This window comes from Molothrus ater, chromosome 10, assembly GCF_012460135.2.
Source record: "Molothrus ater isolate BHLD 08-10-18 breed brown headed cowbird chromosome 10, BPBGC_Mater_1.1, whole genome shotgun sequence".
Classification (NCBI taxonomy): domain Eukaryota; kingdom Metazoa; phylum Chordata; class Aves; order Passeriformes; family Icteridae; genus Molothrus; species Molothrus ater.
The window spans coordinates 8,013,195-8,301,552 of record NC_050487.2 but is presented as its reverse complement, the minus strand read 5'-3'; the positions used below and the strand labels follow the sequence as shown (position 1 = coordinate 8,301,552).

Sequence of the window (288,358 nt, the reverse complement as noted above, 5' to 3'; positions counted from 1 at the left end):
TACTGAGGAGGGGGAGAGGGGAAGGAAGGGCTCTTTTTTGCCATGCTGTGTTGCAGTTCTCTCCTGTTTTCTGGCTGCTGAAACACCCATCATCTCAGGAGCTGTTACTGTTATTTGTCTGATGCAGAGTAGAGAATCACAACCAAATCAAAGGGAGGGTCCCACGTTTTGATTGAATCCCAAACCAGACAGGCCCTATTATCCTTCTTTTTGTCTCATTCAAATATGCCTGAATCTTTATAGATTTTAATACAAGGGCACTGAAAATATGCAAATTTCTGTAGAATTTCAGGCTTCTGAGATTCCAATTTTGCAAAACCAGCTAGTAGAGTTCAGCATCTTCTCTTAGTACAATGCTACCTGCAAATCTGCTCACTGAAATAGACCTCTTTTCTTTTATTTTTTTTTTCCTAGAACAGTTTGAATTATAGTTTTATTATTCCAAGTCTGGAATTTATTTTGTGTATACATATGGAGTCAATTTTTTTTTATCCCATCCTATTTGATAGCCTGGGAAAAAATTGTTTATGGATTTCAAGATTTTCATCACAGTAGTTCTGAGAGTGGAGCTCTGTCACCCTGCATTTCTATGGAATACTTACAGACATGCACTCCACCTGTGTAGATGCTAATCCAGTAAAGCTCTTGCCATGACTTTTGACATTTTAACTGCACCAAGTACTGCTGGGTTTAGTGGCCACTTGGGTCCCTCCAAATCCTGGCAGTAGAGAGTTGTCCTTAGGTCAGTGCAATGTGTGGGCAGCTTTGTCCCATATAAATGGCTTTGCATTGGAATTATTGTTACAGCATCACTATTGTTTTGGGGAGGGTAACGAGGTGCAAAAGAATGGTGAAAGATCCTCCTTTCCCCCTTTGTTATTAGTGTAAATTTTCACAGCTTGTTCTAGCAAATTTTGTTGCTGTCTTAAGACTTCCTCTTCAGCAAAAAGAGAATAAAGCATTAGGCACATCAAACAGTATTACCCTGAAGTGCTACCCTTTGCTTTTGTGATAAAGGCTTGTTGTTCCTATCTGTTTGGAGAAAATACCAGTGTTTGGTTTTTCAAAGCTAACGAGTACCAGCTGGGACACATCTCTGTGTGTACAGAGGAAAGTAGCTTTAACCTTTGTACAGTGGGGTTCACCCGAATTATTCAGCCTTGGGGATATTCTGCTGAGTGGCAGGTTCTTGCCAAGCTGTGCATTGCTCATTTCTGCCCCATTTGTCATTGCAGTGCAAGGATGTCTCAATAAACAACATCTGGAAAGTGACTTGAGAAGTTCCTTGTTAATCATTTATTGGTTATAGGCTGGAAAGCATTTGGTAAACAGGGGCTGATGCCAATTACCTGAAAAGAATTTTGGTTTGTTGAGAAGATCTGAAGGGTGCTGTGATCATTAAATTCTTTCAGTCTCTGCTCTGGAAAAATATTAACCTGAGAGAGGCAGAACTGTTAAGTGAGAAATTTTAACAATTGACAAATGTATGTGGCAGCCTCTTCACACACTTGTCTGCTGAATAAAATGTTTGCACTTTTTATCATTGGTATTGAAAGCCCAGTCTGTGGAGTTGTTTGCTCAGTCTCCAGAGAACAATCAGTTCAGATCAGTTACTTCCAATCCTGACACTGTACACTGCACACCACCTCAGAGACATTACTGATGTCTAACCAGGGGCATGGATAAGAATCAGGAATCTGGGTAACAGCCTGCAAAGGCTGTGCTCAGTCTGTGTTAGGAGCATCCCTCTTTGGCTCCCCACAATAATGCAAATATTACACATTGTTTTTCATAACAGTATGGCATTGCTCTATGAATCTTAAGCACATCTTACAAAAAGCCCTGATGCAAACACATTTCCACTGTGTCATAGCAGCTGCCTCTGTGGCAGGGTGAACACCAGGTGAGCTGGAAAGCTCCTAAATAACTGTGACAAAATGGCTTTGTTTTGGGGTCTGTATAGTCTGCTCACTGCTGGGAGTTTGGGTGTGCTGGAGCACAGACTTGCTGCAGCTTGCGTGGCAACTGTCTCTATTTTTTTTCAAAATAGAGAAAATATTCAGAAAACATAAACAAAGTATACAACTCCTGCAGTTTTAATTTTCTGGAAGTGCAGACAGGATAGTCTGGGTGGTGGTGAATTCATTTAAGCTCTCCAGATGAGCAGGTATCTTAATGTGTGATTTTTATCACAAGGAATGCTCTGTCTCCCTTGGCCTCTCAGGACTACTGTAAAACAAATATTCACTCACTGAGAGTTAATTGATGACTTTCACCTTTTCTTAATCTTTGACCTTTACTCTTCTAATTTATACCTGTGTATAAATTAAAAATTTAGACCAACAATTCTGATAGACTTGCTCTTGATTTACACTAAGCTCAGACAGGTCACCACTGGTTCCTGAGAGCCTTCTTTCCTAAAACTGGTTGTGAGAAAAATGTGATTAGTAGGGACTGTTAGTGCATTGCTGGGCTTAACTGATTTACTGATTGCACAGAAATTGCATTAAGGAAAATAAAATATTTAAAGATTATGGATATTTTGGTGATTTTAGTGTGGTTATGAGGGCTCTGTAAGTCTTCACCATGGAGCTATAACTGTACATTCAAAAATAGTACATTGATCAGTGTCTCTTAGAGATGTAGCAAAGAAATGGGCTCAATAATTATTTAAATGCCTTGTCAGTTCTTTCTCTTTTTAGAAATTATATTTAACATTATGTGGATTCTCCACTGCTATAGCTGAGGTCTTCCAATTACAGAAAGAGAAGAGAGGAAGAGTGGCTAAAATAGGGGTCTAAGCCAATTTAACACAGGGTTAGTCCAGCTTAATAGCCAAGGAACACAATTAAAAAGGACTCTGTTGTCCACACTTAAGCTCTGCAGATCTCTCATTTTTCCACAATTAGAATGAAGTACAGAGCTATGTGGCTCTCTCAGCTACATTATGCAAAGTCATTTTTTCCCCTCTTCTATAATTACAGTGCACAGCTTAAGAGACTGCCAAGTGCTGAGAGCAGCTTTAGCTTACCTGGCAGTGCTTCCCAGGAGGATCACATGGACCTGGGGCTGAGTTGAAAGCAGGTTGTGGAGATGGGAAGGTGAGTAGGTAATCAAGCATTATTTGAAAGTTAGAAACTGAGAAATTTGCACACAGGACCTTTCTGTTTCTAGAAATAGAATGGGTTTTTCAAACAAGCTAAGGATTTTAAGTAAAACTGTAGAGATTCTATTGGTTTCTGCACTTAGCAGCAATTCAGGAGCTGATTTGGTAGTCAGACTTTCCCAATGCAGCGTTATTCTAGCTGCTTTTATTTTTATAGTTTGCTTTTGTAATCTCCCAATAAATGATTTTGCAGTAAGTCTCCAGACAGCAATTTAGCCAGGTGTGCCAGATCTACTGTTATAAGGAGCAGAGCATGTTTTTAACAGTGTCAGTTATCATCTGCCTTTATCCTACATCTCCACCAGCCTGAGGTACTCAGATGCTGCCTGTATGCACATTTCTCTGTACAGGAGGCCATGGCAGGCTTTGAGCCCAGTGCACACACCCAGTTAGTGACTCTGCCTGTCTGGGGGCTGGAGTGAAGGGGACTGTGTCTCTTTGGCCTTCAGGTGCTCAGTATTTCTGGGACAGCTGTGAAGAGGGGATGGAGAGAGCTGAAACATTCTTGTCAGAGAGCACTTATGGTACTTCCTTTAGGAGCAGCTTGTTTGCCTTTGGAAGGGCCCAAAAGGCACCAAAAGGCACTTATTTTCAAAGCATTCCTAGGAAAAGATATAACAATTCTGTGTTTTCTTCCTTACTCAAGTCAGAGTCAGCATCCCACAAAAACAAACATCGCCTGATGGGTTGCCTGCATTCAGCATTTGGCAAAGCTTGATCAGTTTGCCAAATGTTTGTACCTCTTTTCATGGATGACCTAGCAGGGGACAGGGGTTTTCAGTTATTTCAGATGATTAGATCACATTATCCATTGTACTTAATAAGCATTTGCAGTAAATCTTAAAATTTTCCATAGGAAATAGAGGTTGTATTTTGGTGTTTTTGACTAAAGTATTGGCTGCTTATAATTATGTTTTAATCTACCTGACTGAGGTTTGAAGTGCACTTCTCAGAGTGAGAGACCACCCTCAAAAGGAGGGGAGTTTGTCTGTGCACAGTGAGTCCTGGGTGCCAGCCCTGGGAAGGGACACCTCTGCAAGGGCACCCCTGCTCCTCAAGGGAAAGGGGGTTCAGCTAATGGTGGGGTGGAAAGCTTTGGCTTTGCATGCTGCTTGATTCTGCCAGATGAGGGGGAGATGTTCAGAAGAGTAATTTCTCTTCTGTGTCAGTGCAAATATGAGTGAAGGCAGAGGTGAAGTGTGGGTGTGGGCTTTTAAGTAAAAACTGGGAGAAGGGAGGCTGTAGTGACAGACCCCACTGGGCATCACCTCCTTGGCAGGCCCTGCCTGGAGCAGGCAGGAGTTGCTTGTGAGCTGTACTCAGGCTGTGTCTGAGCAAAAGCAGCTCAGTCATTCAGCAGAACCTTGCCCTGATGTGTGACACAGGAGGTGAGAACAGAGCAGGGTAAGGTTTGACAGAGCTCTGTGCTCAGGGGTGCCTCCTGTTACTGGCTGCAGACAAAATAGGTGACAAGGCTTCCTCTGTGTGCCTTTATTTGTGAGTCCTCACACAAGCAAGAAACGTGTGTGCACAGAAAGCTTTCTCAAGTCTCTGCAAGTCACTTCTACAATGACAAATCTTGAAGTGAAGTGCAGCTAAACAAGATGTGTGTGTCTGTGACAGTGGCCGAGCTGCCTTCCAGCAGAGCGAGGCTGCTGATTGAGATTTCACAGGGCTCTGTGGCTTGCAGCAGCTGCAAAATCCCTTTATGCAGGCAGTGGGTGTTCCCTGCTAGAATTCAAGCCCTTTTCCTGCTATATTACCTACTCCAGTGACCTGGACAGTTGAGGCATTGAGTGCTGTATTAATAATTAAGTCTAAAGATCATTCTTGCCAGGCTGCAAACAGAACCCCCATGCCCTGGATATAGCACATCTCCTGAGCCTGCTCCAGCTGCACCAGCTTCCCAAGGACCTGAGTCAGATCAATCAAATACTTACCTTGATTCTGTTCAAAGTGTTCAAAGGCAGCTCCAAGTGTTTTTCTGTTTCCTAACTCAGGTTCTCCATGCATTATATCCTTCTGCTTCTACCAGAAAAAGGAAGAGTTTCGTCCTCTGTAATTGTTCTATTTTTCTGTAGTAAATTGGGACAATTAAGAGTCTGTGTAATTGTGTAATCAAGTAGTGGTAGTAATTTAGTCATCTCAGAGAGCATAAATCCTCCTGATATCATCATATTTGGGATAACTTCAGTATCTACAAGGCTTGGGATTCTGGAAATGGCTGAAGCCCTGCTGCCTTAGGGAGAGTGGGATACCAAAGTCTTTATCTCTTACTTTTGAGTACAAGGCACAGTCTCACAAAACCAAACGTGTTTCTTCCCCTGTGGGCCTAAACTTACCAGGACCTCTGAAGATTTCCAGTGTCTGATCCTGGTGCCACCATCACAGTGGTGGTGCTGATGAAGGAAGGGAGTTGAGGTGTCATTCTGTTCAGAGTCCTCCACAGGCACAGCCCGTGCTTCAGATAAACTGCTCTCAACCCAAAGTAACTTCCCTGGGCTGAAGCCAAGGGTGTTGTGGCAAATTCATATGGGAAGAGCTGGGAGCAGTCTGTTTCACAAGCAGGAATCTGAAGAAAAGTAAAGTTTACCTTTGCACTTCTTTACAGAAACATAAGCCACCAGACAGAAAAGTGACAGTTTCTCCATTATTCCTGGGCGAATGTACTGGTCTGTCAGTGTTATCATGTTGGAAAATAATATCCAGTAGTGCTTTCCTATAAAGGAGTCAGTGATCAGAGTAAATGCAAGGAGTGCACCAGGCTCTGAGCACGGTGCTGACTTTAACCAATGTAGGCAGGTACTGGAGGTGTGAAATTGAAAAAGTCACAAATGCTTCCTGCCTTATTCTTTCTAGACAGGTTTCTTGTACTTATTTAAAGGCCAGGAGTCCCAAAGGACAGCGTTACCACCTTTATTACTTTCTCTCTAATGAGATTTTTCAGATTTGTGGCAACGCCACATCCCATGACACAAATGAGATAGCAGCATTTGTTGCACTGCTCAATGTGCCTGCCAGGGAAGGGGCAGCTGTAACTCTTGCCAGTCTGTATTTCCTCTTTCTTTAATGCATGTAAGCTTTGTCTCAGGGATGCTGTCCTTTCTGAAGAGGAAAAATTCACCCTTGCAAAACTGTTACATCAGTCAGGCCTTGGGAAGAGGGAAGTTTGTCCAGAACTGTTTCATATCAGGCTGAGTAGACTGGGCACCCTTTGCTTGCAAACAAAAATCCATTAAAAAGTAAGGAAACTTACTCTCTTAGGTCAGTACTTATATCAGACTGCCCTTAAGGGCTTTAATTCACTATTACTTAATCTCCCAAGCATTTATATAATACTAAACTTCACTTACAACTTCATACAGTACAATTTCATACACCTGCAGCCTTTGGTACCACTATTTTTACTTTAAAAAAAACTTAACGTGTGAGTCAAGTGTAGCCAACTTGAGCTTACTTCTATGAAGGACAATAAAGTTATGGGGGCGTGGTGACCATTTAATATTTTTGGAGGTATTTAGCACAGGATAGAATGGCAACTTGGAATACTAGAGCCAGGAAAAACATAAATTTGATAGGCCAAATTTCTTTTTCCTGTCAGAGATGTGTATTTTAGCAATCAATAGTGACTTATACAAAGCCAGACTGCGTAATTTATATATGAAATCTATTTCATATTTTTGCAATTTTACATGGCAGATTTTCCTATGAAATATCCAGATGGATGGTGGTTTAGTTTCCGTGTGACTCCGTGTATCTCAAGTGTGCATGCCTCTTACTCTAGGAAATGTTGCTACATTATTGAACTCATTATGAGTTTTATCTCCTGACATTTTTCTGTGCAACAGGACTCAGTCTTGTTGTTTTCCAAGATACTCCTCACTACTGTCACCTGCAGCACCCTTGTGCTGAAAGTGTGAGAAATCACATTGCCTAAGAGTGTGGCATTGCCTAAGAGAGGCATTCAGATTCTCTGGAAAAATCCCTTCCCCCAGGATTTTTCTCCTGGGAAGCTGAGAAGCCTCAGAGAAAAGGAAAACAATTCTTATCTCCTTTGCTTCTCCTGTGTTGTGCTCACACGTGGAATGTCTTTGGAGATTGTTCACCCACAGGTGATTGTTTCATTGGATTCTGCTGTGAGTTGTTTTCACTCATTGGCCAATCAGGGCCAAGCTGTGCCAGGACTCTGGAGAGAGTCAGGAGTTTTTCATTATTATCTTTTTAGCCTTCTGTAAGTATCCTTTCTGTATTCTTTAGTATAGTTTAGTTTAGTATTCTCTAATATAATATAGTATCATAAAATAACAAATTAGCCTTCTGAACATGGATTCAGATTCATCATTCCTCCCTTCATCAGGGCACCCTTCAAATACAATATAAGAGCTCAGTTATGGGGCTGTGGAAGGCAGCACCTCTCTCACATGGTCTATGTGAGCACTGCAAAAGAAATATGCCAGTCCAACAACCCTGAATAAACTTGGCCTGTCAAGCAGACAAACAACAAAAGTGGGAGGGAGTAGAGTAAAATAATGAATAAGTGAAAATCCTGAGGGCAGTATGATGAAAAATTTGTCCTTTTTTTTCTTGTGTGTGTGAGACATGAGGAGGACTGATACAGATTTTGGAGGGAACACTGCCACTGCTTCCTGGGCTCTTGCAGAGGTGATCTGGGGAAGGAAGAGCAGTGTTGCACCCCACAAGTTGGAAATGTGAGCAGAGCTGCTTGTCCTTCCCTTCCTCAGCCAGGGACATGCCTCTCCAGGAGAGAATTGGTGCATCCCATGTTCCTCCAGCTTCCCTCCCTGGCTCAAGGGCTGGCACCTCCACCAGGCTGCTCCTCTGGGTGCCCCCATGGGGACTGAGTGCTGCTGGCTGTGCCTGTGTGCTCTGACCCACATTCCCCAGGTCCTGCCCTGGCTGGGAGCTGCCGCTGGTGCACAGGGAGGGAGTCAGCAGTGACTGCTTAATTGGTGCTGTAAAGGCATGAGTAACTCTTTTAGTGCCCATGAAATCAAGGCAAATGCCACAGAGGAGCATTTGTTTTTAACAGCCACTTGGCTGGGGAGATGTCTTGCATTGATCTGGTGCTGCTGGACAGCCAGACCTTTATTCCAGCACAGTTGTCAGTAATGAACTGGTGGTAAGGAGTGGTTGGAGGGCTGAAAAGACTGCAGCTCTCCAGTGAAAACCTCACCACAGAGGGAAAGGATGGCTCCGGCGCACATAAATATAGGAAAATTATGATCTGCAAACAAGGTCCTGTTGCTGGAAAGGCTGCTCTCTGAGACTCGTTCTGGCATGGTCCTGGAAGAGGAACCTTGTAGGGTGTCACACTGTACTCCTCTGAGCTGAACAGGGAATCTTCCACAAGAAAGATGAAAAGTTTAAAAAAAATAGATTCCATGACTGAAAGAAGAGCAGATAATTGCTATTTGTCTCTCTGAGCTTTTGTGGGCAGATATTGAATAGAAAATGGTTCATATAATTGTATTTTTGGGAGCCTAGATGCAGCCAAAGATTTATAGGAGAGTTTTTTTCCCTGCAAAACCCCTGCTCTTTTCTATTTTAAAGAAGGGACTATCACCAAGTGTCACCCTGAAGAATTGGACCCACTGCAGTATTTTGTTACATATCAGAAAACGAAGTGCAAGGCTGGTGCACTATTAAGCAGCAGCAGCGGAGATGCCACTCTCAACCTCATTATTCAAGCCTCTCTTTAGTTCAATTATACACCTCTACAGCTAAGGAAGATAGATGAAGGTCATTTGGGAGCTGTAAACCACAATGCATTGAATGCAGAACTATGTTCTTAAGCTGATTTACACCTTGTTCTCCAGTGTTGTACAGCATGGGGCTTCGATTGAAATGCAGAGGCAGTGATTGAAAAGCCTTTTTCCTCTTCTTAGCTCCAGTTCCACTGCCTGTAATTATTGTCGTGATTAGATGGTGAGAGACAACAGCTTCTGCTTCCATACCTGGGTGGCAACAAACCCCAGAATCTTGGGGCTTGGGCAAAGAACCACCAGGGATGCACAATGGTGTTTACATCTGCAGCGAGTTAATTCTGGGTTGTGTGTATTGGTCCAACAAGGAAGAAAACCAGTAATTGAGGGAAGCAATTTGCCTTTCCAGGAGAGACAAAGAACTGCCATCTTTACTGATTTACCTCCCATATTTCTCAGCATGAGGAATGGCAAGTACATTGAAGAAAGTTAATTAAACACTGCAAATGCACACAGAAAAGAGAACCCTTTCATGCTAATGACAAAGGATTGTACACTTCACTCACAGGAAACAGAGGCATTTTAAGAATAACCTAGTCTGAGGTGTACTGGACAAACCTACCTGGGACCAGATCCTGCAGCAGTGAATCTGTGGGTGCTGATGCTGCCAAACGTTTGGTTCCTCAGTAAGGCCTGAGGGAGAGACCAGTTGGGTTCTCTGGCACTTTGGTAAAAAAAAAAAAAAAAAATTGGTAAAAAGTGTAAATCAGTTTCACTGTCTCTAAACATTGTTCCAGACCCTGTGCAATGCAAGCACCTTGCTTTGTACACTGAGGTTAAATTGCACATCAGCGCTTTCACCCATCAGTGGAAGCAGATGCAGCTCTGAGGATTAGATCTAACTAAATATCACCTGCAATTCCAGGGCTGCCTTGGGAAGTATTTTGTCAGTCTAAGCTAACTGAAGAGGGGAAGATAGGCAATAAAACCAAAATGATTTGAATTCTTTTCTGAAATGTGGTTTGCTGAACATCCTGCATCTCTAGCAGCTCATATTTATTTAGAAATAAATTCTGACAATACCCATGCGTTTATCCATTTCACAGAGAGAACAGGAATCAGCACAGAGCCACAAGTAGTTTTGACAGAGAAATAAAGACTGTTTTAGCAATGCTGCATTTCTATCCATGAAATACAGAGTTTGCTTTATTAACATTTCCTCTCTTTTTATAGCAGGGTAGAAGATTAAGCACCATAAATGCATATTTGTTAATGATATTTCAGCTGGAGATATTTTTTGGATATTTTTATTTACTGGAAATAACCACAGGAGACTTTTAAACATTAATATTGTATGAAAAGATCCTTGCTCTTAAATATTTAGTCATATTTATAGATACATGTTTAATTTTTAGAATTAGTCCTTTCAAGTTAAAATCATACTATGATTTCTGTGTTGTAGCTCTTTGAAAACTTAATTCTGTCCAGAGATGTGCACATGTGATGCCCATTCATTTCCTAGTACCTTCACCTGAAGGCCAGCATTTCCTCTGTGTTGTGTGCCTGAGTTTTTATTATTTGCAGCACCTGGTATCCTTAAGAAAAGAGTTTTCTGCCAAGTGCATGTCAAGTTTTCCCTGCTGAGTTTGGCCTAGGAACAAATATGCATCACCCAGTTGTAGAATGGCCCCATACTTCATTAGCTCTAATTGTACATGAGGCCACTCCTGCCTCGTTAAAAATCAATGAGAGCACCAAAAGGGCCTGAGGTTGTTGAAAATTGGGATCTCTAAGAGTCCATCAGGGATAAATGTAATGATAATACATCCAAAGACAATAAAATTGCAATTATATATAAATTGCTACTAACTGAATTATAGATATTCTACACAAAAATCTGGAATCTCCTTTTCTCACAGGAGAAATCCTGCATTAGTCAATAAGGCTGAGGTGTAGAAACAAAGTGGGACTTGGCTGGGATGCACATGACTGCAATTTGCAGAGTTTATCTGAGATTCTGCATTGATTCTTTCCTGCACTGTTTATAATCCTTTATCTTCTATTAAGTATCTTTTTAAAGTGGAAAACAAGTCTCAGAACTAGTCCCACAATAGTTCACAATACTTTTGCTATGGAGATGCTGGAGGTGCTGGATGTGCTTCTCAGCAATCATTGCAAATGTAATGACCTGCAATTGTTAAAATGAAAGTTATTTAGAGTTAATCCAAAACTTTTGGCATTAACATTTAATAAAAACTTAGGGCAGAAATTCCCTCATATAAATTGAAGGTTGTTCCCTGGTAGGTTTTTGTTAACACAAATAACAATTTAGTCGCTGTCTTGTTTTTCCCCCTTGGTTGTACTGATGCAATTCTTTGCAGTGCTGCCTGGTAAATCAGATTAGGGAATGATCTGGATTTAAAATCACATCAAAAGGGCTCTAAAAGCAGTGGAGGTATGGCAGCTGAGAGAATGCTTGGGAAGGCCTGGGGAAGGATGAGCAGGAAAGCTCCTTATGCCAGGACAGATGCTGACATCTTTGAACCTGGAACTGAGTCCCAGCTGACCCAATGCCAGACCAGGCAGTGGCACTGCCCTCTGATTGTGAGGGTGGGAGCTACCCACACATTGCAGGCTGATAATGATTGATTTTCTTTCAGTCTTCTCCCCCCTTGATTAAGTAGCAATTGTACTCATGAGGCAAAATGAATAGATTTGAATAATCCTGGCTTTCTAATTTTTTTTCCTTCTTCTGGACGTAAATTTTGAATTTAACATTCCAGCTGAAATGCTTTTCTGAGGCTGTACTGGCATCCTGCACATTCTCTTGGAAAGGGCAAGGCATGGCTGTGCTCCAAAAATAGGGGAGCAGGGAGGAAGGGATGTAACCACTCTGGGATGCATGTTCTGTACTCTGTGTGCAGAAATTCCCTGCAGAGAGCACTTCAGGGTCCATTTTATCTGCAGGAGTTGGCTCAAATTCCAGATTCTTCCTTCAGAGGCACTTTGGACACCTGGAGGTGTTGCTCTCCCTCAGATGCTGCTGGGTAAGATGACAAGCCTCAATTTCAGGGGTTGAAAATGCAAGATATCATTGAAATTTCCACCTCTTCCTCAAACCAGGGATAGACTCATCCTTTTCCAATCTTCCATTTCCCCTCCCTCCCCCCTTTTTTTACACACCATGAAACCCAGCAATGTCAGCTCCAGAAATGATTGCCCTCTCCTAGAGAGGGCACTGAGTGCACTGCAGACCTGGCAGGTGATGGTTTCCAGAGCCATGCTGGTGCCCACAGCACCTCATGTGCAATGTTTGCACCTTCCTTCTGCACCTTTCTAACCAATACAGTGTGGGCAGGACAAATTGTGTGTCCTTCCTTCTGCTCTTTTTCCTCCTGCAAAAACCCTCGGGGTTTTCAGTTGAGAAAGGAGCAAAGACTGAAATCACCCTGCTGGTGTATTGGAACATGTGGCAGACATGAGAACTCTCTCCACTTGTACATTTGGACCTTGGAAGGGCTGTGCCTGCCAAGGCTGGGGGACCCACCAGCTCTTAGCTGGAGCCTTCTGAGCAGAGGATATGGCAGGCTCAGCTCATTCCAAGAAGTATTGGAAATAACAATCTCCTGCATGTGTCTGAGTGCTTAAACAGAACACTTAGGGGTTTATTTCAGCTTTTTTCATGCAATAATCTTCTTCAGCAGCAACATCTGATAGCTTTACAAAAAATCAGAATGAAGTACTTGAGCAGATTATCCAGGCAAGCTCTCAATTAGCTGAGACATCTTGACCTATGAATCTGAATAAAAGGTGCTGAGCTTATTGTTGTGACCTTTCTAACAAGCATGAAGCTGCTGTGGGTTAGAGGAGTCCCTGAAACAGCCGTAATGTGGGGCAGTAATTCTGAAGGAAGGTTACACCTACCCAGTTTTCTTTTTTGCTCTCTGGATGCTCCAAGAGGGTTTATGAGCTTTGGTTAATGATCCCAGCTGTTCCCAAGGAATTCTGATGCAGATAGGCTTGGACTGAGACATGTAACATAAACAAAGAGTAGCTCTGTGTATCTGTATCTTAATCAAGCTGGCTGTAAGGCATTGCATGGGTGCATACTGTGCAAATCATTGAAATGCAGAGCTTGGTAGGCACTAACCAATCAGTAATGATATATCTTATCAGAGAGATGTATTATTAAGCAAAGACATCACTGTAAACTTTGTCTGTAATCAAAAGTACAAGAAATCAAGCTGAGGGACCTGCCTTTCTTAGTCTTCTTGGGTCTTATGTTAGAAATTTGCATGCTCTACATTGTTTGGTTCTCCATTTATTTTTTGGAAGGTGTTGAGCTGATCCTTCCAGAGCCTCAGTCTGCTCTCAAACAGCTGCTCTGTCCTAGTAAGCTACTCAGTCCTGTTAATTTGAATGTGCAGACCTCCTTCCATGCCCCTCCATCCCAAACAGCCTATTTTATTCAGAATTCTTGCTGCTGCCTGACATTTTAATGTGAGATTGATTTAGACTAATACATTCCTGGTTTTTGGATTCTTGCTGTCTTGGCCAGAGCCAGATTTCTTAGAAATGACAGACTTCCATGGCACAGATGTATTAATGTCCTTGTGTGCAGCCAGAACCAGGGGTGTTTTTCCACATGCCCTGGCCCTGGTTCCTGACTCCTCTTTGCATTAACCATCAGGTTTGAGCATCAAAAGGTGTCATTCTACCCCCTGAGGGCCCTGACAGCAGGACCCTGCTCCATCCTGCATGTCCTCTAACACCAGGAGCTGCAGCATCTCCTTCTGTGCCGTGCCACAGTGTGTGGGGGGAATGAAGCTTTCTGAGTGTGCCAGTCTGGGATTGCACTGCTCTCCTCTGAGACATGAACTCTTTGATCCCTGCAGGTCCTCTGACAGTGACCACATCTCCTCTGACCATGCCTATTTTGAAAAACAAAGGCACTACAGGTACATTTTGCAAGGTTGTCATTCCTTAGACCCGCTCTGATCATGGCAAATGGAAGGGGCACCTTGCAAAGCACTGGGATGCTGTGTCTGCCTGCAGATCCTCAGCCATGCTCAGGTTGGGTCAGTTTTCAATAAATGCAGAAGTAAAATGAAGAGAGATTTTTCACTTGCAGGTGAAATTAAAAAAATTACAACGTCTAGCTGCTCCTGTGCTGAAGTGTTTGTTGAAATATTTAGAAAAATGCAGGTGGAAGGGAGCTCTGGAACTCATCCAGTCCAGTCCCCTGCCCAAGGCAGGGCTGTCAGAAGGTCCTGAGGGTAAATGCACACAACCCACAGCTCACAGAACCTGTTTCCACAGTCTTTGCTGGACCTTTTCCAAGCCCAGCTGCCAGGACCCTCCTGCTACCTGTGTACAAGCAAATGGATGGAGTGGGGGATTCACAGCTCTGGAGGATGAGCTTTATACAACACAGGAAAGGAAAAGTCTTGACTGAGTTATGTGGGAACAGAGAATTGCAGCAGCTGTAGTCTGGGTGCTTTTAATACAGTCACAGGTTTGAGGCCAGAGGGGAACATTAAATTTGCCTGCTCTGACACTCTTCATGATGATACAGGGACATTGAATAGTCCTAATGCTGGAATAAGAGTCTGCTTAGCACTACTTTTCTATAACAATTTCTAATTATTATAACATTTTTCTGAGTTATTCTCTAACCCCTAAATTACTCTTTTTCATATAAGGCTGTCTGTCAATCTCTTCTTTACTCTGACAGCTCATCCCCACCTTCCAGTGTCTTGGGTGCCTTTTTTTCTGCTGTCAAACTCAGGCTAATTCATTTTCAGTTCCCTTAAGAGACCTGTCTGAGCACTGAAAGATCTGGACTCTTGCTATTTCATTAGCTCTCATTATTTTTCAGTTAATGGTTAGCTGGCAGCATTAGTTTTGATTTTTTTTTGTAATAGGAATGAAGCAGGTTTGTATTTTATAGTCCATTCTCATCAGTCTCTGGGAGAAAAATATATCTGCCTACCAAGATATTACAGTCTCCCTGAACACAAGCTTTATTGTTATTTGCATCACTTTCAGTTATGCACAGTTTTAGTGGGAAAAGTAGATGAAGTTGGAGTGCATGCAGCTGTGCAGGATGCTGGCAAATGCTGCCAGAGATGCTCCCTTCCCTTTGTGACAGGACCATCATTTTCTCAAGGCACTGAAAGGGAACCTACTGGCAGAGACAGAGAAACAGCACTCGGTTTTCTCATAATGCTGAACGTTTTCTGAGACTTTAAAGATACAGCAGAGCTTTTAGGGGCAGCATGATGAATTTTGCTACTCTGGAAGAAAGCACAGAGAGTTATTGACTTCAAAGTGTCATTGCCCAAGCTGGCTTTGCAGCCAGCCAGTGCTGAGCCGTGGTTTTCCAACAGGGACGTGGGAGTAGCATGCTTCCCTGATTACCCTCCACTGATGTTATTAATTAATCAAGCAAAAGCTCATTATAGTGACTGAGGAATGACTCATGAACAATCATATCAGCTTTTTAATTTTTTTTTTTGTTTTATTTTGTGGAGGAGAGATGAGAGAGATATAAAAAATATAACAGTAGCATTTGACAATATTTTCCTGAAGACAGCAGGTTCACAGGGAAGGAAAGACTGAAAATATTCGGGTCAGTAGCCTGAAGTTTACAGAATAAATAGGGGTGCTAGATTCCCATGTTTCCTCAGCAGCTTTGGTAATCTCAGCTCATGCAAATCTATCAGAAAATCAGCTAAGTATATTTTAATTCAGGGGAGGCTTAATTGTCCTGTTGAATTTACCTGCATAAAATTATGTCTGCAGGGTGACTTGCAGTAGCTGATCCAGTGAGAAACAGAACTTTGGAGCCTGGGATTTGAGGAGCACCAGTAACAGCCCTTGCCTTGAGCAGCAGTTGCATGTGAGCAGCCCCTCTCAGATCAAGGTGCTTGTCACTTTTGATCACTTTGGCAATAATGAGTGGTTATCTGTAAAAAAAAAATATTCTTCCAACCTGGCCAATCTCAGAACCGATAAGAATTCCCCGTTTTTCATTCCTTCTCTTATTATTTATTCGCTGTCGATCTACCATGGACAAGCCACCTCCATAACTGATTTTACATGGAATGCCAAACCTATGCAATTAACATTAGTTACAATTATGTTTCAGAGCTGATGGGGGAAATGGCAAGGAATTTATATTTAACAGAGAAAGGAGGAGATGGAGAAAGGATTATGAGCAGTAGTGTTCAGTAATGAGGTTAGTGTCATAAAAGAGTTATCCAGAATTAGCAGCAGGAGCAGCATTTGCTTTCCTGTTTTTCCCAGAAATGGTTCTGCTAATAAAACAAGCACAGATGTGGAATGGTTTTATAGCTCATCCTTAAGTATCCTCGTGCAGTGTCTGAAACCTAATCATTACAATGTTTTGCATGAAAGCCAGAAAGTGAGCAAGTCATTATGTTGCTACGTGTTGACATGGCTCCTCGGTATCTTCCTCCTGAAATAAATACAGCCTCTCTGTAGGTTTGCTATAATTGGATTCTACTGCACAGTAATATGTAAATTATAAACTTCAATTACCAGTGTATAAAAATAGAAAGTCATGTAAAAGTCTTAGGGAAAAGTGTTTGAGCAACTACGAATATTTAGGATAACCAAAATGTGTGCTATTTTGTTACAGTTGTCATTATCCCGAATCTTTAGGGTGTTTTTTTTGGTTTTTACTTCTTATTTTGTAGTTCTTGTTTGGTTCAGCTGTGGCAGTGAGCTGTATTTCACCTGTGTGGTCCCATACAGCTGACTGGAAGTGTGTTGGCTTTTTAGTCTGCCTGTGGTACTTTGATAGCTTTAAAAAAATAGGTAAAAAGATATTTTAATTTGTGGCGTTTTCAATTGCTATTAGAACACTGTTATGATCTGAGTGTTTAGCTTGCCTGTTATTGTTCCTGAAAGGTCTGTGGTGAGTGACTTGAGCAGTTGGTAAATCTGGCTTTTTAAAGGTATGAGAGTGGGGATGGCTCATGCAGACCCTCCCCAAAGGGGTGTGGGTGCAGTGAGGCACTCATGCTTGCTTTCCCAGAGGTGACACTCCACAGGTGGGTGCCCCAGCAGAGCAGACTTGGTCACACAATCAGGAGAGGAATTAGGGGACAGGTTTTCTTGGAGCTGACATTTCCTAGCCCAGATGTGCTGGTTTCACCATGGCTCACTGCTTGTGCCAGTGGACAGGCTGCTGTCTCACAGACCTTGGCAGGGAGCAGATGGAAACAAAACCTGCAGCAGCTGTACTGCATCAAAGGATGGAGCCTCATGCACAAGGCATGAGATTGGGCTTGCTGATGGAATTTGCCAAGTACAGTTGTTTAGAGGCAGCCAGCAGGAAAATGGAGGAGGGGTGAGTTCATCAGTGCCAGCTGAGTTAATAGAAAAAAAGAAGCAGTTTTTGCCCCTTCATCATTTTATTTTATCACTGAAGCTCACTTGCCTTGATTCCTTAAATAAGGAGGACCAAGCCTAAATTCCATTTCCAGTCTTCCACACAGTTTGTGGTGATTGGGAGTGGGGCTGCAGTCTGATCCCCAATGGGCACAGCTGTGAGCAGCAGCAGGTGAGCAGCACTGACAGCAATGAGCCATGGAGTGCCCAGGGGCACTGCCCAACCACCAAAGGGAGCAGAGGGCACACAGGTGCAGGGCATCAACAGGAGGGGATAAAAGAGGAGAACATGCAGCAATAAAGAGCCTTTGATACATTCTTCAGGGTGTTGTTTCTGTCCATCTTGACTGCAACAAGTTACCTGTAGAAACGTGTTCCATCTCCATCTTCATCATTGTGCTGATGCCGTATCACCGTGCAGGATTCAAACAACTGGGCTGGGACCTCGTGTCTTAAGGTGAGCTTTACAACTGGTGTCTATCACCATTTTCTAGAGAGATCATTCTATTATAGTCAAATTCCATTTACTTTAGTGATGTAAGTAACACCAAGACTTCTGTGGTACAGGTTATTCTATGTGAATGTGTCTCAGAAAGTCAAATTTTATTTTCTTGCCTATCTAGAGGATTTCAGTAACAAAGAGAACAAGAAGGAAATGTGAATTTCTTTTACCTACTACTTAATTCTTAATTGTTATTTTTGTCTTAGTGCAATTTAGCGTTATGCCAAAGAAATCCAGCATTCTCTTTCTGCAGAAAATGTGTGAATTTAGCTGTTGTCCTTTGTTCACTTCATATTTTGTGTATAGGTCCAAAGATTAATTAAGGAAAAAACATTAAAAAATACCTTGAAAGGGCTTCATTTTCACTGAATTCTACTGGGATATTGGTGTCTTGTTCTTGAAGATTCCATGTAGCCTATGAGCCTAAACAAACTTCTATTACCAGGGGCAATACAAGTTCAAGTAACTTTAACAAAGTACTGCATTTCTCCACTGTTCATTAATGTTAGATGATACTGAAATTTGCACTTTGAGAGGACTGAGTGCAATCCCATGACAAACCAGGCCTTACATCCCCAGTAAGAAAACAGTCCACGAAAGCTTGCTTAAAGGCAGAACTGATTTCACAATACTTTTGTATTAAAGTGAAAGAAAGTAAAACCTGCTGCTCACTTCAGCAGGGCTTACAGGTATGGCTAAAGGGGAATGCTTTTATTGTTAAGAATTGCATTTCCAGGGAAAGGCCTTTGATACTAACAAAATAAAAAGAATTGGCTATGCAATGCTGGAAAAAAACCCCTTCACTTCTCTCCAGCTAGACCTGAGCCTGTAATGCAACAGGAGACTATCACAATCTTTTTCATTCACTGAGACCACTATATTTTTTCTTGACAGAGCAATTACTACTTAATCTCATTAGGAGAGATGGTAATGGAGCCTAGTTGTAAAATATCCCTTTGTGTTTTTCCTTCTATTTTGTTTTGAATATATTGCTTTGATTTTTATCACATTTATGTGCACATTAAGGCACAATTATTCATTGTTAAAGTCAATCTGCAATCAATGTCGTTTTCTGTATTTTGTTTACCCAGATTAGAGGTTTGATCCTGCTCATTGACTTCAATAAGTGTTTGGTTTAGCCTCTCCCCCCTCTCTCTTGGCTCTCCATTTTACAGTGGGGTTTGTCCTTGGCCCTGGCTGGGTGCACAATGCAAAGGGCCCCTGTACAGACTCCTGTGTGTTCTGAGGGAGCACTGGGGCTGTTTGCCTGGGCTGGGCAGGGCACAGTGTCACTCTCTCAAGTCTCCTTGGTCTCCAGTAAAGGATAAATGGAGGGCAGGGGCTGGGAGAGACTGGAAGGAGAAGTGTGAGGAGGAGGATGACAGAAAATAGCTAGCAAATGTTCAAGAAAGAGACAAAGCCATGGCATCCCAGGGCAAAGGCTTTGTCACAGCAAGAGCTGGCACTGGGCTCTCCTGTGGGCATGAAAACCTGCAGGGCTTCTCTGAGCTCTCCTCTTTTACCCTGAGAAAAGCTCTTGGGATACATGTCTGTATACATGGAGAAATTGAGGCAATGAAGACAGCTGGAGGGAGGAAAAAGGAATGTTCTCAGTGCTTCAAGGCACAATCTAGAAGGATGAAAGCAGTCCTTTCTGACCTTCAAATTTGCCACTGCTTCACAGTGGTGTCAGTTTCAAGCAATTTTCTTCGTGTTCACTAGAAACCTTCCTCCCCAGTGATGGGATATTTGTGCTCTCCACCCTTTCCTGTGATTTTGCCACTTGTCATATATCCCCTTCCTTAAGTTACAAATAAGTGGTTTTTTCTCCTATGAGCTGCATTCCTGCTCTGGTGAACGAGAAACTTAAGGTAATATTAAGCAAAGAAAGAAACTCATTTCCCTATCTCTCCAACTTGACTCAAGCTATCAGTTACCCTGGAGTAAAGTGGAGATTAATCGACCCCATGTGTACTTGCAGTATTTAACAATAACAGTCCCCTTGTCTTATCAGCCTCCCTGTGGAAGTTTTGATCACAGAGCTGAAGGAAGAATAAGCCTGTGTTTATTCTTGCTGAGGATCCTGACGTCTGGCAGAGTGTTTGCCTTGCTGGTTCTGTGCCAAAGCATTACAGGCTCCATTGGCTGTGCAGAGGTGGGGGAAGGCAAGGGAGAGGAAGCCCCCATTTGGGAGTGCTGGGAGGAAAACCTGCAGAGCTCACAGTGCAGTTTTGCTGCCCAGATTATGCTGGGAGAAGTGGCATGGGCAAAGTAGGGTTTTCCAAAGGCAGTGAACCCTGCCTGCCACAGGGACCACACCAACAAAGCCGGGCTATGATGTTTTCAGTAATTGAAGTGTGTTACTTCTGCTGTTCTTGTTTTTCTCTAAAGCCAGACTGCTTTCTGATGCTCCAGGTGAGATCACATCTTTCCCCCACGCATTTCAGTGTGAGGAATATCCAGTTAGCTTGATTCTTGCCAATCTGTCCATGCCAAAAAGAAATGTTCTTCCTTGATTCATCTGAAAAGTCTAAATCATCTCCATCATTTAATCCTGCCTTAAGAAATGTGCTGTACACAGGAGTTCAGCTGTAATGTGCTGTGCACAGGAGTTCAGCTGGTCAGCTCTGTAGATTAGTGGCACTTAGGAAAGAACATGTTTCATAGAGAGTTTTTGTTTAATAAATGATAGTGAAAAGTGTCCTGGAGTGCTGTAACTGCTAATGTTGCAATTCCTCTGCCACTGCCCCAATTTAATTTCCTAGAAAAGTACATTTTGAACATTTCAAGGCAATGAAAGTGCCTGATGAATGCAGCTACGTGGAGTTTATAAATTCATCCTGGACCGTGAAAAATTATTTCACATAAATAACAATTAATAACCATTGGTGAACACTCTCAACTCAGATATATGACCAAAAGTCTGGTGCCAGCCTGTCAGCAGTGACTGTGATTTTGCACCCATAAATTGAAACTAATCCCCCACCTCTCTTCAGTACCAGAATTCTGTGGTGAAGACAATCTCCTCCCTGTGGCTCATGTGTGGAGCACCAGGTCCCACAGGTTGGGAAGTGAGGAGAGCAGGGCAGACCTGCAGGCTCCTGGGTCTCGTGGCACCCAAATCTCCTAATGAGCAGGGTGAGCAGCAGAGATGCTGCCTCCTGCTTTGGCATTTCCATGGAGGAACTCTTGTATGACAACTTGAGGCAAAGAATGCAAAGTTTAGTTTTTTGGGGGGAAGAATAAGGATAAAGAACACTTTTTAAAAATAAAATATTATTGTTTGTACTTACTTGATTTCTGTCAGTACATTTCTAGCTCTTTTTAAAATTAATCCTTATTCAACATTACAAATATATACCTTTCATTTCAAGCTATAGTTATTTTGCTAAGTTCTACTTTTCCTCTCTATTGATTTTGTTCCTGTCTAAAACATCTTTCTGTCACTCTGTAATAGAATAAAAATGGGCTAAATCAAGCACTTTATCCAATCGATGGCTTTTCATACTTGACCAAGAATCTCTGTGCCAGAAATAACATTCCACAGTCTGGAAGTGATAAGGATGAAAAGGTCCATTACAGCATATTAATCACTGTTCCTCCATTTTTCTTTAAGCAGGACAAGTCCCATTGCTGTTTATTTTGTGACTTGTGATGGGTATCTCTGGAGCTGCCTTTACAACAGCAATGACCTTAGGCTCTACAAGATTTCTTTATTTTTTTAACTGTTGTGCCATAATATATGTCCCTGCATAATTCTCATGTGCAGTTCCAGGAGTGGACACAGCCCTGGCTGCAGGGAGGGAGGTTGGTCATTTTTCTATGCCAGGCCTGAAAGAGCAGGTGTGGTAAGTGGATGGTGAAATCAAATTCCAGCCATGTGTGGAAATGCTTGGATGGGAGATATTGCCTGTGCAGGGACAGGAGGTGAGCTCTGGGGTGGAGCAAGGAGGCTGCTAAAATCCATCTTCCTCTGCTTGTTTCAGGAGAAGGGAAGGAGGCAGAAAGGGTTAGAGGTCTAGGGGTGGTGAGAGCTTATCAAAGAAACACAGTCCAGCTGCTTCTGGATCAGACAGGAGAAGCAAAACTTGTGCTTGATTTGGAGTAGGGTTGCTGATGCTATAAAGTAAATGCCAGAGACACAGTAGAAGAAAATCTTTTCTTTTTAAGCTGAATGTTCATCTCCTACCTTGCTGCCCTGAGCCCTTTCTGTCACATCTGTGCTAAGCAGGACCTGCAGCACCAAGTGTTTGTTTGCAGTGGCCAGGTTGATTGTCACAAACACTGCTGTAGCATTTCTCACCTCTGGAATACATCTAAGAAAATAACTTCAGAGTGGCTGCCCTGCCTTGGGCTTCCTGACAGTGCACGGGGAAAGCACAGGGCAGCTTTAGAGTGTCAAACAATGCAAGATGCTGAGCATGGCTGTATAAACAAGGCAGCAGGAAAATGGCAGAGAGACAGTAATTGTCAGTCATTTTCTTCAGCAGTAGAGAGACTCTGTGAAAGGTGTTATCCAGAGCCTGCAAATGCCTCCTGAAGGTAGGCACTTCTCAGGTAGCCAAGCAGGGCTCTCCCCCTGCTTCTCTTTCCTCACTTCTATAAAATCAATCAGAAGAGGAAAAGGAAGAGTGATGCTGCTCACTCTTCAGTGGTTTAACCACGATCAATTCCTCCTTCTGGCAGGATAAATTCAGCCACACATCTCCTGGAAGGGTTCTCTGTAGGCAGTTGTGGAGAAAGGTATGGTGTCATGAAGACATTGAGATCAGGGAATCAGGCTGGACAAGGAACTGCAGCTGTGATCTAGTGTGGATTATGCAGAGTGGGGTTCCCTCTCTCTGCATTTTCCCAGTCACTCTGATGCAGTGAACTCCATTATTTTTCTCTTAAATTTATTTTTATAGGAAGGATGGGCCCTCCCATTTCCTATCTCAATCTTATGTATTTGGGATACATTCAGAGTATTACCCTGGCCCTGGAAGAAGGACATTTGCACAGGGTTAGGGATTTCCCTGCAGAGGGCAGATGTGGCTGGGAATTGCCTCACTCAAAAGGAAATCTGCAGCTGAGGCAGGGCTGTGGTAGAGGCACTTCCCATCCACATCTGTCCTCAGTGTAACTACCATCAAGATCACATTATATTTATTTGACCACAGGCTTTCAGGACAGAAATTTTGGTATCAACTGAAATAGAATTTTGGTACTTGAGCTTTATTCAAGAACTGGCTCCTGATCAGTGCAGAGGTGATGTGTCTTGCAATCAAAACTGGATCTTTAGAAAGAATTTTCTGCTGCATGTGCTGAATGGAGGACTTGACCCACAGATATTTTTTAGCATGCAGAACCTGGCACTTTAATTCAGATGCTCATGTTCTCCCTCTTTGCCCCTGAAATAGCTGGACAGCTTACACTGCTTCCTCTTTACAGCAATACTTACAAAGCAGGTAAAACTGAACATTGTGAGGGCAACTGAGATCAATAATTTACTCTTTTACATAATCTCAGCCCATGAGCACAACTGTTGGGCATTTCTCATTAGAAGTCTGGAGAATGTTCTTACTTTCTTTTGCCTCATGTTACCTGTGTTTTGGTGTTTCTGCACAGACTTGTTGAGATAGATTTTTTTTTTGGGTGTGTATTCTGCCATTTCCCCATTGATGTGCATCCCCATTTCTTGTCCACTTAGTTAATCAGAAGTTTTGCAATGACTTTGAGGGCATAGCAGCCCTCAAAATCATGGTGGGAAATATTTTCCAGGGTTTGTCATTTTAAAATGAGGCAGATTTTTTAAAAGGCCAACATTCCTGATGCTGAATCACATGTTGTGAAGTAGAGATACACAATGTGGTGGCATGTCTATTATTCATGACAGATCTATTTTGTAAGGAAGGTTATTGTGAAAAAATGCAAAACAAACTGCCACAAGAGGTTATAATAGAGATAGATCACAGGTGACATTGGTTTCTGTAGAAACTGTAGGCAGATAAACCCAAACAAATTAGTAGAAGAATGTTTCTTTTCTGGTATTGTTGTCAGAAGGATCAGATAAGTTATTTACTTGTTGTCTAAAAAATAAAGGAACAGAGGAAATGTCATCAGGAAATATTTTGGACTCTAGATCAAGTGCTTCTATAGTCCTAGAAGGAAAGCAAGCAGCAATATCATCAATTTAAAATTGTGACTTATTAAAATCAAACATTCATGCTTGGATTCTTCCATGCTCCTTGCACAGAGCAGAATCTTTCAGGAGCCCTCAGGTGTCCAGAACCAAGCCTGTATGAGGAGTGCAGTGCTGGTCAAAGACAGAATCCTGTGCCTTGGAGCACTCCCCTGCCATGCAGCAGCTGGCACGGTGCAGTGCCAACCTGGGGCTCCCATGGGAGAGCAGCCTGAGCTGGAACTGCAGCCTGCATCCCTGGCCCTGGAGCCTGCATCCCTGGCCCCTGGAGCCTGCATCCCTGGCCCTGGAACCTCCATCCCTGGCCCCTGGAGCCTGCATCCCTGGCCCTGGAACCTCCATCCCTGGCCCCTGGAGCCTGCATCCCTGGCCCTGGAACCTCCATCCCTGGCCCCTGGAGCCTGCATCCCTGGCCCTGGAACCTCCATCCCTGGCCCCTGGAGCCTGCATCCCTGGCCCCTGGAGCCTCCATCCCTGGCCCCTGGAGCCTCCATCCCTGGCCCCTGGAGCCTGCATCCCTGGCCCCTGGAGCCTGCATCCCTGGCCCCTGGAGCCTCCATCCCTGGCCCTGGAACCTCCATCCCTGGCCCTGCAGCCTCCCTGCACAGGGCTGGGGCTGGCATGGGCTCTTCTGGGGCACAGAGACACTGGGGAAAAGCAAAAGCAGCCCCAGGTGAGGAGGGCAGTTGGGTGCTCTAGGAAGAGCTGTCTCTGCACTGTCACAGCCCCAGAGCACTTCCCACACTGCCAGTCCTGTGCAGGGGCTGCTCTGGGAGTGCCCTGCCTGCAGGTTGGGGTGGCAGCAGTGGCTGCCCGTGGCTGTTGAGGGTGACAACAATTTCTCCTCCACATTACTTCTGATTATCAGTTCTCCTCTGGCTGGAGGGTCCAGGTTTTGTGAAGGATGTTTCTTCACACATAGTGAAACAGATATCAAATTGACCTAAGGGTTATTTCCTCTAAATTTCCTTTGGGTTCTGTTTTTGTCGGCTGGCTGAAACCAGGTTATTTCAAATGAAATTAGCCTGCCATAAATCTTTTGCCTCCTTTTCTGCCACAAGCTCTTGCTCCCATGTCTGTGGTCTTAGTTGCTCTAAAATATATTTATTTTACCATAGCTCTTAAGCTGATAATCACAAGAGTGTAAATTTGCATGTTTGAAGCATTTCCCAGTATGAGTAGCGTCAGAAGTTGCACCCTGCCCCCAAGGATGTTTGCCATCTTGCTCCTCTTTTGTTGTGAGCAGTGATTTTAGCATGTCTTTGTCACTATCCAGTTTTGATATTCTTTTTGAAGTAATTCAGAAGGAAATGATTGAGTTTTCTAATACAATGGCTTTTAAATGAGCTGGCCATCCAAGAGTTAAATTAAGATATTTCAGCTGTTGTTTTATAGGTTGTAAGTGCTTGGTTTTCATCAAAGCCTTAAAGGTTAGCCTATTCCAAAGGGTCAACTGTTATATTAGGTATCATTTATCAAGGATTAACACAAAATTAAGTTTTAATTGTACAGTATGAAGGAAAGTTGGATTAGTTTAAAGGAGGTAATAAAAAGAAATTTATGTCCCTAACTGAGTATCAGAGTGGGATTGGGTGACTAGAGAATGCTTAATGTTTTCTCTAGGAAAAGTGAGGAGGTGAAGGCAGAGAGGGCAGACAGGCACTCTGCCTGCTGATAACCCTCCCAGCCAGGGGCTGGGCTGGGCTATCGTGCTTGGGTGTTGGGGGATGACACTGCCATGAGATTTCATTTAAGGCAAGCCCCACAAAGATTAAAGCCACTTAGGGAGAGGCCAGCTCGCCAGCTTTTCTTCCATTCTCAGCCGGGAAGGAAGCTCACTCTTCACTTGTGTTCCCAGCAATTTGGGGCTTGACTGAGATTGAGTTTGACAGTAAAAGAGATAAAACTTATCATTTGGTGTCATGATTCAGTACATAGCCCAGAAGATAAATGACTCATTTCAGAGGTTGATAAAAATGTATTTGTTCATTTGCCATTATATGATCTGTTATATTTGCAAGCAATCTTACAACTGAAGGAACATCCATTAGCTCCAAACAGCTGCGTGCTGTCTGCAGAGTTAAAAGGAATTAAAGCACAGTTGTGTTTAGAAAACATATGTGTATTTTCAGATTGTAGCCACAGCTTGATGAAGCACCATTAGGTACTTGGGTGGCCAGAAGAGCAGTCAGTGCTGACATGGACACCCAGGGTAATGTCAAGTGAAATTCCTCCAGGAAATTACTCAGAGTGTGCCAGTGCCTGGCCAGTGCCCAGCCCCACAGGCTGGGAGAGCAGCTAAAGCTCAGCCTTCAAGGAGCCCAGCTGTAATCCAGGGGGGATCCCTGCCTGTGCATTTGGTACCCAGCCCTTTTGGGAAAGATGACAAAAAGCCCATGTGAATATGCAGAGATTATAGGAGGATTATCTCTGTGAGTGAGAGTTCAGCAATCTTAATGGGGTTATGTGTTACAAATATCAAACCCTTGAAGCCTAATTTTAAACCAATGGGAGACTATTTCTTCCAGCAGGGCTGGAGTAAATGGTATCTCTTCTGTCAAAGAGCTCTGGGCCATTTTCTTCATCTTTTATGCACTCCCTTTCTTCTTTTGCAATTTCCTCTGTTGCCTTCCTTAATGGACTTTTGCCAATCTTGCCTTTGAGTGTGGGGGACTCTGACTCCTGTCCTGTTTTCCACAACTGTCAGAATGGGGAGCAAGCTGCTCTCTTCTGCTTTCTTACCATTGGACTCACTTTAGCATCCTTTGCACAGCTTCTGCTAAATCCTGTTGTGAGCAGTGCTAACCATGGCCTCGAGGCTTCTTTGGCTTCTTCCTCTGTTTCTTTGGAGGAAAAGACATTGCACACTTACAAGAGCCAATTTAAACCATTGGGAGATTTGTCACCAGTGAGGCATTGTCTTTAGGTCTGCAGATGCAGAAGCCATCTGAAAACCAAAATGACTCTTGGCATGCTTTACACAGGTCCCACAACAACATGCATTGCTTCAATAAAAAGTTAAACTTCAGGTCCCAGCTCAGAAACACAGTTAAGGCAGTGCTTCAGTTCTTTTTTGATTCATGTTTCAGCTTACGTTTTCTTCCCCTTTCCAATGTACTTACACTAATAACTTGATGGGAAGATGTTTCACAGGATATATTTTTGTACCTGAAAATAACTTTCCTGTAGCCTGTGAGATGCAATATGATGCATTTTCCCTGCATGGAGAAGTTTTTTTTTTCCTGAATGTTCTTAATAAAATTATTATTACAAATGTAAATCCTTGAAACAAAATGAGATGACAAATGAGAGGAGATTTTATAGGTTCCTCAGAAATAAAAAACAACATTTCAATAAGCACATTATTTATCAGTCCCTTATCTTTGTATTTATACAGGACTTCTGACTGTGAGCTGCATTAATTATCCTTTCAAATACTGTCCTCTAAGTCAGGGAGCACTGTATTTTCTCTTAGAAGAAATCTGCTGAGAATTCATGTGGTTTCTTGAGCCATTTCTTGAGACCATACATATTTTTATTGATTTTAAATATCCCTTCCATAGCATAGAAGGATGCTTGATTTGTTTTCCTTGATTTATTTACAAGTCAGTACTGTTTTCACTTTCTGATGATGGTTTTGTAATTAGATTTTTGTCTTCTTTCTCTCCCCCTGATTTTTTCATAATCAACTCCCAAACATGCAGAATTAATTATTGGTAACATCATCCTCCTTTTCCTTTCATTGTCACCTTTCTGAGCTAAGAAGTAAATCTCTTGTCTTGTTAATAATATAATGAAAACTTTTGTACAGGCGTGATAATAAATAGTTTGAATTTTCCTGTACATAAGCCTCAGAATGATGCAGTGCTGTGTTCCTGTGATTAATTTGGACGCTGGCAGCATGCACAGGAGGCAGCATGGGCAGGGTGGTGCCCGTGCTCTGCAGCAGCCCTGGTGCAGCCCTGCCCAGCTCTGGCTGCCTGGGACCCCTCCTTTCTGGGCTGTTCTTTGGCAAAAGCCCCCTCAGCACTCCCCCTTTTCCCTTACAGCTTTCTGATGCCTTTTCTCTTTTCACACCTTGTGCCACCTCTTTGTGATACAAAACAGGGGTGGCAGAACTGAGGAAAGATTCACCTTTTGTTCCTCTGCACTTCTCCTGGATGATTTTTAACCTATTTTTGGGTGAAGAAGAATTTTTTGTCTGCTAGGAAAGATCTCAGTTTCAAAACTGAAGAAAATATTTCTGAGCCATCTCTGAATGTTCAGTTTAAATTTCCAGTGGTTCTTAACTTTTCTGTCTGTCCCAGATTTATCCAGACAATTGTCTAGATGTGCAACGAAGTTCCTTATTTAATGAGAAGGAGATTTTTTTGCTAGTGGTAGTGAGGCAGACCATTTACTGCAAACTTATTTTTTTTGTTTGGTTTTGGTTTTTTTTCTGCTTACACCAATCTGCTGATCCCTGGTGGTTATTCTGTAATATTTGGTACACAATATATTTGTACCTTTCTCATCTGCTTGTTGCATTCACCTGTGGCTCTTGGGGAGGGATTTACCTTTCCCAGGGACTTGATGGTGCAAAGAACAACGTGGTGAGGTTGCTTAGGGATTAGCCCCACCTAAATAATACCCAGCAGTGAGCTGGCTGTTTAATTAGCTGTGAGCAGTGACTTTGTGTTACCTGTGCTCTTTATGAAAGATGGACACAAGACAGATCAAGATTTCATCAACAAAAAACCCCATTATTCCTGTGACACTTATCTGTTGCTTTTGTATCCTGCCAGATAAGAGTTAAATCCATGCAACACAGTTCACCTCCAGCACTTTTTAGAAAATCAGAAGAAGACTTTTTTTGTGTACAGCATCAATTAACCCAGGCAAAAAGGCACTGTCATTGATTGAATCTTGCTGACTGAGTTAAGGTATAGTAGAGCTTTCCCTGAGAAAACACCTATAAATACCCTGTGCTGGCAGGGGGGAGAGTGCAGACAGAGGGAAAAGGCAGAGCAGGGTTCAGTCTGTCCACGTGCACCAGCTAATGTCTCTGTGATTTTTTATAATAGTGGCAGGTAATTATTCAAAGCACAAGCAGGTTCAGGAGCATTTTTCCCCAAGAAGGTAAAAATCTTCAATAAAAATTAGTATAGAGAGTAAGGAATTTTTCAGTCATCCAGTCTGGACTCAGCTACCTGTTTCATTAACAGCTGTGACTGATTGCCCTGGATTTTTTTTCTTACCTCATTCTCCTCCTTTTTAAAATTAAAAGAATAGTTTCATGACATTCATAGATTGCTACTTAGCATATTGTTATTTCCTCCAGAATACAGTAAATTTCAGAGATATGTTTCAGTCCCAGTGGCTGATAGCATTTCTGTCATTTGGTTCTGCAGCTGTACAATGTGGATTTGTGACAAAAGGCTCAATCTATTTTGATAGTGTGGAGATTGAAAAAATGGTTATCGTGGTTTTATTTCATGACATTATTTCTGAAAAGAAAGCAATAATGGTTTCCCCCCCGCAAAACAGAGGATATAGATTCCATGCTTCAATAAAAACATGCAAGCCCTCTTTTCCTTAATTATTGTCCAGAAAAATGAAAAGAAATTAAGACATTTTTCACTCAGGAGCTCAGGGATATTTGCCACAGATCTGTTACCACATCCTGCAGGGCAGGTCCCAGCCATCTGCCTGCTGTGTGCACCTCACCATTTTGGCAGCAACTGCAAGCAGGCAAACCCCCAGAGAGGGCGACTTGCTTTCCCCAAGCCTCTCCCATCCTTTACCCTGCCCTCATTTTAGCAGTTTGGTTTCCTCTGCAATACTATTGATTGCAGAGCCATTGATCAATAATTGGCAGCCTGGATTTTAGTGTATGCTGCAAGTTTTAGAGAAGGAAATTCGGACGTTCTCAAAGTGAAAAAAAATATTTCAGAAAAGTCCCACCTACCCCCAGTCAGAGCTTGGTTTCCAAGGTCCACCTCAGAGCCTCTGCTTGGCTGCCAGCCTCAAAACTCCTGCAGAATTCAATGGTAGCTGCAGATGGAACTTTCAGTAGCACACCCTTAAAAGAGTCTTGGAGGGGAAAGTGCTTTCTCCTCTCCCTCCCCTGCTCCTACCACTTGTAAATGATGTACAAAGAGGTCTGAAAAGATGGAGCGGGGAAATCTTCAAACTGAAGCTTCTGGGTCATCTTTTTAGATCTTAAAATAAGGTCAGCAGCAGAGACATTGGAAGGCCTTTCCTTTTGTTAGGATGTTTTAATGAGAAGTGTACAAACTGGCACTGATCTCTTCACATTAGGGTTTATTGCCTTGCTATGCTGGAGATATTTTTAAGTGATAAAGTTCTGCTCAAGTGCTCACTAAATAAATGCAGTAATAGAGAGGTTTGGCTTATGTCAAGAAGAGATGAACCAAACAGAATGGGCCATAATAGGCAACTTTTTCATGAAAACATGGGGGTATTACAGAACAATGGGGTTTGCAGTGTCCTTTGAACTCCATGAGAGTGAGTTCTGTGTGGTCTTATTTTAACGGTGGGGGAAAGATCAGGTCTAAGAGTGGCTTTCTAAATTCTCCTCTTGGCTCTGCTGTCATCTGCAGTAGATGCTGCTAAGGCAGATCAATGTTTCTGTTGATGTAAAGTAATCTTGCCGTTGGAAGAAGTCTAATTTAGACACAGCCTAATTTAATTTGCTCTGTTTGGACATGCTGTTTAATCCGGTGCTGAAAACCAAATCTTAGAACAGCTTTTCTTGACTGTACTGACAATTACACAAGTTAAGTGGTTGTGCCTTTTGGGACAGCGTGTTCACATCCTTGTGGCAGGTTTATATTTGTTTTATTTAGGTTCTATGTCAAGCCAGGGCTTATGTGATAACCACTCAGGCAGACAAATTAGCTGTTTCTGTTCTAATTAATCTCAAGTAACTTTTATTGGAGGCCTTCAGGAATATTACTAATGAACATATTCAAGATAGATTACTTATAAACAAATACTTATGTCTTTATCCCTAAACCATCATTTAAGTCTGAAAATATTGTCACACGATTTCAGAAAGTTGTGCTCTATCCAGTGTAAATGTAATGATTACATTACCATCACATTCACAAGCTGTCAGCTGTCAGATTTTACTGGTAAATATATTGAAGTAAATAGAGAAGCAGCATTGCAATTTCTTATGTTAATAGGGTTCTGTAGCTATTAAAACAGTCTAAATACATAATAAATAAATAAAACTCAACTTTATGTAAAATGCTGACATGAGACATGGTTTGTTTGCCTCTCCAGCAGTTTGTGGCACTAATGGAAGCATTAGCTTGGGACACCCCACCAGTGGGTCTGAGATTAATCCTCCCCTTGTGTGTTAACACTGGCAGGGCCTCTGCCAGCTCAGGGGAATCTGCTGGCTCTCAGAACTTTAGAATATTTTGGGTGCAATTTGCCTTTGCTGACCTCTTGGAAGGGGTGGATTTCTCTCTTGCCAAGTTTCTTGGGGTAGATGGGAGATGGAAAAGCTTGTATTGCAGAAATAAGCAAGAAAAAAGGCAGTTTGTGTTTTTCTGGTGCAGTGGAGGGGAAAGTGGGGCTGGCAAGGTGCTGGGATGAACATAACTCTGGATTCTCTTTCTCAGCTTGTAAGGAAAATGACCCTTCCTTCCCCCCAGGTGACTCTTTCCTTGCTGCAGGGCTGGGAATAACGCTGAAGTGAGCAGTAAAATACGAAGTGCCCCATCTTACAGTGTGTCATATCGTTTTTCCCTAACATCTCATAACTTAGCCTTTTCTACAGCTTTTTGTTCTGAGCCAAATGTCACAACTTAACGCATGAATAAATGAGGATGGTTCTCACCACTTTCATGATATGTTGCAAAATATACACAGGTGGTGCTTTAAAAGCTGCCATTTGCCTCAATAACTAAATACCATTTGCATTTTACTGGCTTCTCTGTGTGTCAGATCCCACACCTGTTCCAGACTGAGTTCAGTAGGCATTATACCAGAGCCTATATTTTACTTCTCTCCAGCGGTAAATAGGTCAGTATTTCAAGACAGAAATCTATTAGAGAAAAAGTAAGTGTTCTGTCTGAGAGGAAATACGGCCTGTATGAAGTTAAATTAAAAATAAATTGGGTAATAATCAGTCAAAAATTATAGAAGTGCTGGAGAAATCAGTCCAAACAGGAGAAGTAAAAAAAAAATGCAAAGAAACCCCAACCTCGAACTCTCATGTATCAAATTCCTTTTTCCATAAAACCTGTAAGTATGTGCTTAACTCAGATATATGACTTGCCCAGCTGTAATCAAAACACATATGCTTGAAGTTATAGGTGTTGTTATGTACCTTGCTGATCTGTAGCTGAAGGGGGTCAAGCTTAGTAAGTATCTCTGGAAAACATAGCTCCGATTACATGCAAAAAAATCCACGTATGCTCACAATATTTGTTCCAGTGAATATCCCTTAAAATACAGCGAGTTTGACCATGATTAGAGGCATTGTGACAGTAGATGTTGTGACTCTAAATGAACAATAGCAAGAATTGTTTAAGGGTTGTTCTGAATGCATACGTGATGCAAAGGATAGTGGCTTTGGGGAGAGGTGATTTTTAATATTCCTGTCAACACCAGGTGCTGCTCTAAGAAAAGCTCTCTTCTTTCAAGGCATTATAACCAATCTGGAAGGATTGCTGGTGCTTTTCAGCTTGCTGTACTCCAGTAAGGTGCTAGGAGCTGTTCCAGTGCAAATGTGAGCATTCCCTGCCTGAAGCCATCCGTCAGCATTCCCAGGCATTTCATTTTGTGCCTCTGAAGCCCAGCTAAAGGCTCAGAATCAGTCTGAATGAGTGTTCATGATGTTTACAGTTTACATTAAGCAGCTTTTAGAAAGGAAGAAAAGCTTTTACTTCACAAATTAATCGCTCTGTATATATTATTAGGATGTACTAATAGGGCTAGTGTACACAACAAAAGCAGAATAAAAACACATCAGCTCTCTTTGTCAGGCAAATCAGAGTTTTTAAGAGTTGCATATACACAAATTAAATTAAGTTAAGAAATTTACAATGCTATTAGGTGGCCTTTGCAGGCTTTAAATTTATGGAGCAGGGTTTAGTCTTTCCCGTTTCCAGTTGTCTGTGGTGTGTGTGCACACTGAGGGCTGTAATGAAGAGACTTTGAGACCAGGAGCAGAATTCAGCGCACTACTACAAAAATGAACTGCCAGGGGTTTGAAGGAAAAAGTGCCTATGCTTGTGTATCCAGAATTTGTTAGAGACACCTGCCCTTTAGGTGTTTAGGTCTCCAGCTGTCCTGTTTGGGGATGGCTGTGCACCCAAAGCAAGCAGTGGTTCGGCTCTGATCTCGGTGGGAAATGCAGCATTGGTGGCAGCAGGAGGGCTTGTGCTGCATCAGCCCTGAAGGGGCTGCAGAGAGCTCTCCAAGCTTCTTTTCCTCCATAAAATGTCTGGTTGATTTGGCATATTTTCATTTTCAAAGACTCGTTTTCCCCCAGCTGTTTTGGAGAGAGAAATGTGGAGCCTGAGCTGGGTTTCTGCTGCTGACCTCCCTCAGTACAGACAGAGGGGTCAGGAGAGCTCAGACCCTCAGCAGCAAAACCCTGGGGTAGAGTCAGGTGCTTTGTCCAAACTGTGCTGTCCTGAAGCAGCTTGTACAGTATTTGCTGAGGAAATCTTATCCTGGCATGCTTGTATGTTGTGATGTTGAGAGGCTTTCTAGGATGAGGTGAGAGATGAGAATCTGACTCTAAGTTTTTAGAAGGCTGACTTATTATTTTATGATATTATATTAAAAGAAATTATATACTAAAACTATACTAAAGAAAAAGAAAGGATACATCAGAAAGTTAGACAAGAATGAATAATAAAAACTTGTGACTGACCAGAATCCTGACACAGCTGGACTGGGATTGGTTTTTAAGTTAAAACAATTCACATGGAACCAATCAAAGATGCACCTGTTGGTAAGCAACCTTTAGATCACCTTCTAAGCAATCAGATAATTATTGTTTACATTTCTTTTCTGAGGCTTCTCAGCTTCTCAGGAGAAAAATCTTGGTGAAGGGATTTTTCAAAAAACATCATGGTGACACCTGTATTCCTGCCACAAGGTGCAGGTTTCCCTAGAACCACCTCTTGGTGTGGATGTTTGTATGACCAGAGACCCTTTAAATCAGTGTCAGAACACAACAGGAAGGGATTGGTGACATGGTGACCACGGAAAAATACTGAAAACCTTGGAACAGAGGTGGAGTGCTCTGGACTGGCCCTTCAGTACCACCAAGAGATTTGTAACAGATGTCCAGAAGAATCCTTGGGAACACCTGAGCCACAGCACTCCATCCTTCATAGCTTTCCTCAAGCATAGTAAGCCACTGTATCTGTTCAGATGAACAAGTGGAAGCAATGTGACTTTCACTCAGATGTCTGCTGTTTCTTCTTCAGCACTAAAAAAGTGTATTTCAGAAATGTGCAGCATTTTCTGCAGGAAGTTGAGTCTCAATTAAAATAACAGTATTTTTAAAGAAAAGGTAATGAGAGTGCTCTCACAGTATAATATTTTGACTTTTCCTTCCTCAGCCATTATGAGGAATACAAATATTCATCTGGGGCAATTGAAAAATACCATTTATAGAAATAAAATTACTCCATCTCAGTTGGCTGAACCAACATCTTAAGTGCTGAAGTACATTTATGCCTGCTACATGAGGAAGGGTGTTTTATAGCCTAAAAAAACACCTTCAAAATTACCACTGTAGAGTTAAACTAAATTTTTCCCCATTTTGCTTTAGTAGGAGGCAGCACACAACTGTGCTGCCCCAAAGCAGACCTGAGAGGTGCCTGGTGCTGGAGGAAAATCAAGGCTATGTGAAAATTGTGGCCATTTTCATCACCCAGGGGCAGTGGTGTTTTCACAGGTGGGTTCCTGCTGCTGGTTGCTACTGGATGCTGTTGATGGCAGGTGGAGTTTCCTTGTGCTCTGTCAGCCCCCTTGGACTCTCTGTGAGTGACCCTTTGCTGCTGAGCTGTGGAGGGAGGTCCCAGCCCTCCCCTTCTTGCTGACTTTGGTGCCACTGGCCACAGGACAGCCCTCACCATCACCTCCTTGGCACGATGAATTAAGGAAGGAAAAGCAGCTACACAAATAAAAACTCTGTGGTGCTGAGCTGTTACTCCTGAATAAATCATCTGCCAGCCCCAGCCCACATCTAGGCACAGATCTGAGGGTGCCTGAGCTTTGCAGTGGGGCTGGGAGAGCTGAGCTGTGCAGCTCCCTCGGCTGCTGGGGAGGCTGTGCCAGTCCCTGCTCCAAAGAGCTTCCTCAGAACCCTCACAGAGAGAGGCACAGAGCACACAGAGCTGCACCCTGCCTGGCTGCCGCTGCTGCTGCTCCTCTCTCAGCTGCACTCTCGCTCAGAAGGTTTCTGCTCTTACCCGCTGGAGGAGAGTTCCAGCCTGTCTCATACACCATGTGCATCTCTCTTGGCAGTGAGTCTTCCTGAGGAGACATTCAGAGAGTTTTTTTGAGGGTGGAAGGGAATTCTCTCCTTTCCCAGAGTGTTTTGGGTTGGGAAAAGTGCTTCTCTGTGCACAGCAGAAATTCCAGCTAACCTCACTGTCCATGGGCCATGCTGCTGTGCAAGGTGCATTGCCAATTTGCCACCCTGCCATGCTGCTCCTAGCTCTGTGATATCTCTGGAAGACACCTCTTGGCAAAGGCAGGATGTGCTGTGTTCCTGATTCAGCCAATTTGCCTCCCTGCATGCACCCTCAGGCCATCCCTGGGGAGCCAGTGTGTGCAAGTCACTGCTCAAACATGAGCATTTCCCAATCCATATTGAAGCAGATTCAAAAACAGGCTTTTTGGCAAGTAGGCTCACCTGTGACTTCTGTTGGCTTAGAAGGGATGAATTCATGATGTTCCTTAAAATTGGATGAGTCTTTGATTCTTTTGGCAGGCATTTTAAGCCCAATATTTTAAAACATTTCTCATGTCATATCATGACCATATAACAGGAAAACTATGGGGTGAAAGCTGAATCATGGACTTCCAGCCATGTATTGCTTTATTCAGGAATGTTACTTAGCCTGTGCATAACTGTCCTGCCTTCCAAAAGAGCAAATTTTGTAAGTATGCTTAAAAAAAGAAGCTAAAAGTAATGTGTGTTTTCCTTTGCAAGTTTGCATTTTGGTGACCTCCATTTTCCAGGTGAAGTCCTTTCTGAACCTTCCACCTGCAGATTAGGGTGTAAATTTTCAATGTATGTAACAGTTTGGGCTGCTGCTTGTGTGTAGTGATCATTTGTTGCTGGTGTCATCACATGTGCCAAACATCAGCATCTTCAGATTCTTATCACCTGTTCTCACAAATGCTCTCAGAATCTGGAGATGCCAAAATCCTTTTGGGTGTTTACCTATTCTTATATTTATGAGACTTTTCAAGAAACACCCAACATTCCTGGTGTGTTTGTTTGCTTTGAACAGGTACCTATTTTCTAAACACTGGCTGTTATACTGTGAAGGATTGGCATGGTTCTTATAGCAATTAAATAATGTTTTTCCAGCTGAGATTAATTGTCTACATTTCTGCATCAGAGTGGAAAGCTATATAAAGATAAGCCCTTTTAGACTGGCTGTTGCAGAGTCAGAATAGTGGAATGTGGAGGGGTGTTTACCCCTGGAGCTGAGATTTCTGCAGAACCCCGGTGGCACTCAGAGCCTGCCCAGCTCTGTGGTTCTGCTCTAATGTGCTCCCCTGCCCCAGCCATGGATTTGGCCTTGGGATTTGTGTTTGTTTGAGTTGTGTGCTAAGGGAATGTGCAGGGATGTGGGCATTGTTCTGGCAGCATGGAAGTTACCCAGACTTATGTATATTTACTTTACTGAACCTATGGGATGAAGTACTTGAAACTGTTAATTTATAATGAGACATAAATTCGCTAATGTGGTAAAGAACTTACTGCAGAATGATGGACAACTTGTATTAGAATTCCCCTACCAATGCAGTGCAACACTCATTTATTATTATTATATGTCCAAAAGTGCTTTTGGCACAGCTTTGACACACTTTGCTAACAGACATGCAGTCCAAATTTATTGCCAAAGATAGATCCCCAAAGGAATGGCAAACTATCCACACTGTTGCTGTACTGTCAGATACCAGGCTCTGCCAGCTATCCAAACAACTGCAGGCAGGGGGCCAGGGAAAACATATTATAACATATTATAAAACTCTATTTTGACTTGCACCTTTGTTAAAAAAACAGAAGGCTGGATTTTAAAGTAATAATAATAGAAGAAATGCTTTTGAATTGGAGACCTAGTAATCTGAAGGTAATTCAGTGACCCATCAGACTAATCACATATAAAATTCTGCAGTCAGTGCAGGGATGTGAAATGCAAACTCCTACACCTCACCATTAATTTCTTCTTTCCTTTATGATTTAATATTGAGCAATGATGAAATATGTCATCCATAATGGGAGAATTGGATGAAGTGATTTTCCAGTAATTAAAAAAATGTATGGAATCTGGGTCAGTTTTCCAACAAAATAGCCAACATAAATTGATTCAGAGAGAGACTAATCCATGAAACATATGATTTCAGTTCATTATCTGATTTCTGCAATGCTGTAGTACCTGAGGATCTTGTTTTCATTATCTAGGCAGGTGGAAAGTGATCCAAATTTATTTTAAAAGGAGAGGGGTGCATTGCAGTCTCCCCGTGATGGAAAGCATGCTGGGCATGATTGAAGAGAGTGTCAAAACTTCAGGAAGTTCAGTGTGCAGGGAGGGGAAAAGCATGTTAAATCTCCTCTCTGGCCCTTCCCTGGAAGGAATTTTCTGAGTTGCTGTGGTGCTCCCTGCCTCTCTCTAGCAGTGACAGGCCAAGTCCTGCCTGCTGTGGCCATGCAGTTGGTTTGCTTGAAGCCAACAGAAATATTTTTCTAAGTAACAAAAGTGGTCTCTAGCTGCCCTAATTGCACTCATTTTTTTTCTCTATACATCCAAAAGGCTGCCCTCTGATTTCAGTGAGCATTAGACATAGATTTTATAGCTTATTTCTTTTTTATATGGTATGTGCCTCCTGGTTTCTGAGATGCTTTTCTGGCAGAAAGTCTGTAAGATCTTCCAGACTGCAAGTAACTCCCTGGTAGGATATTTAAAGTTTGGTGTTTGTTTGTTTTGGGTTTTGAGGTGTTTGGGTTTTTTGTTTTTTCTTTTCTTTGTGGTAAGAAGAACTATAATCTTATTTGAAGCCAGACAGTTCTCCCGTTCCACTCTCAGCAATTTCAGCAAAGTAGATTGTGAGATTTTGTTTTTTAAAATTAGGATCTCTTTATTCCTATTTCATTAGAAGAATTACAGATTTGTAATAAAGGATTTGAAATCACCCTAATTTAATGGAAGCTCTTTCTAATATGAATGATAGAACCAGTACATGACTAATCAAATATATTAGTGCACAGAAGGGAGATTGCACAGGCTCATTTGTCTTTTTGTCCATGTTTTATACTGGCTATATTATACTATTTTTTTTCCATTTTCCCTTTACCTCTTTTCTGAGCTTCAACTGAACAAATTCACTTAGGGTTCATTATAAGATGGTCCAGGAGTAGATTACACAGTGCTTAATGGATTGTATTTCTGCAAGACCATTTAAAATGCATTTATTAGGGAGGTTAAGTTTATAGAAAATTAATACAAATATCAAAAGATTTGTAACATTATATATGATTCTGGGCTCCATAATTTTAACAGTTTTTGTGGAGATCCACCATCTTTGCAGACCATGCAAGTGATATGTAAGGGAAACAATTGCTGCTTTCTATAGAGCTTTAATGTTGTACTGTTTGCTCAAGGTATTTTAAAAATCAAGAAGTCTTATAAAAGTTAATTAGGTCTTTAAAAAGTGAAGTGTAATCAAAGAGTTTTCATGGCTGGATTTCAGTGCTAGACTACTGCATGATTAAGAGTCACTCTTCTAATTTAGCTATTAGACAATCATTAGCCTGACTACTACGTATTGACTGCTGCACTTAGCTCTGCCATCATACTACAGGAGGGGAAAAAAAATATAACAGCAGAAAGGAATAATTTACTGATGACAGCTCTGCTTAACAGTTCTCAGAGCTGTTTTGGTTTTTAAAACATTTTCCCTTTCACAGTAAAGGCTCACCTTGGCATTTGGGGATGTAAAAGCCAGTCGGTTGTTAGAGCAGACTGTGTGACTGGGGCTGGGTTTCATGCTCTGGATGAGGCCAAATGCTCCCTTTGTATCTCAGGCTCTGAAGTCACTCCAAAGTCAGGCTGTATTTTTATAGGAGGAGAAGGTAGAGTTTTATTCTGCTTCTGAGACCCAGAAAGCTTGAAAGCCATACTTCAGAAACATTTCCCAGCTCCTATTGAAATCCCTCTATGTAACAGATTCCTACTTGGAAAGTGGGGCTGATGTTAATTGGGTCTGTCTGGTCCTGTAGGGCTGCAAACCCTGGCAGAGGCTGTCTGTAACCTCAGGGCTGGGCAGTGCCTGGCACTGGGAGGACCTGATTCCAGCTGGAGCCTCTGAGGACAACAGCAGTAATACGAAGTAAAAAGTAATATGAAGGCAAATATGCAGGCAGAAAGGAATTTTTGACTTTTTCAAAGACAAGGGGAAAATCTGTCGCCTTCAGGTTTGCTTTTAGCAGCGGTGTGGTGGCACAGCCAGCCTGCTCTCCCGAGCTCTGGATGCAGGGAGCAATTTCCCTCCTGCCCTCCCTTCCCAGGGATTTCTCTTCTGCCTGAACCTTCCAAACATCTCCTCCCATCCCATGAAGGCCCCCTGCACTGGACAGGACTCTGCTGACAGGAAGGAGGCAGAAATCTTTCCTCTCCCTCTCTCCCAAGGCTGCTCTGAGCTCGTCAAAGCCCCCCTTGCCTGGACACCAGGGCACAGGCATGGGCTGGCAGGGGAAGCGTGGGCTCTTCCTGGAGCTAGGGCAGTCCTGGGCAGAGCTCTGCTGTCTTTTTATCTCTTCTAACATTTGTGCAAATGAACTGGGTACAGTGATGGACAGCCCAAACCCTGTCTGTTGTCAGTGCAAGAAATGGGTTCCAGTGAAATCTAATCAATGCCTTAATTGAATTTGGGGCAAATTCCTCCCTTCTGAGTTTGTTTTGTCCTGATCAGGCTGTTTGAAGATGAAGCCCTGGGAACAGTGAGTGCTCTGTATCACCTGTGTCAGGGCTGATAGCTGCTGCTAACAGCCAATACTTCCATTCTTCCTCAGCCTGGCCCCGTGACCACCCTTTGTGCCAGGCTGTTTGTGCTGAAATGGAGCTCATCATACCTAGGATGAGCACAGAAAGCTTTATCATCCACTGCTTCTCTGAGGCTTGTTCTGTGGCTGCACTCAGCAGCACAGTGAATATCATCCATAGTAAGTAGCTAATTTAGCATCTCCTTTCTGAAAATGTGATAGTGATGAATAATCAGAAAAGATTTAAATGATCAGGAACCTAGATACTTTTTTGAAAGGCTGAAAGATGAAACTGAGATCTTCTGTTACAATATTCTGTGTATACTATATAATGCTAAGTGCCTATACAGTAGCTTATGTTAAAAGATAACATGAGCATTGCTGCAACTTAGCCCCATGTAAAGCATTTTTATTCTCTCTGCAACTAATCTTAAATTATTTTCCTTGTCAGTATGATTGACTGATCCTGATTGAGGAATCTTTTATCATTAGAGAATACCTTTTTGTTTTATAATTTCCTAATTAGCTCTGAGTCCTGCTACCCCTCTCTGCAAAGAACTGACGTCTGCCAGACGTAACTGCCCACATAAGTGCGGATCCCTTTGAATATTGCCTCACAAAACTTTCTTTTCCATATCAAGAGAACACATGTGCACACAATAAAGCTAAATGGCTTCAGCTAGGAAAATGATAAGCGTGGAAATACTTGTCTCAGATAAAATACCAACCTGCCCAAGCCTCCCTGGCATACACATGCCAGCCTGGGCTGCTGCTGTTGAATGTGTTCTGCTGGGTTTTGGGGGTGAATTACAGCTGTAAGGACCCTTGTGAGCAGCGTCCCTCCATGGTTTTCCTGGGAATTCAGTCCTGAGCCTCAGGCTGTGGGTGAGAGCTGCTGGCTGGTGCTCATTTTTACATCTCAATCCCAAAGTATCTCAGTTCTTTCCTACTTCTCCTTCTCTTCAGGTTCCTTCCTCACTCCAGGGGCTTTTCCCCTTTGGTGGGCGGTTTGCAGCTCAGGAGGGCTGCAGAAAGCAGAAGAGGTCAGTGTTCAGAGGCCATGCCATGGCCAGAGGGGCAGAGCGGCTGGTGCCCCAGAGCCCTGCCGGGGGTGGGACAGCTGAGCCCCCCTGTCCTCCCAGCACAGCTCTGGGCTCCTCTGGCCATGCCACCAATTGGGGCTGCTCCTGGAACAGGGAGCTGACCTGCATGAGACTAGAAAATAGCACCAGTCGTGGTTTTCTGAGGCTTTCAGCTCCATAAAGGGTTTAGATCAGCTTTGGACAAGTTTCTGAGCTGAAGCTTTTGTGGGGCATGAATCTTTTTTCTGCTCACGTCAGTGGGTTTTGGATCAGGCCCCTGGTTGGGATAGGCTGATGCCTTTGATATATTAGCCTGTTGCTGATTAAATGTATATTTCACTTTTTAATTTTCACTTTTTGGGGTAGCCATCACTCTAATGGAGACCCATTTAGTCATTGCTATAGATCAAACACCAAGCTTGCTCTGTGCTGCGATGGATTTTCCATGGAGCTACCCATAAGAGCCTTGTAGTTATTAAATCCTTTGTTTTGCTGTCAATTAAAGATGGGTAAACATCAGTCAAGGAAGGGTGGGTTGTTTTTTTTTGGCTTGTTAATTAATCAGTGAGCCCCTTCTCTCTTTCCTCTATGCTTTCCCTCTCCTTTCTGTGCTTTATTTTATATCTGTCCTGGATTCTTCCTAACAGTAGCAGGCAGCTGTACAGTGTGGACTTCAGTGCTTTAGCAGCAGCACTCTGTGCCTGATCAGTCACAGCCTCAGCAATTAGAACAGCCCCTGGTATGCATGTCCAAACAGGAGAGAGAACAGTCCCTATTTCATTTTATTTTATTTTGCAGCACTGCTTTGCACACAGCACACACAATGTCCTTTCACATTAAGAAATGAGTTATGTTTCCTTGATGACTCACTTTCTTATTAGGTTACATTTGGTATAACTGTTTAGGGCTACTTCTAATTATTCATATAATATTTTCTTATGTATGAGGATGGCCCATTTTCCACTAATTTCTCAACCCTGTTTTTCTTTCTCTAATGGCATATGACCAGCTCCTAACGTAAAAAAGAAAGAAAGGAGGGTGAATAAAAGGATAGGGAAAGAAAAAGAACTCTGCTGTACAACTGAAACGGGTAATTATGCTCCTCTAAGCACATCACTAGAGCCCAGCTGGCACAATTAAAGAAATAGCTGATCAGTTCCAGTTATTGATTCTGCTAACATGTTTGTTCACGGCTGCTTCTTGTCTAATTAGTTTTTTCTGCTTTCTTAGTCTGAAAGCATACCTTTTCAGTCAAATCTGTTTTCAGGCATCAGATAGCAATGCTTTATTTAGACCACTTGCTAGCCATTTATTTTAATGCAACAGTACTTCTGTTCACTTTTTTTTTTAACCCTCTGTGGGGCTGGTTCTTTGGGACAGTGTTGAATTTCCTGGAGCATATTGAGATAGTCTAAAATTTAAGATGAGGCTTCATAATGGTGCAATGAACAGATCTGAAAGTAGGGGTTAGGGGATCTCTTGGGAGCACCTAAAAACATTTAGATAGCTCTTGCAGGTTGTAAGAAGTTACTGGCTGCACTTGGCAATTAGGGAAGAATGAATGCTAAGGCCCCGTGCTCACATTCTAACTGTATGGATTGGCAATTTTAACTGCCCAGAGACTCTTCTGTTTACCTCAATCTGATCTTTTTTTTCTCTCTTTTCAAAAAACCAGATCCTATGTAGAAAACAGTACTTTGACAAAATGGCCCTTCTTCACAAAATGGGGACTGGACAAAGCAAAGGGGAGCAGGAACTTGGTGAGAACCAGGTTTTGTCATTTCTGAAGTGCAAATATATAGCTATAAAATGCTTTCTGTTTAAAATGAGTTTTACACAAAAGTGAAGAGAATTGATATATCAAACAAATAATAATTTCCTTCCTGTAAACCTAGATCAAGTGAAAACATTTAGAAATACAGCTTTTTGCCCTGACTCAAACAGCAACAACAAAGAAGAAGAAATCTTGGACTGTTTTGGAGCACATCAAACCTATTTGCTAACCAGCTCTAGTTCTGGTGTTCCATTGTGCTGCTGAGCAGCTCTCACACTGCACCTTAATCACAAATGCATTTCAGTGCTAGATAAAGCTTTATATATTTCAATGAACAGTAAATAGATCATTGCAGTCTGAATAATTTTTATTTTTAAAAACACCAAACAGAAAAGAGTATCCTGCAGTGTCTATGACAAAATGTATGTGTCTGCACACATGAATGAACACAATAGTCTAAAATGGATAGTAGTAGTCTGACAGATTTAAAGGTGCAGAACATAGGAAAGATGTCATAATTCTCTAACTTAAAAATGTTGTTCAGGCAGGGATTCCTTCATAAGAGAAAATTGTTTACTGCCTTAATTTGAAGAATTGCAAAATCTGAACTGAGAGAAAAAATTCCTTTTATGTCTGTTTGAATCATGCTGTTCTTAAGATTTCTTTTTGGGTTATTGGAACTATATAAATACAGGTTGATTTTAACTGTTTTCAGCACCCAGAGATATATACACATATTTTAGATATTGCAGTAGTCCTTGTCTTTGTGATTGATAGTATTCTGTCCTGATTTCCCATTTTCCACTAAGGGGGGGAAGCCAAAAAGTATTTAAGCAGTCAGCAGATGAAACCTGTACCCTACCAATCTGGTTATCATTCCAGGAGCACACACCACAAATATCCAAAAGTTTTTGACACCTCTTGGCTCTATCACTTCTTTCCTGGCTGAAATATTCTGTGCACCTTAATCCCAGCTCTTGTCCCAGCCTCCCTCCCTCTGCTCCCTGGGATGCTGTGCCTTTCCTGACACCTGAGGCCGCCTTGCAGGTCCCTTCCTGCAGCATCATGGCTATCCAAATGTAGAGGGCTGGGGAAGGGAGGGAGGAAGAGGTGTCAAATGTGACCGACCTAGGTGCTGGAAGAGCCTAGGGAGGTGCTGCTGCACACTGGGATGTGCTGCTGAGGGACCTGGGGGATGTGGGATCTGCAGAGGGTGGCTGAGCTGGGAACAGGGTGGAGGACAGCTTTACCTACCCCTGGCGGACTTGTGATGTTTGGTCTGCCCAGGGTGCAGCTGACACACTGGGAAGGGCCAGCAGAGAGGCCAGGAACAGCCCCCCAGTTAAAGAAGGGGTTTGGGAAGCTGAGGTTCAGCTCCAGCCCTGTCACAGGGGACCTTGAGCAGGTAACCTGATTTCACTGTGCCTTGGTTTGCTTCTGTAACATAGAGAAAATAGAGCAAATGTGCTCTCCACTGCCTGAGGGTGTTGTGGGGATGGAAGCTTTGGGGTGCAGGGATGAGAGGGGCAGGATAGCTCGGGGAGCCAGGGAAGAGGGGCTGCCTTGGGCAGGGGGCTCTGGCAGTGCTGGGCTGTGGCTGTGCACGGTGCTCAGCCAGACGTGGGGCTGTCTGACCTGCCTTTATTGAGCCTGCAGCTCATTGTGGTGTTCTGCCTACCATAAAAAAGAGATGTAAATTGGAAGGGTACAGCAGCACTTCTCATAAAAACTCTGTGCATTTATATTTAAACACTGAAGTCACACCACTCCCTATTGAAAAGCCCTCGGCTCCATTGTTGCACATGACTAGCCCAGAAAGAGGCCATTATACTCAGCAAAAATGTATTTTCCTTGCTCATTTTCCTGGAAACAAAACCTCCTGAGCTCTGGTGGCACAAGCCTCACCAAATGGTACGGATAAAGAGGGAGAGATTGCACATGGCACCGAGTCACCAGCTCCGCCTGAGAGGGAAGGAAAAAAGCTCTGAAATATGGCAGCAGATGCCTGGGAGATTGCCTTTGTGGCAAAGCAGAGCAGTTTACCAATAAAGCTCTCTCTGGCTGTTATAGCTGTGTTCAATAGCAATGACAGCTGTCAAGGAGCTCAGGGACTTGCTGGGATGCCTTCAACATTTTAATCACTCCAGCAAAGGCACGGAAAAACTGTTTGTGTTTGGAGCACTGTTATTGTCATATGATGTTTAAAAAGAATTGATAATTATTATTTACCTGAAAATGAGAAGGAGCTTTTACGTGTTACAATACAGCTCTTGTTTCTGTAAACAGAAAGGACAGGTCCTCTCTCATTTTAATTTTGAGCAGTTAATTGGTTAAGTACATAGCCCCTTTTACTATCACACTCTCTGTCTTCGGATGATGAACTATTTTTCCCTGTGAAGCTCAACTGACAGATTTTAATATTCCATTAACTTTACAGTTTTACTATAACATTGCATCTTGAGACACTGGGGCACTTTGATTCAAACTGCAGGAAATTAATTTTCTCTCTTTTATTATACCACCAGTAACTACCTTAAAAAAAGAAACTTTAAAACTCCTACTGACATGAGTATAATACGTAAAAATGACAGGAAGAATTATGAATTTTATTTCCATAAGAGAAGGAAAAAGGGGGGGGGGGTTGTAATTATAGTGCTGAACCATTGTATTCAATGTGAAATTAAGATACTTTTCTAAGACATGAAATTCACATAGTCAAGAAATGATCATGATGAAAATCTTTGCAGTTGAAAGGTATTAACAGTTGTTAACCCCTTTCCTTGCAGCCAAAATGTTTTGACTGAATATCTCTGCAAAAGAGGGGAACAAAAAAAATCACAAAATTTGGTGTTGGGAGGTCTGAACCTTTAAGTCTTATCTAAAATGACCACAGTTCTTCCTGGGAAGGAAAAAATATATATCTGCTCAACTTGAATTTTAACTCCCATCTGAATGAGAGTTCAGTTTCTTGGTAATATTCTATTGTGGCAAAAGTTTGAAAATATGTTGAAACATTGGTATTTCTGGCTGTGTCTTAGCTTTTGTTTTATAGGCAAATGTAGAATATATATATGAATATTAAATATTGCTTCATCTATATTAAACAGGAATATATATTTCAATGTAAGATTATTTATATATTCCTTGAACACAGGCAGAAAATGGTTAAAATTAAAATACTTTCAACTGGAATAGTGCATTGTTCTTCACATATCAAAAAAAGTAACAATAAAAATCAAAATTAAAATGTGCTTTATGCAATTTCCCCAGACAGCAGAAATGCTATGAAGTCAAGAGGCTTCCTGGCAGTTTTCCATGCTGCTGGCCACTCTTATCTCTGCTGCCACACTCCAATCTCTGTCCCCTGCCAAGCCACCCCCATCCCCTGTCCCCATGCTGGGAATTCCAGTGGCAATGCCCAGGCACGGCTGCAGTGGGTGCTGCCCCCCACAGCTGGACACACAACTTATTTTTAACCATTCAGTGATTAAAATGGCACAAGGTGTTTTTGGGTTTGGGAACGAGTCTGGCCGAGCAATGGATGAGAAAAGGAAAGTTTCTGAAATGCAGTAGTAACCCATATTACTGGGATCATGGAAGAACACGTATGGGAGGATTTAAAATGACTTGGTTCTGTTTGCTTTTTAATTTCAGCTCAAATGGGGATTTCCAGGCTCCCATGCCATAGAATTATTTTTAAAATGGGATTACACACATGAAGGTTTCATTCAATTTACCTTAAATTTACACAGAAAGGACTTTCCCATGGAGTGTTGTGTTGGGTTGCACAAGGCTGGGATGTCTGCACATCATCAAAGACAAGTGCCATAATTGCTGCACAATTTGTGGCTCAGGTTGAGAAGGCACTTCAATTGCAGGGGGAGGGATCCTGCCAGCAGAGAGGTTTTGGTTGCAGAGTATTTACTGGTTCTGCTTTAGAATGAGAGTAGCTTGGGGAAGCTTTATTATTCCACAATAAGGAAATGAGATTTCTGCTATGTTTTTGGAAGGCAGGAGAAAATATGAGCATAGTTTCTGAGGAGATTCCAAAGCAACACTTGCTCTGTCTTGTTGGAATTAAGGCAAATAGAGACTAAATAATTTGAAGGTTCTGTCTTCTCTTTCTCAAAATAGTAATATCCTAATAATATTGTGTCCTTTTAGCTCTATCCTAATGAAAAGATTATTCACTGTCTTAATTGTTTAATTAATGTTTACACATAGTTTTAAAAACTGAAGAACATATTTTGCTCATACTTTCTGTGACACCTAATCCATTGGATTTGGGATGACCTGGGAGTTATAGCTTCTGTCTGCTATTTTCACACAGCTTTTAGCAACCAATCCCTGCACCTTTATATCCATGGGTGAAGGATTAGTCATGTGGAGAGGAACCTGTGCAAAGTAAGCAATGTGACACTAATATTCCCTGCTGAGATAACAGCTCCACTTTCACAACAGGATGAGTGGAGAGGTAATTGAGATCTCAGAGAAATTAGTTCCACACACATTGCAGGCAGTGACTCTGGCACTGGTACCTCTATGCTACCATAACATGGGAGCTTTAGCACAGCTTCCATGTGTTTCATAGGAAGGAAAACAGGGATTTACTGCAGTGCTACAACATAGGAGGATCATACTGGCTGCTTGAGAATTCCACTGAGATCTGACAGATAAGCAGAAGCATTTAGAAAGAACTTGCCCAATGAAGCCTTCTGCCCCTAATCTACACGCTTCCCATATCTTGAGAGATTCTAGCATGAAAGTGTTGATTAATCTATATAAATTCTCAGATAGAAGCTGTCATTCACCCTTAACCAGCCTAGCAGCCTTCTGTGATGGCTTTGTATTTATTACTGGTATGAAATGTTGTCTGTGAGGAGATAAAGGAGGGGAGCAGAGGATTCTTCCATGCCTGTGTCACAACATGGATCTGCTGTCAGGTCTCTGCTGTTCCAGCAAAGCCAGCACAGTGGAGGGGAATGATAAATGCAACTGTTTCACAGTAAAGGGTTGGTTCTAAGTTTGGGCTGAATTTGGGGGTTGTGACAGTTGTTTTAAGTAGCTCTGAACTATCCATGAGTTTTCTTTCATAATTGGAGATTCAGCTACTCTTTCAGCCTAATCCCCATGAAATGCTGTAGTAAATTCAGGTATCTTACTATGGTAATTCAGAGCCCAGGAAATGTTACTCTGTTCTGCTTTGATAACTAGTGAAGAACCAGCCTTAGTGAAAGAGTATTGCATTTTTACTCTGAACCTTAAGTCCAGATCGTGCTGACTTGAAGTGCTAGAGCTGTCACATGCTTGTGTGCCCCCTGAGGAGCTCCTTGCTCAGCACCAGAGCCACCACTGTGCAGGATGCTAGCAGGACAGCTATGCTTTCACTATTTTAGTATTAACAGTACAAGCACCTGAAAAGATACAAAAGTATTTATTGCTTCCTTTGATTTATTTGTAAATGCCTGTTGTGAGGCAGGCCTGCTGCAGAGGTACTTTGGGGCACCACAGCTGCAGAGCCTGGCCAGGGCAGTGGGGCTGTGGGACAGCGTGTCCCTGCTCCTGCTGGGGCTCCTGCCAGCCTGTCCCCTGTCACCTGCCTGTTGCCATGGAGAGCAGGTTTGGTCCTGCACACTCATGACTCCCGTGTGGCTCTTCTCTGCCAGGGTAATCTGCTGTCACTGCGGTCATCACAATAACTAGCTTTTCTTTTTTTTTTTAATATACTTTTCTCTGTACCACATCTTGTTTTCAGCTGCCTAGATACACTCTTGGTGTCAGCAGCATGATGTGATACTGCTCATTTAAACTGGGAAACAAAACCCTGATGTGATACTGCTCACAACATTGCTCAGTGCTCCTGTATATTCTGCAAGGTTACTTAGGATACATACAGCACTGCTTCACCTTTTGTCTTTAAAGTGATGTAGGAAGAATATCTTTCAAATGGAAAGACAGGCAACTGGAAAAAAGGGGGAAAAACAAGTAACAAGATCAAAGACATAAATAGAACAAAATATGCACAAGAGATCTCATCTGAGATCAAAGATGTGAACGTAATTACCATGAATAAGACGTGCAGAGCTCACCAGAACAGAATGGTTTGTGCCTGGAGAATTCTGCAGAAATAAACCATTCTGTGGGAAATTGAGTGCTCCACAGAGTGACAAAAGGACATTTATTCTGCACTGGAGGGGGAATAGCAGAAACCCACCATTACAGCAGGGTTGCTTATTGCTGCCTGACCCTGTGCAGGGCTGCAGCCATCGAAGTAACTCAAAAGAAATCTCTGAACCTTTTATGTTAAAAGATTCTGATCTGGGGCAAAAAAAAAAACCCCAAACCCCAGCTCTTTAACCCTGGGAGGTGTGTTGTTCTTGGGCAGACATTTTCAAGGGCAAATGTAATGATTGTGTTATGAGTGCAGTTGGAAGAAAAACAATTGCTTCAGTTAAGCTTAACACATAGAGGAATTGTGCAGAGCATAAATCATTTATTTTCACTAACCCTGTTTGGTCAGGGATTGTGATTGTATTTTTGATTTTTATGGCTGTTATGTACACATGTCCACAGGCCCTAACAGAAAATCCTTAGAAATGCAATAAATAAATAAGAGAAGTCTAGAAGAGAATGTAAGGAAAGTTACAGCGACTGAGCTAAAATTGCAAACTGCTGATTCTTCTTTATGAGCTATATGCTGCTCATAGATACAAGAACATTGTTTGATTTTTAATGGAGTTACTAAATAAATGCCACTAAAAATAGAAAAGAAAAATAAACCTTTCTTTTTCTGATACTATAGATCTGGACACTGATCAGTCCTTCCTGTATTTCCAGAAAAGACGTGCCTTTGCCATGAATATCTCAAACCTGATGAGAGCATGAAAACTCAGAAAGTTTTAGGAGTGAATTTTGGTTTGGTTTAATTTTTACCTCTCTCTCAGTAGACATGAAATAGAAATTCAGACACAGGTCTACATATCAGGCTTATTTTCACTGGGGAGAGAGGTCAAAAAGGAAATCCTGTATGCTGAGCCTACTGTCAAAGCTTATTTTCACAGAAACTTTATTAGAACAGTGTTTAGCATGTAGATGATTTCAGCAGTAGCCTAGTCCATCTTTGCACAGAAATACCTCCTGGAGGGAACCTGGAAAGCGTGTGCAGCCTCTAGAAATGAGCATTTCTGACTGCTTTGTTTTTGGGAAGAGCCCACTGCTGTCCATAGTTTCTGCTGTCTCTGACTTTGAGTCAAACAGTGGAAGTAGAACCATTTTCTGTGTCAGATCTCACGTGGATCTGTGAGCTGCACAGCCTGGGATGGAATCCTGCTTTTCCATGGCAATGGAATTCCTGTCTCCATTGCAAAATCCCCATCAGCATCATGGTGTGGTGCTGTGCCAGCTGATGCCTTCAAAGGGTCTTTCCTGCAAAAGGCACATCTCCTCCCATGACAAAAACAATAAATGTAAAACTGTATCATTTTCATCAGACAAAACTTTAGTTTTCTTAGCAAAAAATGTACAGCTTCTCCTATTTTCTTTGGAAGAATAGACCAAATTCTGCCTCCAGTTGTATCCCCAATTTCTTTATGAAACAGAGGTGTAGAGATTGAATTGAGAGAATGTTGTGTCCTTTTGCAGGGGATGTTACTTCACAAAAAGAGCTCTTTCTCTCTTTAGGCCAAAATGATGTATGATTTATTATCTTAAGATCATCAGTTACTGTCAGATGATCTGGAGACTGAGGAGAGTTTATTTTGTGATGTTCATGACTGTTTCTGTTCTCCTGCAAGTCTTTGCTTTGACTTCAGTTCTCTCAGGAATCTGTAAACTTACTCATAATATGAAATCTATTTTTTCTTTTTGCTTGGAAGTGTTTCTAGAATTCACATGTTTTCAAAATAACAAGAATGCCCATGGTTGTGGGAAGCCTGTGGTAGGTAACCCTCCTTGAGAAAGGGGCTGGATGAAATTCCCTCCACAAGTCCCTGCCAGTCTCAGGCTGTGGCTCTCGATTTGTAACTCCTCAGTCTCTTCATTGGGATTCAGGTGATAGAGCAATAGAAACCTCTGTCCTGTTTTATTCTATAAATGTTATCCATTCTACAAAATGGACTTCCCATAGCAATGGTGCTCACAAAATTTGTGTTTTAGTCCAGTATATCTAGTTTTTTCTTTAGATAATACTATGGGTTTTGGCTCAACTTAGTGCTTAAATGCCAAAGGCAGGCACACAAATAATCTTGAGGAAGTCAAGAGAGAGGTGCTTTTATGCTCAATACTTAAGCTTAAGTGCTTGGCTGCATTAAAGCCATCCTGATTTTTACTGAAACAGTACTGAGAAAAGCACATAGTTTGTGCAGCAGAGATGGGTGCATGTCAGTCTGTACCTTTTACACAGCCTTTGAAAGCCTGATGCTCAACTGATGGATGCACAGTCATCTCTCAAAACACAATTCACTGCTTAGCAATGAAGTAAACTGGATTTTGGACAAACACCATCTTGTCCAATGACCAAACAGTTATTTCAGTTTTGTTTTTTTTTTTTTTTTTGACTGAGTTGTCTAACCTATTTTCTGGGCCAATATAGACAGAAGAGAAGCTCTCCTCCCCATCACCTCACTCTGCTATGCAAGTATTCAGTCAGTTCAAATAAGTTATTCTTACCTGAGAGCTGCTGTAGCTGATGGCAGCTGTGGGCAGTCATCACAAGGCAGCTTAAAGCAGTATGGCAAAAGAAAGCCATAGATAGGCTCTCAACTCTCCAAATATATCCCTTTTTATTTTTTTTTTATTCATGACACCCAGGTTGTATTGAACATATTTAAATTGTAAGATTAAGGTTACTGTGCCCCAAAGCAGTAAAAGATAAAAGTTATGGGACAGTGTGAGCTTGTCCCACCCTTACAAAGGGAACCAAGGCAGGGATCACTCACCATTGTCAGGGCACATGGGCTCATCTGCTCTCTTTCAAAAACATATTCACTGTCTTTTCTTGCATTTAAAAAGTTCTACACATCCACAGCATTTAGATAAATGAAACCAGTGAGGGCTGGGTTCCAGTACAGGATCAATACAGGTCAGGCCCCTGTGGGTGGCAGGGCTGTCTCTGCTGCACGGGACCTCCTGTCTGAACTGGCAGTGCCAAAATATTCTGATCTGCCCTCTCCTGAAAATCAAACCCTTCCTCGCAGCTCCAGCACTGAAAACAGTTTTACAGTGGGTGTTAAGATAATGCAAGCCTTAGTTTAAATGGGACTCAGACCTGGAGTGAGTGTATTGAAGACTATTTGAATTACATTCAGCACTGTTCATGGGTTCTCAGGAGTTGCAGAGCCTGTTAGAAATGAAATGAAGCTTATGGAAAGGGGCTTATGTTTTCTACTGTGCTGAAAAAAATGAAGAGGAAAACATATTTGTGCCTGTTCAAAGGCTGCCCAAGGACAGCTTTCATTCTTTGTGACCCAGTTACATTAAATGCTTTCACAGGAACTCCTCAGATACTTATTAAAAAAAAAAAAAAAGAAAAAAGAAAGGAAAACACAGATCAGTGCTTCTGATCTTCACTCTGAGGACACATCCAGGCTTGGAGCCATTGACAGCTATCTTGCATCCCTTGTTACCTGTGCAAAAATTAAACATAGCAAGAGATGAGCGACACTGGATGAGAAATTGTGTCCATGGAACTATTAAATGCCATAGTTTAAGATAATTTTGTTTTTAATAAAAAGTGCAATCAGTCATGACTTTGGCCAGAACAAGATGATCTATTGCTCTTACCCTATTTCTCTGGTATTTCCCCCCCACTTTTGGCACAATGTGAATCCTTTGAGTATTTTGTCTGGTATGACCAGAGCTCCCCAGTCCAGCAGAAAGTTTTCACTGGCTTTTGACAGAAGGCAGGAAATTCTGCATTGTACATACAGTGACAGTCAGACAGGAGCCCAATTCCTTCTGAAATTGATGGGCTTCAGTGTACCTTGTGGCTTGAATCCTGACCAGGTGTATACAGGAACTGATCCCTCTACAGATATTGTTGATAAATGAAGTGTGTCATAGGCTGTGTTACATCCTACCTAAACCCCAAATTAGCCTGTGCTTTGAGGGACAAAAAGCAAAGCTCTTTCTGCTACTTCTTGGTATTGCATCTGACTAATGGTGTTTGCTGCTATTTGAGGAACTTTAAGCTAGAAGGATTTTTTGGGAGTTGTGGTATATCCCTTTCTATGTGCAAGGGCTTCCAGAAGTGAAAGAGAGTACACAGAGCTCCAGAGAGCACTGGGCAGCAGTACTGCAGGTACACAGTGACAGAAAAAGCCTTCTGTGGACTTGGAGTTCTTTTGGCTACCTTCTTGTTAGTGACTGAAGTAGTTGCAAATATTTTCTTTTTGGTGGTGTCGCTTTCTAATGAAGGAGAAAATACAAACTAATGAAGTCTGTTGTAATTGCTTGCTGTGATTTGAAGAAGTTGAGATATTTATCGTCCATTATACTAATTCCCCTGACACTGTGCCCTATTAAATTTGCCAAAATCAAAAAGATTTTTTAAAATTCAATGTTTTCGTGATACACTGGATTCTTGTGTTTTTCTGTCATGTGAATATTGAGTCATTGATATTTTGTGTGTCACACAGAATGGTTGAGATATCAGAGAAAACTAATGATTTGCATAAGCATCCCAGAGGCATTTTTGGCTTCCTGGCATGCAGAAGCTTTAGCCTGTTGTCTTTACACAGAGTCTGCTGTAATGCTGCATGCCAGAGATGATAATTCACTTTGTGAAACATGATCAGAAGAACCTTTATGGAGGTGTGACAGATGCAGCTGTAGCCATCACTTGAAGCTCTTTTCCATAACCTTAAAAATGCGTCTCTTCTGATTTTCGTTCTTGATGACTTTTTTTAGGTATTGTTGAGTTGCAGCTGTCATGGGAAATGAAATTCCTAAGAGTGCAAGGAAATAAAAAGGTTAAAGTGCCCCCAGTCACAGTTTCAGGACTTAATTGGACACTAGCTACTGGGCTATGAGCATCCCCCAAAGAATGGTGGAGTTCTTGCAGGCTTCAAACAATGGAGATGCGTGGGTTGATGCCATCTGCAGCCTAGGGCTGGTGGAACAAAAAGATGTTTGAAGAAGAGGGAAATTCTCAGAGATATGGTAGAATGGGACTGATCTGAAAGTAATCAATCATTAGGGTGACATAAATCACAACACACAAGAGCCCAGAGCCAGGGGATGTCAAACACCGCCCGCAGCGCATCAGTCTCTCTGGCATCATCACTTTTGTGTGTTGTGCCACTGCTCTTTTGTGGCCCATCCATTTTGTGGGGCGATGACACCCAGGAATGCTGGGCTGCCCCTGGCTGGCTAATGCAGCTTTATGCTTGCGCACCCTAACGTGCACTTGGGGCGCGCTCACGCCCTGACCCGAGCCAGCAATCGATTGTGAGCCGGGTGCCAAAGCCGCCAGATGTGGCTTGATCTCATAATTACGTTAGTTCTGTTGCTCCAGTGCAGCAGCATCAAAACAATACCAGCCAATCTGGGGCACAAAGAGAGACTGCAGCTCTCATGTGGTCATCTGGGCCAAGCTTGACATTTTTTGCCTAAAGCTCTCAGATGTTAAACTTAATTTCTCTTCCTTGATTATAAGCAAAATGATCTGCGTGCATATATTAAAAAAACATTTATCAGCTGGAAAACAGCAAAAGGCAAAGCATAAACTCATATAAATGTTAATGAAAGGCAGACAAAATTGAGCAATAGTATTGTGTTCTTTAGGCTTTTATACACTTACTTAAGAGACTGGGGGAGGAGGTCAGGACAGGATTGAAGGATAAGCACAAAAAATATTGTTTTGAAATTTACACCAACTCTTATTGTTTAAAACACTGGTCTGGAAGTCCTGTTAAATGGGACAAGCATAATCCTTCTTTAACTTATTCTGATATTGATCATGAGATCAATGTAAATCATAAATCCCTTTATTTCGATAGAAAGGCTCCATCTTTCTACTGTTGCCCATAAAAAAACCCATGAATTTTTGGCTGCCTAGCTCCTTCCAAGAAACTGTCCAAAGTGGTAAAACAAAGACTGTGGTAGTTGTGTGATGAGGTCTATTCCTCTGAGCCAGGGTGATGCTATTTGGATGGTCTACAGGGCAGTCTGAGCACAAGGCTCCAGGTCCCAGTAAAAAAATACTTGAATGCATAGAACTCAAGTTATCCTTCCCTTTGTCATATTGATCTTTAATTTGCTAATGCAGAGCTGAAATACAGCAAGGGTGCTTTCATCCCATTTTTGTCAGCCCTCAGCCCCCCAGCTCACCAATTGCCCCTTTCCTTCGCCTGCTTTCCAGCCTACAGAGCTCCAAGACCTGTGCTTGAGTCGTTCAGCACTGCTGCTGTACATGGGGGCAGTAGGGCTCTGCACAGCCCATTGTAATCTTCTGCTTTTTCAAATAAATGTAGTGAGTTCTCATCAGCAGCAACTCTTAAATTAAAGCATTTTCCTTCCCCTCAATTGTGAGCTACAACACATATCTCGGACTAGGCACAAGGAAAATTGTAGCACAGGACAGGAACTATCAGCTAAAAAGATTTTCTAAACAATACAAGTTGGCCTCAGTGTGCCCTAGTAATATTCTCCATCTTGCAGTATTTTCATTTCAACTAAGAATATAAAATCATGCCACATATAAGCGAAATTTTATTTCCTGTACTACTGCAGTTTTTTAGCACAATGGCCCATATAGCTCACTGGGCAAATATTACATCCTAAAGTTTCAAATAATTGCCATCTTTACCTTTCATATCTGATCTTTAATAAATGTTATTTTACACAGTGCAATTAGACTTCAGGATGTAAAACTCAGAGTAATCCAGAACCTTGTCTCAGAGCTGGGTTTTTTCAGGGTGCACTGACATCTAGATTCTGATCTAACTAATGGCACAAATCTGAAGCAATTTCCTAGAAATCAGTACAATTACATCAGCACAATCCCCATAAAACTAGGATGAGAGTCAGACCTTTATTTCTTTTCCAGCCTGCTCCAGAGATACAGTATTTTCCATTTAGTCAACTGAAGAGAACTGTAAAGGTATAGAAAGAAATGATAGAACTAAATTTTACTATTTAACATATGGGAAACTCGGTTATTATTTTACCATAAGCTTACACAGGAAAAAGAGTGTGCTGCAGTAAAATGGAAAAAATTCACCTCAGGTGCTGTATCATGAAATCCAAGGAAGTGACATCAAAGATTAAACCTGGCCCATTTAATTTTAATCTGTTTTTGTTTAAGTATCAGTTTTATGTCTGGAGATTTTCTCTATTCTGTGAATTTTATTCCTTTTTGTAAGCATAAAACTGAATGAGGATCAAAAAGAATTGATTTTGTTGCCTCAATGCCAACATCAGACCCTCATGTTGGCCCCTGAAATTCTTTAGACAGTTTTGGGTGTTGGGTACAGAGCAGCTGCACACTGGGGTCAGTGTGCACAGCAGTTGTGGTGCAGGGTGGGTTTAGCCAGTTGTGTGTCCATGGAGAGCTCTCCTGGCTCTCCTACTGCCAGCGTGTCACCATCTTATTTTCTGAAAAATCCTCTTTGCCCAGGATTTCTCTCCTGGAAAGCTGAGAAGCCTCAGAGAAAAAGGAAAACAATTCTTATCTCCTTTGCTTCTCCTGTGTTTTGCTGCTTTGGAATGTGGTTGGAGATTGTTTATCCAATGTGTGAATTGTTTTTACTTATTGGCCAATTATGGCCAAGCTCTGTTGGACTCTGAAGACAGAGTCACAAGTTTTTTGAGTATTATCTTTTAGCCTTCCCGTCTGTATCCTTTCTCTATTCTTTAGTATAGTTTAGTGTAGTATTCTTTAATATAATATAGTATCATAAAATAATAAATTAGCCTTCTAAGAACATGGAGTCAGATCCATCTTTCCTTCCTGCCATGGGAGACCCAGAAAATACCACACCAGAGCAGCTTTTTTGTTCCAAGGACAATTGTCTGCACTACCTGGTCACACTGAGACAGTAATTCTGTGTGGGATAACGTTGTCTCCTGGCCATTGCTCTGTCTGGAGAGGAGAAGTGGGAGTGCCAGTGCTGTCTGGGCAGGCAGAGGTGCCGTGCTGTCTCCTCACACCCCATGGAGCCACAGCCTGTTCCCAGCTCTGCTGCCTTCCTGGGCTCAGAATTGTTTCCTTTAATTCATCTCACTAGCTCAGAAGAGTGACAGAAGACACTTGGGAAACGATAGGAAAACTTCCAAACTCCTGTGGGAGAAAGATCTGAAGGGACACAAAAGGCCTTGTTTTGGAAATGGGAGCCAATGGGGAGAGCACATCAGGGATAGGTGACATGGGGACAGTGGGAGAGGTGGCTCTGGGCAGACCCACTGCCTGCAGGCAGGAGGGTGCCCTGGGAGCCCTTGCTACATGGAGAGCTCTCTGCCGTGGGCCAGCCCTCAGCCTGTCCTGGTGCTCTCTGGAGCATTTACCTGGACTTTCAGGAGCTGGAGAAGTTCAGAGTAGTGTGGAAAGTTTGGTACGAGTAAGATGTGTATCTGTCATACTAAATGTTGTTCCCAGTCCAAAACTGAAAACTTTTTTTTGTGGGAAGAAGTTAACTGGAACTGATGAAGTTTCTTTTCATGGATTATTTAAGTGGTACAAGATGTTGTTAATTCTGAGTTTCTTCAATGTTATTTGGGAAAGTATGTCTGATTATGTAAATCAAAAGTTGCTGCTTAAAAATATTTTGCTTGAGAGATTGCAAAGGCAACACAGTAAATGAATTAAGATCAGAGTCTTGCTCAAGTGAGAAGATTGCATAAGTAACCACATGTGGTATTGAAAAATACATACTGTTTACAACGTATTCTTGCAAGATCCTTAAATATTTCACTTTGAGGTTTGCTTGATATAAAATATTGCATTTGTTCAAGCTGTCTCACAGGCTGGGACCTAAGCCGATTTGCAGCTACATGCAGATTAAAACCACTCTGCTGTCCCACTCCAGTTTTGGATTTAATTTGGTTGGTTTCCGTCTTTTTAAGAGAAACAAGAGAGTTTTCAAACCAACAGGCATTGACTGCTTACCTAATTAAAAATGTATCCATCTGCTGGTGGCTGACTTGTTATTCAAAGCATGCAGATCTAAGTAGGTTGATTTATTTATGAAGACCTTATGACACTGAGAGATATGCACTCAAAAACATGCAAAAATAAATGTGGTTGCAGATGGGTAGACACACACAGATCTTTACGGGGTTCTAAATAACAGATAGAGAGAATTTGGAAAATGTGCTTTAAAGGGAAGATCCTTTTATGTTGCTTTCACGTGTTTAACATTTAGAGCTCAAATAACAGAGCAGCCAGAGAACATGTTGTGAGATAACTCTAGTCTAAATATCCTATAGTGCCTTTTAAGTTGCGACAATCTTTTTTCTGAAAGCTTAGTGTGAGTGATAGACTCTGAAGCAGATGCATTTTAAGCAATGTTTTATTTAGAGAACACTTTAAAGGGAATTTTAATTAAAGAAGAAAAAATTCATTAGCACTTACAAACACCATGCATTGGAATCAGGCTAAATGCTGTCTACTTATATTTGATTTCATTGGTACGTTGGTAAATGTCTCCCAAATTAAGTTTCTATGCCCAAGCTTTGGAAACTTCAGGTTCCAATGTATTCATTCTCAATGCTGTAAATATTGTTGCAATCCTCAGGTAAATTTTATTCATCAGTTTATGAGCTCTAGGAGCTTCCCAGTGTGATGAAGCCATCAGGTATTTCCAGGTGGGGTGTGGAGGTGCTGGCGTCACACTTCGCCTCACTCCTGGTGCAATTCCGCTGCCCTGGGACTTCTGACACTGACGCAGAGGGAATGGTGCCCCTTCTTGCTCAGAGCTCCCTCTATGAGGCTCTGCATGTAGGTTTGCATTTGCCACCTGAGAAGTTTGAGGAGAATGGAGAATGCCATGTCTGGGGCAGCTCTGGAGTAGCTTTATAGCCCTCTGGTTCTGTTCACAGCACAGTTTCTACTGAGTCCTTTTGTTTTTTCTTTCCATCCATGTGCTTGGCAGCATGTTTATTCAGGTTTTGCACATTTGCATGCCTGTTTGTGTTCATTGGTAAAAAAATGTATCAAAAATAGACTGAAAATATTTCTTTACAGACCACCTTATCACGCTGCTGTACCCTTAAATTGAAGCTGTCTTGCACTAGATGATAAAGTTGCTTTCAGAAGAAATGCATTTCTTACCAAACCATGCATTGACAATTGTGCTCAGCTTCACAAAAAAGATAATTCTCTAATCCCAAGGTCAGTTTAAGCTCATTCCCCGATATATACACTTTCAGATTCCCTTTGAATTGCTTTTATTTCCATGTCAAGACAAGCATGTGGGTTTTCTAGTGCCAACAAATATAGAGACATGGTTTGTATGTAAATTAGCTAAGGAGGATATTAGACTGAGTTGCCTTTTGGTAGGAAGCCATCCTGGCATTTCTTTGAAAAACTCTAGAGATGTTTAAATAATCCTTATACTAACAGATGTCACCACTGGGAATCTGTTTTACTTTTACAGCTCTTTGTTTGAGTATCTTGCTGGCATTTTTTGATATTTTGGAATGGGGTGTGGATGTGTGTGAAACTCAAACAAATCTATATTTACTTTTACTTGATTTCTCCCAAATATATATTTTGATTAAAGCTTCAGACAGTAATCCAGGGAAGAAAACCCATAAATTTTGCTATGGGTGTTCCTTTTGTGCAAAAGGGAGAGGACAAAAAATGACCAAGAATCCTTTCCTTTTGTTTTCAACACACTGCAAATGACTGTTTGCTGTTTTCTGGTCCTGTGCAAGCCCTGGAAATGGGGGACAAGGGATCACAATGGGTCAAGGCAAATAGTCAGTCACACTCTCTCTTAGAACTGAATCCATTGTTCAAGCAAGGCAAGCAAGTTTTCCACTACTAATTTTGGTCTGCATTGGAAACTGTGGCCAGTGTGGTTGTGTGAATAAGGATTAGTAATGGTGAGTGGGCACGGGAGGTAGCTGAAGGGGTGGCATTTTTGTGCCTGTAAAAGCTGTAGTGGTTGCACATTTCTCTCCAAACTTAATATTTTTACTATTTACCTCAGAATACTGCAAGGTGACTTCATTGGGAAAAAAAATATCATCGGGAATATCAACTGCATATGTGTCAGGAAAGTCTTACAATTGACTGTCTCAGTAAAACACTAATGAGTATTTTCTAATGGAAATCTGGCCTTAAGGTAGAATTCAGGGAGATCTGTCCCTTCTCTTTATTTTTGTTACTGATCTGCTTACAAGAAAATATGCTCAGGGTTTGGGTCTGACTTTCATTAAGGGAATGAGACAGTTACTGCTGAAGGAAAGAAACTCAGAGGGAAATGGGACACACAAAGAGTGTTTGCAGCTGGAGAAAAATTGTTTGTGGTGCCTTTGGTGTAGGAAATAGGAAGAACTAATTTACATGTCAGAAATTTAAAAATTCTTAAAATGAGTTTCACGCCTGTGCAAGGTGTAATGCAGGTATAAGACCTGTGAACACCTTTTGTTCTAATGCAGCAGTGATGTTCAGCTCCTTGAGAGTGGATTTGAGGTCTGGTTGTGCTAAAAGCTGTACAAGAATATCTCAGTGCAGGACAAGACCCAGCAGATGGGTATAAATAAAAAGAGAACAAGGAAATACTCTGGCAGCAGTGCCCAGCACAACAAACTGCCTTATTCTCTGAACTCTTCCAATATCAGTGGCAGCATTGAGGAAAATAATGGCTGCCCCTTTTCTAATATAAAAGCAAGGGATGGGTTTTTTTCCCATTGTCCTTGCACTTTTTCATCTCTGTGCCTACTATTTTGCTTACATGAAATTAATCCAGAATTTGCAGTATTCTGATACAAAATCAGTGCACACAGTGAACTAGAGCACACACACATACATATACTCACTTCTTCCAGTTAGTGGCTCCCTAAAACAGGACAAGTAGTTTCTTAGCTAATAAACAACCATTCTTTTTTATCTACACATAATCTGAAATCAGGACAGAGAAACACAGGAATGCTTCAGATTCTGAGTAAGTTCACCATTACTTAAAGGCCGGCCAACCTCTAGACCACAAGTTCTGCACTCCTTACAGATGTTACCACAAGGAACTGCACATCTCCAAATTCTTGGCAATGATGGCACAACAGGCACTGGGTCCCTACAGAGCTTTCTGATTTTGTTTATTTAGCATCACAGTTTTAATGTGGGCAATCACATACATCCAGCTTGCTAGTGGCTGTTTAAGAAGATCTGTACAGAACTTGGAGCAGAGTGCTTCTCCCAGAGGTAAACTCACAAAATTCATTTTTCTCCTGTCCTGTGAATGTATCAGTCATGCCTACATGCATAGAAAAAACTTTCCACTTTGTGGAAAAAAGCAACGATTTTTTATTTAATTGTAAAGAAGGACAAAGAGTCTGCCCTCCTATTTAAACAGCACACATTAAAAAAGAAGGAGGAGTTGATATTTTTTCTTACTTTACGGAGTTTTCTCCTATATGGTTGCCAATATTTTGTTCATAATAATGGGTGAACAAAAAGATGGGTGGACCATCTCAGATAGGATGGTTTAATCTGAGTTAATTAGAATTTACACTTTATTAGAAGTGCCAGAAAGCTTCAGTGCTCTGTAGGGAACCTGTCTCTGATGCAGTTTGATTGGTACCATCATTGCATAAATAATCTCTGAAAAGATTGCTGTCTCTGAACACAGAATAAAAATGAATTAGTGCTCTGACACTCTATTCTTTTGACAGTTTTACAAAAAAGACAATTCAAAGATTTTTGCACAAAAATTATCTTTACTTATACTGACTTTTACTGGTGCAATTAAAGTAATGCTTTATTTTTTTTAATAATACCTGTAGTAAATTATGGCAAGAAACCTAAAATTCCAGTATGAAAAAAAAAATCTGGAAACACTTTGTTTTAATTTATATTAATTTTAGATTTATTCTGTTTTCACATGAAGGGCCCAATTCTGCCCATATATTAAAGCTTAGTAGCTAAGCTGCTGGTAAAACTCACCTTTAGAACAGGCTGGTGCAGAATCTGAAACTGTGACCCTATTCTTGACAGACAAAACCCAAGTCTGCCTGACTGATTGTTTCTCCCGGTGCAGAAAAATGTGTGGGTGCTTTTAAGGAAGTCTGGATGCAGTGTGCAGTTTCAGTTTTACCTTTCCAATTCAGCCAAGGCTCCTCTGAAGCTGCTGCGGGCGATTCCCGGCGCGCTCTGGCACAGGCTCTTGGGCTGACGTTTGTTTCCTTATTAATGGCACACCGAGCCCTTGGGAGGAGGCTGTCCCTGCATGTCCCCTCTGGCTGGTGGCCCTGGCCCTGCCAGAGCTCTCCTGCCACTGGCACTGCTCCTGTGCCAGGCTGACATCACCATCCCGCCAATTTTTCATTTCTGGAAGCTGAGCCACTCCCAGATGCTCCTGAGTAAGGAGCGCAGCTGCTGAGGACAGGCAGTACAAAAAGGGAGATATTCTAGAGCAGTTTGTAATAATTAAGGTGTCTGTTAACCTCCACAGCTTTAAATAACCTTTCAGTGAAACGTGGGCAGGTGCATTCCTCTCCAGGTTGCCAAGCATCTGTGCACTGCAAACAGCCTTACACAGTTATTTGCTCTGGTTTATTGGTCACACTTTCACAGGAAAAACCTGCAGGTCTCTGCTTGCCCCTGGCCTTGCTGAGGGTGAGAGCTGTGGTGAGCCAAGCCGACACCTCTGCTGCAGAGTGGGAGCTTGCACCGCTTACATTTGATCTGCTCATTCAGTGAAAAGCAGTAATACCTGTTCTGACATTTTGCTGCATTTATTTCTCTGCTTCATCCATGCTGATTTTATCTTTTGCCAGTGCCCTTTTAGGTTTATTTATTTTAGGAAACATAATCTGCATTGTAAACACTCCTGGATTTGTAAATAGCTTTGCTGATAGGATTTCTTTTCACGGACCTGGTAATGGCATATTATAAATTTTAGACTAACTATGAGATTTGAGTTGTGTTGCCAGGACCAGTGTAATAAAAGATACTCCTTCAATTGTCATTAAATTCCTGTTACATTTCACTTATGCTTCTCTAGTTTCCCTTAGCACTGCTGCTTAGAAAAGGCAAAAAATCTATGCATCTGTCTGTCTGTATATTGTCAAGTCACGCCGTGTGCCTACTCTGAATAAAGACACTGTCACAGGTCCTGTAATCAGCATCAAGGCAGTAATGAATAGGAAAATCTTGTGATGATCATCACGATTAACAAAAGGAAATGTAAATAATCTACAGTGCCTAAAGCTCACTTTTTTTGCAGAGTGGATTTGCAAGTGAGCTATAAACCTGATCCTTTTCTTATTGAGGTCAGCAGCAAAACTCCTGCTAATCCCAGCTGAAATAAAATCATTCTGCCAGCTTGATGTTTATAGAAATGCATATTACCTTCATGGAGATGTTCTCCCGCTACAGCTTTTTGTATTACAGCCTGCAACTTCATCTAAAGCAAACATGACCTGAGGAATGAAATCTTACACATATCAAATAAAAAGCTGTTATTCTGAAATAGCTAGCAATAAATTTTGTCAAGTAATCTACTGGCAAATGTTTAATACTCACAGATCCAAAAGAATCAGTGAATCCAGGGAGGGAAAGGCTGGGCACATCTGAGCACTTGTGCTGGGAAGGAGCCGGCAGTGACTGGCTGGTGCCAAGCCTGATAAAGGTGCACCTTTGGGGCATTATTTCCTCTGACAATGAGACTCTGTGTGTAAGTCTTACACTTCCTGGGGTTATTTTACACTCTTTTGCAACTACCCAAGTAGTGTGGAAGTTGTGTGGGAGTGGAGTAAATAGGATTGAATTTTTGTAGGAAAAGGCTTTTCAGAGGAGAGACGGGTGAATTTTTCCTGCAGGCTGTGGAATTGCATACTAAAGGAAGAGCTTCCTCCCCCCCCCCCCCCCCCCGCTTTCTTATTTTTCCTTTTTTTTTTTTCTTTCCCCCTTCTAAATGTAGTGCTGGGCCTCAGGAGGCCCATGAACACACAGAGCTTCCTACTGAGGTTGTCACTTGACTGACAGCAAAAAGCTTCTGGGGAGATGGACGAGCATGAGTAGGTGGACATAGAAAAATGGAGAATGAAAAGATAAAGTAAAAATAGAACCAAACGTTCATCCAAAATCACAGCCCTTTCAGGGGCTTAATGTAACTTACAAATGTTGTGTTTGTGATTGGAAAAAGCATAAAACAACTCTGTATGTATAAGCATACATGTGTCTAAGACATTTGATATCCATTCAGTGTTCTGCTAGAAATTATATTAACTACAGTGATACATCCAAGACAACACCCTTGTGTCAGTGCCCAATTATTTATACACTAATATATTCCCTCAGTGCTTTAAAATACGAGGAGAACAAATTGTGAGTGAGTAGGAAATGCAGCAATATTTCAGTCCTTACATTTCAAGATGATTTACAGTTTCTCAGAGGGTCTGTGTTTGTGTGTTCTTGTGCCTGTTTGTCTGTACCACTTGAGTCCTGATCTCTAAATAATTTGGCTGGGCTTGAGCTCTCTGAAGCAGGCAGGATCAAACATTTAACACACTGTCATAATTATTACAATGTCTGTTGCAAATGAATACAATTTCACAGAGGAACTGAGACAAATACAAGCTCTGAGACAAATACCAGAGATGCTGGCTGTGCTTTATTGAGCTGCATTAAATTGACCGTTAAATGGTGTAAACTTGACGATGGTGCAAACATGATTAGTTCCCATCAAAGCCAAATCACTCCTGATAGTGAGTTAGAATAACATAAGTTGTCAGGTTGGCAGCAGAGCAGGCTGCTCAGGTAATAGGCGTTTAAGACAAATGTAACAGCTCCAACAGCTGTAACAAAATTTTAAGGAATAAATTTTGATGTCAGATACTTTGTTGAAGGGTGGAGTTATTGGCTGAAGCTGAGAACAGGATTTAGTCCAAGTATCAATGACATCTGTTAAAACCAAGCTGGGCTTTTAGGATTTGTTGAAATGACACAAAGTAAGGAAATTGTGATTATTTTGGCAAGACTTCTTAAAAAAAGCCCCACATACTGGAGGCAAAATATAGTAGTTTTGGTAGGATTGCAAACATTTTATTTTATGACATTTGCAGGCCTTTTTTACATTGTCTGTGTTTATTTTATGTGACTTTTTTAACAAATTAAAGTTGCATTAAATTACAGAAAAATTTTTAAGGTTTCAAAGCATTTTATATATTTTTAATGACGACTGAGTCTTCTGGCATTGCCACAAAAATAACTTTAATTAAAAAAAGAAGACGTTTTGATGCTTCACCATTCCCATAAAGTTTATCCTGACTAGTAGTAGATCTGTCAGAGGCATCAAAGATGTGAAAAGAACATGCAGATAGTTTTAATTGAGGACTGCCTATATTTCTCTGTAAATAATAAAAAAGGCACTAAACCTTTTCTTCCTTCTCATTAGGCCAAGAATTCTTGTAGATAATTAAAGTCAGGAAGTACAAGTTTTAACAGTTGCATTGACTGTGCTACACTGTTTTCTAACTCCCATTATCTAAGCAGCCGCTCAAAAGATTTATTTTCTACGGAAAGAGAAAAACGCACCAGCTATCTTTGCAGGGTTATCTTAAAGGTTCGGCCAGTGGGAGCTCCAAAAGAAATGTTCAAGGCTAAGGAAAACATTCTCAGCCTCAGGAATAGGAACCTCATTGTTAATACGGTGTTACCAAACCTTCTTAACAGCACTTTTAAGAGCCAAAAAATTGCATCCTCCCAAGATCTTGACCTGAAATTAAACCAGGTGAAAGATACTCTATGTTTTAAGCAAAAAGTGTCAGTAAGGGCGTGTTTGTAAGTATTATGTTTCAGAGGTATTTGGATTTGGGGAAAAGTAGAGCGATTTAAAGAGAAAACAGCAGATTCTGAGCAGGCGTGTTTCCCGATGCACAGAATTGTTAGTCAGACTTTAAGCCGCATTCAAAATATTTTTTTAGCTAATCGGGCCTGTAAAGGGCTTCTGTGCGGAAGCTACAGCTAACTCTGGCAAGGATTCGTTTTATCCTACACGGAGGAAAAATCCTCGGAGCGTCTGGGTGCGATTCCCCGAGTGCGAGGAGCTGGGACACAGCCGGGGGAAGGAGCCGGGTCCCGCACGGAGCCAGGGGAGCGCCGGGCGGGCCGAGAGGGAGCCGCGGGACAAGGGGGCTGCCCCACGGGACAGGGGGCTGCTGCTACCGCCTCCGAACCTGCGGGAAACCGAGGCAGCGCCGCGGGACAAGGGGGCTGCCCCACGGGACAGGGGGAGCTGCTACCGCCTCCGAACTGCGGGAAACCGAGGCAGCGCCGCGGGACAAGGGGGCTGCCCCACGGGACAAGGGGAGCTGCTACCGGCTCCGAACCTGCGGGAAACCAAGGCAGCGCCACCGCCGGGAGCCGCGGCGGGAGCGTGGGGAACTCGGCGGCCGAAGAGGGCTGCGCTGCGGGAACCGCCGGCTCTGGAGCTTCCCGAGGCTCAGGCAGCGGTACCGATAGCGGAGGAGGGACGGAGCATCACAGGGAGGGCAGTGGGGGAGCTGCTCGGTTTCCCCCGGTCCCGCAGCGCTGTCTCGGCAGGCGGCTGGGTGGCCGGACAGAGAGACAGACAGGTCTGGGGGCTGCTCTGTGAGTGCGGACTGTTCAAGGACGGTTCTCAGCCCACTGACGCTGCCTGACCCACCCAAGGCTTAGCGGGCTTCTACAAACTACGCTTTTGTTGTCAAGGCGCGTTTAGAGAGCCTTATTGAAGAAGTCAGGTGTTCAGAGCGTTCAAAGCAAAGCGCGGCTGTGGCTGCAGAGGCAGGATCCCGGGGTAGCCTGAGGGCATCAGCCAGCACCGGTGTCCCCGGGCACGGCTCGGGGGGACCGTCCCGTGTACGAGGGGGATGTGCACGAGCTTGTGGGTCCCGATGGATCTTAGCGTTCAGAGGGAGCCGCTCCGAGCCCGGCTTTCCCTCCAGCCCGCCCCGCCCAGCCGCTGCCCCGGTGCATAAAAGCGTGAACGATTGGCACCTTCGCGGTGAGCGCCGGGCCCGGCCTCTGCCGCTCCCAAGGGAAGCGCTGCTGACAGCGGCCGCCCGCACTGTCCATCCCTGCCCGTCCCTGTCCATCTCTGTCCACCCCAGTCCGTCCCGGTCCGTCCCTGCCCGGCCCCGGGGAGCCGCTGCCGCTGGAGCCGCTGCTCCCGCCAGGTGGCGCTGTTGCTCAACGGTGGCGCCGGGCCGGGCCGGGCCGGGCGGGGCGGCGGCAGCTCCCGGGACGCTCCCGGGACACTCCCGGGACGCGGGGCAGCCGCGGGCTCGGCGCGGGGCAGGTCCGTGTGCGCGCCGCGGCCGCGGCTCCTCCGCCGCTCTGCCTCTCCTAACTTTGTCTTTTCGTCTTTTCCATCATCTTTAGGAGTTCGGACACTGTTAAGGTCGCAGAGCCCTGCGGAGCGCTCACCGGCCGCTGCCGCCGCCCACCCGGGGCAGCGCTCCCCTCACGGCCCGGCCGGAGCGCCCCGCAGCGCCCGGCCCGGCTCCCCGCGGGGCGGGACGGGGCGGGGCGCGCGGCGCGGAGCGGGCGGTGATTGGCGGCGGCACCTGACGGACGGGCCGGCCCCGCCCCCTTGGCAATGTCTAGCGCGCGCCGCGCGCCCCATGTAGGCAGTTATTCCGCTGGGATAGCGCGGCCGGAGCGCGGCGGCGGCGGCATGGCCGGGGTCCCGATCTGCGCACTCCTCCCGCTCCTCGTCGGCGTCTGCGGTGCCGTCACTGGCTCTCGGGTCTATCCCGCCAACGAAGGTGAGCCTTGCCGGCGGCCGGGCTGCGCGTTCTCCCGGCGGGGCGCCGGGGCGAAGTTCGATGTCCCCGGGCAGGCAGCGGTGCTGTCCCGTCCCCTCCCCGCCCCGCCGCTCCGCTCGCCGCCGGGACGGCGCCTGCCCCGCGTTGCCCCGGCCGCTCGCTGCCCGTCCGGCGGGCGCGGACCTGTCCGAGCGGCGCTGCCGGGGCTGCCCGCGGTGCCGGCACAGGTGTCGCGGGGCGGAGCGGAGCGGCTGCCGCCTGCCCCGCGCGTCCCCCAGCGCCGCCGCTGCCCCGGCCGGGCCGGGCCGCCGAGGCTCCGCGCTCCCGCCAGCCGCGCTGGGGCGGCCCCGGATCGGAGGGCGGCTCATGGAACCGGTTCTGCCGGGAGCGCTCGGCGGCTCCGCGCCGTTCCCCGGGGCCCCGGTTCAGCCCGTTCTGCGGGACGGTCCGGCGGCGGCTCCGCGGGACAAGCCCGCGGCCGTCCCGCGCTGTGGGCGTGCGGCGCCGGTCCCTCGGGAGCCCCTGCCCGGTCTCTCGGTGCCCAGCCGTGCTCCCGGGGTGTCTCGGGATGTACCCGCTTTGAGCCCATCGCTGGCTGCGGGCGCGCTGTCCCGGGCGGCGGGAGGTGCGGTGCCCAGCGGCGGGGAGCGCTCCGAGAGGCGCTCCGGTGTCTCCCGCAGGTGTGCCGGGACGCCGCCGCTCCCCTCCGCACCCCTGAGCGGCTCCAGGGCGCCGGGAAACCAACATGCTATTCCTCTGTGAGAGTTTCGAAGTGTTTTTGATATTGACGCGTTCGGAAATAACATTTCGTTTCAAGTGGAAGGTGGATGCGATGTGCTCCGCACATATGGAAACGTTCAGGTAAACCATTTATTTTAGTATTGCCTTTTGGCAGCTGGAATTTAATCTCTTTTATTTATACCTTTCTGCAGTTACCTTGCTGGATTCCAGATCAGTTCAGGGAGAACTGGGGTGGATAGCAAGTCCCCTGGAAGGAGGGGTAAGTTTTAAACCGCTATCTGATCAAAAGGGTAAAGGGGGTGATTAGTAACTTTCAGAGAGTCCTAATGGCTCGATTATTGTTGATTGTGGTGAGGAGGTCAGATTTCTTCCCTGGCTTACCAAGTGAATTACTCTTTGTTGGAGAAACTCTATACTCCCTTTGGATAGTTCTGTCATGGAATAAGTGGAAACCAAAAGGGCAGAAAAGAGGTTTCAGAATTAAGAGATTGGTTGAGGCATGGGCTTAGATGCCTATTTAAAACTGAAATACCAACAAGAAATGTGATCTGCCGACTGAATTGGCATTCTTGACTGCTATTATTTTATCTGTGGACTGTCTCGGCTGGGAGATGTTCAGGGCAATTGCTGTTCTATTTCTGGATGAAGGAGTAGGGATCAATATACACAACAGACCTTTTGTTGTGATGGGACGGTTGTCCTGTTTCAGGGTGTAAACATCGTGTGTTTTGGTTTCTGAACAGATAAATTGCAGCACCTAGTGCTTGACTGTGATTCCTTGGAGTTTCTTTTTATGTACTTTTACAATTATCTTATTGAAGAGAAGGCTGCTCGATTGCACTGCCCAGTGCTGATGTGATGACATTAAGAGGTTCATTGCTTGGCTTAGAGTCCCTTTGCTAAGAGAGCTTTAATTTTTGGTTTAGCTTTATATTATTAGATGCTCCTTGCTGCTCCCTCATCTGTGCCCTGACCTACAGGGTGCCCAGTGCCTCTCTGGGAAACTCCATCGAATGTTGGACTCTGGAATTGCTGGGATCTGGAGGAGACTGTACTTCATGGGAATTGCTTTTAATAAGCAATTAGAAAGGCTTTTTCTTTCTTCATATGAACAATTTAAGCAAAAATGCCAGCAATGTGCACTAAACACTAATGTAAAAAAAATCCCAAATCCTTTTAATATTAAAGGAGTAAAAGCAGCTTGGAATACTTAAGCAGAAGTAACTAAGTCAAAGTGCTTGAAAAAGGAAAATGCTGAAAGATCAGGACCTGTGCACAACAAAGCACTGGATTCTTCAGGAACCTACAAATTTACTTTTTTTTTTTTGTGTGCATTCCCGCTCGTAATTAGAAGAAGCAGAGCTAAGGAAACAGCAGTGAGCGGAAGGAATCCGAGGCTGCGTTGGCTGCTGATGCATTATGCATAAGCTCTGAATAACCATAACACGGGAGAATGGGGGATTGTTTTGCTCCCCCATTGTCGTTCTGGGTGAACTTGACTACAGTCCTGGCTTGTGCTCCGCCTGAGCACGCTGTGCTGTCCCCGAAACTCGCTTTTTCAGAGAGTGGGGATGTGATTGGCAGGCCTCTGGCAGCGCCCACGGTGCACATTCAGCGCTGATTGCAGGCAATTGCCCCCATCTTTTGACAGCGTGGAAAGGTACAGCTCTATCTCGGGCAGAGTCGGGCTTCCCTGTTCATCCCACACCCTGGAAGTGTCGCTTAACGAGACGGGGTCTTTCGGACGCCACTCCAAGGGATATCTACGCTGTGTATTCAAACAGAACCTAAAATACAAGTTTTAATAAGTCAGCAGTGGAATCAATGATCAGAGGACAGCTGTGTATTATTAATGGCTGTTGGATTCCCCCTTTCTCCACATGCTTTTTCTGAAAGCGCCATGCAAGCTTGAGAAGGAAAAATGTGTGCTCTTATTGTGGACGTGACTCGTTTCACTAAACCTACATATGTGTGTTCTATTTTTAAGCCTGTAGTGAAAAATTTAAGAGTACATGGTCTGTTTCTGAGATATAGTGCTTGGAAAGCATTTACTTTACTTCATATGCTGCAGATTTATTTCAAGCAGCAGAAACAAACTCCTTTTTCTTCGTGGGAAGAATTTGTCTTTCAGTGTTTTTCTTTACCTGTGTATACTTTATTTTCTATTAAAAAAAAAGGTATTTTTCTAGATCTGAACCCCACTGTTCCTGGGTTGTGTGGACAAGAAGGGCTGGAGATAAAGATCTAGTCATTTAGCTAGTTATATAGTAGCCTCAGAGGAATTATTGAATTGCATTATAAATGTAATTAATGATTTACTCTTGCAATTCACAGTTGAAAAGCAGGTTTTGTGCCCAGAAAGTTTTAATCTGCATCATTAAACTGTGGGAAGAGCTGAATTATAAAATTTAATTTCAGCTTGAAAGCAAAAAGTTACAGCTTTGACCGCATACTTAGAGTCACAAGTAATTTACATTTTGGGCTGGACATTTTGGGCTGTCGTTATTTTCAGCTCTGTCAGAAAGATGCACTTGGGTTTGTTTCGTATTTGTGTAAACGGAATGAGAAGCCCAGCTCTGTACATTTGTGTGTTGGTCAGCAGATGGGTGTGTTGAGAACAGGATCCAAAAACTTGCTGAATTCAGTTGCTGTGTCTGTGACCTCAGCGGTCTCGCTATTGAATCCTCCAGCAGCATCCTCCATTGTGTTAATGCACTAAAGGAAATCCCATCAACAAGTATTATTTCCCTCTGCTTCTTCCTTTTTCTTGTACCACACACAATATTGGTAGCATAGGCAATCTGAAGATAAGCAGGATGGAAAGTGATGGATCATAAAGACAACATTGTAACAGTGCACTAGCTCTGTGGTGCTCTAAATTAAACAAGTCTGTCTTCTTACTAACAACATGTTACACTTTACATTGATAGATGGGTTTTTAAGATTTATTTCTTCCTTTTCTCTGGAAAGGAGTGACATGCTGAGTATTGATTTCCCCCCTCCTTCATTTTAATTTGCAGTTATCTCTAGGCAGCAAATAAAATATTATTCTTTCTGCTCCTAGTGACTCATGGTGCTAACTGCTGTCATTCTATAAACGGATTCAGCTAAGCTGGAAGCTTTTTAAGTAAAAATCACTTGCATAAGAGCAATCCTTGTGAGAAGAATGCAGGATATTATACAAGAAGCCCCTTCATCTTAAGAAGGCCTCTGTTTATCAAAGCTATGGCTTCAGTAGTTTTGAAAAGCACTTCGAGAAGTCTCTTTAAAGTTATTACTGTTTTCTAAGGATAATTTTATATGCTTCATTGTATTGCTTGCAAACCTAGTCAGCATATCATTATCTAATATTGTTATAGGGAAGGATAAATTGAATGATGTGAATTGAAGTGCTATGGTTCTGCTGGTTTTATTTCCTGGAGAGATTTCTTTTCCTAATGCCCCTACTTTCCCTTCTCTCCCTGCCAGTAGAGCACTCTGATAAAGTTTTTTTTGTCTATGATAATACTTTGACCAATTTTTTTCAGAACTGTTGAGTATGTGCTTTCCTTCTCTGAATTCATTATGCTAAACTCCTGTATCTCCTCCTTCCAAACCCACTTTGGATTACACATATTGTTGTTGTTTCATAATCATGTTGCCTGGTTGGCACTTCTGAAGATGCCTGAACTTGATCTGAGGGGTGTAACAATTCTGAAGAATGCTGCTATCCTGATCTTTCAGCAATTTCCCTCTCTGGTAACTCTTTTGGGATTTTGATAGTATGAATTTAGCTGTTCCCTGACATTTCCTCCAGAAAAAATGTGTAGAGTTTTTTCTTTTTTTACCTTCCTACTGGTAAGAAACTCTGTTTGGATAACAAAGTTATGGTGATGTTGCTGGTCGACTGATGATATTGTCTTTTTACCTGTTTTTCCTTTCTAAGAGCTACCCAAGTTCTTTGTAGACAGCTATTTCTGCCCAGCTCCAAAGCAGAATTTACTGAGTCTGTCTGGGACATTGGTAAGCCCAGGAAAGTAGTTGGCAGCTTAGAGAAATAATAAGAGAGTGGCTTGTGAGTTTTGAAAATAAGTGGTAGTGATGCCTGAAATGTGGATGTCACCCTCTCTGTGTGACTAAGTTGCACTGTGTCACCTGCTGGATATTTCCAGGTGTGAGGCAGGGTCCATGAGATATCTGCTGCAGAGAAAACACTGCAGGGCAGTGCTGCTCTGTGAAGTTCTGTGTGTAGCCCTGCTCCAGGCAGTGTTCTGTAGACTGAACTGTACTGAAATAAACCGAGTCAGTCGAGGTAGCGTTCTTGGATAGGTTCAGAGGGCCCTTAAAGCACATGCTTGCTCCTCGAGGAATGAGGGATTTGGAATTTGTTTCTTCTGAACAGATGCTTCCTTTAATGTCCAAGCAGTTGAAGTCCTGGCTATGGCTTTGTCTGCTGAGCTGTTTTTTGGTCTGTTTGTTTGTTTCCCCGTAATGGAACGAGTGCCTATTTTTTGTTGTGAAGCTCTGTTGTTCCTTTTAACACTGATGTGTTTTTCTCCCCCTTTTCCTCCCTGCAGTGGGAGGAAGTGAGCATCATGGATGAGAAGAACACTCCTATCCGCACCTACCAAGTCTGCAACGTGATGGAGCCCAGTCAGAATAATTGGTTACGAACTGATTGGATTCCCCGAGAGGGGGCTCAGAGGGTTTATATTGAAATCAAGTTCACACTCAGAGACTGCAACAGCCTGCCAGGTGTCATGGGAACTTGCAAGGAGACTTTCAACCTTTATTACTACGAATCGAACAACGATAAAGAGCGTTTTATTCGTGAGAGCCAGTTTGCCAAGATCGACACCATTGCTGCTGATGAGAGCTTCACCCAGGTGGACATTGGTGACAGGATCATGAAGCTGAATACAGAGATCAGGGACGTGGGACCACTCAGCAAGAAGGGGTTTTATTTGGCTTTCCAGGACGTCGGTGCCTGCATTGCTTTGGTCTCTGTCCGCGTGTTCTACAAGAAGTGCCCGCTGACGGTTCGGAACCTGGCGCAGTTTCCAGACACCATTACTGGGGCTGACACCTCCTCTCTGGTGGAGGTTCGTGGCTCCTGTGTCAACAACTCGGAAGAGAAGGATGTGCCAAAAATGTACTGTGGGGCAGATGGCGAATGGCTGGTGCCCATTGGCAACTGCTTGTGCAATGCTGGCTATGAGGAGCGCAATGGAGAATGCCAAGGTAGGATGAGCCATATTGTACTGTTCATTAGGACATAGTGGAATGCATAATTCAATCAGAGATGAGAGTAAATGGACTAAAGCCAGCAATTAGCAGCCCTCTGGGATGTGGTGGGACAGAGGGGTTTAATGAAGAAGTCCAACAGCTCCAGGTGGCAAGGCTAAGAATTATATAATGCAAAACAAATTATACTGCTGTAATAGGCAGAAGGTGAAACACATTTTCTAGCAGACGCCTAAATTTGATTTGGCTCGATAGTCACCAAAATGTGGATGACTGCAAAGCAGTGCAGTTGAGCTACCATTGTTTGAAGAGAGAAATCTTTCAAGGGAACTCTGTTAAACACGGGAAATTCTGGCAAAGTTGACTTTGGATAATGCAGTAGGTTAAGAACCAGTCTGGGAGGCAGCACAGGAGTTTTAGCTGGATTACTTTCCCACTTTAGGAAGTGGAAATCTTTGGTGTTTTACTTGTCGCAAATTTTTAGCACTAAATACCCTTTGATATTTGACACTGCTGCCTTTGTTAAATATTTTCATTTCTCAGAGAGTCTCTATTGTCAGTTAAATAATAGAGGTGCTAGGATACTCTTAGAAATGCTAGAAGTCTCCACCCCACCCTCCCACACACACACACTATCCTGTGTGCTGCAGAATTAGGGATTAAAGTTTGTATAAAAGAGAGATTCGCCTAAAAGAAAAACCTTCAATACCGATATTCTCTTCGCCTTCCTTTTCTGGATAAAGAAGCTGTAGAAAGTTAGGGAAGGAGAGAAGACAGTTTATAAATAAAATATCTTTAGCCTCTGCTTTGAAAGTCTTGCTCATGTAAGCATAAATTAAGATCAAACTTAAATGGTTTTTTGCACAGGTCAATGAGCTTAATTTTGCTGGGTGCTGAATTGAAGGTGCTTAGCTCCTTCAGGGATTTGGAGCCATGTTTTAGAAAATGTTCTTTGGAGTCAGTTGCCTCATCTTCTTGGTATTTTTTACTTGAGCATTTTTATCATCTTGAGACTGAGAACAAGTTAGCAAAGCAAGTAACTGGCTGCTTTTGTGATGGATTCCTGAGAGAATGGTGTCTTTTGAATGTCCTACTTGATTTCTTTTAAATGGTAATTTACAGTCAATATGAAGTTCGTTATTATGCATTGAAATTATATTTTGGTAGGAAAGAACTGCTATGTGTGACCTTCAGCTTTAATTTCCCGAGTTTTTGCTCTATGAGAGAAGCCTAATGTGGCATAGTGGCAACAAAACTGCCATGAGCTGAAATTACAGAGGACTGAAAGATGAGCTGCACAATGACAGACCATCCTGTCTGGGGTAAAATGCTGTTTTTTCTTGTTGGTTTTTCCATCCTGTGAGATGGAAACTCAAAAGCCTTTTTGTCACCAAGTGTGTGAACCTGTGGCACTGCCTGGGTGCTGCTGGGGGAGCCATTGGTGGCTGGGGAGATGCTGTTAATCTCTCACAGCTCAATAGCTTCTGAGCAAAGCTTCCTGACACCTCACCAGCCTGGGCTGTGAGAGGAGGAGGTGAAGTGGGGAAGCATTTATTGGTTTATTGCACAGAGATGATTCCACCTTCTCCCACAGCCTATTAGGTCAGTACTGGGTCGTTCTGACTGACACAGATCATCCATTTCTCAGTGTCAATGGCCCAGATGTGGTGAGCTAATTGTCCAACAAATCTTGTGTTGTTTGGGGGAAATCTCTTGAGGTTTTGCTGATGGGCAGTGGTTATAGCGGCATGCTTTTTAGGTTCATTTTTGTAGTGTTGGAGCAGACCTTGGGGATGACTGCCAGCTTACCTAAAGGCTCTCAGCTGCATCTGGGGACGTTTGGGCTCAGGAAACCCAATTCTCCATTTCCCAATTAAAAAGGAGATCAGGTGATGCCATATTGACAAAAGTGTTAGAAATGTTCTGTCTCTTGGGCTCTCCAGAGTGAAGTTGGCCTGTGCTCATCATTTTCAGAGCATTCCAGCCAGCACATAATTGAAAGTGCTAAACTCATTTCATCAGCTGTTACTTGTGGTTTCCTTTTCTCACACTTGCCATTCTCCAGCCAGAACAGTTAACTGGGAAGCTCCTCCTGATGAATTCATGAAGCTCACCAGAACTGTGCAGCTTCTCTCCAGTTTCCAGTGAGGCTGTTAAAGCAGTTTGGCCTTTGACACTACTGAATGAGGTTTCCCCTTTTCTTTCCACTCTTAACTTCATCGTTTAGCTAATGTTCTGCTCTGACAGGTTTTTGGAGGGGAGGAGGAGGATGAAGTGAGGAGGATTCCTGTGGTTTTGGTATAGAGGACTGGGGGCAGGGGAAGAGACTTTGAGTTTGGGAAAGGCTGTGAAAGGGCGCTGGTCTGGGATGGGAGCTGGTGAGCAGGTTCCACCTCAATTGTTTTTCAATAGGTTGACTGTGGCAGGACAAATACAAGGAAAGGTCAGAGGTTGTCCGTTTCCTCATCCATCTTCCCCTGTGATCCTAGGGTCAGAGTGAGGATTGATTAAGATCTTAAATGTTTAACAAAAGCTCAGTGGGCAGGAATAGTTTGGGCCAGTGGACTGGGGCTTTGCACTTGTTGGGAGATCCCCAGTCTGTGCTGGAGCTCCTTGTCCTCTCCTGGGAGCCGCTCCCTGCACACAGGGCTGGGACAGACCAGCTGGCCCTTGGGCTGTCCTGCAAGCTGCTTCAAGTTCACTCGCCCTCCCAATTTTTAAATAAAAAAAAAATCTCTTTTCCTTGAGATTCTTTTGCCTGATTTCTGATGTGTGTGTGTGTGTGTAGGAAGCATAATGGAAAGCCTTTTCACATCTAAAGTTCTTGTAGTGGGAGTTAATGACTTTCTGACCTCAAATGGGATTTTTAAAAATTTGTGTCGGTGGTATGGAGGTGTTTGAATATGATGACAAAAAGCTGCCCTTTCTCTGACTGCTTTTTTATCCCAGTTAATTTTATTGATGATGATTTTCTTATTGAACATCCATAAGTGTGTGTTTATGTATATATGCAAAAACCTGGGACAGGAAGGAAAAGGAGCTAAGTACTAAATCCATATTTAGTTGGGAAGCTTCACAAGTGTGTCATGGCAGTAGTTCTGCAAAATTGGTCCTGATGTGTAAAAGTTTTAGTTGAGCTCTGATTCTTTGCTTGCAAATGAACTTGTAGCTGGGAATTAGATGCCAAAGAAAATTCCAATTTGCTATTTGTACTACTGTTTATTCTCCCCCAAATGTTCTGTGTTAGTGGCTATCCATTTAGGAGAATATGAATGTGGAATATTGTTGATGGAAGACGACTATCCCAAATAGTGGCACATCTCAAGACTAAGGCAATTAGTGCTTTAGGGCAAAGCTGAGACATAAAGTAATTTTAAACTTCACTTGTAGACATCATTGTTATGTAAATTGTTTTGTTACACATTAATAAAATGTGGTTTGGATTTAGTTACGATTTCCTTATGATAAAACACGTATCTTTCTAACTCAAAGGAGGAGGGGGGAAAACAAGCAGGAAGGGAGAAAAGACAGATTAAAGAAGCAATAGACTGTAGCCATCTGTGATGATTTTGATGCTGTGAAATTACAAATCTCAATTTTAGACCTGCCATTTAGTATAAATATGTGAGACAGTTGAGATTTTTACTGTGATATTGTAAAGGTTATGAGAGCCAACAGCTTTGTCTTCATCTACACTTGCTTTTTCTGAGTTGTGAATTGGCCAATTGGCAGAAAATCCAGTGTCATTTAAAATATGGCTCAGTCCTGGTTTCTTATCAGTGCTGTTTTTAGAATTTTCCTTCGAACTTTGATAAGAGCATCCCTAAGAAGTAATAATTTGAATGATAAGATTCTTTTAATCTTGGAGGCTTTGAAGAGTGTCTGTGATCATTGAAAGCAGCAGTTCAGTTTGCATCAGAAGTGTACAGTCTAATTATATGTTTTTCTGTGATAAGATTCTTGGATGGTGGGTTTTTTAAGGGTGGGGAAGCAATGTAATTTGTGTGTACTTTCCCATTTTAGTCATAGATAACTCTTTTTGTCAAAATAGCACTGATGTAGAGTCTGTCTGCACAAAAGGGTGATCAGAAGGGTGACTAAGACTGTGCAGATTTGAGATTTCAGGAGGATTTTTTTTCAGGTTGATTATTTTTGGCAGGGGAGAAAATGCACAGACTCAACATGTTAGGTTTTAAAAGGAGCTGAGAAGACGGAAGCTCCAGGCGGGGCCTGGGAGCGATACTGAAACACAGTCTGTCTGAACCAAATTTAGTTGGTTCTCTCCTCTGCTGATTTGGTTATGGTATGTTCTCATGTAGCTCAATAGATCTTCCAAGGGTTACTCCCTCTGTGATTTTCTTGTACCACCTGGTGCATTTCAAAATCAGCATTTAAATGTTATTGCAGGAGCTCTGCTGCTTTTCTCCTGCCTGGCCTCCTCCGAAGTCAAGTTACAGTTGTCAAACAATTGTCCCTTCATGTATTGCTTGGAGAAAGGCTGTGATTGCTTCCTTTTGAATTTCTGACAAGATCTCTGCTAGTGTTGCACAGGGAAGCAATATCTGGTCCTTATTCTGTGTGTTACTGGTGAAAAGCTCAATCCTCACAACCAAAGCCAGATGAGCTTTGTGGTGGTAATGAATTTCATGGTAGGTCTGGGTAGTCTTTTGTGGGACTTCAAGCCCATCTTCTGGTTTGTGTGTTCTTTTAGGATAAAAAAAAAACAGGCAACCCAAAACTTTCCAGACAACTCATCCAGTGTGTGATGAGTTCAGTATTTAGGTCTTGGCTGGGTAAGGGTTATTATCTGTCTAATAATATGCTCCACTGAGCTTGGTCTTTATTGTGCTTGTGAGTAGTGATTAAAGAAATGCTCAGCAGTACTCTAAGGTCTTTTGAGACTGCATCAAAAAGCCCCCCAAACTTGTGAGATAAATATCTTATCTGGTTTCCTCCCATTATGTGACATCCTTTTCATATGTTGCAGGGAGCAGGTGAGGTCACAGAGTTTTGTGAATCAGAGACAATTAACACTCCCATGACTAAACGGCCATTTTATGAATATTCAGAGCCTGCTTCACCTCCCTGGGAAGCAAACATGTTGGTTCCCTTCTCCTTCCTCCTGCTGGAGACTAAGGAAGCTCTCCCTGTGAATGGGGATTGGCAGCTGTCGGCCCCTTTGCCTTTTGCATGCAGCAAATTCCTCATTTCCATCATTTGTATACACCCTCATGCAAAGCAGCACACCCATTTCCCCATTTCACAAAGGAGATAAGAGCTTCCTTTGGAAACGCCAGCCAGAATCTTCTTCTGTTTATGCCGAGCTCAAAAGATTTGGATTTTATGCAAATGAATTCTGGTTTGATTTCTTTTTTGATCTCTTTGTTCAAGAGACAGTGTGGTATTTTCTCAGTGTGCTCCTCATGTCTTGACCATGGCTGGTTGTCCCTCTCACCTCCTGAGCAGCTCCCTTGCAGCTGGTGTGTGTGACAGTGCTGTGCTCACACCCTGACCACCTCCAAAACCATGGCTGGGTGTGGAAGAGCCACTCCCCATGCCTGGAGGGGCTGCAGGCCCTTGGGTGTCCTCTCTCTCCTCCAGATGTTCACCAGTGGTCACCAAGCTCTCCTGTAGCTGCAGCCGCAGCTGGGGGGTGATGAGGTTCCGGAGGTGGGATCCCCTCTGGGCTGTAAGTGAGCACTTGGGGCATGAAAAAAGCAGCATCACATTTGACATTTCCTATGCTTTGGGCCAAGTGCCTGCTCAGGCCTGGGCTAGTGCTCTTGCCTTTGCTGGGCTGGCCTTGGCCCATGGTTATAGCGTGGTGAAAAGGGGCTCCCAGCACTCGGGTAAGTAAACATGCAGAAACGCTCTGCTGTCTTTATTTATTGAATGAAAATCTGTGAGAAAAGTTCTGCTTTCTTAAGCCTCATGATTATACGAGAACCCATATTTTATTTTATTTTTGGTTTTAGTGGCTTTCTTTTCTTTTTAACTTTTCTTTATTTCAACTTTACTTAAAATTGCCTTTGGCTTGAAATAAAGCTGAGGCTCATTAAATGCTCCCAAAACACAGTCTTGTTCAGAATGGATTTGTTGAAAGGTTTATTGATATAACTTAGAACACATGCTGCATGAATGTACTGTATTTCTTTAAAGGACTGGTATTCATTTTGTGTCTTTATAAATCAGTGGTATGAAATTGGGACCCCGATCAGTGTTGGAGCTACATCCTATAAGAAACCAGAAGGAAAAACATGGTTGTGGGGGGTTTTCATTTTTGTTGGATGTCCAATTAGTGTTTAACTTGAAGGTAATTTCACAGGGGTAGTAAACTGCGCAGTGTGAAACCTGGTGGCATAATTAAATGGAGGAAAGGCTCTTTAAAACAACAAAGGAACGTGCAAAAACTTTGCTTTTATCCTAAGAGTCACCCAGAAGGGGAGGTCATGCTGTTCAAAGTACAATATGGATGGGCTATTAAGGTTTGGAGGGAAAAAAAAGGCAAAAAAAAAAGCTATACTATACAGTTGGTATTTGCTTTGGCTCATTTAATCATGGATGCCTAGAAAAAAAACCCATTTGCTGGTCTGCTTTTTATACTTCCCTTAGATGGGTGTGTGTAAACCTCACTAATGTTGAGTGGATCTGTACAAACCCAGTGCAAGAGGTGTGCTGGGAAACAGGCTTTGTATTCACTGGGGGCCAGCTCAGGCTGGGAGAGGCAGCAGTTTCAGCGGCCTGGGCAAAGGCAGGTCCTGGGCAGGAGGAGGATGAAGGATGCTCCCATGCTGCAGCAGCCAGAAGATGGAGGGATAAAGCCTGGATAACTTTCCCAGAGGCACACAGGATGTCTGTGACTGAGATAAGACCAGAGTGAAGGCTGAATGTAGATGAATGTGCTGATAGCTTCTGCCCCTCCTCGCTTGTCAAAAGTTTTTGCTCACCTTTTTCTAATGAGGGACCCATCTAACACATCCTTAAAACATCATTTGAGCTAAGGCAATCAATACCTATCGCTTCTGCTTGTATATGTGAAAGCTTTGTACAGCCACACTACAAAGCTGCAGTACAGTGTCTTAATTACCCAGATAATCCTGTTTGCTTGTATTTTTAAACTATGGAGCGCTGGGTAATTATTCAATTCTTAATAGAAGGCAAATGGCAATGTAAACAATAATTAGGATGTTAGACTAATGTGCTTCAAAGCAAATTGGATTTTTTTTTCATACTGTTCAGCATGAAGTCCCATAAAGCTGACAATTTAGTGGCAAGGAAGCAAGTTCCATTTTGCTTGTATTTTCTGGTGTTATCTCCTCATGCCTTGTTTCTGTGAATGAGTTTGCTGTGATGCTGCTGCCTGCTCCAGAGCAAAGGTTAGGCTGATAGTCAGTTCTCCCCATTTGCCTGTTCTCTCTGCAGCTTTTTGTCTCCTGCAGCCAGGGGTTAGAGGTCAGCAGCATCCCGAATTCCCTCCTTTGCCAGGGCGTGTGAGTGTGGAGGGGCACAGCTGGTGCTGCTGGTGTAGCTGGCACTGGCTCCTGGGTTGGGGCTGTCTGGGCAGGGTCCAGAGGAGAGGGAGCACGCTGAGCTTGGTGACTTAAGCTCTTCCTGCATTTGGAAACTAAGACATATTTCAAGGGAAAATCAAGTTTTTGGCTCTTCAGTCTTTGCAAACAGACTAATACACTGTGTGTCAGAAGTACAGCTCGTTATCTCCCTTAGCTTGGAGAACACTCCTGGTTTTCATAGCTCATATCAGGTTTTCCTAGGAGCATGATGCAAGCCACAAGCACTGATGCAAAACACTGAATTGATTTCTGTTCTGCCTGCAAAACTTGTGCAATGTAACATGTTTCAGTACTTGCCCAGATCTTTAATTAAAGCCTGCTATTTTATCCATTCCTCACTTTGTATTTAGCCCATGATTGAAAGGCCAGTGTTGGTAGCAAAGGCGTCAGTCAATAACGCTGCTGCTTCCCGAAATACTTCAATAATGTCTCTGGCACACCGAGGGTTTTGTCTGGCCTTCCCTGTGTGTTCTGGGCAGCCTGAAGGGATTGAACAATTGCCTTTATTCTCCCCATTATCAATGCTAAGAAAGGCCAAAATGTTCTCCAGTGTTGATGCTGAATTACAGAAATTGAATTACAGAAATTTAATTTTAAATGCATTTTATTCTTCTCCTAAGAAGTGTGTGTGTGGGGGAATCAATGGAACACTTTCAGAGGTTATGGCTGAATATTTTTGATACAAATACAGGCTATCTTTATATTAAAGTGTGCACTTAGAGGGCGTGGATTTTATTTTAAATCCCAGAGGGTTTTTGCCAGGCCACATTTTAATAACCCTAATTAACAAGTCTGTCTTTCCATACATCAAACATCTCTGTCTGGGGAGCTGAAGAATACCTGCAAGTGCTTCTGTGAATTTGGGGCTTGAATTCATTTGTTTTCAGTTTAAGGTTTTCTGCTGCTGAAAAAGGCATCGCTGCTTTGAAAACAGTTTCCTTTTGAAGTGTCCAGCCTGGCAATGACTGAGCAGCCACTGGGCAAATTAGCATGTTAAAAGGAGCTGATCAATACTTCTGGTCTCTGCTGGGGCTGGGTCTTGGCAGCCCCTGCTCGGGGTCCGGCGAGCTGGACCCCAGCATTTCAGGGGAGCCGTCAATAGCGGCGTGGGTTGTGTCAGGCTGAGACTGCTTGATCTGGTGCCCAGGCTCTTTCAAGGATGGTGATTTGAAAATGGATTTGAGGCAATTGATAGCTTTGGGAAGATCAGACAGCTTGTGTAATTATAAACAGGATTAGAAGGAAAGTGGAGGGAGAAATAGGAGATCAATCATAGGGCACAAGTTGTCTGAACTCCTCTTCTGATGCTTGAGTTTTGTTGTACTTAGCTGCTGTGTGTAGAAGATTTCTTTGGGCTTTTTGAAGAGACAAGTAAACACCAATTAAAAAGAGGGAGTGTGGGCAGTCCCTACTGTTTCACAGCGATGCTTGGAGGCAGTGGCTGCTGGAGAAGCGTAGCAGGAGATGCTCAGATGCAGCTGTGTTTGCCAACAAGCTGCAGAAGGTGGTTCTGGCTTCCCCGTGTGAGCCCCAGCCCTCACACCTTCAGGGCACCCTCTGGAGCTGGTGTGGGCTGCTCCCTCCTGTCCCTGGCTCTCTCTGCCAGACTCCTGCTCACCTCCCTCCCTGGGCCTTGGCAGAGCCCAGGTCTGCTCCCTGCGGAGACACGGCCCCTGCCTTGGGAGTGGGGCAGCACTAGGGGCTCCTCCTCTGTCCACCACTGTTAAAACAACAAACAGATGATTGCAGTAATCAGAATGGCTCTGGACTGTTCTGAAACGGAGACTATTTCTTGAGAGGCATCATGTGGTCTCACTCACCAGAGATACCAGAAGATAGCAGAGTTCTCTTGCTGTTTCTTTTTAGTGGCTTCAGTATTTGCATCTTGCACATCTGCCAGCCTTCCCTTAATCTCTGAAGTACCCTAACACAGTTACTAGGTTGACACATTTTGTCCACTCGTAATTAGTTCTTGGATGTTCTCATTTATTTTTGTGGTGATCAGTAGTGTCCAGGGTAGAGCTAATAAGACAGCTGAAATCAGGACCAGGTCCCTGTGTGCACTCCACCTGCTCATTAATCAAGGGCTCTGCAGTTAATGAGTGTAATTTCCAGGTAATATTTAATCTTAGAGTAGCAATAGTTACACTTAATGTGAAAGAACTTTTTTTGTGGTTTGTTGCTGAAGTCATTCCCATGGCACGTTCCCATTCCCTCTGCTACTCCCAGGTGCTGTTCTGTCAGGCTGGCCCAAATTTGGACTGCTTCCAAAAATTCGTACAAGGTGAAAATACTGGATCCAAGTGTTTAGGCTGGACATGACATTTCAGTAGGTGCTAGTGCAGCACACATGCCTACAGACATGGCTGATAATGTAGAGTTTTGTCATGCTTTGAGGTTCAAAGGCCTCTCTATGTGGGGAAGAAAGTTGAAAGCAATCAGCTAAAGGGGTGAAGTCAGCGTATATAACTGAAGGTGCATCACTAATTACCTGCAAGACTGTTTCCATCCTTTTCATCTGAATCTACCCCAATGCAGATCCTTTATCCATTTAGTTGATTCACCCTAAAGTTCTCAGTGGCTCTTTGAAGATGTGCTCTTGGTGCCCAGTTTTAATGTGCCCAGAATTAATGCACTTGGTAACCTTGAATTCAACACACCCAATAGCTTGGGAAAGTGAGCTCAAAGGGTTGTGGGCACTGTGAAAGCACCCATTTGTAGATTTAGGATTCTTTAATTTGGGAGAGAAGAGAGAGCAAAATCCACCTCCAGTCCCAGCAGCAGAAGGGAAAGGAGCACGGTCACAGCTCTGCCAAGGAGGGCGGCTGGCCAGCTCCAGAGAGGGGCAGGAGCCCTTGTCCACCTTGCAGGAGCAGCCCTGGCTGTGACAGAGGCTGGTGGGGAGGCACTGTGGGCTGGTCCAGCACTGCAGGGACCTGCCCTTGTCTTAACAGGAGTGGAGCAGTCCCAAGAGCAGTATGTGCCCTTATTATCTCATCTCCTTCCCATTAGGCTGAGCTGAGTCGGTGACTGTGCAGTGTTTTTATTCAAGATGATCTGTAACTGGGGTATGAGAGCGTGCAAAAGGAGATCTCCACCCTCTTTCCTGTTTGGTTGGGCATTGTTTTGTCTGTTTGTGCAATCAGAGGACCCTGCTGCTATAACTTGTGCTGAGCTTTTGGCAGCTCCCAGCTCACTGTGGGGATGTGGGGGAAAGAGTTCTGCCTACTATATTCCTCTGCTTCTTTAAAGGTTGCCACTAACTCCTCTTTCTTGTGGCTGTGTGTTTAGCTAGCCTTTTGCAGTAATGCTAATTTGACCTCTCTATACACCTGTATTAAAGTTTGAGTCAAAAATGTAGTGTAGCAAAGGAGAGACATTTTTCCGTGGGATTGTTGAGCTCTTTGAGAATGCCGAATGACAAAGTTAACTCTTGTGCAAACATTGCCTTTTATTTGACTTTGTAGTTTGCCCTTTGAAATACAAACATATTTGTGTCAATCAGCAAGTCTCCTTTCCGGAGTTCTGGTTGACCCTGTGGAAAGAAATGTGACTGTGCAATTATTAAAGGTGAGGCCTTCCCTTTAACAAATGCTGAGTAATTGCTATTCACTCCTTTCTGTGCCTGTGCCATAAATGACAGTGAACTGCCCTTCAGCCTGGCTAAATAACAAGGAAGATACTTGTTTGGAAGGAATAATGCTTCAGAAATTTGCAATGTGTCAGAAGTATTGTGTCACAGGGAGTTGTGGGGAGGAAAAAAGTTGTCTGTCTCAGCTTAGAGTGCAAGAACCTTAGTTGGGCTTTAAAATGCAATTAGGTCAAATACTATATCTATGTCACTCAGAGCTAGTAGGGGTTGTCAGAGTATAGAAGAGGGCAGAATTTGCCCATTATAAAAAAATATGAAGTGTATATGGAGGTGTGATGCTCTGACAATTTATAACTCTTTATGATTAAAAGGATGAAAGCTCCTCCTCTCCCCTGCCAGAGTGTTGGCAGGAATTGGAAAAAGGCTCCTAACGTTTCCAAGGAGTATTTCCACAGTCTGGGGACTTGGCCCTGCTTGGTGCCACTGCTCTGATTGATTTTGTCCAGGGAAGTTGTCAGCCAGAGAGTGAGGCTATGGATCAGTTGTGCCAATGAAATAGAAAGTTAGACCTCATTACTATTTTTGGAAAATAGCCCCTGTCCTCTGCCAGGTATTTTCTTCTTGCTGTTTTTTTTTTTTTTTTTTTTAATGTAAAAACCTTCAGAAAAGCCACAATTATGGCATAAATTCAAGTTTAATAATCATTACTGATGCTTTATAGAGGTCCTTTTGAGATGGCCCAGTGCTGATTTGACATGTACCTTCTTTCTGTATTAGGTTCTAATTTCTATATCTTCACTCACTCTGTCTGTGATTTCTCAAAATAAAATGTTTATTGCTCTGAGTTCAGCAGCATGAGGCTTACAGGCAGGCTTTCAATAACAAATAAGTCCTCCTGGTAAGGTAAGGGGAGATAAATTTTTGAGAGCACTTCTCAAAGAGATTTTTCAGGAAGCAATAGATTCTGTTTTACCTATTCACATCAACAAGCTTATTTTGGCCTTACTCCAGAAGGAAATAATTGAAACACTACGCATTGGCTTTCTAAGTAGTCCAGAGCTTGATTGATGGATTTGTAGCCCTTAAGCAGGCTTAAGAGACTAAGGCATCCCTTCTGCCTATGGTAGGGCTTACTGTCCAGTTCACTTTTAGTAGTTCAAAGGTTGGAATTGCTTAAAATTGAAGATATCTTGAAATGTCTCTCACCTTTATTCTTTAAACAGAGGTGCACAGAAATTGGCTGTAAAGAGCTGATAAACAGGGCAAGAAAAAATGGGCTTAAATTGCAAAACCAAAAGATTAGGCTAGACCCAAGGGAAAAAAAAATCAATTACTGAGATCTGTAGTTCCAGTGCAGATTGCCCAGGAATGTGGGGGAATCTCAGTGTCAGAAGATTTTCAGAGTAAGTTAGACATCCAGTAGCATGGTTTAACTACATCTTATCCTCTGTGGGGCTGGGAGTAGGCTGACTGGGATCATCTCTACCTGTGTCTCTTGTGGAAACTGCTTTTGTACAGTTGTTATGGGATCACCATTGCCTTACAAGTGAAAAGCAGCTCTTGAGGTCTGACCTAGAAAGAGAGATTTGATCATACTGTCTCCTGCCTCCTTTCCCTCAAGAGAAAGTTTTTCAGTCTGAAGAGGTCTCTTGGCTACTAGAGCTCTTGCAGGGCTGTTCTGCTTTCCAGTTTAACCAGCTCCTTCCAGCTGAACAGAACCTTCTTGAGGTGTCTTGGATAACCCTCTGTGTGTGTTCCAGTCCTTCACGGAGCCAGAGGGATCCTGGACAGGCCCTGGCTTTTCCAGTGAATCATGGCCCTACATAAGAGATTCACAGCTTCATTTTCCTGGCCTTACTATCCCCTCTGAGCATCTGAGCTGTGGTCATGATAGAGAATGTCAGGGATGCTGTGGAGTAGCCATGAAGAGCTCTGCCTGGCTCAGCTGGAAAGAGGAGCAGAAGTGCTGCTGCTGCCTGGCTCCTTGCTCTGCTCTCCTCACTCTGGAGCCTCCTGGGCACTCAGAAGAGCCCAGAGTAGATGTGTGCAGCAGAAATGCTGCTGCACCTTTGCTTTGTGGCTCTCTGCTGGATTTTGGCTTAATTTTGCATTCCCTCCTGTGGGATACTTGGCAGATGTATCTCAGCCTGTTGAAGGATGGCTCCCTTCTGGCACTGGAAGCCTTCTCTTTGCATCCAGGTTGGTTTTAATGTGGAGCACATGTGCTCACTTACAAGTTGAATAAACAAGTAACTCCTGAGGAGATATAGGTGCAGTCCTATATCTGTTAGGATGTGGAGAAGGGATATTAAAATTGTTTATGAGGTCAGAGCTATAGTGAACCTTGCACCACCTCTGAGTTATGATATCATTACCTGAGCTGCAGGAACCAAGAAATAAAACCCTTTACAGTGAAATGTGAGGAGTGCTTATGATTTTGAAGCATAGAGAGGCAGAAAAATGTGCATTATGTCCTAGTACTTTTTTTGGGTTTTTTGGTGGTTGTTTTGGTTTTGCTGATTTTGTTTTGGTTTTGTTTGTTTTGTTTGTTTTTGCTTTGCTTACTGGTGACACACATAGACTAGATACAGCATTTGCTAATGTTTGTGGTAGAGAAATGCTCTTTTTACTAGTTAATTTCTTTTTTGGGTCACGCTAGGAAAAAATGTTTCTTCCTAAAAGGAATAAATCATTCAAGTTTATGTAAATAAACATGCTATTATTTATCTACCTGGTACCCGCACTGTTGCAAGTCCAATCACTTGTTTTCATTTTCCACGCTGTGTTTCCTGTCCTTTCTGTGAACAGGTTTTTTCCTGCCCTGGAGTAGGAGCCATTATGACAGTCATGCCATATGAAAAGTTGCACCTAAAACATTGATGGGATAGAGCAGAGGTTACTGAAGCAACATTGATTAAGCTGATTATCCCCAAAGAGATGAGAGCAGCTAGCAGCTTGCCTCTTTTATGAGACCCACTAGCTGTTTTTCAAGGACTGAAAGCAGTTGATGCTCTATAGGTAGTGATCTATCACAACATATTTTGACAGCTTTTGTATTGTCCTGCCTAGGTATTTGTCTCATAAGTCACTTTTGTGGAATTAAATAACACTATTATGAAGTTATGTTTCTACAGAGCAAGAAAGAAATAAAAAGCCACGAACAAGAGAGAAGAAAGTGTAGGTGTAAAAGCTGAATGAAAGTGCTATCAAACAAAGATGTGCTGTGGACAGCAGGAGAGGCAGCAGAAATTGTCCTGGGAGAAGCTGAGTGACAACTGCCACGCACTAAACCAGTATTTAGCAGAGTTAGCTTTCGGTTTCTTTAGAAAGTGGATTTTGTGGTCCTGCTGGTCTGCTCTTATGTCAGTGACTTGCATCAAAACTTCCTCAAGTCAGAACATCTGTTGCGGCCAATGGAAAGATTCCTCTTGACTTTTATGTGCTTTGGATCAGGCCCAAAATGCAAATAGTTTTTCTCTCATCCTTTGAAGTCTTTAACATTTCATGGGCTCCCTTATGTTATTGGTAATTTGCACCAGAGGTATTTTGCATGCAAATGAAATTTTGGCAGTAACAATGAATGCATTGGTGAATATGCATGTAGGTGTATCAGTAAAGCAAATTTTACTTTTCCGTGTATCAAACGAAAAATTTCTTTGTAACAGTGAGTTGTTCACAGTATCTACAGCTGCAATCAAGTGTATTGACAAATGCATGTAAAAGACTGTATAAAACTGTCAAAGTACATTTTGATACATCTGTATAGAGCCAATTGATTTTTTCTTTTTTTGTGGCTTGTGCACGTTAATACATGTTTTCTATATGAAACTGGCATTTGTCACTAACTTCACAAAGCACTGTGGATGTCATAAATTTGAATACTGTAATTGAACCTGAATTTACTATGGATTTATTTAGCAGATCAAAGAGTAGCTTCAACCTACAACACTAATTTTGTTTGCTAGTATAAACTCCTGAGCTTAGGAAGTGCCAGAGAAGGCCTGTTCCTTTGAATTATGTGAATGTGAGCAAATCACTGGGTTTCTAGTTTTTAATAAAATTGGAAGTGTATTTTTTAGCTGAGGGCTCATGCTGATTTTAGTGTAAACATTCTGAAGTTTCTTAGAGTCATAAAGACCATTGTAGTGCTCTCATGGGTGAGTGCAATACCAATGCAATAAAATATACAAGTTTACAGTGCCCCTGTTTACCTTCTGTTGGAGCTCACATTCTCATGCTAGGTGGGTGCTTTGCTGTCCAGTGAGCCTTGTCTGAAAAACACTGAGCCCTAATGAGGGCAGCATCTTCTCACCGTGGCTTGTCACCTGCCCTGGCCACTGGGATGCTCTTCCCCATTTAAAAGTCATCCTTTCTTGCTTGGTTTGATCTGGTCCTGAGCCCTGCTTTGCAGAGCAGTCCTGCCAAGCCCAGCAGGCTGAGCTGAGCCCTGGCCCTGGGGCTCAGCCCCTCCTGCTCCCTGCAGCAGCTGGCCCTACCTGTCCTGGCTGCTCTTCAAGGGCACCGCCAGCCAGGGCCTGCCAGGAGAAAGGGCAAAAACAATTTGTGTTTCTAATTGCTCTAAGATATGATTACCAGCATCTTTCCACAGAAAAAAAAAATGTCTGCTAAATAGGGTATTGCAGGAAGGGCTTGTCAGTGCTGTTGCTGTTGGGAGATTACCGTGTGTGATTGGAAATGTGGAGAGTTAGTCACTTGCCTCGTACCCCAGGCTGTTATTTAAAGCTCTTGCTGGGAATGCCACTGCAACAGGGAGGGAGTAGCAGGAAATTAAGGGCTGGGGTCAACAGTGCTGTTTGCCTAGCAGAGAGAAAGGATGTGTCAGCTGAGCAGGGGTGGCAGTGCCCAGAGCCCTCACCTGGGCTGCAGGGATGGTGCTCACAGCAGGGCTTGGCTGGGGGAGCTTCTGTCTGCTTCAGTGCATCTTTTTGTGTAAGAAAGAAGCACATAAATAACCAAAACCTGAACGGGGTCTTTTGTAGAATTGTAAGTGATTACCCAGCTCATAAAAAACACCAGTTGCCAAAAATACTTCTCAGTGGAATGTCTTTAAAGGAAAGAAGGGTCTTTCTGGCCCTCTGTGTTTAATTTTGCGTGCATTTAGACAAGTTTTGTTTTGAGAAAGAGGAAAGGCCATGTAAGGGTGCCCTAAGGAAGCATAAAGGGAGGCAGCATTACAAGTCACAGTATCTCACTGGTGGCTTTGCTGGGACAAAGTAACTGTGGCAAACTGATGTACTGAAACTGCTGAGGACAGCAAGGGTTTGACTAACGCTGCTTCTGGGGCAGTAATACTGATGGGAAGGGAAGGAAAGGAGTTGGGGCTATGGAGCAGGCTTTGCTAAAGAGTAAATCTGGAGCTGCTTTTAGCCAAGCGTTTCCCACGGGCTGCTCTCAGCCTGAAGCACCCAAGCCTTGCTGAGCCAGCCCCTGCAGTCCCCAGGGCAGGCACAGAGGGCTCAGCTGCTCTGTGGCCCTGGGGAGCCAGGAGCAGCCTGCACACTGCAGAAGCAGCCCGGGGCTGCCCCATTCCATCCTGGAGCTCCTTGAGCAATCCCAGCTTCAGAGGGCACCGCTCTGATGCCTCCGGTTCCCTGTGCTGCAGGGTGGTGCCCCAGCCAGGCTCCACTTTCCCTCCTCAGCCTTCCTCAGGGCACAGCCTCAGGAATGGCTTCAGGAGAGCAGGAGGGAGGGGTGCAGTGGCATCTATGCAAATCCTCACTGCTTTGAGCTCCTCTGCTCCAACCCAGGCCGGGGAGGTTTGTGCTTCATGGGCCGTTCCATTTGTTTAAACATGCTGCTTGTATTTTCTGCAGGCAGGTGGTGCCCCAAATTATTATGTAGCATGGACTCTTTAATATCATGAATTTGAGCATTAACTTTGATATGAGCTGCATAAGCAGGGACTAAGAGTTGCTTCATTCCTGGGAGAGCCTTGGTGATAGATACTGGCAGGGGCTATCTAGTTAATTTTTGAACTCTCTTACTCCATCCAAAGTTAAAAGCTGATCCTAAACTGCTGATGGCATCTACCACCGAAAACTGGGTGGTTAAATCTCAACCCATCAGCCTTGGTGGTTCAGGGGCACTGCTCAAGCCATGCTGTGATGCCAAAGAATGCTTGAAATTCACCTCACAAATGTGCTGTTGTGTTCCCAGTTCACTGCCACCCCTCTAAAGAGTCAGCAAGTGACAGTGGGTGCAGTGAGAGCTGGGCTCTGTCCGAATTAGCATTCCAAAATAAGTGTGAGGTATTGCCCAATTAATGTATTCTGCATTACCTAAGACCATGAACAGCCTCTTTTGTGAGGACCAAAGTTGTCTTTATAAAGAAATAATACAAAGATGTGTTTAAATATGCATGGAATGTGTATTGGTTATTTGAAACACTAAAAAAGCCTTGTTATCTGGGAGAACGAGGACAGTTGTTTTATTGTATTGAATCTTACAACATCTTTGAAACTTTTCAGCTGGGTGCAAGTCTAGAATGAGAATGTTCTCTTAAGGCTGAATCACATTGAGTTGTAAGCAGTATTCTATTGGCAGTGCAGAGGGTAGGATGCAAAGAAGAGGGTTGTCCACTCAGTAATGAGATAGGTTTAAAATGCAGAAATTAGGGGTTTACATGGTGTTTGTTTCCTTCTGCACTTTGGGGCAGGGATTGCTTGGTTAATTTAATTTTTTTGTTTTTTAAACCTACTGAAGAATCAATTCCAGGCTTTTTTTCACTGCCAGGAGGGATGTGCTTTGCCTCTAGGATGTGAGTGACAGTGCCCACTTAATAGTCTGTGGAGGGTGGGATTGATAAAGCAGCACACAGTGTGCAGGGAGTGCAGTGCTGATAGCTGGCCTCTGGCAAGCCAAACTCAGGCATCCTGTGGTGCACAGATCTGGTTTCTTGTGAGGCTTCTCAGTGCATGGCCCTTGGCCCTGCTTCTCCTGCCTTACAACTTTTCTAGCAGTGAAACCCCACTGACAGAGGATGAGAATTTCAATTTGCTGTTTAATTTTATGGTGATATCAGGGTGAGGAGACACAGGCCATGCATTATGAGGGCGGTTTTATGAGAGCAGTGATCAGGCTGTTGAGTCATTACATCTACTTTACACTTTGGATTTTAATTGCTTTATGGAGCTTGTTAATTTTTGTTTAGTTTGCTTGTAGTTTCTGAGAGGTAGTTGTCTTTATCAAAAACTTCCACCAGCTCTTTCATCACTAATTCTCTATGGCACCACAGTTCTTAGAAACATGCAGGCAGGATTTTATCCCACGTGGCTATTACATTGTGGCTTCAAAAATACCATTGTGTTTTATTTTGGCTTGTTTTCCTTTCTCAGTTGCTAGGAACAGATATAACACTCAGAACAGTGTGAGTAATAATCAGAACTTCTTAAATATCAACTAATGTGGGAGATAAAACTACCCAGGTGACATATTTCTAAGTCCAAGCTGTAATAAAGCCATATGAGAAGTCATTACCTTCACATTTTTTAAATCATTTGTTGAGATGTATGTTGCTGTTTATTTAAAATCCCCTTAGTACAAAGCTCCTGGGAATACCAGTGAGAATGTGGTTTGCAAGTCTGTCTGTGTAGGGGTTTCCATGGGCAGCTGTTCTTTGACCTTGCCCTACATGAGGAGTTTCAGGCTTTCATTTCTGGATTACCAACCATCCTCTCTCAGTATCACACATTCACCTTAGCTTTCTCAAAATGCAATGGCAAATCAGATTGCATTAATGGAAAATGTCTGGCCTAGAAAACAGCTTTTACTGCTGACAGAATGGACTGATGAAATCTGAGCTGGTAAGGTATGCTATTTTTGACTGTGAAAAGAAGCATTTTCTGAAGGTTTGCTGAATGCAGTAATGTGATTTCATGTTCCTCTTTGTTAGTTATCTCTAGCTGCTGGTGATGGTAATGGATGTTAATGTTCAACATTTAATCAGCTAAGGTATGTGTCTGTCTGCTTTTCTTTCTCGAAATTTGCAAGGATTGTTATCAGCTCCGTGTGTTTTCTAAGAATCAAAAGCAGCTCAGAGAAGATGAACAGAGGTCTGCTAAATCTATTTTAGAAGCCCATGAGTACAAATGAATGATTACGTGAAAAAAATTCATTCTTCCCTCTGACTAAAGAGGTGCTTGCAGTAACTGTTGGCTTGCACTGTCTTCCTCCAACCTTTCCATGACCATTTAGTGAGGTCTGATTCAGACTAATTCCCACAATCTCTAGGTTTTATTCCCTGCTGAGGCTGGAATATTTGGATGTCTGTTCAGACACAGAGTTTACTTTCTAATTAGCACATCAAGTGCTTTTTTTTTTTCCCCTCATTTTTTTCTTTTTCTTTTTTTGAAGGCCACAGCCTCTTGTCCCAGTGTGGGCAGGTGAAATTTCACGAGCACTTCATCATGGCTCATACCTCAAGCATCCGGACACGCCTTTCTGATTGTCATTCATATCCGCCTGCCATTGCCTCTGGCATTTGCTGAGTTCACGTTTCCATGTGATTTACTGCAGAACAGTTCGTTTAACGAGTCTCTAACACACACTGACAGGGAAGTCCCCCTGAAGAAGCTGAACTAATGATAGCCTTCATCTTTGCTTTCTTCAGGTAGACGCTAAAAAATCAATCTGTTGGTACCCATGCTTTAGACTTTGCACTTAGGGTGAATTCCTGAAACTTGGAAACTTTGCCCTTGAATCTGTGAGTGCTCTGAGTTGCAAATGCTCTTTGTCATGGGCTCTGTGTACGTAACAAGGTGGAGGAGCTCTGAGGCAGCCCTGTGCTCCCCAGTTGCGGAATTTCCAGTGCAATTGGGTTATGAGTCAGCAGCAGCTCTCTGTGAGTGTTCAGGTAACCAGTGAGGTGTCTGGATGCTGAGGCTGCTCCTTGACAACATTTCTGGGAAACCTTTTCATATCCCAGAGCAGCTGCTCTGTCTTTTGGCCTTGGCTTCTTTGGTGCATGCCTGAATAAAGTCACTAAGTGTTTGCAATACCAAAATCCACTTAGTGTTGGAAAAGATGATTCATATGCGTCTTATGAAAGATTGCTTATCTCCCCTGATGGGTTGGGTACAACGGCAAAAATAGCTGTAAGTGTCTCATTCACAAAACCTAAGCAAATGCATTAGAATAAAATATAGCAAAAATCCTCTCTTCCCCCAGTTGGTTGCTGATCTCATGTATTTGGGGCTCTGCCTGGCACAGTGCAGATTTACTGATCCATTAGTGGCTGCTGTTTGGCTGCACCTCCACATAGGAAAATTATGTCTAGAAAATAAACTTGGCACATCAGACACGCCATAACTAAATCATTGCAGCCAGCACATTTCCTCCTGTTCTGCTTAACTGCCTCGAGTTTTGATTATGTACAAATTTAATGGTTTGGTTCTGCTAGAAAATCTGGGGTTTGTTTATTTAAATTTATATTTCTTAATGAATGCATGCAAGAGAAAGTGCTAAGTAATTACAAGTGAGGAACATGGAAAACTGCTATGCTGAGCTGAGCATTAGTTTCTGAAAGTACATGCTCTCCTTTTTTAATAGTCTAATAAAAATTTTGGTAAACGAGTGACAAAGTGCTTGCAAATTCAAGCAGATGGTGGTCCCTGGAGGACTCCTTGCTGCAGCAGCCTAACAAATCCTCTGGGAATTTGGTTTTGGTCGTTAAAGGCAGAGTGCTAGTAACCCTTCTGTGGGGTGGGCACAGGGAAGGCTCTGGTGTCCATAGGTGGATGCTGGGGATGCTCTAGAGGATTATCTATCTGTAGTTGTAAGGTGTCTCTCTGTATGAAACTCGACAGTCAGAGGAACACCAGGAAGACAATGAAATTTTCAAGGTATTTCTATTTTGGGAAGACCCTACTGGTAGTTGACAGAGGCAGAGAGAAAAAGAGGGAAAAAATATCCATTTCTGCCTCAGGTCTTCTGTCTTGGCTGAACGTGGGAGTGGAGGTTACTCTGTGTGGCTTTGGGATCTCTAGAAAAGTGAGAAATATAAGCTGAAAACAGATTTGCATTGTCCTGCATACCCAGTCAAATTTGTATAACTTCTGTAAGATCACCATGTCAAGAGCATTTTAAAACCTCGCTCTCCTAAGCTATCTTAGATACAATTGGGATGTTGGTGATAGCATTTTGTTAATTGTTGAGGCAAAATAAAGCCTTGATATGGTTTAGTGAGAGTAGATAAGGTGGTGCTCATAGGAGCTCTGAGCTGATAGCTTATCGTAGCAGGAAGAGCACGGGCTGATCGGGGCGGGCGTGAGTCACGCGCCAGCCTTGCCACCTCTTCTCTTGGCTGCAGTAAATTTTTGTGGCCTGGAATGAAGTCAATGGTGCTTTTGGCCATTTCTAAATAGCTCCATGGTTACCATAATTAATTTCTTTATTATCTTGCATTAATTTAAGCATTGTGTAGATATTTGAATAAATAGCTCTATCGTGTCAACCATGGGGGCCTCCAAGCTGAAATGGAATGTGACTGTTGAGTTTAATTGCCAGTAGTTTTGTTGGAGACAGATGCTTTTCCAGATTAAGAAGCAAAACTCAGTTTTGTCACTTTCTCCTAATTAGCAGCTGTATGACATGCAGCAGGAATTCAAAGGGAAGCTTTCCTTCTTGTGTGTCACCATTGCTGGAGCGAAGGCTCTGTGGGCTGGGCTGTGTCCTGACCTGGATCCCAGCCTGGGGACTGTGTGTGCCCTCTGGGTACCTGCTCTGGTGACCAGGGCTGCAGGAGGCTTGGGGTAACCTGACAAAGCCCCACTGGGGATGGGGTTGGCATCCTGGCATCTGTATGGAGAGAGGGAATAAAACTCCTCATGAGCACTAGCTGACATTAACCCAGTCACCTGAGAAGTCTTCATTTGCTTTAGCAGTTGGCTCAGCTGTGGGCTGGTTCCTCATGCTGGAGCTGGTCTTGAAACTGTGTTATCCTGCCATGGTTTGTGCCTCCTGCAGTGCCCAGAGTGGGAGCTCCAGCTCCCACAGGAGCAACAGGCACCTCCACCGTGCAGGCTTTCAGCCACGGTGGCTTTGCTCTGGTACAGGTGGATTCACACTCCAGATGCTTCCCCTGGAGCAAGTCAGAGGGCCCTGCCATCCTCTTGTAATTCATCGTTTCTGCTGCTCACTGGTCTGCTGAGAGCCTCCCTGGAGCTGCCTGGCAAATGCTAAGCTGGGACAGGAGAGACTTATCACAGCTATTTTTGGCTTCTTTCCCTCAGGACTTTATTTAATTTACCTTCTCATCAAAAGGGAGACTTTCTGCAGGACCCTTGAAGAGTTCTTAAAGCATTCATTAAATATCTGCCTCCATAAAAACCCCTACTTTAAAATTTTACCAGGTGATATGTCCATTGCAAAACTGGGCCAAATCCTGTACTCCTGGAGCAGCAGCTGTGCTTTAAATCTCTGGGTTGCCTGGACCTGGAAGATGGATGGGCAGAGCTCTGATTTAAAGACACCATACATCTTATGAATTTAGGCTAGTAGAGGATTTAAAAGATGAGTCCAACTCAAATTGTGATTCTTCTTGTCCAGAACCCTCAGCAGCCACTCATAAAACTGGACTCTCTTTGGCTGTTCTTTTTCTGAACCTCTTGCTTGCTGGGGCTGTGACAGCAGGTCCTCCAACCAGCCTCTGTACATCAAGTGCCTTTCCCTCACTCTGCAGGGATGTGTGAGGATGAAAAGAGGCACTCTGTGCAGGCTTGGGGGAGACATCTGCTCTCTGCAGAGCAAGTGCTGCTGAATCAGAGTGGTGGAGAGCATTCTGAATGCACCTGAATGGGGTCAGCAGTGAGTGAGAGCTGCTCTCCTTCTCCTTCTGGATTGGTGCAGTGCTGCTCCTGGGCATGTCCTTCAGAATGTCATTATACACAACTTCACAGGGGTTCTGCTGTGCTGGTGTTTCTGTTGGTGACCTAACAGACTCTGCTTCAGAGCTATTTCTCCTGAGGTAATTCCCTGTCTTGCTTTTATTTATTGGTGATAAAAGACTATCACAGATAAATAGGCATGTTCTCACTTGACTCGATAACTTACACGGCATTGCTGAAGGTGATTTACAATTTATACATGGAAAGGATTTGCTGATCTCATTAATAACTTTCCAAACATCTAGATAAACACGCTATTGCTCTGAATCAAATGAGCATGAAACAGCCAAGGTATTCACCTGCGAGGGCTTCTGGCACTCTGCTCTTTCCCAGACAACAGAAGTTTGACAAAAGAATGTGGGAACTGCCAAAACGCGTTTCTCCTCACAGCCACCCAATCACCCTAAGGTGGGAGATTTCAGCTATTCTTGCTAAATTATTCTTCTCTTTGGAAGGCTTGTTGACAGGAGAAGATTCCCAGCTCTTTGATTTTTAACTGGGGCTGTATTTCACATCTCTGAGACTGTAGCCCATGCAGGCATTTTGCTGCATCCTCTTGAATGTCCTACCAAAGCCTGAGATGCAAAAGAGCAGCTAAACAGTCTCTACAAGCTTCCTCCATCAAGGCTGTAAAAGGAGAGCTGAGACAGCCCTGGGTATTCCCTGCTGAGTAAGGCTGTTGCCATGATTTGTTTCATCAGAAGTAATCACCTCCTCTTGTTTTATGGGCATCTTGTTATCTGGAGATCTCCAAGTGCTCTATTGCTTAATTAAACCTCACAACAGCTTTTAGGTGCATGTATTGTGAATCTTACTGCCACTTCCTAAGTGGATAAACTGAGGCAGGGATATTGAAGCATACATTCTGGGTGTCTGTGTAGTTACCCTTTTCAATTTAGGGAGCCCAAAGGAGCAGCCCTGCTTTCTCTTCCTCTGCTCCCTGCTTCTTTCATGCCAATAACTCCTGTGAGAGGGTTTTCCATAACACAAGAATCTCCCATGATCTGTAGAGAGTTGAGCTGGAAGTTAGTGAGCAGAAGGTGAGGCCAGATCTGCTGGGAGGAAAAGGAATAATTTTTCCTCTCTAAGACAATGACACACACTGTTGCGTCCATGAATGCCAGAGGCAGTCCAGGCAAGCTGTTCTCAGCCCCTGGCAGAGCCAGGAGTTAAACCTGCCTTGGGCTCCCATGTAGCTGGGAGATTGCCCCTCATTGAGAAGCTTCAGGCTGTGAGGGAGAAGAAGTGTGGGTGAGTAGCTTCCAGATGGCTCCTGGCATGTTTGGGGGTTTGTAGGTTAGCCCAGTGAGGGGAAGATCTCCTGCCCTGGAGATACTCAGAAGTGGTCTGGACACAATCCTGAGTAATGTGCTCTACAGAACCCTGCTTGAGCAGAGAGGTTGGAGTGGAGAACCTCCAGTGGTCCCTTCCAACCTTACCCATTCTGTGAAATTGATTTTCACATCTAGGAGAGAGTTGAGGGGAAAAGGGCATCTAGGGAAATCCTGGGTGGTTTGAGTCTTCCTCTTCCAGAGCTTCTTTGGTAGCAAGTGCCATGTTTAAACAAGGGTGCAGCTGCATGTGCCTCAAGTCCAACACTTCTGAAAAGGTGGCATCTGTGTAGAACAGAGAAACATGCAGTATGAGCAGATTTAGGGAGAAAAGGACAAACAATTGAGCTGCTGTTTTGCTCTTGCTGAAGTTGAGCTTTGTGCTAAATTTTGCATTGGTAATGAACTGAAAGTGCTCATGTGCTCCAAACAGCAAAGGGCAAAGAAGAGAGAAGCCAGTCATCAATGTATGACCCTCTCTAAAGTGTTGTGGGTAATCAAGTGTGAAGTACTTAATGGATCATGATTTGCATGCCACTATTTTGATTGATGTACTACTTAGTAGAGGTTTGATAGTTTTTTACAGTGGTGTTGATGGGAGTCTCTCAGAAGCAAAGGTATTTAAAAGTGTGTAGATGTGGCACCTAGGGACATGGCTTGGTGGTGGACTTGGCAGTGCAGACTTAGCAGTTGGACTCGGTTTTTTCCCTAACTAAATTACTCTGTAAGCACCTTGTCTATTTTCTTTACTGCTGGGGAGAGCCAAAGCAGTGGTTTTTTGAAGTCATTGTGTTTCCAGCATCTTTGTTAAACAGTCAAAAATAGTGCAGAGTTGTTATCTTGCATAGACCCGGATCTCACCAGAACTGTCTATATTTAGGCATCTTCCAAAACCTTTGTGTCAAGCAATTCTCTGGGGAGACCAAAATAGCTTTTTTTTTTTTTGTTGTTTATATATAATGTTGTACAGCCATCTAGAGAGGATGTGATGATTAAACCATATTAAGACATCTTGCTATAGCTCTGGAGATAGGAGCTTTAATTGTGTTCCAGGCTGCTCACAGTTAAAGCCAGAATAAAAAAAGCCCAGAAAAACACTGTAGGTTTTAGTTTGCTGCCATGACGTGGCTCCATCACACTCATGATATAAGTTCAAACAGTAGCAGGAAACATTGCAGCTATGCCGGGTTCTGCTGCGGAGTGAAATTCCACTTGCACAAAAGAGACAGCATTAAGGGATTGAAGGGCAGCATCAATCCTCCAATTCTTTGCAATAGACAATTTGTTAAGGGGTATTAATGTAATAATTATTTCAGCCAACTTGCAATGTCACAATAGTCTGTATAAAATACAAGGGCCTTTAAAATAATGGGGAATAAGGTGTTAGGTGCTCTCTAATACATTACAAGTACAATCTTTGCAAAGTCCAGGACCCTGAGCTGATGCTTGTGTTAGGAGCAAACAGACATTTTAAACAGGAATGTCAGAGCTCTGTGGTGGGCCTTTCTGTCTTATAGTGCTCAAGCTGATGCTGTGCTCTATCACAGGCTTATCTAACTTTGGAGGTTTAATTGCCTTTCTACAGAGCTGTTAAGATTTACGAGATGAGAGATAATCCCAGGCTGGCTGGACAGTGCTTTTGAGATACAGATCTCTGTTCTCATCAGTGCTTTTACACCACTGGGGAGAGAAGCTTGTAAGCAGGTCTCCTGACAAGAGGATTAGGGCTTGTTAATGTGGAGATTCAGGCCAATTAATCAGCTTTCACTGGAGTATATCATAAAGCTTCAGTAGGGATTTTTTTTTTCCCTGTAAAATGTAGTTGCTAAAGAACAAAAATCGCGATTTTCTGTTTTGTTTTTTTTATAAAAAACCCCCACCTTATTATCTTAGCTTTGCTTGAAAATCTGTCAGTTTTGTGATTCTCCTCATGCTGCTTCTGTTCAAGGGAATCCATCAACTTGTTTTTCTAATTGAGTAATTATTTGAAACTGATTAGTTGACTCATCCCTTAAATCTCACAGCTTGTAGAAAGGTGATTAAACTTTCAAAGTTAGATGGAGTCTGTGATAGGGCAGAGTGACAGCCTGAGTACTCTGAAGAGCAGAACATCAGAACCCTTGGCTCAGAGCAGTGTTTTAGAGATGCCCTTAGCACCTGGGTCGGTGCTGGTGCTCTCTGCTCCCAAAAAGGACACGGCTGCTCCAGTGCTGCTCCTGAGCAGAGATGCTTCATCCTACCAGGGCATCTGTTCAGTGTTCAAATACTTTTTAAAAGTAAAAATGCAAACAGTGACCTGCCAAGTCCCCAGTTCAGCAGCATGTTCCTCTTCCTTAAAGCACTTAAATGTGAAGCTGTGTGTGCTTTCAGTGCTCTGCTGCCTGCAAGGAAGGCACAGGTCCCTGTGCCACTGTGCAGGCACAGCAGTGTCCCCAGTGCTTCCTGCTGGTGGCTGTCGGCCGCTTCGCTTGCACTGCCAGTGCTAGCAAATATCTTCCTGTAGAGAGCAGAGCAGGTTGGGATTTTCACTTCTCCTGGAAAGTGCTGACTTCTCACTGAGAAAGGCTCTTTTTTTTTTTTTTTAATGCTTATTTTCAGCCACATTTTTTTTTCACCTAGTCCTTGAATTTTTTAGCTTTCTATTTTTAATTTTATTTCAGACAAAAGCCCAATGCAGCAAGTGTTCTGTCCAGGGGCTGATTTTCCTTGGTGAGATTTTCCAGCTGTTCTCCCCTCTGGTGCAGGGCTGGGAGCTTTGTGTGCTGGTGGGGTTGACAGCGCTGACGTGAGATCAGGGTGCTGTCAAAGACCAGGAGTGAGCAGGATGTGAGAAATGTCAAGCTTATTCCCATCTACTCCCCCAGCTACCACAGCTGTAGCAGAGAAAAGGGTTGCATAGATAAGCTATTATTATTAATGCATAGAAATGTGATATTTTCAAATTCGTATATTTTTAAGAAGAATTTTTTTTAGCAGTTGTGATCTATCAGCTATGTAGCAAAGTTTAGAATAATTCTTAATTTTATTAAGAATTAAAGCTAATTTTTCATTTTTAACTTTTCTATGTATGTACCTATTAAACTTAATATATGAATTGCATATGCATTTAATTTATTGGTTTATGATTTTGACTATCTAGTCTCTTTAGAAAAAGGGGACCAATGAAGCAGATTTAAGCTTTTCAAATGATTGCCTTATCAGCATAATTATATTTCTTTTGCATGAGATGCAAGTTGATTTGTAACATTTCTGTAGAAGACAAGCAATATGTTTCTCTGTGTGAAACACAGGAGAAGTGATGCTGCTTAGGAGTGGCACTCCAAACCCACAAACCCTGTCCCTGCAGAGAGGATTGAGCAGTGCCCAAGTGCATGGCAAAAACATCTGGCAATTGGCTGTAAAGGCTGTGCAAAGAAAATGATACCCAGGTGAACAGGACCTCCTTGGCTGGGATTAATAGGCCATTCTGGTTCTTGTGTCACACACCTGGGAGTTTTGTTAGTGCCTGTAGCTCTCTCTTGAACAGATTGCCGTGTCAGGTGTCCAGTCCTGTTGTGCTTGTGCCCTTTGCTCAGCTGGAGACTTCATTTTTTGTGATTTGTTTCCCTGGATTTCATGTATATTAAAAAAAAAAAAAATAAAGAGCTCTGGAATTCAGGTTGTAAGGTTTTGGCTTGTTGAGGAATCAGGAGGGCAGTGAAGAAGCCCACATGGGCTGGTGGGTTTTAAAGGACAAGCTGCTGCAAGCACATGTACAGCAGCTGCAGAAGGCCAAGGTGGATGGGCAGGGAGCCCTTGGCACAGCTCAGACACACAGGAGAAGCACCCAGGAGGATTCTGGAGTGCAGCCATTGCCTGAGGATGCAGAGGAGGTGTTGGGAAAGCCAAAGCTTGGCTGGAGTTTGTCTGGTGTGGGACATGAAGGACACCAAGGACACCTGCTCCTGCAGGCACAATAAGGAAGGCTGAGGAAAACATGGTCCCAGGGCACAGTGGGGGAGCAGGCCTGGTGACCAAGGACATGGCAGAGGTACTGAATGCCTTTTTGCCTTGGCTTTCACTGGCAGTGTTGGCTGCTGGCCCTGCAGGTCCACCAGAGGCTGTGACAGTGAAGTGTTACAGGAGAGGGCTGAGCACAGAGGAACTTAAGTGAGGTGGCCCTGATGGGATGTGCCTGATGGTGCAGCAGGGTTTGGCTGAGGTCAGTGCACTGTGATTCCCTGCTGTCTCTGAGAGGCTGTGGCAATGGAATGGACACCTTGCAGTCAGCAGTGAGTGCCTCATCCCTTTCCCTTCTGAGGGTTCAGTGAGAGACCTTGGATGGCGATGGTGGTTTGTGTCCACACCAAAGATCACTCCAGCTCCTCACTTCTTAAACTGAAGTAGGCAGCTGACTTTCTAATGTCCCATGAGCCAAATAAAAATCTGGCCACCTGTCAGTGAGGTGATCATCATGTCTCCATGGGTGCACAATCAGGCAAGGCACTCTGAGATTTGCCAAAGATGTTTGAGTCCTGCTGTGACTGGCCTCATGGGATCAGTACCCAGCCTTAAATCAGCAAACCACAGCACTAGCAACAGACCTGCAGCTGAGGAAGCCATACTGGGGAAAAAATAACCCAAGAGATTTAATTTTTTTTAATGATTGTTCAGATTAGGTGCGTGAAAAGCTCCTCCACTTGGTTTATGCTGCAGCTTTGCAAAGGAGGTCTGAGTGCTTAACCTGCTAGAGTAGCTGCATGTACAGGTCCAGTGGCTTGGATACTCAGTTTGGATTTCAAATCATACTACATTAATGTTCCAAGGTCCCTTTAGTTCTGTTTTGAACTTCCTGAGTTTTTACCCAGTCATGGAGTAAAAGTGCTCTGCAGTCAAACAGTCTAGACTCTTCCCCAGTGGGATTTTTGTGTTTCCTTGTGCCACTCAAGCATCGAAAATACATGCTTAGTGTGTAGAAATACTGGTTTTCTCATCAGAGATACCAGCTAAAGATGGGGAGCTCCTTTTTATGTGTAGCAATAGTACAGTCATTATTAACAGGAGCCAAAGATCTTACAGTGTGAACATCAAAGGAATCTGATGTTATTTGGAAAGAGCATTTGGTATATCACATCACATTCTACAACTTGACTTTTAAGAAATGCTCAAGAGAAAGCTTTTTTTTTTCCCCTCCTGCTTGGCTTCTAAGGATCTTTATTTATCACCCTCAGGGGCATTACAGTGAGTAATTAGATTGGACCAGGAGAATGACTTAATTTTACAAGAAACTCATTAATTCATCCTATTTTAAATCTTCTCATTTCACCCCAAACCCAATTATGCTTGTAGTGGCAATGATCTGGAAAGGCATTGTCTCGTAGGTATCAGGGGCCCGCTGGGACTGCTGGGGTATTCATGTCGGGGAGACAAGGGTGACTCCCTTTCTTTGACTTTTAGGTCAAAAGACCTGGTTGCTGGGACAGCTTGACAATTAGAAAACCCTGATGAGCATTTGGAAGAAAAACAGCTGTACAATAATGGAAGGGTTCATGGTGCAGGGCAGAAAGCTCATCAAAAGAGACTATCCAAACAATTGAGTTCTATAATTAACACACAAAAATCTGTTCAAAAATGGTAATAACAGTAAAAGTAAGCTAAGAAGATGCTGCCTTCTTATGTGGCAGATGTAGTTTTGTTACGATGAGAGAGAAAAAATTCATCCTCTTAAAGTCTAAGAACAACATTCAAGGGGAAAAGTAAAAGTAACTTTTTGTTCCTGAGGGTGCAGTTAAAACCTAAGCTCAAAATATTTCCAGGGAGAAGAGCTGTAGAAAAAGTAATCAGTGATGAAACACATCAAATGTGCTATCAAAGTATTTTTTCAAGTCTTTAAACACAAATATCTTTTCTCACTGAAATGTATGAACGTGACATTGAAATATCTCTTATTAAATTATATGCCTTGTCCTTCATTTCACCAAGAGTACTATTTTGGAGTCTTTCTTTAAAGTTGGCGACAATCATTGACTTAAAAGTAGTTTTCCCTCTTCTGTTGTATGCAGAGAGAGATTTGATTCAAAATTGCTTCTCAAGGAATTTTGAAGTTTTCTTGGGTATGTATCTAACATATTTTTCTGCATCAAGAAATGGGAACTGGAATGCATAGCTTCAGACAACTGAGCTGATTACACAGGTTTTAGCAGCATTGCTTGCCTGTGATAATAAATGTTCTTGGGGGTACAGAGGGTTCCTTTTGGGCAGGAGGGTGCAGCAGGAGCATGGTTTGGTTGTGGTCCTTTTGTTGTGTGGAGGGCTCAGCCCTTGGCACAGGGATGTCATGGCCATGGCTCTGCAGCCAGTGCTGCTGGCCTGTGCAGGACTGCATCCCACAGGGCTTCTGTGATGAGCACTTCACAACATCTCTGTCACATTTGCTTCTAATATCAGTCTATTGACTTAACTAGATTTACTTGAATAAAACCACGTTTCTGTGCTTGTTTTTCTCTCTAGTCACTTTATTAGGTCCTAATCAGAAATCAGTATTTTCTTGGTTGCAATCCTCTTCAGCAGAGGCTGAGGCTTCAAGCAGGGTTTCTGATTTCTGCTGCCCTTGGTCCCTGGTGTCCAGGGCTGCTGCCAGAGCTCCTGCCCAGCAGTTCTCAGCTCGGGGCTGGCCCTCTTGGGCATTCCCCATCCCATCACTGCTCAGATCCCAGCCAGGCTCAGGGGTGTCTCCCATCCCTGCCTCCAGGCACTGCCAGAGCCTCTGCCTGGAGCTCCCTGAGATGTTTTTAGGATGTGCACTGCATTTTTAATAGTTTAGGAATTTGTCAGCAAAGAGGTTGGGATTATGTCTTTATTGAGCCCTTTGTGAACATTACACAATTTAATTTTTTTTTAAGGGACTATTAGGTGTGCCAAGCCTTTTCCTAACTCAGAAGGAATTACTGCCATTTCCACAAGGATAAAGGAACAATTTAAGAGCAAGTACTGGGGGATATTTTTTAAACAACTCTAAATTTGAAAGAATAATTTTCTTAAATATTTCCCCTGCCCCCAATAAAAAACCAACAACAGAGCAGAGCTTATTTAAAAATAGTTAAAACCAATTTAATCCGAGTATTTTGTTGTAGCATTGTTTAAAAAAATGTGATTAGAGCCCCATCCACTATGAGATGAGTTTTTAAATTCTGAAATTGCTGCCTGAAATTTTCTAGTCAAAAATTGAGCATTTGGAGAAACCAAGCAAGCAGACTTTGCAGCCCACACACGTATTCTTTCTCTTTTTTTGAGGAATCTTTAAGTCTGAAAATCAGGTTTTAATGTGAAAACAGAGTTGGAAAAACAGCTTGAGAAAATTTACAGCTAGATTTGACTGAAGTTCCATAATTCTTCAGAGCAATTTTTGAAGTTTTGACATGCATCACTCTGATATATTTGGAAAAAAGAAGGAAAAAGGCATGTAATAATGATCAGCAATGTTTGCCAGATCTTGTCTTGCTTTAAGAGAAATAGAAATCAAATAGATGTTAGTATTATAACTCAAAGACATCAGCATGATTATTTCAAGCTGATGTCCATTTAAATTAATGTGATTTGTTCTGAGGAAAAACTGTGAGGTGAAAATATTTTTGTTTGAGAATTTCCCCTGAATGTGGTGCAGTGGATTGTAACCGTGTTACACTTGGGGGTGACCTGAATGTGAGAAAATTTTTTTTCTCCTTCAAAAAACAAAAAGAAACCTCACAGAAAGAACTAATTAAGGCAAAGCTAAGAAATTGAACTCAAAGTTTGCATTGCACATGTGAACTAATCTTTTTACAAAGGCATCTTTCGAAAACTGTGTAAGAACCCCATTCATGCTGGGTCTCACCCAGCAAATCCTTCCTAGAAAAGCAGCTGCATGAAGATTTGTCATGAGCAAGCAATAAAGACTTCCAGGGAATGAGTTCTGTACAGGCTTCTTGTTTGCCTACTAAATCATTACCCTTCAAAAAAAAGTCCATCTGTAGTTGTAATAGGTGTGTCAGCAGCACTTCATGCTAAGAACAGCTTTTACAGGATTAGGTTCGAGTTTTTAAGTGGTGCTACCATGGAGCTCTTGGGGGCAAAGAACTCCTGGTTTAATGCAGCACATTCTCTAACGCCCTTTTATGTCTGTTCTGAAATGTGGTGAATCTCTGAACGCACAAAAATGAAGAAAACTGTCTTCAGGAGTAGTTGATTTTTGAAGCAAAATGGCTGTGTGTGCTTTAGGAGAAGCCAGTGTGTATGGAGAGCTTTCTTCAGGTCTTGAAATATTAATGATCTTGGCTTAATATAGTAGAAAAGAAAATACAGTGCATGAAACGAGGGGGAAAAAATCCTTGAGTTACAGAGTGTTGACCTTGCAGTACCCAGTGAATACATCTATTCCCTTTTGGACCGTGGAGTATGAAAAGATAGGGAGGAATGGTCACAAAAATCCTTACCTGCAATATTTTCTTGTCTTTCTAGAAGCATGTTGTAGCCCAAATAGGATTTTCAGCCTTGAGCTAAATTGTTGAAGTTGAATTGCTGAATTGTTGAAGTATTTTAATACCCCAAATATGCTAAAGATAGCTCACTGTTCAATGATTTCTGTGGTTCGTGATGTTCATATTAAGAGTAATATTAGTTTACGTGTTTAGTGTTAAAACTGTGAATGATAGAAAGAATTTTGTGGATAAAGGCAGTCAGATTGGTTTCCTCTTGTATTCTGTTTTTCAATGCCTTGTCTTTATATGTGGCAGCAAGATCCTTCCTGTGGGTGTCTCTCCTGGTCATACACAGACTTAGGCATATTTCTCATCTGAGCTGTGACAGTGAAAACCAGGAGTAATCTCTAAGACCAGCATCTGCCACTTGATTGCTGCTGTTGTTAAGCCCAGAACACATAGTGATATGGCAACTTGCTCACCAGATAGTGCAAATCATATATTAAAAAAAGAAGGGTTATTTTGTTTGTTTGTTTGTTTGTTTTGCTGGGCAATTCCCATCCCAGGCAGAATAAACTGTTTTCCAGGAGTTGCCTTTGCATTCTGATGGTGCCTGGCAGACACGGGGGCTTTGAATTTGTGTTCAGGGACCAAAATTGTTCCTGACATGGGGCAGGCTCGGTTTAACCCCTGCAGTTCTCCCTGCCAGAGCTGTAGCTGCTGATTTTAATGGAAACCCCAAGGCTGTTTGAAGCATAGCCAAAACACACCTTGCAAGTCAAACCTTATCTAATACCACGATGCATGTGAGCTCTGTAAATCTCAGTCACTTGAGCAATGTGTTTTCCCAGGCTCCTCTGGTCCTGTGGCAGCCCCCGTGAGTGTCACCAGGCTGATCTCCCAGCGCTCTCACACACGGCATGTGGCACATCGTAAAGTCAGGACTCGTTAAGGACATTTCATAAATGGCTTTGGCTAATAGGAATGAAGTAACTCACTCTTTTATAAACGTGTTACTAATATCCCCCTCTATTTCCTCTTATGAAGGAGAGCTTCATAAGAGAAGCAGGGAAAGAGTGAGGGGGACTAAGGGAAGGTTGGAACAGCAAGACTGAGCCCTAGCTGTGAGGGGACTTATGCCCTCCCAACAGGAGCCTGTGTGTAGCAGGGGAACCCTAAAGGTAGTGTAGGTGATAAATGACAAGATGTGGGAGTGAGTCACACAGTAAATACTGGGAACAGCATTTCTTTTTTACTGGTTTGCATGCCTGGGAGTTTTCTCTCTTCTCTGCAGTGCTAAAAGCCAGTGGTGGTGATGGTGGGCTTTTTTCTCTAGCCAAGGGAGAAATTTCTAAGATGACATACCTGTTAGCCACCATGAAAATGTGTTATTAATGATGCTAATGAGTTTTTTCCAAGTGATGTAAAAGTAGCTTTTATGAAGCTGAAGTCACCAATAGCTTGCCAACTGCACGTGGGCCCGGGTGGCAGTGGTGCAGTTACTGCTGTGCCCCAGCTTTGAGCAGGGGAGAGCATTGCTGATCTCCTCCCTTGGGGAGAAAGAGCCAATTCTGCCTTGCCAGGAGGGAGATGTGCCATTTCCGGGCATGCTGGGTTCCTGTCCCACTCCCTCTTAAAAATTGGCAGTGTCTGACTGTCAGCTGCCATTCCTTAAGTGGTCATAGAATAAACCAATTGCACCCCTTTTGTCACGCTCTCTGTGTGTGGGGTGCAGGTGGACATGGGTTAAGCCACAGTGCGACTCCACAGTAAGCACAAAGAGGCAGCTGATTTTCTGGCAGTGTCAACAGAAGAGTACAATTTTTTTTTTGCCATCTCTAAACCAGCTTTTAAAATGGCTCCTTGTTGGAATTAGAAATCAGTATCCCCTGACGTAGGACTACTCATTAAGAGTGTGATGATTGTTAATTCTTCACCTGGGGCTAAGAGGACATCATTAGATCTCTTTGAAACGTCTCCTGCCTTGATTTTGAATGAGTAAGCTAGCAATTTATGATCACAGCCCGGGCCAGTAACACTCTCCCTTCCTGTTCCTCCATCTAGCTTGCAAAATCGGATACTACAAGGCTCTCTCGACTGACGCTGCCTGTGCCAAGTGCCCTCCCCACAGCTACTCCATCTGGGAAGGCTCCACGTCCTGCACCTGCGATCGCGGCTTCTTCCGAGCCGAAAGCGACGCTGCCTCCATGCCCTGCACTCGTGAGTTGGTCTTTGAGCAATCTCCTGCCCCTTTTATCACCTATTCTCTGTGTCTCTAAAATGTGCTCTGCTTCTGACAGCAGCATTCAGTAGCTCTTGTGGCCCTTTGCTGATGCAGTTTGCATTTTGGGTCACACTTCTGAGTGACAGTGTTAGTTCTCAGCCCTCAGTTCCTAATGGTGGCATGGTTGTGCTGACCCTTGTGAGGTTGTAGTATAAATAAATCAGGAGACACAGCTACAAAAGAGGGACTTGCACACCTTAGTAACACAGCTAGAAGTAAAGTACAGGCCTCAGTTCCAGTCTGAGCACCTGGCCAGTAGAGCACATCACCTTTCATATCTTTAAATATGAATATTTGTAGAAATTGTGAAATCTTTCCTTGGAATTATATGACCTCAGGTAAACAGGCAATATTTATAATCTCATTATATTTCTAATTTGCTTGAAATATAGCTGGTGACCCTTAGGAACCCAAGTGTTCATCTGAAAGGGATGGTAATAATAAATCTTAAACTTTAATGAAACCCCCAATGCATGGTTTATTTTATCCTGTGTACGTAAATGCATCATGTGCAGCAAATGGAATTTCCTTTAGCTCCACCAAAATGCCTTCATCAGGGAGAAGGAGAGAAGCATTGAGCACAGTCACAGAGTTGCTAGATAAACTCCTTGTCCTATGTGTTGGTTAATGGCTCATGCTGTTGAAGACCTGGGATTCCAGGCATGTCCTGGTGTTAAATTGTGATCATCAATTCCTTGGTTTTCACTTTCTTAGGAGCAGAGCAGTTTGAAACAATAAGTGAAAGGGCTGTATTTTACCAGGGGGATATCCATGTGTGGCATTCTCTGAAAACTATTGGAAGTGTTTCCAGATTTTTGGAGTTCAGCTGTATATTTATGTAGAGGAGAGTGTGTGTGTGTCTGAGTGAAGAAAAGCTGAGATACTTCTTTTGTAACATTTTAATATATTGAGGATTAATTTTGTGAGAGATGACTCACATTTATTTAAACTTTAATTTCTCCCTTACAAGGCAGAAACAGAGCATGTCCATAACTAAGTTAGCACTCATCCCTTCCCCACCCCCCCTTGATTCCAGCTGTTCTCCAGTGATTTCCTTCTTTTCAGCAGTGAGTTCTGCTGGGTGGTGGTTGAGGAGGCCAGGGCATAGCCAAGAGCAGCTGCTTTTGCTTAGTAGGAAGCAGAGTGGTGCATGTATCCCTTGCCAAGTATTGACTGGGAATGGAGTCTAACTGTATTGTGAAACCTTGTCTAAATGGGCAAGAACATGCTTTCTATAATATAATTTACACTACTAGATCTAAAACGTGACCAGTTTGATAGAGAAAATTTCTTTCTGCAACAACAGAACTATTGTGTGAAATGTACACCCTGAATAACATTATACCAACAAAAGTTTTTCAAAGCCCTGGTCCTTGTGAAGGATATTTTGACCAAATTGAAATCAAATTAGTAATCAACTGGTTGAATTTAAATAGGCATGTGCAGTTAGGGAAGTATGAGGGGAGAGCAAAACATTTCCAGATGGGGAAATGGTAAGCAAATGATCTGTATGTTTGCTGGTATTATTGCAAAATGTACCCCTGCAAGCTTAGCCCTTTTTTGTCAAGTCTTGGGCCTGCTGCAGCCACTCGTCCCCATTCCTGTCTTGGCAGATCAGACAAAGCTGAAGTTCCTGATCTTGGTCTTTTACCCCAAAAATACAGAGAGGAAAGGAGAAAAGGCAAAGGCTGTGGTGGTGCTGGCCTCAGTCTTCATCTCTGCAGCAGCCTAGGAGGGCTTTGCAGGCAGAGGCAAGCCAACACCACAGTCCTATGGACGCCTGCTCTTGGAAAACAGGCCTGTCTCTGGAGGTCCTGGTTCATAGCTTTGCATTTTCCTGTAGCTGAAGGGCTTGTATTTCTGTGATCCAAGGTGAAGGATGCCACAGGAGCTGTTTCTGAGCTGGCCTGTGGGCAGCTGTTGCCCCCCAGCCCTGCTGTGCCCCTCTCTGAGCCCTGCCTTAGCTGTGCTGGGAGGGTGGTGCTGTGCAGGGCTCTGGGGGCTCTGCCCTTGCCATGCTGCCCCTCTGAGTGGCTTCTGCCCATGTATCCCAGGCAAGTGACAGCATTCAGAGGGCCTCTGCTGATGGAAGGCCCTTCAGAAGAGGGTCCCTGTTTGTCTGACTTTCCTGACAAGACGTGTAGACAGAAGGGAGCATAAACATCAAAGGTGTTTTCAGGTGGATTCAGACTGTAATCAGTTCTTACCAGTTGGTTAAACCAGGTGACAAACCCAATTCCCTTGTGCTGACAGCCATAATAATCAGGCACCTTCTTTGTTCATTATGCTCTCTTTAACTCTGGTATTCTCATTCAGGCCTGCATTTAGTAATCACTCAGTGTGACGGCACACTAATGAAGAAATAAAACAGTATCTGAGATCCATTCTTCTAGCAAGAAGATAGACTCTGCTCCACTGGCTTGTAAAATCAGGTTTCTGTTCACTTGGAGAACTATTAGACCAGGTGAATAAAAGTAACATTGGATAATTTGGAAAGAACACCTGGATTGGACTGTGGATTGATCCCTTCTTTATTATTCCTAAACACTTTTTAAGATTAAGAACTTCAGCCTTCTTAAGATGTGTTTTTGTAAAGCTTTGACCCTTGGCTATTGATTTCCTTTAGTAGTAAACTGGCTGGCCTTGTCATTTATCTTGCCTTCTAGGTTGGGGGAGGAAGGCTGTTAGGACTTTCCATTAGACTGATTGTGCTAGTGGATGAAAGGGAATTAGAGAATTTCCCTTCCTTTTCCTTTCTTGCAATTCCCATGATAAGTAACAAAAGCAGTAGCTACTTCCTGGTGTGCTGGCCAGGAGAGGTGCTCCAGAGTTTTACCCTCCCATAGCACTACTCTCTGACATTGCTGTCCCTTGCTGAGCTGTAAAAACTGTGTCTAACCTCAGGTAAGCCAGGCATCAGGCTCCTAAGCGAGTTACTCAAACTCTGGTTTTAGTATTCTGCTCTATTTCAGCTCTGCTAGAGTGAGTAACTATGTTTGGTGTAAAGTTTGTGCAAGTAAGAGCAGAATGTGGCAGTGTGGGTGTAGAGAGAGCAGAGCGGGCTGTGTCAAAGGCCAGGCAGAGACCCTGACACACATGTGTGTACTGGTGCATGTTTCCCCTCAAACTTGCTTCCTGGGGATAATCATCAATGTGTCTGTCACCACCGAGGGGCAGAGCCAGCCTGGATCTGCTGCTTTGGCCAAACTTGGGAATTCAGACTTTGAGCTCTGAAGCACAGTGGGCTTGTCAGCTGAGTGCTTTGGGCAAGGAGATGGCATGATTGACTTGTAATACACCTGAGCCCAAACCATGGGAGACACTTTTCCCTTTTGGAAGCAAAAGTAATGTCCAGGCAACTCTACAGGCCTGCATTCTATTTCAGTACTTGCAGAGAGGAGGGGTCTTTCATAAGGTTAGCAATGTAATGGAGAATAAATTGCCTTACCCACACATGAATCCATGAGGCAGGAAAACAAATCAGTCTCAGTCATGGCCCTTGTCCCTGAATTCCCTTCTCTGTAAGGAGATACCCTGTGAATTGCAGCCTGGTGCAGGCAGGTGCAGTTCCCACCCAAATTAATGGGCATTGCTCCTGCGTCCCCACCATTAATGAGTTGGGTTCTCTAACTCTTAACAAACAATGCTCACATTATGAGCCAGAATGGGACGGTTTTGTATTGTTTATGTTGTCTGTTCAATTCAAATTATTAATGATTTTTAATTGGGAGCCCTTTACAAAAGAGAGATTACCATCATGGACTGTCCAGCTTGAAATCTGCCTCAGTAAATGACCCTGAATAATTTAGTCAGTTGTGTCACCCAAACAGGGACTGATGGATTGATTGATACTTTGTCATGGCCTGAAATATTTCAAAAACTGTTGCATTTAAGACAGTTTGTACCACAGAAGCTTGGAGATTATAAGAGCAGATGTAGTGAGATGCAAGAGAAGAGTGCCTGCTTTAAAAGGACCTTCTCCAGTGTAGGTTATCAAGAAACTGAATAGCCTGACTTCAAACAGCAAACATCACTTACTTGTCTTTACATTCCCCTCTTCTAATTGAATTTAGTGCACTGCTGTATTTCCTTCAGAAAGTATATTGTTTTTAAATTACCATTTCAGTGCTATTACTCAAGGCTCCTGCTTCTAATGCTTTCTGACAGTTATCAGCATAATGAACCATAATGAAATGATGAGCAATCTACAGTGGAAGCTCAATGTGAATTCCACTAGAGCTGTGTGACTGTGTTGTTAAAATTTGAATGCACATTAAAATAACACTGTCCTTATTTGTTTCCAAGGTCAAGGCTTTAAAAAAGGTTTCAAAGGTCTAAACACTTCAATTTTGTTAATGTTGCAGTGTAATATATACCCTTAACTTAATCTTGTGTTACATTTAACATATCTCAGAGATAAATATTTGACCTGCATTTTCAAAAAAAAAGAGTGAATTTACCTACCTAATAACTGTGGCTGCAAATGAGTAATTACGTAGGACCTGATTATTTGAGCACATGTTTATAATGATTGCTTAAACTATAAACAATATAAATAGGCAAATGTGCTCTTTTTCCTTCAGCTGAATTTGTTCCTTTTCTAAGTTTCCAGTCAGATATGGATTATCACCACTGTGGCTGCCAGGAAAAAGGGAGGCAGGATACCCCACACAGTTGTGCTGGCTACTGCATTTTAGGTGGCTTTGCACTGGCTTTGCCACACTTCCACACTTGTGCTGGCACTACTTCAGTCCTCTGCTGTTGGAGCCTGTTCTCTGTAGTATGAGGTATATGCCAGTAGAGCCTCTGATCTTCAGAATTTAAATTTATGGCATAATAACTCTTCCACATCTTTATATATATGTCTGCACCTTCAGTAAATGATTTTGTTCTTAAAACATCCTGTGATATTGTTCATTATGTAAATAGCACATCAGAATGCCTTTTAAGCTGTAGCACAGCAGTTACAAGAGCAGAGGGAACAGTGGGTAGGCTGTAAGGAGAGAATGATTTTTCTTCTCCACGTAGGCTGGGAAAATGGACCATCCATCCCTGCATTGCTGCCAGACTGAGAGAAAGGGATTGTGAGTGATGGGAATCTCAAAGGAGAAAGCTGTCTCCCCTTGTGTGTGGTGATGGGCTGAAGGAATTGAATAAGAAGGGGAGTGGTTATGGCTTGAGAAGGGACGGGAGTAATTTGACAGTGTGTGTTTATAATCAGTAGACTTGAAATCATCACTCCTTTAAATACAGCAACTGTTTATTAGCTGTCTTCTGATTTTCTGGCCAGAGCCTTAAATTAACAGAGACATTTACTCAATTAAATGGGGGCTTTGATTTGGTTAGTCAGGATCTAGTTCTGTAGAGTTGTTGAAGTAAATTAGAGGGCAAACAGCATAAGAAATTCAGCAGTTGGGCCAATTACAGAACAGCTTATTTTTCTGGTTGGATTTCTTTCCTGTCAGACTGTCAGATAACTTTCTGGTTTCCGCAGTAGAATTCTTTTTATCTCGAAAGCGTGAGTGAACACAGGTGGTATTGTCTGCAGCACAGTGCATTAGAGTAGATGTGATAACATGGCTTAGCATACGTGACAATGCAAAATGTTCTTATATAGCAGCTCTTGGAAGGGAAGCCTAGAGCACAAAGGAGTGGTACCTGCGAGCATCAGTTTCCCCACACCTCTGCCAGAGGTACCTGGAGCTCTTTGCTTAACTTCTTTAGCCTTTTTAGGAGAGGAGCTATTAATTGGATTGTTCTCTGGGTGAAAGGAACAAAGCCTATTGTGAAGCTGGTAACTGGGTTACTTCTAGCAAGTAAATAGGAAATCGTACATTCCAGTGAAATGGGCATTTTGTCACTGGCGCTGCTCCAGCATCCCTGGCTTGGCAGGATTCCCGCTGAAGTCAAAGGAATCTTGCCCAAGTAAATAAATGAAGAATTGTTTACCAAATCATTTGCCTTATTATAACCCAGTTGTAAAGCTGACTATGCAGAGAGGAGAGAGGGTGGAAATGGAGCAGATTACTGGTATTTAAGTGACTGCTGCATCTTGTGGCCTGTTGGCTTTGGTCTCGCCAGTTGTAAAGCACATAATCTGTGATGATAAATGGTCAGGAATAGCCAGGCAGGCAAGAAGTGAGGGCTGTCAGAGATGCCTTTGCTTGTGTGAATTAGCCCACAACAACAGGGGACCTGTCCACAACTGCTGAAAGAAACAATTAGTGGCAGCAACATATACAACTGTCTGAGGAAAGTGTGGGCTTTATTTGCAAGCTTAAACGTACAGGACCCAGGTATTTACTCTGTGTTAGAACTTTTCTTTCAGATGGTTAGAGATCAACAACAAAGGCATATCTGAAGGGCATCACAGCTCACATGCTGAAACATCGACAGCTCCACTGCTGTACAGGTTCAATAAAGCCTTATGAGATGGAAAGAGGAGGCCAAAGTGCTTCCTCTTGAACACTGTGCCTGGCATGGCTTTGCCAGACGTTTTAGTCAGTGAACTTTAAGGTGTTTAAAGACATTGATTATTTAACAATTACTTTCTTTGCACCCTCTCTACAAATAGTAGAGAAATACTCTCTCTTTTATGCTCACTGAAATACTCTCTATTTCACGCTCAGCCCTGCCCCGGGTGAGGTGATTCTAGGATCATGATCAAATTAAAGAGCATTGATTAGAGTTGTTAGAGGCCATCCGTACAGTACCAGTGGGGTGAGGCCTTGTTGAGAGAGCAGCAGTGTGACCCCATGGATGAGGCCGCCAACACGACCCGCAGCCTCAGCAGAGCCCCAGTGCTGCCTCTGTGCCTGAGCCAGCCCTTTCAAAGGCACCTGATGTACTTCCAGATATGCTCCAAGGATCTATGGAAGCGTTCATTGTATGGATCCTTTTATTTTTTGTACACCTCTTTATTTGGTCTCTTTATTCTTGCTGTGTAACACACAAAAGCTGGCTCTCAGATCTTGTACAGCAGATGTGCTAAACTTTTCCATGCTTCTGATAGAGCATTTCTAGTCAGGTTTTCTTGCCATTAGGCAGTTGGATGCTTGCTCCCAGGTGCCTGCTGCTCCTTTAACTTATCAAAGACTTTGCTGCTCCTCTGTAGTGCAGCCAAGGCCAAGCTGCCGATTCAAAACAGGCCAGTTCATCCTGGGCTCCTTTTAAACCACGGTGTGTCATAGCAACCTTCCCTGTTGTATGAATCTTGTTTATTATGTAGCGAATTAGCTCAAGATTTCTGAATGCCCCGAGTTGCCTTTGAAATCAGGGCAGATGAAGAGGGTCAGCGTCCCTGGAGCAGCCTCATAAAGAGGATCCTTTTGTCAGTCCTGGTCCAAAGCCCATTGAGGCCTGCTGGTCTGCCTGATTGACTTTGATTAGCAAACACCCATAGCTGGCACACAGCTGCATTGAACAGTGTTTTTGCACGGCTTTCACAGTTTTAGGGTGAAGCTAGAAAGCTTCAAACTGTAGCAGATTATTGTTTTAATTTTAATACAGTATTTTAATATTTTTTGTTTGTTAAAATAATTTTGAAATGGTATCAAGCTAAAGTCTGCTTTTTCTGCCTCAAAAAAGAAGTGATATTTTCTTCAAGAAGAGTGTGGGAATGGTTAAAGAAGATTAAAGTCTTTTCTACATGCTTGAGGTTTTCTGATGTCTGGTGGGAATTGCCAATGAAGCTTCCTTCTGATTTCACACTGTCAGGCGAACGCAGGCTGAATGCAGTGTGACAACCCACTTGAAAATAATTATCCCCACTGCCCTGGCTGCAGAGACATCCGTTACCTGCTGCAGAAATGTGCTTTTACACACGTGCCCAAGCAGATGGAGTAAATTATTTTTTTAATCATTTTCTCCTTCCAGGGCTCAAAAGTTTCATCATGCTAGTTACTTAGTCACATACATACCTTTAGAAAGCATTTCTGTTTTAAAGGAGGTACATTTTAAATGCACTGATCTGGTGACTGACAGGATGCTCCTAACAAAGGCTTGCCTTCTTAAAGGTATGTGTTTGAAATATCTCCATTAGCACTTCCATGGAGAGTGTGGGTTTCAGTTTGCATTTTTAATAGATCTCCTCCCACAGCCAGATCTTTCAAGGTAATAAATCTTAACTATAACAGAGGCTAGTAGTAAATAGATGTGGTTACAGTCCTAATACTGATAATATCAGTTCAGTCCTTAATGGGTAATGTGTCTGCCAGAATAATTCACTACCACTGTTGATGGCTGAAGACTAAGCTGGCATACAAAAAGGAGCTCCTCAAGGAGCCCTCTGCCAGGCTGTGACAGAAACGTGCAGACAGGCAGCTATTTGTGGCCAAGAGAGCTTTATTTTGGGTGTCACCAGAGTGGGTTTCTTGGAAGTGCTAAATTCACTTCAAAGGAATTAATTGTCAGAAAGAACCCTGTGCTGAAGTGCCTTTTGGTTTGTTTTGTGATGTTTTTGTTTCTCAACGCAAGAAAATAGTATATTAAGGCTACTTGTGTCTGATAAAATTGGCCAAACCAAAGCCCTCAACTTTATCATCAGTCCTGTGGCCGTGGGACCTCTGAGAAGAGGAAAGAAGAATTTTTTTACTCCTGTCTGTCTTTGGTGAACAAAAGTTGTTTGCCCAAAATTTGGAGCTGCTAGTTGTCTAGTGTAGGATTCTGGAGTCCTGTCACCCTGGTGCAGCAGAGAACCAAGCTGCAAGGTCTTTCTTCTTTCTTCTCATGTTATGGGACAACAAGGTCACTGAGGAGCTCTTTTGCTGGGAATAATTTCTTTCTCATCTCCGTTCTCTGTGCTTTAATCCACGCCTCCTAACCATACACTGTTGCTGAACTAAATTAACTGGTTTAGTGAAGACAGTATTCTTGATGTCAAACAAGTCTGTCTGGTCTCCTTGTAGAAAACTGTAATTGAATTTACCGCATACACCCACAGAGACTTTTAGAGAAACACCTTGCTGGGCAGATCAGTAATAAAAAAGGAAGATGTAAAACCAGGGATATTAAAACCTTTGTCATAACCATTTTAATACAGTTCCCCAGCACAGTGCCCTTACAAGTCTACCTTCAGATCCCAGGGTTAGTTTTCAGGGATATTTTTTGGTTGTGTGGATCTGTCGGGTTTGCAGCTGTAGGGAGGAAGGGAGGAAAGACTTGGTTGGAGTCTCCCTGCACAACCAGCCAACCCTGCCTGCCTGTGTTCCTGAAGCCCCTCCAGCTTCTGGAGCCCAGCTAGAGCATGTCCTCTGCCATGGCTTTGGGTGGGTTTGTGGCGTATGGCATTTGTCAGGGGAGGGGCTCTCTCCTGCCCACTTGTGCCTCTGGGGTGGTGCTGCCCTTGCAGTCCTGGCCTGCCCTGGTTAGACCCTGTCCTTGGGCACACTGCAGTCCTGGGGTCTGTGTTTTCTCCGTGGTGTGCATGAAGGGTTGGGCACAGTGATCCCTCAGGGCAGCAGGAATATTCACTCAGTTGTAGCTAATCCCCTTTGTGCTATCATTCTTTGCATTGGGGTAGACATTCTTTCTCCTTGGCAGAATGGCTTTGCCAGATTCGTGAGGCTGGTGAGGCTGAGCCTCCTACATTTGTGCTGCTGTCCTTTGGGGACAGGAAGAAAGGGGCTTTGGGATAACGTTCTCAGCTGGATGACATCCAAACAACAGTCAAACAAGCTGGTGATGTTTGACTCAACTATCTCTGATGCCCCTTAGTCTTTAGGGCAGCTGATTTAAATGGAAAATCCTTGCAAATAAACAGCTTACTGAGGTGTTATTATGCCCATGTTAGTCTGCAGCCTGGTTTGCTTCCCAGCTATGTCCCCTTGCCATCTGCACCCCACAGGTGCTGCTTCAGTCCTGGAGAGTGAGTTCATTACTGGGTCTTCACTGTGGAAGCTCTCTGTGAGTCACTGCAGATCCCTGGTGTGCATCATCAAAGCTCCTTAAGTGTGCCCACAGAGACCTGTAATCCACAGACAGCTGGCACCCAGGGATCTCCTGTGGTCTGGAAGGAAGGAAGGAGACAGTCAGGTGTTGGTATGTGCCCTTGTCATGGTTTTCACCAGGTCCCTGTCAGTTGTACAGGCATGTGTGGGAGGCTTCTTACTGGAGAGAGACTTGAGTGTAGGAAGGGAGGGAGAGAAATGTTGATAAATGAAAAGTTAAAATACTGCCTGAAGTTGTAGAAAGAGTGCTAAAATACTTCCTTTTAATACAAGTAGTGCTTATGCTATTAATGCCTTAAAACCTCTTGTTTTGCTGAATGTTTGTTTAACATAGGGTGTGTTGTCCTTAAGACAGACAGATCTCTCTATCTGTGGATGAAAGACAGCTGGAATGGCTATAGCCTATTGCAGCAAGAGAAAGCCAAACAATCTGCATTGCCCAATATATTTAAGGAAATCGAATAGGAGGGTTGAGGAAGATGGCAAGATTAGCTTGATGAAGATTATTTGTTGCTAAACAGACTCTGCAGTGTTTCCCTCAGCCCTGACACACACAATGAACTGCTCCACCCAGGGCCTTCCCATTTGCTTCATGGCTCACTTGATTTTGATGGTTTTATTGTGAAGCAAGATTTATGGAGCCCCAGGAAGGAATAAAATTGAAAACTTCCGTTCCCTGTGTTCCCACAGAGGAGCCCCCTGTCCGTTCAGGGTGCTGGTTAAAGGGGCTGGAGAGGGATCCGGCTTTCAGGCCCCATGATCAAACTGTGTCCCCTTTGCAATCACTGGTGTGAGAAGACTGACTGGCTCTGCACATCCACCCTCAGATTCTGTTGTCCTGTTGCAGGGGAAACAACAGCACCTGCCTTCCTAACATCATAAAATGAATTTTAAAATTAATCTGTTTTCAGAATTAAAATGTTTAGATTTAATTTTGATTTCCTGTAGGAACTGTCGCATTTTCAAACTGTTCCAGGCAGTGTGGCAGTATTAGCTCCATTCTTCCACAGTGCCAAATAGCCCATGCAATAGCAAGCTTCCATTGGCAGGAGATTGATGAAAAATGCTGTAGATCGTGGGACTTGTGACAAAATTACAGATGGTGGTGGTGATTCAGAAGCACAGGTCCTTGTCTCCTCTCTCATCTGCCCTGTAGCTCGATTCTTCTGCCAGAGGACACAGGTTTGTGGAGGGTGATGGTCTGGCTGTCAGGATGCTGTTCCCTGTGGAGTCCTGCTAGCTGGGCTCATCCAGGTACTATCCTGGGGGCATTTCAGCCTGCCCTGGCCTTAAAAGGGTTTGTCTCATCTATGGACAGAGGCTCTGTTGTCAGAAACAAAGCAAATCCTGATCACCATTGAAGGAGCGGATCCGCCCTGTGTTTTAACATCTGAAACCAGGCCCATCAATCTGAAGCTATTCCTGCTCCCTGTGCCAACAGCTCCATTGATGACTATACTCCAGGAAGAAAAGAAATTGCTTTTCCTCTCGCTGTAATGTCAGCCCACCATTTGGAGACTCCCCTACATCTTCCTTTTCATGCTGGAGGTGGTGCACTCATCTCTGTGACCTGCAAGCATCTGCTTCCCTGGTTTTCCACTTCACTGCATCTCTGTTTAGACACTGCAGTGCCCTGTCCCACATACTAATTACTGACTTTTTGCTTCTGAGGAGCTTGATTCATTCTGGCACATTTTCCCATGTGAAACTGGACTTAGAGCCTTGGAAAATATCTTAATGGACATCAGACTAAGTCTGAGTTTAACCCCAAACTGGCTGCTGTATCTGAGCTAAGAGGCACATCTTTCTGACTGCAGCTGTGGTAGTGTGAAGCCTCCCCCCATGGGGGTCTTTGCTTTAGGAATACCCTCATGAAACAGGGATATTCTTGGCCCTGGCAGAGCTGGTGCTGCCTGGGGAAGGAGGTGTTTGCACTGGCACCACCTCATCTCAGCTCTCCTGGCTGTGCTCTGAGTGGATGCTCTCGTGTGTGTGTCTGCAGAGAGTGAACGCTCTGTAGAAAACGCCTTTTGCTGTTCCTCGCTATCAGGCTCTTGGTGTTTCCCTCAGGAGCAGTTTCTGTTCAGGGCTTGCTGCTGGCAGGTGCTGAGCAGTCTCTGGGAGGACACACAGCCTCAGCTCCCAGAGCCTCTGGCTGCTGCTCCGTGCAGGGCTGACCTTCACCGTACAATGTGCACCTGGGCTTGCAGCCTGCTGAGGCTGCTGTTCCCCCCAGAGGCCTGTGTTGGTTTTCCCGTTCCCTTGACAGTGCAGAGGCACAGGTGTTGTTACCTTGTGCACCTGCCTGCCCTGAAGAGAGCCCAGGTGTGAGGCAGTTTGGGGAAGCCCAGGCTGGAGAGAGTTTGGTTCAGTCCCTGCTCAGCAGTTCCTGTGCTGCCGCTTGAGTTCACGATTTCAGGAGTGTCTTCCACCTCATTGCACTCAGAGTTTATTTTTGAAAAGGAAGCTTGTGTATTTGCAGGCTAAGCAGAGACCACTTTCTCGTACCCAGGGGAGCTGGCAAAGCCAGCTTTCGGGGGAAGGAGAGCTGCTTATGGGACAGAGGCATTGGGCTGGGACATGGGACAGTTCTGACCACTGCCCAGATGTGCAAAGCATGTCCTGTGTGCCCTTGTCTCACCACATCTCTCTCTGCCTCCATTTCCACATGGTGAATAGAGATTAAAACCAGTTTCTTTCCTTTTTCTTTCTCGTCTGGTTTTTGGATCAGGAAACATCTCTTACTGTGTTCAGTAACTGATCTTTGAGTAAAAGGGTTTTCTCCTTAGGAGTCCAAAATGCTGCCAGTGCATAAATAAAAGCCATGAATGGCAGCCTGGTGGTGCAGCAGGCAAGAGGGCTCCCTGGCTCAGGGGCTGGACTCAGCTCTCTCTTCTTGCAGTAATTCTGTCTGTCAACCCCAATTAACTCAGAGACTTTTTCAAAGGTTTGGCAAGAAGGGAGGATTTCCCTCCTTTCAAAATAAATATATTAATTTTGTATTTTTGAAATCAACACAGACAAACAACCCCTGTTTAGCTACCCCTGCCACAGAGACCTTTCATTTGGGTACCGAAGACCCATTGGAGCTCTATGTCGTTTAAGAGTCTTTTCTTAACCTAGCTAACTCTCAAAATAAAAGTCCTGTCTCCTGTTGAGCATGTGTTACATCAGGTGGATTCAAATACAGACCTGAGGAGGTGATGCAGCCCTCAAAACCTTGTCCTATGCAGCCTGTTCAGGCCTCAGGCTTCCTTTGAGATGAACCTGATAAATTGAGGAGGGAGCCACAATTAATCTTCCCCATAGTCATCCCTTAACAGCTTAACCTTTCTGCTGTTACACTTGATGAGCCACTTTGTAATTTCAGTAGAATTTCACATTTTCAATATGTTTGGTTCCTGTCTTACCACAATGACTGTTTTTGTACCTTTGGCATATGAGAGATTATGACTTACTTATTTATACACTTAATGGAAAATGTTGGTGTTGGCTGATTCTTTTTTGCCAGGTTCATAGTTTCATAATGTTTGACAAATTCGCCAGAACTTTCTCCTTTCCTTTCTCCTTTCCTTTCTCCTTTCCTTTCTCCTTTCCTTTCTCCTTTCCTTTCTCCTTTCCTTTCTCCTTTCCTTTCTTCTGCAAGGAGATCTAGTTGAACTTCTTTAGAATTGCAACCATCAGATGTATCTTGATGAAATCTAGGAAGTTTCATGAGCTTTCCTATGTCTTGAATTTGTGACTTTACAAAATTATTTCCAGTGTTTTTCTGCTAATACTTTGTACGTAAAGCTCTGACTATCAGTAAGCAGAGCTATTTTTATCGTGTTCTGGTTTGGATTGATACATTTTGCAATCTTCATTCTCATTCTGTCTCATTTCAGTTTGATGCAGTGCTTACCTGCAGCCCTGTCCCAAAGCCCTGTGTGTGTCAGAGTCCCTGTGTGCTCTGCCCCAGAGCAGGCTGCCTGGCAATGGTCAGGGAAGCCTTTTGGGATGGATGAAATACCCGTCTCTTTCATGGCTTCACTCTGAATCATCCGCCGAAAATTTAAGGGTACAAAAAGTGTGTCTCAACTGTATTGAAATTAGATTAAGAGTTGCAGGATTAGCTCTTCTGCATTTTCAATTTGCCTGTGGGTTTGAGGCCCGTGGGGATTTAAGCACATCAATAGGATTTGTGCCCATGCATTGGTCGGCACGGGCAGGGCAGGGAGAGGTGCTGCAGGTGCAGGAGCGTTTCTGCCTCTGGGCTCTGCCCAGCCTGCCCAGGGAGGTCCTGCCCAGCCTGCCTTGGGCTCTGTGCTCTGATCCCATAGTCCCTGTGCTGGAACCTGCTGGGAGCTCTCTGGCAGCGTGTTTATGAAGTCTCCCATCCCTGTGGTGGAAAAGCTGACCTTGTGTCTCAAATCCAGCCTCATTGCCAAGCTTTCTGTCTGGTCTCTTGTTTCTGACCAGGTTTCTTTTATCAGCCCTTCCTTCAGATGCTTGCCATATTTTCCTCTTCAGTTCTTTCACTTTCTCCAACACTCCCTGTTGTAAACTTTATTTTCCATCTTTCAAAGCCTTAGTTCTGTGTCTGGCTTCCTACTCAAATCTCCATCCTGCATGCTGAAGTGTCATGTTCAGGTCCCTGCTTGATGGGCTGCAGTGTTCACTGAATGTGATTTGACATCAACTTGTCTGGAAAATATTGCACTTATATTTTTCAGAAAAAGATACCTTGAGATATTTCTATAATAATTTCAATGAGAGTCTGCCTGTAGGTAATGGAGGACTTTGAAAATCTCAAGTGAAGCAGAAGTTTGTGTATTTGATGCTTTGTTTAGGAGATAATGGAGAAAAAAAGAGTGTAAGATATGTAAATTTAACATTTTTCAAAACAAGTGTAAACAGTGAAAAGGAAAAAGTCCCACTCCTGTTTAATTCAAATACTGAGCTCTCAGGCTCATTCAACATCAGAGTTGCACAGCATCTGGGATGTGCAACTCTGATGTTACTATGTAGGCTTTGGGTTTTTTTTTTCCTCTTAACTAAAAACACATGTACTTTTTTTCTTTTTAGGCCCTCCATCTGCTCCCCAGCACCTGATTTCCAATGTCAACGAGACCTCAGTGAACCTGGAGTGGAGCCCCCCCCAGAACAAGGGTGGCCGGGAGGACATCTCCTACAACGTGGTGTGCAAGCGCTGCGGGGCGGGCGAGCTGAGCCGCTGCCGCTCCTGTGGCAGTGGGGTGCACTTCAGCCCCCAGCAGAACGGCCTGAAAACCACCAAAGTCTCCATCACCGACCTCCTGGCACACACCAACTACACCTTTGAAGTCTGGGCAGTGAATGGAGTGTCCAAGCAAAACCCCAGCCAGGACCAGGCTGTGTCAGTCACTGTGACAACTAACCAAGCAGGTAGGAACATAAACAGCAATGCCCTTCCTGTCTCTGCTGCCTGTTTTTTAGGGAAGCTGTGATTTCCATTACATTTAGCATTAGCAAATGAATGCCAGGAGCCCTAAGATGTGTAACTGGGTCAAACCCTTATTTTCTGGTGATTTGTATGGATACTTTAAATGCTTCAGAGGCAGGGAGAGAGGAGGGTTTGGGTGCTGTGTCTGTGCTGCAGCACGCTGGCACGACGCTGGGAGGCATTCTGCAGAAGCACAACAGCAAAGCTGCCCTGATCCCCCCTGGCCCACCAGCAGCTCTGCTGCCACCCCCTGTACGGGGACACAAGGATGTCCTTGGTGTCTGCAGAGGGAAAAATACGTGCCTGAGGAGCACAGGGTTGTGCTCCTGCCCCCCTTGAAAAAGGGCAGTGTAAGATTCAATGAGTGGAACGAGTGGGCGCCCGCTCGCCTGCCTGCTCGCTCTCCTCTCCTGGAAAGTCAATTAGATTCTGTCCCCTTGTTAAATAAATACCTCCTTAACCTGCTGCTGACAATGTTTCGATTGATCAGAGCTGGCATTGCTGTAGAAATCCTATATGAGCTTTCAACTTCATGCTGACTGATTTTTGCCTTTCATTCATCTGGGAGAGCAAAATACTATTTCTGTGTATACTAGATTATTTCAGATACCCTGGGCAGCTCTGCTTTTTTAGTACCCCATGCTTGACCTAGTAAGGGCAAAGGCTGCAGCAGCAGATTGCCGTTTCGTTTTGATGCTAATTTGTTTGATCTTTTTCTTCAATTCCATGAAAACATTTCTTAGTTTGCAGCCAGCTCGGGTTTAACGCACAGGGTTCCAGTTGAATTTTTAATTTAATGCACAAAATTATATACATTTGAATATGACACTCTTCTAAATGCAAATGAGATCTCCAGACTGTCAGACTGGCTACAAGACCGTCAAACCTGTTATCTGATGGCTCAGAGTGCTGATTGCCTTCAGGTCCCACAGATGTTGCAGGCATTCAGCACCTCGGAGCGTAGCTCACAGGGTATCATTTATTACCAGGCTTACGGTGTATGAGACAATATTAATATTGCATATTTTGATAGGACCAGACCATATAAATATTTTGAATTCTGTTTCCTAGTAGATGTATGTGAAAAATAGGTAGGCATAGTCTAAATCTGCAGATTTTAGCTGTAGTCCAGGCCATGTCAGTATTACCAGTGAGAGATACATTCAATTTTGCAGTGACAGTTACAAGCGAAATTGTCAAGTCCGTGCTGAAGTGCCTTTGAAAATCTGGTCCAGTGTTTTTTGTTCTTCATATACAGTTGACAGCATCCCTTTTAAATTATGATTCAAAAATTCAAACCACCACTTTGCCTAGTGAAAAGAAGACTAATAGAGAGCAGGGGCTATTAGGGAGTCTTGGGAGAAAGCCGTGGGAGAGTGCTGTCATACGCTCTACGAAAAGAGAAGGTTGAGAACAGCAGCAGGGACAGTGTTTTTGTGCTGTGAATGCCTAGCAAAGAGAGTATTTCTGACTGATTTTGGCACGTCTAAGGATTAGTGGATGCATATATGCATGAATAAGTGAGCAGGATCCATCTACCGTGTGAAAATTCTACCATCTTATGCTTTTATATGCAAACCAAAATCTGATTGAATATGCAAATAAGAATTGATTTTGTTTATTATCCATGAGTAGTATTCTTCCCATCAGGAAATTTGTATTTTTGCCAACTTTTCCAATTTTGAAACATGCCCAGTTTATCAAATGCGTCAGAGGGACAGAGAAAATTATACTGGTATAAATGAAAATTAACTCCAAGGTGCACTGTTCTCTGTTCTTCATACAACTTCGTGGTTTCTGCTGCATAGAAGATCTAAATAGAAATGTGTGGCCTAAACCTACAGATCCCAGCTGAGATAAATAGCCTTACATATGCAAATTGTCTCATTGATTTTGGTGAAACTGCTTGCTTGAGTAAAGGTTTGTAAAGTTAGACCCTTGGGTTTTACAAGTACTCATCTGTTTAATCATTGTAAATGTGTGTCTGGGGTGCATTAAAATCCTTGTGCCACTAATTTTCTTTCACTATATTTCATTATAAAGAAATCATGTCATGATGGTGCACTGCCACGGGCTTGGTTTTCATCTTGCACTTTTCTTACACTAATGTAAAGCTGCCTTGGTTTCTTTAAGGCAATTCTAAATTCAGATTAGAGCCAAGCTCCTCCCTTAACAGCACTTCTTCCCTGTTTTACTGATAAAAATGGAGCCACCAACACTGAAAATTTGTAGATTACTTAATTGATTGTGTTCTCTATGCTTGTGCTTGATAGAAAAAAAATGTTGTCAATATGGGGAGTTTTTAATAATTCTTTACATATGAGCAGTGCTTTTGGGTTGTCTTCTGGAGAATTTGCTAGAACTCTTTGCAAGAGGTGTATCTCCTGAGTTAAATTCAGTAAAGATGAGAAGTATACAAGAGTACAGGGAATTCTTCCTCACAACAACTTCACCTTTCAAATTTTCTTCAGTATAATCTGAAGAAAATAGGCAGGAATTTTCCAAGCAGTTTTTGATCAGTGAGGATCAGGAATCTGGGTGTCTGTGTGTTTGCTTGCCATGGTGCCAGCCCCTGTGCAAGGCGTGCATTTGGAGACAGGCAGAAAGCAATGAGAAATCACTTGTGGTATATTCAGCACAAAATTGATGGAATGCATTGCAGTGACATAAAAGGTGCAGTTGAAAAGCACAGGTGGGTTTTTGTTTGCTTTTGTCGTTTTACTCCCGAGATAATGAAATGAGGCAGTTTGCTTTCCACTCTTCATTTAGAAGCTCTCTTTTCAGTTTCCGATACTATAGAAAAGTGTTCAAATTAGAATAAGATTTGCCATTCACGGTAGGATCAAAAATAGTTTGAAAAAGTATTTTTCTGCTTCTTTGGAAAAGGTATTGGTTATTATAGATTGCTTATTTTTCCAAAAAAAAAGCTAAATTTCAGGCTTTTAAGCAAGTAAAAAATTCAATCTCCTAATTAAATACTTCACTGTTGTGACTTTTTAAGAATTTTGAATTAATTCAGCTCATTGTTCTGCATGTTTAGTATTTTATTTTTTCTTTTTTAGTTGGGAACCATTACTCTTTTCCCCTGTGAGATTGAAAAAATAGAAAAAGCAAGGATGGAACACTGAGTGGCTGAAACTTGAAGCCAATGTCCTTAGCACAATGAGTACTGCAAGGGCTGATATTGGGGGTCTCACCATTGGCAGTGGTGGCTTTTGGGCTTTCAGTTTTCAATGAAATGAAATCAGCACTTTGCCCATCCTTAAAAATTTGTGAAATGATTTGTGGAAGAGATGCAGGCCAGCAATTCTCATGTGATGCTGCTAGGAGAAGCTAATTTCAATGAGGAACTCTATCAGGCTGTTGACTGAGTAGCTCAGAAATCTCTGGGCTTCTTGGTTGGGTTTTTTGGTTTTTATTCTGCTGAGGTTAGTACTGCGAAGCTGCTCAAAATGAAAAGAAAAGCTCTCAATAAAGAGATCTTGTTCACAGCATGCAGGAAGCTTGTGTGGTTTTCTTTTGAAGATGCACTGAACAGTTTATATTTTTATTAAGGCTTAAGGAGCTGAGCTGTTTGTGTCTCCAGCCTGAGAGGCAGGTTCCCTGCTCAGGCCCCTGTGGGGGCAGTGCCACAGGGACAAGGTTTTTGCATGGATGCTGAAGGCATTCATAAGGCAGGGGAGTGGTGTGGGGGGCAGAGCCTGCACAGGCTTAAATGAGATTTAAAATCCAAACTTATTTTCCTGCTTGCTTGGCTCCCTTTGTTTTGTTTGCATTTTATGAGGGATGGGTGTCCTGCTTGCTCCTTTGCTTGTAGGAGTTGAAGCAGTTGATATTTCTGAATAAACAAACTGCCTGGTGATTTGTTACCTTGTTAGGTTACCTTGAGCTCTGTGTTTCCTTAAGTGGATCAGCAGAGCTGGATGGATGCAGCATGTGCCAATTAGGATGAAAATACAGTGTGTATAAATAAACTTACTTCTTCTCCCCTTGCATCACCCTGGATGTTTTCAAGCTGCCTGTGCTCAAGATCAAGAAATGATCTTTCTGGAGAATATCTCGGGCTCTGTGTCCTGGTTTTCCTGCTGCTGTTGTCAGTGCTGTGCCTAGCCCCTGTGTGTGTGCAGTGCCCCTCTCCTGGCCTGTGCAGCTGTGTGTTCAGTGTCCCAGGGCTGCCCCATCCCTGGCAGAGCAGGGGGCTGGCAGTGCTGCAGTCCTTGCCCCTCTCCTGTGGGCTCCCCAAATCCTGCACTGGCACTCGAGCCCTGCAGTGCTTCAGTGCCCTTTCCAGGCAAGAGCTAAAATGGGTCACGGTGCCACCAGGATTTCAGCACCCCCGACAAGATCCATGGGAATTGGGTATTCTTCTGGGACAGGCTGCAGTTGTGGTGAGCCCAAAATACTGACTTTCTGTGCAGGGAAGGGAAATGCCAGCTGTTACTCAGTTTTATTTAGCTTTTAGGTTTGTTTGTTGTTTATGTCCTTAATTCCTTTACTAAAAGGGAAAAAACCCAAACCTGAAAGATCCCAATCCTTTGAGGATGATGGTATTTTCAGTCAGAAATGGCAAGGGTAAGGAGGAAAGAATTGGGAGTTATGACTCATAAGTTCCACTGGACTTTTTGGTTGGGGACTATATATTCCCATTTTACATTTTGGTGGGTCTTCTTTGAAAGCCCACGTTTCCTTTCAAATGCTGATTAGCATTCCTCATGTGTTGTACAGAGCAGCACAGAAAATGCATATAAGGTCTTACATTATGCCAGTGTGGTTTAGCCTGTGCTGAGCTGCATTTGCAGTCAGTAAAAATTCATGGACATACATTGCCCTTGGTCAGTGTGCACTCCTCATGTCAAAAAAATAATAGTTGCTCAGGCAGATCAAAAGCAATGCATGCCAAGGCCAGGAAAGCTAAGGATTTTAGTGTTTTCTTTTCAATGCACTATTTTCCTGGATATTTATAACTTACCCATAAAGAATTGCTCTATAGTGAAACATCAAAAGACATTGTTAAGTAGATTTCAGTCACAGAGCTTTCTTTAGGTGACTGCATGAACACCCTTAAACTACTACTGGAAAATAAAATTAACTGTTACTGTGAAGGTTGATCAATCCATCTGATTCTCTAAGCTCCCGTATGTTGAGTATAATCCTGGTTTCAATACAAGTAATAGTAAATAATTTCTGTTTGCTGAGAATGAACATAACATTTTTTGATTTTATGTGTGGTGATATTTATGTGCATATTAAAAATCTTATCGATAGGGAGGTGCTGAAGGAAGTTAATTTTGATTTTAAAAATTGCAAGGTCTGTAGTCATTCAGACTGCTAGTTTTATGCTCAGCTCTTGCAAGAGATGTTCCTTTTTTTAATGCAGTCCTGGTGAAGAGCTGTTTATTGTTGTGTTGAAACATAATTTTTGAAGGGCTGTATAACCCCAAGGAAGACTTCATCTCCAAATAGCCGGCAAAGGAGCTCTGTGAATGTGAAGACAGAATTCATCATGCACTCGTGTCACAGTTTCACAGACCCTATGAAATAGTGTAAGCTGGCAAAATCAGTCATTTTCTGTGCTGGCATCCCCCTTCCCTGGTGCCTGGTGAAGCTGTGGGGATGCTCATGCACATCAGCTCAGCAGCCCAGCCCCTGCCGAGTTCCTGGATGTGGGGATGGGGCTGTGCTGTGGGGTTTTGTGGAAGGAGGCTTAAGGTGCTGGGCCAGGCTGTTCCTCAGGAGTCTCTGGACCTTTGGAGGGTGTTGAGGTGACATCCAGCTCAATGGCCCACCTGGGAGAGGTGTAGGAGGGTGAGTGAGTTCATGTCACTGCCCAGCAGAGGAGCGAGTGGCACTCCAGATGCTGGCCACAGCTGGTCTGCCTGTAGCCTTCACAGGCATCCAAGAGTCAATTTAGTTCTTTATTTTTATTCTAAGTACTTGCTACCAGCACAGTCCCACCCTTTCCAGTTACTTGTTCCCTGCAGCCAAAGGATACAAATAGCCTGTTCCAGTAGTCCTTTTTCAGGCACACAAACCCGTGAGGAAACTCATGCACGTATCTGGGTGTGTATAAACAGTCACAGCACCCTGGCCACCCACTTCCCAACAAACCTGATTTAAACTAATCTCTTGGCAAACATCTGGGTGTGTGCCAGCTGTCCAGAGCATGGGAAGTGTGTGTGATACTACCAGCTGCATTCTTTTTTCTGTACAACGTCAGGGTAATGGGAAAAGGGATCTGCAAAGGGGTGTTCTTACTTTGCTTTAAGGTGTTTGTACTAAGGATGATAGACCAGCAAATTATTCCCCAAATGGAGCTGTGTCAAGCCTGAATTCAGTAGGAAAGAAAATCAAAATAAGCATGGACTTGGAAAAGGGGTTGATCCATGAGCATGATACTCTTGAGTGATTTCTTACAGCATCTTGCAGAATTCCAGGGTAATTATATGCATTTTTCTCATTTCCAGTCAGTGGGGTTTCTAAGGCTTCATGTTTTTCTGCTAGACATGAGCAGCGATCCCTCCTGCACATTGTTCAAGCAGGAGGGTTGGGACAAGCTGCCTGCTGTTGTTGGGTTTTATCTGCCCTGATCAGTGAGGTGACCTGCCAGCACGTGCAGGACAGCCTTTTCTTCACCTGCCTTTTCTTCCCCTGCTTTGGCTTTCAAAGGGACTGGTGTTTTGGCTTTGGACATCTGAAGATTTACATTGGATGAGTTACTGTGAAGATTTCTGCAGCAAACCCAGTGGTGTATTTTGGGAAACCACAGATCTTTCAAATATTAATGCAGTGGGAGATCTAGAAAGAAAAGTGATCCTAGTGCTAGAAATTTGGGAATTGGGTGGAACTGAACAGTGGAGGGGATACTTTTGAATGGGCAAATTTCAGCAATGAGCATGAGATTTCTCAGGGACTTAAAGATGCCATGCGTTGACTGCTTCAGGTTTCTTCTGCTGCACGTTTAATTATGTGTGTAAGTTTAAATGTCTGAGTAAGGAGCTTCTCCAAGCTGGCAGATGCAAGTGGGAGTTTCTTCTTAACAACTTCATGTTCTTGCAGAGCCTTTAACTGATGGTCTGTAATAAATGTGTAGTTATAGGCATACGTGCTCCTGTCTTAAAAACAAAACTGGGAAAACTATTGTTGAGAAGGATTAAATTATTATTTTAAGGTAACTGCAGCATTCCACAAAGAAATAATAATTAAAATAACAACTGCCTGCTTTCTGGCAAAGCTGTCTGCACCACCCATTTCCATGAATTTGTATTCAAGGTGGGGGATACAAGTCTTGGTCGGAAGGAAAAAAAAAAAGTGCTTTCTAAAGATCGTTAGTAAATAACCAGCTTCAGGGTTCAGTGAACAGCTTAGACAAGCTGCATGTCAGATAGAGCCAAGATGTAATTGCAGCATTTAAATAAAAGTTTAGTCACATTTTTTAAAAGATCTCGTGGTTTGCTATGGAAAATGGAAGTTAGTTACACACCCTCCTAGGGAAAGAGATGCTTAATTTCAGCATTGGGTAGTGTTGATCATATTTAAGTCATAGAAATTTACTTCAAAGAGGAATAAAATTCTAGTCTCAGTGATGTTGGTACAGATGAATAGTTACCAAACTGAGAGAGATGGAGATGTGGTCCTGCAGCTTTTATTTGCCCTGGACTATTTAACTGTGTGCTCACTTTCCCTGGCAGCAAACTGACATTTCCCATTCCTGGAGCTTGACGATCAGTGTGAGCGCTTCCCTTAAATAACTGGCACAGAAATATTTTCATGTGGAAGCAGAATTTGCCCAAGAATATTTGTGGCTACTAAACATTTAGATGGGCTTCCAAATCCTCTAGTTGTTTTTGCAGCTGACTAAATAAATTGGAAAGCAGCCAGAGAGACAGCAGAGTCCAGTCGGTAGTTCAGCAACAATAAAAGGCTTCGGAGAACTTTATCAAAGCTTCCATTAACCCCCTGCTGATGTCCTCAAACAGGATTTTTTTGAGAGAGTAGAAACACAAAAACTAGGCTGCACAACTGCCCCTGTGTGTCCATTCACAGTTTTTAAATCCACACAGTTACTAATTAAAATGCCATGCAGAGTAGCACAAATAAACATCGCTAGTCCCCGAAGCCCAAAAGTTTCTGCATTGGCTCATAGTTTGGAGGGCAGGATGCTGAACTGACCCCAAAGGGTGGGTGAAGCAGCCCATTCTGGTTCAGATATTCTGTCCTTGTGAAATGTGTGTCAAGTCCATCCATATGCATGAAATCCCACTCCCAGAATGCCGTCCCAAGGCAGCCCGTTATATTTTATTTATGTGTTGCATAGCACTGTGCTAAACCGTGAGGGCTAAATAGAGCTGTGGCATGCCTGCTGGCTCCCTATAATCATGTTTGCCAGCTTCTGGTGGACATCAAAATGCTGAGCACACGAGTGAATACTGCTTCTTTCATTGAGAAATGTCACTTCAGATTTAGCCCCACGTGTGAACTGGTGTGCAGGCAGCGCTTTATTATCGTGGCAGGGCTCCAGTGGGCTTCCCCGCCCAAACAAAGTGGGAGCCTCTCTCTGCATCCACTTGAAGGATTTCATGGCATCTCCTTAGATTAAGGTAATCTGTCTTCATTACTAAATTCAAGAACTAGAGCCCCAGAACTTGGAGTGCACTCTGAGAATGGATTCAGGGTCTCTGAAAATTGTGGTTTGGAAACTGGTGATAACAAAATTGACCATGGTTTTGTATTTACTTTTTTAAATGCAGTCAAAAGAGGTGTAGGAAGCTCAAGCGTTTGTATTTTATTCCTGTGGTCATTTGTATTTCAAACCATCCCTTATGGAAAAATCCTGCTGTTAATTTGAAAGGAAATGATAGCTTTTGTCTCAGCCTTCTGAACTGTTCCTGCAGAGTTTATTAGGACTTTTATCCCTGCTATCGAATTCTATCACCTAGTCTTAAAAGACAATTGACTGATGCTGATTTTTTTATTAAATTCTTCTACTGCTCCATAAAATATCTTTGGTTTTGTCTGTATTAAAATCTATTGAAAGTATCCATGGATTATTACAGTCAGAAAAACCCTTAAACTGTAATGTGCTTTGGATATAAATGTCTTCCAATTCCACAGATTACCAAAGGCTAAAAGGAAAGCACTGAAATTTTTAATGATCTTTTTATTATTTTTAATTTTCTATGTTGCTGTTAAGCGGTCTTATTGCGAGATAATAGAACAAGACAGTTTTGACTGAGCAAAATAGGAAAGTAAAGTGGGCTGGAAGAGGTGTCTGGTATATGAATTGAGTTTTGTGTGCTGTCCCATTTATTTTAGCAAGCAAATCAAGGCATGATCTGGAGACAACCCGCTACAAGGGCTCCCTGGGAAGATTGTGCTTGTCTTGGTAACAGACTGCGTTCTTTAAATCTGTCCTCTGAATCAGCCCCAATTTATCTTCCCAGCATAAAAGGGAATGCAGATGGAGTAGCCACAGCCTCCCTTATAGTTTATCAGGATATTGTGCATGCACATAAATAAGGCAGAAAGTGACTGGAATGTGTAAGTGGCTGGGTGTGAAATCCCATGTTTTTCAAGTTCCCTGGGCACTCAGGGATGGAGCAGCCAAGGGAAGTCCTGGAGGAGCTGCAGGGGTTTGTGGGCTCTCCAGACAGGGGGTGCAGGCTCAGTGGTGCCTTTGCAAGAGGTCAGTGAGTGTCATCCTGTCTGCTGGAATATGGGACTGGAAATGAGGGTCCAAACTCAGGATACAGACCAGTCTGTTTGAATGCTGCACAAGTTATTGTTTTCATGGGCTTTTATTTGCCCAGACTGTAGCTCAGTACTCTTCCAGGACATAAATCTGGCTGGTCTTTGTACAGGTCAACGTCCTCATAAACCACACAAGGTTAATTTTTTTTTTCAAATTTTTATTTATTTATTTTTAGGATTGAAATTTTTCAGACTTTGTAATTGCACTTGCATTGCACAGGAAACCAATTATTCTTTGGAGTGTTTTACACTGAGGCAACCACCTTTAATATTTAATTGCTGATTCCACTTGGGGTTTTTCCAATTGACACAATTTTAAAACAAATAATGCACTGGTTTTCAGTATCCAGAGTAAAACCAAAATAATGAAACCCCTTTATAAGTTTAATTATGTGCCACCTATGATGTAATTGGCTACTGACATCATGAACTAAGATTTTAATTTTAAGGTTTATGTGTTTCAGGAAGCTTAGGACTCTTCCCCAGTTTGTACCTCATCACTTTTTTTTTTTTTAATGAATAGCAAACATAGGTAATTTTGCTTTTTGTAGCAACACTGTGTGCAGAGTTTTTTCTCTCTCATTGGGTCTATTAATGATTTTTAATTTCCTGAACAAATCTGCCTGTCATGGGTGAAGAAAAGGGGGTTTAATTCAGTTGTAGTGAAAGGACCTGGTGGGAGAGCTCCAAGTGTGAGTTAAGTGTGCTGTAGTCTGATCCTCTGTGGTACTTTCCAACAGCACAGAGTATCTTTGTTCCCTGGAGAAGAGACACTTTGATGGGGGAGTATGGCAGAGTGTTTTGCAGCATCCTGCAAGAATGAGGATCTCAAGTTCTGTCAGAGCAGTGTTCTTCACAAAGTGCTACTAACCTGAGCTCAGAAAACCCAAACCTTGATTCAATCACAAGCATTTCTCAACAGCACAGAGATGGTATCATGTCAAATCCACCTAACCTTTGTACAGAAGGTACTCCACTGGAGTTCCAACTGAGCACTCTGAATATCAATTATAATTAAAATGTATAGCTTGTTCAGCTGAAATATAAATACATAAATGCAAACCTTCTGCACCAGCCTTTTCTGTGTGATGGAGCTGAAACTAAATATGGCTGAAGTTCCTTACCTTTGATGGCTTTGAAACAATTTATGCACTCAAGTGTTGAAGTGAGAATTGTGATTTTTATTGTTGAGTGAATCCTTGGTTTGGGTTCTGTTGGGTGCTGCAGGCTCAGGAGGGCATGGCTCAGGCCCAGCCTGCAGTGGCTGTTGGAACTGTGGATCACAGTGGGAGTAAAATGTTTATAATTTTATTACTTTCTTCACCCAAGAATCTTGCCATTTCTGACTTTAGATGATTGATCTGAAAAACCCAAATGGCACAGTCTAAGTCTCTGCTATTATTGCAGCACTTCAGAAACCAGGATGAGGCAATGTGGCCAAATCTATTTATTAAAACAGCGAATGCTGCTTTAGCAGAATGAGTCATGCCATTTATTTATTTATTTATTTTGTTTAGAAGATACTTCGGTATTTCCAAGGCATCTAAGTGGCAAATAGGGCAGAGGCTTCTGCTTGTCTGGATTTTAAAAAGGCTTTTAAGCAGCACTTTTTACAAAATCTAATATTCTTAATGCTGAAGGTAAGTGACAAAGGATGTTACTTAGCACATGTATATACATCATCTAGACATCCATGTTTCAAGTAAATAGGAAGTAACTGTGTGAGAACCAGGGAGAGCAGCATTAGGAGATGCCTTGGGTGCCAAATTACACATTTGCCCTATAATGAATTAACCTTTATGCCATAACTGTTGGGGTAACCACATGCTCAGGTGACTTGGTGGTAAGTATAAGAAAGGACCAGGGAGCAGAAATGAGGCTTTCTGTTAACAGATACAGACATGGGGCATCAGGTGAGAGTTGTCCTATGGCCTGTGAGACAAAGGGCTGCCCCTTTGGGCTATTGCAACAGCAGGGTCACTATTTTTTGTTGTTTTATGGATTATTGAAACACTGTTTTAAGAGGTTTGAAAGCTGTGCACAACAAGTGGTTTGCAGGGCACACATACAGTGCAGTTTGCACAGACATAGTCAGTTATTTCATTGGTTCTGTGCAATTTAGGAACAGCTCTTCCCCTCTTGCGTGTTGACTCATGATGTGTGTGCAAACGTGCCTTAACTGTGGGCAGGAGGATGGCACAATGAAGGAGGAGCAGTGGATGGTTGTTTGACTTGAGGAAGGGCTTAGAGAATGAGATGGGGTCTCATTTCAGGGTAGCTGGTGTTTCTTTAAGGGTAGCTTTGATTTCCTGGTGGAAGGGGCTGAGGGGGAGTGGAGTTTGTTTACAAAAGGCAGCTCAGCAGATCCTCCTCCTGTGCAAGGGTGAAAGACAGGCTATTTCTGGGCAGGAATTAACTCTGGTGGCTACTTCTGGCTTCCTGGGAGGAACAGCAGGGCATGTGGGTGAGGCAGAGCTGCCCTGAGGGAAAGATGCTAAGTGGAGCATTTTGCTTCAGACTACTTATTTTGAACTGTTGGGGAATGCTCCATTTCCAACTTTATCATCTGCTTTAACAGCTAGGGGCTATGGTCTCTAATTCCTCCTTTCAGCTCCTCCCAAGCCACTCTCCTCAGGGGTGCTGTACATTGTGTCACGCCATCAGGGGTTTCTGGTGGTCTGTGCTTGCTTGGACCAGCAGCTGAGAAGTAAGAGGATGATTCGAGCACATCCTTCCCACAAGTGTCCTGCCCAAATTCAGGTCCTGGGGTCCCACCTCTAAGTATGACAGCTCTGGACCACAGCAGTCTCTCTTTGTCTGGACTGCCTGGCCCATTTTTTCTGCTTCTCTCAAGCCAATATAATGCAGTGGAGCATCAATGTTGGCTACTTTAGGCTACAAAATTTATTGCTGTTTATACTGGATCAGATTCCAAGCTCAACCAGAGGGAAGAGTAAGTGCAGCGTGACTTGCTTTGTGACCAGCGGCTCCAAACCTGCTCAGGTCAGACAGCTGCTGACTAATTATCCATCTTAACAAATTACTTATAGCTCTAGAGTTTCCAGAGCAGCTCACAGCTCAAGGTATGTTCACCCTTCCATGTTAATCATTCTAGCATTTAGAAATGTTTTGGTGCTGGGATTTTTAAGTGGTTGTGATGTTCAGATAGATTTTTATAGATTGCTTCCAACTGAAAGGCTTGTTTTCCTGTTTGTTTTAAACTGGCATTGGTACATACAGGAAATACACAGTATTCTGCCATGTTTCTCTTGGCAACTATTAAGTTATCCTTGTCAGAACATGCCAACAAGATTTCTTAGCAAGCTAGCAGAAAGAAAACAAGCAGTTTTCAGATGAAACAGACCCCATGCTTGAGTTGTAATACAAATCTCTTGCTAAATGCTATGTAGATTCTATAATCCTTTGGTTTAAGGCAATCTTTGAGATTGTAGGTTGCAGATTCAGATCTTTGGAGTAATTCCAGACCTGCATTGCATAAGCTGACATCATTATTTCGCCTTCAAAATTGGAGGAGCCAGTACCTGAGCATAATGTATTGCTGTCAAGAGCTGGCCCTCTTTGATCCCCAGAATGAGCCATCTCCTGGGCTTACAAAAATCTTCTTCATCCTCCCTTCATTTCTGATGTAAACCACAGGGAATTCTGGTCACATCTCAATTCCTGTAATAGTTTTCATCTTAATTAGAGGGGTTCTGGTATGTTGAAGTAGTCTGTGCTAAAAGTGACACAGAACTGGATGTGCAGCCCAGAAAATCCACAGGCTCTTTGTGGATGCTCAGCAGCCACTGCTAGTTGCCAAGAAATGAAGCTGGACTTAGGTAGTAAAAGTACAGCACTCTAATAATCCTCAACTACTACTATTTGTTGCTGCTGAGAGCCTGGGTTTTCCTTCAAGCTTTTGATTTGATGCAAGTCAGAGCCAGCTTTTGTGGTTTGGCAAGTTTTGCAGCACAGGTTCTTTTGGGAGAGGCAAGAAATGAAAACTTTAAAACAGAGGAAATGTTTAAAACATAATAATACTGTGTTAACAGTCTTTAAAATCTCATTTTCTAGCCCCTTTCTTTATGAACACGTCATTACAAACAACTGATGTGAGCTGGTCCCTAGGTTTGAGAGCCTGTCACTTGTTTTCCTCGGAGGTCTTTGACTGGGTTGCAGAGCCTGGAAAGCAAGGGAAAGATCCCTTGTGCCTATTATTTTGGGATGAAGGTGTCCTGTGAGAATATCCTGTGGCCAAGCTGGTGCTTTCCCTCAGCAGTGTAATTTCTAGCAAGAAGGAGGGAAAGTTCAGCTCAGCAGCATTAGGGCTGGTTAAAGGGATTGGGAGAAGGAGGCCAAGCTCAGCTGTCACACTCCTTCTCCTTTCACTGGCTGGGATTTTGGTGTGTTGGTGGATAACCTGGGGCACTTTACTCCACGGGAGGAGATTTAAAGTCTTTGCTTTAAACACTAAAAGCGTGAAAATGCTGCCCTGAATCTTGGCTGTCTCCCTCCCCAGGCTGGAGGTGTTCCTCGCCAGTCGTCATTCCTGGGGGAAGGAGAGGCAGACGGTGGGAAGACAGAGGACTCGGGAATGTCTTGGGAAGCTTCCAGTGGCTTGGTTGAGCAATCAGGCTCTAGATCCTTGTCCAAGTCCTAACCTGGCCCAATCATCACTAGCACAAATGTTTGCTCCACTTTTACAGAGGGAATAATGAAAAAAGCCCCAAATATGCATGTGGTTAGTTTTTAAAGCACAGAGGCAGCCCACAGACTCTGGCAGGTCCCTGGGAGAAGGCGTAGCTGTCATGCTGACAGTGAGGAATGGGAATGCCAGACTCCAGCTTGGCTCCTCAGACGTGCACAGACATCTAATCTGGGAGTGCACATCACCTCACACATGTGCAGGAGCCTTTGCTGTGCTTATCTTGATGAGCATACATGCCTTGTACATGTGCTTTGCATATGTTTGGAACTGTGGTCATGCTAAAATGTTTTCTGGTCCCAGTGAGGCCACATCTGGAGTGCTGGGTCCAGTTCTGGGATCCTCAGTACAAAAACGAAAAAGAGTGACTGGAGAGAGTGCAGTGGATGCCACAAAGATGATGAGGGGTCTGGAGCATCTCTCTTATGAGGAGAGACTGTGGGGTCTGGGCCTGGTTAGTCTGGAGGAGACAGGAGATCTCATTAATGCCTACCAATATCTCAAAGGGGTGCCAAGAGCATGGTGCCAGGCTCTTTTCAGTGGTGCCCAGTGATGGGACAAGGAGCAAAGGCCATAAACTAAAACATAAGCAGTTCCTCAGCATGAGCAGCACTGGAACAGCCACCCAGGGAGGTCATGGAATCTCCCCTTCTGGAGACATTCCAAACCCATTTGGATTAATTTCTGTGTAACCTGCCCAGGTGACCCTGCCTTGGCAGGGGATTGGACTGGATGATCTCCAGAGGTCCCTTCCAACCCCAACAATGCTGTGATTCTGTGAAAGAGAACTGCCTTCTTTTTAATTTAATCTGATAAATATGTTTTAGTTTTATGTAAAACTGTGTAAATAATTTTATGTTACTAAAGAGGGTTGGACATTTCTCTCTTCCCTCGATTTGAAGTCAGTGTGACAGCTAGTCAACTAAAATGCCCTCTTACATGAATAAAAGAATCAGAATCTGGTCCAGAGCATGGGCCTTTAGAAATTATTAAAAATGTATTTGATTCTTTGTGCTGTATATCGTTTTCCTGCTGTGAGATTATTTACTAATATAATTTACAAAATCTCATGTAAACGCCCACAGTGTTACAAGGTAAATAGTCAAAGAGAAAACCTGAATTGTGCCTGGTTCCCTTAAATATGTTGCATCCTAATCAAGAGAAGATTTTTTTAATGAAAGACCTTTTATTTTCTTGCTTTGATTTCTAAGAGGACTTTTCTTCAGTGTTAGATTCTCAGAAATATTTTCTCTTTTTTTTTCTCTTTTTTTTTTTTTAAGTAATTAATAATGGAGCAGGCTTTTAGTATCTACCCTGGAAGGTAAAAACCCTTAATCACAGTAACATCATTAGTGCTTTCAAGCATTTAATTTTGCTGCTTGACAAAGTGCATAGCCATTGATAAGAACAAATAAGTGTTGTGTGCAATTGAGGGAATAAAGAAAAGCATGAAAACCCCTAAGCTTCAAGTAATTAAATTTAAATATGTTATTTGAATTTAGCTGAGATAATGTACAAACTGTGGGTATATTTTTCAGTCTGTGAAAGACCCCTTGAGTAAACATGATCCATTTAAATTCAAATCATGGGGAATGGAAAGTAAACCCCGCTGTGGGTAAGAAGGCATCTTCAATAAAACACTGGGCATTGTGTATCTTTGATATCTGAGTACTCATGTGCTGTAGTTTCATAAAGGGCTGTTTTCACTCATGGATGCCTACATGCCAGAGACTTTATTGCATCTATTTATTTCCTGTTTTTTTCCTCTTTCCATTCCCCCACCCCTCCTAATTTGAACCAGTAATGAAAAACTGACACTCTGCCTCTGCCATCCTTTAAAGTGCCTCAAAAGTGCAACAATTCAGCACTGGCTAGCCTTGGGACATGGCTTTATGGCATTTGGGTGAAGTTTTTGTAGTACATCTGTGCTCTTTCTCTCTCTGTAGGCCGCAAGCTCAGAACTGAGGTAATAAAACTACTAGTAGGTGTTTAATGGCAGGTTATTGAGGAAGTAGATGAAAGAAAATTGCAACATTCACATCAGTAGGGAGTGGGGTTTTTAAGGGAGAGGAACTGCTGAGCTTTGAACTCAGAAAAGTTACACTTGGTGCTTTTGTTCAAGGGGAGACCCCTTTTTAGACACCAAAATACCTCATTTTGTGAAATGGGCTGTTCTGGTAGAATTGGTGCTTGGTATGTGCAGTCTGTGCACGTGTGGCAGAAAGCTGGCTGTTGTAAGCAGTGATGATTGAGAAACAAGTCATTGCTTACTGCTCCTTTCCAAACATAAAGGAGCAGGGTGGAGGAAAGTGCAAAAAATGAAGGAAGAAGTGATCTCCCACTCCTTTCCATAAGTTTCATGGGATCTTACTGTGAACACCTTAATTGTGAACATTATTACTTTTGGTCAAGCTGTCCTCAATGTGATTTATGTAGGAATGTATGCATCTAATGAACAGTTAGCCCACGCACATAGGAGAGAGTATTCTCTCTTTTATTCTGCTTGTGATCAAAGCATCATTTTACAACCTGTTACACGTTTATCTTCACATCATCCCTAAGAGGCAATTTCAAGGCAAAAGGCAGAAGAAAGAATGTAAATATTTTGCACAAGCTCGCTCAGAAGGCTGTGTCTGCTGCCTGGAGTGCCATGTTGAGCTGGCAGTGCTGACATCCTCTTCATCCTGCACAATATTGACCAGACTCTTATGTCCTTTGGTAATACATGTGCAAGGAGAAACTGGTGTTCTTCCAGGAGTCCAGTCTTTCAGGTCAGATGGTGGATCCTGAAAAGCAAGGGTTAAAAATAAACCTGATTTGTAGGGCTATTTGCAGAAATAAAAGGGAATTGGTAAATGAGGATTATATGCAGTGGGATAACTGTAGTATCCTCTGGGTACCGGGTCTAGCTCCTCAAGGTCCTCAGAGTTTCAGCTTCCATCCTATTGCACAGACCACTGTAGGTCTGTGCTGCAGGGATGTCACTCCTGAACAGCTTCTTGCAGTTCTCTAGTTGGACTTTGGCATCCTTAGGATTTCTGTATAGCTATGGAGAGGCAGGGTGTGCAGTCAAAACAAAGGAACAAATGGCTCATCTGCAGAATCCAGGACAAAAGAAGATACTAAAAGTTAAGGAGGATGAATTTGCATATAAAGGGCAGGAAGGGAAAAATATGGCCATTCTTAAAAGTGTAAGGAGTAATGAAGGAATTGATGTTCAGGTCCTTTTTGTGTTCTGGAAGCCAGGAGCATGTTGCTTATTGCAGTATGGTGCCATGCCTAAGATCAGCTGTCCATTTTTTGTGAGAAGTGAGAAAGCACTTGTTAAGCTATATAAAGCTGAGAGTCTTTCACTAGAAGGCTTAGTTAATATAAATTCTTCTGCTGCAAATAGCCATTTTACAGAGAAGAAATGTGTTTTCATACAGCACTTACCTGCCCAATATTGAAGGACTCACTAAATTCCAATATAGATGCTGGCTGAAATGAAATGGCAAACCAAAGAGGTTAAAGAGAGGATAAAGGAAAGAAAGGGAACTTTCTCTCTACAGTTCTTGAGGTCAGAGCAGCATAAGTGATGGATTCTCAGTAAAAAGAATTGCTTGTCTGCCCTGCATGAGGCAGCGATTAACTAAGCAGATTTCTCTCCGCTTGGTTTATCAGTAATGGCGTGTGCGTGTGTGTTTTAGGGTAACAAATCTGATTTCTAATTTATTAGCTGAGCAGTATTCTTATTGCAGAGGGGAATTAAAAAAAGGTTTGATTCTCTCTTGAGGAAGTGTGAGGTTATTAAGCAGGTTTGCAGTCGGGCCACAGATATAATTTGATGGAGCACACCTGGATCCTCCCTGTTGGCTGTGTGTTTATAGTCTCCTCTGTCATTCAGTATTTGCCTTTGCCTGTGAGAGACAGACAAGGAAAAAAGAGATAAAGGTTTTGGAGGCATTTCTAACAGAGATGCCAAACTGTCAAATAGTAAATCGGGAAGCAGCTCCCTGATGGTTTCACATCAAGAGGAGACACCCTTTTGTGACTGCAGCATCTATCGGCTATTTTCACTTCCATCAGAACTGTCTGATATGGTCAAGTAGGTTTGAGGCTTTCAACATTCAATTTTCCTTTCATTTATAGTGACTGTTTTATTTATTTGCCTTTCTTGGTAGTTTTCAAGGATATCTCTTTCAAGGATACTTTTAACTTTATAACGTTTTCATGGATCATCATTCCAAAGTTAAAGGTAGAAAAAGAAACAAAAAGAAAGGGAAGTGGGGGGGAAAAAGAGCAGCTACAGCATCAGGGGACAAAAGAAGAAATATATTCAATTTGGGAAGACCTCTAATCTCTGGTTATACAGGACAGCTTTGTTAGATAAGATTAAAAATTTCATGAATGTCCCTTTTTATCCCTGGAGACTCCACCATTTATACCAGCTATTGTCAGCATCAAAAGAGCTTGATAACAGCTGGCTAGAGATGTGACCACACAGCAACACAACAGCAAGAAAGGGGCAGCCGGGTTCATAAATCTTCAGAAAGCCCATTCCCCAGCTCAGCCATGAATCTGCTGCTATCACAGGCAAAGGGAGAAGGCATTGTCCTCCAGCCAGTCAGAAACCTGAACTTCAGCATTAGCAGGGGCTCTTTAAGCAGTGCACGGTGCACAAAGAGATGTTTTCCATTATCTTCTTCATTGCAGCCTTTATTACTGACACAGATACAGTTTAAAGGGTCTTGGAGTTTAGCTTGTTGCTAGGTAGAGTTTTTCCAAAAATGCTGCAGCCCTTACCCGTGGTGATGCAATCCTGCTCTTTCTGTTCATGGCATCAATGCAGCACCACGTGGGACAGGGTCAGGAGATGCCATTTTGGCACACACTGGACCAGTCTCTGGTATCTTTTGGCTGGGAAGGAGCTACCAAAGCCAGAATCTGGCCCTTGGCCATTTTCCAGGGACTGCTCACAGATTTGGGTGTAAGCAGGGCAAGTTATTAGGCACAAATTGGCTCAGATTGTTGAAATACAAGTTTTCTGGTTTTAATGGGAGGGCCCAAATTCATATGTATTCAGCTTTACTCTGGCCTTACTAAATTCAGTGGCAATATTTTCTCAGCTTTAGATAAAACAAGATTGGAACTTCAGGTACTTCATAGTTCCTTTAAAGTAAATAGCTAATGGAATAACATCAGTTAATTTTAGGAGATGGAAGAAGAGAGCAACGGTGGACCAAAATGACACAGGACAAAAATAAGAGATCCTTTAAGTACCATGATCTCTTATAAAGGTTTTTACCTGGGTCTCATGAACACTGCAGTGCTTAGACAACTGTGTTGTTACTTCAAAACCCACCTATCTAGTACTGTCCAGCATCCAAACCCAATCCTTCTTAGAGAAGATTAAATGTCATTTTGGTAGAGAAAACAGGAAAAATCTTTAATGTTTCTAATTTCCCCTCACCCCCCAGGGAAAACACAATTTCTGAAAGTGCTCGTGTTGTGAAAGTTACAACTAAAAATACATGCTCCTCATTAAAACTAAATGATTGCTTATAATGTTTCTTTGTTTTTTGTTGTTTTTTTTTTCTCCTGGCAGCTCCGTCCCCGATTGCATTGATCCAGGCTAAGGAGATAACAAGGCACAGTGTTGCCTTGGCTTGGCTGGAACCTGACAGGCCAAATGGAGTCATCCTGGAGTATGAGGTCAAATACTATGAAAAGGTACTCCTCAAAAATGGACAAGCCAGGAGTTTCCTTTGGGCTTGGGCACAATTTTTTTACTCCATTCTACTGTGGTTTATTTCCAGATAGGATTCCATCATTTGAAACGAAATAGATTCAGTTTAATAAAATCCAATTAAGGATTTTATGCACTTGAATGGTTGCTTGAAAGAGTAAGACTCATAGGCTGTTCCTGCTGTACAGTATGAATTTATTTTGTTATTTCTTACCTGCCTAGAAACTGAGCTTTTATAGCAATCACATTTATAATGAGAGTCAATAGTGTTGGGCAGAAGTGAGACATTAGCTTTACTTCATAGACAGAAGTATAATAATGAACTATATAACAGAGTCATAATAATAAGATCTGTTTGCCGACAGCTTCTGCTTAGAGTGATAGCGTGGACTGGCTGGCTTTTAATAGAGAATAAGGAGAGAAAATTAGATTCTTCATACTTTCCAAGTTAGAGGGAGATGTTATTCCTTCAAATAACTTCTCAAGTAGGGAATTATGAAAAGAGCCATTTTCTTTGAAGGGTCTCTGCAAAAATGAACAATTACCTGCTCTTGCTTGTGCGTGCTGTCTCTCACATGCACATGAATACTTCTAATTTTTTTATTTAAAAAAATCACTTACTTGCTTTCCACATACATTAAAAGGCATCTGCTTTGCAGGGAAGCTAGACTATTATATTTCCTGATAGATTTTTCCAGCCAGAAATAGAATGATTTTTAATAATGGACTTTCTGGAAGATATTTTCTAAGTCTTTTCTTTTTTAAAATATTTTTATCATTTTTTTTAATGGCTTCTGGCTGGTTGGAAGAAAAGGAAAGTGCCAGCATGTGTGAGTAAAACGTGCTTGTTCATCAAGAGGATCCTATTTGAACGCTTGGCTGTTTTCCAAGGGTTTTCATTGTGTGACTTCTTAAATAATCAGTGATATATGAGCATCATACGTACTGCCTCATCCTCCTTTTTTGGCTTGCTCAGAGCCCCGTGCAGCACACGGTGCTAGGGGGATTGAGCAAGGCCAGCAGCAGGAGCCCTCAGGGTGTATTTTGAGAATTCCATTGCTGTTACTCATCTTTGATCAGACAGTTTTGGCAAGGCAGCAGGGTTCCAGGTTCACAGCTTCACTCCATCACCCCGTGCTCTGCCTTGGCAGGACCAGAACGAGCGCAGCTATCGCATCGTGAAAACGGCCTCCAGGAACACAGACATCAAAGGGCTCAACCCCCTGACCTCCTACGTGTTCCACGTGAGGGCCAGGACAGCAGCAGGCTATGGGGACTTCAGTGGGCCCTTCGAGTTCACCACCAACACAGGTAAAGGCATCCCCACCCTGTCCCTCTGCTGCTCCTCCTGCAGGGAGTGCTGATATAATGGGCTGTGTGTGGGGAGTTTCATGTTGGGTGCTTGTGTGATAGATGAGTAATGCCATGATTGACTCTCACAATTAATAGACAAATATCATGTATATAGGTTAAGAAAAGTTTTATAGATTTATAGTTGTGTTGTACCCCCTGGCATGGTTATCAAGGGACAATGGGAGTTGGGACAGCTGGGAGGGCTGGCTTGTCACTATGGAACACCTGACCTCCAATCAGGATTTGAGGAAGAGATCTCCACCACTGGACAGCAAAGAAGGGATTGATGGACAGAACTTTGGGAGGGGTTAAAAGGTTAAAAAGGGAAAACTTTCATTGTGAGGGGGCTAAGCACATGGCAGGGGAAAATCTTTTGCTCCCAGCGCTGTAACCTTTCTTCTTTATTCAGTCTTCCATTGTATTTTTGAGAAGGTTTAATAAACCTTCCTAAACTATGAAAAGTGAGTAGCTGTTTCTCACACTTGGGCTGTGGTGTGTGTGCTCTGAGAAGATGTTCCTGCATGGCCACATGGCTGTTGGTGATGGCATGATGCTGGCCCAAGACATGTATTTGGATGTGCTGTATTATTGTATTTGAAGGGACCCCCGTGGCAGGGAGGAATGGTGAATCTGACTCCATGTTCTCAGAAGGCTCATTTATTATTTTATGATACTATATTATATTAGAGAATACTAAACTAAGCTATACTAAAGAATACAGAAAGGATACTTACAGAAGGCTAAAAAAGATAATAATGAAAACTCCTGACTCTCTCCAGAGTCCTGACACAGCTTGGCCCTGATTGGCCAATGAGTGAAACAACTCACACCAGAATCTAATGAAACAATCACCTGTGGGTGAACAATCTCCAAAGACATTCCACATGTGAGCAGAACACAGGAGAAGCAAATGAGATAATAGTTTTCCTTTTTCTCTGAGGCTTCTCAGCATCCTAGGAGAAAAATCCTGGGGGAAGGGATTTTTCCAGAGAATGTGAATTCCACACTGTATTGTAGATTCTAGCAGTGACAGTGCTTCACTGTGGTGTAGGGAAATAGGCATTCCATAAGCACTTGGAAGCCATTGATGCTTCAGAGATTTTGTTTTCTGAAAAGCAGACATTTGCACATTTCTGGAATATCTTATTTCAAGGAGAATAGAACCCTGTTACTCTCCTTTACAAGCTATTGACACAGATCAGTCAGGTGTCCTACATCAGCTTCCATACTTGCACTTTTCTTTAGACAGTTATATAAAGACAAGAATGTTCAAACTATGTTGTCAGTAAGGCTTTTCACTTTGTTCAAAGAAACATGCAGATTTAGCCCCCAAAATGTTTGCTTTTCAGTGGCAGAAAGGCACTGTGACCAAACCTATTTTATTTCGGACATATAGGTCTCCTTAAATCAAGTGAAGGTCATGCCAGTTAGTGGCAATATCATTCAGGAAGTTAACAACTGAAGACAATCCATCAGGAAGAGAGTAGACGTTTTAAAATTACTCTCCTACTCTGGAGTGATCATCTGGGCCCCCTGAAAGAAAAAGGAGGAAAGAAGTGTGGAAAGCAATTAGAAAGGCAAAAAAATTCATCATTATACCCTCTGAGCAGCACTGGAGAGGAGGAGTCCTTGTGCCTGGTGAACTGAAGTTCCCCAAATAATTATCAAGCATCATGTCTTCAGCTCATTAGCAGTTGGAAAAATTGTGTCAAATGGCTATAAAATAAAGGCCTGGAAGTAGGTGTGAGTGCTACTCTAAACTGCCTTCATAAGCCAGAAAGCTCATTGAGCTCATTGAGTGCTACCTAGGTTGATTTTTTGAGGTTGTCTGACACAAATGCTCCCTTTTCTGTTTTCAGTTCCTTCCCCCATCATTGGCGATGGTACCAATCCCACAGTGCTTCTTGTTTCAGTGGCTGGCAGTGTTGTTCTTGTGGTCATTCTCATTGCAGCCTTTGTCATCAGCAGGAGGTAAGAACTTAAGCTTCTCTCTCCCTCTCTCTCTTTCATCAGGCAGCTTTTTGTCTCCTCCAAACAAAGCTAAATTCTTTGATTAGCATCATAAACAGTACATTTGCATTACAAGCCTTCTCCCGTGTAGCTTTGATCTTCTCGACGTTAGTACCAAACAGCATGTGATGTAATGGCAATAGTTCCAGCTCTATTTGCCCTTCAAATGCAAAGCTGATTCCAATAACTGGCATTGAGAAGCAAGCCAGCTAGAGATTTGTGGTTAGTGTAATTTGAAGTTAAGTTTAATGGGTATGGGTACAGTAGATTTTCTTGGACTGACTCCTGACAGACAGGGAATAAACAATGGCAGTTTTGTTAACTAAGCCATCAGACTGCTATGCTGGTGATTTTTGTGCTAGTCAGTGAGTCTGTACTAGTCCTTCCTGTGTGAGGGAGTATGACTGTAAAATGGAAGCCACAGTCATTCAGCATCAGATGCAGTAACACAGCAGAACTGGATCGATGGGTATTTCATCAATGCAGCACCATAATCTTCACCAAGTGCTTGTTCATTCTCCCAAATTCAACCCAGGCATCAGGAACAATTCTGTGAGTGGGAGGACAGTGTAGCAGAAACACAGTGTGAGTGTTTCTGTCTTCATCTTTGTGTTCAATCTCATTTAAAAAGATCAGCATGATCTTGCTTCAGTGTAATTTTGAGATAAAACTGCTTGTATCATTACTGCATCTGAAGCCTGGGATCTGAGTGATGCACACTTTGTCAATCTCTGTTGGTCAGTTTAATGGCATCAGCAGTAAATGCACTCAAACTCCTCTTCATTTGCTCTCTTTAAATTGTCCTGGGGAGCAGTTAAGTGACTATGATTGTAATATCTGGAAAGTAGACATGCATTGTGATCACTTTCTGTGGGTGTTCAACTCAAAGCCTCCGTGCTGGCAAGAGCAAAGACGAGCAGAACATATGAAAATGTGGTGTGGAGAGACAGGTTTATTAAAAGCCATTGCAACAGAAAATAGCATCACTGAGCTTGATGACTTAATCTCCTCTTGCTTTTATTGATCACTTTATTATTTAAGGTAGGATTGATAGCAGGATACATTGGATTTCTAATTATGAGTCGCCACCTTGGAGAATTGAGCCTGTCGAGCTGCTTTGAGATGATTCCTTCCCCTTCTCCCCCCATAAAAAAATGTCTCTTCCCAAGGCTGATAAACACTGCTTGGTGATTGGCCCTCAATGGATCACGCTTTAGAAAATGAACTGTCAACCCCTTGCCCTGGTATTGATTCTCGTTAGGATCGGCCATAAAGCTGTCAGAGGAGAGGCTGCCTGGAGCCAGGTACTGACAGACCTGCTGGGCTCAGACAGCTCTGCCCAGGGCTGTCTGCTCACTTATCTCTGCCCAGGGGTGTGCAGTCACACAAAGGCACCTCAGAGCAGGTGGCAGCAGGGACAACAGCCACTCCGGGCACTGGTGGCAGTGGAGATAAAACATCCTGGTGGCCCTGGGCTCGGGGATGTCCCCTGGCTCTGCCTGGTCCAGGCACTGGTGGCAATGGAGATAAAACATCCTGGTGGCTATGGGCTCGGGGATGTCCCCTGGCTCTGTGCTGGTCCCTCTCAGAGGGGCCTTGGAAGGGGAAAGACAGAGCAAGATGAATGAAATACTAGGACAGTGAAAGTACTCTGTGCATACTAATGATGCCTTGCTAATTAATAGCCCTTAATACACAGCTCTCCAGTAGCTGGAAGTAGCTCTCAATAAACAGAATCTACTTTAACATTCACTGTTACTCTAATGATTTTAACCACCATCACAATGTCATTTAGAGGTGTGGACTTTGGGGATATTTCACGATGTTCCTACGCCAGCAGAAGTTAATAGCAAAATAATTATACTTTGTTACAAAATTACTTCAGATGAGAATAAGCTTTCTGTCCAGAGAGTCCCCATGAGAAGGTTTTGTAATCTAACCATGACCTGAAAGTCATATTTGTACAATCAAGCCTGTGCTTGGCCTGCAGACATGGCCTCTGTGCATCCACGAGCCAGTGTGGGAACAGGGCATATGCTGTGGGTGCCCACTTTTGAACACTGGGTTATTACTGATAATTTAGCCTCATGCTTTTTTCAAGACATTGTTCAAATCCCAAAATTCATCTTTCCAGCAGAATTAGTCCAAGGACTTTGCCTTCAGGCAGCTCAGGCTGTTTGGCTCTGTCCTGCTATGCGAGAAGCAATCTGCCTAATGTTCCTGTAAACTTCCCGAGGTTTGGATGGGGACATCCATGGAGCAGCAGGCAGGACAAGGCGTGGGTGGTCCTAAACCCTGCTCTGAAGGAATGCTGAGGGAAGCTGCAGCATCTCAAAACGAGTTGTAAAGGATTTGGGGAAGTGTAAAACAGAGAGAGACACCTTCTAAAAGGGCTTGTGTGTAGTAAGATGGTCTGACCAAATCCTCCGGTCACCTGAAAGCTTCTGTCTGAAATTCTTCCAGCTGAGAGATTGATTTATCTTTGCTCTGCTGACACATTTGCCCACCTTTTCCCGGTGGTGTTGGAGCAGGTGCTCTGCCAGCCTGGTGCCTGAGCCCCCCATCCCCTCTTTGTGTGGGAAGGAGGAGGTAGGAGTAGGGCCATGGCAACCAGGTCCTGCTGTTTCACCTCAGTGCCTGCCAATTCCCCCCCGCTGTTAACTCCTCTTCATCACCAGCCCCACCTGTAGCTCTGCCTGTCTCTGACCCCTGCAGCTCCTGAAAGCTCCTGTGTTCTTTTCCTGAATGCCGGCTACTTAATCAGCACTGCCCAAATCCCCGTAATTAGGGGGTTCGGATCTGTGACAAAGGCTCCCTTCTGCCACTCAGGTGAGCTGCCCCAGAGGCGTGGGGCTCCTGGGCTGCTCTCCAGGACAATGGCACACAGCAGTGTCCTGCCCAAAGCCAGGCAGGAGAGGTCAGCAGGTGACACGGCGAGAGGTGGAAGTAGGTAGTTAGTTTAGAAGGTATTATTTAAACTTAATAAGCTACAATTACATTGCTTGAACAGTAATCCCTTTGTTTCCCTTTGCTTTTTGCTGCCTTTGAGTTTTGGTGGGGGAAGGTTATTTTTTAATCTGTTGTGAGGGTGCTTGAACTTTTTAAAATAAAATAAAGATAATTTTTTTCATACTTAAAATGCTTTCATGCAAAGTCTGTTTGCATTTTGTATTTCCCATCTGTGCCTGAACATTAATAAAATTAATTTAAAGGATCCTGATTAAAATGCAGAATCTTCTTTTTCCCTTTATTTTCCTTTCTTCTGAGAGAAGTTGTACAATACCTGAAACCATCTCTGCAGTCCCCTTAGCTGGCCTGGCCTTTTGTGGCCTTGGGTGAGATTTGTGCTGCCCCTTCCTTCTTACTCAGTTCAGCAGCTGGGAGCAGAACATCATCCCATTATTTCACTCAGCTCTGTTATACCAGTGCTGGGCAAATAAACTGTTTAAGTAGATGTTTGGATCCAGTGTGGGTTTCAATAATGCTCTTCTTGTGATTGGAGCCATTTGTGTTCCAAGAGAAGAAGCTCCCATTGGTTTTTGGTTGGATGTGTACCTGCTTTTTCTGTCTGGACACAAGTCCTGTCAATGTTGGGAGCTGTGACCCTTGGTTCAAAGATCAGGTTGTTGTCACATGTCAAACAGGACTTTTTTCTTCTGTTTAATGGTTAATTTATATTTTTTATTCTTGGCATAGTGTGTTGTATGACCCAGCGCGAGGGCTGCAAAGGGAAGGGCTGGGGATGGGCTCCCAGCTGCCAGCAGTGGGAAGCTGCCATTCCCAACAGGGCAGGTGCAGAGTGGGATGTGAGATGCTTTTTGCTGAGGGGCAGAGGGGTTTTGCTGACAGGAGAGGAATGGTAGGACTCAGGGAGATTTGCTGCAAGTGAGGCTCTCAGTTGTGTCTTTTCTTCCTATTACCTGTGAGTTTTTTGACCCCTTGCAACTCACATCTTACAGGTTTTTGTTGTACCTGCTCCCATTTTCCTCTTCTCCTTATTCACCATTTTCAGCCTATTAGTTAACCCAGTGTCACCCTGGTGTCCCTGGCAGGCCTGGCTGTCCCCTGCCCCACTCCAGGCCCAGCTGGACGTTGCTGGCAGTGCCATTCTCCCCTGCTGCTCTCCAGGCTGGCTTCTCCTTCTGCCTTCCCTCTGCTCTCCACCCCAGCCTCTTGCCAGTCAGCTCTCCTGGGTCTGACTGGGAAATTTGTATTTCTTGGGAACAGGCAAACTGAGAGTAAGCAACAGTAAACCCTTCTCTCCATCACTGTCTGCTCTGTGCTTGGTTCTGAACACTCAAGGATGGGTGGGTAAAGCCCAAATAATTTCTCTGCATCTACATACCACTGGATGCTGGGCGACTTCAAATTCCTACACATTTGGCTGAGCAGACTCCTAAATATCCTTCCTAATGGACTAACTTCTTGTATTAGCTTTTTGTAGTGCTCCTTGTCCATTGGAGCTGAAAGCTGAAGTAATTAAATGCATAACTAGATTACAGTATCACAGGTGTAGGTGTAGAAGTAGTAATCTATAGAATTAACATACTCTGCTATGCTATTGCCTCCCGCTCAGAGAGTTAGTAGAGGAGTTCTGCCATCAGGAGTTTTTCAGCCCCTTCAATTAAGCAGTGATTTAAAGAATAAGCAAAATCCTTGGGATCTTAATTTTTGATGGTCAGGGTTGGTGGTTCTTCCTTTTTTTCTGCTGAGATCCCGATTTCTGTGTTAAGAGACTTGTTTCCAGTTTTAAATTTGCAGTTAAATAAGTGTATTGATGTTGGCATTTGCCTAATGATGTTTGAAAGTCAATCTACCAAAACACCTCCGTGTAGCATTTGAATCCCTCTGTGGTAGGGATAAAAAGCAATTTGGGCTCTCAATTTCAAAAGTAAGTTTGAAGAAAAAGTGGCAGAAGCACAAACTTTTTTTTTTTTTCCTTTCTTTAAAAGCTGAGATACAAATAGATTTGTGCTTCCTTTGATGCTCTTTTGATGCCAATATCACGCTGGGGAGTGTGAGGATCTCCTGCCCTGGCTGTGTGCTGTGTCATGGCTGTGGCAGGTGCCAGCAGCTCGAGTCTCTGCAGGTCAGGACAGCTGAGCTGGTTGCACAGTGAGATCCTCCTTGTGCACTCACTTGCTGTGCTTTGTCCTGACAGGCGCAGTAAGTACAGCAAGGCCAAGCAAGAGGCAGATGAGGAGAAGCACTTGAACCAAGGTAAAAAGGCCCTGGGGCTTGGGGGTTTTGGTTTGGGTTGTGAAACATGGCTCATGTTCTGGTGCTCAGGAAATAAGGGATTGCATTCCTCTTGAGGAGAACAGGTTTCTGTTTTCCCCTCCTGCTTCAAAATTTATTTACTCTAGTAACAGGGAAAATAGAAGTGTCTGGGGAAAATGTTTTGAGGGTACAGAGGGGAGAAAGGTTTATCAAGTTTTTCCATTGTTCCTTCCCATTGAAAGATACCTGCTCTTAGCCACTTGATGTATAGGCAAGGTTTTTCCCCACAGCACTCTGCTAAAGCAGTTTCTGAATGGGCCAGAGGCAATCCTGCAGGAAAGGGAGTGTGAACTTTGCTGCCTTTTTTCCAGCACTGAATCCTATTGTTATTTCCATGTACCAAACCCAGGACCTGAGCTCAGAATTTCCTGGCTCCCATAGGAAAAAGGGATTTGGTGTTTTAGTCTCACAGGTCCCTGACAGGTTATGCTAGTGATGGCTGTGATTTGTGGAGCTCATTAATTGGCAAAAGCCTGATTCCTTACATCAATAATGGGAAATATTAAATGTTTACACTTTAAAATATTGTACTGGGGGGAAAAAATACTTAAGTCCTTCCTTCCTTATCAGTCATTCCTGGCTTACAGTACATTTTTATTGTACACTCTCTTTGCTGTTGTATATCATTAAGGCTTCAGTCTCATATGTTCTGTGTTCAGCAGCATGTAGATCAGTGACTTCAAATAAAACATTTCTGCCTTGCAGGTGTTAGAACATATGTGGATCCTTTTACATATGAGGATCCAAACCAAGCTGTGAGGGAATTTGCCAAAGAAATTGATGCCTCCTGCATAAAGATTGAAAAAGTTATTGGTGTGGGTAAGTGCCAGAACTTTTGCATTTTTTCCCGTAAATACACTTTAGAATTTGCTTTTAGGGAATGTGTGATCCTATGATTTTTGTATGACAGTTCTCCCAAATGTACTGACATTACTGTTTGACAACACAAGTGCATGCTTCAGGCTCCTGACCATGGATTCTTGTGCCTTTTTCTTCAAGGGGAGTTTGGTGAAGTGTGCAGTGGACGTCTCAAAGTGCCAGGAAAAAGAGAGATCTGTGTTGCTATCAAGACTCTAAAAGCTGGTTACACTGATAAACAAAGGAGAGACTTTCTGAGTGAGGCCAGTATCATGGGACAATTTGACCACCCCAATATCATCCACTTGGAAGGTGTAGTTACTAAATGTAAGTAGGTCATTTTCATGACAAGTCCAATTTAGAAGTCACTGAGAAATTAAGTCTGTATGGTGTGTGCTGGCTTTTTTTTTCCTTCTTACCCTCTTTCCTGTAAAATGACAGATGGAACAGATCCACTGATAGCTAATAGGAGGAAATCAGTGCAGGACAAGTCATTAATCTTGTTGTCAGCTATAAATGGGTTTACGGTTTCAACTGATATTCTATCTGTAGGCAGCTTGTACAAGATTTTGTAGAGGGAATTAATACTGCAGGGGTTGGCTTTTTTTTTTATCCCTTCTTGCTATGCCAAGCAGGCATCTTTCACATCTTTGCTAGACTGAGATGATTGTTACAGGATAGGCAAAAGCAGATGGTGAGCGAAGAATTCAAAATGATGGGGGAAAAATACCAAAACAAAACTACACAGTCATATGTTTGAAGTACAAAGCACAGATGTAAGGAGCAAGCCTTTGAAATGAAGCAGGGTATTTTAGTGTGAAACTTGCTTATTTGTTTTCTCTGATTTACAGGTGTGCTAATTTCACTGTGCAGAATTTACCTGGACGATCTTTTTGTTTGCTTTGTTTGGGGTTTTTTAAGTCTGACAGTGCTTTAGAGAGGGACAGTGCTGGCTGGGTGCTGTCTCTAGGCTAGAGCTGAAAATGCACCTGTGAGACAGCAGTGCTTGGGGCTGAGCTGAAAAGGTGCCACTGCCATGGTGCAGGTATTGTCTCTGCCCAGCTGCCCTGGGGAGCATGGTGGCAAAGCCTGGCTCTCATTGCTAATCCTAAAACACTCTCTGGGTGTTGGGGCTCATGCTCAGGGTGCCACAGAAAGCAGGCAGGGATCTTGTGAGCTGCTGTCAGAGTGGACTTTGTGAACCTCACCTTCTGCAGCATGAGGAGCATGAATGCAGGGTATTAATAGTGAGAGCAATTAAAATTTGAGATGGATGAAAAGTTTAAAAGTAAAATATCACTAGAAGAACAAAGTACCTCTCATAAAAGGTTATCAAAACCATCAGTTCTACTGTAAAACTCTGTCCCTCTTGAATGTCAGTGAGAGCTGATAGTTACTCTGCCACTTTTGTTTCTGGAAATCTTACCCCTGCTCATTTGTGTTGCTGCCTCCTGGTCTGCCTCTCTCAACAGTAGAAAATGGCTCATACAGTGTGTGGCAGTTTGCTTTTAAAGGCAAAGAGCAGTTTGGACTAATTTTGGCCATCCTTTACTGAGAGCCTCCCTCAAAACTAAAATGAAAATACAGCCCTCTGTTTAAGTTTGGAAGGTCTGAGTGTCTCTCTCTGTGATTGTTATAACAAAGGGGCTGTGATCAGGCCACAGTGTTTGCCTCAGACAGTGATTCTTTCAGCACCTCAGTAAAAGAAAGACAACAGGAGAATCTTTGTGTTGCAATCCCACTGAGGCTGGAAGTCCCTGAGCTGCTACAGCTCCAGCACTTATAAATGGCCGTAGGCATTTGCATAATGCAGTTGTCAGTGAATTAAAATGATTGGGAATTTTCACCCAGGGAGGAGGTGGCAGAGTGACCTGGCAGTGCCCCGTTCCTGGCTCCCAGTAAGTGATGCTCCAGCAGCAGCACAGCTCCGTTACTGCCAGCTGCACTCCTGGGGAAACAGGGCCACTTAAGAACACATTTATCTCCATTTCTCCATAGGTTTGCTGAATGCTGTGATAAATGGATGCATTTAATAAACTGAAAATTAAAATGTGAGATAAATAGTGGTATAGATGGGGGTTGAGAGAGGCAGCAAAAAACCATGAATAAATTATTGGCTGCTAGTCAAGTACTTTAATAATTGACTTGCTGATGGTAACTTCTCCCTCCTCTCTCTATCCCCCCTCCCCTGCTAAAGAAGTGTCTGAGTAATGAAATTACATGTTAATGCACTGAAAGAGTCTTCCTTTTTTCCCTTCTACGTTGACATAGTATCTTTTGATTGAAGAAGGTTAATTAATACTCATTTAGCTGTATTTGTTCAGTGGAAGAGTGGCCGTTGCAGTTGCAAAGCATAAATGAAACAGTGCCATGTGCAGATTTGGTTGAAGTTTTTTCTCTTTCTACCAAAGAATGCTTTCAAAGGTGAATTAGAGGGAGGATGATGTTTAATCACATCCTTTTACTTAGAGATGTGCTCAGCCAAGGTCACTCAGCCCTTCATCCAGAGCAGTTTGCTTTATGCAATACCATTGCTTCTCTGCAACATTCTGTAATGGCATTTCCCAGGCATGCTGGCTTGCTTGGGACCAAACCAGTAATAATTTGGATACCAGCAGGGAAGGGCTGTAAAAGCAGGAGTAGTAAAAGGCCTGTAAAGGGTAGGTTGGGACCGGAAAGGTGAAATAAGTAACGATGAGTGAAATAAGTTACGTATCGCACATAGATGTTGGCCTAAGTGAAATGTGGTAAAATGTTCCTACAGTCAGTCCCTCTAGCATATGGTTTTCTAATTAAAAAAAGGTTACTTCAGAACCAGAAATCCCTGACAAATGAAGAGAAAAGAATCTTGGTGAAAGATGCACTGAGGTAGAAACTATTAGGGGAATGTTAAATGCTGCAACATTTCACGGTAGGGTAATTTTTAGAGATGGTTGTTCTGGAGCAGATCCTTGCTGGTGACAGAAGCAAGGAAAAATTAAGAATTTCTGATACTTCCCATGCCAAGATTCAGTTGAGCTATCTACAGTCTGGGTGACCTGGCCTTTGAAGCCTTCTATCCCTATGATGTTCCCTTATTCAGACCTGCTCCAGGAAGTAAAAGCTGAGTTTCTCTGGGACACCATCTTTTATTTAGGAAGAAAACTATAGTTCCTGCAGATAAAGCATAAGAGAGAGGAAGGTTTGCCATGCCAGATAGCACTGATTGTCAGGTGCTCCCCTTAAAAGTGCTCATCTTGGGACTGGGCTTTTGCCATTCAACCGTTGATGAGTTACTTCTGTACATCGGCCATTGCTCTTTTGAGACCTTATCAGACCTATTTCTACAAATACCTGCATGTCAAATATGGAGTAGGATTTAACTCCATGAAATAATTAGTGTTCCTTGCATGCACCTAAGTGTTCTCAGTTTCAGCACTGTGTGATCTTTATAAAACTCTGAAAGGCAACACCAAGCATTATTGGTGTATTGGCTGTTGTTTTATGCAGGAGAGTGCCTAGAAAGCATCGCCCTGTCAGTAACATGGCATTTCTCCTCAGGTTGCCCAGCTTGGCCCCTGTTGCAGCATGGGGAGCTGGGTGCTGCTGAACTCTGTGCCCCCTGTGTGACACAGGGCTCTGAGTCATTTTGCCCCTGGCTGACTTCAGGAGGCAAATGGCTTTGGTTCATGTATAAATAACAAGAGAAACACAGAATACAAATTCGGGACAGAGAAGGTTGAAAGGAACAGCCTGCATTTTTCATTCTTGAATCCAGTTGTCTTGGAATACCTTGTAGCTTCTGGCAGCTTCCAACTTGCCTAAAGCTTTGATCTTTCAAGAAAGACCAAAGCGTTCACAAATTCCATTTTCTGCTCTGCGAACAATATATAATACTAAAGATTTTTGTCAGGTTTGGACAGATCTTTGTTTCTTCGTTCTCAATTATCAATTCACATATTCCTTAGGGAATAGGAGCCACTTTAGTTAAAGACCTTGTCAATGAATCAACCAAAGGGTTAACCTTCCAAATGGGCCCATTAAATGTTTCTGTCCTGTAATATTTCATCTCTTGCTTCCCACAGCTGAGGCATAAGCTTGGTGCATTTCAAATTAAATTAGATTGTGTAAGCCAGGTGTCTTGGCAGTAAAATCATGTGCAAGCCATTTTTATCCCATTAACATTGGTGTTCATCAAGGAATTGTGTTTTTCTTTCTGCACACTCTAGGTAAGCCAGTAATGATCATAACTGAGTACATGGAGAATGGCTCCTTGGATGCCTTCCTCAGGGTAGGTGATTTCTTCAAAAGCTAAGGAGATTTTATACTGGGAAACATCTTTTTCTTTTTCTGTTTCTGTTTCTTTTAGATACTGAAATTTGCACAGTTTTAAAGAAATTATGTTTGTACTTGGGAAATTCTGTTTTCTGGTGTTGCTTTTATCGAAAACTAGAATGAATATAAAGTGGAAGAATATAAAATAAATTAATTTTTAAAATATCAGGATTTTAAATAATCCATGTTTAATGTGAACAGTTCTGACTTGCTCCCTTTTTGAAAGCATTGCAGTGCTGTACACTCATTAAAATCAGATTCATTGCAAACAGAGTACTGCATCACTGAAAGCTGTGACAGAACCTCTGGGTTTTTGCTTTACTGGTGAATTATAGACCCTGGTGAGGAGAGCGAGGAAATAACATTGCATTTTATTGGAGAGAAGATGGGAATCCACAGCTCTGCTCTTTGCCAATTTCAGCAGTGGCAATAATGTGGCTTTTAGCTTAATGCTCTGTGATTTTGCTCCTTTCCCCATATGCAGAAGAACGATGGCAGGTTCACAGTCATCCAGTTGGTGGGGATGCTGCGTGGCATTGGCTCAGGGATGAAGTACCTGTCTGACATGAGCTACGTGCACCGCGATCTCGCCGCTCGCAACATCCTGGTCAACAGCAACCTGGTCTGCAAAGTGTCTGACTTCGGCATGTCCCGCGTGCTGGAGGATGACCCTGAGGCAGCTTACACCACACGGGTAAGGAGGGAAGGAAAATGGCCATGTTGTCGTGCCTGCATGTTGGTTTTGTCTGACTGTGTGGGAGGTGTCAGTGGTTTGTTTTAAAATAGTCTCAGTCACAAGTGAAAACCTAAATCACAGCCTAAAAGTAAACATTGGCCCAGGCTCCACAGCTCCTATAAATTGATGTGCTGTTGCTGCTACAGCAGTGGCCACAGCAGTATTTCTTTTCTGAGGATGTGACCCATGTATTCCTCTTGTTCCTTCATCATGATACAGCACGTGACAGGAATCTGGTGCCAGAAATTACAGCCTGGACTTCTGCTCCTTCTGATATCTACAAACAGGGTTTCCAAATGGCTGCTCATACTCATGTTTGGTACAGAAGGGGTAGACACGCCACAAAAAATTTAAAAAGATGATTCCACTTTTGCCCATCACAAAGCCAGTCATAAATTTGACCTAAATTATTTGGTCAAATGATTTGGACTGGGAAAAGTGTTTGGCCTGCATTCCCAATTTTTGTTTCCATTTTATCTATATTTCAGCATCCCTCTGTTAGGTAATTTTGCTAAAGCCATTTTAATATGCTGCACAAAGAATAGGACTAATGCAAGTATTCTGGCCACAAAACAACATCCCAACCATTACCAGCCTTTGTACCAATACCTCTGATATCAACATGCACCTAAAGAGAAAAATTCTGTTTTTAAAGTCTCCTTTTTTAATTGCTTCTTTTCTTCGTTTTTAAATATCTGCCATTCTCCATCTGTTCTCCCTAGTGCTGAGTTTGTTTGCAGCACTCAGATCTTGCTGTTTAATCCCAACACTCATCCTTTAATGGATTCTCAGCTCATTACAGGGAAGGATAGACTCCTGTAGTATTAAATGCTGGCCAGCCTTGATTTCTCTCACTCATAAGGGTGGCAATGGAAGAAGCAGAAGCAGAGGTCTGAAAAGCTGCATTCCGGGAAATCAGAGTTTAGACAAGCACACAAGGGCAAGACAGAAATGACTGAAAAGCTTCTCTTTGAATTTAGCAATTGAAGATATGGTATTGTTGGCTCTCAGGAGTAAACTAGAGAGAGTCAATGACATTTGCTTTACAGTCATTGTCTTCATTTGGTATCAGTAATGAAGGATCAGGGATATTTGGATTAACTCCACTGTGCTCAAGCAGCTAAATATAAGAGCTTATTGACAATTTTTAGAGTGACAACCATGTATAAACAATGTCAGTGCATCTGTGTCTGAAAGGAGGAATAAAGCTTTTGCATAACCAGAGAGGCTGCAATAGAATGCAATTTTTTAAAGCAACATTTTTTAAGAAAATGATGTGTTCTGCTCCTGTTAGTAACTCATTAAAGTGAGAGCATCTTGTAGTCACCAAGGCACATATTGCCACAACCTGATTCACAAAGGGCCTGATGCAAAGGCTGAAGCAGCCAAGGGAAGGACCCCTTTTGATTTCCCTTGTCTTGGAACCAGTCCATATTAAACACTTGAGAGATATAGTAGAACAATATACTATTAAGTATGCACACACTGCACTCGGTTATGGATAAAAGCTATCTAGGAGATGGCTGGGAAAAAAACTACCAAAATAAACTTAATCAAAGAAGCATAAAAGCAAATGAAAAAAAAAATTCGAAAACCTTTGTTCAGCTTAAGTCATTCCCCAGATGGAACTGCAGGAAACCAAAAGCTCAATTAAAAACACCTTGCATATTAGCATAAACAAAAGGAAAAATCTCTGGCCTGGGATCACTCAGCTAAGGCAAAATCAGATAAACAGGATGGAGTGAGTTCCTTTTTAAACAGTGTAGGACCTCAGTGGCCCAAATCAAATGGCCAAGTGTTTTTATTTGTTTAAAAAAAAAAGTATTGTAAGAAGAGGCAGATTTCTCCAACAGGTATCAAAAGCAGTCTTGTACCCTGGTTTGGTGTTGAACTCGTCCTCCAGGGTCTGGGAGAGCCCAGAGGCTTGCTTGCCTTCTCACATCTCTGGTAGGAGTTGGGATATTGCCCATGGGAAACACCACTGTATTCATAAATCTTCCCGGTTTATCCTCTCTTTATTTTACCTTTTTAAAAGGAAAATGTTTATAATCCCATTTTTCTGAAACAGGCCAAACAGGTCAGACAGGCAAGCAAGGAAATAGTAATTAACAGCGTATACTTATTTGTTTTGTCAACTAAATCTCTAATATATACTTTGTAAAACCCCTGGCTTGTTCTCAGGCTTCAGCATAGCCCTGAGCAGAGATCTCTTGGAGGGCTGATAAAAATACATTTAACAATTTGCTGGTTCTCCTCCTGGTGACTGAAGCAAGCAGATGGGCAGCATTGCCTCCTGGTTGGATCTGACAGCTTTATGGCGAGCAGGAGAGAAAGCGGCTGCATTTTTCAGAAGGGTTCTGGAGCTGTACACAAAAAACCATTTTGTACATTGAATACATAGAGCAGTGTCAGCCACACACAGCACTGCATTGACTCACCAGCCTGTGGTTCTTTCCCTGGTGGCAGGGGGGCAAGATCCCCATCAGGTGGACAGCGCCAGAGGCCATCGCCTACCGCAAGTTCACCTCGGCCAGCGACGTCTGGAGCTACGGCATCGTCATGTGGGAGGTGATGTCCTACGGGGAGAGACCCTACTGGGACATGTCCAACCAGGATGTGAGTGTCTGCTGAGCTCCCCCTGCCTTTCCCCTCCCCATGCCTTCATCTTTGCCCTTAGATGTCTGCTCATGTGTTTCTGTGGCAGTTGCTATGTAGCTATAAGATGGTTATTCCAGGTTTTTAAAAGGATACCATGGGTGGTAGACTCCTGTTTTCTCAGGGAACATCTCTGGAACTAAAGTTCCTTGAGTACTTCAAGCTTCAAGGGGATTATCAAGTTAGGGTCTATGCACAAGGGTTTATTTGGTTTGGTCTTTTAAATGTAAAAAAATAGCAATTATAGAAAAGTGGAGGAAAGGGAAACTAATATATTTAAACTGTCAAATCATAATACTGTCAAGAGAAGGAAGATTTGAATGTTCATATTATATCTTGATTTTACTGAATATCTTTAAGAGAAAACACTTGAATTTGATTGGGCTTCCTATTGGTAGTTAATTCTTGAAGCTCTACTATGCTTATAACTCTTCTAGGTGATTTTATTCTTATAGGATATCTAAATCAACACATAGGAAATCCAGTTCTGATTATCAGTCAGAGCATCTTTGTGACAATGGCATAGCTGCCCCCTGAGGGCATTAAAAAGCAGCTTTTGTAAATGACCATTCTTAAATTATGCATGTCCTGTTTAACCATACCATCTGGACTACTTCAGTGTGATCCAAGAGGGACTGTGCACAATGGCTGCTGTTCCAGAAGAGTATTTAATAATAATGCTAATAAGAGCTTTTGCTAATAGAATTTTTATTAAATGGAAAAAAAAAAATCCCACTGAAAATGAGGCCTAGATTATCCATAATTCTTTTCCCAGGGGATTTACAAGCAAGTAAGGGAGGAAGAAAATGGTAATCTGAATATAGAGCCATGGGAGTGGTTAAGGCATTTTACAAGTCATCTGCTTTCTTCTGTAGAGCTGAACGTTTTCAAAGAGTGTCTAGATGTGGATGGCATTTAATCTAAATGGGAGATATAATTTTAATTTCCTTCTGATGTGAAATGTCTCTTCTGGCACCCAATCTTGCCTTCCTTTTGCTAACAGGAAGTCATCAAGACTTAGCAAGAAAATAAAACACCAGATGTGTCTTGGTTATATCAGGCATGTCTGCACAGCACAGTGGAGCTCCCTGCAACAAACAGCTGCTTTTATTAGAGCTGTTTATGTTAGGCTGGTGTTCGCTGAGACTGTGCACTGCTAGACCAGGTTGAAAAGCTGGCTTGAACAAGACAGGGAAAGCCAATATTACTGTCTGTGCACACTCTTTACAGTTCATAGCATAGACATGCCTTTTTTCTTCCTTAATGATGGCAAGAGCAGTTCCTCTCACAACAAAGCAGAAGGGGATTTCAAATCATACTCAGTGTCTGTTGAATCAAGAGAAATCAAAAAGATCTTCATACTTCCTGGAGGAGTGAGAGCCACTTTATTTGTGGTCACTGAATAGCTGCTAATAATGCAAGCATATCGCTCACCTTGTCCTCCCAGTGGATTTTAGCCACTAATTGGACAAGTCCAGAAGGAGAGAATTTAGTGCAACTCAGTCTCTGAGCACTCGTGGTCTCTAGTCTCATGGTGAGTCCTGCCAGCAGTGTCATATTGATTAGTTCAGATCTGAAGGCTCCTGGGTCATGTCCCTGTCATGTCAGAATTGAGTTCTGGTTGTGTCCCATTCTCCTGAGAGAGCTAAGAAGCCATTAGAGCCTCTGGAGTGCTTTTTAGAGGGTTTGAAGTGATTTCACTCTGAGTTTCTCTGGGTTCTGTTAAATATGAAATATATACTTAAGATGTGTTGGACTTTTGTAAAGCTGCACAAAAGGGTTCCCATCTCTGCATTTCTTGGCTCAGAGCATACAGCAGTGACGGAGCAGGTTCTCTGCAAGGCCTCTCTTACTGACAGAGGTGAGCTAGTCCAGGAGGACAGGGGGAGGGAGTGACCTGCTGTACCTTAAAAATGATGGGGAAAATACAGTCTCAACATACTGCACCCGAAACTGACTGATAATGAAGATTTGCTGTAGAGCTGTTGCTTCTCCACTCCAGCCCTCTGTCCAACGAGGCTAGTTGCTTATTTCTAACCAGGGCTCTTCTGTCATCCCTGTATCCCATGTGCTTTTTTGTGACAAATTGCCCTGCTGTGTCTGATGTCTGCTCTGGGTACACTTTCAGTTTTGAGTTGCTGAGGAGAAATGACAGTTCTGAGACCACCAGCTGTCTGAGTCCGCGTGCAATTTTCCACTTTGTATCACTTAACTGGGGATTTGTCACCGTAGTCTGGACAGCCCTAGGATAAACGGTACTCGGCTGGTACTACCCGAGCAGGGTGTGATGGTCTCCAATGTCTCCCTGATTGTGCCGTTTGCAGGTGATCAAGGCCATCGAGGAGGGGTACCGGCTGCCCCCGCCCATGGACTGCCCCATCGCGCTGCACCAGCTGATGCTGGACTGCTGGCAGAAGGAGCGCAGCGACCGGCCCAAGTTCGGGCAGATCGTCAACATGCTGGACAAGCTCATCCGCAACCCCAACAGCCTCAAGAGGACAGGCAGCGAGAGCTCCAGGTCAGCCCTGCTCTGGGACGGACTAGGGAGCACCGGGGAGGTGACAGGCAGGGTGCAGGTGGCACATGGAGTGCAGGTGGCACACACGGGGTGCAGGTGACAGGCACAGTGCAGGTGGCACACACGGGGTGCAGGTGACAGGCACAGTGCAGGTGGCACAAGGAGTACAGGTGACACAGGTGGAGTGCAGGTGACAGGTGGAGTGCAGGTGGCACAGGGGATGCAGGTGGCACGGGTAGAGTGCAGGTGACACACGCGGAGTGCAGGTGGCACACATGGAGTGCAGGTGGCACACATGGAGTGCAGGTGACATACACGGAGTGCAGGTGGCACAAGGAGTGCAGGTGGCACACATGGAGTGCAGGTGACATACACAGAGTGCAGGTGGCACACGGAGTGCAGGTGGCACACATGGAGTGCAGGTGACATACACAGAGTGCAGGTGGCACAAGGAGAGCAGGTGGCACACATGGAGTGCAGGTGGCACACACGGAGTGCAGCTGACATACACAGAGTGCAGGTGGCACAGAGTGCAGGTGGCACACAGCTCCCAGGGCCAGCCTGCACAGCAGCTGCTGCTCTGTGTGGGTGAGCACAGGGCTCTGCTGGCTCCATGTGGCCCCCAGGGCACCGAGGCTCAGCCCTGCCAGCAGGAAAGGGGAGTGAGCAGAGCTGTGCTGGATCACACCAGCGCTGAGAGAGTTCCCAGCACAGCCTTAAGCACGTCCTGACACAGGCAAGCTCTGCTGAAAAGCAAAGTTTGCTGCTTCTTTCCCCTTCTTCCCCCGGTGAAAGGGCTTGAGTGGGTAGGGTCACCTCAATCAGTGCAGCTAACAGGAGTGATGTGGTTTTCTGCAGGAAAAGCACATCATCAAGTTTTATAAACCCTAAGATTTGTGTAGGATTTGCAAATGAGCATTGCAGCATTACAGCCAACCCCTCGCGGGCATTGGGGAAGGTGTGGATTAATTTTTATGTGAATTTGAATTTAATTTTGTGGAAAGCCGGTTTCATGTCTCCACTGATCCTGCATTACATTTGTTTTGTTTGCTGAGCATGGTGTACCTGGTACGTGCAAGAGAAGTGCAGCAGGAAGGAAAACTCCCAGAGTTGTAGGGTAACACCGAAATAGCTTTGTTGGGACAGATCAGCAGTTTGTGTAAGCTGGTGAAACACTGTTGAAGTAATAGGAGCTTTACTGATCTCTACCAGTGTTGGTCCATTTTTTCCAAATGTTTCTGCTTTGTCAGGTAGATTTGCTTACAGCAAATATGGGAAAAAAGTTTAAAAGGAGCAAGGAAAATAATAGGAAAATGTTTTTTAGTAGGAGGAAAGGTCCAAAAATATTCATTAGACAATGCAAAATTAAGTTTCTTGAATCAGTGGGGGAGTAACAGAGATTCTGTCTCAGCCTCCAACAGAACAATGTCCTTTTTTAAGCTTGTATGTCCCTTTGAGTCTTGCTTACAATGTATGTCACCAGAAGAGGGATCATTAACCCTGTGAGGCCACTATCACCACCTCTTCCAGATTGCCCTAATCGCACTGGGAGCCTGGCAAAAATGTATCCTCCTTCGAGGCTTAAATAATTCATGTGGTGAGAATCACAGTATGATCTGCTGTGATAATGTGGTTGAAATCACAGTATGAACTCCTCCATTTTGCTTTCTTTTCAATTTACAGGTGGTCTTTGAAAATATATAGGTTTTCCAATAGTTAATAACCTGTTCAAGGTCATTCTCTGTGAATGTAAGTTAACAGCCTATTCAAGGTCATCTCACATTCATGGCTGTTTATAAATATTTTTTTTGTCTTCAGAGTAGGAATTTCAAATATGCATATAACATTATTAATATATGACTTTATACATAAAGCATAATTATATATAAATAGGTTATCATCATTGGTCTTGTGTTAGATAATGCAGTAAAAGAGTTGAACCAACTATTGCCAGAGTGTACTCAATGCCTCAGGCAAGACCTAACCATGCTATTGCACACCTAGTCTTTGATGATGTGCATTTTCAAATAAATTACTAAATGATAATTGTTTTGATTAGATAGATAACACTAATTTATAGTGCTTTAATGAAACTGTGACTTATGATATACATGAAATAGTAAATGCAATATTAATAAGAGAAGAAAATGTTGTAAAAATAATTATTAGCAAAAGCGTGCAAGGCAAAATGAGAAGCACATTCCACAGTGCAAACAAAGATCAAAGCTGGTGTGATTCCCGCCACTCCTGGCACACACTCGGTCAGGAATGGATTGATTAAAGAGGGGATTAACTCCCTGCTGTCCTGAGTTTGATTGAATGCACTGAGCAGACCTGGCTAGAAACAGGAGTTATCTGAACCTGCCCAGAGTCTTACCCTCTAAACCAGTCTGGCAGGGTGTGAGCTCCCAGTTCTTTGCACATACTTCAACAGTGTTTCTATAGCTGCTGAGCTGGTCTGACTCATGCAGGGCTGGCAAGGTCTGGCATTGCTGCCCATGAGATACAGACCCAGCAGGCCAAATGCCTTCCAGCATTGCCATCTTCTTTGTTTTGGGGAGTAAAAGCATTTTCTGTGAGCTTGGTTATTTCTGAGATGGAAATCATAAGCTGTATTGTGGTTCAGATTAGATCTCAAACCAAAACTAGAAACCTCAGGTGAAATTCATTCTTAGCAAAAACTGGCCCATTCCTTTGCATCTTGTTCAGTTTTGATCTGAGTTGATGTGCAGAGTTTCTTTGGGCACAGCCTCTTGCCCTTGCTTTCCCTCATCATTTAGGTTAATTGTTGCAGAGACCAAACTTGGGTTTGTGGTTTGTAATCCAGCTGACACCATTTCTCTGTCCTTTCACTGTTTGGCATCCAGACCTAGCACAGCCCTGCTGGATCCCAGCTCCCCTGAGTTCTCGGCGGTTGTTTCTGTCAGTGACTGGCTCCAAGCCATGAAAATGGAGCGATACAAGGATAACTTCACAGCTGCTGGCTATACCACCCTAGAGGCTGTGGTGCATATGAACCAGGAGTAAGTACTCAGAGATATAACAAAAAAACTGGTAAATCTGGATTTAATCAGCCTCTCTTGCTTTGTGCTGCATATCATTACACTCATTAAAGGAATGGAATGCCTTTCATTTGGATGGAGGATAACTTTAAAATGCCTCCACAATGCCTCCACTTATTTAATTAAACATTTCTGTACATCTGCTTTTGCTAATGCTGCTTGTGGTTGACTCTTAATATTTTTCTCTGCATCTCAGCATCTGATCCACCACTCTGAGCCCCTGGTTGTTCTCTTGCCTTCCACAGGGACCTGGCCAGGATTGGGATCACGGCCCTGGCACACCAGAACAAGATCCTGAGCAGCGTCCAAGCGATGCGCACCCAAATGCAACAGATGCACGGCAGGATGGTTCCCGTCTGAGCCAGCACTGAATAAACTCAAAACTCTTGAAATTAGTTTACCTCATCCATGCACTTTAATTGAAGAACTGCACTTTTTTTACTTCGTCTCCTCGCCCGTGGAAATCAAGATCTGCAGCGTTGCTTGATGTACAGATTGCGGAAGCCGAGCGTGTGTGTTGGGAGGGGGCCTTCAGAAATGACGAGCCGTCGTTTGAAACCAGACCTGGAACAAATGGTTTCTTGGAACATACTTCTCTGTTGATCAATGATATGTAAAATACATGTATCTATATAAATATAAAGTCACATTCAAGTTTTGATGCTATGTTTGCTGCCAGATACTGTGCTTAAAAAACAACAGCATTACTTTCCTTCTCCCTGTGACCTGTAGGATTACAACCATAGTGTTTTATTTGTGGGTGAAACCACCGTTGTGTATCTTTCACTGGAATGAAGAATCTGCCCTAGGATATTCTTTGCAGACTTGATGCATCACTAACACCTTGCAAAAACCTCAGTGAGAATATCATGTGGCTAATCAGTGCCTGCCAATTAGTGATCTACCCGTTTATGGGCTTGAGACGTGAAGTGACCCACCTTGTGGATTACTGGGCCAAACTGGACTTCTGGGGAGGTTCTTGGCTGTTGTGCCATGCTGAAGCCTGCCATTGAAAGACTTTTGTGACCATCTTGCCAGTAGTCAGCTGTGACAATCGTGGCTGTGGAGCTTTCAGACTTCTTTTCTCTTTCAAGAAGCTTACTCCCTTTGCCTCACGGAAGGTCAGTGGAAATACTGTGTCCAACATATTCATGGTGCTTTATTTTGTAAGCTGTGTTAGGATTTCATCACTGCTGGGGGAAAATAAAAACTGCTGTGGTATGTGTTGTTTGGGGTTCCTAACTGGTTTGTAAGAATCTGTGCTGGTTTCCCAGACTAATTGCTGAGCCTTCCCATTGTTTTCTCTATTTGATGGCAGTGAAAATTGCACTATCTCAAATTGCTCTCAAGCTGTTGCCTGGTAGGGTGTGCAGACAAGGTGTAGGAGTGTCTTGGGGCTCAGCTCAGTGCTGAAAGCTTGACCTCAATTCACACTGAGAGCCCTTATGCTGTGGTTGGAAAAGCTCAACATGAATGGATGCCACAGTGTAAAGTACAAATAGTCATAAATGCACTGAGAAGAACCAAAGACTTTTCCTACATTCTCATGAACAGCAGTAAAAACAGTGTTTGGGTTTTAGAAAGATGTGTTTCAGTTGTGGTGTCAGTGGTTTTATGGAAAGGGAGCAGATAAAAATGGGATAGAGCACGCAGCCTTGCAGGTTTTGTGCAGTTTGGGTGTCAGGCAGGGTAACAGCTCATGCACCACGATCCTGTTGGATCAGTTGTGGGAACCAAGCTCCACTTGAAAACCAGCCCTGTAGGGTGGGTATCTGGGATTATCAGGGCAGCTGTGGGTGTGTGAGTGCCAGGTGCAGACTGCACAGCTGGGGCCTGACCCCCCTCTGCAGGTATGGCCATCAGGAGGGAGCATGGAAAATCTGCCCTCTGCCTCCTCCTGGGAATAGATGGAAGTTGGGTGACTGAAAGCATGTCCTGGCTTGCTAGGTGGAGGAGACTGCTATGGCAATGTGGTTGTCCTCAGCAGGTCACACAGGATAAAGCTTCATCCAGTAAAGCTCTGAACACACTGAGGCTTGAATTTATTTGTCATGAAGCTTTTATTACTCTTTCTGAACAGAGTATGTAAGTTAGATTCTTTAAAGTCCTTCTGAGGACCAAAGTGATGAGATGACCTTAGAAAAAAGATGGGCCACTTATTCTGTGCTGAGCAGGAGGAGGATTTTCATGACATGTCCTTTAGAACTGACATTGCATTTCAGCTGTGCCAGGCACAATGTCAGAAAGGTGAGATTTATCGTTTAATGGCACTAAGACTGGTTCTTTAGTCTATAATATTTTGGTCCTATTCCACACCTGACAGCAAATTCAGAAATGATTTAGTGGCTTTATAGGTCAAACTTTCTTAATAATTGAGTTTATCCTAAATCCAAGCAGTTCACTCAGTTGGACAAATCACACATACTGTATTGTCACTCACATCACTTTTTTTGTCACTTTTAACAATAACTTGCTGATTTTAACCACTAACTCTCCCTCACTCCAAACTCTCTCAGAGAACAACTTGTTCTGAATATGAGATGCTAAATTTGGATCCTGTCAAGTCATGACAGCTCAGTATAAACTGTTCTGCAGTATTACTTATAAAAGCTTTTCCATTTCAAGAAATTTAAGATTTCTTTTAAAAAATCTATTTAAACCAGCATGTTTTAATGTCACTTTGCCAGGCAACATAAGAAGTAGTTACTCATCTTAAAGACCTGACATTTGTACTTTCAGCAGGAAAAATTCTTCTGCCTCTCAAGTGCAGAGATACTTGAAGTTTCCTTGCTGTAAATCTGTTGTGTTCTGTTGAGATCATCTTTTTTATCTAAAACCAAAATACACCCAATTTTCTGGCCAGTTTGTTAAATTGCTGTCTCAGAGTCTAGTAGTGGTAATTCAAAACAGTGCAATATTTTCTACACAAAATGGAAAACTGTGTCCCTATAGAATGAAAACTGTGAAGGCAGCTCAGATGCTGGGTTTTCAGCACTGCCACTGGTGGTTGTGTTTCCTGTGAGATAAAATATGGCCAAGGAGGGGCATCCACTGGAATGTGGTTTTAGCTTGAAGAGAGCAGATGGAGGGGAAAAAAAAGGTGCCCCATGTAAGTATAGATAGAAAGATAGATTGGTTGATTACATATCTGTATGTAAGGTATGCCGTGAAAGCAAGACTTTGGAATAGTGTGAGGGAAGGAAGAAGGACAGGGAAGGCAAATGGTTCCCACCCTTTGAGCGCTGCCATTTGGGCAGGTTTGGGTGTCTATCTTGGAGCATGTGGTTTAATACATTTTATTTGGGTTCTCTTCGTGCAGGGAAATGGATTTTGCTTTCACAGCCTCGTAGCCCATCCTGTTGATCACATTGACCATGGAGGAACACAGAGCAGACATGAAGCCTTCTGAACCCACAGTTGCGTCTTCCATAGCACCGATTCTGGAAAACACATGCTGAACAGTCATCAGTCCCTGAAGAGAGTGTGACTTTTACTTACTCTTTTTTTTCCCTGGGCCACCCACTCCGTTGTTTTTCTCCACTGAGCGATAACTGACTTGGTTAAGACTCAGCACCCAGTTGTCACTTGAGGAATGTACTGTGTCAAAGCCCTGCAGACTTCTGGATTTTGTTTTTCCTCCTCTTCTGCTTTCTCTGCTTACCTTTGGTTTTATTTATATATTTTGTTGTCTCTCCTCATTCCCCTGGCTGTCACCGCTGCATCCCGGACGAATGAAGGTGACAGAGCACTACACATCTTACCATGGACACCAGGCCAGGTGCCACAGCAAAGAACCCAGTTCCTGTGAGCTGCCTGTGTACATTGCTGAAGTGACATTTTACACTAAAGGTGCCATTGCAGTGATATAAATATATTTTTTTCCTTGAATGGATAATGGATTATTATCTCCTCCGAAAGGTGTGTACGTGTGCTTGTGTGCGTGTGTCGGCGTGCAAGTCACCTCCTGTGTAGAACTGCCTGTGAACGTGCCCCAAACACCTCTGTCCTGTGAGACCAGGCTGATAGCTCATGTCTGAAATGATAGCAGGAACACACACATTAAGAAAGTGTTGAAATTTCTGTATCTGTAAGTGTATTTTTTAGCTGCCACACTAACGTTGTTGAGTAGTTCAGCAGCCTGAAACAGGGGCAATTTCAAGTTAGTTTTGGAGTAATGGATGCAGGATCTAAAGGGTGCTAAAGGTTCTTGTTAAGTGTTGTTTATTTGTACTAGTGCCCTGCTCATGACCAAGAACAACCAGATTCTCAGTGGCAAGGTGGTGGAGGCAACACCTGCATCTCCATCCACTGGAAATCCTGAACTGAATTCTTAGCCTTTTTTATCTTCAAAAATAGGATTTTAAAGACTTGTTGAATGCTAGCAAATATATGCAGTTCTTCCATTCACAGAAGCACCTTGCTCTGTGTGCAACGTAATAATCAGAACACTTCCCTGGTTCCCAGCACAGATAAGGAACAAATTGCAACAAGACCTGTAAAGTTAACAGTTAGCAAGAGTTGTGCAGTGTGTCCTGTTCCTCGTGCAGTTGAAGGGCAGTTGAAGAGCAGCAGAAGACACTCCATGGCCCAGGGAGCAGTGCTGCAGCGTGCTGACACCGCCTGAGGAGAGCTTGCTGTGTGTGGGGAATTCACCCTGGTGTGCTGTGGGGCAGCTGGAGTGGAGCCGAGTGCCTGCACCCAGGGACACAGGGTCACCAGCACCGGGCAGGGACAGGTGGCCGTGCTGCCCACGTGGGCCAGGGGCTCTTGGGCACACATGGGGCAGTCTGGGCACTCAGCCCTGCCCAGAACTGTGACCTGGTGCCCAAGGCTGCTCCTGTGCCCTCTTTCCCCCCTCGCTGACCCTCCGTGGTAATTCCTGCTCTGGAGGAGCAGGAGCAGGGCTGGCAGGGAGGTGAGGGCAGCTGGGCATGGCAGGCACCAGGACGTGCCAGCTGTGCCTGCCAGAGGTGGCCACCACAGAGAGGATGGGCCACCACAGGCTGCTGCAGACACTGCTGCCCTCGGGGACAGGCCAGCTTGTCCCCCACAATGAGTGTCTTTAATTGTCCTGCTCACACACCAATGGTTGATGTTTGTCCGGGTTTCTTGCTGTGCTAATTTTGTGATGGATCTTATGTATTAAAAATATATATGTATAAAATACAAAAAAAAAAAAAAAAGCTGGTAAGTAACCAGTAAACAGGACTTAAAAAGCAGTATTTTTCTTTTATGTGACATTTTCATAACCAGAAAAAAAATCTGAAATACTAATCAGACAAATAAAAAGAGAGTGCATTTATTTTTTTGTATCACTGCAAGTATGTTGGAATATGCAAGGACTGTGTAAATTAGAATGTATGAGGCATATTATAATTTAGTTCATACTGAAAAAAATCTAACAGCATTTCTTGGTTCATGCATTTGAACGATCTCTGGGTTAGATATATAGATTTTTCTATTTTGTTTTAATTTGTAATTTTTTTCTCCCTCTGTGAATTTTAGGTACACATAACTTATGTCATTTATTTATGGTCTTTTATACCTAGTTTGTAAAATTGTAAAATAGCAAACAATGCAAACATTTGCATTTGAAAATAATAAAGTAGTTGCTGTACAAACCTGAAATGGACTATTTCTAATTATTGCATGTTGCTTTTAATTTAGAGTTTATCCACAACAGATACAGATAGAAAATTCAGAGTAACAATCCTGGTGTTAGCCCCAAAGGGATTCATTCTCTTCAGCAGATTTTAGATTGCCTTGCTGCTGTCCTGAGCCATGGTGTTTGTGATGTGGGAGGCATGCTGCAGCCAGCTTGGAAATAACATCAATGATCCTTCCTTAGAGACCAGGTGCTATCCATGGGAAAATGGATACAGGGCCATAATTTTTGCTGCTCAAGACTGGGATTGGCTAGGGATGGTGTCTGTCCCCTGCTCCCCAGCTGGACCTTGTCTAAGGTCAGGTGTCCTTGGCAGAACTCCTGCAGTTATCCCCGTGTCCTTTGGGCCAGGCTGTCACCCCTCCTGTGCAGCCATGGCCTTGCTCTGTTACTGCTCACAGTGCTGTGCTCAGGGGCTGCCTTTGCCTGTGCCAGGGAACTCGTGTTGGACACTCATGGAAAGGTGTCAGGAGCAGCAGAAAATGCAGAGGGACAATTTCCCTGAGGAGTTTCCCTCCAAGCCAGGAGCTGAGAGCATGGATGTTGTGCAAAGGACGTTGCTGTGTGATGATGTGTGGGCTGTGGGTGCCAAGGGTGCAGTGGCCTCAGCCACCACCTCCACAGCAGGGCTGCTGCTTAGTTTGGGATACACAGGCCTTTAACTACCCAAACTACACATGCACACCGTTCATCGCAGGCAAAGAAACAGCGGTGGCTCTTGTAGCATTTTCCTTAAGATTTTGAGCTATTTGAAGAGGATTTTGAACCAAACGAATTGGGAAAGATTCCAGTGATATCAGAAGAGCAGCATTGTGCAGTGCTGGTGGCCAAAAGCCCTGCTGCTAGCACTGGGTGGTTGTGATTTAAAAGCAAGTTCAGTAGCTGGGTGAGGAGGGCAGCCAGCTGGGTGTCTCTGAGGTGTCTCTGAGGATGCAGCAGTTGGGTACTGAGGGAGATGTGTCATGGGTGGAGAAACAGATTCCAGTTCACACACACAAAGATGTTTTACAAATTGTTTAGCCTCATTGTGAAATGAAAGAAGAACCTTTAAATCTTTTTTTAAGAAACTACTGTTTCAAAATGTCCATTGAGGGTTGAACACTTGGGTCCTTCCCCTCCTTTTGCTGATTCTCTGCTCTTTTCCCCTTTTAGCTCCCAAATCTAAGAAATCATCTTCTAGAAACTTTTTACTCCAATGTTTAATTTACTTCCAAGTATATGGATTTTACTGAAAGATTCCTTGCCAAAAAGACATTTTTTCTCTCCCTGCCATTCATTCTCTCCACATATTTATACAGTAGCATGAGACAAGTGAATCTATTTCCACCCAAAGCCTATATATTTGCATTTCATTCATGGTGAACATCCCTGTCCTTGAGCTGAGCATGGAGTAGTGCAAAAAACAGATGTGAGGGCCACTGTAGACATGTCAGGAAAAACAAAATGTTTTTTGACAATTGCAAAAAAAAAAAAAAAGGCTTGTTATGCTCTAAATCAGCAACATGATTAAAACTAGAGCTGGGTTTGAGGCCTTGACCTCAGTTATTTTACCCTTTCCCTTGAAGGGAAGTACCCTTGGGCCATTGGCTGATCCTCTATTGAATGGGTTACAGACCCCTGACATACCTTATTTCTGGCAGTGGCCCTGAACATAATTCTTTCTTTATAGGAGCCTCCAAGAAAGTTATATGTAGACTTTTGAAAATAAGATTAAAACCTAAAGTGCTTCATTCCAACCAGTTTAGTGAAATGTATTCTCCATGGGTGGATGGAGAGAGTAGCCATAGGAATATGCTACGTTAACTTGCTTTCATACATATACATGCATTTATATATACATGGGTCAATTATATCCCAGTAATCTGCTGTGGATTACTAGCCTTTAGCCAGACCAAGAAAAGATGATATAAATCCTTGTTTTTATAGTTCTCCTGAACTTACTCATTACTCTCTTCTATAAAATCTTGTAATTAATTAAATGGGCTGTGGCATTTTGAGACATTCACTTTTTGAAGACTATTTTTAAAATGAAAAATCCCACTGGTCAGCAGAACAAAGCCATCATGAGGAACCCAGCTCCCCTCACATTTCTGACGAGGTAACCAGCCTCCCCCAGGGTCAATAAGCATTTATAGGTGTGGGTAGGTGCCTACTGCCAATTTTTAATGATGCTGCTTGGCAGAGTGGTGCAGCAGCTCAGGTAATGAGCTCCCACTTCCCACTTGGATTTTCAGCCTTGCACTAAGCATCCTGCTGATGAAATTACCTAAACTGCACTCTAATCACCTTGGGGAGGGACTTTTCAGGAGCCAACCATGACAGAAAGAAGCCACATGAGTTCAGAGGGGCTGGAGACCTGTGTGGGGGGGGGCCTGCTGTGCTGCCCTGGTGCCTCTCATGCCCTGGAGCCTGCTGCAATCCGTGCCCTGTGCCAGCCTTGGGGACAGCTGCCTCTTCCCTCCTGCCTCCCCTGCTCCGTGCCAGCCCTTCCTCACCATGACAATGTCCCTGGGATGGTGAAACTGTGTCCTGCCTCCTCCCCACAGCCACCAAGGTCTGGGAGGGCCTGAGCAGGTCCAAGGTGCCACAGGGACCCCAGGAGGTGTCTCTGAGCTCACTGCAGGGCTGGGATGAGATCCCTCACTCAGGAACATCATCAGAGGTTGGGCTGCTCAGCACCTGAGGCTGGACCAATCTCTCACGCTCTGGAAATGCAGATAGCAGGAGGGGAGTGGGCATTGGAGGTGCCAGTTTTCAGCAGGTTTAAATCCAAAAGCCCTTTCAGGATTCTGGCCTCAAGTTTTCAGAATGCTGTGGAGGCCTGTGCCCTCTCAATGCCATGTGCCAGTGGAGTCACCTGCAAACTGACCATGTGAGAATTCAGCACAGGAGTCCCCAGGGGTGCCTGGTTCATCTGCTGAGCACATTAACCTGTGTCTGAGACCTTACCCAGCCAGCAGATTCACAATGGGTGATAAGTATAAAATATCATTTACCTCTATCTTTTTGGAAAATTGTTAAAATTATGTTCGAAAAAAGTGCTTCTAACAAAAGGGTTAAAATTGAATGTTAATATTCTTCCACAATTACAGAGGCTGCTTGGTTGATTGAAGCAGCAGAAATGAATGGCCTAGGAAAGGTGACACTGACAATTAAGGAAATAAGGATAAATGAGTTGATCTGAGCCTGCAGGTGGTATGAACTGATTTCACTGGGAGTGCCCTGACTTGCATCATCTCAAAGATCTAGTTCTTATCTATGTGCCACATGAAACTTAGGTAATTCTGTTTGTATATTTCACCAGAAAATATATTTTCAATTGTGGTTTGGCAATGACTAAAGCAGTGATAGCACATTTAGGCTGGTCTTTTTGTCTGTTGATTTTTTTTATGTTGCCATTACTCATACAAATATTTGAAGTACTTGTTGAACAATACAAAATAATGGTATCCAACAACAGACAGGAGGGTTTCCGTGGAGTCCTGCAGCTCCTGGCTTTGTCAGCTTCTGTTTTTAGGTTTGATGGCAGAGGGGTTTTATTTGCCCAAATGGTTTGGATTGCAGCACGACATCCTCAGAGACCATTTTTGTCATTTTTGCCATTTTTGCAGACTCTCCCAGTGCTCCACTGTGCTCCATGTACCTGCAGGAGCCCTGGGAATGGCAGAGCCAGGATTAGCAGCCCTCAATGAGCTGCCTGTTGTGTTCTCTGCAGCACCAGCAGGGCAGGGCTGGTTCCAGTGCTGGAGGTTCAGCCACACTGATGCTGTCCCACACCGCGTCCCTGCAGGGCGGCTCTGAGGAAGGCAGGCAGGAGAGCGCGAGCAGTGGCAGCTGCTGAGCATTTGCAGGCAGCAACTCCACTTTTCCTGTGCCCAGAGACACTGCTCTCTGCAGTGTGGGTTCAAAAAGTGATGTCTGTAAGCTTTTCTTCCACAGATGCTGCTTCACATTTCACCTGCTTTTGTCTTCACACCAGGCTGCACCCTGTTAGGAGCCACTTTTGACTTAGACAGAGTTTTGGAAATTATTAGTTTTGGAGCCAGTTTATCACCCTGAACAGGTGGAAGAGATCATCAACAATTTTTAATCAGCTTTGAAAGTGGGTGTAGTTGATCCAAGAACAAAAAAGCATTCACCAAGTACTAAATCCAATCAACCGTGGGTGACTGATTACTTTTAGCTTTCTTAATTGATTGACTGTGGCAGTTCTAAGAAGGAGCTATTCTGAAACCCAAGGAAATCCACACAAGAGTTTCAATTCTTGGAATAACTTGTAAGTGATGTGTTAAACCTGTGTTTGTCTTCAACAGCACCGTGTGTTATAAGCCAAATATACAGATGGTTGTGCAAGAGCTCTGCTCGAATAATGGGTGGGTTTTTCTTCTTGCCTAGTAACAAGTTAAATGGTGGAAGGCATAGGTTTATGGATCCTTTGAAAAAGGTTTGAAGAGTTTTTCTCGGTTAAAAGCTCCTAGGAGATGCCTAGTAGCATCTAGCAATGGAATTTTCAAACAGAAGCTCCTTTCACCACAGCAAAGTAGCACAAAATCTACCTGCATCTGTCTGTGTGTAAGTGTAATTGCCTTTTGCACACGCATGTGCAGGAGGAGAGCTGTGTTCTGGCTGGCTGGGGTGGTGCAGCTCTGAGCACTGTGCTCAGCTCCTCTGTGTCCCTGGGGCTGAGCTGCCCTGCTGAGGGCAGGCTGGACTCTGCGCTGACACACAGAGTGGGCACGCTGCTCTGGAGGATGGGGCCTGAGCTCACTGTGCATGGGCTTATCTGTCCCAGGGCTGCCCTTAGGACACAATTCAGGCAGGCTTTGTAACACCAGTGTCGGATTTTTCCTGGTATTTTACCTCACTGACAGCTACTTGTACTCACAGAATTGAGAAGGAACCTGTCAAGTTCTGAAGTGTGACTTTCCCAGCAATGTGTTCTAGGGCAAATCATTAATGTCATTATTCTTTTGTTTTCAACACAGTTAGACAACTCCAGCTGGCAATCAATGTGCATAATACACAGGGATGCCTTTGGTATGATACAGAGCTGCCTGTCAGAAGGTGACTCAGACCCAAATAAAGGTACCAGCCCTCATTGAACAGGGCTCAGTCATCACCTCCAGCTCTCAGACCTGTTTGCTGATGGGTTGGGACCAAGGCTCTTGTGGGTTGATTGAGAACTTTTTTAAAAATGCTTCTGAACCTGGGAATTCTAGTCTGTAGTCTAACAATCAGAGTCCCTAGGAGCAATCACCTTCCCTGTAAAGCACAGATTTATTCCTGGGTCAACCTCATTTTACTAATTACAGGAAGAAATTCCTTGGGAGTATTTTAGTAAAAAAAATATCTTCTTGTCATAAAACAATCAAGTCACATCAATATGTTCTTGAGCTTGGCTTGAGAGTTGGGGTGGGACTGTTGATGTAGTAAAATGAAAGAAATTCAGTTGGCAAAATTCTTTCTCTGGAGCACCTTTTTACCTGTGAATAGCGGTAGTTTGGTTAAGGAAGAAGACAAATACACTCCTGACATTGCATCTTTTTGCTACCCTGACTTTCAGCTGCATTATTTTGGCTTCCATCTGTGGATAATACAACACGTTTTCTTCAACATGCCCTTTTCAAGGTGTATAAAATCAGCAGTGGTCAATGTGTATCCAGCCTTTGCCAGCTGTGGAAATTATCCAAGGTGTATCACAGCTGCTGGGCATCTTTTAGTTGCAAGCCACAATTACACTGCTGCCCTGCTCTTGGTTCCCCAGCCAGCAGCTGCTTGGAAGGGGAGAAAGAACTCACAGGGAGCAGTTCCCTGAGGATAAAATGTGATTTTTCCCTTTTTGGACTGGGTAGCAGGTCTGGGAGCTGTTATGGTATCAGGACATGCAAATGCTCTTTCCATGTGAATTAACAGCTGAACTGACTCAAGTTCCTGCTGGCCTCACTGTGCTCCCAAGCTCAGCCAGGGATGCACCTGAGCCCTGTGTGTCCTGGGACATCCCAAGGGATGATGTTCCTGGGCTGAGATGTGGGGGAACAGCAGTCCTGGTGCTTTTGTGGTAGGTATGTTTTGTATTTTATAGCAAACCTTTAGTTTAGCATTTGCTCGAAGAAAGCAGCAAGCAACAAACAAGTGTGGCTTAAATCAGAAACACCTGCGAAATTATGCAGGGTTTGTGTGTGTGTTTTAAATGAAAGTGGGGGCAAATATTTTCTTGGCTTAGAGTTTTGCAGTTTGTTGAAAAATTACATGGTCTCCATTCCCTCCTTGCAAAGTTAATTGTTGTCAAACCCTGAGCCAACTGAAATAAGCTTTTGTTTCTCACAGTGGAGAAGAAAAGCTGAGCAGGATCTGTTTATGTTCTGAAAGCACACACAGCCAGTTCTGGGCCTGAGCTCTGGTTTGTGTTGCCTTGATCAAAGACACCAGATAGAGCAGCAGACAAAGCCAGGGCCTGGGCTGGCAGCAGAGGCAGGAGATGCCCTTGGCAGGTTTTACCTGACATTCTCCTCTCTCCAGAAACCTGCATGTTTTCCTTGCATTAACTGTTAATGCACTGTGCTCCCCACACTGTTACCAGCAGTGCCAGTGCTGAGTTTCTGCACCAGTGCTTGGGTCTCCACTCCCTCCATGCAGACAGCCCCAAGTCAAGCTCTGTCTGATGAAGTCCTGGTTTATTGGTTTGCTGATTGCTTCCTTACTACAATCATCCCAAATTAATCATACTTCCTCTTCTTCAGCTCCCATTTATGTCTGTTATTTTTTCTTTTCCATCATTAAACCTCCTTCATCCCTCACTCTTGAATCTCCACTGGTGAGGAGTTTCCCTTTTCCCAAAGCACTGTGAGTTCCTGGCTGCCCCCACCACAGCAGTCTCAGGGCTGGAGAGGTTTGTGCTTGTCACAATGACACGTGCAGTGGCATCACTACAGCACCCACTGCACATACAGACACATTTCAGGGAAAAAAGGAAAGCAGCTCTCCTTAAACTGCTGAGGGAATAAGGACAATGTGCTGCTGGGCACTGGAATGCTTCCTCCCTTTGCTCTCTAACAAAGCATTTGTCAAACCCAGCATGTTCTGCTGTGTGTGGTTCATGTCCTGAGGAGGAATTTGCCCCCCATGTGTGACTGAGGAGCATTATGTGGTATTGTCAACACACACAGGGCTGCCCAGGCTCTTCCAAGTGTCCACATAACCCAAACAGCTCCCCAGCACAAGAAAAGCCACCAGATGATTTTTGTAATTCTAACTCTTATTTTCTTGCTGGAATAGAAATCTTTTTGTTCACTCATCCTTTTCCTTATTGGGTCTAATTTTATTGATTGTTGAGCAAACTTGTACTAATGCTAAGCCCTTTCTGCTTGTATTAAAAAAGGGATTTCCATGGGCTTATGAGATTGCCTGTTTGAATCAGAATGCCATGTTGGTTTATCTCATAATCTTTAATATCTCATTACCAGCAGGAACAGCATATGGAATCTTAAATTGAGCAACTGAAGGTCTTGGTTGTGAACAAATTGTGTTCATTGTAAAGTCTGAATCTGTGCAGAAACCCCCCCGTGCCTCTCCCATAGGTAACTGCATGAACTGCATTCATCCTGTAGATGCAATGGCTTTCAGTGCAGTGTTTACCAAGGGCAATGTTAGACTGGTGGGATTGGAGCTGCCCTGCTTCATTTGTTTCATTTTGCAGCTTTTTCTCTCCTCTTTGGAGTCAGTGTTGTGTCCTGGGGCTTTGGTTCAAGTGGAACACAGCTAAAGCAGCTGCCTTTCAGCAGTTCTCCCTTGTAGATGATATCTGATATCGATGGTGCTGCCCTTGCTGTTTATGTATCATATTGTAAACTAAAAGCTATTGTTTTAATGGATTTGCTGAAGAGTACAGCCAAGCATTCAGCTCATGAACTGTCCTCTTTGATTCATTGCTATTTGAAATTCAGTGTGTGACTGATCAACTGGGTTGCATAGAATTTTTTTCTTTATGTTGCCTGAATCAATCAAACTTTCTCAGTGAGAAACTGTAATTTAAAAGAAAAACACACAAAACTGAAAAACCCTATTTATATTCTAAGGCCTGGATTTTTAGAAGTGCAAAACAGCATTAAAGAAGACTTAAGAAGTCAGCTGGAGTTTTCCTGGCATGAAATAGCACAGAGTTAGTGCAGTTTGTCTTACAGCACTTTAGTTCAGTCCCAGCATTGTAAGCAGGTATAAATCTGAGCAGCCCTGATGAGTGAGGAGGTTGTCTCTGCTTCAGTCTGGTCTCCAGGCTGTGAAAAGTTGGTCTGAAATGAAGAGGCAGCTGGGACAGAGCTGCAGCCAGGCTGAGAAACAAAAGGGAGGCCAAGAAAGAGGAGGAGAAAAAAGGCAAAGGAAAAACTTCTAACACAAAAACATGGAAAAAAACATGTTACAGACTTTTTCAAAGTGGAGAATTTGCTCATTTTTAGAGCAGTCACAATGAAAAATTGAGTCACAAATGAAGAGTATTCTTTTTTCTCTGATGAATTAAAATCATATAACTGTGTTTACTAAGTGCCAAAAGAAAAGATAATCTAAGAACATAAAGTTTGTTGTGTGTTAAGGAGTTCAGAACACAGACAATAGACCCGAGACATCTCTGGCTATGGCCTGAGGAGTGCATGTTTGTAATGCATTGCATATGTCCCTCCATGCACATCTGATCTGGGGCTGGCAGTCTGGGCTGTTATTTCACTTGATTTGTATATTTTAAGAGCCCCAGCTCCTTCCTCACTGAAGATGAGGAGATTATTTTTTTTTATATTTGTTTTAATTGGACACAAGTAAAGCAGATTCCTGACAAAGCAAAAATCCAAACATTTTTCTTTCTGTTGCTTTTTAGAGAACAAATGTTTTTAAGGGTTCAGAGGGCTCTGCAAGTCAAGTGTCAGAACTTGAAATGAGAAAAGGTGGGAGATAGAGGGGAAATTCTGATGAAAAAGAATGACAGAGTCTGGCTGGGGAAAACAATAATGGATATAGGTAGAATGAAAGGACTGAGCCCTTGGCTGGTGTTAATTGGTCCAACTCCTCTAAAGTTGGTAGAGGATTGATTCACAGCAGTTGTAATCCTCAAGTTAAATCCCAGCCCCACTGGGAGTTTTGTCATTGTCTTCAAAAGAAGAAAGATTGTAACCTGTGTGTTATTTTATTCAGTTACCCAGTGAATCTCTTCACAGCAAAGAACTGGGCCCAGCCAGCTCTTCCCTGGGGGGGAGCAGGGGTCAGAGTGCTTTAGGAACTAGAAATGTGGAACTAGCTCTCTGCAAAAATTGTAAAAAACCTTCCAAACAAGCCTTTGTCTCATCTTAGTAGTTGATGCTTTTTCACAGCTACTATTCAAAACTGCTGAACTGCAAAATTTTCAAATCCAAGCCAGGTGAAAACTTCAGCTCTTGGCTCATTTCCTAGGACGAGTTTGGGTCTGTGTCCAACCTCCAGCAATGAATGCTGTGTTTGCACAGGGCCATGGCAGACAGCTGAGCTCCTGCTTACAGACACAGGAGCAAGGCACAGATCTCATTTGCACTACGTGGTGTGCATGGGAAGCAGCTGTTGATCCTGGCTTATCAGAGGGTAAATTCAAGGAATACAAACTATAAAGTGTAAACCAGGCCAGGTGATGGGGGATGATGAGATTTAATGACAAAAAGCACAGTCCTTGGCTGGGCAAATCTCTACCTGATGGGCTCAATGTGGGATTGGCCTTTGGCTGTCCCTAAGCACCACTGCTGAGATTTCAGAGGTGCCAGAGGCCACACAAACCCTAAGGGACAGAAAAACAGCATAAAGCTCCTATTTTGCATATTTTGTGGGGTTTTTTCCCATGCCTTGTAACTACTGAACCATCAGAAAGCTGTTTTAGGTTGCTATTCAGACTTGGTTTGGCAGTTTCAAGCTTAGCCTCCTAATTAACTACATGGAGTTGCAACCTGTGTATGCAGAATATTGACACATTCCTAATTATCTTACTCATGTATGAGGAATTTAAGATACTAAATTCAACTTCCCCAAGGATTAAACTTGGCTCTGTTCCTCAGGCTCTGGCTGAAACAGTGCAAGGAACATCAAAATCCCACTGTCAACACCACAGAGATCCACACAAAGCCAAGACAAACTCCCCTCAGAGCCCAGCACACATCTGCACACAACTGCATGGGAAACATGAAAAGCATGTTTATACATGGCTCAGGGATGAGGATATTCCTGGGGAGGACTGACTTGCTTGCTCTGAGTCTTTTTCCTGAAAATTTGTTTCTTTTTCTGTTTTTGAAAAGAAATTATTGGATAAAAATGCAAACTCCCCTTTGGTATAGAAATGTGGTCTCTTAAGGTGGCATTGACAACATATCTACAGTTTGGGGATGTTCTGGTCAAAAGTAGAATTAAAAATAGAATACAAGTTTTTTGGCAGGAATTCACTTGGTTTTTATGTGTTGAAAATAAGCTAGAGTAGTAACTGCTATGCCAGAATAGTGGTGTTTTAAGGGCTTTCTTAAGGCAAAAGATAAGAGATTATTTTTTGTCCTCTTGGTGTTTTCTTTGTATTTTTTTTCTTTTCTGGTGAACCATTCCCCTGAAATAATTTCTCAGCTTTTACTTCACACAGTTGTGGTCTTCTCAGCATTACCTTTAGTTTATATTTTCCCTTTGTTCCTGTACTGACTTTGTAGCTAGATTTTCAGTTCTTTCCTTGGTCAGATTGCTGCCGATCCCTGTAGTGTCTGAGAGCTGCAGTATTTCATCCTACAATTGTTTTCTGTAATTGTGTACCAAATACAGGCTGCTGTTGTGTTTGATGAGGAGTGAACAGTGGGGCACAGCCATCATTACCTGAGAGCTCACTGTAGAGTTCCTGATATTGGCAGCATTCTTGCAGAAGTGCTGTTAGCAGAGGTGAGGGTAAGGCTCTGCCTCCAGCTGTAGCTTTCCAGCTCTAGACGCCTTTGTGGGCAGGGCAAGAACAGGAAGAGGAAATAAAAAATAACCAGAGAGATCAGAATTATATATTCAGATTCCACTTTTTTTTTTTTTTTCCTTTGCATGCATGGTCACAGCAAGCCTGAGTCTGTGAATAGATGGGCTGAGACCCCAAAGGTGTTTTACTTGCAAATTGTATCTAGAAATTTCATTTGGGAGTTATTAGTGAAGGGCACTTTGGGGGGTTTGCCTGCATACCAGAACTGTCCAGGCTTCAGATTAACTTTGTATGAGGACAGGAGAGTTGAGGAGAGCAGAGGCCCCTTGTGACACCCTGCCCTTCCTCTGTCTCTTTTGTTGTTCCACCAGCTACCCCTGTGCTTGGGTCTGCCTAGAGCCTGGTGGAACAGTCTTGTAGTTCAGCATGGATCAGCACCATAGCCCTGACAGTCAACCTGGGCAGCTTCAGTTCAGCAAAAAGTTCAGAATGCAGGTGTAAACTGGAAGCCAGTCACCATCAAATTGCCACGACTTTACCAAGGACAAGCAAAGAGCTGGAGTCAAGATTAGCCTGGCTCCTACTGAGCTGGCTCTGGAGAAATGGATCACCAAACTCTGGACACTGCTGCAGCTATCAATGCTGGTAAATAGCTGAAGCCCTTTAATTCTGTCCAGCTTAGCGGAGTTAAAAATTCCATCACATCACACCACAGCTTCCTCTTCGTGCTGCACAGGCACTCCATAAATCCACACAGCTCTCTCCCTCTTATCTGAATCGCAATGCAGTTATTAAACAAATTGTAAGTCTATTTCATATCCTTTTTACTACTTTGAAAACTGCACAATATAAAGCTTAATAAAAGCTGAATGCTCCAAAACTGCTCTTAGAACTGAAAATATGACTACATCAAAAGACTTTACAAGGGCAGGATTTTAATGGCTGAATAATATGCTGGAACAGAGCAGTAATTTCTTCTCGAATGCTGGGATGAATTATTTATGCTTTGACAATATTATGTGTCTCTAAAGCAGCTTTTAGTTATTCGCCTATTGGAGGACACAGCTGATCCTGCTGCCCACTCTTGTAATTACATTAACCTCTTGACACTACATGACAAGCTTTTCCTGTGAACTACAATCAATAGCCCATAACTGCTACCTATTTAATAGGGCCATGGTTACACTTCAGTTCAGATATAATTAGCTCTTTTCCCCCTTCCTCTTTTAACAGAGTGTGGAAAAAGCCCATGTTGTTTAAATTAGAAAAAAACCACACACAACAAAATAAAGGCTGTTAAGGAAAAGAAAAAAAGCCTTCATATCACTGAATAGGCAAGTAATATGTTCCCTGAGTTTGGTTCAGAAATGTGCAGCCCCTCCATTAGTTCACATCTGCATTTAAAAGGAAGGGGAAGCCATAACCCAGGAGGACTTTCAGGAATCACTTGCAGAAGTGTTGGTACAGGTGGGCAAGGCTGTGGCAGGATATAGCTGAAGCACAGGCTGATAATGAGATAAAACAGCTTCATGTCCTCTCTGTTTCACCTGGCTTTCACATGTAATTGCATACCATTGGAGCTGCCTTGTCTCAGGGATGTATTTAGATTGAGATAAATACTTACAGGCCTGAAATGAAAGTGTTTGACTAATTGTGTTAACACTTTCAAACAAGTAATGCTTTCTTGAAGCTAATCTTTTTGCTGTTATGGACAATTTGAACAGACTAATGGATACAATATGAAAGAGATTGATCTTCATTGTGCTGTAATAGAAATTACCTGTCATGGGGCCTTTAAAACACCTTTTCTTTCCTTGATCTGTTGGTAGGTGGCCATGCTTATGCCATTGGCCCAGACAACCCTGCCCCAATTTAAAAGTTTATTATTTTCTCTACTCCAAATAAATCTTTACATTTTCATGTGCTATGTTGAAAAATGGCCTTCAGGAACTAAAGAGGTTTTGTGGCTTTTTTTGGTTTTGTTTTTTGGTTGGTAGATTGAGCACTTTAGGTTGCTGCTCATTTTAACAGAACAGGACAAACACTTGTAATCAGGTTTTATAACTTTTTAAAAACAGGCAGTTTGCAAGAGTTTTATTCCTTCAATCAGGATCCAAAGAAATCAAGTTGATGAACTTCTTTCCAGCTCCTCCAAGGGACTTCCAACCAGGTTTGCACCAAGGTCAATTAATGCTATTGACACATCACTACATTGGTAGTGAAAGAACCTGACTGGTTTCTCTCATTAGAACCATCTTTCTCTAGATCTGTGAACCCTTTCCATTGGGTGCCTCTGTGTTTTTTAGGATCCTCACTCAAATTTCAACCCTTTTGGAGTTAGATGCTTAAACTTATGTAACATCAGGGTCTTAGGACTAGCTTGTCTTCTCTGAAATTACTGAAAAATATTTCTTTACTTGCTTGACTTCGCTGGCACGAAATGTTCTTTTGTGAGTGTACCTGTTGTGACAAGTTTCTTTAAAATGCAAAAATTACAGACTCTAACTTCAGCTTATAAGCAGTTATTCTTTAACCTTCAGCTTATAAGTAGTTATCCTCTAAAGAAAATACATTCACTTGTAGTAAAAATAATAACTTTGTTTCTTGTATTTGTGCCCTTTACTGACTTAGGTGGGGCTTAGATGGTGGATGTGGCTGAGGCCCTGGGAGGCTTCCTGGCCCTGGCCATGCCTTGCTGTCACTAGAGCAGAGCCTAAACTGCTCTGTGACATTGGTTCTCTGGAATAAGGGTGAGGTTTGATGATTAACAATGTGTAGTCCCAGGAAGGCTTACCTTTGCTTAGTAAATATTATATTTCCTATTTCAAGACTATAAGGAAGCCATGCCCTCAGAAGCTCAGAATAGAATTATAGATATGAAACCAGATTTCTGCTATAAAAACTTCCTTATCAGTGTGTGCAGTTGCTATCTGGACACATTTTTTTTTCAGCATAGACAGATTACCAGAATTGTTAATACTCTTCTAAATTAGAGTAATAGCCCTGTTTGAGATGATAACTAGATGCTCCTGGGAATAGCACTGGAGTAATCAACCATAAGGCAGAGATTCCAAGGAAACTCTGAAACACCTTCCAATTTCTCCCAAGAGACAAAAGAAAGAGAAGAGCTGAATAAGCAGTTAATAACATATAATGAGTTAGAAGTTTACAGTTTATGATGATTCATAATTATTATAAGAAACCAGTTTGTCAATTCATTAATTCAAGGCAAGCTTGTTTTCCTGCATGCTGCCTATTGCCACTCTCTGTGGCTGTGAGGTGTTGTACTGCCTTTCAACAGAACTTCATTTTTGGAGACATTTTTCATTTCCTTCAGCATGTCTGTCAAGTAAGCAAAGGGTTTGGCTAGGTTTTCTGTTCCTCCTCCTTAAATTTATATAAAAAAAAAAAAGGATGCCAGTCAGATTTTCTAAGATATTTTTGGTAACAGAATTTCCCTTTCACAGATTTGTTGATCCCAGTAGCTGACAAGGTGTGTTAAAGCAAGTTCTTATAAAACTGCTGTCCTAAGAAAAATGATAGATTATATGCTTCTCTGCAGAAGGCAGACATCCTCTTTTCATGACTTGAGTGTGTCAGAGGTTCTCAAAGGTGAATCTCTTGTAGCCTTGACAATCTTGAGAATAGAGTGAAGGAGACAGAGGTAAAGGACCTGAGGGGAGGGCGGGGAAAGGAGAAGGAGGAGGAAGGCTGGTTCTCAGAGCAGGGCAGAAGCAAACACCCCAGCAGCTGAATGGATGTGTCTGTCTGGGACACTGACATTTGGGAATGCACCAAATGAGAAAAGGGTCATTTAGCAGTTTACTAACTTCCACAATTAACAACCCCTCCACCCCAGATGGAAACAGTGATAATTTTCTTACTATTTTTATAGGTTAGTTCTGCTAAGATGTTGGAAGATCTCAGTCTTTCTTTGAGGCTCCCCTTGTGTTATTTAACATGTCAGTTACAGTTTGTCTACCAAAGAAACCCTCATTTCTTTAGAAAAAAGGGAATGTTTTGTTATTCCCAGTTTATAAAGTAGGAATTGAGACTCACTGAGAGGGACTTATTTTATTAAAGGTCACCCAGACAAGTATGTGACAAAGGCAGGAACAGAAGTCAGATCTTCAAGACCACAAACCTGTTCTTTAATGGCAAGGATATTTTCCTTCTGCATTTTTACTGTTTGGAATAGGCTGAGAAGCTCTTCCTGACTGTAGATTTGTTTAATGGTATTACAAGATTAACACTAGTCATCTGGCTGGAATTTTCCCTAACAAGTCATATCACTATGTGTTTATTTAATATGATATAACCTTTCATTTTCCTGCCGGCAAATATTTCATTTCAGAGATACTAAGCTGACTGAAGTTACAACTTGCATGAGTGATATGGAATTTGAAGTTAAACAGCAGACTGTTTGTTATATTTATAACTGATAGCAAAAGGGATTTCAGTTCATAATTAAAAATAAAAAAGTCAGGAGCTTGTCAGCATTAAAGTGAGGGAAGTCCTCATTGGGAAATGCACAGCATAGCTGAAGTATTTATGCATCTATTTATTTTCTTGCACACCCATGTGATTAATCTGTGTGCTATCAGCTGCCGTCCCAAACAATGATTTCCTCAGCTCTGGATTGCACAGAGCCAGGCACGGCACAAAATGAGAGCGAGCTGCTTCAGTTTTCCTGGGCTGTTCTTTGTGCTGCAGCAGCAGGCAGAGCCTGGATTGTTATGAGCAGGGTGTTTCTCATCCTGCCAGGCCTTTTCCTACAGCCCCTGCCAATTTGGCCTCACAGTGGGGTACACTTGTCTTTGAAGGCTGAATGAGCTGAGAATGTGGTTTTGATTCTTATCTCTAAGCAGATTTGGCACCTTCATCTCACATGGGGAAGGGGAAATGAAAATCAAGCCTGGATTCACCAGTATGGCAATGCAAAATGCTCCTGTGAGGCTGGCAGGACACAAACCTGCAGGGTACATCCTGAACATAGGCACAAGGCCATTAAAGAGTAGATTACCCCAGTTTGGGAGCTTCTATTCCAGAGGACATTGGTGCATTCTTTTCTAGATAGGAGAGTTCAGGCACCTTCTAAAGGCACCTGAATAAACAAAGTCTATGAGCATTTCACTGAGGTAACACTGAAAGTCCTAGAAAAGGATATTTTCCCTGTTGTGTGGTAACCCACCCATTTGTCCATACATTATTTAACAGTGGTCACCTAAGAACGGCAAGCAAGGGATATCTCATGTTCCCTTTGAGATGTTACAGGAATAGTATTCCATTACAGCATATAGTATCCATAATGGCTTGAGAGATACATTCACTGTATCCAGTGTCCATTTTGAACAGGGAAGGAGAAAAATGGTAACATGATCACACTGTCCATAGCCTGGGAGTTGGGATACAGCTGGGCTGCTTCTGCTGAAAGAAAAGCCTTGAATCCAGCAGAACAGTTTGCTTCCAAATCTGTTTTTCTATTGCATTATTCCAGATTTGTTGGGGAGGGGGGGTTGGGGGAGTGATTTATGGTATGAAAGAGGATTTCAGCTGCTGCATAGCAACCAATGAAGTCCACCAGCTTGTGCAGGTGAGCAGAGCACAGGCACTCTGAAAAGGAAAAAACTGGAAACCTGGGCCTTGTATTTAGATATAAATAAGTTTGTAGGCACACGGTTTGTGGTGATTGGGAGTGGGGCTATGGCCCAGCCTCATCCCTAATGGGCTACAGCTGTGAGCAGCAGGTGAGCAGCACTGACAGCAATGAGCCATGGAGTGCCCAGGGGCACTGCCCAACCACCAAAGGGAGCAGAGGGCACACAGGTGCAGGGCATCAACAGGAGGGGATAAAAGGCTGGGCTAAAGAAGAAGGGTAGTTACTTGCAAGCTTCTGAGGTGATGGGATCTTACTCTGTATGGGCAGGTGCCTGAAGCTTTCTGATGAGGTATGGTGTTACTCTGGGTGGGTTGAAGCTTTCTGAAATTGTGTGGTGATACTCTGTGTATTGTGGCCATCTCAGCTGTGGTGCGTGCTGTGTGACACATAAGTTTGAGCTCCTTCACCCAGGGTATATCCAGCCCTGCTCCTATATCCTAGGTAGGGGGTAAAGTCAAAGGGAGAGAGTTGCAAGCTCCCTGCCATGCCAGGGATGTGACACAAGTTGCTGAGCATCCCTGAGCCCCTCAGCATGAGGGCACCAGGCTGGGCACCCCCTGTGCTTAGAAATCTCCCTGTGGGGCTGTCTAGGCTTTTCAGTAGGATTTTCCCCTCATCTGTTTCACTTTGTTCTTCTCATCCAAATCAAGCAGATCAAATTATTATTCCCCAGTCTTATCCTTTCATACCTCACAAGTCTTCTCACTTGATTGTTGTTTAACTTTGTGCAACCCAACTAAACCTCCCACAAAATCAAATATGTAAAACTACAGGAAAAGTGTATTTCCTATGTACTTTCTTGGTTTCAGTATTTATATACAGCCTCTGATGATTTTAAAATGTCATTCTTATTTTAGAATGATTTGATTAAATGTTTCATTCATTTTGCTCACACTTTGGTTAACTATTGCCATACCTAGCAGTCTCTGTTAGGTTGTTTGTTTACTTCAAAATCAGTCCTGCATTCAAAGAAATTGGTTCCCAACTGCTCTGCAAGGGTCTGTGGCACTGTTTGCCAGAGAGTGTAGGGTATTATTTTTGCTTCTTAACTAGATGAACATAACCCTCCTAATCACATTCCTCTGGGAATTATCATGTATGGAAAGCTAAGGTTTGCTTTCCCAAGCTTGAGAGAAAATGTTATAAAACTCAATTTCCATAGTAATTTTAGAGAGCAAAGGTATCACAGATACTCATATCTATGGAGCATCTTTGTGTTTGTCTCATATTATTATGAGATTTCTTTATTTCTTGAGTGGTTTTATGTAATTCAGCCTCTTCACTTTTGTCTAGGGTCAAAATCTGATTTATCAAGATAAAGCTGTTATTTCCACGGGTAGATGTAACTCTTGAGCTGAAAATAAAATGTAACATATTATGGGAAAATGCAAACTAAGATATATGAGAACAAAACCTTTCTACAGCATGCTCCAAATTGGCAGGGAAAGAGCAAGAAATGATGTAATAAAAAGACTTGGGATTGATTACTTCCATAAAATTAGCTTTGATCTGCAATGTGATATAACCGGAAGAAAGGCTAGCACAGTTTGGGGCTGCATTGATTGGAACATGTCCTGGAGCAAATAAACCAGAGATTGGGTCTTGTTTTAACTCCTTGGGGTTTTAATGCTGTGGGTTTTTCCCTAGACTAGCAGCCCTCAGTCTTTCTCAGTGCTGTCGTGGGGCCTCAGTTACTCTGCATGCGTTCTTGTGTTTGGGGTGTCTTGTAAAGATATCAGTGGCCCAAGAAATACTGATTGCAGAGAAATAAATTGGTCTGGGAGGACTGCTGTATTGAGGTAAACATAAGGTGTTCTGGTAAAATTACATGCTTAGCAGGATAGCAGCTAAGTTGCAAATTAATGCAAAATAATGTAATTGATGTATATAGAAGGAAAACAAGGATTCAGTCACACCACAGAAGCTACGATATAATTAGGAGCAGTAGAATGAACATAAAAAGGAAAAAAGTAATTTGAATATTAAGAAAAATATTCTGAACTGCCTTTAGCCTTTCAAATAACATCCCAAGTGAGGCTGTGGGGGATTCTTGAAAATTGATTCTATAGGTATTAATTAAAGAGCCAATAAACCTGCAATCGAGAGCAATCTTATCTCTCCTGGAGGGATTGCCCAGATGATCTGTGCAATATTTTTTTGTCTCTATCTCCTCTGGCTTATGCAGATGAAGGAGAAAAGCAGAAGTGGCAACTTCAGCACAGGTGGTGACCTGGCTGTTGATGGAACATTGAGTCCACCAGGCCTGCAGATGCCAAATGGAAAAGGGCAAAAAAAGGAGGCATCTGGAGGGGGATGAGCATAAGGCACAAATGCAGTGCCCTGCTGAGAGGTGCATCAAGGCAGGAGAAAGCAAAGTGTTACAGGGGCTTTAGAGAGGAAAAGTATCAAAAATCTTCTTGGAGCCAAATATGTGCTCCTATGGCTGAACCCAGAAATGCAATGGCAGCTCTGCAGCAAAACAACACTCAGTACTGGGGGTCAAATGGTTCAGCAAAGTGCTAGGGTGCTGCCTGAAGCTAAAGGGGGTGCTTTCCTTCCCTGGTTTCTTTGCTGAGTGGGTCCATGGGCTGCTATGGAGGAACACTGGACCCCCTGACACCTCTGGAGCTCCCTCCCCTCCCTGGGTCTGTCCCAGCAGTGGGTACCTCTCACTCAGCCTGGGGAGAGTTGCTCCTGTTTTTATACCTTCTGGGATTTGATGAGAGCACTGTTGAAAGTGAAAAGCTGTTTTACAGACCTGCATACATCATGTATCCGTTGATATGTTTTCACATGTTTGAGGGAATCAGGCTGAGAGGGGTGAAGCTGAAAAGTGTTTTCTGACTGTATAGCAGTAAATCCAATAATATATTCCCAAATGTTGGGTTAGGTGAAAGTCAACAGCTAAAGCAGTCATTGTATCAGTTGCTGGCTGTTCTGCACCTTGGGCTTCCCAGTCCCACTGTAAAGGAAATCATCTTCCCACTGTAAAGGAAATCATCTGTGTAGCCAGGAGCCACAAGCAGCCACTGAGGTGGCTACTCCCTGTTTGAATGTCTCATGTCTCAGCAAACACAGAGATCTGCAAGGTCTCTGTCTCATAACAGGCAGGAAAGCTTTTTCCTGTCTAGAACTGGGATTTTCTCTTCTTAAGAAACACCAGGTTTGACTTCTGTCACACATTGTGGGAACTCCAGCTCTTGGGGAAGGGATTTCTGCTTGGTTTTGTGTGCACATGAGCCTGCTCAGGTGAATTGTTTGAGAGTGTGAGAGGGTAAAGCATCATAAAGAGCAACCACTCTAACACATGGTTTATTTTGTGAAAGGCTGAGACTGTGCTATCTGGTCAAGATTGAATTTTTGCAACAATCTACATGATTTATTCTAATTCCACCAATATATAAAGGAATATAAAAATGTAGCACTTGTTATTAACTGTTTGGAAATGCAAAGAAAATTGCAGCTGTTGGTTTGCTGCTTGGCTAACGTTGTAGTTGTTCTCCATATTTTCCAAATGTTTTTGATCTATTTAATGTATCTTTACTTGTATGCAGGTAAATTAATTGTTATGCTGATTTCTTGTAACAGAACTCCTGTTAAGTGGGTAGATAATGCAAAAATGCTAACAGTAGTGCAACACTTTTTTTCTGTCTAATTTTCTTCTGAAAGATGGGCTCCTATTGATATCACTTTCCCTTGTAATCACATTGGCAATTGTTTAAAGGTGTGATGGGAAAGCTTTTAAACATGTGTATGTTCCAATTGCCTGTGAGTATCAGTAGTGGAAGTGCTTTTGAGGTCATGCAATGACAGATCAGCACTAGTACAAGGTAACTTTTCTGATCAGGCAGCAACTAATTAATGTTACTTGTGCAATGAGAAATGACTTTCCGTGGCAGCTGATAGAAATCAACCCATAATGTTAAATCAAAGAATACTGGCAATTTGCCAAGCAAGTGAAAATCACAGATACCCTGCAGCAAAAAAAAAGAAGGTTCAATTTCTCAGATAAATGACCTTTGTAGGTTATTAATCTAGGTCCCATCAGAGTGGGTGCTCTATGTTTCCTGTCTTGATACTCCTCAGAAGAAATTTTCTTTGTTTTTCCCTACCTGATTGCTATAGTCTTTAGAGGATATTTGTTTTTAAGCCACAGCCTCTGTTATTTCCTTTTGCTGCCTGAGCTCAGTGAGAACCCTGTGCCTCAGACATGCAATAAAGCCCAGTAGCAGAGGAAATAACAGTGCAGTTAACCTCTTTAACACTGATAATAAATAAGCACTAATAAGATATGTACCAGGGTGGCAATTGCCCTGACATAATGAAATGCACTAGTTTAAATAAGTGGTAGCTGGTGTCATCATGCTTTTCAGTAAAGAACCTATGCAGGCACTATATTTTCTGGGTAATTTATGTGTCAGGTTTTGTAGGCAGCTTAGCTGCAGTTAAGACATTTAGTCCAAGTGGCCCAGTTTTCATAAATTCTTGACACCAAGCAGAACCCTTTGTTTTTACAGGTGCCTATCTCTGATCTGAGCTGTTTAAAAATATTGCCCCAGTTGGGGATGGGGGGCTGAGCATTCTTAGAAATCCAGTCTCTGTCTTCTCCCTTTTTGTTTAAACTGTATTTCACTGGATTAAAGCCAGCTCCATTGAGGATCTGGCTCTCCAGTTGCTGCAGTGACTCTTGATAGAGCCCAACATCTCTGCCATCGATTTATGTGTCCTTGCAGATCAAACAGCTCTCTTCATCCCACCCCACTGACAGCCTATCATGACAACTGTGTGGATAGACACACTCTGGAACTGGAGAGGAAGTTTGCTTCATTGCAAAGCAGCTCTTCAGGGTGGCTTAGTGAGGCATTTTGAAGGAAAAGTTAAGATTGTATTTGCAGCAGGCCCAAACCAGAAAAATGCAAAATGTCCCCTCTCAAATAGGTTATCTCACAGCTTGGGCCCTGCTCAGAGCAACTCATGTGCTGTAATTGAATTTCAATACCTACAAGAAAAGGGTCCTGACTAACCAGGAGATGTTTATAAGTAGCAATATTAATTAGACAATCATAGTTTATAAAAGCCACATGAGGATGTGATTTGTGAATCGTAACTAAGGCTCAGGGATTGTGCTAATTTATTATGCTTTGGAAATAGAACTGTAAATTTGTAAGCGTTGTGCCTCATTATTATGATTATTATTTTTTTTAATCCACAGTTCCCTTGACACTTATTGTTACTAAAAGACAAGAATAATAATACTAGAAAATGGTCATGTTTTATCTCTGTAATATTGCTGGCAAATTGAGACAGCATGGTAGCGAAATCATAGAAGAGGATTTCTCTGAAGTGCCCATGTCTTTGGTTTATGGGGCTTGTTAGATTTTCGTCCATGCTTGGTTGCAAAAAAACATCTGTTCCTGCTTTTGGGAAATATTTGTAGCACTTTTACAGAAGGATTTAATTACTGCCAGTGAAGGGTGGTTGGGTGCCATACAGTACTAAAAGATTTTTATCTATATTCCTCTGTATCTATGAAGTGTAGATGACAAATAGGAACAATATTTAACTGTGACTTTAGTAACAAAAGCTACTTGCTGAAGAAGTGTGTGGTGAATGAGTTCAAATGATGGTCAATACTCAAAGGATTTGGTTTCAGAGTAGTTCACACAGTGATGTGATTTGTTTCTTTTTCAGCTCCATACCAGAATGCAGCTTGCTAAGTCCTAAAACTATTAGCCACAGTAAAATCTCTAACATGAACCTTGGGTGAATCTGAGGTACTGGAAACTTTCTGAGCACATGCAGTGAATGTTACTTATAGTTTTTTGAAGTGCTGATCACTCTTGGCTCTGAACACTATGCTTTTGATGGAGCTTTGTTTTAATAAATGATTTTCTTAGTTTTTAGTTGTCCATCTGCTGTTTGGGAGAGATCTTAGACATTTCTGTTATCATGAAGGTACAATCTGATTTTCATACTGTCTGGAAAGGGGGGCATCTCACTCCTCTAGAAATATCTAATGCATAAATGTGACTGATGGCATTTGATTGCAACAATTTCTCTGGTAATTAGAGGGAAGTGCAATACCTGAGGCAGCAACAATGCCAGCTTTGGCTCCCTCCTTTCGCTTCAAAAAGCTTACACCGCTCTGATTTTTAACAGCCTTCTTTCCCTCTGTTCTACTAGAAAAATAAGCCTCTTCCTACATCTGCTGACTTCCCTCATTTGAGTTATCCATGAATTCTCTGAACTCTTCATCCTTGTCAATTGTAATAGCTCCAGAGAGAGCACCAACAGCAGGTCCTGCATTCTCTTGCATGGTGCGTGTCTCCAGCTGAATAGCAGAGAGGATGACTCTGCAGGCATCAAGCCAGCCTTGCCACAGATATTCCTGAAGCTCCAGTTTGGCCTGAGGAATCTCTCCCTGCAGCTCTGCTCATACCCTTTCTGTACAGAATTTGCATGAGAAGCAAGGAGCCTGGCTTGGCTGGCAGGAGCAGGCCTGGGAATTTGAGGAGAAACTCTTCAGTACTTATGCATGGGGCATTACATATGGAAATGATGTTATTATAGCTCATAAGAAACATTTATATTAGGGTGGCACCCACATGTTCTGCTCTACGTTTCTGTATGCAAATAAGTGACAAAGCATTAGCAGTTTGCAACTGAGAACCTTTTTTTTTTTCTTTAATCTGAGTCCTCATTCAGTCCCTGCAATGACCTGGCTGTGGCAAAGTTTCTCACTGTGGTACTTGAAAATAATTTCAAACACCTTCAACGGTTTTTAGCAATACTGACGTGCCTGCACAGGCAAATGTCTGGACTTTCTTTATACCAGCAAAAAAGTGCATTTGCCAGTTTATTTTGTGTATAGTTCTGAAACTGAAACGAGCTATAGCCCTGGGGACATCTTGCATTGTGTTTGCATGGGGCTTTTCTCAGCACAGACACTTGGAACCCCAGCAGACACTGTTATGCTGGCAAAAAGCTTTGAGTGTCAACCTTTATTTTCTTTAAAAATTCTTGGAATTCAAAATCGAGTCATCCTGCCCTTTCCCTTGCTTTTGGCTCCTAATGCTTTGCAGAAGGTTTGGTGATGGATTGGTGTGTCTGGGTGTTTGTTACACACTGATGTGCAATAGCCTGGGCAGGGTTAGGGCTTCAGAGAGATGGAGAAATCCTCCCTCAGCTTTCTCTGGAGCCCTAGGAACTCATGTCACATCTCATTCATTAGACAAACTAGCTGCTCTGAGAACAGCATGCAAAACACTCTGGATTACTCTGATGCAAAAACTTAGCAGCCTGTTCCCCCAAGGAGTGCCAATAACTCAACTTTTAGACCTCAAGGAAAACCTGGTTTGGAGGGTCCAATTTCCGACAGCTCGAAAATGAATGTGGGGCGGTGTTTGTGAGGAGCCGGGAGCCAAAGCAGCACAGACCTGGTGAGCTGGGGGTGCCCCTCACACACCCCCCGTGAGCTGGGGGTGCCCCTCACACACCCCCCGTGAGCTGGGGGTGCCCCTCACACACCCCCTGTGACCTGGGGGGTGCCAGGCCTGCCAGAGCTGCCCCTCACACACCCCCCGTGAGCTGGGGGTGCCAGGCCTGCCAGAGCTGCCCCTCACACACCCCCTGGGAGCTGGGGGTGCCAGGCCTGCCAGAGCTGCCCCTCACACACCCCCTGGGAGCTGAGGGTGCCAGGCCTGCCAGAGCTGCCCCTCACACACCCCCTGGGAGCTGGGGGTGCCAGGCCTGCCAGAGCTGCCCCTCACACACCCCCTGGGAGCTGGGGGTGCCAGGCCTGCCCCTCACACCTCCTGTGAGCTGGGGGTGCCAGGGCTGCCCCTCACACCTCCTGTGAGCTGGGGTGCCAGGGCTGCCCCTCACACCTCCTGTGAGCTGGGGGTGCCAGGCCTGCCCCTCACACCTCCTGTGAGCTGGGAGTGCCCCTCACACCTCCTGTGAGCTGGTGGGGCCAGGTCTGCCACAGCTGCCCCTCACACAGCCCCTGTGAGCTGAGGGTGCCCCTCACACAGCCCCTGTCAGCTCGGGGTGCCAGGGCTGCCCCTCACCTGCAATCTCTGTGGATTACCAGCTCCTGCCCCACTCACAGCCCTCACAATGAGCTGTTCATGGCCTGCTGACCTGGGGCACAACTCACATTTTTGCTCAGGGTATATAATTTCATTGCTTTGACACAGGCAGGATTTATAATAGCAGGGCATGGTGTTGTTTCCCCTATCTCAAATGAGTGACAATTCTTGACAATTCTCATATTCCCTTTCTGTTGAGCCTTGTTGCTCTCAATTCTAATGTGATTTTCAATCTTGCATATATCTATTTGCAAAGGTAAATGAGAAATTTCCTTGTATGGATGTAGGTAACTGATGAGAGGATTTACTAAGGTGGTTTTCAGTGTAAACACCCTGAATTCAAACAGTTATAGAAAATATCAGGCACCATCAACCCACAATGCTGATTTACTTGGTTTCTGAAACTTCACTCAGGAATTAATTAGGAAATTCCTAGTTTCTGAAGTATGAGAAAACTTTCTTTAATGTGTACCCAGTAATGTGACATGTAAGTCAGGACACCAGAACTAGGAATTTTGGCATCAAGATTGCACTTCAGTCTGAGTGATATTGCATCTGAAAAGATTTGTACATGAGGATAAGTCCTGGAAACAAAGACCTGAGTGACTGAGAAGCAAAACCATGCCTCTAGTAATGTCTTGTAATGACTTAATAACCTTCTCTATTTAAAAAATAGGTGTTTTAGTTCTAATGTGAAGTGACTGAATTACTAGTGTCTAGATGTTGCATTTCTCTATGGCTCTTTTGCTGTTATTAGCACTAGATCTTCTTTTCCTGTAGGTGCTGCCTCGGGTATGTCTGTGCCTGCTCCAACCTCATGGCTGTTTGTAGTGTAGACAAATACTGTTTTCACCCTGAAGAAGGCAAATCCAGCCTAAAGCAGAGGAGGATCCAGGTGCAGAGAGGTTGGTGACAGCACAAATGTACCTGAAAAACCCTGCAGCCAGACCAAGCTCTGTGCTCCCACCCTGACAGCTCTGGTATTTATTTCTTTTGCCTCTCCTTTTGCTCTGTTCCAAACATAGCAGCCCTTTACAGGTGAGATTATCCCCTGTGAAACCCTGCACAGTAAAAGACTCCTTTCAGTACTGGTAACAACATAAGTTTAGGAAAATGCTAACAATAATAGATTTTGTTCTGCATTCTCTAAGTGGTCCAAAATCTCCCATTGATTTTAATAGCTCTTTTGCCTGAGTAGTTGTTATGTGAGCAGATTATGATTGAAATGGCCTAATTCTCGTTTACAGGAAATGTGTATGAAATAGAAATATCCACAGCCAAGTCATCATTATATGTGTGTTAGAAAGGATTTGAATGTAGTAGAAGGTAATTTAGCTTTAAAGGTGAAGGTGCTTCTCTTTTCATTTCCTTCCACCATTACCTCTGCTACTTTTTCTATGTCTTTTTCCTCCTTTCTTGTTAGCTTCTTCCAGGGACTGGAAGCTGAATGTTGATTTTGTCTGAATCTCTGTTCAGCTCAGATTGTGATTCTGGCTGGTCAAAAGTAGTTGTACGAATTTCTGAGTACATTATGGATTTCCTTTTCTAATTGGAAAAATACCCCCCAGAACCAAATGAGCTTAGAATCTCATGTCCTGTTGCTCCTATGCAAAGCCCTTGCCTTCTCCAGCAGACTGAAAAAAATAGATTTAAAAGGTACTGTAAATGAACATTTACCCGTTTGATCCCTCGAGGTAATCTCACCCTTTTAGATTCTGAGCTTTTTTTTGGGTTTTTGCAGCATTTGAACCAATATTCATAGAACAAACAATCTAAAGTTCCTCACTGAAGTGGCAGATAACATTAGCAGATGTCTGTAGTCTTCAACAGCCTCATCCTGTACTTTCAAGAGCTAGACACATTGGTAGAAATGTCTCCCTGGTTCTGTGATATAGGATGGTACTTGTATCAATCAAGGAAGCACTTAGGAAACTGAAGATAATGTTGTAGCTGAAGGATTTTTCCGTGCAATTCTTGCTGCAGAAAAAAAGTACATTAAGATAAATATCTCAGTGTCAGATACACACAAGGAGCCCTTTTTGTTGAACAATGTCAGTAGATAAAAGAAATAAAAACACATGGTGCTGTCTTTCCACTGTTACTCCAGTGTAATTCTGATATTCTTCACTTGGCTGCAAAGAGAGCCATTCCAGCTTTTTACCAAGCTCATGACAGGAGAGTTCAGTCCCTCATTTCTTAGAAAGAATTTTTATGCTAATATATTTATTGATAGACTTTTTTTTTGTAAGAATGAGGGCTTTTACCCCCTTGATTCCAATCTCCTGATTTGCATGTGTCCAGGTATAACTTTGGTGGATGACCTGTGTGTGAACCTGAGCGACAGACAGGGAGGAGGGAGAGAAAGGGTTAAGGGAGGAGATGATAATGGAAATGGAATAACCTTGCCTGATCATCACAAGAGAACAAATTGTCCTGGGGGCCAAAGGATTACTGTGTCTGCAAAGGTACAATAAAGGGGAGGCCGAGCTGCTCATGGTGTCATCACAGCTGTAATTCTCAAGCCATAAAAAACCCAGTATGTCATTAATTCAGCCATTCTGGTTGCTGTAGAGATGTTATTCCAGTATTGCCATTAATTCATCTTTTTACCCACTGATACATTATTTTCTGCACAGATTCATTGTTTTAACCCTCAAAGTGAATTAGCCTGTGGCATATTTCAAAGGTTTCTGCCCAATTAAATCCATCCAAGGACATCCCACATTGCATCAGAGGCCACTAGCAATACATTAGCAAAGATAAAAACCCCAGTCAAGAGGGTAGGATATCTTTAATGGGACTTTATCACTGAGACTTGAAGTTATATATATGTGAGAAGAAAAATGTGGTTGGCAATTCCCACAGAGATCATGCACTCTAAAATTACCTTAAAATGCACAATCACTAGCAGCAGTATTTGTCACACTCATTGCTTGTTAGTTTAGACCAGAAAATTACTTCTGAATAAATGCTGATTTGCCACAGAAAATATATAAAGCAGAAATGTGTAACTGAAAATGATCCTTGAGCTCCAGTGTTGCTGGGACTTGTTTTTTATGCTTGTGGGTGATGAAAGGTTTTTAGCTAAAAAGAAAATAAGCATGCCTAGTGCTGATAGAGAGAAAAGGGCAAAGCAAAGCAGAATGGGCAGGATGGGAGAGGTGGCTGTGCAGGGGCTAAGCAGCTTTGGTGGACCTGGGCTTGTCTGGGGTCTCAGTGCCTCTTTCTGCAGAATGCAGCACCAATGTTGCTCATGCTTTGGCATTATCTACCTTTCCCAGGCTCCCTGCTGCCCTGGATTAGGGAGAGCCATCTGTGTACAGACCTACCACTCACTGCTCCTGTTCCCTGAGCAGCAGGCTGGGGGAGATAGCAATGGAAATCACAGATCAAACCCTCTGCCTTTGTCCCCTGCTCCCTGGGTGGAGGAAGCACAACTGGGTGTTTAATTTTTGCTTATCATCATTTTCAGAAACTGAGATGAGAGTAGGTATGAGCTTTGGATATGTACACTATTTCAAAGTGTATCCCCAAAGTATTTGTGCACCTGTCTCTCAGTCCCCTACCAGTTCAGGTATTTACCACTCATATGGTGATTCTGACTTATGCAGAATACCAGCTATTCTTATCATAGAAATTAAGGAGAAACATTTCAGGATAGGATCTGTTTTCATGGTATCAGTAGCTGTTTGTATGACACTACAGTTACAAGAATCTGACACTTCTCAGTGGCAGAATCCACTGGTTTCAGAAATCAACAATGCAGAACATAAAGTCAGGACAGATTTTTACTGGGTATTTTACCACACTAGGGGAGGACATTTAAAACACAAATAGACAACATGTAGCCCATGCACTATTAAGCTTTTACAGGACATTATTCTACTCAAGGGATGCTTGTGGTATGAAAAGAGAAGAGAAACAGCCCAGGACACAGAGAGCAGACAGATCTTTATGAGGAATTATCCCACACTGGGGAGGCAGCTATTGAGAACAGAGGGAAGAAAAACAAGGCAGGAGATAAAGATGAGAGATTTTGCAGGCTTTAAAGCCTGCCTCTGTGTGATCAAAAGCCTCACTGGTAGCGCTAGATGAAGAATGCACACTGAAAAGCTCATCCTAAGATATCATTCTGTTTTCCTATTTGGTAGTTGAGAAGGTTGAACTGGGAAATTTTTCTCCCCACATACTTTGTTCTAGGAATATTTTTTGTCTCAGTCTATAGGATAAAATGACCACTGAGGTGCAAGTGAATGCATTTTTCAGAACTGATGTTTTTCAAATGCTGTGAAATAGAGCTGTATGAAAAATAAAGACCAGTGGGATTTTGCTGATAAAGGGAGTTCAAGGAGAATAGTTACTGAGTTGAGGTCAAAATAAGCAAATGATTTCAGGCATTTTCAAAATGCCACTTTTGTTGTGAATTTAGATGTGAACAAGAAAGTGTGTTCTCTTAAATGTGTTAAAATAAAGAAAATTTATTTTCAGCTTGACACAAAATACTTTGACCCTAAACAAAACTTTTTATTTTATGAGATTCTCATTAGCTAGAATTTTAATTTTGAATTATTTTGAATTAATATTTTTTAGGCTTTACTTGTTCAGACAGCAATTGCAATCATGCAATTATTTGAGTACTGACATCAGTAAAGCCTCATTCCTTAGGGAGTATGATCCAACATTTTCCTGCACAAATATGTTGTGGTGTCTGAGAGGTGTGAATCCTTCTTATAGCTGGACATTTATAAAGGTCCTGTGCGATCACTGGTTTTGAATCAGGAGATACCATGATGCAGCCCTTCTCAAAACCAGGTCTCATGACATCTTCTTTTCTCAACTCACACAAATTCTGCAGGAAATGCTCTTTGGTGTTATGTTTGTGATAACAAATTTAGTTGAGATGAGATGTTTATCAGGGCTACAGGAACCTGCTGGCTCTGTTCTGTTCCCAGCTGTAGCTTCTCTCTTGCCATCAAACCAGGTGAGGGCTGCTCAGGGGGGGCAGCATTCCCTGGATGCTGCTCTCCAGGGGCCTGTGCCCGTGCCCTGGGAGCCCCAGCAGAAGAGAGGCTGACTGCCAGGGGGACACAGACCTGGAATTAGGGTCACTGATCCACTGCCACAAATCCCAGAGCAACAAAGAGCCTGCCCTGCATTCCTAAGAGCAGCTGCATCCTCTTTAATGCATGGAGAGCTGTATCTCTCCAGCTGTAAACAGGGGTATTTGCTTGCTCTCTGCCATGCTGCAAGTACAGCCATAATATTGATTATAAGATGCTCAGGTATTATAGGAAAGGAGGTGCTATAAACAGCTTTATATGATTTACTAGACTGTGTGAATGTTTTAACAGGTTTTCCAGGTCATTCTGTAGCATTTAATAGGCTGCTGTGTCCTTGTGAGACTGTAATTAAAAAAAAACTGAACAAAACAACAGGATCATATCCAAATAACCCAACCACATAAAAAGCAGAACTCAGTTTCTCCTATGAAATTCTGTGGTCTTATAACTGGTTTGATGCAATATCATGGCTGATAAACTCTAGGGAGCTTTTCCACAGCAAAGGGTAATTGTGGAATCAAATTTTCTGAAAAAGGGGACTTAAGTACATGCAAGAAAGAAAGGGTAGGAAGAGTTAAAGTGAGACCCAGACAAAGGGAGGAGATACAGAGAGGTGGCTTTTTCAAAGAAGTTGGACAAAGTCCTCAACAGTTAAGAGAATAATAACAACAGCATAAAGAAATATGAAGGAGGGTTGGAATGAGAAGGAAATCCAGCATGTAGAAACCAATCCAGCAGGTGGGAAAAGAACAACTGTTAATATTTATGTGCCTTGGCTGGCACAGTCTCACCAGTATGCAGTTGCTGCTTTCTAAGACTGCTGTGATTCAGTAATTTCTTCATTTTTTTTCTTGCATTCTGGGGTAAAGAGCCTCAAACCAGTGGTTGATTGAAGAATTGGAATATACTAGAAATAGAAATGAACTTCATTTCAGTACTTATTTTTATCAATATAGAATCCCTCTGCTCAAGTGTTTGTATGATGCTGATCAAGAATGTTTCTGTTCAGGCCATCTTAATGTGCATTCCTTTATTTCATTCTGCTCAAAATTGATCTATTTTGTCACTGTTTTTTCTTTTTTTTTTTCCTTTCTTCCTATGATCCCTGCCCATATTCTAAGAAGAAGAAACATAATCTCTTTTCCTTTATGCAGATTAACACAGCTTCCTAAACCAGGCTTGTTCTGAGAGGTCATCAAACCAAGAGACTATGACATTGTTCTAGCTAATAAAATTAGGGGAAACAAGGAGCTATGTCTTGCATTCTACCTTGTAAGTGATGCAATTTAAGCTTTGTCGGGATTTTTCTGAGGTCATAGCCCAAGGAACTGCTAATGACAAAAAGAAGCCTTTTTTGGAGCCTGGCACTGCTGAAGACCTGGGTGAGGACAATTAGAGCGTTCCCACCTGACTTGGAGTTGCTACAGGGCAGACCCTGCCTCTGATATTGGTAAACCCAACCTGCTGAGTGTTTTAGTTTGATTTACAAAATAAATTGTTTACAGAGCTTTCTCCTAACTGTTCTGTTACTGACTTTCAAGTGTAAATAGATAGTTGTTGAAATTTGCAGCTGAGTCTCTTACTCTGTTGAGCAGACCTGTTGTCTGCAGGAGCACTCCTCAGAGAGCACCTGCATTAATGCTCCCAGGGTCGTGAATCACATTCTCAGTTGGAATGCTGGAGTATCTGGCAGCCTTGCCTGCCTTCATCAATGTGTTTTCACCTTGGAACAGAGTGAGTGGCTGTCAGCAACCTCTGGGGGCAGCTGGAGGCAAGCAGGAATGACACCGGGAAAGGCATGGTGGAGAAAGCCCCTGCAGCTTTCTGCTGTTGCACAGAGGTGCTTTTAGCTGGAAGGGTTTTGCTGGTGACAGTCAGGTGTGCACAAAAGCTTTGGCCACTGCAGGTTGCATTCTCTGGTTGTGCATAACTTGTTCATTCAGCAATATGTATTTCTGCTTCTCTTAAATCCATGTCTTTGTAGCTAGCACAGCTAGATTAAAACTCAAACTATTAGCCATAGCCCTGAAAAAGTTATTTTACCAAGGTGGATTCTTCATGGTTGTGACAAAATATTTTTGACCAGAGGCACAGGGTGACTAAAGGATACTTGATGTCCAGGAGCATCTTTCTGGGTCTGCAGTGGGCACTTGTGGCATTCACATTCTCTGAAAAAATTCCTTCACCCAGGATTTTTCTCCTGGGAAGCTGAGAAGCCTCAGAGAAAAGGAAAACAATTCTTATCTCCTTTGCTTCTCCTGTGTTGTGCTCACATGTGGAATGTGTTTGGAGATTGTTCACCCACAGGTGATTGTTTCATTGGATTCTGGTGTGAGTTGTTTTCACTCATTGGCCAATCAGGGCCAAGCTGTGCCAGGACTCTGGAGAGAGTAATGAGTTTTCATTATTATCTTTTTAGCCTTCTGTAAGTATCCTTTTGTGTTCTTTAGTATAGTTTAGTCTTCTCTAATATAATATAGTATCATAAAGTAATAAATGAGCCTTCTGAGAACATGGAGTCAGATTCATCACTCCTGCTGTTTTCAGGACATTCCCAGCAAATACAATAGGCACTCACTGAGTTTTGGTTGTATGAACTATTCACTGTAATGGGTGATAAACTCTCAGCGGTGTTGGAAATTGTGGATCTGTCTTTGGTGAAGCAGACACAGGGTGGCTTTTCAAGCAAGAGAATTTAGTTCCTTTCATGAGAGAGAGGGTGGAAGCTGTCCAGCCTCTGTGCCCTTTTTGACTTGCCCACAAGGCAGTGGTACTGTGTGTGTACCTGGTGGGGCTGCTGGTACACCCTGGAAATGAAAGAGAGCTCAGAGGAGAGTGTCCAGGGTGATGTGAAACTCAGGAATAACACAGGACATGATTGACCCCAGCTGCTGCAATGAGCTGAGTTTACCTCAGGACCAAGAGTCCAGAGGGTGGGCTCTGTTTTAGCTAAACACCCTAAGTTTTTTAAAAGAATGTCTCCCTGAATTAGCCAGACCAGTGTGCTAAATAAGAAATCCTCTGCTACATCAGCGATCCTTAAGTAAATTTGATGTGAAATGTTCCACCCTGTAAGTATGGAGTAGCTAAAAGGACCAGGTCAGATCATGCTGGACTCTGGTCCCACCAGAGAAATGGGACATGGAAGAGCCTCAGCCCCCTGCTACACTCTGGTATATTATAATTGCCCTGCCCATTGTATTATGCCTCCTAATAGGGGTTCATGTCTGGACTAGATTGAGCTGTGTGTTTTTCTGTGTGGTTTTATATAGAAAATTCAAGATTAGTTTCCTGACCTTCTTCTATTCTCCCTGGTGGTGGGACAGAGAGGAAAGAGCACATTTATAACATCTGAATTTTCTAGTTATACCGTTGGGGTTGTGGTTTACTGTTTTCTTTGCATGCTCTCTTGCTAATGATTACAATAATCTTTCTGCTCTGATAGGAAAGCATTTTTAAAGATTGTTTTATTCTCCCATCTTTTTTTTTCTTTCTTTTTTTTTTTGCTCGCTGTTGGCCAAAGCAGCAAACAAGAAGCTGAAGGTAACCTGTGACAAAGAAGAAAATTATTTGGCTTACTTATTTCCTTCTCCTGATTCAAGCTAGAGCAGGTCTGCATCTCTTTATAGCACCACTTCTCAGTACATTTGTTCATATGGAAGACCTGTGAGCTAAAAGCAGGAGGCCATCTAATAGTTTCACTTCCAGATTTGCTCTGCTTCCAAATATCAATTACAAGGTTTGTGTAAATTACAAGCATGATGAACTCAGAGTAGCTACAGTAAATTTAAAATGTCTGTACAGGTATAATAGGGAGATTGTGAAAATCTGCTCTAGGAAGTCCTGGAGACATTTTCAGGTAATTAATGCAATGTGTGGAAACCTGAAATCAGCACTGGTTTTTTTGTTTGTTTGTTTTATAAACTAGTAATTTAGGAGTACATTATAGGAGCACATTAAATTAACCATTATTAGATGAGGAAATGTTAAGATTATTAAGATAATAAAAACCAATTAGTGTAGGGGTTTTTGTGCATAACATGGGTCTCTTATAGAAAACCTATTATGCAGGAGGGACTATAAATATTTGGGGGAATATTTCAGGCAGAAGGTGGGGTTTCAGGTTCTTGAGCTTTTTTTTTAACAGAAAAAGTGTTCTACGAACAATGCTCTCTTTGAAACACAATGATGTGATGTTAGGATTGAAAAAAGTGGTTCCCTCAAGAGAATTTCAGGTAGTGTGTAAGAAGTTTGTCCATCAGTCTTTTGGGAGCAAGTTGTGGCAGCTGGAAGAAGAACATAAAATTGCTTATTTGTTCATGTAATGCTGGAAACAACTTGCCTATTTGCCCATGTTGGAAATGTTTAGCTATCATTCCTGGTGAGTTAAAGCATCAGATTTTCTTCTGGTTAAGCAGTGAATGAGAAGTATTTCCACTGACATTAAAATGTTGACATCAGTGTAAGTATATTGAAAATGAGGTAAGACACATTCCTAGTTTGTATCTTGATAAAGGAGAACATGATTCTATAAAAATATTTACAGTGGGAGGTAGATGTCTTTAATAGCAAGGCAATGCACTTTCATAGTAACACAAATCTTCTCAGACAGTTTGTATTCTCACATTGTTTTAATTTTGCTCCTGTGCTGTGACAAACGATAAGAATTTTATGAGCACTTCAGGCAGAAATTATACAAGGTCAATAATTTCTCCATTATAATTTTATGACATCAGACACCCTTATAATCCTGCATCACATTAATTTAGCTGTTTCTGGGGCTGTTATCTGAGTCTCTGCTATTGATTCTTGTTGGTCAGGTTGCTGCTGTGTCCAAACCCATTTTTTCAGATTAGCCTCAAGCTGGAGCCAATTAAGGGGACCTTCATGACAAGTGTGTTTCCCATCTGGTAGTTTATTCAAATGATCTCTCTTCATTTACTAATCCCAAATGCCAGATCTTGGTGTGACCAATTGTTGTCCTTCAGAATTACTTTCATCCCACAAAGCATAGCTGTCAACCGAAATTTCATTTGTTTCTTCTATGTGATAGATCTCTTGGAGATGCAATCTCCAGCCAGCATGGGATGGCTTCCACACACCTCCCACTTTGGGAAGAAATAATGTCTGCTTTGAGATGACCTGTGAGCTGAAAATATAACTCCAGCTTTGCGGAGAAATGCATCATTGCACATCCTTGGGATGTATCAGGTTGTCTGCCTGTTGCTGAGTCAGAAGCATTGTGCTAGCATGTCTCACCTGACTGTCGTTGGAAATGAGAACCTTTTTTCAGAAGGAATAGTAAATTCCTGGTCCCCACATAACATCTGTTTGCTGTTTTCTATCTTCCCTGAACTAGAGGTTGGAATTTTGGAATACCTTCTTTGGAAAGACAACAAGTGATATCTGTCACATTGTTGTTTGTTTGGCTGGATTTGGTTTGTGGTTTTTTTTTTTCCCTTCTTAACCTTCGCAGGTTTTATATGTCCTGAGTGTACCTATCAGCCTTAATTCTCCAGACTACCAGGGTAGTCTGAGCCCTCCATCCCTCTCTTGGGCATCCAGGAGCCTTTTGAGCTCAAACTCGGACCTGCATTGCTGCTCTGAGCTGGAGGAGCCGAGCAGAGGAGTGACAGCAGCAGTCTGGCCATGGTCAGTGCAATGAAGCTGCAGCTCTGGGCTGGGTTAGGGTGGGGAATCTCAGCAGCAGCAGCTCCTTGGGGGAGGAGGTACACCTGGGCTGTGTGGCTGCAGCTCCTGGTGAGCTTGGCTGGGGCAGGGAGGGTCCAGGGCTGTGCTCAGGGTTCTGACTGCAGTAGCTGCAGTGTGTGTGTGTGTGTGTGTGTGTGTGTGACCTCCTCTGGGGGTTTATGTGCTGAAAGGGCACCTCTGACAGCTTAAAGGTAAGCCAGGCAGGGATGTTTCTTAGTTTCAGCTCTTTGTTGTCTAGGTTTGTCCTCTATTTTTGAACAGATTATTTCCAAAAATGAACGTGACAGCTCAGGAAAAAAAATCTGATTTCACCTGGTTTTATCTGTGAGCAAATGGTTTGCTGCAAAGCTATTATTAAACCTTCATTTTATTTAAAAATTGGAACAAATTCTCTTGACATACTAATCTTCTGTCCACCTTTGAGTGAAGTAGGTCTGTGCTTCATGCTTGTAACACAATCTGAAATGAGGCCAAGGCTCTGAGCATTTGTTTTCCTCACTGACACTCACAGCACTCCATATCTGTGTACAGAATATCTACAGCAGTCATTAACGTGGGCTCATTACAGCCTGCCATCTGTAGTGGTGACAAAATGAGCTGCAGTATTGCATCAAATGCTGTGATCTTGAAATGGCTTTGTCCTGTATCTTCCTCCAAACGTGCAAAGAAGTCAGGGAAATTAGCACTACAAGGAACTTCTCTTTCTTTGCATTTTCTGTTCCATTCCTCTCCCTCAGTTCAAAACTTGCTGTACTTTTTAAAAATCCCCTCCAGGTGCTGATCCCTGTCTCTTTGTAATTTTACTTTATTTAGATTTTGTTGTCTTTTTGCTTTTTTTGGGATTTTTTTTTTTTTGGCCGTGGGTGACAGATTTTATTGTCATCCTTTCTTAAGAGATGCTAAACGTTGCTCAGACTTGGAGTGAAGTGTGTATGATGTGCCTTTGGGTCAATACCACTCAACAGAGAAAATTCCTTGTAAGCCCCTGCTCAGACACAAAACAATGCATTTGTTCAGAAAGGGAGAAAACATGAAAGAAAGCAAGGATAACGATAGAGACAGTTTCTGGGCATAAACAGGTAACCTGATCTTGTAAGATTATGGAAGATTAGTGTTCTATCAAGGAGCAGAGGATTCCTTTTGGGAGAATAAAACCAATGGATTAAGCACAGAGGTACCTGTCCCTGTTGTGCATGGCAACAGCATTAAGGGTCCTGCTCAGCAAGGGAATTAAGAAAGTGTAAGCTGTCCCTTTGTATAAGTCTTCTCTGTTGGCAGCATTGCAAGCCCTAGCAAAATCCCAATTACCTCAGAGAAGTTTACATCCCCATTGGTCTGGGGAATGCTTCAGTCTTTGTCAGGGTCTAACAAAGGAAAAGTTTTAAATGCAAATTTTTTCCAAAGTGGTGCTCAGAAATTATGAGAGAAGGAAACCCCAGAAAATGTTACAGACATATAAATGTCCCATCTTTGTTCCACCTTTCTCTATTTCTGTGGAGATAAAAAAAAATTAGGTTTCTTCTCTCATCACTTATAACTTTTTTCCTTTCTATTTATTTTTTCTTTTGTTTTTGAGGAGTCACATGTCCATTTTTCTTCTCTTCCCCATACTATACTGTTCTCTGCCTTTTCTCCAAGAAGATGCCTCTCAGTCCTGAAAACTGCTCTGTGATTTGCTACCTCACTTCAATTTCTACCTCAGAAAACCTTAGTGGGTACATGTGACTGCAGGATGTGTAGGCAAAAGGAGCAAAGCAAATGTGTAGAAAGGTTAGAAGGCACCTACTTCTGATTAATATCAGATCATACCCTACTTAAACAGCCTGGCTGCTTTGTAGTGGCTGTCAAGATCTGGATGGATTGGATGCATCATTAGCACAACGACCTTGATTTGATAAGGCTGACTTTTAGTCATTATTATTTACATGAAAGGTAACTGAGGCTTTAGGGCTGCTTGTAGTAGTTAGTGCTGAAGACAAGTTACCTTCCTTGGAGTTCTTGCACCACTCTGTTCATCACAAGCAATTTTTTTCAGATGAAAGAAATTAAAAGAGACATAAAAAAACCCCTCAAAACTAATTTTGAATCCTTTAAGTGAGGCTTAAAGAGGGATTTTCATTAAAACAATCTTGCCCCTCCTCTTTCCCAGCAGCAGGATTATAATGACAAGTGGAATGTGTTTGTCAGTACAGTTAGTGGGGGTGGCAAAGTGTGCCTGTGGAAAAGAACTTCAGTCTCCAGGATGCAGTGGGAGATGAGACAATTTTGTAAGCTTCAAAATGAGTTCAAGGTGGAGCTCCCCCATGACACCAGCTCTTTGTGCTTCTGAGAGAAGTGAGTGGCACCCCCCAGGCAGAGCAGTAACCAGAGCCACTGACCCTTACTGTAATCTGGGTAATCACTTTTGATTGACCACATGCTTTTAAAATCTGTGTCTTTGACAGTATTGGAATGTCATTGGACCTGTCTCATTGCTTGACTTTAGAGACAGCTAATGGCTGGATGCTTACTGGGGGCTCTGATGTGCTTTTAAATCAAGCACTTGCAGCCCTGCTGTCAATCTGCCCCTCCTTCAGTTCTCAGGAGCTTTGGACCTTTTTGGCCAAATTTGATTGAGAGATGTTGGTTTCAAAGGTGTTAAGCAGTGCTCAGAAGAGGCTGCTGCATGTCCCCCCTGCCTTGAAGCAGAATGATTATAACTTTGCATCTGAGCCATGCCAGAAAGCAGCAGCCAGCTGGGCACTCATCACACATGGAACTTGAGTTTGACAGCAGCAGCTACGAATCACTCTGGGTGAAAATTTCTCTGGGAACTGAGAGAGAAGGTAGGAGTGGTACAGAAAGGGTGTGGAGGAGAGGAGAAACTGCTCAAGATAGAGGACACAAATGGGTAGGAAACTTGCTTTACTTGGTTGTAGTACCCACAGGACAATTTCCTTAGCTTTTTTTGCTTTCGTTTCTTAAAACAATGTGAAAAATTGCTGGAGAATTTTTATAGTCTTGCAAGGGTTTGGTGTGATGTAAGGAGAAAACAGTGCACTGCAAATATCCCTGCTGGAAAGTAATATCTTGTACAGGAAAGGTAGAGCTTGAATAGAATAAATTACAGCAAAACCTGAATGGAAGGATTAAATAGAGGATTACAGAAAATAATTGAGATGAAACCAACACTTCCACCTAAATTGGATAGTACAAGTGTGAAAACTGCTTATGGGGCTATTGATGGGAGTGCTTAGCCTGCTACAAATGCAAGTCTGTAGCAGAACATTTTTCAGTACAATGATGAATGGTCTCAGTTGGGACAGGACATTTACTTTTTTTAGGGTAACTTGTCATAACTACAGCATGTCTGGAAACCCATAGATTTCCTTATAAGTCTGTATTGAGGCTGGCAAATTTTATGTAAAATGAGATTCTTGTGTGTTTGATCTGCTATTTGTGATAAATGATAAACTGATGGCAAACAAGATATGTCTTGTTTGAGGCTGGAGTGGTATTTATCTGTATTCCCAAGTTTTCCATGGCTGGGGAGCTTTTAGCTGGCCTGAGGGACAAAAATTATAGGAAATTACTGTATTCACAAACCTGCTGGACTGGTAGTAACATCTTCCTCTAGTGACACAGAACCATTTCTTTCTCCTGCCCACAAAATAAAGGCTTTCTAGAAAAGTGTTCACTGTGTGACCCTCCTATCTATCATAATTGGAAAAGCAGGAGGGTGATGGGGAGTGAGCAAGTAAGCTGCCCTGCTGCTGTGCTGCTTGGTTTTGGAAGAGATAAAAGCCCTGTCTTGCAAAAGGAGCACTGAAATTCTGCCTGTGCCACAGATCTTGTGAATGTTTTAAACAAGTTATCCATCTCTCTGTGCCTCCTGTTAGAGGCTGTGCCACTGCTGTCCCTCAGGAATGTGGTGAGGTTAACTGCAGTTAAGGATAGCTGGGTGCTCAGAGATTCTGAAGGTAAGAGCCAATAAATAGCACAGATAGGCAGAACCTCTCAGCTGCCCTGAGGGGAAGTGAGGGGGAAAGTTAGGAAGCAGCTCTCAGAATTTTATGGCTCTGTAGCAGAATTTCTTTCTAGGATATCGTGGATAATGTCCTCTGTAACAAAGGGTTAAGGACTGCTATCCCAGTTTAGAGACTGGGTTAAGTATCCATTTAGTGATGATCACTGGTACTGCAAATCAAGGCCTGGGCCTGGATAAAGCTATACGGAGAGATAGGAAAAAAAAAGTCAATGTTGTGTTTGACTGAAACAATAGAAAAATGGTGCAAAGATAAAGTCTATAAAATAGAAAGAGAAGAAAACTAGAAAGGTCTTTACTTAAACTGGGATACTGCTGTCATGGTTAAGAGAAATAGATGAAGTATTTTTTTGTTTTCTGGACCCAGCCTTGTGGGTATATAAAAGAAGGGTGATGGATGAAGCGACCACTTGTTGCAAGCCTCCAAGCTGACAAGAAGGGAGTAGGGAATACAGTTCAGACAAAGACTGTGCATGCCAGTTCTGTCATCTGTGTTATTAATGAGCTGTGTCTGGTCCCTGCAGAGAGCTTAAACTGAGTCAGGGACAGGATGTGCATGCAGTGAACATTTCCTATGATGCTGGATTCATAAAGTTGTTTTTTTATAACAGTCTTGCAAGTTAACTCCCCTCTTCTCTTTATCTGTCTTCCCTTCCAGAGAGGTCCTAAATGTTTGATTTGTCTCGAATTGGTTCCAGCATCAGTCACCAAATGTTTCACTTGTACTGAAAGAAAAAAGAGAGAAGCCAGGCTCACAAGGAAAAAGCAAATGTGTACTATCAGAACTGTTGCTGGTTAAAGACTTGTGAATAGTTTTGGAGTTTGTTTTGAAGGAAAAAAAAAAAAAAAGGAAAATGGAGGCTTAATGAGAAGGGACTCAGGAGTGAGTCTTTTTAAGTTCTTTGCTTGGCTTTTTTTTGCAATCTTGTTTCCAAACTTGCAATCCACTTTCAGTAATCAACCTTCTTTTGCTAGGAAAAGCTTTAAACATTCCCAGCCTTGAACTGATGCTTAAATGAAGTTAATGCTGACAAACCCGGGGTGCTGCCTTGTTTGGAGTGATAACACTGTGCATGTTATGAGCTTTTTCAATATTTGAGTATATGTGAGACACTGGCCACTTGATAAGCTGGAAGTGCAACTCCAAATTTCAATGAGTCTTGGAGAGGCAGGAAAGTGTCAGTACCACTTCAGCAAGGAATAGCAGCAGAGTGACAGCTCCTTTCCTCTGTTTTGTTGTACCTTACTAACACTTGTACCTCTCAATCCCTCTCAGGGGCTCTGTCTCTCCTAGGATCGTCCAGCCAGGATTGTTCAGCTCATAGAATACAGGAAACTGATGTATAATTCACTTTTTGAAAGTGTGGGTAGACTTTAGGAAAGGGTTATAACCACTTGTACTGTATCCCTATTGTATACTGGATGTTACATGGATTATTTTTTTTCCTACTCGCTTTTGGCAGTTGCTTCCCTTTCTTCCTTATTAATAGCATTGATAGGATATGGCAACAGAGAAAATCTTTAGTTTGAGCAGTAGAATTTGCTGGGAGTTTCTGAAAAGCCAGTTTGATATAACTCAATCTCTTCAAATAGTACCTTGATCTTACACACCCCTGTTTCATTATTTCCCTGCCCTTATGTGTGGCTAGGTCATCTCAGTGTGACAATCCCACAAATTGTCCTTTATGGCTGTGTGATGGCAGAGCATCCTGCTTTACCTGTTTTTGGCTGAAGACCAGCATTGCTGGAGACACAGATCCTTCTTGGGCTGCAGGTAGGCTGAAAGAAGAGATGAGCCTCCAGGAATTCTTGTCGCCCTGCAGAACACCCCGTGCTCTGGTATGCAGCAGCTCCCTAACCTGGTTCCAGTCAGTGTGGGGCTGGATTAGGGTTAGCAGAGACCTGTTATTAAGCTGTTTGTGCTAATCAGATTTTCTTTGGCTGGAATGAGCCCTCAGACAAGCAGCTTGGCTGGGAGGCCTGAGGGAGCAGTAGCCAGAGGGAAGCTGTGATGGGACATGGGCTGGTGGCCCCTCTTGTGCTGACACAGCTGGTGGTGACAAAGAACTTGTAGCCACCACCTCACATTAAAGTTCAAAGTCTGATGAGAACTGCAAACATGATCTGGGGTTTTGGAGGGCAGTGAACCCTTTCCTGACTTGAGAAGTGCAATGTTTTGTTTCTAATTTGGTCCTCCCAGCTTTGGCCTATTTCTTATGTTTGCTCAAGCAGCTCAGCTGGGTGGGATGGTGTCTCCCCAGAGCTGACCTTGGGCAGGGAAGGCTTCTTCTGCAACCATCCTCAGAGGCATTCTTTATCAGCAGCACTAAGGAATGTTTTATTACTGGGGAAATAAGTAATTTATTAAAATCAAATGAAAGAATGGAAAGAAATAGGGGGTGTTTAGGGTAGAGAGGATGCATTTATCCAAGCTGGAACATAGCCAGGATACTTAGATTAATTTCTGCATTCTTTCTTGGGATCAGTAATGAGAACAAGTGGCTATTTGTGTCTAGGTTGTCTCTGTCAGCCTCTGTAGGAGGTGAAAAAAGAATCCATATTGCAACGGGCTCCAGAGTTTTACTGTATTTGGAACATTTCAGCTCAGCTCCCAAAACAAAGAGCTGGCTATTTAAAAGTGTTTGCAGCTCTGATAAAACTTACTACTAACTGGTAAAAGTTAGTAATGGAGCAGCTCATTAGTCAACACTACCTCTTTCTGTATATTAAATGAAGAATGTTTTTCAAGTAGCAGGAAGCACCTAACAGTATCTAATTATAGAGAGTAGTTGGTAACTATGTCACTTTTATTTTAATGGCACAATCAATTTTATAGATGAAAGTTTGAATTCAAACTTTAGGAAACTGTAGCTTTAGGCAGACAGCCAAAGCTTGAATTACTGTACTTAGTAACTTGAGGGGGAAAAATTATTTATAGAAGGTTACACATGTCTATATTTTTTATAAAGAACTCTTGATTGCTTTTGTTTTATGTCTCTTTGGAACTGTTGACTAGAAATCATATAAGAAAAAATAATAAACTAGATAGCTCAAACTTAAGTGGCCAAAAACAGGAACATATGTGTATGGTTTCAGAATAAATATTAATCAGGACTGTGGCTGGATTTTGGAGAGAAGCTATCATGGTTTGACATGATGGAAACTATTCAGACTTGCCTCTTAAAAAGAATGATGTTTATGTTTTTGTCTTATTTAATCTGAAGCTGTTTACATTTTCCTCTTATTTATTCCAAGGTTATACTTTTTCCCTAGCTGAAGGGTTATTTAGACTGGATAGTTTTGAAAAGCTTTGTGATCTCTGAAATTTCAGACAAAAAAGTCCTCTTAACTAATGCTCAAGCATGGAACTCAAATGTCTCCAAGCTTCAGATTCTGTACATGGTTAAAGAAACAGGCCCTTCAGTGGCCCTTTTTGTGGAGAGCTGTAAAGGTATAAATTGAGGGGTTGTATGTCAAATAGGACATGAGCTCATTATGAAACAAAATATCAGAACCTTTTTGCATATGCCAATATGTGTTTATTCTCAAAAAGGCTCATAATTCAGAACTGACTTTTCCATAAACTGACTTGACCTAAACTTTTTTTGTTATATGTTTGGTTTTTTTTTTTTGAGGAAATTTTTCTTAAAACAAATGAAACGTTAGGGTATTCTTAAAAACATTGTTCTAGGGTGATGTTAAACTCTAATATGTATTTAAAACTAAAGCTGTTGAGGATTAACTCTTATAATGGGTAGACTAAGAAATAATCTGAATTAGTTTTCTAGAAAACAGATAATAACGGAGTGCATGGAGGAACGTGTGAAGGTGATTGTTTCCTCTTCTAAGTGCTGGCTTTTCTAGCTAATACCTAAATAAAGGAACAAGGCTATCTCTCCCAGATTCCACAAAATCATTTCCAGTGATTCTAAATAAAAATCAGGGATTTCTGGTTTTGCCCAGTGGCCAAAATGGAAATGCATTACTGAGCTGGCAGCACTTGAATTAAACTGTGCTTAAATGCACCACAGAGAGTCAGAGACTGCATGTATATTCTATAATATACATGTGCTATAATTTTAGTGACTGAAGGGTTAATATATATTAAAATATTTGCTATTCCATACCTGCCAGTTTAATAATATTTTAGGATTATGAGTAGTGGTTTTTAAATAAGTTCAAAGCTTGCAAGCTGTGCATTCCAGGCTTTCTGGTAACAGCTGGAAATCCCTAATTATAGTTCACAGGTTACACATTCATCTGGCAAAATCTGTAAATAAACCCTGACAGGCAAGAATTCCACTTCCATAGTTAAATTCTGAATGCTGCAGACTCCGTCACCAGGGAGTGGGCAAATAACTCTCCAATAATATTGCCTTTCAGCACACCAAGAGATTAAAACATCCACCCCTTGCCAGATTAAGAAAGGATTATGATGTTAGTATTTATGAAATACACAGGTTGCTTGTAAAGTGAAAATATTTGAAATACTTGGATAAACTTGCTGGTTTCTTGCTGATTTCACAACATGGACAAAAGATAAATGGAAATACATCAAGCTTCCACCTATTGGCAAATCTGTCTCTAAATCTGTATTTTTTGTATTTCTTTTTGTGGAGGCTGAAACCTTATTCATCCAGAAGACAAGGTGGTGGATCCAGAGTGATTGTGGACTGAAGTTATCTGCAGCCTCTGCCTCCCACAGTGCAGTGGATGTCACACACTTAACTTCAGCTCCCAGATCACCTTCAAGCTTAACAGCTGCCTGATTTCTTGCTCAGGCTTGCTGGAGAACTGGTATAGCTCAGATTCTTGGTAATCCAAGCAGTTTTGCAAGAAAATGTGATTAGAGAATCAACTTTAAGTGAGAGGCAATAATACAGCATCCCAGCTGTTGAGTCCTTGACCTGGACTCAAGGTAAAGCAAGAGCTGACTGACCACTGTCTCCCAAACCAAAATTAATTAAAGTAATGAAAATGGTTAAAATTTAAGGATTAGGAATGATTTCCCCCCCAAAAAATTTATTCTTAGGATTTCTAATTTATTTAATTAAAGGAGATTTGCTCAGATTTCTCAGTAGTTTTTGAAGGTAGAAGTAAACATATGTGAGTATATAGAGCCACGTGACATAATTGTATCACTCAACGGCAATTAAAATGCAAGCTTCCATGGAGATACACCCACTAGTTAGAGAAATCCATTGCTGCCAGTCTTTTTCATTTCTTTAGGAGAACTTCTCTATTTGCTTGGATCGAAAACATTTAAGCTATTTATTTATGCACTTAACACAATTTAAACAAAATAAACCAGCCAGAAAAAAAAAAGGTAATTTGCCTGTGATTGTCACACATCAGCCTTACCAGCATCAGTCAGTCTGAGTGTCCTGAGGCATTAGCAGATGTAATGTCTGACAGAAAACTGTTTTACTGATTTCCTGTTCCAGCAAATATAGGTCTCACTGTGTAACACTCATCGTTCAGTTGGCAATAAAGATAACATGAGGATGTTTGCATTTATAAATGTGGGATTGAAACTGCACCCATTGCTTTCCTTTTCTGTTGCATTTTTGGAAAAAGCTGTTCTTGCTTGCCTTCAGAATTTGTTCTTGCTTAATGAGACTTAGAAAATATGTTCTGTCTGCATTTCTGATCTCTCCTGTGCCACTGTAACCCCTCTGATCACAGGGGTCATGCAGGGTGTGGGGGTGTTATGTGCTCAGAACTTCTGAAACTAAAACACTTTGTGCCTCTGAAATACTGCATCCAACAATTAAAGCACCACAAGTTAGAACTGCTTATGCAAATACATTTATCTTCTCTTGGCAAACTTCTGTGCAGAGCACTTGGAAAATGTCTGTGCACTGCTGATGTCTTTCATGTGCTTGCTCAAGTGTGAATACATCACTTCTACCTATATCAAAAATCTAGATCTGTATTTACAATGTGTCCTTTTATCTCCTGCTCTTAATGGGGCTGTGTCTGCAAAGGTTCTGCTTTTCCTTTGTGCGGAGGTCACAGGGGTGCACTGGCAGAAATCTATACAGTGACCCTATAGACTGGACAGGCTGCCCAAAGATTAATTTTCTCTCTCTAGCTTTGAGGTTTGTTTTTTTTTATATTTTTTTATTTGGCACTCTGATGTTGCATGTGCTCAGCACAGCACCAAAAGCAGACGTGATGAAGAACCAGAGCTCAGGTGAACATGGGAGGAGAACAATATATCCACAAAGCCAAACCTTGTTAGTGCCTCCTTTAGGGCTTGGCTGGTCTCTGTGCACTCTCCACTGTTAAAGGGAATATGATCCACTGTAAGCAACACAAATAACCACAACTGATCCATGTTGGGCCCCTCTGTATCTACAGGCCTATTCTTTGGGATGGATCTTCTTGTCTAGGCTCCATATGTGTCCAGCTGGCCAAACCCCTGCTCAATTTTCTTACAAGCACCACCAACAGCTCACCTCTGTGTGTTAAAATACTCCTTGAAAGACAGGGGTGTGCAGGGGTATTCCCAGTACAGAAGTCCTGGGGACAGATGTGCTGTGATGCTGGTCTCCTTGCCTCACAGATCAGAGTGCAGCTCTCATTTTCCCATTTAAACCCACAGGACCATAAAAAAAGATAATTCTGAATCCCAAATAATACTTTTCTAAAAGGGAGATAGGAGCTTATTGCTAACTTTAAGAGAAATGTTGCAATGGAGAATGAGGAGTATTTGTTTTATAAAACAAAGTGTTCATTCTGCCAATTATTTTAATGCACTTACTCATGCTAGAATCCATCCTGCTCTATGGGCCTTGTGCAACAGAGCAGGAGCCAACATCCTCAGCTGATGGATATTTTCATAGTTTATTGTTCTTAATGCTGTGCCTCAGTCACAAACCAGTTTATCTAACTGCTCCCAAGAGTGAACAGCATTCTGAACATCCAGTGCTTCAAATGTATGTGTTTTTAACTGTTTTTATTGTACCTTATGGATCGTACTTGTTGCACAGTTAGGAAATGCTCATATTTTGTTACAGACATGGCGTTTCATACTTTTGCATATGCAAATTCATGCTGAAAGGAAACGTCTTAATTTGTTGTGGTCAGATATTGTTAAGAATATTGAAGTGTGCCTTACAGTGTGTGATCCATTTGCTGCAGCTTGGCTTGTTGCTATAAGGGATCTGCTGATTAGTCAAGGGGAATGAGAGAAATGTGGCATTTAATTATTCTGTGATGAAGAAGTGCTTTATCAAAGAACAAAGGTGCACATAATGAGAACAGGTGGATCATGTGAAAGCACATGGGAAAGTTCTGCAAAGGAAAGAGGAAAAATGATTTTGAGAATGGAATTTATTGGCATCTGTGTAAAAAGCCTTTAAAGCCCTTTAATTTACAGCTGTAAAATGAGTTTACTAGTGGAGGTAGCCAATACTTGTAGTTTTAGTGTATGCCACTTTGTGTTTGTATATTTGAGACAAACATTTCCACACACAGAAAATCAAAGCAATCTGGTTTGTAGCACGTGCTCTGGTGTGCAGCAAGATGTGAAGACCTTTCTAGCTGGCACTTGATAAGAGTGAGCTGTTCCTGTGAAACAAGCATATTCTCTTAATTATTTATGGAGTTACAGGAAGGAGTAAGGGGTTGGGGAATGGTTGCTTTAGGAAAGCAACTCACCTGTATCTCCTGGGTAATAACCCTGATGCTGAATTGATGTTGCTCATACATATGATAGCTGAAAAATATTAAACAAAGTTGCATAAAACCCCAAACCAAAAAATTACATTTCTGTTAGAGAATTTTTCTTAAAGCAAATTGGCTTTTGCTGTTTTATTCACCCTGTCCTCAAGTTTCAACAACCTCTGATGACTTCAGCAAAGCAAATGATGCCTGGGAAGCACAATCCCTGAGCAAATACTTGGGAAAATGACCTTCAATATCAGGGCTAATGGAACAAGATCTACTATTTGTTATACTGGTAAAAAAAAAAACAAAAAACAGCCCGTACTGATTTTGATGCAATGTTCATCTTTGTATCTTTGTGCAGGGCTCTAAACAATGCTATTCTTCTGTGGGGAGGGAATATGTGTTACAAAGCTAGAGAAGACCCTTGGATGTTGCTAGACACAGTCTGTAGTTTCTTAAGTAATTCATTTTAATACTTGATTCTTACATGGTTGTGCCCAACTGTACTGATAATGTGAAGAGTTTCTGTGCTATAGAGATAGCAGCTTCTCCTCCAGTGAGGAGTGTAAAAATGCTGAAAGAAGCAGAGAGGGAATGGGGGGCATTGGTATATTTAATTTTTGTTCCTGTCCTACTGAGAAATCCCATCTCAAGCTAAATTGCTGCAATCTCAATGTAGCTTAAAGTGGGAGAAAGGATACTGCTCTGTAAACTTTGGAGCTCACACACTTATGGTTTTGTAGTTTATTCTCTGAACCAGAGGTGCACACGAATCCATTCTCTGCCCTGCACAGATTCCCTCTGCTGCTGTGGGATGCTCTTATTGCCCGTCAACTGCAGAATTGCCCTCTCCGAAGAGGTGTAAAGGTATTAGTGCTCTAGAGGGAAAGAAGAATGATTATATCAATTTCTACCTTCAGCATTATTGAAAAAAAAAATAGATTTACATGTGCACTCAGATGCACACACATGTGTAGCTGCAGTATTACGAATGGAAAGTACCTGCTGTTGAAAGGGAATTCCTCAAAGTGTCATGCAAGTGAAAACTTTCACCTGGGCAGGAAAGGAGAAGAAATGACAATTTCACTGCTTCATCTTACATCCTGCAAATAACTGAAGGTAGATTTTTGTATATGGAGATGATTTATTCTGCTCTGCTTTCCTACCTAGTCACCCTTTGTGCAGACAAGAAACTGCTCTGACTCTTTGATACAGTGATGTCCTTTTAAGCTTCAAAACAGAAACCCAGAAGGGTTTTGGTTTTGTGTTTGATCTGTTTGGCTTTTTCCTGAAAAAAAAAACCAAAAACACCAAAGCCTAATAATTCTTAGGCTGTATGTTGAGCTTGTGTGCTGTAAATAATAAGTCATTAACAAAAGCCTTTGGATTACCTGCTGGTCTGTGGTGAGGTAGGGTGAGTGACTAATGGAAACATCTTCTTCCTGATGTCTTCACACACCAGTGGTTGTTTAGCTCCCCATTTAGCATGCTTCTGGAGGTGCTGGTTGTGTGGAAGACATCAGCAGACCCTGATCAATATTGGTGCAATTATATTTTATTTACAACACCTATTGACCAGTTTTCAATACAGGGGAATGTTCACAAGGAAATAAGTGAACTTCAAAAAAGTATGTTCATGTGATGGTTTTCGTAAATTTTCCTGGATTTTTTGCAGTTTGATTCTTTTGCTGTGTGGCAGCTTTGGAATCAAAGTATGTCACACCAATGAGGTCATCAGAGGATTGTACAAGAGTCTGGGTCAATTACACTGCATAGCATTGAAATTTGGAATTTATCTCACTTGATAGGAAGAAATATTTGTAAAATGTAAAGGGCTGGTTTCTTTTTTGTTTTTGGTTTTTTTTTTTTTCTTTTTTATTTTTATCTTTTTTTTTTTTAATGTGGAAAACTTGAAGTTAGGAGATTTGTTTGTAAAACAGGTAAGCTCAGGGTCTGTCCATTTGTTGTGGCCCATGTATATGCTCACTCCCTGGATGCTTCATTGAGAGATGTGGGTACTTCCAGGGGATATTCAGCCTACTGCAGTCTGACTCTTCTTCCATGGGTGTCTCCTGAAAGTGATGTGAAGATTATTAGATTTCTAAATTAAGTTTCAGTTAGTTTTTAATTCTCTCTGCTTTAGGCACCTCTGAGTCTTGTACAGCACCCCGTGCCACAGGGCTTTGCTCCCATTTACACAGCCTTTTAAGTTCTCTAATGCAAACAATAAACTCACACTTGTAACTCTGAGACACTGAGCAGAGTTTCTCCTGGTCTACTGTGCAGTGTTGGAGTTCAAAGTCAGACACCTGGAATTTGGGCTAAGCCTGCTGACAATCCCCCAATTGTGCTAGCAGCTTTGGCTGTGTAAACACCTGTGTTTCTAAGAAACAGATAGGAAATTTGTTCATTTTATATAGGCTACCAGGCAGCCCTCAAACAGGAATGATTTTTAGGCAGCCTGGTCTTGCCGGGTTTGATATGGCTTTGTGCCATGTGCTCAGTTTAAACTGGTAACTTGAGCAGCCATATCTCATTTCCAAACACCTGAGCCATGCAGAAAGCTGCTTTTACTTTAAACTTAAATGGTTTTGCAAGGCTCTGCAGCAGAGTATCCACACATCACAAATGATGTAACCTGACAGACATAAAGTGGAATTAAACTGAAATACATGTACTGGTTAAAACAAAATCATCTCTGTCATGAATGAGAAAAACAAAACAGATGGAACTATGTACTTGGTCATGCATCAGAAGATTCTCAGGCTCTTGTAATATGGTGTAATTTAATAAAGGGGAAAGCCCTTCAATATTCAAAATGCAATAAAGTGAAAAATGTGATTTTGTAATCATGCTGGAATTTAGTATCAATAACTACAAAATAAAGAGTTCATTGATGATATGACATTAGAGCTTAAGAAGAATATACACATTGATTTATGGACGATTGAGTTGATATACACTTCAATTGTAGTGTCACCAGCATGCTGACAAAGTGGCATACCTTGCTGACAATATTAGCATACCTCATGCTAAAAGGAAGACTATATTGTTAGTGAGTAGAGCTGTGGTTAAAAGAAAGGGCAGTGTCCTAAGGACTTGGATAGCCAGCTCTCCCCATCTGCAAAAGTGCTCAGGAAGAGTTCCAAGCAGGCAATTCTTCACACACTCTTTATTCCCCACCACTGCAAGATGAAGCAGTTTGGGGTATTGGTTTTTCTGGAGTGGGTTGGAGCCACAGGGGAGTCAGCATCTTCATGGTTGGAATGCCAAGGTTTGGTGTCACTGGGAACCTTCCAGGGACAGGGGGCAGTGCACACAGTGCTGTTTGGTAACTGCATGGGGAGAGTGTGCACCAGAAACTATTCATTTTCAGGCACAGATTAAACAAGATAAGGCTACAGGCTTTACACTTATGCTGTTTGAGGTGATTTGTACAGAGGTGATTGTATGCAGACACTCCTACCTCGGGATGGTTTCGGTACCTGACTAATTTCTGCTCTGTGTAATCTGCCTTGTTGCATTGCTTTGCTGGGCAAGCAAAGCCTGTAGTGCATGTACTGTACCAAACCCTTCTCAGCACAGAGTACAACGCAGAATGCAGGGAGGATAAATGCATTTGAACTTATACTAAACCTCACAGACTCACTTCAGGTGCACCGGTGACAATTTTATCCAGCTCTTAATATACAAATATTTTCTGCGTTCTTTTCCTCTTGCAATAATAAATACAAATAACAAAAGTCTTTTCTGCAGTAGACAGTTTAATCACAGCAATATGGTCAGGATCCAGGAAGAGGAGGTCTTAGGTACCACAAGTCCTTGGGGATTTTTATTACTGGAAGTGGGATCTTTGCCAGAATCTGCAAACTATCTTTCTAGAGAAGACAAGATAAAATGGCCTCTTAGTGTAGGATTGTGCCAGACTTTTAATTTTCAGGAATCTGGTTTTATTTTTTTTTTCTACTTAGAAGACAATCAACTTAATTTGTACATCAGTTGAAAAAGAAATAAAAAAAGGAAGGGGAGTGGTAAAACCAGTGACATTTTAAGCTGTAGAAAACACGTTTCTCTTGGCAATCAAGATAGCTTAACAACCATACACACATTGTCAAAGGGAAAAATTACATTTTTCCTTAACACAGATCATATACAGATGACTGATTTCTCTTTCAAGTTCAGGCACAAAGGGGCTGTTTATTTATATTCAGAATCTGACCTAGCTCTTGAAGAGATGAGGAATGGTGGCTAACAGGCTCTCAAAATGCTTCCTGGCAAGGAGCACAGGATAACAATCAGTGTAAGTATAAATAGGTCAAAATGGTGATAACAGGAGTGAAGTTGTTGCTCCATATAGTTTGCAATGCTTGCCCACTTAGATGCAATCAGAAAGGGTTTTTTTTTTACAGTACATATCAGTTTTACAGCTGCTTTGGATACCTGCTACTTCTTTGCTTGTGATGTGCTAGGAGCCTGTGTCTACAGAAACAGAAAGCATCATCTTCTCCCTTTAATTAGTACAAATAAAACCAAAGTGCTCTTGCAGCATGCTCAGTTTTAGTGATCTGCTGCTCAGCTGTGGCAACTATATGCGTATACTTGCAATACCCACCAATTCCAGGTGGTTTGTATCCTGCCCTGAATTCACACAGGGTTGTTTAACTTAAAGAATCATGCAAAATCTGGATGTGCTCAGCAGAGTACAACTTATACCAAGAGGAAGGTAATGATGTGTAAAGAACTGCATAAGAATGTTCTTATAATGTTGTTTTCCCCCAAGGCTTTGTACTTCCAGTGGTGCTGCCCTGACAGGATGTTTGTCCAGCTTTGACTTGCCTTTGGAGTCTCCTTTTAGTTATGTTCTTCGCTAAACTCGTGTAATTTGCTATGTTAAATTTTCTCTGTTAGAAAATAAACATTGTCCTTGGTTGGTCCCACTGCTGTTCATACACCTTGCTTTGCAGGATTGTGGGTTTTTTGGAGATTCATATATAGTATCCCCATAATGGCAGAGGAAGTGGTGGCTGTGCGAATTAGGCTTGTGTCTCCCACAGAAGAGTGTGACTGGGTTCTTCAGCTCTAAAACCAGTATCACCCTATCTCTCTAACCTTTTTATAGTCCTACTGATTTGACAGGGATTGGGGCAGGATGGATGTGAAACTGCTAATATTACTCAACTGCATTCAAATAAATGTACAGTTGACAAGTACTTTTTTTCAATGTTGGGAAACCTGATATTACCTTCGTAAATAGATTTTAAAGTGGCACTCAGCCTTCTAGTCTTGCTTGTCACTGCAGCTTTATTCCTCTTCCAGAACTAACAAAGAAAGTATACTTTAGAAAGTATATCATGACCTGGAAACTCCCTTATCAAGTGAGATGAACAGATGTGCACCACTCAAGGAAATTGCAGAACTGTGAAGAGCAGGAACCCTATTTCAAAGGAGTCTTCACTAAGCTGTTTTTTGTTTGTGTGTTTAATGTTATGTGATGTTGGAGCTTAGGTTTTACTTGGTTGACACCAAGACTTCTGAAACAAGCTTGTGGTTTACTAGTGCCCTGATCAATCTGTGTGACTTTGTGTGTTTCTGTCTGTCAGCTACACTGCAGGAACCTGTGTGCTCTTTGCAGAAAGCACCACAAAATCGTAGTATATCTAACTAGAGGTGTCTTGAAAACTAGAGCTTTGCAGAACATTTGTAGAAGACTCTCTGAAGATTGTTGTTCAAGCTGGATACTTGAAAATGCAGGTTTCCTTCCTGGAACAGTGCAAACACACGTGGCAAGGGAGCTTATTGATGTCCTCTTGGAAAATATGACTGGGTAAGGGTCGGACGATGTAATGGATGTGTTTCTAAAGAAAGGCTGAAACAGGAAGGCTTCTGAGTACCACAAAATTAATCTTCAGGCACTTCTGAAGATTTGTATTTTCGATACAACTCTGCTGATGAAATAGGGACTACAGAAAAAATAAACAAATTCGAAGCCTAAGGCACATACAACTGGGCTGTTTTTTCCAGGCTGCTTCCTGACTTCATTTTTTGTTAAAACTACTTACACCTTGTTTTTATCTTGCTAGATTAGAAGAAATTTCTGTCCTGAAGCACTTAATTAAGTGCTAGTTTTACTGTTAGTTTAATACCATGTCTATTAGGAGCTTAAGAATGGAGACAGAAAATTGAGCAACATCTCAAACTGAAAAAGTTTGTCACAGCTTACCTAGACACTGAAGAAAATAAGGCTTTTAGCCTAAGAAAACCTGAGAACACATTAAAATGCTTAATCTGTTTTTTTCTGTCAGTGTGGGATTTCTTCATTTACAATTTCATCAGTGTAGTGCTGGATGAATCAGCCACAGATTTCCAGTGAACAAAAAGTAAAGGAATGCTCTTTATTGTTAAGACAGAATTAAACCCACCAGCAATAGAAGCTGAGAGAACTTAAAAGCAAGTGTGAGTTAAATGAATGTGTAGTGTAGTCTTGCTGATGAGACATAAAATGAAGGGCCTGACTGCTTATGGTTATTAACAATCCAATGGCTCTTTTTGTAGGGCAGGGCATAGTAGCCCCCAGTGTCCTGGCCCATTTCCAAATATGTGTTCATTCTCCTTCAAATCTCCCTGAAGTATCAATTTGATATGGTATTGTCTCCTCTCTTTCCTCTCATAAACCAATATGTACTGGGGCTACTGTTTCCCAATCCAGGAGCAAAACTTGGGGATTCTCCAAAATAAATAAATGCTAAAAGTTATTTTTGTTGTTATAGTGAAAGCACTTCCTGATATACTTTTCCCTTGCATCTGTGCAAGGAAGTGCAGTGATTTCAGTGCTCACCCCTCTGTGGGTTCCCATTACATTGGAGAAAGTTGATTTGCTCTGAATCACAGACTTTTGTTTGTTTCCTGCTCTCCTTTTCTGGCAGTTTGACATATGATCTTGCTATGACCAACCTTCAATTCAGTATGAAATACCCTGTTTGTGTGTAGCAATATTCCTCCCTCCTTTCTTGCTGTATGGATATTGATTACTGATGAAAACCTCGGGATGTCTCCCTTAAACCTGGAGATTTGTGTGTACAATTTTAGAGTTTGTGTTGAGATGCAAGGAAAGTGTCTGTCTTGGTGTTGGTCTCTTCCCTGAGATGCAAGGAAGATTTTTTCTGTTTGTACCAGCCCAGTCACTTTTCCATCAGCTATCAGCAAGTGCTGGGAGAGCTCAGCAAGGATGTTCAGGATGTTCAGCATGTGGCATTTGCTCTGGGTGAGGGTCTCTGCTGCTGGATTTGGTCACAGGGCCAAGGGGAACATGGTGTTCTCTCTTTGTTTTGATTTTCTTCTTAAACATGCCATCACAGAGGCATTACCAACCTTTGCCGTTGGCCCAGTTTTGGCCAACAGCATGTCCACCTTCAGAGCCATCAGAGATTGGCTCTGGTGGAAGCTTCCAGGAGCTTTTCACAGGAGCCATCTCTGTGGCCCCTCTTCTACCCAAAACCAGGCCATGAAAAACCACTACAATATTAGGATATGTTATCTTTGGTACACTTGACAGCATAGCTGGAGTGGAAGGATGAGTCCTTTTAAGTGTGCATGTATGTTAAAAATGGTTAAATGTATATAAAGAGATACAGCTTATGTGTATTTTTGCTAGGAATGTTGTCAGATCTTTTAGGCTGGTGCTGTCAGCAGGTGAGCAACAGGATCTGTGTAAGAGCGGCATCAGCCTGGAATGCCCAATGGAGACATGCTGGGCTCAGTTCAGTGATCTAAAAGTGCTTGGTGACATTTGAGGTGTCCCAGTGATGCAAGGATTCCCCATTAGGCTGCAGGTACAGCAGGCCTGCAGGAAACTCAAGCACTCCCAGCTGAGGCTGGGTGGAGGCCCCCAGGGCGGCTCACATGGCACCAACAGCTGTGTTGGGGCAAAGGATTGAGCCTTTCACTCATGTCAGAGGCAACGTTTCTACTGACTTCCCTGGGACCCTGTTTTCCTTTGTAATAAGAATTAAACAGAGCCAAATTAAATCTCACCATTTTCTTGCAGCAGCTTCTGAAAGCTTCTCATCCTGGGATTATTCCTGCATGCTGCTGACTGTATTGGAAGAGGTACATGAGAAATCCCCTGAGCCTTTCATTGTTTTCACAATTTGTTTCATGATTTGTTTCTTTTAATGCAATAACCTAACTTCAAATTTTATCAAAAAATAAGTAAAGAAAATCTCTGAGAAAAAAAATGTGGGAAATGATACAACACTGTAATGTTCTTGTTTTTAATAGCTCTGAAAATATATTGTTGGGCTTTCAGAATTGCTATACTCAGTAAGCAGCAAACACAATTAAAGCCAGAATATACTGCATCACAACATGTACTAAATTAATTTATCTTGACAAATTTCACGTAGTTTAAATAATTCATACTGTACTTTTATTAAAATCTGAAAGGAAAAGTAATGAATTCTTGGTTGCATGGTGTCTTACTGTAAACCTCTTACATTATTAAAATTATAAATGTAATCACTTGAAACAGTTGCTTTTTTTTTCCCAAATAAAACTGTTTAAGGTGACTTTTTGTAGAGAATGATGATATGAGAAAAGTTGGAGGTAAAAGTGCTTAAATGTGATATTGCACAGATCCAGTGCAATGCCAGGGCAGTCAGTATTGTCTCCACTCTGCACAAACCAGGGACTAGAGATGTGAAAGGGGTTAAAGGACTTGCAAACAGCCATCCACAAAAACAGTGGCACAAGTGGAAACAAGACTTTAACAACTATATTCTTTTTAAAATTCTTTTTCTTCCCTGCACCAGCACCCCTACATTCCTGTGCAATGATTTTATTGTCAGTATTCAATACTTCTTTCCATTATGATTTCTCTGTGGCTTTGTCTCCAGTGACTGTTGACCACCATTGTACATGCTTGTGATGAATGTCTTCATCCTGCTTTTAATCTAGTTCTAGTTCATGGTTCTTGGAAAAAAAAATAGGTATTTCCTGTGAGAAGAGATTTGAACTCTCTTGCTGCATGAAAACTTTACTCTCTCCTCTGTACAGTCTCCTGAGCATAAGGATGGGAACAGAAGATCATAACCTCAGATGCAATAGAAAGCAGCTGGAGAAAATGATTCTTAACAAAGAAAAGGTTGGTTTTGTGCAAATTCTAACAGACTGATACAATATTAGCGAAAGAATGTCTTATAGCAACAAAACTGCTCCTGAAGACTGTGTTTGATGCCCATCATTGAGCTTAGATTTGCTGAAAAATTCTTTCTTCCTAGAAGTTCTCTTTTCCTATTTGAAGAGTGTGATTGTGAAATAGGTGAACCATAATCATCATCATAACTATAATGTAAGCCATTTTTCCCTCCTAACCCTTTCTGAGAGCTGTTTTTGGAAAGCATGCTCTGGATGGGAGGGCAGGCTGTGTTCCCTCTGCATTCCTGGTGCTGCTGTGGTTCTGCTCCTTCCCAAGGCCCTTCTCAGTAGTTCAGCATGAGGGGGGTTTTTGCTGTTCACTGTGACAGCACAGTCTTCTGACCTTCCAAATGACATTGTCCTCACTCTGTTTCCTCTCACCATGTCCCAGTTCCTTTGTCTTCTCCCCATTTAGTTTGGAGGTGATGATTTTAGCCTCATTACAAACCCATTACAGGATCCAGTGTCACTGGCAGGAATTCAAGAAAGGCTCCATAATGCAATAGTTGGCCATTTGCAGAGGAGTGTCATAAAGAGATGCTTCCCCAAAGACCAGTGGGTTCCAGCCTCTTTAATGTTCTGTTCATTTTAATGGGTGCCAAATTCACATGCAGTGTTTAAACTATAATAATAACATACATATAAAACACACTAAAAGATGTGTAAACTGTAAAATGTTGCAGACTCTACATTCAAACATGTGAGCAAGCTGTGCTATAGCTGCCCACTTAAATACAGAAAGTCTTTTAAGTGTCTTGTCCTGGTATTGAAGAGTTTTTGGAGGATTTTTGTGTCCCACAAATATGTGTGAGGTTTTTCTTCTTCTCATGTCCTTCCCTGAGAGGCTGACATTCATAGACCCCTAAAAATCAGCTGGAATGTCTGACACTGACAGCATTCAGGCATTGTGGTAAACCAAAACCTTGCTAAGGAGGTCACATCTGTAAGAGCTGACAAGCAATTACAGACCCTGCAGATTGCTGTAAGTGGGAAAACTTTTCAGATTTTCTTCTTGTTAAGATGACCAACTAAAATAGCCTTTTGTCTATTCTTAGGATCTTGGTTGCATGCACACATACAGAAACATGAACTCATTTTTACAGATTCTCCTCTTGCTGTTGTTTTTGCTCAAAACTGTAGTGCTAGGGATATAGCTGGATCAGCATGCTGGCAGAAATGAGGGAATAATACCATTGGGAAGGCAAAATATTGAAATTCAGAAGAATAGGATGGTCTTATTTTTCTTACTTTTTTAAACCCAACATCTTTCAGATTTCACCATGTTTCAGATTTGTTTGGCTCCAATGAATTTTATTATCTTTACTTTATGCCACCCAAGTGAACTGATTGACCTCTGATCTTCCAAATGTGTCAACACTGACACAGGCAAGTCCAGGAGAGACAACCCGAGGTTGTTTAGTTTCTACAGATGCAGTGCTATGGCAGCTGACAGGCTGGACAATTTCTTCTTGAGGTCAGGAGTTGATGAAATTATCTCCAGTCTGTGAACTTCCATTAGATTTGTGTGATGGTGCCTCATCTCTGTTAATCAGAATCTCATTAACTTGTTGATGTGTTCCATCTGATCTTCCTTCGACTTTATTTTGTTGTTTTTATGCTGTTGTTGTTTTTTTCCCTTTAAACTCTGTTAATGTTCTTTCTTACAGTTTTAGGAAAGTTCAAATCATACCCTGAATGTGTCTTAGGATGAGTTATAGCCTCTTCTTGAGAGACTTCTACTGTTTTAAATCACAGCAAGTCCATCTGGCTTTAAAAATGCCCATATAGTTTGCAACAGGTGGGCTAGATGATGATTTTCCTCTGGGAATGTAGACACTATCATTCATTGGCAAGTTTTTAAAACTTGTAATATTCTCTTCTTAGCTGTGCTGAGAAGAGGAAATTAAGAATCCATTTTAAATATTCCATTTATATATTAAGAATCCAATTATTTATTATTATGTGGACAGAAACCTGCAGTTAAAGCTGTATTCATGAGGTTTTCTTGGTTTGACCAAAAACTATCTAAATCCCAATTGTATCCCTTAAAGCTCTTCACACAAGACAAATCACTGAATCAGTGAAATGTTTGATGAATCATGAATCAGTGCTTTAAATACAGGTAAAATTTTCCCTGGAAGGCAGGCATGGCTTGGGCAAGTGAATCAGAAGTAAATTACACCCAGCTTGGTTGGTTTGCAATCCCATATGGTAAAGATCAGAACAAAGCAGCAGACTGGGGATAAACCATCTAAAACAACCTTGTTTGAGCTGGACTGAACTATTGTGGCTCATTGTTCCTCATAGCATGCCCCTCCTCACCTAGGTTTTTCTTGTGTTAGCTCTCAAGCACATGAATTATTACATATTTATTTATGCCATCTCTTTTTATTTTATCCCTAGTGGATTTTTTGTAGTGCATCTCCAGTCCATAAGAATTTGGTCTTCTCTTACAAGTAGAATTCCTTCTCATCTGCAAGCAGGAACACCTAGCAACCATATCAGCCCCAGAAGTGCCAATATTTTGGGTGTTCCAGAACATTAATAGAAAACTTAGTTAAATGTGAAGATGCTTTACTGTACCTTATACAACTGATACATTTTCCTACTGTAATGTAACCTGGAACTGTTTCAGAAACAAATAACTTGTTCAAATGTTTGTTCAGCTAGAGGTTCTTCATGGCTATGAATCACACAATGCATCATGCTGGTAAAGTCAGTAGAGTTAGCAGCAGTTCTCTCAAAAAATCCTCCAGCTTTTATTCAACGCTTCTGTGAAGAATTTTTTCCATTCAGACCTTCCTGGCTCTAATTAGCTCCTTCCCACTTATTTTCCACCAATCTTTTGTTAGTTAAAAATGAATTTATTCATTTTGATAAGCTGTTGCATGATTTTGAAGTACCTGTCTCTGACAAAAAGGCTATAAACTAATACACCAGATTTCTGTTTCAGTAGCAGATTAAATGTATTTTGTAGCATAGATTATTTCAGGAAAAACAATCTAGGGAGAAATCTACTATGTTACCCAATGTACCTTACTTTTTCAAAAGCAACTATGACCTCTTGATATGTGTGCATTAGGAAAGTTAAAGTGAAACATAATCCATTGGAATTAAATGTAGATTGCATAAATGACATCAGTTCCTTCTCCCAGCCCTCAGTCAAAATTAAAGGGGCTTTAATTTAGGTTAGAAATGGAAGTAAATTCCAATGTATTTGTTTTACTTTGTATTAGTTCTGAAGGAGAGCTTCATCTTAGCAGTTTAACATTACTTGTTTTGAAAATTCTGTCAAAAAAAAATGAAAACATGACAAAATGCAGAGAATTTGAGTTATGCTACTTTATGATTTTCTATAGCTCACGCGTGTACTCGTAGTTTTTTGCTACAAAAATAAAACAAGCAAGCTTGAAACATGTTCAAGCTTCACATAGCTCAAAAAGCTGACTTTTTTTCCAAAAGCATCTGATTTCTATTGCTGATGATCTAAACAGAAGATAAATTTGACAGTCCTCTTTGCAGATAAAACAGGAAAGGTGAAGCTATGAAAAAGAATGATGGCAGCATCTGCTGCTGCAAAAATCTCCAATGAGCTGAGAGCCAATCACATCCTGAACTCCCAATTGCCACAATAAATGTGGCAGCAATGTAGGCATGTGGAGAGCTGCTGAGGAGGAGGGAAACAATCTGCATGACAACAGGGAATGCAGGAATGTTGCACTGGGAGACGTTATTTGTGTGCTTCCTTATCAATATATTCTCTTGATATCAAAGAAACCGTTCTCTGAATGGGAGTGAATCCCACCCCGTGGCAATGGTGGTGTGGTGCCTGCATCACAGGATGTGCTCATTCACATGCAAGGGCTGGAGGCAGCACAGTTATCCCTGGCATTATGTCAGCAATGTCCTGCAGCTCAGCAGCTGAGTAATAATGAGCTGCAGGGGACAGACATTTGTGCTCCTGTGGCCAGAGTGTATGTACAGCCTGCTTACACTAAAATTGAGGCAGAAAATATAAACAAATATTTTTAATAAGCTATGATTATCCGAATGTCTGATCTGAAAGGAACAGACTGTACACTTGCAAATTGGGATGCATTTGCTTTATAATGGAGATACAAAAAAGCAGCTAGGAAAATCAGTTTAGAGACTTGTGCTAGATTTTGTAAAAAGTCTTATCTGAAGAATATGATGGGTGAAATTTTTTTCATTCTCACTTGAGTTAGTCAGTAGGAGAAAGATCCTTTCCATATGAGGTTAGCCAAAATCCAGCTGGGCCAATAAACTCTTCCTCCAGTGGTACCCTCTAAGAGAAGTTTTGGGATTTTTTGGCAGGAGTTGGGAAGCAAGCTAAATAAAGAGTGGACTGACACTTCTCCCTATTTACTCTTCCAAACCCTGTATCCTGTGTGGTTTTGGCAATTCCAGAGCAGCAGATAATATTTGCTTTACTTATATAATAGGCCTTGGTGCAAATCTATTGTCTAAATTATGTGGAGATTTTTTAGTTTTTTGTTCTGTGGGGGTTTTTTGTTGGGTTTTTTTTTTTTTGTTTTTTTAACTGGCCTATGACTTTGGCACACACAATATCCTGTGGCAAGGAACTCAACAATTAAATTATGCATTGTGTGAAAAAGTACTTCCTTTTGTTTGTTTTAAACCTGTTGCCTGATAATTTAATTTGGCGCCTGCTGGTGTTTTTGTGCTTAAAGAATTAGTAAGAACCTTGAAACACCACAGAAATCTAGTGTAAAACAAGGCATTAAAATGTATTGATATGACCTATGCATAGCTAGCATTCAAATTCACTGTCAATGACTAGGCCTGCAATAAAAAGTATATTTTTATAGCATTTTTATAGGAGTCTGTTGTGCTTGATTCTGTCCACTGTAATAAGGTCATATCTGTCTTCAGGATTATTAATGTGGAGCCTTTTTATGCCTTTCTTCTTTTTAATTTTGGATACATTGGCTCACACATCTTAAGCATGGGTCTATATTTTTTCAGGATGATTATAAAGTATGTATAGTATCAGCTTTCTAGCTTTAGAAGAATACAAATGGTAAATTTAAACACAATTTATTTGAAAATTCTAAGGTTGAGGAAGTTTATTTGCATTTCTAGTGGTTATCAGATTTCAGGAACCCAACTTGTGTAGTTAAGTTTTATGCTGGTCTGGAATTTTCTGTCCTACTTTGCTTACCATTACATATGTACAGGCAGAGGAACATTTGTGGGTATATTTGAGCAGGAGATTAATTTGGAGTCCTGTGCTGACCTTTGCTCTGCAAAATTTATTGACTGGAATCACACCAAGCTAGTGCCTAAGTGCAGCATGCTCCTGTGTCATGGACAATTTGGCATAGAGAAGCAAAACTCTGAATTTATTGTTTTTCTTTTAAAAAAACACAGTTCTCAAGATGCACATCCAGCCAGTATATTGCAAGTTGTCTCTGCAATATTTTGTTTGTTTTCTTAACAAATGTCTTCTTCTGACAGAAATGGATTTTATTCAGAGCCTTCACCCAGCAGTGTCAGGCTGAGGCCTGGGTGCAGACACACCCCTGGGCAGTCTCTGGGATGGAAACTCACCTGGCTTGGGCACAGTGTGCTCTCCAGGCTTCAGCCTTGGACCCTTTGGGCTCCTGAGACCACACAAGTCCCTGTGACTTGGCCCCTGTGTGTGGGGGTTTGATGAGTGCATCCCTGGATGGAGATGAGCTTGACTTGAACAGGTATGACACATCAACCAATGTAATAATTTGGCTAATTAGTGAAAGCAGCTTAATGAAGGGTAGTTTCTGAACATAAGCTGGAGCTGCACAGCCAAAGGTAGCTAGCTGAAGAAAGAGCTGCACTCAAAAGGCTCACAGAGCGTTTTCATTTAGCATTGCATGCAGTGCTAATATGATTTTAATTCCAAGAACTAGGAGATACATGCATACAATTTCCTTAACTTTAATTTGTCAGGGCAGTCCTGCCTACAAAATTTAGACACAGAAATATGTGCTTGTGGAAATCAACTAACAAAGCACAGGCTCTGGCTTAAGAATGCTGCTTCTAATGTTACTTTGTCATAAATCTACAGCTGTAAAGCAGGAATTGCTCACCAGTTGTGGAGATGATAAATAGAGGTTATTATTGCTCAGTTGGCTAAATATTTTGGTAGAACATAGTAACAGCAGACAAGGTCTGCCAACAACCTTCCTGAGATGCACAGCCTTTCCATGATGGGTGTGCTGTGCAAAGAGCAGCACTGAAAAAGGAGCTCAGAAGACCTGTATTTGTCCTTGCATTGTATTGCTGCTTATCAGAAACAGAGCTTGGCTTGGCAGGCAGAGCTCGTGGCAGTAACACACAACTGAGCCTGGAATTCGCTGTCCATAAAACCTGACATGCACATTCCCTGCCATGGTAGGTCCCGTGGAGGGCTTGGGCTTTTTCCTTCTCAGCTTCTGAGAGGAAATGTAAGTGATGTTGTTGGAGTGGAGCTCTGGTGAAGTGCTGAGCTGCAGATCATGTCAGTGGCTCATGGCTAGCACAGCAGGCTGTGTTCAGGGGAGCATGGAGCAGGGTTTCCTTGCCTGCAGGCAGATGGGGTTGATATGCACACCTTGGCCAGGGAGCTGCAGAGCTGTAAGAGGAAGTGCAGGGAGGTTCAAGGGGAGGGAGATCAAAGAAGTAAATAATCATGAGCAAAAGGCCTGCTGGTTGCCTATAAGCAGGGTGGAAACAAGAGGAATTGTTATTTTAGTGACACAGGTAGGAAGTGTTTTGCTGCCACAGTGCTTAACCCTGTGCTGGCTGGAGCTTTCTCACTGAACTGTAACAGAGAGGTTTCATGATCTTGGGGCTGTTGCAGACCACCCTCTTTATGTTAGTTGCTAACTGTAAATTTGGATTAGCACTGGATTTTGTAGGAGATGTGTATGTTTCTAAACGTATTTATTTCTTAGCTCAGTGTTAGGGAATAGGGTGTTTCGGGGTGACTAATGCCAAAAATCATCCTCACCTTTATTTTCTTTATGCCAAATAATTTCTAAACTGCAACATTTTATCAGCTATATCCAGAAAGGTAGTGAAGAAATACCCTGTTGTTTTACCCACTGTAAAACAAGTATTTTAAAATTAAAAATGCAAGATTCCCTTTTTAAGCATAGAAATAGTTTTGGGTGAGAATATTTTATTTTATTCAAACTATTTCCACTTCTGGTATAAAAAAAACCTGATAAAATTGATGCAGGAAAAATCTTATTCCAGGGATAAGCATGATGATGATGAGCAATGTATTTACAGATGTTGCTGGCAGCATGGAAGGAAACCTTCTTCAGTCTCTCATTGCATTGAAATTCTTCCATTAAAGTAGTAAGAAAATTACACATATAAAGATTAAAAAAAACCCCATGTATAACAGAGAATAAAATCGGCACGTGACTTTGTATTTTTTACAGAGCTCAGAGAAATCCCCTTGTGGGAAGTGCCCTAACAGCTTGGGAATAGGGTCAGATTTGCCATGTGCATTCCATGTTGATGGAAGGCCTGAGCAGCACTGACTGATAGCAGCCACCTCTTCTCTTCCAGGAGCCCCAGAGTGCCCTGCTCAGTGCCAGTGGAGTGTTCGGCACACATACACTCCATGTGAGAGGCATATTTGCAGCTTAAGGGAGTTAGAAAAGTGGTAATCCTGGAGCATGAACAGCTTTTTGTAATAATTTCTGAGGGCTTTCCAACATTTCATTCTTCACAGAAAATGCCTGTGGAGCTAAATAGAATATGATAACCAGTCTCTGAGATTTCTGAGTCATCTTAGGGAATTGTGGCTTCAATTCCAATAACAGGAGTTCTGTTATCAACTTTTATGGGCCTGCATGCCTTCTATGGAATAGTTCCTTAAATTTAATAATACTAGAATAAAATGAAATAAAACATTCTCAATTGAATTCTTCTATTTTGGAGGGTAATTTTTATAGACTTCTATTAAATTCTAGGCAACATTTCAATGATGGCGGTTTATCTTGTCTTTCAATGATATTAGACATAAAAGATCTCAGGGGGTGTCTCTGATGAATAATGCTTGCTCTCTCTTAGTTCCAGAAGGAGGAGGGGTGTAGCAGAAAGGCACATAATTACCTTGGTGCAGAGCCATGCTGCTGCTGCCACAGAGCCCTGGCAGGAGAGTTAATGCTGTTCCTTGGTGCTGTGCTGATAATCCAGCTCACACAGAACTGGGTGTGGTGCTTTCAGATGTCATCAGATTATGCAAGATAGAAATGCTCTGAGATCTTACCAGCAGCTCTTTTTATGGAATCCTACTTGAAAGAAAGAAGGATGCTGTGGTAGGAATGCCAGTGCCCAGGTTCTGTGGTTTTAATAGGAGTACTACTGAATCACCAGCCTGTTTAATTAGACCTATAAAAGTTATTTAGCAAGGTGTGGATTGGGGCTTGGGGGAGGAATATCAAGAGCACAGCATGTCTGGAAAAGTGTCTATAAAAATCCATCTATAAAAGTCTCTTACTATGTGGTCTAATTAAGGTCTGGATAGAGCCCATGTATTGCTCTACAAAACAAACAGGTTGGTTTCTGTTTGACGCACTTTATTTTTATAACCTGATTACAAACTGAAAGAGTTTGTTAATTTAGCCTGAGTTTGGGTATACAGCAGAAAGCAGTGCTTGTCACTGGTTTGGATCAACCCTTCTCAAGGCATTCTTTGGAAATAAACACAACCAAATCAAGTTGTATCAAATAACTGCTCTTTCAAACAGCTAATTTGCTTTTTCTTGTTGGTGTAAACTTAGATTATAAACATATCAATGGTATCCAGCTTTTGTCTGCTGCCTGAGGAAAGTTAATGTATGCTCATGTCTGGAAAATAATTTCTGAAATGTGGAAAACTGTAGAAGCTTAATGGTGAAACTATACAAGAATATTTTGAGTTGTAACTGCATTGAAGAGAAGTGTGGGATGGCCCAGCTGAGAATGGGAGAATGGTGACCCCACATTAGTGCTGTTCAGGGAACACTTGAGCATGAATTTGCCACAATTATTGTGTTTGTGCTCAATGACAGCAGGGCAAGCACAAACTAACCCTGAAGTCATTTTACTGCCACCACTTACAAGCTGAGTCTTTACTATATATCATGAAAATATTCAAAACTTTTGACACAGTTTGTTGCTCTTCTTTAGGTCTTGTTGCCACTAGGGTATTTCTTAAGGATGGCCATAGGAAATGTTTGTTTTTTACAATGAGGGTGGTCAAACACTGGGACAGAGCCTTGACAGGCTGTTCAAGCACCCTCCTTGGAGCTGTTCTTAACGCACCTGCACTAAGCCCTGTAACAGATATGGGTACAGTCTAACACTGTAGTTAGTTCTGCTTTGAGGAAGATCTTTGTCTTCAGGGCCTCTTCCTACCTAAATTATTGTATTATTTTGTATAATAGGGCCAACCTACATGGCCAGCCTATGAAGCAGAAGATGGCTGATCAAAAGACACAGTACAGAGCAGCACTGATTTCTCGGAACGCGGGTGGTGGCTGCAGCCAGTTCTGTCAGCTCCAAATGGAATAAGCAGTCTCTGGAGCTACTTTGGTGTGGCAGTCCTTGTTCAGTAACTTTTAAGGGTCATTAGGTGACACTGGCTACACTGTCTCACCTTGGTTCTCAAAGGAGTAGCCAGCTCCATGGTGAACTCTCTGGTTATGCCTAGGGTACAAAGCGTGAATAGCATCCCAAAGACTATGAAATGTCAGTGTAAGTACCTGATGTTATTGCAGAAATTCATTTGAAGTCAAGCAAGCCTAAATCTAACATAGCTGATCTGTGTTTTCCAGCACAGAGGACCAGGTTATACTCAGCTGCTCTGTTGGCTTGTTTTAGGGTGTTCTCAGCTTTATCTCCTCTATTCATCTCCTTTGCTGCACTGCTCTTATCTGCTGAAGAAAAGTCTGAAATAAACATCTCAGTGAGGTACCAGATGTCTCAGTAGCTTCTCAGAGTGAATGAGAAATGCATTGTGCAGGTGGGGAATAGTACTTCTGTTTCATGGAATAGGGAAAAGAAATTGTAACTTAATCTGTCTGTGACAGGCTTCAGAAAAAGTGGGGATCAGCGGGTGGTGGGTTACTGGGTGAGAACAAATTTATGGCCTAGGAAAAAATAATCCTGGTAGGATGTAGTAGGATTATTGAAAATGACAAGATACAAGGTTCTGCTGGATATTTTTTCATTATGGTGAATGCTGGCTCTGGTTATAAAGATTGTCTATCTGGCTCTACATCAAAAACCTGGCCTTTGCTTTTGCAAGCTTGTAAAATTCAAAAAAGAAGAAGAAAAAGCAAGAAAAATTTTCTTTTTTTGTTTGCTTGTCTTTCCCCCTTCTTCCAGCTCCCCAAGCATAATGGTTCTTTAGTGCACAAGAACTGTTCTACCCCAATCAAGTTTCTAAATCCCAGTAAGTGAAAGTTCTATCAGTCCTTTCCAGCAGTTGCCTTTTCGCTTTTTTCCAGCTATTTCTCCAGCACAAGAAGAAGGTTTCTAATAGTGAACTAATGCTATTGCCACATGGTTTCCTGAATGCCTGGGAGGGCTGTGCAAGTTAGATTCTGACTGATGTTCGTGCTGGCATTTGGGATTGTTAAGGAGGAATTTAATGGAGCTATGTTGATTTATATGTGAAGGTCTTTCATATGTCTAGTTTCTACTGTTTTATAGTTACTTTTTATTTTATTGCTGACCAGCAGCCAAAGTGATTTCCTTTCATCTTTTTCTGGCCCAAGTCTGAGACCAGTGTCAGGGTGGTGTGTCAGGGACATGCCCATCTCAGGATGGACAGAGCCCTGAGGCTGTGCTGGGGCTGTGCAGTGCCCACTGGGGTGGGGGTACCCAGGAGCAGAGGGCTCCCAGGGCATTGTCCCCAGCCCTGGGCACAGCAGGAGGAGCAGCAGTGTGGCACTGATGCTGGGGCATGGGCAGAGGCTGCAGCTCTCCCCCAGACCAGGTTTGCCCTGGATGTTGTGGGAGCTTTCCCAGTCTGGTGATCCTCTACTCTCTCCCCGTGTTTTAATCCTGTTTTAACTCCTTTGGCACCCACAGAGCCTGCCTCTGCCATGGAGAGAAGAGGCTAAAGAACTGGGCATTTCCAACCCTGTTTTCTCTTGGTTTTTTTCCAGCCTTCTGTTTAACCCCGCTTGCCAAAAGCACTGTTTGGTGACTGGCAAACTAATTGGCCGGAGGAGGTGTCATCAAAAATTCATCTCAGATAATTAGACATTGAGCTATCATTATCCTTGAGGTTCAATTCATTTTTGTTTTCATTAGCTCTGTGCTTCCCTGTGGCAGATATTTCTGATAATTTCTGAGCACGGAGGGGGTCGTGAGTGCTGGCATTTTTTCAGATGTGCTTCTCTTGCATGTCCTTGCTTACTTAGCAGGAGTTGGGGGAAAGAGCTGTGTTGGTCAGGCTGCAAATTCAGGATTTTATCTGTTTTACAGGGCATCTTGTGTAAGGAGCAGTAGTTTCACTTAGGTTTTTATAGAGAGCTGGCAAATTCAGTGCCACAGAGTTTGTGAAGCAGCATTTCTGTTTTTCCTGCATTTTAAAATAAATGTCATTTCAAACAGCTGTTGATAGTGTTAGAAATCCCATTTGCATTTTCTGTCATTCTAATTACATTGTAATTAATTTCTGATACAATGGCAAATTAATGTTAGAGTTAGGTCCTTGAAATTTTATTGCTTTATGTGAAGCAGTGCTCTTTTGGTTGAGTCCTTACATGTGAAAGGAATATAACAAGATTTCTACCAGCAGAGGCTTAGCACTTTAGTGCAGTGTTTTTTATGCAACACTGAAATTTGAAAAAAAAAATACTGGCAATTCCATAATGAGGAACAATATGCCTTTGTCTCTGGTATTAAAATATTAATTTTTTTAAGCTGCTGTTCTATATTTTGCAATAATAAATGATTCTGAGTATTAGAGCTGACAAAACAAGGAATCTCTGTAATTTTTTTTAAATTCCAATATTTGGGAATTTGTTTTCATTGTTACATATAATCAGAAACACAAAAACATTTCCTCAAAATACACACTTAAGATTTTTCTTGAATCAACTGAAATAGTCATGGGAAAGTAATTTTGAAAGGGAAGCTGTAATTACTTGGTATGATTGAAAGAAAATTAATTTAGAATCAGTATGATCTTATAGAAAATAGAGAAGCTGATAAAAAAAAAATCAGTATTTTAATTTGAGGAGTTTTCATTGTAAGGATTTGTCATATTTTATTAGACACTTTATGTCCTGGAAGTGTAATATAGCTGGACTGCATTTGCATATTTAAAACTTATAAATATTTGAATGTATCTTAAAAATGTATTCATATTTTCTGAACACCTGCACACTCAGCCTGTTCCAGAAAATTATATCACCTGTCTCTAGAAACCTAAAGCAAGCAGTCACAGTAATTATTAGCCCTGATGCCATTGATTAAAATGCTTCGTGGCTTTTCTCTCTGGCTGTTGATTACTTCCTGCTAAGAGAGGAGATGCTCGTACCTTAGAGATGTGGGGAATGCTGGCAGAGAGCAGTAAATTTACAGCCTGTCTGTACTCTCTGTGTGCCTCTCACAAACTCCACATTGCGTTTAGGATGCAATGGGACACGATGAGGCTGTGGTCAGTCCCAGCCTGTGCTGGTGGAGAGCAGCTCAAGGGGCTGGGGAGTGCTGCTAACAAAGCCTGCCTGGAGCAGAGTAAAATAAACAAGAGCCTGCAATAACTGCAGAGTTCCTGTTTGCTTTTCATCAAATCTGGTTTAGTTTCTTGGGTAGAGATGTAGTTTATTGAAAGATTTTGGTGAGCACAAAGCTGGTAGGAAAGACAGGTGGGTTACTGGATTTGCTTTTTGTTTTGCAGGATAGCTAATCAGTTTTGGCTCATGTCAAAATAAATCTGTGGCATCCCAGCATCTTTTTGCAGACCTTGAACACAGATTATGTGATTTTTAGATAGCTTTAGTGTAATTGGAAATTATTAGATATTTTTAAGGATTAAAAGTAGGAACCCAGAGATTTGCTGTATTTCCATGTAAACTTTGGAAAACTTAAAGCTTTTTCATCTACTCTGTTTTTCTATCTATATATCCATTAAAAGCAAGCTCAGCACCATGTTACACATCTCAGGTTCATCCTGCCTGTGGCTCATCCCCACTGGCTTTGGTGCTGATTCCTGCTGGCACACTCACTGCCTCGAGCTCTGCTCATGGGCACCAGCTGCAAACAAGGCTGAGGAAATGGGAGGTTTCTAAAGCTGTCTTTATTAAAATTACTTATCTTCCTGTTGTCTCTGGCTTTTACTTCTGAGTTATGAGCAACAGAACCACACACTGTGTAGGCACGTAGATTTCCCAGAGGTTGTATTTCACATTTTTCTATTTCACATATTTCAAGGATACACCTTTTTTTCCTTTTCTTTCTTTATTTTTTTAAAATAAATCTTCTAGGCTCTCTTCTCCATGATGAGCTGCTTTATCACATTACCCTGGGGGAATAGTATGCTCTTCTGTAGGCTTAAACTGGATGGAGAGATGAGTGAGGGTCACTCATTCTCCTCTTGACTAAGGAAGCAGAATGACCCTTTTACTGGTGAGTTGAACCTAGTCAAAATTTCATTTTAGTATATTAGCTAGTAGATTGCTAATTCAAATTGTCAAGTTCTTTCATCAGTATTTTCATATATATTCGCAAGCCACATAATGATGTGAAAATGTTTTCAGGAATAACAAAGTGAACTACTGTAAGTTGTGTATTTTCATTCTTATTTTAAAACCAGATTGAAATTAATAAAAATAAAAATCACCAAATAAGTAACATCTCTATTTTTTAAATGTGGTATCTTTTTATCTTGAGAGCAAAGCAGCCTTTAGAGTGAAACAATATTGAAAAATTCATGGGTATGTTCAGTGTTAAATAGCATGGTGAAAGGACATGGAGACCTTCATCTTTCTTTGATAAAGTATTTTTGAAATGAACATCTTATCAGATCAGAAAAGCTGGTAATATTGGCAGATCAGCACAAGTTGGTTATGTCAATCTGACATTTGATCATAAGTAATGTACTTTTGGTAAGAAAGAAAGTCAAAGTGAAGGACATCACAACTTTCATAGGCAGTGATCCAAACTCAGAAATATGGTATTTTACAAACATTTTCTCTTTCCATTTCAAGTACCAATTCAACTCTTAGATCCTCACAAAATGAATTCTGTACTTGCCTCAATCTCTTTCCTGGATCCAGACATTTGACTCTGTTAGCTCTGGAGAACATGGCACAAGAGAAGTCCAAAGTTTTTTTCCAAGACATTGCTGTAAATAATTTTGTATCCAAGCTTTGAGTTGACTGCAAAACTTTTCCTAATCATTATTTTAATGATCTGTGATTTAATTCTTTTTAAGAAAATCTTGTCTTTTAGTCTAATCATCATTGGTTAAATTTTCATATCTGATATCAATACATGTTGATTGACAAATGAGAGAGCCTCTTCCCAGACATTAATTTCATCATTGTTTTCTTGCACTACAATCAAGTTTCCTATGCTGGTGCACTCTGCATTTTGCTAGGCAGCTGCCCTTGAAGGATGTTATATACCTGTAAAATACAGATCATCACTTTTTCTGTGCCTGCTTATGTCCTGTGCCCTGCTTATCTCAGCTTCAGACCAAGTACCTGTGCTGTGGAATAGGTCAGACATAAGTTAATATATTAGGCAAAGCAGTCAGGCTCTATTAATTCTATCTAATCAGTGGCTAATTAATGGCTTTTGCCTTGCAGCATAGGTGAGGCAAAGCTTGCATTTGCCCACAGCATAGTGTGCACATACTTTAACCTGCATCACTGTGGGTGAGTTCAGTATGAATTCTTGTTTCATTGAAATTTCTGCTGTAAAGTAGTAATGTGTCAGGCAGCATGAAAGCCTTGTCCTTTAACAAGAGGCAGTTTGTGTATTCTGCATTTAATGGACATTTGTAGTGGGCTCACTTATCAATTTATCTTGGATACAAAGAATAGGTATAGGATTTTACAAATTATAAATTAAATGTACAGGTATCTCCAGCTCAGACCAATCTATTAGCTGACACTCTTGCTTCAATGAAAGTGACTGGATCAGCTTTTAAAGCAGTTTATACACATAAATTTTGAGGTTTAGAATGGTAGTCAGATACAATCCAGAAGCCCTGTGAAATCAAGTTGCTTCTGAAGTTTCTGCTACTACTGGGGAAAATGGTCTTTTTCTTGTACTTGCTTCAGGCTGAAAGCAAAAAGAACAGAAGGATAAACTCATATACTTTTCAACTTTAAAAGGATACTGTTCATTTTATTGTGCTTGTTTTCAGGTGTGCTGTATTGAGCTGAATGCATTGCAATACTGAACCTTTGAAAATGAGAATAATAACAAGTGACAAATGAGGTAGACTTTATAAATTCTTGTGTTTCTGCAGTTACCAGCCCCCACTGTAAATATCAAAGGCACCCACGGCTGGTGTGCATCTTTAGGAGCTCACTGTTTGCAGAGGGGCTGGTGTTTCCTTGGGGCGTTTCTCAGGACAGGTAGGGCCACTGCCCCAGGGCCACAGGGGATCCATGGCTGGTTTCTGCTGTGCCTTGGTACCCAAGGGAAGCCCCCAGGACTGGCTCCTGTGCATGGCTCCATGCTGGAGCATCTTGCTGAGCTGGATTAGGGTGAGCAGACAGCTGCAGGCTCTTCTCAAGGTCCCTAAGGAGCTTGTTTTAAATGTGAAAATACTGTTAAAAAGCAGAAATTGTGGTGAAAAGAACTTGTCTTTCTACCAGAACACATAATAGTTGAGATGAAAACACATGTAAGGGCCAGTAAAATGTTCCTAGTCACTCTAAATTAGGTTAGTGGTATTAAAATTATTGTTTTGTGTTGTGTTCCTCTTGACTCCCTCAAGCAGGAAGATATATGGTGCTTGATAGGATAGAAAAAGAGTTGTTTGGTACTTATGAGTCACAGGCACCACAAAATCAGGATAAAGCATGAGAAATGTCTTACCAGTAATATTTGTCAGTGTCCCAATGGTTCTAACTGTGTTTATATTCAAAGTGCAGACAAATGAGTACGGGATTGACTTTCTGTGGCATTCAGTGATGGCATGGTTTAGGGTAGGATGGGCTTAGAATATTTTCATTAGAAAACTTTCTGAAGGTTGTTGGGAACCTTTAGTCCAGAATCTGGTGCTACTTCTTAATAAGTTGGAAGTACACACAAAATAGAGTAAACCCTGAAATTCAAGCTGTTTTATTTTTCCCTCTTTCAGATAGAGTTTGACAGGAGACCTAAAATATTTCCCTGGGCCTTGCTGGACAGCCTGGTATGAGGTAGCAGCACACAGATCATCTTTTCAAATATGGATATTGAAATAAGAGTTTTGTAATTTGTAATTTTTTGAGAATATTTTCTACTGCCATCAAAATTTACTGAATCCTCAGAAAAAAAAAAAAATATTAGAATTCTACTCTTATGTGCTAATCCAGCCAAATAATTTAAGGTGCATCTCATTCTTGCCACCACTTTTATAATATATTAATGATTTTATTTTTCTACTTAGATACTGTATTTTTCTAAATAATGATCCTTGGGCCTTCAACCTGGTTGGCACATTTTGTTTCCTTGGCTGATATTTGGGGTTTTTGCTGTTACCTTCTCCTTTTTGTGTCTTCCAGGCACTGCCTGCTGCTTCTCTGCTGTGAGCAGTTATCTCCCTCCTTTCAGCCATATGGTCTGGACACACAGGAGGGCAGGGCCCTTCTCCATGGCCATGATGGGAAAGGGGAATCAATCAACCAAAACTGAAAAGGTGGAGATATTCCTCCCCTCATTTTCCTTAGTGCAAGATGTAAACTTTGCCACCAACCTTTTCTCCTTTAAGAGAGATTAAACTGAATTAACTGGAATGAAAATTCACAGCCAGTTTGGTTCTGCCAGATGAATACTTGTACTTACTCAAGCAGCAAAAGAAAGCTCCTGTAAAAAACAGGTGAGGAAGCACACTGGATAGAAACAGGAGCAAGGTGTGAGAGAAGGGAAGCAGCAGATGTGGCAGAATATTTGGAGTCCAGCTACATCAAAATCTTAGAGCAGGAACATCAGAAGTTCTTGATCTAAAAGCCAGAAGCTGACATCTACTGTAACTAGGAGTAGATACTTATACCTGCTGCAGATCAGACTTACATTTATTTTGTGAGTATATTTACTGTATTTGTTAGAATGACCAATATTTACTGCAGAAAAGAGGAAATTACATTCCCCCTCTCTGAGAAAAGTGGTATCTAATAGTTGTAACCTAACTTTTTTAATAGAAGGAGTGAGGTTGTTGTACATGGAACAAATGATCTTATGGCCATAATTTTAGTACCACTAACCTAATCTTTTGGTCACACATAATTTGTTAAATTCAGTGTCTAACTATTACTTTTACTGAGGACATGTGCTTGGCCTGAGCTAGATCACACTGATCTGCCAGACCTTGATCAATATCAGCAGGCTTGCAGGGGTCTGTTTGTGTTTCAGCATTCCTAAAGTTTGTTTCCGCTGTTTTACTGTTTCCTGGCATTGGATTATGTCTGAAAGATGTAGTGATTCCTTAAAACATCATTTTCCACATTTACATTGTCTCTTCATGTATCTTCCAGTTATTTTTAAGGTAAACCAAAATGGGATTGGCAAGAATTTTTTTCCTCCTTTCTATCTACATTTCTTTGGTTTGGATAGGAAGACCTCTTAAGGAACAAATGGAATACTTTGGTAAATAACATGGAGGATTGGGAAAAGAGATTATTTCTAAAATCAAAAGCAATATATTTTTTATGATAATGTCTGGCCTGGACATGAAATGAATCAGAGAACTGAAATAAATAAAGAGGAAACTTGAAAATAAGGGTCTCATGCAATTAGCATCAGAGAATCAAAGGAATGACTTGAGTTGGAAGAGACTTTAGAGTTATTAGTGAGATTAGTGGGAGCTATTTTTATTTATCATTACATCTCTCAGATGACTACTGGATAATGATTCTGTGAAATTGTATTTTAAAAATGGAAGAGTGAGTCTGAGATAGGAGTCAATTTTTTTTAAAGACAGAGCTCAAGATCTGGTCTGGGAAAAGAAGGTGACGATTACATTTTTTTTTTTGTCCAGTTGGATGATAAATGCAAATGCTATCATTAAAGAAGGCCAGAGTCATTCCTGTTAAGCACAATAGCTATGTACTCCATTTTGTATCTCCCTTAACCTACCATTTGCTATTTACAAGGCATATTTAGGAGTAGTGGTGTTTCCATTCTTCCCAGAGAACATTTAGCCTGTTTTAAAGGACAGTAAGAACAGAAGTCAGAGGTATCCAGACCACGTGCAGCCCAGGAATGTCACCCTACCAGAGAGCTCCTTCCTATTCTGCTGCCCTGTGTTCCAAAGTGCAGAGCTGCTTCTGCAAGGAGCTCTTGCAGATCCCAGTAGCAAATGAAATTCTCAGCACCCAGGAGGACGCCAGGATCTCTGGTTTTGCAGTCCCCAGCTCACAGCACGTGAAGGTGTAAATGTGCTTTGCAAGCACCTATTCTATTGTTTGCAGTACAACAGAAATGTTTCTTTTGGATGGATGCAAGTATTTGACTTGGAAGCCTTAACTCATTGCTCCTTTGGATATCAGGTTATTATGGAGAAAATGTCCTGCAGAGCAAGCAAACCCAAGAGAGGGACAGTTCAGTGTCATCCTTTGGCCTACAAGCATGGTAATGCATTCAGCTGAAATGATCAAACATATTCTATGTGTTGAGGATTTTTTTTCATCTGATTAAAAGCTAATGAGGAATATGAATACCAAATATGACTTGTCACTTGAATCAGTAATTAATAATCACAGACTGAACTGTCTTTAAACAGCTAGTTCTAAATAAACTGGGTTGATACGATGTCAGATTTAAAAATCAGCCGATTTGAAATGGATATCAAGGGTGCTTTCAAAAAGCCTATTGCAGGAGTAACTGTGTAAGACAGAGCTAGGTGGTTGCATTAATATTTGAGCTGTCAGATTTGCTATTCAATTTACATGTCAAGTGTCAGTCTGATGGGCTATCTTGATAAATCCCTACAAACTATACTCCTACTTAGTGCAGAAACTTTCTTGTTTGACAGTTCACATTTAGAGTCTTCTAGCAAGGCTCTTTTTTCTTTTGAAACTAAACACAAGGTTGTACAGTTTGTGGTGATTGGGATGGGGCTGGCCCAGCCTCATCCCCACTGGGCTACAGCTGTGAGCAGCAGGTGAGCAGCACTGACAGCAATGAGCCATGGAGTGCCCAGGGGCACTGCCCAACCACCAAAGGGAGCAGAGGGCACACAGGTGCAGGGCATCAACAGGAGGGGATAAAAGGCTGGGCTAAAGAACAAGAAGGGCAGATGCTTGCAGCCTTCTGATGAGGTAAGGTGTTACTGTGTATGGGTTGAAGCTTTCTGAAATTGTGTGGTGATACTTTGTGTATCCAGGCCCTCTCAACAGCAACACATGCTGTGACACGAGGTAACATCCTAGGACATGGAAAATGTCCTTACACACACAGACAGACTCTGGGAGTCACCATGTGAGTGGTGATGTGTGGTAATACCACATCAGCCAGGGGTCTGGGCCAAGGGAGAACACACAATGACTCTGTGTCTTGTGTTATGAGCCCTTGCTCCTCTTAAGGGGATTATTTTCACTTCTGCTGCAACCTTGGCTTTAATGGGAGTTTTCTCCATCAGCTGCAATTATTTTACTAGGCCCTAATAAAGGAGGTGAGTGTAGGCTTTAAGACATTTCACTTCAGAAGGGGTTGTTATTTACTTTTTTAATCATCACCTATAAGTGTGTCGGGGGTATTTTCTCTTTCCACAAAGATTCTACCCAAACTCTCGTCCTGTTTCATAGAGGCAGAATTATGTCCTCATAGCAAATAAAAGCCTGAGAAGTTACACATCTCTCCACTGGTTGAATCTGCAGGTGTTGGAGTAATACTATCCTATCATTAGGTCATATTACCAGCAACATGAAGGACAGCTCTTTGTCCCAGATCAAAAGGCTAAGGCTATACTTTGTACTTTTTTATGTCACTCTGTCAGAATGTGAAATCTGAAATACTTCACCTTGCATTTAAAAAAAATTCTCTTTTTAATCTTAGAGTTGACATCCTTGTTAAACATTCATCTTCAGATTGCAAGATCTCTTTCACCTAAATAGTCTGCTGTGATGGGTTAAAGAGGTAACAAAAAAAAAAAGAAAAGAGCATATATTTTAATATTTAGTATGAATACTGTCTTTTCTTTTGATTGATATTTTAGAATGTCAAATAAATTACTAGGAAGTGTTTATTATTTTATGCGAGAAATTATGTAATACATTTCTGCTTACAAGTCAATATGTAGATTTGTACATGACACCATTTTTATCACATCTTGTGAATTCATGGTTAATTTTTTCACTTGAATGCCAGGTAAGCTTTCTAGACTAAGGAATTTAATTATTACTACTGAATATTATTATTAGCAGAGATTATTATTGGAATAAAGTGTAGCTCATGTTCTTTTGTAGAAAGAGAGAGAGGTTTTTGTTTGATAACAAGGGCAAATTTAGTCCCCTCTTTTGTCAGAGAATTCCTAGTAGACTAAATCAGAAAGGAAGTGAAGGGAAACAGGGGGTGGGGAGGTGTAGAAATAAGGAAGAGCAGAGGGAGAGAAGGAAGGAAAGGCATGAAAAAGGAAGGGAAAAGGTAGAGAAAATAGGAGAAAATTATTTGGGCATTGAAAGTCAAAATTGACATCTTAATCCTGACTATATCCACAAGTTAGTTTAAGTCCCTCTATCCTTGATACATGTCTCTAGGCATGAAAATTGTTCTGCTTTGCTGAAAATTCCTCATATTCTACAATTCCTGCTTTCATGCATGACCATGGCTGCCTTGCTTTAGCTCTGCTGTGACCTCTTGGTGATGTTCTCATACTGATGGTAATGGATTATGTGATGGGTGATTGTATGATCAGGACATGTGTGACAGAAAATTTATACCAGCAAACAGAGACAAGTGGGACTGTGGAACTGTTTGAACTTTAGTTTCTCCTGAACCAAGCTGGGCCCAGACTGTTACTCTCAAAGGGGAAAGGACAGCACATCAACCCCTATATTAATTTAGGCTCCTCCTGCCAGCTGGTTTTATGAACTACAAGAGATGATGGCATATCCTTAATATTCTTTGACAGTGCAATATTTTTACTTAGACTGTCTATTCCAGAATGATGCTTCTCTGATAGAATGGCCAGTCAATCTCACAGCATGATAGAAAACAGATGTAAGATTAGGATGCAAAGTAGTTTTCCAGATACTTGGTCCCAGCATGCTGTACAACCCAGCCCAAGAGTTAACCAGGCAAGTGCTGACACATGTCTTATAGCAAAATATCACTCACAGCCGCAGTTCAAAGGCCTTGCTACCCTCCAGGGCAATTAATACAGCATCACATTCAATGGTGCTTGAAGCAAATCCATGGGACTCTCAGGGGAGGAATAGGGAAGCAATCTCAGGGCTCAGACATGAGCAGCACGCTGCTGCAGCTGAAGTTTCACTCCCTAGGAACACAAACGTTCCTTGGGAATGCTTGTGTGACAATGCATTATAAAAAGCAGATTTTTCTGCCATTAACATTGTTGACAACAGTCTCATTAGGTTCACTAAGTAAAAGTTCAGACTCTAGATGTGGATCTCCACTTTTCAAAATATTTATCACAAGGAAGCACCGAGTTTGGAAACTGTGTTTTGAATGAGGAATGTAAAGACTGTTTAGAACAAGTAAATAAGAGGTTTGTGCTGTACATATGCATTTTTTAAAATTAAGTGATATGTATATATGCAGTGATGGTGCTAGTAATACTAACAGCCAACCATAACAACTTTTGCTTCAAGTAAGTACCTGAAGTGATCACTTTTCATTTTAGAAATTATAGGGAAAATTGAATAGTAATGCTTTTATTATGCAACATTTATCCAACTAATGATGCCATTGAAAGTGCTGAGGCATCTCCTGGTATAATTTCGTGCTTGGTGTGAAGGGGATTTGACGGCCAGCCTGTACCTAGGCTGCCTGAAATTAACTGTGCCTCTGATATAATTGTGTTGTGCTGTTGAGTGCAGGGAATAACAACAAGTGGCTTTTAGCTCCTGATTTCTGTTCAGCAGTTGGCACTTCAGTTTCTGTTTGTTGATGTATGGATGATGTGCTCCCCTGATCCTGCTGCACTGGTTGTGACAGTTCACAAAGCAAGAGAAGCCTCGTGTGGAGGAGCTTTGCACTCTGCTGAATGTGCATATTGAACTGGATATTTTTATTGAGGCAGTTCTTGGGAATTCCCAGACTGCTCATATCCAATAGAAGCTAATAAGTAGTTCAAGTTCCATTGTAATTAAATGTAGCATGTGAAAATGAGCAAATGAAAGAGTAAAAACTTAGTGCTTTTACTGTTTAAGAACATTAATATTTTCATGGTGATTCTATGTGCCATATTTTTTCTTTGAGGAGAAGAAGCTCTGCAATTCAACGGGAGGCATGTGTACATTCTGTCCTATAGATTAATTGTTTATGGTGATCAGTTTATTACCAATGTGCATGCCTGTATTTATTTATTTTAAATTACATTTTTTTAATGGATAAAATATTTATAGATGAGAAAGGTCACTCTCAGAAAGCTTTTTTGTTTGATTATTTTTTAGGGTTTCTTTTTCCTTAAAAAAAAATGTATAAATTTTTAGGATTTTTAGGGTGATCATAAATGAGATCTGAACTTCCATACCTGTTTTTGTCCTCCATTAATTTCTCTTGGGTAAGTTTCAAAGTCCTCTTGTAACCAAGCATGATTTCTCACATTCCCATGAAGTTCTTATGGATGTGGACAAAGGTTGCTGTTTCACAGTGCTAATTACAAGAAAGGTACTGGAATTTCAGAAACCGTATTCAGCAACAGAAGTGATATCACTGAGCCTTTATAGGAAGGAAATGGTTGTGATATCAAATCATATTCAGACCAATGTATCAGTCTCTTGAACACATACTGGTACTAGGAAGATCTGTCTGTACCTTTGCAGATTATATGACTTAAAGGAAGGAATATTACATAGATATGAGTGCTATAATTGTTCTAAATATTTTAGGTGTCTTATTAGTGAGCATAGCTGAGGTTTCTGGATAAAATATTTTCTCCTGTGCTTTTTTTACTGGGAAATATTTGCCTTTCTCCAGTGGGAAAGTTGGTTGTCATCTGTAGACCATCCTTCCTATAAACCATTACTTTGATTATTTGTGCTGTCAGTTAGGCAAATTCATCCCTGCCTGGTCACTCTAAAACAATAGTTTGAGGATCTATTGTGAAGTACTTCCTTCTTTATCTTTCACTGTCAGAAGTTCAATGCAAAGCAATGCAAAAAGACTTCTTATAATTACTAGTTTGGAGCAAGTAGTTGATGGGATGGAAATTGCTTAGAGAAAGTCTTTATGCAGTATTAAGGCATATTGAGATGGAATGTATAACAAGGTCTATAAATGGCAAAAATATTCTAAGAAACCACTGTTTTTCTGAAGAAAGTAGCCTAAAATTATTTTTAAAAGTCATGATTAAAAATTTAAAATGGAAATTTTTTTCTTTGCTCATGTATTGTCTTTCATTCCCTGTAACTGATTTTGTTTAATGGGCCTCTGATGCCTCCCTTTTATATGATTTTCCTTTCATAGCTCATATTACTTTTATTGCCTCTCTCCAGATCAAAGGCATAGGAAGAAAAGAAAAATGGTGACTAAGACTGATGTCTGCAATCTTTCACATTTTGGCATTATTTTTCTAAGTGTTCTTACCTTGATTTAATGCAGCTTTTGCTAGTTATAATTTTAGGAGTCACTGTAGATAATTCTTCACCCTCCTGGACAACCCAACCTTTCATACATTTATGTTAGTGCATTGCAAACCACAGTGATAAAAATTGAAGCCCAATATATTTAGAGATTCTAAATGCATTTCAGTTGCTTCCTTTAAATTTTATTTGCCATCTGGCTATACAAGCTAGTACAGTTTGCTGGGTTTTTTTTGTTTTGTAACTTTGAAAGCTAGAGGCATGACTGTTTCTCTAAAAGAATGCCAAATTATCACATGGCTGCAGGCACTGATGATTTCAGGAAAAAACCACCAAACATTGTGAGTGAATAGTAACCCACCTCTGTATTTCACACATTGGGTTTTTGAAGCCCAGTTCTTGGTGTCTGTTAGCCCAGCCTGAACTGCAGCTCCTGGGCAGCGTGGGGATGTGTCTTGTAAGCACTGAAAATTACTCTCCCAATTTCATTGCTGTTCTTGTGAGAAGTTTATTGCCCTTGGGTGAAGAGTTGTAGGGGTTGGTAATGTGTGTATGTTTGCAGGAAGTCATCCCTCAGACTCTAACATTTTTCCAGTGCACTTTGAGGGAAGCTGAGCAAGCTCCTGCCTTCCCCATGAATTCCCACAGCCTGCTGGTGGTTGTGGCTGCAGTTCTCTCAAGGAATGGCTTTGTTTCCTTGTAGGTATTAGCATGAACTTCTCCACAGTGCTCTGATGTCTTTGTTCTCCTTCTCTTCCCATGACAAACCTCTCCCCCACCCACAGGTTTGGCCCCTTTCAGTAGTGATGTCCTTACTAAAGCAAAGTTAGTAAAACTTGGGATGGCATAATGATACTTTTTTTGGTAATGATTGCACACCTGAATATCATCTTCCATTAATCTGTCAGTAATTATTCTTGTGTTTAAAAATAATAAGAGTAAGAGGATATTAAAAATTTGAATGGGCCTGGAAATGCAATTTAAAAGTGAAATTGTACATTGTTTAAATTCTTTTTGAAGGTACAACTCTATTGAACAAAGCAGGGAAAAGTCCATGGGGGACATGGTTTAGAATTTATAAAATCCTGAAAACCATGGTTGTATTTTCCTCTAATTTTCAACATACACATTGCCAAAGGTACTTGTAGCAGCAAAAAAATGGATAAATTTAAGTACTTCTGCAGCACTGCATCATTTTCCAAGAAATGTGAAAAACTTTCAGAAGTGTTATTTCAACAGAACAGTTGATTTCTGTAATTGGTCAGACTTCTGAAAAGTCATGGATTTGGTGTCTAGTAACAGCCTGAGCTATCTTCCAACTAAATAAAGCAACCTGTTCCAGGCTTGACCTCATTTTCATATATACATTAGAAAAGTCAGTGATTGTAAACACAGATGGTCCAACACATCATGTCGTGCTGCTGCCCTTGTGTTGGAACGAGGCTAAATCTTGCATTGAGAATGAGGATTATTATGTCAAACGAAGCACTTAATTAAGAACAGATTTCAATATTTAATGACTACACATTAGCTTATTAAAATATTTGCACTTGTGTTTACGATGTTTGCTGGATTAAATACCAATATATTTGTTAACTGTAGAACAACTTCCATTGCTCTTGCATCATTCTTGCATGAAATCCAAGTATTACTCCTGTGATGCTGCAGAGGCTCCCTAGCCTAGAAAAGCAGATTTAGTCTTTGTGCATGTGGGATGGTGTCTGGAGAACTCAGCGTGGTTTGGGAGGCAGGATACAGTGAGAGGGTACGGGGGAAGCTGAAAGGACAATTTGGTAACATTTCTGGTAGGATGGCTACATTCCTAAATCACAAACAAAAATCTGGGTAAAATCTCTGTTTGCAGCTTAGCAGAACACTTTCTTCACTATTTAGCCTTTGGAAGGTTAAGGGGGTCTGTAGAGATTCCCACAGTCACACAAAGATGTTCTCATGCTCACAGTCTCCTGCAATTTCTTCACTGAAATCACAGGTTGAAGCCGTGGGTGATTTATCTTCCTGAGTTTAATGTATGAAGCTTATGAAGTCTGTTATGTTTCAAATGGGAGGGCACAGTTGCAATTTAAATAGATGCCATTTTAACTGAGGCCCTTGTAGAACCCACCAAATTTCTCCCTCATTTAAACTAGGGGCAAGAGACACATTTCCTTCTCCTGGAACACCTGTATTGTCTTGGTGCATGATGAAGATTCCTTGCTGTATTCATGCTATTGGCTTGCTAAGTGATAAACATAAAGACCACAATGTTTCTCCTTTTCAGGACAAAAACGTTTCAGCGTTCTTTTTCTAGAAGCTCATTTAAAAATTATAAACAAATATCTCATCATTCTTTTCCTTTGGGCCCTTTCCCTCCAGATGAAAGAAAAATTCCACCACTCAGTTCCCTAAACGATGCTTCTCCTGAGGAAGTCATTGTGGCTTCAAACTCTTACATATGGAATTGTGCACACATACTTAATGTTGTGGTCCTGGGAGAGATGTCAGCAATTTATATCTCCATCTGCAATAAGTTATGAGCACCTGCATCAGCTCAAGCATGCAGAGTGTGCAAGCCCTGCTCCATCCTGCTGCCTCCCCAGGCTGACATTTATGGAGGCAGCCCAGTGCCTTTGGACATTGATGTCAGGCTCTAGTCCATGGCCTCCCATGAGAAATATGGGCAGCTGAGGGCACCATCCAGCCCTGCAGAAGGGGTGGGTCGCCCTTTGGGGTAAAAATGTCATCTGTTGGTGATTAACCTGAAAAAAACAAAAAGCAGCATAAACATTCACAGTCTGAATGACTTCTTGCAGGCAGTTCAGAGAGCTCTGCACAGCATCATGGTTCCTCTACTGCAGGTTTTGCATGCTATGATGGTAGAGCTGCTAGGTGGGGCCTCTGTCAACAAACATAGCAATCACTTCTCATGTGTATTTCTGGTTAAATCTAAGTTAAATTCTCATTTTAAGCAATTTAAAATGAGATTGTAGCTTGTTGTCACCAAATGTTAAGCTATCATAAAATAAATACTTAAATTTCTGCAGCAAAGGTTAAAATCTTGATGGAATGATAGTTTTGGACAGCAGGAAAATTTGAATGTTTATGAAATTCAGCAATACTGCTTATAGAGTTACACTCTTTAGAGTAGTTGTTTTCTCAGTTTATGTGGAATTAAATGTGGCTCTGTATATCTGATTCTTCCCTCTGTCTCATTTTCAAAGGAGTAAAAGACATTATTGCTTCTCATTGTCAAAGGAGTAAAAGATATTATTGCTGCTTAGTGCAAAATCCTAATTTTTTCATTTCCATGCTATCTTCCACGCAGAAGTCTCAAAGACTGCTGATATTAGTAATGCAGCTTTGTAGCACCCTTGGAGACCAGCAGCATCATGATCAGTGTGTGAACAATAAGACAAGTCAGGCAAAGAGAATTTGAATAACTAAGCAGACAAAAAACTTGTGGCATAGCCAGAAAGAGAATACAGGGCTGTTTTATTTAGAGGGGAACTGTTCATTTTTAATTTAATTTCTTCTCAGAAAATAACTCCCAAAGCGATACAGTTTCAATCATTCTGAAACAATTTTTGAGTTTGACTAGGATTTATGAAACAGTTCTAGATAAAAGTTGGAAAAAAAGATGGATTTGAATCCTAAGTGCTGAAATTAAAAGTTGTCACCCTGTAGAAGGTGAGGTGTCTCCTTCCAGTTGCCATAAGCAGGAGGGAAGGAGGGCTGTGGAACCCAGTATGCCCCATGCTGCAGGGTGCAGGGAGAGGGGCTCATGCCTGCAGGGCTGCAAGTGGATTCCTGACCAAAAAATGACAAGAATTTTATTAACTGAATGCAATTTTTAGTTTGTTAAATAAGCTGCTTACACAGTTTTGTTCCTAAACTTCACTCATGTGTACTTTCCTTTCCAGCTTGTCCCTAGGAGCAGATGCTGGGTGCAGTGAGCTGGTTTGGTTGCTATTGCTGAAATAAAACAGCAATAATATTTTTGATTTATGTCACCTGGTTGGGCCAGATTGTTCTGTATGTGTAAGTCACTGCTGTTTGTGAGCACATCTGTAAGCATGGGCCAGGTGTTACGCCTCACCTGCAGCTGGACTGATACTTCTTCACCCCCTTGGAATCTTGAGCAATTTCTCAAAAACAGAGTTGAGGATAACGCTTTGTGGATGACATTTGGGAAATCAATTTGAGTTTAAAGGGAATGAGAGAAGGGCAGGTTTGTCCTATCATGCTACAGATATGTCCTGCATTATATAAGTTGATGCACAACTGGAAGGAAACTCATGAAGTTTCACTGTTGATTTATCCCTAACACTGTAACCAATCATTATAGTAATGAAGTATTTCCTCTATTTATACCAGTCCTGTCATGAGATCTCAGCTTGATTTCCAGACCTTGCATATTAGTACAAAGTTACTGAGGTATGTAAGAATTACTTTGGAAATCCAATTATTTTTCCTGCTTAAATGGTAGAACATTTAACAGGCAGTGCTGAAACTTGGGAGCAGAGCGATTCACAGCAGATAATTTAAGAGATTTTTACCCCTTTTTCTGTGCAAATATTTTAAGCATCTTTTGCTGCAATTTACTTGCCTAGTTTATCTTGTTATGTAGTTTTTTTCTGTGTGAACAAGTTCAGGCCGATTGATTTTTAACAATCTGCTCCATGTAGATGACATTCACATTGGTTTTTTTACCAAGACTGTCTGGCAATCTGCTCTTTTCTAATTCTAATGCAGTGTTGTAAATGGTTCAGTACAGGGCCTTTGTTCTCTCAGGCTAAGGGAGAAAGAAAAAGTAGAAGATGAGTTAATCTTGGAAGTTTGGTGTTAGTATTTCTTCCTGGTCCTGTCTTAAGAAAAAACATAGGACATATGGACCTGGTGTTCACATTTTCCTGGATCTTTATCTGGAGGAAGATATGATTTAAGCTTAGTAGCTTTCAGGAAACTTGAGATTCCTTTCTCTGCTATCACAGTTGTGCCATCTGATTGCAAGTGCATTCATTCACATGACCCTGTCTGAAAGATCTGTCAGATCTTTCACTGGTTTATTGACTTCACCTGGGTGCCTGAGTTTTGAAGGTGGGTATAATTTTCTTAATCTCTGTAGCCCCAGATCAGGAGCACAAGCTATTACATATAAGTGCCTTTTTAAATGCTGCTTTTTTTTTTTTTTTTGAGGAAAATACATATTCAAGTGTCTTTTTCATCTCAGACTGAATAAAACTGCTTTCAGGCCTATCAGCAACCTGAAATTAATTCACTGGCCTTCTTTTTGTAGGATGTATTTTTATGTTTGCATTTGTCATAGCAGTTCCCTCTTCAATGCTGAAAGGAGTATTTGCACTTTTGTTTTTGTGGAGGCAGTGCTGCATAGAAGTTAAAAATGACTAACACTCAAGGGAGATAGCAGCAATAAAATCAGAAGGTTCAGAGTAGCAGTATTATTTTGGCTAAGGAATTTGGAGAGAATTTAAGCTGTAAATTGTGCCTGAGGGCTCTTCTTATATCAATTGAAATCTTGGAGAGGTAAAGGAAAGAGGTAATCACAAAAGTAACTGAAGAGGAAACATGAGGGAGAGTTGTGAAGAATCTCAGAAGGAGCTTAGATGTTGGGTGAAATGGCTTTGGACAGTAAAGAAACAGATTTGGCAGGCATCAAAAGTGGGAGGCTGCATTTGTTGAACAGCAGTTCCAGAGGTGGGTATCAGTTGTGTTAGAACCTGGTTGAGGCGCCACCTGACAAGTAAGCCCTGGAGAAAATACAGAAGCCACCTTTTCTGTGCTGGTTCTGAAGTCTTTTGGGGTGCAGAGTTTCATACATTTAGAAATAACTTAGAGAAAGGTTTTTTGGGAGTTTTACTTGGAATCCCTTTTGGTGCAGGCAGAATCCCAGGGTGAATCACAGAGTTTATTTGACTAGCCCACAGAGACCAGATTAGTAGTTGGAGACAAAAAGGGATGAGTACTGTGTTTCTATCATTTTGATAACAACAGTGTTTATCTTGCTTCATGTGGCTTACAATTTAAATACACTATCCAGAAAAGTTTTATTTCCATTTTTACGGAACAAAAATAGATATCTGGGGATTTGCATTTGAAGTTCTTGTAGAAAAGTGTCGGCACAGCTGGGAACTAAACTTTGAGCTCCTCATTCCTAGACTAAAGACTATTCTCCCTGTGTTTACAGATCCTCCACTGATGCAGATAAATGTTATGGTATGAAATACAATTCAGCTGATTTACATCAATAGTGAACTGACCTTTTATAAAAAGCTAAAACTTCAGAGTTCCATTATCCACTTGAAATCTATTTTGATTTCTAATCCAGCAGAGAGAATGTCTTTTGCATATTAACATACATCGTTTCATTCTATATCAGTTCTATCTTGTAATAAGGTTATACAGAGAGAAGGTTACATTATTTTTGTAGACATACAACAGCCTGTTGGGTATTTGGATTCCACACTTGTGTCATGCCAGTGTCTGATGACCCTGTTAAGTTGGGTTCTTACAGAAAAACGCCCTGTATGTGATTCTGGGATGGGTAATGAAAATTAACTAAAACACCCTAAAAGTAATTCCAGAACTATGCTTGCTGAAGAGAATTGATAATGAAAAACATGATGTGGAAAAAGAAAATAATGAAGAGAGGGATGATAGCAGGATGATGTTTAAGAAGAGGTGAGATTTGGATTTGATCTTTATGGTTAAGAGTCAGTTGCTGTTATTTTTAATGATTCAATAATATTGAGGTTCTGCTGTACGGGAGGTTCCTCCATTGTCTGCATCTTTGAGAAGACTGTAAATAAACCCGAATTAGTGGGACTGACATATGTATTTTGGAATCTTTTGTAGTATATGTAATTTATCATTTTAGAGTAGTAGCCAGAGAGGGATCTGACTAAATTGTGGGGTGGGAGAAGATTTTTTTCCCTTTTCTTTGATTATTAATAATGATTGCCGGCCATATGCCATTTCTGGTGAACTTTTGATTCTTTCTCTTCTGGGAGCAATATTTTTTGTGACATTTTGACATGTTTAGCTGATTCTTCACCTGACATTTCATTAACTCATTGGTCTTGATTTTTTTTTCTCTTACTGGGATGAAAACTGAGAGCAGCGTGTTGTTGTGCAGTTAGTGTGAGTGAGACCAGGCTTAAATGCAGTGACAGATTCCTGCCTCCCACCAACCTACTGTTCCAAACATGCTAATGTGTCTTCTGGGATTCTGACACTGCAGTTAGAGTTTGGCTAATAATACAACCCATACACTCTTACCCTTGTGTCCATGCCTGCTATTCTAGCACAAACTCTTGCATGACAAAGTGGTAAACCTGATTGAAGAATTGATTTGGATTCAAAGAATCTGACAAACACCCCCACTTTGTTTTTCAGCTAAATCATTTTTAGTTTTGGCTTGTTGTATTGCTGCTACATCATTATAATGCTCTGGAACAAAGGGTAAGGACTGGCAAGAGGGAAGTGAGATTGTCATTATTGCACCCCAGAACTGCTGTGAGAACTTTGTGAAAAGGGAGGAGATACCTTGAGATATTTTGCCTGTATGGCTACTACTAGGTGCCAGAGCAAGCCTGTGATTCTTCTTTAAACTAAGTGGGAAATGCTTTCCTGGTCGGAGAGCTTCAGAAATCTTCCTCCTTTCTATTTTTAAAAGAATATTTATATAGTGTTGGCCACTTTTATAATTATGTCTTAAGAGTATTTTTTCTCTGAATCTCTGTTTTCTCCTTCACTGAGATTTTGCAGAATGCCTTTTAGCCCAAGATACTCTCAGGGAACATGAAGATCCTCTTTGTTGCAGAGAAAAACAATTAATCTGGCAGTGATGTTACATATCACAGTAACGTTACATATATTACAGGCTCCCTGGCAAAGTCAGTCCTGACTGGGGTGCAGAGAACAAACTCAGTTTCTGATGAGGGGGAAGAAGAATACTGTGTCCTTCTTACTGCTAAATAGGATGGAAAATAGCAAAGATGTTTTGCTGTCCTTATAGATATTTAAAAGTAATACAAATAAATCTTTATGTAAAGGTTTCTAGAGGTCTCTACCTGTGTGATCCTCTTTCTCCAGTGTCAGACTAAGGTAGTTGAACTGCTGATTGATAAAACCATATTTAACTGCACTAAACCTAACCTAACACTGGAATACTGGAGGAGCACTCTGTGATGGTTTTTGGTTTTTTATTAATTAGAGATATTTTTTCACTGTGTGCTGCTGACCAGAGCCAGAGTTAACTGCACTTATCTATAACTTGAGCTGTGGGTGATTTTCAGATCTAAATTCAATCTCTATTCCAAAGGGCCAATTTTCCATTTTGAACTACGTTAGCAATATTTTCATTTTTGATAGTCGAAATAATTTCCAGGTATATGTATATATGATTAAACCTTCCCATTAAGACAACTGGGTGTGGCTTTGACTCTGGCATTGTCTCAAAAGTGACATTACCCAGTTAGAAAGGGGGTATGGCTTTTTGGCAGCACCACAAAATTGAAGGCACTGAAACACAGCTGAATCAAGGTTTCTGCCTCCATTCAGAATAAGGCAGAGTTTTGGCTTTTATCTCTATGAAATTGTATTTCTGTCTGCTGAACTGGCAGAGTCCTTCTCCTCTAGTAGGTTGCCTGTTCCCTGTAGATGCCCTAGGGAAGGATGAAGGAAATAGACTTGAAGTGAAGGAAGTTAGGAGAGAGGTTCAGGAAATAGCAGCTTCCTCCTAGTGACACAACTCTGAAGTCTTGGTCAATATTTTCATAGAAGATTCAGGTGATGCAATAGAGAGAGACTGATAGACTTATGAAGGACTTGAAGGCTTTTTAGATTTAAATCAGAAATCAGAATTATTTGTAAAGCTGAAGATGTGACTTGGAAAATTCTGGATACTGTCCAGAAAGGAGGAGTGGAAGTCCAACATGTAGGCAGATCTAATCAACTGCAATAGTATTTGGTGTAGGGATCTGGGACAGTACCAGTTCTGAGGGAAACCACCTAGCCTAGATTTATAACTGAGTTGGTTTAAGACAAGGGGTTGTTCAGACTGAATAAAAGATTGAGATTCATTGAAAAAATGCGGAAAAAGCTTCTGCAAAGAGGGAGGGAATAATCTTCTGTCCATTCTAGAAATTATGGAGTTTTTCTGTAGCAAAACATATTTAGATACAGAGTTGAGATAAACCTTCCTGAGGAGGATAGTGCATGTCAGAATGGATTACTGGCAGGGGTTGTCACGACTCCATAACTCTGCAGAGGAAATCTTAAGGAATGCAAACTATAGATCTGTCAGGAATGCTACAGATATCATGGCTCTTCCTTGAGCAAGGGATGTGGACTACAGGATTTCTCCTGTCTACTAGAGACAGATTTTTTTTTTTTTTAATTGAAGTAACTCTGTTTAGCTGAATTTTTTTCTTTTATTCTTATTTTCCCTCTCAGCTGGGGTAACTAAGATCCCAAGAAAAATCACTAGGGAAAGGGACCTTAGGGGGTCTGTTGGCCAATGTGTTTCAAGCAGGGTCAGCTGTGAGATCAGACCTGGTTACCCAGGGCTTTCAACCATGTGGGTCTTAAAAACCTCCAAGGATGAAGACACACAAGCAGCTGCTGGTACCTCCTTCTCACAGGTGATTCCCACCTGATAAATATTCATCCTCTTCCTTGTCTAAGTGCTATTGAGCCCCCTGCAAAGGAGTTCAGGAGAGTTCAGGTCTAAAGGATACTTTCTTCCTTTACAAAATTATACACACCAATGAATACAAGATTTTTTTCAGACATAGTTTTTGATTTTAATGTTCCTGTGGGTGTGTTGGGGGGAACTGGAATGAAAATAATGTTTGTGTTACTTGAAAAATTAAGGGAACAATTCTATGAAGAAAACAAAAATAGAGGAACACAAGGTAAATAGGTACCTTGGGAATGATTGATCAGCTGAATGAGTTGGAAGAAATGAATGTAAAATAGGGCATCATAGCTATTTTTGTATCAAAGGGAGAATGATGCATATTTAAAACCAGAAGATTTTATTATTTCTAATCCACAGTGCTTATTCTTCAGTTTGTTATAATTTTTCTAATTGTTCTGTAATAGGATTGCTATGACCAGGTACTCTTGCTCATAAATAGATTAATCTGCCTTCCCCTGAAGACAAAGAGACGTTTCTATTGATTTCAGAGGGAAATTAATTAAGTCCATTTTCTTTAAACTTGGCACCAGTTGTCATCACTTAGAGCTATTCAGGGGAAGGTAAGTAGTAGAAAAGATGGGAATTAGTGTCTGATTGTGTTGCCCTAAATATGTTCTGGACTCGATCCAAATTAATTTCGTATTTGTGCAAACTGTCCAACATATTGAATTGTCCTTGTCCACTGGTTTCTTTCCCTTGTTTGCTGCCATTCTGAACCATTTTATTTACTTTGCCTTCCCTCAAGCTCTGTGGGCCCCTCACTTTGTGGCCTTGAGAGTCTGTGGCCCTCAAACTGGGGATGGAGTTCTCGTTGTGCAATGGGTTTAACAAGGACCATATGTCCTCACGACGTTTTCCCTGTCCAGACCAATCCTGTCCTTTGTTGTTTGGCTGATCTAGTTTCCTTCTTTAGCAGACTGCTGAGTTGAAAACATCCACGCCAAAGTTCCCATTCCAGTGGGTTCCACTGCTGGAGGCCTATTTTATCTAACAGCTGGCTGTATGTCATTGTAAAATTGTAAATGCTTAAAACTTTTGCTCCCGTTCCCAGGGGTTCCACCATTAAAATTATTTTGCATTCACTACCTGCCAACAGGGCCTGTAAGTGAGCCAGAAAAGCAGCAGATTAGGCATAACTATGAATTCTGAGTGGAACGGAGGGGTTGGAGATTGAATTTTTAGGTGAAAAAAATGGGCCTTTCATGAGAAACAAAACTGAGTACAAAGTACTCTGTGGGGCCTTTATATTGAACTGTAGTTCACAATTAACACCTCTGCTGTTTTCTCACCATGGGAATAGAAATCCCCCCAAAAGTTCATTGTGTTAAGATTTGCCCTTCACATTTTGGAGATCTTCTTCCAGCCAGATTCTCTTATTTCTGTAGGCAGAGTAAGTCATTGTGGCTTTCTGTTTAAAAAGAAGCTGGGTATTAACTGCACCAATCCAGCCCTTTCCTAGGCTTGTAATCAATGGATGTAAAGTTTTAATCCTTTCAGTTTTACAGACCTGCAGAAATGAGTAATGAGCAAAAAGGCTCTTGCATATTTTCACCTTTAAGTGCCCAGCTTTCCAGTGTTGTGAACAGACCGATTGTGTAGAGCAGCAGATGCTAGGGTCTTTCATCCTTCATAACAAGGAAGGAAAAAAAGTCAATTATACATTTGCAAACTGGAAATGTTTTCTAAGGAGTGAAGCTGTCTTTCTATAATGAATATTTACAATATGATTCAGTTCTTAATTATCACAAGGAGCATCTCTCTTCCATTTTGCTTCTATAACCTGTGCTTGTGGGAATGGCAATTTGATCTTTCTTGTGATGCCATTTGTTGTCAAATATGAGTTTGTGTTTCTAGCAACAGGCCATTTCTTTGAAATGATTCATCTGTTTTCCTTTCTCCTGTGATAACTTGGCCTATGTGCTAATGATTGCCTGCTGATGTTGAAATGTAGTGTCGCTGCTCGTGTTTTGTTAAACTGAAATGATTGTTCTTTTCTTTTACTATTTATTTTTGTTTGACAGGTGGGGAGAGAGAATGCTTGCCATCTTTTATTTACCATTAAAGTTCACTTAACATTGTACTGTGTTGTCTTTGGAGGTGTATTATCTTAGGTGCTTGATATTGGAAAGCTGTTAAAAAGAGATAATTGAATACTACTTTAGCTTTGTGTAGCTGAATAAGACCTGATACCAGTATATAAATACAGAAGGAATATTTTGGTGGTAGATATAATGGAAGAATTAAAATAGTTAAAAACAGGAAGACCAAGGCCACTTGTCAGTTTAACCTTAAGAAATGTTCCTGTGAGATGTATTTAGAGTGGGAGTCAGTCTTTAGAAGAGAACCTGAAAGGAAAACAACCCCAGCTAAACAAAGGCAGGGCAACACTTTCACTCTTTGTTCATATGTGAATATTTTCCTCCTTTCATTCTTGAAGAGAATACAGAAAAAAAAGCCCAACTCCTATTCCCTTTCTGATAATCAATGTATAAACCAGTAGCCAGTGCCATAAATAACAGCTGTATAACTGCTGAAATGTCTGGGAACTGAAATATGTGGTGATGTATGATAGAACATTAAGTGATGGCTTTAAAATATTATTTGGGATGCATTTTGTCTTTCTCAACATAATTCAGGAAGAAAACAAGAAAGCAAATAATTGAAACAGGCTTTAAATGTGCTTGGCTTTTTCTTTGAGTGGAATTGAATTAGAAGTTTTATATATGTGCATGTATATATATTTTTCATGGTGTTTGACAATGTGAAGTTCTTGTGTTTAACATTCTGTATTGCCTGTAGTTTAAAATTCTTCAATCAAGTGAAGGAAAACATGTCAATATGATCATGCTGAAATATTAAACAAAATGGCATATTTCAACCAAATATAGATAGCAAGACATATAAAAACATTTTAGCCTTTTTGGTTGACATATTTATCTTCCTGTTCTTCCTACTTCACAGTGCTTGACTTGAGTTGTATTCTAAATTGTGACAAAATCCATCATTGAGGTTTGGAGATCTTGAAAAGAACTGGACTGGACCATGTTACAGAAAAAAAGAAAGTAAATTTGGTAACATTTCTCTGGATAATTCCTGCTCAGAGCCAGTTCGAAAGATGAGGAGTGTACACCTGTAACAGAATACTTGTGAAAAAGCCCAACCCTTGGAGCAAGAAAATTTCAGCAAAAGTCACTGAACGACTAATTTCAGAAATACAGAAAGCTAGCTCACAACTGAACCTATAAAAAACAAGAAAAAGATCCAGTGTTTGTCTTTTAGGTGGTTGTTATTGAAAATTTTGCTTGGTAAGACATTCAGAATAATTTGCCATGTTTTGGCACAGGCAATTGTTAAAGGACTCTTGAACTGTCCCTCACACTTTACTTATAGACCCAGTGGTTGTAATTCTTGACCTGTGTGTGAATTAATTTCTTTTTGATTTTGTTGACTCTGGAGAATTTCTCTTTCCACTCAAGAGACAGAAAGGATGATTGATCACAGGCAGTATTGCTGCTCCTCAGGTACATGATCATGTACTTATGTGTTTCATGTTCCCAGGAGGAAGGAATGAAAATTCTGGCAAAAGTGACCTTCCCTGTGTCATCGCAGGATTATTGATGACAGACACGTTTCTTTTATTTGCTTGCCTCTACCATTACCAATAATCTGTTGGTGTTGCAAATCCTTCCTCTGCCCAGTTCATGATATTCCCCATTTTTATTATAAGCCTTAAGCTAACCTTTTTGCTCAAAACTCCAGACCATACCTAGTTTATTGAACAGGGATAATATAGCATGCTCTGTTATTTCTCAGATTTGGACTAACCATATAAAAAAATTGTAGCAAAATGCAGGTTAAAATGCAACTTATTTTTTACTACATCTAGTAGAATTCATTCTTAAATATAAACCCATTATTATGAATCACAAAGTTTTAAGTTTCTATTTTCTTTCTCTCCTATATAAGTCTTAAAAGTGCATTCATATTTTTATATGAGAAAAAGATAGATGCCCTTTATAAATTGCAGTCAGGGTGGCATTAAATATAAATAAACCTGGCAAGTACAGGTACCAAGATTAGTGTGACCTTTCACAACTTAAAATGCAGTTTTGTCCTTAACTTTGATCTACACTGATGTAGTGTTATTAATAATAATCATGAGATTGTCTTTCCCTTCAAGAGTGGTTTTATAACAAAATGTTTTTATAGCATCTCATTTGGTGGTTTCTGATTTTTTTTATAGGGTTCAGTTATCAAGTTTTGCTTAAAAGCAGAGGTAAGCAATTGTTTTGAAATCTGACCTTCAAATACAACTGGGATTTTAAGGAAAAGCACCTAAAACAGTGAATATTTTGATAAAATTGTGTGCTGACAATGTTATACTGTCTGCTCAGCCCATGCGTTTTTTACAGTAAATAATATTGGAAGTATGATGCAGTAGTAGTGTTTAGGTGCTTGATATGACTGTCCACTTTGAACAGGATGGAACCTCTCTGGTTGTTTCATGTGAGTTTTCAAAGCTCAGTCATAATTATCAGCTGCAGCTGTGTTTGAAATACTCACTTGTAGGTGAACTGTGTCACACTTCTTATGAGTTTTTATTCCCCTCAGAAAACATGGAATTCCAGATATGCTCTTTTTTCCAAATCCTTTCACTGAGTCAGAGGTACGGTTTTCTGCAAAAATTCCCAGAGAACAACATGATTTTTTAAAAGAATGAATGATCTGGTATCTTCTAAGTTTTTGTAACCTAAAAGTGGTTTGTAACTTATAGAAAATAGGGGGTAATTCAAGCATATATTGATGTATTTTCTTTTCCATGGCTCTTTTCATCATCACTGCCATGATACCTCAAGGCTTCCCCTCAGCAGTCCAAGGAGCTCTCCACATATCCATGTGGAGGTCACTCATGGAGCTCACCTGGGAATGAATAATGCAGCTGGGAAAGAACAGCAGCCTAAGAGCTGCAAATGAGGTATTTGAACAGAGTGACATTCCAGTGATCATCAAGTATAGCTGACCTCTGAACACATATATATTGCTGGATTGGTCCTTGAGGGGGAAAAATGTCAGAAAAGGTGGATAATGTGGCATTGACACAGGGGATGAGTTATGAGCTATCCTTCATGACATTTTATTTCTAAGACTTCTCCTTTTCCAGTTGTGGCAAGCAGTTGTTTTTGGTTTTCATTTTTTTCTTCATCCTTTCAAAAACCTCAACAGCTCCAAATCCATAACCACAAACCCAAACAACAAAAGTAAAACAAAAAGTCCAGACCTAAAATGCACAGAAGAACCAGTTTTAACTCACAATTCTCTAAAAGCTCTGCTCTGGCTCTAACTTGCAGCTCCCTCCCTACCAAGTTCTCTGTCCCCGCCGTGCAAATGGGCTCTGAAGGGTGGGCAGACACAAAGGGCAGTCCACAGATATCAAATCCACAGAGACTCTTGGTTGATATCATTTGGCTCAGTCACACCCAAGGCTGCTTTAGTTCACCTGAGAAGTCCTATATTTTCCAGGAAAAAGAGAAAAAAGAAGGTCTTGATTTCCTTCTTGGAAAGATCAGTGTAGGCTTGAAGAGATTTTACCCTGTATCATTGCTGTCCTTAAAGCCCTGAAGCAAACTTTATTTAGTGTGGTAGCAGTTTCATTGACTTGGTTGCCCTGAAAGAGAATTAGATTCTACATTTCTGTCAGGTGAAAAAGACATGTCTGAAACACTGATGCTTTTTCGAGACTGGAAAATTAAGAAGGTAGATCAACCATGGAGCAGTAAGTGATGGCCTTAGAAGCAGTGCTTTTTGAAATATGGCAGTGGTTTTCACTTTTTTTAAAATGTATTTCCCATAGTTTCTATGTCTTTAGTAAGAGTGCAGCCTTTCTTATTTTCTACAACAATAATACTTCAAGATGACTTTTCAAATAGGAATGGCTAAACATTTTACAAATACCTGTTAAATCTCACAGCACTGCTTGTCAGATTGAGGCAGATAGTTGTGGAGCTTGCACATTAAAAGTATCTCCTTTGTACCCAACAGTAAAATAATGATACTATTTTGTACCTGCTTCTGTCTTTTGGTTCAGAAGAGACAGTTCATTCATTGTTCAAGATGGACAAACCTATTGAACATGAAACCTATTCTTCAGCTTTATTCATGAGTATCTTATAAGCTGAGAAGAATCTTCTCAGTTTCAGTCTGCTCTTCTCTTTCTTCCACAGGCCCAGGGGGAAAATCAGATCAAGGTGTTTCATTTGGGAATGTCACATTTTGGAAAATATCTTGTAGAAAGTTGTTTCATGATTTTAATTCTGCAGAAATTTTCAGCTTTAAGTTTTTGGATGAGTCATGCAAGCAGTTTTGGTGTAGTTAAAATCTGGTGTCCAATTAGGTGTAATTTCTGTCACAGGTTTTCATGGAGGAATTCAGTGTAGAGAATCATCAGGATGTGCATGGTTAAGGGGGTTAAGATTCTTCTGATAACCTTCATTCTGCGATTGCTTGATTTTTTTTTTAAGCATGACCTTATAAAGTTTCTCCAGTATTGCTGCTGTACCTCTAACTATAGAGATTATATTCCATGAACTCCTTGGTTTCTGGAATTTGTACTCCATTCCTACCTCTCCAGAACTTTCTGTTCCCTGCAGAGCTCCCATAAGGTTCCCTGTCAGCAGATGACACCAACCCTCAAGCTAGAAGGTAAAGGAGAGTCAGCCCCTGGAATAATTGTGTTTTCAGGGGAAGCCAGGATCTCCTGACTGCTGCTGCAGAAGGGGCTGGCTGGGCAGACGTGTGGGTGACAAACTCACTGGAGTGAGGCAGAGCAGAACATCTTCATCCTGGCCAACCTCATTGCTGTGACCCTGCTCCCTCACCAGCAGCTTATTGCCAGGAAATGTGAGCTGTAGCTGGCTGAACTCTATCACAGCAATTGGAGGAGATGCAATAGATGTCAGGGTATCTTGGGTGTTATTTTCAGCAGAACTTTGAAATCTGAAGGTGAGGATCATATGAGATCTGTTGAGAATCTGTTCCAGCAGATATCAGCCATGTGACACCCAGAACTGAGAGTCATGTGTGCTCTGTGCCTGAGATACTTTGTGGGTACTTACAGACAGATTTTTCCTATCATGAAGCTGATTCAATCAAAACATTACAAATTTCTAAATAGCCTCTAACAATAAGAGCTGTATGTAAAGTAGGACAATTATCAGATGGATTTTCAAGACATGCTGACAGTCTTCTCACTGATACTTTTTCCTTTTCAGCCCTGAGGTCATATTTTGTCTGTATGTTTTGCTGAGTGCTTTATAAGAACTCTATAAATAAAAAGTTATAACCATGTGTTTGCATTTTCCTTGATTAAAATGCGATGTAAATGTATTTAAAATGGCATGCAAATGATATGAAGGCTCCAGGCATATTTTTTCCAGCAAGACCCTCTGCATTGTAAAGGTTGTTAACAAAGTAAGGAATTAAAAAAAAAAATAGGGGAAAAAAAAGAGAAAAAATTAAGTCGCTACTGGAAGCAAGAGGGCAAACACTTTTTACAATTATAAAATGGGTTTAGAAAGAGGAGGCAAGACATGTTGGTACAGAATTCACTCATTCCTGGTGACTGTCAGGAAGAATTAACTATATCCTTGGGTCTTTTGCTAAGGTTTGCTTCAGAAGCCCATGCTATAATATACTCTATATTTTCTACTGGTTAGAGTTTATGTATTACGATGGAATTAGCCGAAATATCTTTCTGAAAATCAGACTTAGTATTGAAGGAATTTATGGTTTCAATTCTTTCTTGTCTGGAGTTTGACATATCACAATTTGGTGGTACATGAAATTGTGATAGGAACCTTTATGATACAATTTTGACTCTGGGTTATAAAATAAGAGAAAAAAATGTGCCTTAAAAATGTGATACACTGTTCACAGGCCTGTTTTCACAAAGGGGTTTAGCATTTCCAAGCTCTGCACCTTCTCTACTTTATTGATGTCATACTTGGGCTTTTTTGTAACCATGTTTTCTTGTTTTCTGTTCTGTGTGTGTGCATGCACGTATAAGGATGTGTGCATGCATAAATATGTCAGTGTGAACAACGTGAAATGACTCTTCTTGAATCTCTAAACAATGGAAAACCAGATATTGCTGAATTACAGCCTTTAGACAATTCCGTACTGGATTTATATCTCCATATAAAAACATGGTAGGATGAGATTCTTGGGTTCATTGTGCATGCTCTACACCTGCTTGTTTAGTTTAACTGCCTTTAGAGCTGCCTTTGGTCACTGACTTGGCATAAATAAGGCATCAGGATCATATTAGTCAGCCTGTTTACAATAGTTTGCTAGAGGGGGGAATGGGGACTGTGAATGAAATTGTCTAAAGGAACTTCCTTGTTAAAGAAGTCAAAACTTGCCTAAGCCTTCCTAGCTGGTACAGAAAATTCACAGCCACTTCACAATACCTGCTGAAGGAGTGTAAGTCTAAGTCAATTGTAGATGGGACAGCTGAAGGTCAGAAAAAATACTTAATAAGGTAGTTTTATTTAAGCAAGAACAGAACTGTGATCCTGATTTTAACTTTTGCATATTCATTTATCTCACCACAAGTCTAAATATCTGTCATTGCAGCAGACTGTGAGTTTAAGAAAAGAAGCACCTTTCCTTATGCTGGAAGATTTTAAAAAGGAAGACGTGACCTTTGAGATATCCATTTTTTTTGTCCACAACAACAGGCTCAGCAGTTCTGGGATGCAACAGGGTAAGTCAGATGCAATGTGCTGCAGAACTGATCAAATTCTGTGGCAACTGGATGCACAAGTTAAGAGCTGACTTGGCAGGTACTGTTCCCAAGGCAGCTAATTGTTTCCAGCTAATTGTTAAGAAAAGCAGCTTTTATTTGCTCTTTTTTAAGAACAGATTTCCTGGGTGACAGAGAAGCCAGTGCAAATATCCATGATGAGTACTGCTTTAGGTTTCATTCAGGACACAGGGCTTCCCTAACAGTATGTGAAAACTCCAGACATTTCCTACAGCTCAGACTGAACTGGAGTAAGAGCTGGCTTTAGACAAGAATAAATAAACCCTCATGAGAGAAAGCCAGGTTATGTGGCAGGTACCTTCTTGGGTCAGCCACCACTAAAATGAGAGAGATTAGGAGAAATTCCCTTTATGATTTAGTGTGGTATTTTATTTTTTCCCCTGAATGCTATCTTAATTAAATTAACTGGGGAAAACCTGCCAAGGTCTCTTAAGATGTATAAAATAATATACGCCAATAAAGTCAAAAGGTATGTTAGTAAAGTTCAACATGTTTGTTCTAATAAAAGCAGTGATTCAAGAAACTCACACTTCTGTAGCCTTTGAATGAGAGAATTTGTTCACTAGGTGTGAGTGAGTCACATTGCATGCATGTCCAGACATTTCAGGGGTTTATGTGTCTGAGGCTAATGCTGTCAGAGTGCTACTGAGCTCATAAGGAATGTAGAGGGGAAAAAAAATTCCTTACCAAGCCTTGTATGTTTTTGAGAGGCAAGGAAATATGTAGAGGAATTCATCAGATATGACCAGTATATTTAAATTGCTTGCAGTGATAACAGAACGAGATATTAATAACAGATAAAGGAGTTCTTAGTTACATACTTAAAAGCTTATTTGGAGAGTCCAGATTAGATCATAGATCAACACAGCCTCCCTGCAAAAAGCACTCGTCTTACACATCGGGCTGCACACTGCAGCACTTAACTGAGACTTTGGTGAGATAAAGCTGTTTGGCTTTAAGTCAACCTTGAGATGACTTTCCCTTTAAAAAAAATCCAAACCACTTTGATTATGTATTTGGTTTGCATGCTAAATAAGCTGCTCAGCTAAAAATATACCCCTGCAAGGAGCTTATGTCATCTCCCCCCAAATGTGTGACAGAGAGTGAAAGACAGGCAAGGCAGAAGAGGCAATATAAGAACCCAAGTTTTAATTTTTGTCAGGATGAATTGGTAAATTTGTATTAAATTATCTAATGCCTAGATAACAAAGGCTTTAGCTTTTAGATGACAAATCTATGACAGCTAGAGGCCAGATCTATGGTAACATGACCATGTGCATTTAGGGAACTTTGTTCTTTCTGTGCTGTTTCACATTGCTTCCAGTGCCCGTGTGTAAACCTCATGATCTTTCTGTTCATGTTAAAAACCACAGCACAATCAGGTATAAAACCTATGGAACCTGAGATTGACTCCTTCACCCCACTCCCACTGAGCACCTTCATCACCAGGTGCAGACTGGCTGCTGTGGGCTGGATTTTCAGAGGTCCATGTGCAGTGGAGCTGCTGCCGCCCCTGTGCCTGCAGCCGGCACACGAGGAGCAGTGACAGGCCCAATAGATGTGCACTCCTCCCTGCCCTGTTTGAAAAGGACATGCCCTCTAGATAAATTCAGGCACTGGCAGAGCTGACACCTTTCTCCTGAATTAACAGGAGGCAAAGCTCTGAAATGCCAGATACCCAGTAAATTCTCTCAGCTTTTCATTAGTTCTCTGGTTGTAGATATTTACCCCAGGAGACCTTTAAGGGCCTTTTTATTGTTCTAAGGAACTTGTTGGAGTAATTTAAATAGATAGGAACACTGTGTTCTCTGGAGGGGAGGTGAAGGAACCATGATAGGGCTATTATTTAGGGCTATTATTTTACTCGAAGGTGGAGGTTGAAAAATAGGGAGTGTTTAAATTTAGAACTCTCCACCACTGAACAGCACTGCCCAAGGGCTGTGGAGAGCAAGGCAGTTTTCAAAGGCCTATTCTTTTTTTTTCTTTTGTAATCTCCTCAACTAAACATGGGTCAGAAATGGAAAAGGAAACCTCAACAATGCAGTCTAACCCCTGGGGAAGCAAAACTGATTAATGGACAATTTTATGGCTCATTTGTAAAAAGGGAAACTAGCAGAGTACTCTGTTTACTTTGTCCATACGATTCATATCAGCGTTTACGGAAAAAAACAGAAGATGTTTGGATATCTTGAATACCTTGGGAAAACAAGCAAATAGCTTATGGACATCTGCAATGAAGAGTACAAACTACCGGAGGATTTATTACAAACACTGACTGTACTACAGTGGTCAGACTCCTGTAGATTTTTTCCTTTAACCTCATATTCTTCCTGTCAATTTATTTCTGAAGATTAGTTTGGAGTTTAGGAATGAGTTTCCCTCTAAGAGAGGCAGTGTTTGCTGAACTACAGCCAGCCAGACCCACAGACCTACCATTTGGGGGGCTTAATGACACTTTGGAGTCTCTCTGTATCTCTTTGTATGTTTGAGCTAGCATGGTTTGATTTGCTGCACTGCTGACTAAGTCTGGAATTAGAGGAGCAGCAACAGGCAATTATGCACTTCTGAAACTCAGCAAGTTAGTTTAAGAGGCTCTGGCTTCTTTATTCTGAATTTATTTTGATTCAGAGTTACCTATTTCACATGCCCTGTGTCTCCTCTTCCAAAAAAGAAGAAAAAAAAAAAAGGAAGAAAACAAATGGGAAGAGCTAGATTAGCCCTGCCAAACTGTACACAGAGTGGCTGTCTTTGGCACTAAACTGACAGGACTGTTGGATTGCTTTCAAATGTGTAATGGCTATCAAGAGATGTCAACTGACTGGGAATCACACACTGGGAAGAGTAAAAAGTGAAAGAGAAAAATCAGAAACAAAGAAGAGGTATTATACAAGGAGGGGTGAGCTGGGAGAATACTGGTAGAAGTAAAGTATCAAATACCTCCTAGATTTTGCCAAAAATAGCAAGCAAATTATGTAAACCACAGAGAAGAATAGTCTCTTTAAAGTACACAGAGATCTGCATGTGAATGTACACAAACATCCATTACACACATGTGGTGAGGCTCAAGGCAGTGCAAGTGCACTGGAGTGAAAAGCTGTATTGAAAACTCTTGTGTTTAACACCACCACCTCCTGCATCATGGATGGTAATGTTAGTTTAATGTTACACTTGTCAGATTTGCTTCTCTTTTGGTTCATGTATCTGAGTTACGTTTACTTCGATGAAAAGTTGCAGAGTACCTCAAGGTAAAGGTGAAACTTGTACTAAATACGTTCTTAGTAAATGTACACAGAAACCTGACTTTATCGACAACTCTATTTTTGATAGATTCTGATGGTGATTGGCATTTTTTTGAATAGTTGAGGTTGGAAGAGATGTCCAGAGACATTCAACTCCTCTGCTCAAAGCAGGATCAGCTGCAGCAGGTTGCCCATATGTGATCAGGAGTTCTTATGTTTGCATGGAATTTTCTTCTGTTGAATTTGGGCCAACTGCTTTCTATCCTGCCACCTGTTACTGGATATTACTAAGAAGAACTTGGCCTGTCTTCTTAATCCTTCCCATCAGGTATTTATTTTTATTTGCCCTCCTTGCCCCAACCCCCCCACTGCATTCCCCCCAGTCTTTGTTTTCTCCAGATTGAACCACCACAATCTTGTCACGCTCTCCTTATCAGTCAGATGCTGCAAGGCCTTATCATCTTTGTGGCCTTTTGCTGGATCTGCTCCCGTGTCTCCCTGTCCCCTGTCCTTGGGAGCTCAGCACAGAGTCCCAGATGTGTGTTGGCGCTGCTTGTCCTACTCCAGCCAAGGAGCCTGTTGCCTGCTTTGCTGCAGAGGTGCACTGCTGACTTGTGGTCACCTTGGTGTCCAGTGGGAGCCCCAGAGCTTTTTTGAACAACCTGCTTTTCAGCCAGCTGATCCCCAGATTATTCTGCAGGAGATTATTGCTCCCCAGGGGTAGGAATTTTCACTCCACTGCTGAGCTTCATGAGACTCCTGTGGGCCCATTTCTCTCTCCAGCCTGTCCTCGTGCTTCTCTGTGGCAGCAGAGCTGGTGTTCACAGATCATTTGATGTGCACAATGGAGAAGGTGCCCTGTGTCCCCCCACACAGGTCATTGATGGAGATGTTAAACAGTGTGGGCCAGCCCTGCCCTCAGCTGTGCAAACTCCACCAGTGAGCAGCCTCCAGATGGACTTTGTGTCACTGGTCACAGCTCTGAGCCAGGCAGAGCAGCTAATTTCCAGCCCATCTCTCTGTCCCTTTCTCTAGTCCATATTTCATATGTGGATATTATGGGAGACTGTGTCAAAAGGTGTGCATAGTCAAGGTAAGCAATACCCACAGTTCTCCCTTCCTTCTCCACTCTAGCCATGTGATAATAGAATGCTGTCAGGTTGGTCAGGAATTATTTCCCTTTCATACATCCATCTAGTTTCATATAGCTGCATTTTGGAAAGCAAACCAGAGAAACAAAGGAGGTAAGATTAATTCAGGAAGCCTTACATGTAGTGGTAAATTTTGTCATATTGGATTCTCTACCCTAAGCTCAAAGTTCCAGTGTCATACACAGAACCTCCTGTGATAACATCCTACCCTAAGAGGGTCTAAGGTGTGTGTTATCTCTGATTTCATACCCAACACAACTGAGAGCTCATACCTGAGGTGTTTCCATATGTGAGGTGTTCCAATGGTGGGTTTCCATATTGTGCTCTATTTCAGAGTGTTAAACGAGTACCAACACTGAGATGCCCTAAATGTCTGTCTCTCCTTCCTTTTCATGACCTATGGTCTCACTTGACCCCTCAGTGTAGGGGCTGCCCTACCAATTAATACCTGTAGTATTTGCTTTCTTGTGAGGCCACCAGACCTCTTTACTTTTCATTTAGCCTAGTTTTGTATATGTTTGTACAGTGAATTCCTTAGTCTCTTGGCAGACAATTTAATTGGTTAATTGAGTTTTGTTACTCTTTCACGCAACAATCACAGTTGCCTTTGAGGGATTGTCCTTGCCTGTTGTACAGTCTTGTACATTGTGGAGATTTTGGCACTGATAATATGCTTTTGGCCAGACTGGATGTGTGTTATTTACTCCTATTTCTTCAGAGGCAATTATTCTAAGGTTGACTGTAGCATCAAACAAGTATCCAAACCTACAAATGCTTCTGATCAGCTTTTAGCTGTCTGACAATGCTGGGCTTAGTGGCATGTGCATGTTATTGGGAACAAGCCATTGAGCTCTGGAGGGGATTCAGAGCCAAAAGTCAGCAGCCTAAATGGATTGGCCAGGAAACAGGAACTGAGCATTTCTCCATTCAGCACTGTGTGTTGTGAGTGCCTGTGAAAAGCTGGCCTTCCATATTTTCATGGGCACTTTAATGCCTTGGGATGCCATTTCTCAGAAGAAAAGAACAGGAAATCTGTGCTTCTCATCATCTTTCATTGCTAGATATTGGAAGTATCTTGAGGACAAGATCTCCTGTTGTTTCTTCCTCATAAGGGACTTTTTGAAGGAAACACTTGTCTTGGAAAAACACAGACCCACGCACCACCTCAGCTATTGAAATAACTCACTTTAAGAGGGTTTCTTGTGAGATACAGTATGCAAGGCTTGTTCAGCAAGATCCCTTCTGGGTGGCCTTTGTCCATTTCCCAGTGTTTTCATCACACCTCTTTTACTGCAAAGAATAACTTCAGAGGTTCATGAAGAGTGGAAGGAGGTATTGCCTGAACGATGATGTGCCCAAGACTTTTGTTCCTATCACTTTTCTGATAAGCTCAAGCTGTTAAACTCCAGCTAACCAATCAGAAGAACAATTTACTACCTCTGTGTCATTTTAAGTGGGCTGTCTGGCTGGAGCAGGATGTATTCAAATGAAAGTTAACAAAGTATGTTTTCTTTTGAGGATTTGTCTGCTATAAAGAGCTTGAAGGGAACTTTTGAATGGGCATTCTCATCCCGTTACAGCTGAAATATCCATTGTACCTCCCACAGCTTCAATAACTGCAGTTATTTTCATTTCCAGCACATTTAGAAACAAACGATGTTGAATCTACTTTATTTGATGGGAGAGGTTCATAAAGAAATGGCAAAGGGCTTGCATTTTTAAAATATTTGGCCTTCAGATATCCTCCTCTTTCCAGATCCTTTAAGCCATGCTCAGGTGACCCTTACAGGCTGAGCAGCAAAACCCTGCTGGGAGAGAGGGGCCCAGAGCTGCCACAGCCTCCCTTGTGGTCCCTGCCAATCAATGTCTGCTCTTATTCCACAAAGAGGCTGGACTGTCTTGGCAGGGAAAGCTTCATGGGATCAGGTATAATCCCCTGAGGAAAACAATTGTATACAATAAGAACTTGAAAGCATGAAAGGAAAAGATTTTCAACTCCTCTAAGCAGAGCTTTATTGATAAAAACTGCATCTGCCACTTTTCTCTAGTTAGTTTTCTATTATGTGAAAAACTGTGGAAAGCAAGGCTCATGCCATTCATAAATGAGCTTATCCTGTAATTGAAAATAAAATAAAGTTTTTTGGCTGCAAACCGGATATAAGCTTGGTGGCTTGAGTGCAAGGTATTTGTTTTCTTGTGCTGACTTCTCATATTTTCTCCTCCCCTTACTCCAATCCATCTGCAGAAATGTTTTCTTTTCTTGTTACCTCAAAGCCTGAATGTTGTAGATTCTGGGTGAAAGACTTAATTCAAACTCTTTTCTCCCATTCTTCTGTAGAAATTCAAGACTTACTGATTCAGAGAATGTGGGTTCTTCTTGTCTTTCCTTTTTTTTTTTCCTTTCAGGATGATCATGTTGTTGAGTTTTAAAACTCTGTGTTAGCTAACAGTGACATGATGGTGAAATACCTATTTACCTTTTGTGTGACTGCAGCAGCTTGTTTCCTCTGATAGAGAATGTAGAAACCAAGCAAGCTACAAGTTTATGGGTTTTTTTTTTCCCTTTGCTGATTAGAGAGCCCTTGAGGATATTCTTAAATATTTTTGTAGGACAGCCAAACCCTGCAGGTAAATGTTACCTGTAAAAAAGGAGCATTGAACTTGTGCTGCATGTACCTGAAATGTCTTTCTGTGTGACTGGGATGCCAATAAGAATTTCCCAGACACCACTCAGGACTGCAGCTGAGAAAAAAAGGCAGTAAACTGATCTTTTGTCTGCTCTGACTGCCTTGGAACTAACTTTATAGACCTTCATTCTTTCCTTAAAATCTCTGAGCTGGCTGTGCACAAGCAGGAGGAAGGCAGCAGCCTGGGCTGCTGTCCATGATGCAGGGGGCAGAGCCAGGCTCTTGCTCTTGCCCCCATTCAGGGTAAAAATTGCACCTGCTTGTACCCCTGTACACTGCTCAGAGTTTTTGGGCAGCATCAAAGCTTGGGGGACCTTAATGTTAGCTCATGTGTCTGCCTGACCTTTTTTCAAACCATATTTTTTTAGCCCCATGTGTAGATTATCCTGGTTTAATTATTGGGCTTTTCAAATCTCCCTAGAAGGTAGAAAATGAAGCTGCATTTTGTCTCTCTCTAGCTACCAAAGCTTAAACTTAACATCTACTCCACATTCTTGTAGTCTTAAAATCCTACCTGCTTCCAAGGAGTCTCAATGAGTCTGGAGTGCAATTAAGCTATTCTATTTAATCTCAGCTGTGAAGAGAGGGTTCAGAAAGAATGATGTTTTTGACATCTGTCACTTGTGCAATCACCTCCCAGTGCCAGCAGAAGAAATCCATTACCCTTTCTGATTAGAGAGTGATTTTAACTAGCACAGTTATAGGGTGATACCAGCCACAGTGACAGATATATATCCTGGAATGCTTTCCCAATCCTGCTGTGTTTATAAAAGGGATACAATCAAGACAATGTTATTTTTTTTTATAGTCACATTTCTGGGAGGCAAAAAATCCTATTCTTTACACAAGTAATATTTTGATATGCACATTTAAATGATATTGAAATTACACCTATTAACTGTTAAAAGTAATAGATGCACATTAGTATTGCAGAAAGAAAATACTACAACAGGCAAGAACTGAAATAGAGCTGGGGAATTCATCATCAGTGTATGATTTGTAATGTTGTGGTTTTTTTCTTGATGATTATTTGTGATGAAAGAAGTTCCCAGCTTTTAAAAGAAACAGCACAGAACAGGATTATATCCTGTCATGTTGGTAACACCTCTTCAAAATCAGACACAAATGATATTTAAATTAACTATTTAATCTAAATAGTATTATTTAATTTAAATAAAGTAATAAGCTAAACTAGTAGATAAAGGGACATTTAATTTAAATAAATTACTAAGCCCACATTAATTTAACTATGGACCAGTTTTGAAAACTGGGGGACTGTAAAAACCCATGAGCTTCTTTAAGCCATGGTCAAATAAATATGACTTTGTGATGAGTCAAACCAAAGCTTCAAATCCAGAGATTCCTGAGCACTGGAACATTTAAAATAGGAATCTGGCTATGGATTTGTGGCTTGGTTCTGTGCTTCAAATAAAGGAGAAACCCCTTTCCCCAGAGGAAAAAAAATGTAGAAGTTACAGAAAATAATTTTAAAAAATCGGAGGCCATCAGGAGCTGTTCAAGTGTGAGCATCCTCCACCAGAAGGACATTTGTATGTCATGTTCCTGCCTGAGGACCTAATGTCCCCCTCGTGTGCACAGGTGTGTATCTGACACATCTGACAAGGTGGATGCACTGATGTCCCCTAGCTGGGCTGTTATCTTTGTATTACACACCTGCACATTCAGACTTTGCTGAACAATGAAGAAAGGTGTTTGGATTGTTGGTAAAGAAGGTAAAGAGGAAGAGGCTTTGGTCACTGTGGTGAGAAAATTCTACATTGGTATGTGAGTATGGTGACCTAAGAAAATGATGTCCTAAGGATGCCTTTGAAAATGGACTTTCAGGTGACTTCTGGTCCACAGGTCATTAATCGGTTATCTGTGCTTTTAGCTGACCATCACCATAAAATTGGATGACATCTGATCAAAAATGCACCGGGGTTTTTGCCTTTTAATTCCCAAAGCAATACATGAGAAGTCTGTTGGAATGCAGAGTAATTTATGCTGGTTTGCAGCTGAATCTTTCCTGAAGACTTTCTAGAGCACTCAAATTGCACATGCACAAAGTCAGCTGATCTTTCATGAAAATACTGTGATAATGTTTGATTAGCTTTACCTCTTTCAAGTATTATAAGAGTGCATAATTGCTTGTTTTCCTTGAGTGTCAGCAGCAGTCTTTGTAAGAGGGAAATTTAATAGAAAATTTGGCAGGAAAGCTTTTACACTTCGTGGAACAAGGAGGCCAAATTTTAGTACAGAAGTATGCTGTACTTATAATACTTGTAATATATATTTCTTAGCTCTTCTTAGCCTAAACTACAGCTAAGGTCAAATCTTGAGTGGTCTGCAACAAATATAATGAAGCTGAGGGCCTTAGAAACTTAAGTATTGGTCTCAGGAGGAAAGGGCTGTACAGCACAACTTGTTCATTCTTGAGTTCTGCTAAAAACTGGCTAAAAGTGGGATTTGTAGGGTTCCTTGTTAAATAGTGGAAATGTTGTTTTGTAACTGATGATTTCTCCTGCCTTACCTCTGCTCTGAAATGTGCTGAAGTATACAGAAGGATTCCTGTCACCTCAAATGAGTTTGGGATTGTGCCACATCAGCAAGGTGTGGGAAACAAAGGCAGCCTGTGCCCCGTACTCAGGAATGAGGAAGAGACACCTGTAATGTGGGTCTTGTTCTCTCATAGTTTTCATATCCTTTTCATACACCCATTCTTTATTTTCATGCAATTCATTGCATATCACTAAAGGCAGCTGCAGTTGTGCAAAGAGTGGCAGGAAAATGAGAGGAATTAGTGCCCTGAAGCAGTAAATGTGGATTAGGGCAGAGCAGAATCAGAGAGGGTTGAAAGCATTGTTTATGCTAAAAAGGCCATTTGCTGGTGCTCTCTGTGTTTCCCACTGTCAGGTGGCAGGGAGCCCAGTGCCTGGCTGGCTGTGGCCCCAGTCAGAGCAGGGCTGCACAGAAGGTGGATGGGCTCCCTGTTGCACTGAGGGCAGGGCTATCTCCTGCCTACAGCCAGCATGGAAATGGCACCAACCCCCAGGGACCACACTCAAGGGTAACTGCAACATTCACCAAACCCCCCTTTTCAGAGCCAGCTGCCAAGTTCTGAGCCTGCCCTTATGCTCCTTTTAAAGAGACTGGCTGTGTTGAACAAGGTGAATCTCACTGTTCCCCTCACCCTCCTGGTTTGTACGTGCTCTGTGTTAAACCCTCTGTGAGCAGGTTTCCTGTGCACTTGGTAAAACCTGGGCTGTGAGCACTGCCTGGCCAATTAATTTTTTGTGGTACCCAGGGAGCAACAAAGCCTGAGAAAGCACGTTTTTCTTTCTTCAATTACATTCATTGTGGTAGCAAGGACAAGGTAGGAATCACTAAAATAATTTGATCCAAAGTTGTTTTGGCAGAATGCTTCTGTGATGAACTGCACTGTGTTTACTACCGATGTGGGATGATGAGGGGCTGCAAAGAGCTGCAAATAAATGAGGAGTTGGAGCAAACAGGTGAGTCAGGCTTCCTTTATGTGCCATAAGGACAAAGAGGGGCAGTTTCACACTGAGCATCCATCGTGGAGAATCAACCTCCCAGAACTGCTGTCATTAGAAAGCATTGCTGAATGAAGGATCATTTAAAACAGCTGGACAAGGCAGGAGGCAGGCTACTCCAGACACTGGAGGTGCAGAGGACAGCAGGAGGGTAACAGAATTTGTTAGAAAGCCTGCCATTAATGATATTTTTTACTGGTAATTTTATTAGAGGAAAGGCTTTTTATTATTATTGTTTTTTCATTAGAAATAATAGTGCTTGTGTGTGAGGCATTTTTATATATTCTACCCCAGGACTAGATTTGCTCACAGAGTCTAAAAGAGCATATTGTGCAGTACCTTATATGTTTGGGGCTTTTAATTGCATCTTGTTTCCATCTCAGTGAAGTGTTTCTTATTTGGAAAAGCTGACTAATCTTTGTCATTTACCTACATAGTAGGTGGTTTGACTTTTCTAGATCTAAGACTGGGCTTTAGAAGGGAAGGATGTGTTGTGTATGCCTTTGATTTTGTTTGTTTGCTGGGTAGCTCTGGGTGTTTGATTTTTGTTGTTTTGTATTGGTGGGTTTGTTTGGTTTTGTTGTTGTATGTTTTTTTTGTTTTTTTTTTTTTTTTTTTTTGTTCAAATGCTGTTTCAGGTGTCATTTTGGCCAAATAAAAGCTGTCAAGTAAAGGGGGAAAAAAAAATCTGTGCCAAAGTCCTGTACAGAATTCCTGCAGTATTAAAACAGTGATAAGAATCTCCTTCCTCCTCTTACATCAGTGCATTTGGCCTCACAAACACACATTTTCCTTTACCAGCACGGACCAGTTTTTTAACAAATCTCCTTTGCTGAAATTTTGCAAATGACTGCTGCACTCTTTGAAATGGCTGCTCCAAATGCAGGTGTCTGCCATGCAAGACCTCACCAGATGGGTGGTTAAATGCTCTGCCTTTGCTGTAGCTTGCAAGCTGTTTTACATTGCATGAGAGAAGTCAAAAAGTCAATTAATATGCTGACCAAGACAAAATAGTTCTTTGCACCTATAGTCAATCCCAGTGTGGACTCTCTTATGAGAAAATTATTAATAATAAGTATGTTGTAGGCCTCATGTCGTCTCTCTAGGAGATACTTAATCCTACAAGTTGGATCAAGAATCTAATTTGCTTCTAATCAGATGGGATATAGCTTTGTGTATGAGGAAGTACTGCTTAATCTTTTGCATTCTGGTGGGGAGGCTGGGAGTCCAAAAGCCATTGTGATTTGAGGACTCATTCAGTGCTGGCAGAAGTGAATAAATTCAGTATTCCAGGCACTTAGCGTGTCTCCTGTGGTGTCTTTTGCCTGTCTTTTAGAAAGTGTTTCACTTAGATGCTCAGAAACAATCTGGGCAGGGTGAGCAGTGTGAGAGGGAGCATTTCAGGGTCCCAGGGCAGCTGCTGTCCCAATGGCTGTGGTGTTCATGCTGCAGGCTGGCAGCTCTGCAGTCCTGCAGCTGCAGCTTTGGGTGTGCAGGGCCATGCACACACCTGTGCATCCCCTAAAGCACCTCCTGGGCTGCGCTCAGCTGGAGCTCAGGGGGCCAGGAGTGCCCTGGCAGGTGCCAGCTGCACCCAGAGGAGCCACGGGGGGAAGATGGGACTTTGAGTGAGAGAGGACCCAGGTATGTGAGACTGCTGCTGATCAACCTCAGCCCAGGTTCTCCTCCATGTTTCAGTGTGAAGCTTGGCAGCTGTGCTTGGTAAAAGGCAAATTGAAATCGATCTCTGTGTATGTTCTTCCCCCCAAAGATTAAGATGTGATTTTGCACTAAACACTGAAATGCAAGCTGGGATAAATTCTGAGCCTTGACATCTTGGTTAAAGTTTAGACTAAGCAATATAACTTATTTTTTCTTTTTCTCTAGGATCATTAGGAGAAGAGAATTTGGCCCATTAGACTTCATTTGCAATGTTGGGAGGTTGTGAAAATTCTACTTTTAAAAAACTAGCTGCAATCTGTCATTTAATTTGAAGAGTCCCTGCAGCACTGAGATTCAGGTAAGAACCAATTAATGATAATGGTATTAATGAACTTTTCCAAATGCATATTTCATTTAACTATAACAAGACAGTTACATCTGATACACTGAATATCAAATCAGCTATCAAACTGGGAGAGAGATTAATTAGATAAATAACTAAATATATAATACTTTTACTTTAATGTGAGAGTTTAAAAGTCAAGACTAACTCGTCATCCTGGGCAGATAATGTTTAAATAAGCACCACCTACAGAATTAGTAGTCCAGGCTTTTTATATCAGTTGTAATCTAAAATAGTGAAAGAATCATATTTGGTGATTCCTGTGGGGAACATGCCCAGGTGTAGACTGGAGGAAAATGCTGCCTTTACTTCCTTTGTTATGGGTAAATTCTGAGTAGGCTTGTAAGATAGAGGTTTTTGTCAAGATACATGTGCTGTATCAAAAATGTTCCAGCAATATAACAGAAATTACACTGAACGGATAAAGAATAAGATGCAGGTTTTATTATTTCACTCATAGCCCAATTTGGTGGAAGTGGATCCTCTCTTTCCTGTGAAATTATTTTTAATGAGCTTAATATAATTCCTTGTCTACAGCCATTTGTTCATAACCCTGGCCAGTGAATAAGAGAAAATTATGTATTCTTTGAATCATACCAGGCACAGCTATTTTCTAGTTTCTCAAGGGCATATTTATATTAATCCTAACAGCAGCCAGGCAAAAAGCCTGAGTGACAAAGCAGGCTCAAAGTGTCCTTTGTGTGTTAGGACTGCTCACCCATGTAAGCTGGGTATGGCCATGGCAACGCTCAGGAAAGACTGGACACTACAGCAAAAGTTGTGTAGGCAAGAAGACAGAATCATTTCCATAGATAACCTTGGGAAAAGGACAGGAGGAGAGATGAGCAGAGAAAATAGGTCTCTTTAACCCCCAAAAGGTCAGCCATTACAGCAGAAATGAAAGAAGGGGATGCTGTGGAGGGCATGGCACATATCTCACACAGCAGTCATGCATCCCTGCCTCTCTGCTGAGGTGTCACATATTCAGCTGAGCTCTGGGTATGCTACAGACATCAGTAGATGTCTCAGCAGTGCCCAGGAAACACATTCCCACACTGGGCCCTCTGATGGATCAAGGCCACACCATGTCTGCTGTGTCTGTGCAATCAAAGTGGCAGAGCAAGGTGAGGGGCTCACCCCCTCTGCCTTTCTCCCCATTGCACTCAGCAGCTCAGCCCTCAGAACACTGTAAATGTCCTCTCCTGCCCAGTGAACTTTACCCCTCTACAAATAGAAGCTCTCCTTGTGGCTTTCTGCTGCCAGTAGTGATCCAGGTCTGGCTTCTCACTCGGTTTCTGTATCTTTGTGACACCTCAAAATGTTCATCCCTGCCCCACACCCAATCCCACCTAAGACCTGTGATAATTTAGTCATAGTTTAGATTTATAAAAAAGGCAAAATGAACTTGGAAACCTGCAAATAATCTTGCTCCTTGATTTGAGAAAGCTATCACACAGCAAAGGCAAGGTGAGAGCTGATGAGATGATTGGCACAAAGCTGTTAATGGAAATCAGCTGTTCTGTGGCAGGCAGTGCTTCAATGGAATCCCCCCTCTGTGGGTTCCTGAGCGGTGCATGAGCTTCAGCTGGTATCTGACTGGTATCTAACCTACCCTTGCTGGGCCTTGGTTTTCCATACCTAAAATGGGGACAGTAACCCTTTCCTGCAAGAGAAAGAAAACAGTGTGTGGCACTTTGGATTCACAACAAGTAGAATTGAGACAGGTAGTTAGCAGATTTACATTATATTCTAAGAGGTAATCATAGAAGACTGAACAACAGATTTCCTTTCAGAAAAGCAGCAGAACAAATAGAGATTCAACAGATATGGTTTAACAAAAGAATATTTCATTCTCTCAGTTGACTGTTTTCCATTACAGGCTAAGCAGGTACAATTCAGAAAAATTCCAGTGACTTGTATAAAGAAAAAAGTCATTTGCTGATTATCTGATTGGTCTTCAATATAGGTTTTATATTAGTTTTATGGCCTACATGGAAGAAATGAGACAATTAAATACTTTCTTATTTCATTAATTTTGAAATATATAACTTAGTGTAAAGTTTGTTTATAACATTAATTGAGAGAGGTGATGAGGAATATTACTATCTAAATACTTATTACCAAAATGCATCAGCAAATCACTGTCTTAAATGTGATGCAGTAGGTGGCACTGGCCTTTGCAATGGCCTCTTTGAGCAAGCTCTGCAGGAGGTGTAATCCACAGAAAAATAGAAAAAGTGTTCCTAGATGTTCAGTTTGTGGCTTATAGGGAAAGCATTGGCTGGCCCTTTACAGTCTGACATGGCCCCTTATACTAGGACTGGGGAGAGACCCCTGATTGCACTTGGTGAGGATACACAGGAAAAAAAGGACGCAGTGGTTTGAAAAACATTGTGTGGCTTCTAAGAAATGGTAAAAAATGTGCAGGAACACAGAAGGGTCTTGGCTAGCCTGAAGGAAACTTGCACTGGGAACATCTCAAGAACTGTCTCTGGGTTCAGGGGTTTTGGCTCCAAGGCTGGACAAGGGCCAGGCTGTGCTGTCCCTTCTGCAGTGGTAAGCAGAAGTCCAAAGCACAGAAGAGACAGAACTGTTCTGTTCCAGGAGCAAGGAAAGAAGCAGGAAATGCCTGAAGACAAATGTCAATTTTTGTGGACTCTTAAATCTCATATTAATTTAGGTTCAGTGCATTCTTACTGTTTTTAGAAATTCAAAGATTGAGTGTGGAAGGCTCATAGAATGATCAGGACTGTGCTTTTCTGTCTTTGTTTGCTTTCTTGTGATTATAAATGACCAAGCCACTTCCATTCTCTTTGAAATTAAAATTACTTCTGTCAAAGCAGGCAACAGTGCTGCTTTTTATGCCACAGATCAAATTTTCTGTATCAATACCAATTCACTTGTGATTCATGCTATAAAACAAGCCCCTTGAAAATGTACCTGCAATAAATAGCAAAATACCATTCTGTTGTTTTCAGCTAAAACACCTCAATTGTTCTGGTTGCAACTTAAGAACAGCTTTCCTTGGTTAAGGAAAGATAATTACATTTCACTAATTGTTGTGAACACTGCTATGCTTTAGTGAATTTCTGCTCAACAAAATACCTGGGAATAAGTCAGAGAACACCTGAAGGGGATGATAGTTAATGGTGGGTTTCAGGTACTGAAAAATGCCTCTCTCACTTGGAAACAAAAGCTGAGGAAAATGTCTGGTAAACAGCATCAGTGGAGGCTGGCATGAAGCAAAGCAAAGGCCTGGCTCAGTGGGCTGGCTACTGCCAATTAAATGGTTTCATGCACTGCCTACCTCAGGTAATGAGGTCTGGCTAAACCTTTAGGCACTGGGCACCCGTTAGAAAAGACAAATATAGCTGGTAGGGAAAAAGAAATTCCATTGGGACATCTTTGATTTAAACAGAATCAAATGGCAAGCTGCCATGTCAGTGGTCTTTCATGGAATGCAAATAGGTCTGTCTAATGGAGAGAAAATGCACATCGTTCATTTTAGACTATAATTAGCTTTTAATTTAATCAAGTATTGGTACCAAAGCAGGCCTTGGAGAAAGATTTTGATATTAAAGCCTTCAAAGCTTCTTTGGAGAACTCTAAATGGTTTGTGTGGTAGTAAATCAAGTTGCAAAAGTGGTACTGCACAATGTGCATATCTTAGCTCTATCACAGTCTATTATAAAA

General features: G+C 42.0%; 1 protein-coding gene across 1 annotated transcript; it reads left to right on the top strand.

Annotated features, from left to right (window-relative positions):
* The first annotated feature begins 67,903 nt into the window (after positions 1 to 67,903).
* Positions 67,904 to 173,098, top strand: EPHA4 (EPH receptor A4). Its single transcript, XM_036388662.2, has 18 exons — positions 67,904 to 68,016; positions 68,949 to 69,016; positions 73,314 to 73,977; positions 108,877 to 109,032; positions 124,108 to 124,446; positions 144,544 to 144,668; positions 145,836 to 145,995; positions 147,897 to 148,008; positions 153,209 to 153,267; positions 154,033 to 154,146; positions 154,327 to 154,512; positions 158,394 to 158,455; positions 158,984 to 159,193; positions 161,702 to 161,851; positions 164,215 to 164,408; positions 167,276 to 167,431; positions 167,716 to 168,591; positions 170,790 to 173,098. The coding sequence occupies exons 1-17, from the start codon at positions 67,926 to 67,928 to the stop codon at positions 167,828 to 167,830; spliced, it is 2,961 nt and encodes a 986-aa protein (XP_036244555.1). The 5' UTR covers positions 67,904 to 67,925; the 3' UTR covers positions 167,831 to 168,591; positions 170,790 to 173,098.
* The last annotated feature ends 115,260 nt before the right edge of the window (positions 173,099 to 288,358 follow it).

Bases quoted from the DNA above. Each gene is read 5' to 3' on its own strand.
- EPHA4 (XM_036388662.2), top strand. From the start codon at position 67,926: ATGGCCGGGGTCCCGATCTGCGCACTCCTCCCGCTCCTCGTCGGCGTC. The intron at 68,017-68,948 runs GTGAGCCTTGCC...ACCTTTCTGCAG, and splicing joins GGTCTATCCCGCCAACGAAG to TTACCTTGCTGGATTCCAGA. The intron at 69,017-73,313 runs GTAAGTTTTAAA...TCCTCCCTGCAG, and splicing joins CAAGTCCCCTGGAAGGAGGG to TGGGAGGAAGTGAGCATCAT.